Below are 288,358 nucleotides of genomic sequence, written 5' to 3'. Positions count from 1 at the left end.
TTGCGTCCGTGGTCACCAGGACCCAGTCCTGAATGCCGAATATGCGGCCCTCGAGAAGGTGAGCGCTCTGCAGCCTCCACAGGAGTGACACCCTGGCCCTGGGGGATAGGGTGAATAACCGATGCATCTGAAGATGTGATCCGGACCACTTGTCCAGTAAGTCCCATTGAAAAGTCCTCGCATGGAACCTGCCGAAGGGAATGGCCTCGTATGATGCCACCATCTTTCCCAGGACACGAGTGCAGTGATGCACTGACACCTGTTTTGGTTTTAATAGGTTCCTGACCAGTGTCATGAGTTCCTGAGCTTTCTCCATTGGGAGATAAACCCTTTTCTGGTCTGTGTCTAGAATCATGCTTAGGAAAGGCAGACGAGTCGTAGGAACCAACTGTGACTTTGGAATATTTAGAATCCAGCAGTGTTGCCGTAACACTTTCAGAGAAAGTGCTACGCTGATCAGCAACTGCTCTCTTGATCTCGCTTTTATGAGGAGATCGTCCAAGTATGGGATAATTGTGACTCCTTGCTTCCGCAGGAGTACCATCATTTCCGCCATTACCTTGGTAAATATTCTCGGTGTCATGGAGAGACCAAACGGCAACGTCTGAAATTGGTAATGACAATCTTGTACCACAAATCTGAGGTACGCCTGATGAGGTGGATAAATGGGGACATGAAGGTACGCATCCTTTATGTCCAGAGACACCATAAAATCCCCCCCTTCCAGGCTTGCGATGACCGCTCTCAGCGATTCCATCTTGAACTTGAAGCTTTTCAGGTATATGTTCAGGGATTCTAAATTCAATATGGGTCTGACCGAACCATCCGGTTTCGGGACTACAAACATGGTCGAATAATAACCCCTTCCTTGTTGAAGGAGGGGAACCTTGACCACCACCTGTTGAAGATACAATTTGTGAATTGCAGTTAACACTATTTCCCTCTCGTGGGGGGAAGCTGGCAGGGCCGATTTGAGGTATCGGTGAGGGGGCATCTCCTCGAATTCCAGCTTGTATCCCTGAGACACAATATCTATCGCCCAGGGATCCAACTGGGAGTGAACCCACTTGTGGCTGAAATTTCGAAGACGTGCCCCCACCGGGCCTAGCTCCGCCTGTGGAGCCCCAGCGTCATGCGGTGGATTTTGTAGAGGCCGGGGAGGACTTCTGTTCCTGGGAACTAGCTGTGTTGTGCAACTTCTTTCCTCTGCCCCTGCCTCTGGCAAGAAAGGACGCACCTCGGACTTTCTTTTTTTTCTGTGATCGAAAGGACTGCATTTGATAAAACGGTGCTCTCTTAGGCTGTGAGGAAACATATGGCAAAAAATTCGACTTTCCAGCAGTAGCTGTGGAGACCAGGTCCGAGAGACCCTCCCCAAACAATTCCTCACCCTTGTAAGGTAAAACCTCCATATGCCTTTTTGAGTCGGCATCACCTGTCCATTGCAGAGTCCACAGGACCCTTCTGGCAGAAATTCACATAGCATTTATTCTAGAACCCAGTAGACTAATGTCTCTTTGAGCATCTCTCATATATAGGACAGCGTCTTTAATATGCCCCAAGGTCAACAATATAGTATCCTTGTCTAAGGTATCAATTTCCTCAGACACGGTATCCGTCCATGCTGCTACAGCACTACACACCCAGGCCGACGCGATCGCCGGCCTCAGTAAGGTACCTGAATGTGTATAAATGGACTTCAGGGTAACCTCCTGTTTGCGATCCGCAGCATCTTTGAGGGTAGCCGTATACTGTGACGGCAGGGCTACCTTCTTGGATAAGCGTGTTAAAGCTTTGTCCACCTTAGGGGAGGATTCCCAGAGTAACCTGTCCGTTGGCGGGAAAGGATACGCCATAAGAATCCTTTTGGAAATCTGCAGTTTTTTATCTGGAGATTCCCAAGCCTTTTCACATAACTCATTTAGCTCGTGTGAGGGGGGAAAGGTTACCTCTGGCTTCTTTTCCCCATACATATGTACCCTCTTGTCAGGGACTGGGATTTCCTCTGTGATGTGCAACACATCCTTAATTGCTATAATCATATAACGGATGGATTTAGCCAATTTTGGCTGTAACTTTGCATCATCGTAATCGACACTGGAGTCAGAATCCATGTCGGTATCTGTGTCAACAATTTGGGATAGTGGGCGCTTCCGAGACCCTGACGGCCTCTGCGACATAGGATCAGGCACGGGTTGGGACCCTGACTGTCCTGAGGCTTCAGCTTTTTCTAACCTTTTATGCAAGGAATTAACATTATCATTTCAAACCTTCCACATATCCATCCAATCAGGTGTCGGCGCCGTCGTCGGAGACACCACATTCATTTGCTCCCGCTCTGCTTCCACATAGCCTTCCTCATCAGACATGTCGACACAAGCGTACCGACACACCACACACACAGGGAATGCCCTTTTTGAAGACAGTTCCCCCACAAGGCCCTTAGGAGAGACAGAGAGAGAGTATGCCAGCACACACCCCAGCGCTATAAACCCAGGAATAACACAGTAACTTAATGTTAACCCAGTAGCTGCTGTTTATATGTTTTTTTGCGCCTAATTATGTGCCCCCCCTCTCTTTTTACCCTCTTCTACCGTGTATCTGCAGGGGAGAGCCTGGGGAGCTTCCTCTCAGCGGAGCTGTGGAGAAAAAATGGCGCTGGTGAGTGCTGGGGAAGAAGCTCCGCCCCCTCGGCGGCGGGCTTCTGTCCCGCTTAAATATGCAATTTTTGGCGGGGGCTCATACATATATACAGTGCCCAGCTGTATATATGTTAAACTTTTGCCAAAAGAGGTCCCAAATGCTGCCCAGGGTGCCCCCCCCCCCCCCCCCTGCACCCTTACAGTGACCGGAGTATGTGAGGTGAGTGGGAGCAATGGCGCACAGCTGCAGTGCTGTGCGTTACCTCAGTGAAGAACGGAGTCTTCTGCCGCCTGTGAAGTCTTCTTTGCTTCTCATACTCACCCGGCTTCTGTCTTCCGGCTCTGCGAGGGGGACGGCGGCGCGGCTCTGGGATCGGACGGCGAGGGTGAGATCCTGCGTACGATCCCTCTGGAGCTAATGGTGTCCAGTAGCCTAAGAAGCAGGACCTAGCTTCAGAGAGTAGGGCTGCTTCTCTCCCCTCAGTCCCACGATGCAGGGAGTCTGTTGCCAGCAGAGCTCCCTGAAATTAAAAAGCTAACAAAATACTTTCTCTCAGCAAACTCAGGAGAGCTCACTGAAAAGCACCCAGCTCGTCCGGGCACAGTATCAAACTGAGGTCTGGAGGAGGGGCATAGAGGGAGGAGCCAGTGCACACCAGAACCTAAATTCTTTCTTAAAGTGCCCATGTCTCCTGCGGAGCCCGTCTTTCCCCATGGTCCTTACGGAGTCCCCAGCATCCACTAGGACGTTAGAGAAAGCTTTTTCTAAGGGCTGCTGTAGCAGCCCACCTGTTGTATGCCTGCTTACTGCATGGCACCAACTACAAAACTGAGCTGCTGTGCACGGAGGCGGGGTTATAGAGGAGGAGGCGCTATGCATTCTGGGAAGAAGGTCAAAGCTTTGAGCCTGTTGGTGCCTCGGATCAAGATCCTACTCTGCACCCCAATGTCATTCCCTGTGGAGCCCAGTGTACCCCACAGCAGAAATAGCATTTAATTCCTTTGACGCAGGGAAGGTTAGCGAAGCTTTCTTATTTTCAGTGAAGTAAGCCTCCTCAACCTGCTCAGGTGTTGTATCAGCAATATTCAGCACATCTCTAATAACATCGATCTTTTAGCAAGAGATGCTGCCCCCTGCAACACATCCCTGTCACTGTCTGCAGTGTCAGAATCGGTATCCGTATCATCCTGCATGATCTGCGCAAGAGCACGTTTATGTGAATATACAGTGGGGAGCCCTGAGGTACCAGAACTGGGCCAGACTGCCACAGAGTTCTGTAAAGCCAGAGTTGCAGATTCATTTTGTGCAACCCTATTTGAAATCTGAGAAATCATAGATTTGATAAAGGATAACCCACTCAGGCTCCCTTGTGTGCTAAACCAGTGCAATCCTGATTACATGGAATGGGATCATCTTGAGAGGACATAGCCTCTGCAGTATATGACACAGAGGGGCAGATTTCTTAAGCTCGGTGAAGTGATAAAGTGGAAGGTGATAAAAGTACCAGCCAATCAGATCTTAACTGCCATGTCACAGGCTGGGTTTGAAAAATGACAGTTAGGAGCTGATTGGCTGGTCCTTTATCACCTTCCACTTTATCACTTCACAGAGCTTAATAAATCTGCCCCAGAGTCCCTGGACATTGCTTAATGGAGACTGGAGACTAGACACTACACACACACACACACACACACACACACACACACACACACACACACACACACACACACACACACACACACACACACATACATACATGCACACAGGGGAGGACATACAGAGCATCACCCCCAAGTATGGCAAGAGAGACACAGACACTGGAGCCAACCCACACACAGCGCTTTTAATGTAAAAGGAAGACCCCTACTAGTGCTGAGTGTGCACCTTAATAGGTCACACAGTCTTAATGCAGCCTCCCCCCCCCCCCCTTCTACAACCCCCTGGTACCGCGAGAGATAGCTGGAGTTGCTGTGGAGGGACTTGCTCTTACTGGACAGCGCTGTGCAGGCAGGAAAAATGGCGCTGAACGCTGCTGGGTCCGCTCTGAGAAGCTCCGCCCCCAAAATGGCACTGGATTATACTGGCCTGAGGTAAAATGCTGGCTGAGATCCACGGACCCCAACAGGTTTGCTGACCAGTGCAGGGTTCAGGCGCTGGCTCAGGGCACCCCGCACAGCACCGCGCAAAGTACAGCTGAACCTCCGGAGCGCAGTTAGTACTGCGCCCCTACCCTATTGCCGCCATCTTCACACCAGCCCCCCGCTTGCTAGGGGGGTTGGTGACTCACTCACCACTAATCTTCAGCTCTGTAAGGGGGTGGCAGCATGCTGCTGGGGTGAGCGATCCCCTGTGGCGGGGAACGATCTATCCCCTCAGGAGCTCAGTGTCCTGTCAGCGGAGATAGTGGCTCAGATCCCGCGGGGCGGACACTACTCCACCCCTTAGTCCCAGAAAGCAGAGAGGCTGTTGCCAGCAGCCTCCTTGTAAAATAATAAACTCTAAAAATATACTTACTAAAGAAGCTCTGTAGCTCTCTAGCTGTGACCGGCTCCTCCGGGCACATTTTCTAAACCGAGTCTGGTAGGAGGTGCATAGAGGGAGGAGCCAGCCCACACTCTCAAACTCCTAAAGTGCCAATGGTTCCTGGTGGACCCACCTATACCCCATAGTACTAATGTGGACCCCAGCATCCTCTAGGACACGAGAAAAGTGTTTTGTTTTTTAAGTAATATTAAATTAATTATGCTTTTATAAGGTATACAAATATTCTCTTTAACAGTAGCTATGAACAGCCAGTTTTTATATAAATGCTAATTTTTAGAATCTTTATTTATTCAACAGACGTATTTACTGTTTACATGAATATTTCTGGCCAGTACTGTATGCATTCCATACAGAAAGCAATCGGACGCTGGGTATATACATACACATAGGGTCTTATAGCACCAGGGACAGACCCACATCCATATTATGTACTATGTACCAAGATCCTGGGGGGGGACATCTGACCTCTTGTCCCTAAAGGCAGCTATATACGCGGCACACATGTCACCTGCAGAAGAAGCCCCTGCCAGCACACATGTATACTTACTGTAACCTGTATGTGGCGGACTGTGGCTGGAGGCCGCTGGGACGCTCCGGGCCGCAGGCTCCTTCTGCATACGGCTCCTCCGCAGGCTGCTGGGATCTCTCCTCCTGAATGCCAATTACCGGTCCTTACCGGCCGGCTGTGTAGGGAGGGCGGAGAAGAGAGGGTAGCGGGGGCTGAGGCCTGATGCTGCTGCCTGTACTCCCCGGCTCCGCATACGCATGGAGTCTATATGACGTGATGACGTCTTCCGCATGGAGCACAGAGAGGAAGAAGGGAGACTCGGGGGCATAGCTGGGGGCCGGATTCTAGCATCTACCCTCCGCTAAGTGTACAGCACACCACGCATGTGGTGTGGGGGAGGCATATAGTGGGGTATAGGGATTATTAAGGTGTTTGGGGGGGGAGGGGGGTAGCCTATCTAGGTGTATGGGGGAGGTGGCCTTTTGAGAAGGGGTGTTGGTATGTTGGGGATAGAGCCTATTAGCAGAGCTGGCATATTAGTATGTGTATGTGGGCAGAGCCGGCCATAGGCAAACTAGGCAATTGCCTAGGGCATTTGATATGCCTAGGGGCATCAGCAGCTTCTGCTGATTAAAATTATATGCAGCATGCCTATATTCAGTGTGTAGCATTTCATATGCAGATACAGACAGTCTCACACAGTATATAGGCATGCTGCATATCATTTTAATCAGCAGAAGCTGCTTGTGCATCCTAACCACATAGCAATGCAAATAAGATGCATTTTCATAAAATAAGGTGCCTGACGTTAGCATTGAGGCAAGATTTTTGAGGACGCATCTGTATCCAAGCAGAGGTCACAGTGTTTGTGGCAGTGTGAGTGCTGTGTGCTGAGTGGGTTGGTTGTATAGTAGTGTTCGGAATATGTGTAAAGAGCATTATGTGTGTCATGTAAAAATTCATTAATAATGTGCAACATATATGTAAGGGGCACTATGTGTGTCATTATGTGTATAAGGACATTAATGTGCGGAATATGTGTAACAGGTTACTACTGTATGTGTGTCATGTGTATAGGGGCACTAATAATGTGCAGCAAATGTGTAGGGGGCGCTATGTGTGTCATTCTGTGTATAAGGGCATTAATAATGTGCAGCATATGTGCAAGGGATATTATGTGTAAAATAAGAATTTACTTACCGATAATTCTATTTCTCGTAGTCCGTAGTGGATGCTGGGAACTCCGTAAGGACCATGGGGAATAGCGGCTCCGCAGGAGACTGGGCACAAAAGTAAAGCTTTAGGACTACCTGGTGTGCACTGGCTCCTCCCCCTATGACCCTCCTCCAAGCCTCAGTTAGGATACTGTGCCCGGACGAGCGTACACAATAAGGAAGGATTTTGAATCCCGGGTAAGACTCATACCAGCCACACCAATCACACCGTATAACCTGTGATCTGAACCCAGTTAACAGCATGATAACAGAGGAGCCTCTGGAAAGATGGCTCACAACAATAATAACCCGATTTTTGTAACAATAACTATGTACAAGTATTGCAGACAATCCGCACTTGGGATGGGCGCCCAGCATCCACTACGGACTACGAGAAATAGAATTATCGGTAAGTAAATTCTTATTTTCTCTGACGTCCTAGTGGATGCTGGGAACTCCGTAAGGACCATGGGGATTATACCAAAGCTCCCAAACGGGCGGGAGAGTGCGGATGACTCTGCAGCACCGAATGAGAGAACTCCAGGTCCTCCTCAGCCAGGGTATCAAATTTGTAGAATTTAGCAAACGTGTTTGCCCCTGACCAAGTAGCTGCTCGGCAAAGTTGTAACGCCGAGACCCCTCGGGCAGCCGCCCAAGATGAACCCACCTTCCCTGTGGAATGGGCTTTCACAGATTTTGGCTGTGGCAGGCCTGCCACAGAATGTGCAAGCTGAATTGTACTACAAATCCAACGAGCAATAGTCTGCTTAGAAGCAGGAGCACCCAGCTTGCTGGGTGCATACAGGATAAACAGCGAGTCAGATTTCCTGACTCCAGCCGTCCTGGAAACATATATTTTCAGGGCCCTGACTACGTCCAGCAACTTGGAGTCCTCCAAGTCCCTAGTAGCCGCAGGTACCACAATAGGCTGGTTCAGGTGAAACGCTGAAACCACCTTAGGGAGAAATTGAGGACGAGTCCTCAATTCTGCCCTGTCCGTATGAAAAATTAGGTAAGGGCTTTTATAGGATAAAGCCGCCAATTCTGAGACACGCCTGGCTGAAGCCAGGGCCAACAGCATTACCACTTTCCATGTGAGATATTTTAAGTCCACAGTGGTGAGTGGTTCAAACCAATGTGATTTTAGGAACCCCAAAACTACATTGAGATCCCAAGGTGCCACTGGAGGCACAAAAGGAGGTTGTATATGCAGTACCCCCTTGACAAACGTCTGAACTTCAGGAACTGAAGCCAGTTCTTTCTGGAAGAAAATCGACAGGGCCGAAATTTGAACCTTAATGGACCCTAATTTTAGGCCCATAGACAGTCCTGTTTGCAGGAAACTACCCAGTTGAAATTCCTCTGTAGGGGCCTTCCTGGCCTCGCACCACGCAACATATTTACGCCAAATACGGTGATAATGTTGTGCGGTTACATCCTTCCTGGCTTTGATCAGGGTAGGGATGACTTCATCCGGAATGCCTTTTTCCTTCAGGATCCGGCGTTCAACCGCCATGCCGTCAAACGCAGCCGCGGTAAGTCTTGGAACAGACAGGGTCCCTGCTGGAGCAGATCCCTTCTTAGAGGTAGAGGCCACGGGTCCTCTGTGAGCATCTCTTGAAGTTCCGGGTACCAAGTCCTTCTTGGCCAATCCGGAGCCACGAGTATAGTCCTTACTCCACTCCCTCTTATGATTCTCAGTACCTTGGGTTTGAGAGGCAGAGGAGGGAACACATACACTGACTGGTACACCCACGGTGTTACCAGAGCGTCCACAGCTATTGCCTGAGGGTCCCTTGACCTGGCGCAATACCTGTCTAGTTTTTTGTTGAGGCGGGACGCCATCATGTCCACCTTTGGTTTTTCCCAACGGTTCACAATCATGTGGAAGACTTCTGCATGATTTTCCACCCAGCGAAGAATCCTTGCAGCTTCTGCCATTGCCCTCCTGCTTCTTGTGCCGCCCTGTCTGTTTACGTGGGCGACTGCCGTGATGTTGTCTGACTGGATCAGCACCGGCTGACCTTGAAGCAGAGGTCTTGCTAGGCTTAGAGCATTGTAGATGGCCCTTAGCTCCAGGATATTTATGTGAAGTGATGTCTCCAGGCTTGACCACAAGCCCTGGAAATTTCTTCCCTGTGTGACTGCTCCCCAGCCTCTCAGGCTAGCATCCGTGGTCACCAGGACCCAGTCCTGAATGCCGAATCTGCGGCCCTCTAGAAGATGAGCACTCTGCAACCACCACAGGAGAGACACCCTTGTCCTTGGTGACAAGATTATCCGCTGATGCATCTGAAGATGCGACCCGGACCATTTGTCTAGCAGATCCCACTGGAAGGTTCTTGCGTGGAATCTGCCGAATGGGATTGCTTCGTAAGAAGCCACCATCTTTTCCAGGACCCTTGTGCATTGATGCACTGAGACTTGGCCTGGTTTTAGGAGATTTCTGACTAGCTCGGATAACTCCCTGGCTTTCTCCTCCGGGAGAAACACCTTTTTCTGGACTGTATCCAGGATCATCCCTCGGAATAGAAGGCGTGTCGTCGGGATCAGCTGCGATTTTGGAATATTGAGAATCCAACCGTGCTGCCGCAGCACTATCTGAGATAGTGCTACCCCGACTTCCAACTGTTCCCTGGATCTTGCCCTTATCAGGAGATCGTCCAAGTAAGGGATAACTAAAACTCCCTTCTTTCGAAGGAGTATCATCATTTCGGCCATTACCTTGGTAAAGACCCAGGGTGCCGTGGACAATCCAAACGGCAGCGTCTGAAACTGATAGTGACAGTTCTGTACCACAAACCTGAGGTACCCTTGGTGAGAAGGGTAAATTGGGACATGTAGGTAAGCATCTTTGATGTCCAGAGAGACCATATAGTCCCCTTCTTCCAGGTTTGCAATCACTGCTCTGAGTGACTCCATCTTAAATTTGAACCTTTGTATGTAAGTGTTCAAGGATTTTAGATTTAAAATTGGTCTCACCGAGCCGTCCGGCTTCGGTACCACAAATAGTGTGGAATAGTACCCCTTTCCCTGTTGCAGGAGGGGTACCTTGATTATCACCTGCTGGGAATACAGCTTGTGAATGGCTTGCAATACTGCCTCCTTGTCTGAGGGAGACGTTGGTAAAGCAGACTTTAGGAAACGGCGAGGGGGAGACGTCTCGAATTCCAATTTGTACCCCTGAGATACCACCTGAAGGATCCAGGGGTCCACTTGCGAGTGGGCCCACTGCGCACTGAACTTCTTGAGACGGGCCCCCACCGTGCCTGAGTCCGCTTGTAAAGCCCCAGCGTCATGCTGAGGACTTTGCGGAGGCGGGAGAGGGCTTTTGTTCCTGGGAACTGGCTGTTTGCTGCAGCCTTTTTCCTCTCCCTCTGCCACGGGGCAGAAATGAGGCGCCTTTTGCCCGCTTGCCCTTATGGGGCCGAAAGGACTGCGCCTGATAATACGGCGTCTTCTTAGGTTGAGAAGCTACCTGGGGTAAAAATGTGGATTTTCCAGCAGTTGCCGTGGCTACCAGGTCTGATAGACCTACCCCAAATAACTCCTCCCCCTTATAAGGCAATACTTCCATGTGCCTTTTAGAATCCGCATCACCTGACCACTGCCGCGTCCATACACCTCTTCTTGCAGAAATGGACAGCGCGCTAACTCTTGATGCCGGCAAATATCCGTCTGTGCATCACGCATATATAAAAATGCATCTTTCAAATGCTCTATAGTCAGTAATATACTGTCCCTATCTAGGGTATCAATATTTTCAGTCAGGGAATCCGACCACGCCACGCCCGCACTGCACATCCAGGCTGAGGCGATCGCTGGTCGCAGTATAACACCCGTGTGAGTGTATATACATTTTAGGATATTCTCCTGCTTTCTATCGGCAGGTTCCTTTAGGGCGGCCGTATCAGGAGAGGGTAGTGCTACCTGTTTAGACAAGCGTGTGAGCGCTTTATCCACCCTAGGGGGTGTTTCCCAACGTGCCCTATCCTCTGGCGGGAAAGGGTATGATGCCAATAACCTTTTAGGAATTATCAGTTTTTTATCGGGGGAAACCCACGCCTCATCACACACTTCATTTAATTCCTCGGATACAGGAAAAACTACAGGCAGTTTTTTCTCACCAAACATAATACCCTTTTTAGTGGTACTTGTATTATCAGAGATATGCAATACATTTTTCATTGCTTCAATCATGTAACGTGTGGCCCTACTGGAAGTCACGTTTGTCTCCTCATCCTCGACACTGGAGTCAGTATCCGTGTCTGTGTCTGCCATTTGAGGTAACGGGCGTTTTAAAGCCCCTGATGGCGTTTGAGACCCCTGGACAGGCACAAGCTGAGTAGCCGGCTGTCTCATGTCGTCAACTGTCTGTCGTAAAGAACTGACACTGTCACGCAATTCCTTCCATAAGCTCAGCCACTCAGGTGTCGACTCCCTAGGGGGTGACAACTCTATAATAGGCAATTGCTCCGCCACCATCTCATTTTCCTCCTCAAACATGTCGACACAATCGTACCGACACACCGCACACACACAGGGAATGCTCTGATAGAGGACAGGACCCCACTAGCCCATTGGGGAGACAGAGGGAGAGTATGTCAGCACACACCAGAGCGCTATATATAGACAGGAATACCACTATAAAACATGCTTTTCCCTTTATAGCTGCTGTTATTATTAGAACTGCGCCAAATTAGTGCCCCCCTCTCTTTTTTACCCTTTTCTGTAGTGCAGGACTGCAGGGGAGAGTCAGGGAGACGTCCTTCCAGCGGAGCTGTGATGGAAAATGGCGCCCGTGTGCTGAGGAGATAGGCTCCGCCCCCTTCTCGGCGGCCTTTTCTCCCGCTTTTTGGTGAGTTCTGGCAGGGGTTAAAATACATCCATATAGCCCTGGGGGTTATATGTGGTGTATTTTCGCCAGCCAAGGTGTTTACATTGCTGCTCAGGGCGCCCCCCCCTAGCGCCCTGCACCCTCAGTGACCGAAGTGTGAAGTGTGCCTGAGTAACAATAGCGCACAGCTGCAGTGCTGTGCGCTACCTTGTTGAAGACTGATGTCTTCTGCCGCCGATTTTTCCGGACCTCTTCTTGCTTCTGGCTCTGTAAGGGGGCCGGCGGCGCGGCTCTGGGACCGGACTCCGAGGCTGGGCCTGTGTTCGGTCCCTCTGGAGCTAATGGTGTCCAGTAGCCTAAGAAGCCCAATCTGGCTGCAAGCAGGCAGGTTCGCTTCTTCTCCCCTTAGTCCCTCGATGCAGTGAGCCTGTTGCCAGCAGGTCTCACTGAAAATAAAAAACCTAAAACTAAACTTTCACTAAGAAGCTCAGGAGAGCCCCTAGTGTGCACCCTTCTCGGCCGGGCACAAAAATCTAACTGAGGCTTGGAGGAGGGTCATAGGGGGAGGAGCCAGTGCACACCAGGTAGTCCTAAAGCTTTACTTTTGTGCCCAGTCTCCTGCGGAGCCGCTATTCCCCATGGTCCTTACGGAGTTCCCAGCATCCACTAGGACGTCAGAGAAAAGGGCATTAATAAGGGTTGTCATAATGTGTAAGGCGCATTATGTTTATAAGGACATTAATAATATGTCTCATATGTGTAAGGGGCATTACTGTGTGGATTTATGTGTATAAATGCATTACTAATGTGTGGCATTATGTGTATAAGGTGCTCTACTATGTGGTGTTGCATATAGAAAGGGCACTACTGTGTCGTTTAATGTGAATAAAGAGCAATAGGGTGTGGTGTAATGTGAATAAGGAGCAATTCAGTGTGATGTAATGTGAATAAGGGGCTCTACTGTGAGGAGTAACGTTTATAAGGTAAAGTGATACTACTGTGGGATGTAATATGAATGATGGACACTATCGCATGATCAAATATGAATAAAGTTGCAGTACTGTGTGGCATAATTGGAATTGGGGTTACTATTGTGTGGCAATGCCCCTTGCCAGCAAAAACACCCTTTTTGGGCTGTGCGCCAAATGTGTGAACTATTCCTATTTAAAATATAGGGGGTACAAACACCAAAATAAGTACTGCTATGGGTGAGGGGTGATGGTGCTGGGAAAGAGGTGCAAGGTCAGAGGCGGAACCAGCGGTGGTGCTAGGGGGCACCAGCCAAAATCTTGCCTAGGGCATCATATTGGTTAGGGCCGGCTCTGTATGTGGGGAGAAGGGGGGTATGAGGTTGGAAGCCACATAAGGGAGAAGAGCTGTAGCCAGCTGGCATCTGTTGAAGGCACACTGGCAAGTTGCTGGGTGCTGGTGTTCTTGTAGAGGGGAGCGGAAATGGTGATGATGAGACGCTGGTAGTTTAGAGAATAACGGATATGGGGTTAGCTGGCATACTGAGAAAAAGGGATTTTTTTTGGGGGGGGGGGCTAGTGTTTAAGGTAGACTAGGCGATGTGCTCTATGAGCGACGTCGTCTAGTGAATTCCCTTCCCTGCAAGGGCGGCCGGCGGCAGTGCATACACGCTGTGCGATATGACAATGATATCGCTCAGTGATGTAATGCTGCAGCCAGGCAGTGCATGCAGCTTTTGGATGACAGTCCAAATTGTGCTGCATGCACGGCCACACATTGCTCAGCGGCATACACACTAGCCAATATAGTAAACGACGTCGCTCAGGAAGGGCAAAATGAGCGACATTGTTTACTATTATCGCCTAGTGTGTACACACCTTTAGGATGAAGGGACATTGCTGTTTTTAAAGGACGGAACAGACAGAGGGGATGAATTGCGGGTAGGCAAGATGGGAGAAGTCTGGATTTTGATGAAGGAAAATATAACCTTAGAATGGATGATATCCTGAGACAGTAGTTTGCGCTCAGCTCTACAGCAATTGTTCATACTTATGTACGGCTGGTGTAATGGTTAGCATTACTGCCTCACAGCACTGAGGTCATGGTTGATTCTATATCGGAGTGGGAGAAGGGACCTTCTGACGTACCAAGGAGAGGAGACACGTCACCAGGGGGAGAAGCTACGGCCGAACAGGGTACCCGAAAAGTACGCTCGCCACCTGATTACTAAAGGTAATAGTTGGTGGCGTGGATAGTAGAGGAACTATCCCGCTGCCCTAGCTCCTCCCCCTTACGGAAAAGGTCCCTTAGCCCACTTGGATCTAGCATCAACCCTGAGGTCATGGTTCCGATTCCCACCATGGTCTTAACTGTGTGGAGTTTGTATATTCTCCCCATGCTTGCATGGGTTTTCTCCACAATCCAAAAATATACTGTTGTATTGCATCCGCCCCCAAAAATATAAGAATAAACCCTAGTGTGTACATGTGTACCAGTGTATATACGGCAGACTAGATTGACCATGTGGTTATAATTTGATGTCAAATTCTATGTTCCTATGTACCTGGTGTGGCCCAGAGACTCGCACAGCAGGCAGGAGCCGCTGGTACTGGCACCCGTGTCCGGCTCCACACTGCAGTGATCTTCAGACTTAAAATAAACTAGCCTTTTAATAGCATTTCTACGGTGAGCATAATGTACAAGGGGTACTTCTACTGTGCGGGCATAATGTGCAAGTGGCACTACTACTGTATTCACAATACAAGTTACAAAAATGACTGTAAAATCCTAATATTTTCATTAATTTACAAAGCTGACTTATTTAGATTCTTCGGGGTGAATTAAATGGACAGCAAGTATTATGGGAGGAGTGAATACGTTTGTGCAAGATCCCACAGCCATAAAATGTGGTGAGTGTCGTGCGGATTCAAGCAAATGAGGTAATTAAACCCCCCACCCCTCCTTAATCCACCTCATCTGGACTATGCATGCTCCAGGTCCTTTTAGAGCAAGCATTCCCAACCCTGGTCTTCAAGGTACACTAACAGTCAAAGTTTCAATGATAGCAAAACGAAAGAAGAGAAAGACTCTATGTTGAGTGCCCCAACATAGAATCTTTCTCTTCTTTCGTTTTGCTGTCTAAACCCACTGACTCTGAGAGCACCACCGACGTGTAATTGGTTTAGTACACTCCGTGTACATCATCAGCCTAAAGTCGGTCACAGACTTAGATCTAATCTTGGTCAAATGTCTGTAAGAATAAACCTGTTGCGGAACTATCCCCATTAGATTAAAGTTTCAATGATATCCATGTTTTAGCAGAGATGGTTAAATCAAAACGACAGCAGTACTAAATAAGGCACCTGTGTTCAAACATGGATAGCACTAAAACCTGGACTGTTAGCATGCCCTGTGGCCAGCGGTTGGAAATGCCTGTTTAAGAAAATAAATTCCGCTTTTGAACACTTATGGTGGAGTTGACACCTCCCACAAAATTATAATTAAAACCCATTTATACTGGACATCACTAGGACAGGAATTATTTATTTGCAGCATATAATAGGTTCACAACAGCTTGGTGGCCGGGAATGAATCAGACTTGATCCAGTTAAACAAAGCCCACGGTGAGCTCTTTATCAAGGCAGATCAAGCTGAGAGCTCGAAATGCGTCAACAGCACCTCTTGTACAAGGAGTGACTTTGTTACAGGAAGGACCTTTGGACTTAACGATGAAAAGCTTTGGAGCCCAGCAGGGTGTCATTTGGACACACCCGCTTCTACACCTACACATCCACACAAAGGGTATGCTATAATTTTGTAGTGCAAAGACCTTTTGACCATTTGTTGTATGCACATCACCCCACTGTATCCTCCACAATAATTTTTTTTGCTTTTATTCTGTCCATGGTTTTATATGCAATATAAAGTTTTGTTCACTTTTCACATGTGCACTTTCATTATACCTAGCGCCCAGTGGTCCGACACCAACCCACATTACACATCCATTCTCCAGGGATCACAAGGAAATCCCAGGTGTCTGACTCAAGGCAGCGCTACAGATCCACACTAATCTTATCTATTAACATTTTGGGAGAAATCTGGAGCCATTTACATTTAGAGTTTACATTTTGACCTGAAGAGTGTTTTATTTTACTAACAGACATTAAGGGGCAGACCAGATGGGCCAAGTGGTTCTTATTTGAAGTTAAATTCTATGTTTCTCTTACGTCCTAGAGGATGCTGGGAACTCCGTAAGGACCATGGGGTATAGACGGACTCCGCAGGAGACATGAGCACTACAAAGAACTTTTAGTATGGGTGTGCACTGGCTCCTCCCTCTATGCCCCTCTTCCAGACCTCAGTTAATGTTGTGCCCAGAGGAGATAGGGTGCATTACAGAGGAGCTCTCCAGAGTTTCTCTAATAAAGAATTTTGTTAGGTTTTTTATTTTCAGGGAGCACTGCTGGCAACAGACTCCCTGCATCGTGGGACTGAGGAGAGAGAAGCAGACCTATTTAAATGATAGGCCCTGATTCTTAGGCTACTGGACACCATTAGCTCCAGAGGGAGTCGGAACGCCGTTCGTCCCAGAGCCGCGCCGCCGTCCTCCTCGCAGAGCCGGAAGATAGAAGCCGGGTGAGTAAAGAAAAGAAGACTTCAAGGCGGCAGAAGACTTCAGATCTTCACTGAGGTTACCGCTGCGCGCCATTGCACCCACAAGCTACACACACAGAACAGGCACTGATGGGCGCAGGGGGGGGGGGGGGCGCCCTGGGCAGCAATAAACCTCGGGACTGGCATTAATGGGAGCATTAGGCTGCGGAGGCAGTAAATGAAGAGATCCCCCGCCATTTTTTGTATATTGAAGCGGGACCGAAGCCCGCCGCTGGAGGGGGCGGAGCTTGATCCCTCAGCACTAACAGCGCCATTATCTCCACAGAACGCTGCAGAGAAGCTAGCTCCCCGGACTCTCCCCTGCTGAACTCGGTGACAGAGGGCTGAAAAAGAGGGGGGGGGGGCATTTTCAAGGCGCAGTGAGTGCTATACACTTTGATTATTAATAAAAAGCACTATCTGGGTTGTATTCCAGTATCAGTTGGCGCTGGGAGTGTGCTGGCAGACTCTCTCTCTGTCTCTCCAAAGGGCCTTGTTGGGGAATTGTTCCCTTATAGATATATCCCTGTGTGAAGGGGGGGTGTCGGTACGTGCGAGTCGGCATGTCTGAAGCGGAAGGCTCGTCCAAGAAGGAGGTGGAGCAAATGAGTGGGGTGTCTCAGTCGGCAGAGTCCAGGGAGAAAGCAGGGGGTCAATCCACGGGTTGGTCTGGGGCACAGGGCCCGTCTGGGTCTCAAAAACGTCCCCTATTCCAAATTGTAGACACTGATACAGACATGGATTCTGATTCCAGTGTCGACTACGATGATGCAAGATTGCACCCAAGGGTGGCTAAAGGTATTCAGTGTATGATTATTGCAATGAAAGAGGTTTTGCATATCACAGATGATCCCTCTGTTCCTGACACGAGGGTGCGCATGTATAAGGAAAAGAAACTTGAGGTAACCTTTCCCCCTTCTCATGAGCTTAACGAGTTGTTTGAAAGAGCTTGGGAAACTCCAGATAAAAAACTGATTCCCAAAAGGGTTCTTATGGCGTATCCTTTCACTGCTCAGGACAGGGTGCGTTGGGAATCCCCCCCCAGGGAGGACAAGGCTTTGACACGCCTGTCCAAGAAGGTGGCGTTACCGTCTCCGCACACGGCAACCCTCAAGGATCCTGCTGATCGCAGACAGGAGACTACTTTAAAATCTATTTATGCGTATACAGGTGTTTTGCTCAGACCGGCAATAGCATCGGCATGGTTATGTAGCGCAGTTGCAGCATGGACAGATACCTTGTCAGATGGCCTTGATACCCTGGACAGGGATACCATTTTATTAACATTGGCCCACATTAAAGACGCAGTCTTATTTATGAGGGACGCTCAAAGAGACGTTGGGCTGCTGGGTTCCAGAACCAATGCCATGGCTATTTCTGCGAGACGAGCTCTATGGACCCGCCAATGGACGGGTGACGCAGACTCCAAGAAACATATGGAGATTTTACCTTTCAAGGGTGAAGTGTTGTTTGGGGAGGGGCTCGCGGACCTGGTTGCCACAGCTACAGCGGGTAAATCTACCTTTTTACCTTTTGTTCCCCAACAGCAAAAGAAAACTCCACAGTATCAGATGCATTCCTTTCGGTCACATAAGGCCAGAAGAGGTCGGGGCTCCTCATTCCCTGCCAGAGGTAAGGGAAAGAGAACACCTGCGTTGGCTAGTTCCCAGGAGCAGAAGTCCTCCCCGGCTTCTACAAAATCCACCGCATGATGCTGGGGCTCCCCTGAGGGAGTCCGCACCAGTGGGGGCACGTCTTCGACTTTTCAGCCACATCTGGATTCTTTCAGAAGTGGATCCTTGGGCAATCGAAATTGTTTCCCAAGGCTACAAGCTGGAATTCGAAGAGGTGCCCCCACGCCGATTTTTCAAGTCGGCCTTGCCAGCTTCGCCACCGGAGAGGGAAGTGGTGTTAGCTGCAATTCAAAAGCTGTGTCAACAGCAAGTGGTGGTCAAGGTTTCCCCGATTCAACAGGGAAAAGGGTATTATTCAACCCTGTTTGTGGTCCCGAAGCCGGATGGTTCGGTCAGACCCATTTTAAATCTAAAATCCCTAAACCTGTACTTGAAAAATTTCAAATTCAAGATGGAATCACTCCGAGCGGTAATATCCAGCCTGGAAGGGGGGGATTTTATAGTGTCACTAGACATAAAGGATGCATACCTTCATGTCCCCATATATCCCCCTCATCAGGAGTACCTGAGAGTCGCTGTACAGGACTGTCATTACCAGTTTCAGACGTTGCCGTTTGGGCTTTCCACGGCCCCGAGGATTTTCACCAAGGTAATGGCAGAGATGATGGTGCTCCTGTGCAGGCAGGGAGTCACAATTATCCCATACTTGGACGATCTTCTGATAAAAGCAAGATCGAGAGACAAATTACTGGAGAGCGTGTCGCTCTCCTTGAAAGTGCTGCAACAGCACGGTTGGATTCTCAATCTGCCAAAGTCACAATTGATTCCAACGACTCGGCTATCGTTCCTAGGCATGATTCTGGACACAGAACAAAAGAGGGTTTTTCTCCCGTTGCAAAAAGCCCAGGATCTCCAGACCATGGTCAGAGACCTGCTAAAACCAAAAAGAGTGTCTGTTCATCAATGCACTCGAGTTCTGGGAAAAATGGTGGCAGCCTACGAGGCCATCCCCTTCGGCAGGTTTCATGCGAGGACTTTCCAGTGGGATCTTCTGGACAAGTGGACCGGGTCTCATCTACAAATACATCAGAGAATATCCCTGTCCCCCAGGGCCAGGGTGTCTCTCCTGTGGTGGCTGCAGAGTGCTCACCTCCTAGAGGGTCGCAGGTTCGGCATTCAAGACTGGGTTCTGGTGACCACGGACGCGAGCCTCCGAGGATGGGGAGCAGTCACACAAGGAAGAAATTTTCAGTGACTATGGTCAAGCCAGGAGGCTTGTCTACACATAAACATACTGGAGTTGAGGGCCATATACAACGGCCTACGACAAGGGGAGAATCTTCTTCGGGGCCTCCTGGTTCTGATTCAGTCGGACTACGTCACAGCCGTGGCTCATGTAAACCGCCAAGGCGGGACAAGGAGCAGAGTGGCGATGGCGGAAGCCACCAGGATTCTTCGCTGGGCGGAAAATCACGTAAGTGCTCTGTCAGCTGTCTTCATTCCGGGAGTGGACAACTGGGAAGCAGACTTCTTTCAGCAGACACGATCTCCATCCAGGAGAGTGGGGACTTCATCAAGAAGTTTTTGCAGAGATAACAAGTCTTTGGGGAATTCCTCAAATAGACATGATGGCGTCACGCCTCAACAAGAAGCTTCGGAGGTATTGTGCCAGGTCACGGGACCCTCAGGCAGTAGCAGTAGACGCTCTAGTGACACCATGGGTGTTTCGGTCGGTCTATGTGTTTCCTCCTCTTCCTCTCATCTCAAAAATATTGAGACTCATAAGACAAAGGAGAGTGCAGGCAATACTCATTGTTCCAGATTGGCCTCGAAGGGCCTGGTACTCAGATCTTCAGGAAATGCTCACAGAAGATCCGTGGCCTCTTCCTCGCAAAGAGGACCTGTTACAGCAGGGGCCATGTGTGGTCCAAGACTTACCGTGGTTACGTTTGGCGGCATGGCGGTTGAGCGCCGCATCCTAGCTGACAAAGGTATTCCGGAGGAAGTCATCCCTACTCTACTAAAGGCTAGGAAGGAGGTGACGGCAAAGCATTATCACCGTATCTGGAGGAAATATGTTTCTTGGTGTGAAGCCAAGAATGCTCCTATGGAAGATTTCCATCTGGGCCGATTTCTCCACTTTCTACAGACAGGAGTGGATATGGGCCTGAAGTTAGGCTCCATTAAGGTACAGATTTCGGCCTTATCTATCTTCTTTCAGAAGGAAATTGGCTTCTCTCCCAGAAGTCCAGACGTTTGTGAAGGGAGTGCTGCACATCCAGCCCCCTTTTGTGCCCCCAGTGGCACCGTGGGACCATAACGTGGTCTTAGACTTCCTAAAGTCTCACTGGTTTGAACCTCTTCAAACAGTTGAATTAAAATTTCTCACATGGAAGGTGGTCATGTTATTGGCCTTGACATCTGCAAGGCGGGTGTCCGAATTGGCGGCCTTGTCCCACAAGAGCCCCTATTTGATTTTCCATGTGGATAGAGCTGAGTTGAGGACACGTCCTCAATTTTTGCCTAAGGTGGTTTCTTCTTTTCACATGAACCAACCTATTGTGGTGCCTGTGGCTACGGGTGACTTGGAGGACTCCAAGTCCCTGGATGTGGTCAGGGCCTTAAAGATTTATGTAGCCAGGATGGCTAGGGTTAAGAAAACAGAGGCTCTGTTTGTCCTGTATGCAGCCAACAAGGTTGGCGCTTCTGCTTCTAAGCAGACTATTGCTCGCTGGATCTGTCACACGATTCAGCAGGCTCATTCTACGGCTGGATTGCCGTTGCCAAATTCTGTAAAGGCCCATTCCACTAGGAAGGTGGGCTCTTCTTGGGCGGCTGCCCGAGGCGTCTCGGCATTACAGCTTTGCCGAGCAGCAACTTGGTCGGGTTCAAACACTTTTGCAAAATTCTACAAGTTTGATACCCTGGCTGAGGAGGACCTTGCCTTTGCTCAGTCGGTGCTGCAGAGTCATCCGCACTCTCCCGCCCGGTTTGGAGCTTTGGTATAAACCCCATGGTCCTTACGGAGTCCCCAGCATCCTCTAGGACGTAAGAGAAAATAAGATTTTAAACCTACCGGTAAATCTCTTTCTCCTAGTCCGTAGAGGATGCTGGGCGCCCGTCCCAGTGCGGATTAAATCTGCAAGACTTGTATATAGTTGTTGCTTACATAAGGGTTATGTTACAGTTGGAATCGGTCTTTGACTGATACTGTTTGTTGTTCATACTGTTAACTGGTTGCGTATATTCCAGGTTGCATGGTATGATTGGTGTGGGCTGGTATGAATCTTGCCCTTAGATTAACAAAATCCTTTCCTCATATTGTCCATCTCCTCTGGGCACAGTTCTCTAACTGAGATCTGGAGGAGGGGCATAGAGGGAGGAGCCAGTGCACACCCATACTAAAAGTTCTTTGTAGTGCCTATGTCTCCTGCGGAGCCCGTCTATACCCCATGGACCTTACGGAGTCCCCAGCATCCTTTACGGACTAGGAGAAAAAGATTTACCGGTAGGTTTAAAATCTTATTTTCTGTATTTCCAATGGGGACACAGGGCATGTAGTTTGAAATGGATAGGGTAGGACAAGGGTGAGAGTGAACCAGTCACCAGGGTGGTGCCCAATCTCCATATAATTTGAGTGTACTGTATATGCATACAATATTGGGGAACCCCAAATTGTCAGTTACATGCAGAGATTCTTTAGTCAACCATGTTCTTCAGAGCAGTGACCTGGTGCGACACGTACTGCAAGTGTTGGCACATTCTGTGCTTTACCTCTGTATGTGTGAAAGCTTTTTAAAAGGGGATGTAGTTGTGTGACCGGCGGTCTCAATACAGGGGAAAAAATGCATAGGATTCCCCCGTATTTAGACAACCAGCACCGGGTTCTTTGTCCGGTCCTGGTTCCAAAAATACGGAGGACATAAGACGTAGGGGTCCCCCCGTATTTTTAAAACCAGCACCGGGCTCCACTAGCCAGAGACATAATGCCATAGCCGGAGAACACATTTATACTGGTCCCTGCGGCCATGGCATTACCCCCCTTCCCAACTAGTCACTCCTGGCCGGGCTTCTCTGGGGGAGTGGGGACCCCTAAAAACAAGGGGTCACCCCCCCCGGACACCCAAGGGCCACGGGTAAAGCCAGAGGCTGTCTCCCCCCCCTCCCCATCCCTGGGCGGTGGATGGGGGGCTGATCGTCTTTCAGAGTGACAAAAAAAGAATATTGTCTTTTGCTGTGGAACTACAAGTCCCAGCAAGCCTCCCCCGCATGCTGGTACTTGGAAAACCACAAGTACCAGCATGCGGGGAAATAACGGACCCGCTGGTACCTGTAGTTCCACAACAAAAGAAATACCCAAATTAAAACACAACTCACACACCGTGAAAGTAAAAATTTATTTAAACTTACACACTCACACATACTTACCTACATCCCGCGCCGCCAATCACGTCCCCTTGTCCAGTAGAATCCAATAGGGGTACCTGTAAAAAAAAAAAAAGCGTCCCCTTTTTACACATTACGGCAGACAGTGTCCCCCATTTTACACATTTCGGCAAACAGCGCCCACTTTTTACACATTACTGTAGACAGCGTCCCCCATTTTACACATTACGGCAGACAGCGCACCCATTTTACACATTACGGCAGACAGCGTCCCCTTTTTACACATTACAGCAAACAGCGTCCCCTTTTTACACAATACGGTAGACAGCATCCCCCATTTTACACATTACGGCAAACAGTGTCCCCTTTTTACACATTACGGCAGACAGCTCCATCCCCCCCCCCACCCCCACCAGCACGTACTTTATAAAAATCCCCCACATACTGTACTATGTGCCCTGCTGGAAGTTGGAGCACGGGCTGAGAGCAGTTTGAGGAGAGGGAGGGCTGTGGACGGGAAGAGCGCGTATTTTGCCATCCCTGGCAGCCGTCACCGCCAACTTCCAGCAGCAGCGGTACCCCCGCCCTCACGACCCGTCACTGTCATCAGCCATTTGGACGCCGGCCAGCACCGCCTCGCACCCCGCACACGCAGCCTTCTGGACTTCTGCTGCGGCCTTCTGCTGCGGCTCCCAGCAGCTTCACACCAGACCAGGTAAAATCCGTTTAGTATAGGCTCCATAGTACCCAGTGGTGAAGTCCAGCAGAGGGTATAAGGCTCTGACCTGTAACCCCTCCCCCAGCCCCAGGCGCATTCTACAGCAGATGTTCCCGCCCTGGAGCTGCATCTGTCGCTCACCCTCACTCCCTGTCAGCGTTTGGGCACCATTACACAGAGCTGCGCTGATTCTTGGTCTCCTCTGTAAAGCCGCCTGCCTCATCAGCACTGTGCATTTACAGGACACTTAAGTATTCTACATGTCATTTAGACAGTGTTAGTGAAGAACAAGTGCATAACTACAGAGTTATTTAGTACAAGTATCCTGTGATATACATCCAGTATTTACTGTGCAGTTATATCTGTATGGGTGGTCTTCAGTATGCCTACTGACGGGATCCCGGCGCACAGTATACCGGCGCCGGGATCCCGACAGCCGGCATACCGACAACTATTCTCCCTCTTGGGGGTCCACGACCCCCCTGGAGGGAGAATAAAATAGCCACTGTGCCCGTAGCGTGGTGAGCACAGCGAGCCCGCAAGGGGCTCATTTGCGCTCGCCACACTGTCGGTAAGCCGGCGGTCGGGCTCCCGGCACCAGTATGCTGGTCGCCGGGAGCCCGTCCGCCGGCATATCGTAGTGAACCCATCTGTATACATACGTAGCTTTACTTAGTATTGCTAGTGCAGTGCAGTTTTATAGTTGTTTATAATAATTTCTGCATTGTACATGTGACTGTGTGTGCCAATAGCTGCTGTGTGGTTCCTATTCTGTGTATCTCACACATATTGCTAATGCTATCCCTATATTCTGTACCCTGACGGGGTGCATCAGTGTCTTTTATATATATATATATATGTGGAGGTAGGGAAGAAGAACAAGCGCCATATGGTGTAGTAATTTAGGGCACAAAATAGGACCAAAAGAAGGACAAAAATTTGGTAAGTACCGGATGACTTCTTGGAATTAGGCCTGTCAGACTCAGACTTTCACATCGGCTGTCCCCACCTATAAGGAGATAGAAATTGTCGCCGTATAGTGAAGTATCTTTGAAAACAGTTTTGGGTGTTTCCCCCCTATATTAAGCGTACCACATAAATATTCAAATATAGCATGTAGGATATGCTTATATCCAGATGGTTCAGCTAGGTCCGGTAAATGTGCTCCTTCCAAAAAATTCCCAGTCACTGCACTGTATAGTTATGCAATGTTTAATAACAAAAATAGATAATAAAAAATACTTAAAACACAATAAATAAATAAATAAATAGTAAGTCTTAGCTTAATGGAACAGGCAGTAAGTAGGTCAGTCAGGTTTCTCAACGCGTTTCGCCTTTTAGGGCTTCCTCAGGAGAATACATGTTAGCACAAGGTGCAGCTTTTTATAGCTGCTTTCAGTTTCACTTCTGCGGTCACTTCCGGTTCACAAGCCTTCCGAAACCGGAAGTGACCTGGCGCAATAGAAATATCTCTATACTTCATAAAAACCAGTGGACTTAGTGTTTATCTACATCATTGGTGGTGCAGTGGTTAGATAGACCGTGCTGTTATGTTTTACACCGGACGGGCTGTAAATGCCGCTACTGTCCGTGTATTTGTATTACCGGAAGTGACGCGGTTTGTCCCGGCCGCGTCACTTCCGGTTTCGAGTCCGTGCGTTCCACCGCGTGTGGAGGTTGTTCAGCCAATATCTGTACACTGGGTTTGTTTACATTTGTGGCGGAAGTGACGTATAGGCTGTCACAAACAAATCCTATCTATATCATAGCCAAACAGAGGCATGGTAAAGTTTAGTTACAAAAAATACATGTGTTTAGCTGGTCAGGTGCCCCTCTTAATTTTCATCTAGACAGGGGACTGAGCTACTGGGTAGGGAGCATCCATAATCATACAGGAGGTTTCCTTCAAATATCATCACATTAGTATGTTTAAACAGACACGTATATGGAACTATGTATATGTAATCAATTCATAAATCGAACATATTTCAATGGTTTTAGCCAGTATAAGGCCAGTATATATCCCCATAAGGTGCGACCGTGGTACATATGTATATAATAAATACATGATAAAAAATATATATATATATGATATAAAATGATGATATAAGAAAATATATATATATATATATATTCCTGTAGGGAGTTACAGTTAAGAGAACTAGCAGGTAGAGGGAGGGGTAGAGCTCGCAGGAGTGGGACAAACTCATAACCTTTGTTGTGGCCCGGTGGTTCCCCTACTCACTGCATCTGGATATTACACATATACATGTATATAAAAAAAAAAAAACTATATGTACCGATTCAACCCTATTTCCAGAATTTTGACAGTTTTTTAGACAATTTTTAGACAATGTAAAATATTATACAACCTCATACAGTGCAAAAATTGATACATATGTGTAAAAATTGATAAATATATATAAAATAGAAATATAAATATGGAAATATACAAATTTAAATTCTTTTCGGGAAGGAAGTTTCATACAGCCAATTAAGATTAGAGGAACTAGCTGGTGGAGGGAGAGCTCATAGAAATGGGGCAATTTCATAACCTTCGTTATGGCCATGCGGTTGGAGAGTATTTAACGTAAAAATCCAATACATCTCCCTTTGGGATAGTTTTTTCAGTAGGTCGCCCCCTCTGGGTCCCATTCTGACATGTTCAATAGCTCTAAAGGTGAACGACTCCAAGCTTGAGTTATGGTAAAATGTCTTGAGAGGGGGTGACTCTCCACTTTATTTTTTATGTTGCGTACATGCTCCTGAATCCGCAGTTTAAGGAGTCTTTTAGTTTTCCCCACATATTTACGGAGGCATCCGCATTCGATCACATATATTACTGAGGTTGTATTGCAATTAATGAAGTCCTTCATCTTAAACTCCTTTGTGGCATCTGAATTAGAGAAGGATTTCCTATTAGGGTGTTAAGATGAAGGACTTCATTAATTGCAATACAACCTCAGTAATATATGTGATCGAATGCGGATGCCTCCGTAAATATGTGGGGAAAACTAAAAGACTCCTTAAACTGCGGATTCAGGAGCATGTACGCAACATAAAAAATAAAGTGGAGAGTCACCCCCTCTCAAGACATTTTACCGAGGTCCATAACTTTAGAGCTATTGAACATGTCAGAATGGGACCCAGAGGGGGCGACCTACTGAAAAAACTATCCCAAAGGGAGATGTATTGGATTTTTACGTTAAATACTCTCCAACCGCATGGCCATAACGAAGGTTATGAAATTGCCCCATTTCTATGAGCTCTCCCTCCACCAGCTAGTTCCTCTAATCTTAATTGGCTGTATGAAACTTCCTTCCCGAAAAGAATTTAAATTTGTATATTTCCATATTTATATTTCTATTTTATATATATTTATCAATTTTTACACATATGTATCAATTTTTGCACTGTATGAGGTTGTATAATATTTTACATTGTCTAAAAATTGTCTAAAAAACTGTCAAAATTCTGGAAATAGGGTTGAATCGGTACATATAGTTTTTTTTTATATACATGTATATGTGTAATATCCAGATGCAGTGAGTAGGGGAACCACCGGGCCACAACAAAGGTTATGAGTTTGTCCCACTCCTGCGAGCTCTACCCCTCCCTCTACCTGCTAGTTCTCTTAACTGTAACTCCCTACAGGAATATATATATATATATATATATTTTCTTATATCATCATTTTATATCATATATATATATATTTTTTATCATGTATTTATTATATACATATGTACCACGGTCGCACCTTATGGGGATATATACTGGCCTTATACTGGCTAAAACCATTGAAATATGTTCGATTTATGAATTGATTACATATACATAGTTCCATATACGTGTCTGTTTAAACATACTAATGTGATGATATTTGAAGGAAACCTCCTGTATGATTATGGATGCTCCCTACCCAGTAGCTCAGTCCCCTGTCTAGATGAAAATTAAGAGGGGCACCTGACCAGCTAAACACATGTATTTTTTGTAACTAAACTTTACCATGCCTCTGTTTGGCTATGATATAGATAGGATTTGTTTGTGACAGCCTATACGTCACTTCCGCCACAAATGTAAACAAACCCAGTGTACAGATATTGGCTGAACAACCTCCACACGCGGTGGAACGCACGGACTCGAAACCGGAAGTGACGCGGCCGGGACAAACCGCGTCACTTCCGGTAATACAAATACACGGACAGTAGCGGCATTTACAGCCCGTCCGGTGTAAAACATAACAGCACGGTCTATCTAACCACTGCACCACCAATGATGTAGATAAACACTAAGTCCACTGGTTTTTATGAAGTATAGAGATATTTCTATTGCGCCAGGTCACTTCCGGTTTCGGAAGGCTTGTGAACCGGAAGTGACCGCAGAAGTGAAACTGAAAGCAGCTATAAAAAGCTGCACCTTGTGCTAACATGTATTCTCCTGAGGAAGCCCTAAAAGGCGAAACGCGTTGAGAAACCTGACTGACCTACTTACTGCCTGTTCCATTAAGCTAAGACTTACTATTTATTTATTTATTTATTGTGTTTTAAGTATTTTTTATTATCTATTTTTGTTATTAAACATTGCATAACTATACAGTGCAGTGACTGGGAATTTTTTGGAAGGAGCACATTTACCGGACCTAGCTGAACCATCTGGATATAAGCATATCCTACATGCTATATTTGAATATTTATGTGGTACGCTTAATATAGGGGGGAAACACCCAAAACTGTTTTCAAAGATACTTCACTATACGGCGACAATTTCTATCTCCTTATAGGTGGGGACAGCCGATGTGAAAGTCTGAGTCTGACAGGCCTAATTCCAAGAAGTCATCCGGTACTTACCAAATTTTTGTCCTTCTTTTGGTCCTATTTTGTGCCCTAAATTACTACACCATATGGCGCTTGTTCTTCTTCCCTACCTCCACAGAATCGCATGACTGAACCGACCTAGGTCATTTACTGAAGAACTGAGCTGCCACCAAAGAGGTTTGGGAGGTGTCTTTTAAGTATAGAATCCTCGCTGGAAGGTTGAAGATACGGACCCGGATACGACTAATTGAGTCTCAGCACATAGACAATTCGGTGAATCCCTCCTTCGGAAAGGGATCGTTTGAACATTAGATAAGCGCACCGACCTATAAACAAACTTTTACATATATATATATATATAAGTGTCAGTGTTGCTAAGCAACCGCTGTGAATGAAAAACACAATAACGTTATAAATAATCACATGTGGGTTAAAAATGGTGCTTGTCAGGGATTACCCAAAGCATATCACTAACTCACACCTACTATAGACTACCTAACATATGATCCAACTATGAAATTTAAACAGGAATTGGATGCTATTTTGACACAGGCGAGTGAAACAGGGGTGTTATCTGTAGAGCAGAAAAGAGCTTTGACAGTTGAGTTTCCACAGACACCATTATTCTATACAGTACCCAAGGTACATAAATCATTAACTAATCCCCCGGGCCGACCCATTGTGTCGGCCAGGAATTCACTTTATTATCCCATAGCCATCTTTTTAGATGCATTTTTGAATCCATGCATACAACAGATACCATCGTATCTTAAAGATACGACGTCACTGTTGAAGTACTTACAAGCCATGGACAAAATTCCGTTAGACCTTACTTTATGTAGTGCGGATGTGACTAGCCTCTACACCTGCATCCCACATGATGCAGGGGTAGAGGCTGTCAGAAATCTGATCACAGACAACCCTGCATATCAGGGTCCAGCAGTGGATTTTTTTCTGAAGTTACTCTCTTTGGTTTTGACACGTAATTATTTTACGTTTGATGGCCGGATCTACTTGCAAGTCTTTGGCTGTGCGATGGGGTCCCCAGTGGCCCCATCGTACGCAAACGCATACATGTATGCCCTAGAAAGCACACTTTTTGGCACTCCCCTCACAGCACCTATGTACTTCTATAAGAGGTACATAGACGACTTACTTATTTTTTGGCAGGGGCCATGTGAACACCTGGAGAATTTACTAGACGAGCATAATACCATGAGTCCGGTGAAATTCACATATCAGATGTCTTTTACGGACATACATTTTTTGGATGTAAACATTACCTTACTAGAAGGACAACTGCACACATCCTTATACCTTAAGCCCACAGACCGCAATTCCTTGTTGCACTACACCAGCTCACATCCATTACCCTTACGTAAGGGACTACCGCAATCCCAATTTTTACGGGCTAAGAGGATCATTTCTGATCCTGGAGCGGTAGAACCAGCATTGGACCTAATGGTCCAAAAATTTGAACAAAGGGGATACCCAAAAGAGGATTTATTAAGTAGTAGGAACAAAGTTCTGAATCTCTCCAGAAACTCATTGTTACACAAACGTGACCCTGGAGAAATCAAACAAGTGCAGAAAATACCATGGGTCAATAAATTTACAGCAGCGACCCCAGGTATTACACAACGGGTTAAAAAACTGTGGCCTATTATAAATACGGATAAAGCCCTACCGGCACTGCTGGACTCTAGGGTATTACCCAGTTACAAAAGGGGCTCTAGTATAGGTGACAGAGTAGTAAAACTTGATGTATTCCCGCTCACCAAGCAGTTGCAAACACACTTTTTACGCCCTAAGAGTGGATGTTTCCGCTGCCTAGGGTGTTCAACATGTAATACGTTGATCACTGGCTCACACTTTTCACATCCTCATACAGGTAGATCGTTTAAAATTCTACACAGGGTGACATGCACAACAACTCATGTCATATATATGTTGAAATGCCCATGCGGTTTGGCTTACATTGGTAAGACGCAACGCCAATTCCGTGAAAGGATGGCGTTGCATAGAAGTGCCATAAAACAGGCTATTGAAAAAGGGACGAGTGAACAACCGGTGGCCCGACATTGCTTGACAGCCAAACATAACATAGCAAGCATACGTGCAATAATCATAGACCATGTACCCCCATTACACCGAGGAGGGGATCGCAACAAAATATTGATGCAAAAGGAAAGTAGATGGATTCATTCCTTAAATACTATATCCCCCGGTGGTCTAAATGAGACACTAGGTTTGCAATGCTTTTTATGACATATAAGTAGATTGTAGTTGGTCTGGTGTATCTATTAAGTAAGTGATTTAGGACGTTATATTTTCTATGTTGATATTGATATTAATATTATGCCTTGTACTAGAGAAGTAGAGAGCTACATTTAGCCACATATTCAGTCGTAGAGGTCCGGTTAGTATAGCTACATGTTTAGCTTCTGCTCAAATAGATGATATATATATAACTAAATCTTACCTCCGGCAGGAATGTTTTTCCTTTTGTTTTTAATGTAGTTTTTTTTTTTAAATAGGTAGTCTATAGTAGGTGTGAGTTAGTGATATGCTTTGGGTAATCCCTGACAAGCACCATTTTTAACCCACATGTGATTATTTATAACGTTATTGTGTTTTTCATTCACAGCGGTTGCTTAGCAACACTGACACTTATGTTTTGATTGGAGCTCCCTGTCTAACGTGGTCCGCTGACGTCACTTATCTGGGTCCTGTCAATACAGCGGCCAGACGCGGCGGTGAACATCAACACTGGACAGTGGTTGCTTAGCAACACTAACACTCACACTTAGTTTCTGATTGGAGCTCCCTGTCTGGCGCTGACCGCCGACGTCATCATTGTGAGTCCTGTACACACAGCGGCTAGACGCGGCGGGAATCGTCGGCGCTGGACAGGTGAGTGACATTGTACACTAATTATTCATGAGCACTTGTTTAAAGGGTATATAAGGTTGAGCATGTTAGCACGGTATTTGTTCTGTATTGTCCCTGAAGACGGGGTACACCCCCGAAACGGCGTAGGACCGGAATAAACAGCTTTTTTTCTGCAAATCAGTCTGCTGAGTGCCGCTGCTTTTCTTTGAAACTACATTGGGATGGCAACATTCGCGGAAGGCACCACAGCAAGTAATCAGCCCCAACAGTGAGTGCCGAGCCTGCCAGTTCTGCTATATATATATATATATATATATATATACTGTTTTGGTATTTTTCTCTGTGTATTTCAGTCACCACATACCACTTAAATCCTCTGTTTGTGATCTGCATTGCAATCACACTCCACAGGGTTTTTTTGTCAGGTACTGTGTCTGGCTATATTGTACTGTTACGCCCTAGAGCTACATTCTCCAATAATGTCTGCGTCACAGGGCGGGAGATCCGTGGCTGATCCTGCGTCATGCAGTGCTGACGCCGCGGATTTATCTGAGGAAAAATAGGATTTTAATACCTATCGGTAAATCCTTTTCTCCTAGTCTGTAGAGGATGCTGGGGACTCCAAAAGGACCAAGGGGTATAGACGGGATCCGCAGGAGACATGGGCACACTAAAAAGACTTTGACTGGGTGTTAACTGGCTCCTCCCTCTATGCCCCTCCCCCAGACCTCAGTTATAAGAACTGTGCCCAGGAGAGGACATTTCGAGGAAAGGATTTTTGTTAAACTAAGGGCGAGAAACATACCAGCCCACACCACAAATATACCGTACAACTGGAGTAGCAGGAAACCAGATAACAGTATGAACTAACAACAGCAACAAGCTGAATATAACTGATACACAAAACCTCGTGTAACCGAAAATAACCAGTATCAATACAACTGCAAGGAACAGTTCGCACTGGGATGGGCGCCCAGCATCCTCTACGGACTAGGAGAAAAGGATTTACCGGTAGGTATTAAAATCCTATTTTCTCTTCCGTCCTAGAGGATGCTGGGGACTCCAAAAGGACCATGGGGTCTATACCAAAGCTCCAGACCGGGCGGGAGAGTGCGGACGACTCTGCAGCACCGATTGAGCAAACATGAGGTCCTCATCAGCCAGGGTATCAAACTTGTAGAACTTAGCAAAAGTGTTTGAACCCGACCATGTAGCTGCTCGGCCAAGTTGAAGTGCAGAGACCCCTCGGGCAGCCGCCCAAGATGAGCCCACCTTCCTGGTAGAATGGGCCTTCACTGACTTCGGCAACAGTAGCCCAGCCGAAGAATGAGCGTGCTGAATCGTATTACAAATCCAGCGTGCAATAGTCTGCTTGGAAGCAGGACTTCCAATCTTGTTGGAAGCATACAGGACAAACAGAGCCTCTGTTTTCCTAGTAAGAGCCGTTCTGGCGATATAAATTTTCAAAGCTCTTACGACATCAACACAGAAATTGTTGACGAGTCCTCAATTCTGCTCTATCCACATGAAAAATCAAATATGGGCTGTTGTGAGACAAAGCCGCCAACTCGGACACTCGTCTGGCAGACGCCAAAAGCATGACCACTTTCCAAGTGAGAAACTTTAACTCAACCTTTCGCAAAGGTTCAAACCAGTGAGACATAAGAAACTGCAACACCACTTCAAGATCCCACGGCGCCACGGGTGGCACAAATGGAGGATGGATATGCAGCACTCCCTTCACGAAAGTCTGAACCTCAGGAAGGACAGCCAATTCCTTCTGAAAGAAAATAGATAAAGCCAAAATCTGCACTTTGATGGAACCCAATTTCAGGCCTGCATCCACGCCTGCCTGCAAAAAATGGAGGAAACGACCCAAGTGAAACTCCTCCGCAGGAGCTGCTTTGGTTTCACACCACGACACATACTTTCCCCAAATATGTTGATAATGTTTCGCCGTGACCTCCTTCCTAGCCTTAAGGAGAGTGGATTGACCTCCCCGGGAATACCCTTCCGAGCTAGGATTTGGCGTTCAACTTCCACACCGTCAAACGCAGCCGCGGTAAGTCCAGAAACACGCAGGGCCCCTGCAGTAACAGGTCCTCTCTTAGAGGAAGCGGCCAGGGATCTTCCACTAGTAATTCCTGAAGATCCTGATACCAGACCCTCCGTGGCCAATCAGGAGCGACGAGTATAGCTTGAACCCTTGTTCGTCTTACGATCCTCAACACCATAGGAATGAGAGGAAGCGGAGGGAACACATACACCGACTGAAACACCCACGGAGTCACCAGGGTGTCCACCGCACAGGCTTGGGGGTCCCTTGACCTGGAACAATACATCGGAAGCTTCTTGTTGAGGCGAGACGCCATCATGTCTATCAGAGGAATTCCCCAACGCCTTGTCACTTCTGCCACCTCTTGTCCGGCGACTCCCACGCCTTTTCACAAAGAGCATTCATTTCATGAGGGGGGGGGGAAAGTTCACCTCAGGCTATTTCCCTTTAAATAAGCAAACTCTTGTGTCTGGAACAGCAGGTTCCTCAGAGATATGTAAAACGTCTTTAATAGCCACAATCATGTACTGAATACTTCTAACTACCCTTGGGCGTAAAGTAGCCTCATTGAAATCAGAGTCCGTGTCGGTATCTGTATCTACCATCTGGGTAAATTAACGTTTTTGCGACCCTGAGGGGGTTTGTACCTGAGACAAAGCATCCTCCATGGATTTCCTCCATGTTTGTGTCTGAGAATCTGATTTATCCAGCCTCTTAGACAATAAAGCCACATTTGCATTCAGTGTACTCAACATATTCACCCAATCAGCAGTCGGCTGTGCCGACAGAGTCATTCCCAAATCTTTTTCTGCGCCCCCTGTAACTTCCTCCGGGGAGGAACACTCAGCCTCAGACATGTCGACACACAGTACCGACACACCCACACTCACACCAGAAAAGAAAAGGGGACAGACCCACAGGGAAGCCTGGAGAGAGAAACACAGAGGGAGTATGCCAGCTCACACCCAAGCGCCCATATACTACAAAGCAAATAATATATGTGTCTTGCACTGTCATATAACAATAAAAAGCACCAAATGTCCTCCCCCCCCCCGACCCGTTTTGCTCCCTTGTTACTTGGAAGGAGCTTGGAGGTCCGGGCCAGAGTCTCTGCAGCGGCTGTGGAGAGAGAAAATGGCGCTGGTGAGCTGTGCGGCTAAGCCCCGCACCTTCCCAGCGCGCTGTAGTCCCGCTCAAATTTGAAATCTTTATACTGGCGGGGGTATTATATACGGTGCCCGGGCACCAAATATGCCTTTTGCCAGGTAAAATTTGACCCCAGTAACTGCTGTCCAGGGCGCTCCCCCCCTGCGCCCTGCACCCTGTAAGTGCCGTTGGTGATGTGTGTGGGAGCATGGAGATGTGTGTGGGAGCATGGAGCGCAGCGATATCGCTGCGCTGTTCCGTTACTGAAGTCTTCTGCCGTCTGATGTCTTCTGATCTTCTAATACTCACCCGGCTTCTTTCTTCTGGCTTCTGTGAGGTGGTGACAGCGCGGCTCCGGGAACAAGCAGCTAGGCGAACCAAGTGATCGAACCCTCTGGAGCTAATGGTGTCCAGTAGCCTAAGAAGCAGAGCCCTTAACTAAGAAGAAATAGGTCTGACTTCTCTCCCCTCAGTCCCACGATGCAGGGAGCCTCTAGCCAACAGGTCTCCCTGAAAATAAAAAAGCCTAACATAAGTCTTTTCCAGAGAAACTCAGTAGAGCTCCCCTAGTGTGTGTCCAGTCACTCCTGGGCACAGAATCTAACTGAGGTCTGGGGGAGGGGCAGAGGGAGGAGCCAGTTCACACCCAGTCAAAGTCTTTTTAGTGTGCCCATGTCTCCTGCGGATCCAGTCTATACCCCATGGTCCTTTTGGAGTCTCCAGCATCCTCTAGGACGTAAGAGAAATATTCCAGCTGAGGGTCCAGGTATTGGGGGTTCTGTGCTCCTCGGTCAGTCTGCAGCACCGGTGGCACACCAAGACCCACCTTGGGCTGCTTTTTCTAATTTACTGACTACGCTAGTAACGAGACTTGCGCCCCCTGTGGGATCTCCTGTGCCTGTACAATCACATATTGTCCATGGGTGGATTCTGTCGACTCTGTTACAGCAGATAAATCAGTCCTTGGTTAAACAAAAGCCTGACCCTCGCCCCCCCTAGGACCAAAGGGTCATCTAAGTGGGCCATTTCTTCCTCACAATCCACGCATGTTTCGGATACTTCATCCGATGAAGATGGCGTATAAACTGACCCATCAGTCACTGATGCTTCTGAAGGGGAATCTACAACACAGGTGGATGTTCCTGACCTCTTGGAGGCTATAAAACGGATTCTTCAGATCGATGATGAAACTGAACCTCAGGAAACGTCTAAGAAACCTGATAAGTTCAAACGTCAGAAGGTTACTAAATTAGTTTTGCCACATTCTGACCATTTAGTTGACATACGTCCGGAATCCTGGGAGTCTCCATGAAATAAATTCTCCCTGTCTAAAAAGATGCTAGCTCGTTATCCCCTCACTGCAGAGTTAAGTAAAAATTGGGAAATACCACCTCAGGTGGACTCACATGTTGCACGTTTGGTGGGGTCTTTTACTCTGCCTGTCACTACCGTTACCTCTCTGAAGGAACAGATGGATAAGCATGCGGAGGGCTGCTTGAAGTCTATTTACACTCTTGCGGGTTCTGTGCATAGACCTACCATAGCGGCTTCTTGGGCTGCAAAAGCTATTGAAGCCTGGTTCAAGAAGTTGAAGCGGAGCTACCTCTGAATTTTTCTGATAATGCCAGACAGTGTCTTTCATATATTACCACAGCCTCTCAATACATACAGGAGGCGACCTCTGATGCTGGTGTGCTGGCAACCAAAGCGTCTACTACGTCCATTCTGGCTCGCCGGACTCTGTGGTTGCGGTCCTGGTCTGTGGATCTGGACTCGAAAAAGACCTTGGAGGTGATCCCTTTTAAGGGAAACATCCTTTTTGGGGAAGATCTGAACAAGATTGTTGCTGACTTAGCGTCTGCTAAAACTGCATGTCTGCCGATTACTAATCCTTAGGCTCCAAAGGCTAAAAGTACCACCTTTCGTTCCTTTCGACCTCCAAGTAAAGCAAAGGGTCAGGCGTACCCGAAAGAGGCTCGCTCTTCCAAAACCACTAAGCCCAAACCTAAACGTTCCTGGGCTGCCTGTCAGCCTGCTTCCAAACCAGACAAGCCTGCATGACGGGGCGGGCCTCCCCCTGGGGGACCCCAGGGTGGGAGGCCAACTTCTGCGGTTCGCCCAGGTATGGTTACAGACCACTTCAGATGCCTGGGTGAGGGAAGTCGTCACTCACAGATACGCCATCTCTTTCAAGAAACGTCCCCCTCGCCAGTTTTGCTCGACAAATATCCCTTTGGATCCATTGAAAGCAAAAACTCTACATTTGGTGATACAATCCCTCCTGGAAACAGGAGGGATAGTGCCGGTGCCTCTGGCTCAGAGAGGCAGGGGGTACTATTCAACGCTGTTCCTAGTTCCGAAACCAAATGGAACCTCATGGCCCATTCTCAACCTCAAGTCTTTGAACAAATTTGTGAAGGTTTCCAAATTCCGTATGGAAACTCTTCGCTCCAATGTTCTGGACTTGGAGCCCAAGGACTATATGGTATCCCTGGACATTCAGGATGCTTACCTACATATACCTATTGCCATGTCGCATCAGCAATATCTGCGGTTTGCTATTGGCAACCTACATTATCAATTCCAGGCCTTGCCTTTTGGTCTGACCAGGGCTCCGCAAATCTTCACCAAGGTTATGGCGGTCATGACGGCGCTTCTACGCCATCAGGGTATCAGGATCCTGCCATATCTGGACGACTTGTTGATCCTGGTGAACTCCCCAGAGGTTCTCCTCCATCATCGACACAATCACAAGGTTCCGGTCTTCGGAGCAAGGACAAGGGATCCTCAAGCAGCGTTTGTGGATGCACTGACAATTCCATGGGACTTTTGGCTGCCATACGTGTTCCTTTCCATGTCACTCCTGCCCATGTTAATAAGGACGTTCAATCGCTCCAGCATGGCCCAGACGGCATTGGTTCTCAGACCTGCAGGGTCTCTCGATAGAACGAACTCTTCTACTTCCGCAATGCCCAGACCTCCTCATTCAGGGCCCTTGTGTCTACCAGGATCTAGCCCAACTGGCTTTGACAGCTTGGCTCTTGAAGCTTCAGTTCTGAGGGCCAAAGTATTTTCTGAGGCGGTCATTCAAAACCTCCGTAAACCGGCTTCAGCTCGGATTTATGATAGGGTCTGGAATTCTTACTTCACCTGGTGTGCGGCTAAGAATTATGATGCATACAAGTTCAGTACTGCCAAACTTTTGGCTTTTCTGCAACAGGGTCTGGACTTGCGCTTTTCGTCTGGCCTCCCTCAAGGTTCATATTTCAGCTTTGTCAGTATGGTTTCAGAGAAAAATTGCGACTTTGACGGACGTTCATGCTTTCACTCAGGGTGTTTTATGGATTCAACCTACCTATGTTCCTCCTGTGGCTCCTTGGGATTTGTTGGTTTTTCTGGATGCCCTACAAGAGTCTCCGTTTGAACCTCGAGTCTGTGGACCTTCAATGGTTTACACTTAAGGTTTTATTTTTGCTAGCTATTGCCACTGCTAGAAGGGTTTCAGACTTGGGTGCCTTATCCTGTCGGTCACCCTTTTTGATTTTTCACCGTGACCGTGCGGTTCTTAGAACTCGCCCTGGTTATGAACTAAGGTGGTATTGTCTTTCCACCTTAACCTAGAGATTGTGGTTCCAGATGTGGTACGAGCTTTCCGTATATATGTGAAGAGAACCGCCTCTCTTAGGAAATCTGATTTTCTCTTTGTCCTTTTTGGTTTTCACAAACGTGGCTGGCCTGCGAATAAACAGACCTTGGCCAGATGGATTAGAATAGTGATTGCACAAGCTTATGTGCAGGCTGGATTTCCAGCTCCTGCTACTATCAAGGCCCATTCTACTCTGTCTGTTGGATCTTCTTGGGCAGCCCGTTGTGGCGCGTTCCTAGAACAATTGTGCAAGGCGGCTACGTGGTCTTCAGTGAACAGTTCCTCAGTTCTATGCCTTTGATACTTCCGCCTCCCAGGATGCTTCCTTTGGACGCCGGGTTCTTGTGCCCACTACAGTGCATCCCCTCCCATGAGGAACTGCTTTAGGACATCCCCGATGTTATTCCCTGTGGAATACCAGTGTACCCCGCTGCAGAAAACAGGATTTTAATACCTACCGGTAAATCCTTTTCTCCTAGTCCGTAGAGCACAGGTTCTCAAACTCGGTCCTCAGGACCCCACACAGTGCATGTTTTCCAGGTCTCCTCACAGAATCGCAAGTGAAATAATTAGCTCCACCTGTGGACCTTTTAAAATGTGTCAGTGAGTAATTAATACACCTGTACACCTGCTGGGTTACCTGCAAAACATGCACTGTGTGGGGTCCTGAGGACCGAGTTTGAGAACCTATGCCGTAGAGGATGCTGGGGTCCACTTCAGTACCATGGGGTATAGACTGTTCCGCAGGAGCCATGGGCACTTTAATACTTTTTCAGTGTGTGAACTGGCTCCTCCCTCTATGCCCCTCCTCCAGACCTCAGTATAGGAACTGTGCCCAGGGAGACGGACATTTCGAGAAAAGGATTTACTTTTAAGTTAATGGTGAGATTCATACCAGCTCACACTTCAACCATGCCGCACACATGGCATTCAACAAAACACATGCCAACGGGCATGAACATTACAGCAACCGTGCTGAAAACATTTTCAACAAAATAACAACTGCAGGTAAAGTACGCACTGGGCTGGGTGCCCAGCATCCTCTACGGACTAGGAGAAAAAGATTTACCGGTAGGTATTAAAATCCTGTTTTCTCATACATCTTAGAGGATGCTGGGGTCCACTTCAGTACCATGGGGTTATACCAAAGCTCCAGTACGGGCGGGAGAGTGCGGATGACCTTGCAGCACCGATTGACCAAATTGTAGGTCCTCATCGGCCAAGGTGTCAAACTTGTAAAACTTAGCAAACGTGTTTGCCCCTGACCAAGTAGCTGCTTGGCAAAGTTACAAAGCTGAGACCCCCCGGGCAGCCGCCCAGGATGAGCCCACCTTTCTAGTCGAATGGGCAGTCACCAAATTCGGTATCGGCAATCCTGCCGTAGAATGAGTGCGCTGAATCGTACCTCTGATCCAGCACGCAATAGTCTGCTTAGAAGCAGGACACCCAATCTTGTTGGGAGCATAAAGGACAAACAGAGCCTCTGTTTTCCATATCCGAGCTGTTCTTGTGACATAAATTCTCAAAGCCCTGACCACATCCAGAGACTTTGAAGCAGCGAAGGTGTCAGTAGCCACTGGCACCACTATAGGTTGGTTTATATGGAAAGAAGAAACCACCTTTGGAAGAAATAGTTGACGAGTTCTTAACTCAGCTCTTGTGAGACAAGGCCCCCTAACTCAGACACCCTTCTTGCGGATGCCAAGGCCAACAGCATGAACACTTTCCAAGTGAGAAACTTCAACTCTATCTCCTGTAGAGGTTCAAACCAATCCGATTGAAGGAATTGCAACACCACGTTAAGGTCCCATGGTGCCACAGGAGGCACAAATGGAGGTGGATGTGCAGAACCCCTTTCACGAATGTCTGAACTTCTGGAAGGGAGGCCAATTGTTTCTGAAAGAAAACGGACAAGGCCGAAATCTGGAACTTGATCGAACCCAATCGTAGGCCCGCATCCACACCCGCCTGGAGAAAATGGAGAAAAACGTCCTAACTGAAACTCTTCCATTGGAGCCTTCTTGGTTTCACACCAAGACACATATTTTCTCCAAATACGGTGGTAATGTTTAGACGTTACTCCCTTTCTGGCCTGAATAAGAGTGGGGATGACTTCTTTGGGAATACCCTTTCGGGCTAGGATCCGGCTCTCAACAGCCATGCCATCAAACGTAGCCGCGGTAAGTCTTGATACACGCACGGCCCCTGCTGCAGCAGGTCCTCGCGAAGAGGCAGAGGATCTTCTATGAGCAACTCCTGAAGAACTGGATACCAAGCCCTCCTTGGCCAGTCTGGGACAATGAGGGTCGCTGGAACGCCTGTTTTTCTTATGAGTTTGAGAACTTTCGGAATGAGTGGAAGTGGAGGGAAGACATACACCGACCGAAACACCTACTGGGTCACTAGTGCATCCACTGCTATTGCTTGAGGGTCTCTCGACCTGGAACAATATCTCTGAAGCTTCTTGTTGAGACGAGATGCCATCATGTCTACTTGAGGAACTCCCCAAAGACCTGTCACCTCTGCGAAGACTTCTTGGTGGAGGCCCCATTCTCCTGGATGGAGATCGTGTCTGCTGAGGAAGTCTGCTTCCCAGGTGTCCACTCCTGGAATGAAAATTGCCGACAGAGCTCTTGCATGTCTTTCTGCCCAGAGGAGGATCTTTGACACCTCTGCCATTGCCGCTCTGCTTTTCGTTCCGCCCTGACGGTTTATGTACGCGACCGCTGTTACATTGTCCGACTGGATCTGTACGGGTTGATCTCGAAGAAGATGCACCGCTTGTAGAAGGCCGTTGTAAATGGCTCTCAATTCCAGAACGTTTATGTGGAGACAAGTTTCTTGACTTGAACATCTTCCTTGGAAGCTTTCCCCCTGTGTGACTGCTACCCAGCCTCGGAGACTTGCATCCGTGGTCACCAGGATCCAGTCTTGAATCCCGAACCTGCGTCCCTCTAGGAGGTGAGAACTGTATAGCCACCACAGGAGCTAAATTCTGGCTTTGGATGACAGGATTATCCTCTGATGCATGTGTAGATGGGATCCGGACCACTTGTCCAATAGGTCCCACTGGAATACTCTGGCATGGAATCGGCCAAACTGTATGGCCTCATAGGCCGCTACCATCTTTCCCAACAACCGAATGCATTGATGAATCGACACTCTTCTTGGTTTCAGAATTTGTTTGACCATTCTCTGGATTTCCAGAGCCTTTTCTACTGGAACAAATACCCTTTGTACTTCTGTGTCCAGTATCATCCCCAGAAAGGACAATCTTGTCGTCGGTTCCAATTGTGACTTTGGAAAATGTATGATCCAACCGTGATGTTGAAGAACTGTCAGGGAAAGTGCAATGTCCTCCACCAACCTTACTCTGGATCTCGCTTTTATGAGATCGTCCAGGTAAGGGATTATATTGACTCCTTGCTGTCGAAGGAGGACCATCATCTCCGCTATCACCTTGGTGAGCACCCTCGGTGCCGTTGAGAGACCGAACGGCAACGTCTGAAATTGGTAATGACAATCCTGCACTGCGAATCTCAGATAAGCTTGATGTGGAGGATAAATGGGAACATGTAAGTAGGCATCTTTTATGTCCACTGACACCATGAATTCCCCCTCCTCCAGACTGGAAATCACTGCCCTCAGAGATTCCATCTTGAACTTGAACCTATGCAGGTAGAGATTCAGATTTTTCAGGTTTAGAATCGGTCTTACCGAGCCGTCCGGCTTCGGAACTACAAATAGGCTTGAATAAAACCCTTCTCCCTGTTGTAACAAGGGAACCAGGACAATGACTTGATCCTGACAATTTTTGTATTGCTGCTGCTACCACTTCCCTGTCCGGGACAGAAGCTGGTAAGGCCGATTTGAAAAATCGGCATGGGGGAATGTCTTGAAACTCCAGTTTGTACCCTTGGGACACTATTTGTACGACCCACGGGTCCAGGCCAGATTTAACCCAGAAGTGACTGAAGAGTTTCAGACGTGCCCCCACTTGAGCGGACTCCCGCAAGGGAGCCCCAGCGTCATGCTGAAGATTTGGCATGAACAGAGGTTGATTTCTGCTCCTGTGATCCTGGAGACACAGTGGACTTTTTTCCTTTTCCCCTTCCTCTACCCGCAAAGAAAGGGGAACTTTTAACCTTTTTGTATTTATTGGGCCGAAAGGACTGCATCTGAGAGTGATGTGTCTTTTTCGCCGGTGCAGGAGCATAAGGCAAGAATGTCGACTTACCTGCGGCAGCCGCAGAAACGAAAGCATCCAGCCCCTCTCCAAACAAGGCCTCGCCTTTGTACGGGAGAGACTCCATATTTCTTTTGGAATCTGCGTCAGCATTCCATTGGTGAATCCACAACGCCCTTCGTGCTGAGACTGCCATGGTGGCGGCGGCTCTTGATCCCAAGAGACCAATATCTTTCATGGCTTCTAGCATATACGCAGCAGAGTCTTTGATATGACCTAGTGTTAGGAGTATCTCGTCTCTATCTATTGTGTCAATGTCTGATGACAAGTTTTCTGACCACTTTTCAATAGCACTACTCACCCACGCACAGGCAGTGGTAGGCCTGAGAAGTGTCCCATTTGCCACATAAATAGATTTTTTGTTAACCGTGACAGGGCACTATCTAAAACGGGGGGTGACTCCCACCTTTTCCTTTCCTCTGCAAGGAAAGGGTAAGCTACCTGAATTCTTTTAGGGATCTGAAATTTCTTTTCAGGGTTTGCCCAGACTCCCTCAAAGAGACTGTTTAGCTCATGAGATGGAGGAAAAGTTACATTCATTTTTTTTTCTTTATAAAAGTAAGCCTTCTCCTGTGGTAAGGGAGGGGGCTCCGTAACTTCTAAGACCTCCTTTATAGGCACAATAATGTATTGAATGTTTTTCGCTAATTTAGGATCTATTCCCCTGGAATCACTAGTGTCGACATAGGAATCCTTGTCGGTATCATTTTGTACTATATGTGCAATTGACCTTTTATGTGACCCAGAGGGATCCACTGTGGATGAAAGAGCAGAACTATTAAAGATCACATCTTCCACTGATTTTCTCCAGGTTTCTGCAGGAGACTCAGACTTATCTAATCTCTTATACCCCTTTTACATTCGCAGTGAAAGGTCATTCCCGGGAATGTGTCCCGGTATATTTGCCGGGACACATTCCCGGGAATGACCCTTTCACATTAGCGGGCCGACCCGGCATATTGCCGGGTCGGTGACGTCACCGCTGACTCTAGCGGAATGCGTGCTTGGAGATAATCTTCTCCAAGCACCGCCTCCTCCTATGCAGAGAACGGGTGCCGGGTCGCCTTGACCCGGTATACCCGTTCACACTGCACAGCTTCCCGAGACCTGGGTTGAAATCCCGGGATGCTCGTCCCGGGAAATTGTCCCTGTACCCATTCACACTCACAAAAATCCCGGGATGATGTGCGTTCACGTGCAATATCCCGGGATTTTTCTGCGAGTGTAAAAGGGGTATTACTGATATGATTCACACTATCACATAATTCTTTTACCCATTCAGGCTCATGGTGTGCCGGCAGCGCCACCACATTACAACTCTGTGTCCCTAAAATGGCTCTCTCAGGGGAAGCGCTCCCAGCCTCAGACATGTCAACACGTGCACAACACACCACAGACACTCTGGGGCTTATAGGGGACAGACCCACAGTAAAATCTGTCAGAAGGACACAGAAGGGATTTGCCAGTACACAACTCAGCACCAATGTTAAAAATCCTGTGACACGTAAAACATCCACAGAGACCCTTAGCGCTTTTGCACTTGCCAAATAGTATAATTGAGCACCAAAAAACACTGCCCCCCCCCCTAATTTGCACCCTGATACTTGTTTCAGAAGTGGAGGAGGAACAGCGTTTCTTCCCTGCAGTCTGCTTGGAGAAAATGGCGCTGAGCAGTGTGATGGCTGACTGAGGAGGAAGCCCAGCCCCCTGTAATGGCGCATTTCCCCTCAGATTTCATCACTATTATTTATACTGGCGGGGGTGTAGGACTGTGCCCACGGCATCATATGCTACTTTTTGCCAGTCTAAGAGTAGGTTTCATGCTGCCCAGGGCGCCCCCCCCCCCAGCGCCCTGCACCCTGCTGTGCGCTGTTATAGGAAGCATAGCCGCGCAGCGTTCCGCTTGCCACGCGGTACCTTGAGCTGTCACGATGACCGTGGGAGTGAGCGCATAGCCGCAGCTAGTGTTCAGTACCCTTCAGGAGCTAATGGTGTCCTGTCAGCAAGAAGCAGAGCCATGAAACTATTCAGGAAGTTGTTTCCTACATCTTCCCCCTAAGTCCCACGAAGCAGGGAGACTGTTGCCAGCAGTCTCCCTGAAAATAAAAAACCTAACAAAGTCTTTTTAGTGAAACTCAGTAGAGCTCCACTAGAGTGCGACCAGTCTGCCTGGGCACATTTTCTAAACTGAGGTCTGGAGGAGGGGCATAGAGGGAGGAGCCAGTTCACACTCTGAAAAAGTCTTAAAGTGCCCATGGATCCTGTGGAACCGTCTATACCCCATGGTACTGAAGTGGACCCCAGCATCCTCTAGGACGTATGAGAAAATAGGATTTTGGTACTTACCAGGTAAATCCTTTTCTTTGAATCCATAGGGGGCACTGGAGTACTCTTGGGACATGGACGGCTTCCGCAGGAACAAGGCACTGAATAATTAAATTTAGAACTCTCCTCCCCTCCATATCCCAGAGTACCTCAGTGTTTTTTACTGAGCCGAACAGGAGCTATAGAGAGGTTGACAATGGAGAAGTACATATAGCATAACGGACAACAATAAAGTTGACACATAACGTGACTGACAACTAAACAGTTGGCACTATAACCGATAGAACTTGAAACTTTGAACCAGTCGGTGAGAATGTGTTACCATAAGATCCCCTGAACTTACCACAAACCAGGTAAAACTGCTCTGGGTGGGCGTCCAGTGCCCCCTATGGATTTAAAGAAAAGGATTTACCTGGTAAGTACCAAAATCCTATTTTCTTTTTCATCCACTAGGGGTCACTGGAGTACTCTTGGGACGTACCAAAGCTTCCCCCGTGGGCAGGAGAGCAGTTTGGCACCTGTAACACTAGGCGGCCAAAGCTAGATGGTGATGCCGCAAACATATCAAACTTGTAAAAGCGCACAAACGTGTGCACTGATGACCACGTAGCCGCACGGCAAAGCTGCGTCGTAGAAGCCCCACGACCAGCTGCCCACGAAGTTCCCACAGAACGCGTGGAATGAGCTGTTACTGATGTAGGTGGCTGTAACCTAGCATGAAGGTAAGCCTGACGAATGGTCAGTTTAATCCATCTGGATAAGGTCTGCTTAGAAGCTGGCCAACCCATCTTGGCAGCATCATAGAGAACAAACAACGTATCCTTCTTACGAACTGTAGACGTTCGGGATACATAAACGCGTAATGTGCGTACCACATCCAAGGTTCCAGAATTTCCTGTCAACACAGGAACTACTATTGGTTGATTGATGTGAAAAGATGACACTACCTTTGGTAAGAAAGCGGGATTCGTCCGAAGCTCCGCTCTGTCATCATGAAACACCAAATACGGCGGCTTGCATGACAAGGCACCCAAATCTGAAACACGCCTTGCCGAAGCTAAGGCTAGTAGAAAAATTGTTTTCCAAGTGAGAAACTTAATATCCACTTGTTGTAAGGGTTCAAAATATGAAGACTATAAGAAATCTAAAACCAGATTTAAGTCCCATGGCGCTGTAGGTGGAATGAATGGAGGCTGTACTCTGAGGACACCTTGCAGAAAAGTGTGTACCGACGGCAATAGAGCCAGTCATCTTTGAAAGTAAATTGACAACGCAGATACCTGCACCTTTAGTGTAGATAAACGCAGTCCTCCATCTAACCCCGTCTGTAGAAATAACAAAAGACGGGATAACTTTAAAGATGATGTCAGAAGCTTCCGATCTTCACACCAAGCTATATAGGCACGCCAAATTCTGTAATAATGAGCTGCCGTAACCGTCTTCCTAGCTCATAACATGGTTGGTATAACCAATTCTGGAATGCCCTCTCTTCTTAAGAGGGCGGTCTCAACAGCCACCCCGTCAAACGCAGCCGCGCTAAATCGGGGTAAAGGAACGGACCCTGTTGTAACAGGTCCAGACGTAGTGGGAGCGGCCAAGGATCGTCTGCCAGTAGTCCGCGGAGATCCGAGAACCAAGCTCTGCGAGGCCAATGAGGCGCCACTAGTATGACTGTGACGGACTCTCTTTTGATCCGTTTTAGCAACAGAGGGAGCAGCGGAAACGGTGGAAACAGATACACGAGGCTGTACGGCCACGCGATGGTGAGAGCATCCACCGCCACTGCCTTTGGATCTCGCGTTCTGGACACATACTTGTCACGATCCGGGTATCTGGACGCCATTTCTTACCCATCAGATGCCTCCTAAGGCTGGCTCAGCGCTCCAGGACCGGATCCCATCTGTTATCCTGATGTGTACATTCCTGTATCCTCTCCTGTCACTCTGGGACGCTGTCACAGTAAACGCCATATTACACCTGGCATGGCGTCTCCCGCGGCCTCCGCCGCCGTCCCTGAACTTCTGCATGCAGAGTGTCTGAGTGGCGATTACGTCAGCCGCGGCCTCCGCTGTGTCCGCGTGGTTGGATGTGCATCTGTCAGCCTGGCGCCTCCTGTCTCCGGTGGCCGGCGCCGCCATTACTGTTTTCATTACCACATGGATTACAAACCAAACTTCCCTCCAAGTGTCTGCATGGGCGCAGCCATCTTGGATTCTGTCAGCTGATCATTTCCACCAATCTGTTCTCAGTATTGATAATCTGCATAATTGCCTAGCCAATCCCTTCCTTGCTGCAGGTATAAATACACTGTGCCTGAGCAAGGAAGGCGTCAGTGCTTTGGTTGTCAAACCTAGTTCCTGTTTGTCTCTCTCCTGTGATTGTCTTCCAGGTTCCAGCTCCTGTCTCAAGACTTCCACCATAGAGACCCGCACCAGCATTCCACCTGCGGTGTAGCCTGACTCTCCAATCCATTGTGGATTCATCTGTTTCCAGCTACAACATTACCTGCTTCCAGCTCAGCTTCCAGCAGAGTACAGCTTCCCTTAAAGGGCCGGTGTCCTTTCTACACTTTACCACTCTCCACCGGTATTATTATTTCTCCGCTCTCAAGTTCTACATTTCAGTTCATATTTCATCGCTCCCAAGTTCATTTATTATTTAACTGGTTCCAGCCAGTATCCACTCCGTGCTAACAACAGTCTGGTTCCAGCCAGTATCCACAGCAGCTGTTTTATCTTCAGCAACCCAGCTTTTCCTGGAACACCAGCTGGCACAATCCTGGGTTATCTCCATTGCTACAGTCGGGCCTGGTAAGGACTTTCCATCTAGAAGATCATAAGAACTATCTCACACTACCAGTGCCCTGTGGCTCCTGCCATCCTGTAGTACCCAGGAACTGTATTTATTCTTTGCTGACTTTTACGTTTTCTTTTACTGCTGCTGTGTTGCGGAGTTGTCATAATAAACATCATTGACTTTTATCCAAGTTGTCGTGGTCACGCCTTCGGGCAGTTATTATTCATGTTACTTACATGTCCAGGGGTCTGATACAACCTCCCAGGTTCCGGTACATCTCAGCCCCTACAACTGAGGCTGCCTCCCGTCAGCTCAGGCCCTCAGTTGTGACAGTAAGCACTGACCTAATGAATCCAGCCGGAGACCAGGATCAAGCGGCCAGGCCGATGCAAGAACTGGCAGCCCGACTAGAACATCAGGAGGCTGCACAGGGCCACATCATCCGCTGTCTCCAGGATCTCTCTACTCGGCTGGATGGGATTCAGACAACTCTCCGTGGATCAGGCGCGTCTGGTGCGTCAACCACAGTGACTCCAGCTATAACCCCACCCACCTTACCCATTTCTGCTCCACGTCTTCATCTTCCAACGCCAGCAAAATTTGACGGATCTCCAAGATTCTGCAGGGGATTTCTCAACCAGTGTGAGATTCAGTTTGAGCTACAACCTGGCAATTTTCCCAGTGACCGTACAAAAATTGCCTACATTATTTCTCTTCTCAGTGGCTCAGCCCTTGATTGGGCATCACCGTTATGGGAGAGGTCCGACACCCTGCTATCTTCCTACACTGCCTTCGTGTCAACATTCAGGCGCATCTTCGACGAGCCAGGCCGGGTAACCTCAGCTTCATCCGAGATTCTCCGTTTACGCCAGGGGTCACGTACTGTAGGACAATATCTGATACAGTTCCAGATCCTGGCATCCGAACTGGCATGGAACGACGAGGCCCTGTATGCTGCATTCTGGCATGGCTTATCTGAGCGTATTAAAGATGAGTTAGCTACCAGAGACTTACCTTCTAAGTTAGATGAGCTAATCTCACTCTGCACGAAAGTTGATTTACGTTTCAGAGAGAGAGCAACTGAGCGTGGAAGATCATCTGCTCCAAAATCTTCTGCTCCTCCTCCTCGTCAACTGTCACCATCTAAAGATGAGCCCATGCAACTTGGCCGTTCCCGTTTAACTCCTGCTGAGCGCCGAAGACGTCTCTCCGAGTTTCTCTGTCTCTATTGTGCAGCTCCGTCTCACACCATTAATGCCTGTCCCAAACGTCCGGGAAACTCCAAATCCTAGCTCGCCAAGGAGAGGGCCGGCTAGGAGTAATGATCTCCTCTCCATCTCCTCAAGATTGTAATCTCCCAGTCTCGCTTCAAGTTGCTCAACGTTATCGGAACGTCATTGCCCTCCTTGATTCCGGAGCAGCTGGGAACTTTATTACCGAAGCCTATGTTAAACGGTGGTCCCTACCCACCGAGAGACTTCCTTCGTCCATTTCTTTAACTGCCGTGGATGGCAGCAAAATTTTTGATGCAGTTATTTCTTTAAGGACTCTACCAGTTCGTCTGAGAGTGGGAGTTCTTCATTCCGAACTTATTTCTTTTTTAGTGATTCCAAGAGCCACACATCCTGTGGTCCTGGGCCTTCCATGGCTCCGTCTTCACAATCCTACAATTGATTGGACGACTACGCAAATCCTGGCATGGGGTTCCTCCTGTGCTGAGACATGTTTGTTTAAAGTATTGCCTGTCTGTTCTTCCTCCCCCAGGTCGTCTGATGTTCCACCTCCTCCATATCAAGATTTCACGGATGTGTTCAGTAAAGCTTCTGCTGATATCCTTCCTCCTCATAGAGAATGGGACTGTCCGATTGATCTCGTTCCAGGGAAGGTTCCACCTCGAGGCCGAACTTATCCGTTGTCTCTGCCTGAGACGCATTCTATGGAGGAATATATTAAAGAGAACCTAGCAAAGGGGTTCATTCGACCTTCTTCTTCTCCAGCCGGCGCAGGCTTCTTTTTTGTAAAAAAGAAAGATGGTGGTCTGCGGCCGTGCATCGACTACAGAGGTTTGAACGACATTACCATCAAGAACCGTTATCCTTTACCCCTGATTACTGAGCTCTTTGACAGAGTTAGCGGAGCTACCATCTTTACAAAGCTGGACTTGCGAGGTGCATACAATCTCATCCGGATCCGTGAGGGTGACGAGTGGAAGACCGCCTTTAACACCCGTGACGGACATTATGAGTACCTCGTCATGCCCTTCGGATTGAGCAATGCTCCAGCTGTCTTCCAGCATTTTGTCAATGAGATCTTCAGAGACATTCTATACCGTCATGTCGTGGTCTATCTAGACGATATCCTCATTTTTGCCAACGATTTAGAGGAACATCGTTTTTGGGTTAAAGAGGTTCTGTCCCGTCTCCGTGTCAATCATCTCTATTGCAAATTAGAAAAATGCGTCTTTGAAGTCAAGTCCATTCCGTTTCTAGGGTACATTGTGTCCGGTTCCGGACTAGAGATGGATCCTGAGAAACTACAAGCAATCCAAAATTGGCCGGTACCCTTAACCCTCAAAGGGGTCCAGAGGTTCTTAGGGTTCGCCAACTATTACCGAAAGTTTATACGAGACTTTTCCACCATTGTGGCGCCTATTACTGCTTTCACTAAGAAGGGTGCTAACCCGTCCAAGTGGTCTGAAGAAGCCATGCAAGCATTTCATCTTTTAAAACAAAGGTTCATCTCTGCGCCTGTTCTGAAACAGCCTGACATCGACTCTCCTTTCATCTTAGAGGTGGATGCCTCCTCCGTTGGAGTAGGAGCGGTGTTATCTCAGAGGGCTAAAGATGGCCATTTACACCCTTGCAGTTTCTTCTCCCGGAAGTTCTCCCCAGCTGAGCGCAACTATGCCATTGGCGACCAGGAGTTGCTAGCCATCAAGCTCGCTCTAGAAGAGTGGAGGTATCTGTTGGAGGGAGCTTCTCATTCAATCACCATACTTACAGACCACAAGAACCTTTTATACCTGAAGGGCGCACAATGTCTCAACCCTCGTCAGGCCAGATGGGCACTTTTCTTTTCCAGGTTCGACTTTAAACTCCAGTTCTGTCCGGGCTCTCAGAATCGCAAGGCCGATGCCCTTTCCCGCTCATGGGACCAAGAAAATGAGTCAGAGTCTTCAGACAAGCATCCTATTATAAATCCGTTGGCATTCTCCACGGTAGGGATGGACTCTACGCCCCCATCAGGGAAAAGTTTTGTGAAGCCGATGCTAAGGAAGAAGCTCATGCATTGGGCCCATGCTTCCCGTTTTGCCGGACATACAGGTATCCAAAAAACCCTGGAGTTTATCTCTAGGTCCTATTGGTGGCCAACTCTGAAAAAGGACGTCTTGGAGTTTATTGCATCTTGCCCAAAGTGTGCCCAACATAAAGTATCCCGCCAGTCGCCTGCGGGGCAACTGGTTCCACTATCCGTTCCCCGTCGACCATGGACCCACTTGTCGATGGATTTCATTACAGACTTACCCATGTGCAACAAGTTCAATACCATCTGGGTGATAGTTGACCGGTTCACCAAGATGGCACACTTCATTCCTCTCACTGGTCTTCCGTCAGCTTCCAAGTTGGCTCAAGTATTCATACAAGAGATCTTCCGACTCCACGGTCTTCCTGAAGAAATTATCTCAGATCGAGGAGTTCAATTCACAGCCAAATTCTGGCGAAGTTTATGTCAAGTCCTCCAAGTCAAGCTAAAGTTTTCCACGGCTTACCATCCTCAGACCAATGGTCAAACCGAGAGGGTGAATCAGGACTTGGAGGCCTTCCTCCGCATCTATGTGTCCTCCTCTCAAGATGACTGGGTTCAATTACTTCCCTGGGCCGAGTTCTGTCATAACAACCAGTATCATTCTTCATCTGCTTCAACACCATTCTTCACTAACTTTGGATTCCACCCTAAAGTCCCTGAGTTCCAACCGCTTCCAGCAACTTCTGTTCCCGCAGTGGATATCACCTTGCATCAGTTTGACAATATCTGGAAGAGCGTACGATCAGCTCTGCTCAAGGCATCGTTCAGGTACAAGAAGTTTGCGGATAAGAAGCGTCGAGCAGTTCCTGCTCTCAAGGTGGGTGATCGGGTATGGTTATCCACGAAGAATTTGAGGTTAAGAGTTCCCAGTATGAAGTTTGCACCTCGCTATATTGGTCCTTTCAAGATTGAACAAGTCATCAATCCTGTTGCTTACAGACTCCAGTTGCCTCCCTTCTTAAAAATACCCAGGACATTCCATGTTTCCCTGTTGAAACCGCTGATCTTGAATCGGTTTCATTCCTCACTTCCTCCAACTCCGAAAGTCCAAACTCAACGAGGCGTTGAGTATGAAGTGGCCAAGATCCTGGACTCACGTCACCGTTACGGTCAACTACAATATCTTATTGACTGGAAGGGTTATGGTCCTGAGGAACGTTCATGGACCAATGCTTCTGATGTCCATGCTCCTGCCTTGGTCCGGAGATTCCATTCCAAGTTTCCTCAAAAGCCAAAGAAGTGTCCTGGGGCCACTCCTAAAGGGGGGGGTGCTGTCACGATCCGGGTATCTGGACGCCATTTCTTACCCATCAGATGCCTCCTAAGGCTGGCTCAGCGCTCCAGGACCGGATCCCATCTGTTATCCTGATGTGTACATTCCTGTATCCTCTCCTGTCACTCTGGGACGCTGTCACAGTAAACGCCATATTACACCTGGCATGGCGTCTCCCGCGGCCTCCGCCGCCGTCCCTGAACTTCTGCATGCAGAGTGTCTGAGTGGCGATTACGTCAGCCGCGGCCTCCGCTGTGTCCGCGTGGTTGGATGTGCATCTGTCAGCCTGGCGCCTCCTGTCTCCGGTGGCCGGCGCCGCCATTACTGTTTTCATTACCACATGGATTACAAACCAAACTTCCCTCCAAGTCTCTGCATGGGCGCAGCCATCTTGGATTATGTCAGCTGATCATTTCCACCAATCTGTTCTCAGTATTGATAATCTGCATAATTGCCTAGCCAATCCCTTCCTTGCTGCAGGTATAAATACACTGTGCCTGAGCAAGGAAGGCGTCAGTGCTTTGGTTGTCAAACCTAGTTCCTGTTTGTCTCTCTCCTGTGATTGTCTTCCAGGTTCCAGCTCCTGTCTCAAGACTTCCACCATAGAGACCCGCACCAGCATTCCACCTGCGGTGTAGCCTGACTCTCCAATCCATTGTGGATTCATCTGTTTCCAGCTACAACATTACCTGCTTCCAGCTCAGCTTCCAGCAGAGTACAGCTTCCCTTAAAGGGCCGGTGTCCTTTCTACACTTTACCACTCTCCACCGGTATTATTATTTCTCCGCTCTCAAGTTCTACATTTCAGTTCATATTTCATCGCTCCCAAGTTCATTTATTATTTAACTGGTTCCAGCCAGTATCCACTCCGTGCTAACAACAGTCTGGTTCCAGCCAGTATCCACAGCAGCTGTTTTATCTTCAGCAACCCAGCTTTTCCTGGAACACCAGCTGGCACAATCCTGGGTTATCTCCATTGCTACAGTCGGGCCTGGTAAGGACTTTCCATCTAGAAGATCATAAGAACTATCTCACACTACCAGTGCCCTGTGGCTCCTGCCATCCTGTAGTACCCAGGAACTGTATTTATTCTTTGCTGACTTTTACGTTTTCTTTTACTGCTGCTGTGTTGCGGAGTTGTCATAATAAACATCATTGACTTTTATCCAAGTTGTCGTGGTCACGCCTTCGGGCAGTTATTATTCATGTTACTTACATGTCCAGGGGTCTGATACAACCTCCCAGGTTCCGGTACATCTCAGCCCCTACAACTGAGGCTGCCTCCCGTCAGCTCAGGCCCTCAGTTGTGACAATACTGGGGCGTTTGGTGATTGTGGCGAGATGCCATCAGGTCCACTTGAGGGTAACCCCACCTCTGGACCAACATGTGAAACACTTCTGGATTTAATGCCCATTCTCCTGGATGAAAATCCCGGCGGCTGAGATAATCCGCCTCCCAGTTGTCCACTCCCGGAATGAACACTGCCGACAATATCACTTGGTGATGCTCGGCCCAATTGAGGATTCGAGCTACTTCCCGCATTGCCATTCGGCTTCTCGTTCCTCCTTGTTTGTTGATGTATGCGACCGCCGTCGCATTGTCTGACTGCACCTGAACAGTCTGAGACCGAAGCATGTGCACTGCTTGTCGTAGCGCATTGTAAATTGCTCGGAGTTCCAGGACATTTATAGACCGCAATCTTTCGTGATCCGCCCAGAGACCCTGGAGCTGACAATTTTGAACTACAGCTCCCCAACCTCTGAGACTCGCGTCCGTCGTTAGAATTATCCAATTCCAGGCGCCGAACAGTTTCCCTGCGGTTAGATTGTGTACTTTGAGCCACCAGAGTAGAGACACTCTGGCCCGTGGCGACAACCTCACCCTGTGGTGAATCTGCAGATGCGAGCCCGACCACTGTGCGAGCACATCCAGTTGAAAAGGACGTGAGTGAAATCTCCCGAACTGAAGCGCTTCGGAAGCCGCCACCATTGTGCCTAAGAGGCGAATGCACAAATGTACCGAGACTGTGCGTGGCTTGAGCACTAATTGTACCAGATGCCGAATGACCTGTACTTTCTGTTCTGGTAGGTAAATTCTTTGATTTACCATATCGAGAATCATACCTAGGAATTGAAGTCGTTGAGACGGAATCAGATGTGATTTCTTGAAGTTGACAATCCAACCGTGCTGAACCAGTACATTGTACGTTAGCAACGCATGTTGGAGGAGCATCTGTTGAGACGGAGCTTTGATGAGCAAATCGTCCAAGTACGGAACTATTATCACTCCCAGGGATCTGAGATGAGCTATCATCACAGACACCACCTTGGTGAATACCCGAGGCGCTGACGAGAGGTCAAACGGTAGAGCCTGAAACTGGTAATGGTTCTGCCGTATTGCAAACCGCAAGAACCTCTGATGAGGTGGCCAAATCGGAATGTGTAAGTACGCATCCTTGAGATCCAGTTCAATCATGAATTCCTGTGGCTCTAAACCTGCAATTACTGACCTCAGAGATTCCATCTTCAATCTGTAGTAAGTGACGTACTGATTGAGACCCTTTAAGTTCAATATTGGCCTGACCGAGCCATCCGGCTTTGGTACCACAAACAGACTGGAATAATAACCCTGACCTTGTTGGTGTACAGGGACCGGAATCAAAACTGCTGCATCCAGCAGAGACTGAATGGCAATTTGCAGAACCGCCCTCTTGTCGTCCGACACAGGCAGTCCTGTCTTGAAAAACTGCAGTGGCGGGAGACAGTCGAACTATATTTTGTAACCTTTTAACACTAAATTGCGGATCCACCCATCTGTGGACATCTGGAGCCACGCCAACAGGAACGTCTGAAGGCGTGCTCCCACAATTGGAGATCCGAGATGGGCTGGGAGCCCGTCATGCCACTGGCTTGTCGGTGACCTTAGCGTCCTGATGACTGGTGTTGGTATGTTGGAAACCACGCCCTCGACCTCGTCTACCAGGCGTGGTTGTTCCTCTGCCACGCCCGCGAAAGGACTGAGGTCTAAAGGATTTGAACGCAGGTCCAGAGTATCTCCGTCTAGGTACCGTTGGAGGCAATGGTAAGAAAACAGACTTTCCTCCCGTGGCCTCAGAAATCCATTTGTCCAATTCAGGACCAAACAACTTCTCGCCACCGTAAGGTAATGCCTCTATACCTCTTTTGACCTCCGCCTCCGCTTGCCAAGAACGCAGCCAGAGTGCTCGTCGTGCTGTAACTAGCGACGATGAAAGGCGAGAAGTGAGCTGACAGACGTCAGTAGAAGCTGTACATAGATAATCAGCAGCTTCCCAGATTTGATCAGCAAGAAGTATAAGGTGATCGTCACGTAGGGCAGAGTTCTGTTATCCATACCATTAGCGCCTTAGTTACCCAAATGCCAACCAACCCAGGTCTAAGCAACACTCCTGCTGCTATATACATGGACTTTAGCATAGCTTCTATTTTACGGTCCGAAGGGTCTTTAAGCGTAGTAGCAGTTGGTACTGGTATGGTTAATTTCTTTGTAAGTTTAGACACAGACAAATCCACCAATGGCGGATTCTCCCATGTAGCTGTCACAGACTCTGGAAACGGGTAACTAGACTTAAATCTGCGAGGTATAGAAAACAGTTTATCCGGATTCTTTCGTGTTTCTAGTAACATCTAATTAAGAGATTCCGAAACAGGAAAACACATTGGAATTCTCTGTCGTTTAGTAAAGACGACCTCATAATTTGTCAGAGGCTCCTCAGTTTCTGTAAACTTCAGAGACTGACGCACCGCTCTGATGAGATTATCAATGCCCGGGCTGTCAAAATCATCACTATCTGACTGCTGGTCTACTTCGCCCTCCTCACCGTCATCTTGCGCAAAGAGGTCTGACATAGAATCGTCAGAATGCAACATAGCAGAAACTGGTAAATCATAAGACAAATGAAATTTATCCCTTCTACCCAAAGTGGACTTGGACTTTTGGTAAGACTGAGACCCCTCCGGTAGTTATAGCGGTCTCGCCCTAGACTCAGATCTTGCCGCTTCCCGCTCTTGTCGAGCGGCGGCCAATTCTGATTGCAATCCAGCCAGGACATCTGCTAGCATAGCCCATGGAGGGTCCGGGGATGAAACCGGCTTTGAAACCGGAGCCGAACTTGTATTCGTAGCTGAATCCACAAAACATACTGTACATGTGGTAGATCCATCCGGTAACACACTCTTACAGACATGGCAGTGAAACTGCTTTTTCGTTTTTGCTGGTGCCTTACTCATTATGCAGACAGACAACACAAAATACAAAGACAGACAACTTGCACGACTCAGTAAAATAGCACTAAGGTGTCTCTATATATATGTATATATATATATCTGGCCAAGTGCAGTGCACGCCAGTCTATATGAAATCTGATCCCAAATTCCCACTAACACCCCTGCGCCTCCGGTGGAGTAGAGATGTAGTACAGGAACGTTCTGGAATCACAACAGGAAGAAACAGGAAGCATGGTTAAAATGGCCCCCCCATGATTACAGTATAAAACAAAGTGCAGGTTATAACTTTTGCAAACAGATATAACCAGTGAATAATCCTGTTAAAAAAGGCTTAATAGCCTATCTATCTAATAACCCATGCAGCGTTCTGCTGCTGCTGCTATGGGCACACTTCTCCCCCCTTGTGTGTGTGCTTCCCCCCCCCCTCCCCCCGTGCTCCGTGTACCGCTGTCTATTACACGGAGCCGGGGCTTACATGCGGGGAGCTGAGGTAGAGGGAGCGGGAGCCAGGGAGCGCGCTGCATAGAGCCGTGGAGCGGCGGCTATGTGTGGTGAATGCGGCCGGCGCGGCTCTGTGAGTGGCGGGAGGCAGCACATAGCGGCGGTGACCAGGTAGAGGCGGCGGGCACTCACATAGCGGCGGTGACCTGCGGCGGTGTCCTGGAAGCGGCGGCTCGGCGCTTCACAACAGTGTCCCCAACATACCTGGACGCCTGTGGTGAGGGGCTATGACGGGGCTTCTTCTGTAAGCTCCGTCCAGCCTTTCCTGCAGGTAGTCCTGCACTTGGCTGTGAGGGAGCTCTTTTAGAGAGGCCCGACACGCCACAGCTGCTTGTAGCAGCTTCCACTATCCCGGACCCACGCCTATTGGAAGGGGGGAAGGGATGTGGAAAAATAAGAATTTACTTACCGATAATTCTATTTCTCGTAGTCCGTAGTGGATGCTGGGAACTCCGTAAGGACCATGGGGAATAGCGGCTCCGCAGGAGACTGGGCACAAAAGTAAAAGCTTTAGGACTACCTGGTGTGCACTGGCTCCTCCCCCTATGACCCTCCTCCAAGCCTCAGTTAGGATACTGTGCCCGGACGAGCGTACACAATAAGGAAGGATTTTGAATCCCGGGTAAGACTCATACCAGCCACACCAATCACACCGTACAACCTGTGATCTGAACCCAGTTAACAGCATGATAACAGAAGAGCCTCTGAAAAGATGGCTCACAACAATAATAACCAGATTTTTGTAACAATAACTATGTACAAGTATTGCAGACAATCCGCACTTGGGATGGGCGCCCAGCATCCACTACGGACTACGAGAAATAGAATTATCGGTAAGTAAATTCTTATTTTCTCTGACGTCCTAGTGGATGCTGGGAACTCCGTAAGGACCATGGGGATTATACCAAAGCTCCCAAACGTGCGGGAGAGTGCGGATGACTCTGCAGCACCGAATGAGAGAACTCCAGGTCCTCCTCAGCCAGGGTATCAAATTTGTAGAATTTAGCAAACGTGTTTGCCCCTGACCAAGTAGCTGCTCGGCAAAGTTGTAAAGCCGAGACCCCTCGGGCAGCCGCCCAAGATGAGCCCACCTTCCTTGTGGAATGGGCTTTTACAGATTTTGGCTGTGGCAGGCCTGCCACAGAATGTGCAAGCTGAATTGTACTACAAATCCAACGAGCAATAGTCTGCTTAGAAGCAGGAGCACCCAGCTTGTTGGGTGCATACAGGATAAACAGCGAGTCAGATTTTCTGACTCCAGCCGTCCTGGAAACATATATTTTCAGGGCCCTGACTACGTCCAGCAACTTGGAGTCCTCCAAGTCCCTAGTAGCCGCAGGTACCACAATAGGCTGGTTCAAGTGAAACGCTGAAACCACCTTAGGGAGAAATTGAGGACGAGTCCTCAATTCTGCCCTGTCCGTATGAAAAATTAGGTAAGGGCTTTTATAGGATAAAGCCGCCAATTCTGAGACACGCCTGGCTGAAGCCAGGGCTAACAGCATTACCACTTTCCATGTGAGATATTTTAAGTCCACAGTGGAGAGTGGTTCAAACCAATGTGATTTTAGGAACCCCAAAACTACATTGAGATCCCAAGGTGCCACTGGAGGCACAAAAGGAGGCTGTATATGCAGTACCCCCTTGACAAACGTCTGAACTTCAGGAACTAAAGCCAGTTCTTTTTGGAAGCAAATCGACAGGGCCGAAATTTGAACCTTAATGGACCCTAATTTTAGGCCCAGAGACAGTCCTGTCTGCAGGAAATGCAGGAAACGACCCAGTTGAAATTCCTCTGTAGGGGCCTTCCTGGCCTCGCACCACGCAACATATTTACGCCAAATACGGTGATAATGTTGTACGGTTACATCCTTCCTGGCTTTGATCAGGGTAGGGATGACTTCATCCGGAATGCCTTTTTCCTTCAGGATCCGGCGTTCAACCGCCATGCCGTCAAACGCAGCCGCGGTAAGTCTTGGAACAGACAGGGTCCCTGCTGGAGCAGGTCCTTTCTTAGAGGTAGAGGCCACGGGTCCTCTGTGAGCATCTCTTGAAGTTCCGGGTACCAAGTCCTTCTTGGCCAATCCGGAGCCACGAGTATAGTCCTTACTCCTCTCCTTCTTATGATTCTCAGTACCTTGGGTATGAGAGGCAGAGGAGGGAACACATACACTGACTGGTACACCCACGGTGTTATCAGAGCGTCCACAGCTATTGCCTGAGGGTCCCTTGACCTGGCGCAATATCTGTCTAGTTTTTTGTTGAGGCGGGACGCCATCATGTCCACCTTTGGTTTTTCCCAACGGTTCACAATCATGTGGAAGACTTCTGGGTGAAGTCCCCACTCCCCCGGGTGGAGGTCGTGTCTGCTGAGGAAGTCTGCTTCCCAGTTGTCCACTCCCGGAATGAACACTGCTGACAGTGCTATCACATGATTTTCCGCCCAGCGAAGAATCCTTGCAACTTCTGTCATTGCCCTCCTGCTTCTTGTGCCGCCCTGTCTGTTTACGTGGGCGACTGCCGTGATGTTGTCCGACTGGATCAGCACCGGCTGACCTTGAAGCAGAGGTCTTGCTAGGCTTAGAGCATTGTAGATGGCCCTTAGCTCCAGGATATTTATGTGAAGTGATGTCTCCAGGCTTGACCACAAGCCCTGGAAATTTCTTCCCTGTGTGACTGCTCCCCAGCCTCTCAGGCTGGCATCCGTGGTCACCAGGACCCAGTCCTGAATGCCGAATCTGCGGCCCTCTAGAAGATGAGCACTCTGCAACCACCACAGGAGAGACACCCTTGTCCTTGGTGACAAGATTATCAGCTGATGCATCTGAAGATGCGACCCGGACCATTTGTCTAGCAGATCCCACTGGAAGGTTCTTGCGTGAAATCTGCCGAATGGGATTGCTTCGTAAGAAGCCACCATCTTTCCCAGGACCCTTGTGCATTGATGCACTGAGACTTGGCCTGGTTTTAGGAGATTTCTGACTAGTTCGGATAACTCCCTGGCTTTCTCCTCCGGGAGAAACACCTTTTTCTGGACTGTGTCCAGGATCATCCCTAGGAATAGAAGTCGTGTCGTCGGGATCAGCTGCGATTTTGGAATATTGAGAATCCAACCGTGCTGGCGCAGCACTATCTGAGATAGGGCTACTCCGACTTCCAACTGTTCCCTGGATCTTGCCCTTATCAGGAGATCGTCCAAGTAAGGGATAACTAAAACTCCCTTCCTTCGAAGGAGTATCATCATTTCGGCCATTACCTTGGTAAAGACCCGGGGTGCCGTGGACAATCCAAACGGCAGCGTCTGAAACTGATAGTGACAGTTCTGTACCACAAACCTGAGGTACCCTTGGTGAGAAGGGTAAATTGGGACATGTAGGTAAGCATCTTTGATGTCCAGAGACACCATATAGTCCCCTTCTTCCAGGTTTGCAATCACTGCTCTGAGTGACTCCATCTTGAATTTGAACCTTTGTATGTAAGTGTTCAAGGATTTTAGGTTTAAAATTGGTCTCACCGAGCCGTCCGGCTTCGGTACCACAAATAGTGTGGAATAGTACCCCTTTCCCTGTTGTAGGAGGGGTACCTTGATTATCACCTGCTGGGAATACAGCTTGTGAATGGCTTCCAATACTGCCTCCCTGTCTGAGGGAGACGTCGGTAAAGCAGACTTTAGAAAACGGCGAGGGGGAGACGTCTCGAATTCCAATTTGTACCCCTGAGATACCACCTGAAGGATCCAGGGGTCCACTTGCGAGTGGGCCCACTGCGCACTGAACTTCTTGAGACGGGCCCCCACCGTGCCTGAGTCCGCTTGTAAAGCCCCAGCGTCATGCTGAGGACTTTGCGGAGGCGGGAGAGGGCTTTTGTTCCTGGGAACTGGCTGTTTGTTGCAGCCTTTTTCCTCTCCCTCTGCCACGGGGCAGAAATGAGGCGCCTTTTGCCCGCTTGCCCTTATGGGGCCGAAAGAACTGCGCCTGATAATATGGCGTCTTCTTAGGTTGAGAAGCTACCTGGGGTAAAAATGTGGATTTTCCAGCAGTTGCCGTGGCTACCAGGTCTGATAGACCTACCCCAAATAACTCCTCCCCCTTATAAGGCAATACTTCCATGTGCCTTTTAGAATCCGCATCACCTGACCACTGCCGCGTCCATAAACCTCTTCTTGCAGAAATGGACAGCGCGCTAACTCTTGATGCCAGTCGGCAAATATCCCTCTGTGCATCACGCATATATAGAAATGCATCCTTCAAATGCTCTATAGTCAATAATATACTGTCCCTATCTAGGGTATCAATATTTTCAGTCAGGCAATCCGACCACGCCAGGCCCGCACTGCACATCCAGGCTGAGGTGATTGCTGGTCGCAGTATAACACCCGTGTGAGAGTATATACATTTTAGGATACAGGTTGAGTATCCCATATCCAAATATTCCGAAATACGGAATATTCCGAAATACGGACTTTTTTAAGTGAGAGTGAGATAGTGAAAACTTTGTTTTTTGATGGCTCAATGTACACAAACTTTGTTTAATACACAAAGTTATTAAAAAGATTGTATTAAATGACCTTCAGGCTGTGTGTATAAGGTGTATATGGAACATAAATGAATTGTGTGAATGTAGACACACTTTGTTTAATGCACAAACTTATAAAAAATAATGGCTAAAATGACCTTCAGGCTGTGTGTATAAGGTGTATATGTAACATAAATGCATTCTGTGCTTAGACTAGGGTCCTATCGCCATGATATCTCATTATGGTATGCAATTATTCTAAACTACGGAAAAATCCCATAATCAAAATACCTCTGGTCCCAAGCATTTTGGATAAGGGATACTCAACCTGTATTCTCCAGCTTTCTATCGGCAGGTTCCTTTAGGGCGGCCGTATCAGGAGAGGGTAGTGCTACCTGTTTAGACAAGCGTGTGAGCGCTTTATCCACCCTAGGGGGTGTTTTCCAACGTGCCCTATCCTCTGGCGGGAAAGAGTACGATGCCAATAACCTTTTAGGAATTATCAGTTTTTTATCGGGGGAAACCCACGCCTCATCACACACTTCATTTAATTCCTCGGATACAGGAAAAACTACAGGCAGTTTTTTCTCACCAAACATAATACCCTTCTTAGTGAAACTTGTATTATCAGATATATGCAATACATTTTTCATTGCTTCAATCATGTAACGTGTGGCCCTAGTGGAAGTCACGTTTGTCTCCTCATCATCGACACTGGAGTCAGTATCCGTGTCTGTGTCTGCCATTTGAGGTAACGGGCGTTTTAAAGCCCCTGATGGCGTTTGAGACCCCTGGACAGGCACAAGCTGAGTAGCCGGCTGTCTCATGTCGTCAACTGTCTGTCGTAAGGAGCTGACACTGTCACGCAATTCCTTCCACAAGCTCATCCACTCAGGTGTCGACTCCCTAGGGGGTGACAACTGTATAATAGGCAATTGCTCCGCCTCCATCTCATTTTCCTCCTCAAACATGTCGACACAATCGTACCGACACACCGCACACACACAGGGAATGCTCTGATAGAGGACAGGACCCCACTAGCCCTTTGGGGAGACAGAGGGAGAGTATGCCAGCACACACCAGAGCGCTATATATATACAGGAATACCACTATAAAATGTGCTTTTCCCTTTATAGCTGCTGTTAGTATAAAACTGCGCCAAATTAGTGCCCCCCTCTCTTTTTTACCCTTTTCTGTAGTGCAGGACTACAGGGGAGAGTCAGGGAGACGTCCTTCCAGCGGAGCTGTGATGGAAAATGGCGCCCGTGTGCTGAGGAGATAGGCTCCGCCCCCTTCTCGGCTGCCTTTTCTCCCGCTTTTTTGGTGAGTTCTGGCAGGGGTTAAAATACACCCATATAGCCCTGGGGGTTATATGTGGTGTATTTATGCCAGCCAAGGTGTTTTTCATTGCTGCTCAGGGTGCCCCCCCCTAGCGCCCTGCACCCTCAGTGACCGGAGTGTGAAGTGTGCCTGAGTAACAATGGCGCACAGCTGCAGTGCTGTGCGCTACCTTGTTGAAGACTGATGTCTTCTGCCGCCGATTTTTCCGGACCTTTTCTTGCTTCTGGCTCTGTAAGGGGGCCGGCGGCGCGGCTCCGGGACCGAGCTCCGAGGCTGGGCCTGTGTTCGGTCCCTCTGGAGCTAATGGTGTCCAGTAGCCTAAGAAGCCCAATCCACTCTGCACGCAGGTGAGTTCGCTTCTTCTCCCCTTAGTCCCTCGATGCAGTGAGCCTGTTGCCAGCAGGTCTCACTGAAAATAAAAAACCTAAAACTAAACTTTCACTAAGAAGCTCAGGAGAGCCCCTAGTGTGCACCCTTCTCGGCCGGGCACAAAAATCTAACTGAGGCTTGGAGGAGGGTCATAGGGGGAGGAGCCAGTGCACACCAGGTAGTCCTAAAGCTTTTACTTTTGTGCCCAGTCTCCTGCGGAGCCGCTATTCCCCATGGTCCTTACGGAGTTCCCAGCATCCACTAGGACGTCAGAGAAATGTTGTAAAAAATAAAAAATTAAAATTAAAATATTCAAAAGTAGTGTGGATAAGCTCCACACAAGCCTTGTTGCTACTATGAGCACAGAAAAAACACTGAGGTACTCTGGGATATGGAGGGGAGGAGAGTTCTAAATTTAATTATTCAGTGCCTTGTTCCTGCGGAAGCCGTTCATATCCAAAGAGTACTCCAGTGACCCCTAGTGGATGAAAAAGAAAAGGAGATTTATGGTAAGACTTCCCACTGTTAAATCTTTCTGCGAGGTACACTGGATTCCACAGGGCGCCCACCCTGACGCACTTAGCTTCCTTAGGTTTGTATTGCATTAGTCGCTGGTACCTTCTCCTGTCGTGAGAATGTGGTTATGTGTGGCTACTAACTACTGTTGTCTCTTTTACCTGCTACTGCATTGGACTGGTTAACAAAACTGAGCTCCAGTGCCTGGAGGCGGGGATATAGAGGAGGCGGTGCAGTGCATCTTGGGAACAGTCAAAGCTTTTGCCTGTTGGTGCCTCGGATCAAGATCCAACTCTACACCCCCAATGTTATTCCCTGTGGAACCCAGTGTACCTCGCAGAGATTTAACAATGGTAAGTCTTTCCATAAATCTCCTTTTTCTGTATGTGGTATTTACTATTGTCAGTTACTGAAATAATGTAACTTTTTCCAGCCTTTACAGTGAATATTTATGAAAAACTTTTTAAATAGAGCTACATATCTGTATACAGTGCTACATATTTTTCCTGGTGAGAATCAAACCCATGACCCTTAGGTTATATTATGCAGCAATGCTTACCACTTTGGGTACAGCCTGTGAAAATATGTTTTGCTATTCAGTTTTGTACAAATAAATACTTGCCATGTTAGTGGAATACAGGTTGCCTGTGATTATGGTAAGAGCACCCATATCATCATTTGCTATACTGCAGGGGTGGCCAGACTTTTGGAGTCAGTGATCTACTTTGAAAGCTGAGACGCTTTTGTGATCTACCTAGGAGGGAAAGGGGCGTGGCATAACAAAAAAGGGGCGCAGCCTTGCTGCACAGGGTGTAATGACTGTCTCGAACTAAATCACACATTGGCTCCAATAGGTAAAAACCTCAAACACATATGCCCCCACAGTGCCGACTGTCCACAGTGCCAGACATGCCCCCACTAACATTAATACTTACTTTAGCTGGCTGGATCTCCGCTGTCACGTGCCTGATCCAGCTTCCCGACGCTGCTGCTGCTCCTCTTCACATCGCGTTCCCAATCGTGCATTGCGCGGCTGACGTCATTCAGCACTAACTTTCCCTTCCTCTATAATAAAATCAGGTATAGTCTGTCCACCAGGTGGCGCTAGGGGCGCAGTTAGACTCAGTCTCTACACTTACAAAGCCCTAAAGTTCAGTTGTCTTTAGCTAAATAAGTCTGGATTTGTCTTAGGAATTACTTACTGAAAACATTGCAGTTCATTAACTTAGCATGCCAGTTGGTATTAGGGCATAAGCACAAGCAGTAAGAGGGAGTATAGCAGATATGCCGTTCACAGTATTAGTGATCAGCATGCAGATGCTGAAAGCAGTTTGTGCAAGTAAGAATAAAGTCACATAGTTCCTGCTGTATACTGAGTAAAATCTCTCTCACACTATGGGGTCTATTTACTAAGCCTTGGATGGAGATAAAGTGCACGGAGATAAAAGTACAGCCAATCAACTCCTGTCATTGCTCAAACCTAGACAATAAGTGGGCGCTACTTTAAGTTGATATATTAATTAATATACTAATGGCAGCCAACACAAGACGGATCTGGGTATCCACCAACAGTAAACTAGATTAAAAAAAAGGGGGAAAAATAGTGTGGGCGCTCAAAAATAGAATATTGATTCAGCTGCTGGTTTGACAAATAATAAGAATTTACTTACCGATAATTCTATTTCTCTTAGTCCGTAGTGGATGCTGGGGACTCCGTCAGGACCATGGGGAATAGCGGCTCCGCAGGAGACAGGGCACAAAAATAAAGCTTTAGGATCAGGTGGTGTGTACTGGCTCCTCCCCCTATGACCCTCCTCCAAGCCTCAGTTAGGATACTGTGCCCGGACGAGCGTACACAATAAGGAAGGATATTGAACCCCGGGTAAGACTCATACCAGCCACACCAATCACACCGTATAACTTGTGATCTGAACCCAGTTAACAGTATGACAAACGTAGGAGCCTCTGAACAGACGGCTCACAACAATAACAACCCGATTTTTTTGTAACAATAACTATGTACAAGTATTGCAGACAATCCGCACTTGGGATGGGCGCCCAGCATCCACTACGGACTACGAGAAATAGAATTATCGGTAAGTAAATTCTTATTTTCTCTAACGTCCTAAGTGGATGCTGGGGACTCCGTCAGGACCATGGGGATTATACCAAAGCTCCCAAACGGGCGGGAGAGTGCGGATGACTCTGCAGCACCGAATGAGAGAACTCAAGGTCCTCCTCAGCCAGGGTATCAAATTTGTAGAATTTTGCAAACGTATTTGCCCCTGACCAAGTAGCAGCTCGGCAGAGTTGTAATGCCGAGACTCCCCGGGCAGCCGCCCAGGATGAGCCCACTTTCCTTGTGGAATGGGCCTTGACAGATTTAGGTTGTGGCAAGCCTGCCACAGAATGTGCAAGTTGAATTGTGCTACAAATCCAACGAGCAATCGTCTGCTTAGAAGCAGGAGCACCCATCTTGTTGGGTGCATACAATATAAGCAGTGAGTCAGACTTTCTGACTCCCGCCGTTCTTGAAATATATATTTTCAATGCCCGGACCACGTCCAACAACTTGGAATCCTCCAACTCGTTAGTAGCCGCAGGCACCACAATAGGCTGGTTCAGGTGAAACGCTGACACCACCTTAGGCAGAAAATGAGGACGCGTCCGCAGTTCTGCCCTGTCCGTATGGAAAATCAGATATGGGCTCTTATATGATAAAGCCGCCAATTCTGATACTCTCCTGGCTGAAGTCAGGGCCAGTAGCATGGTTACTTTCCATGTGAGATACTTCAGCTCCACCGATCTGAGCGGCTCAAACCAATGGGATTTGAGAAAATCCAAGACTACATTAAGATCCCACGGTGCCACTGGGGGCACAACCGGGGGCTGTATATGTAGTACTCCTTTTACAAAAGTCTGGACTTCAGGAACTGAAGCCAATTCTTTCTGGAAGAAAATCGACAGGGCCGAAATTTGAACCTTAATGGACCCCAATTTGAGGCCCATAGACAATCCTGTTTGCAGGAAATGTAGGAATCGACCCAGTTGAAATTCCTCCGTGGGGGCCTTCCTGGCCTCACACCACGCAACATATTTTCTCCAAATGCGGTGATAATGTTGTGCAGTCACCTCCTTCCTGGCTTTTACCAGTGTAGGAATGACCTCTTCCGGAATGCCTTTTTCCTTTAGAATTCGGCGTTCAACCGCCATGCCGTCAAACGCAGCCGCGGTAAGTCTTGGAATAGACACGGTCCCTGCTGAAGCAGGTCCCGTCTTAGAGGTAGAGGCCACGGATCCTCCGTGAGCATCTCTTGAAGTTCCGGGTACCAAGTTCTTCTTGGCCAATCCGGAGCCACTAGTATCGTTCTTACTCCCTTCTGCCGTATAATTCTCAGTACTTTTGGTATGAGAGGCAGAGGAGGGAACACATACACTGACTGGAACACCCACGGTGTTACCAGAGCGTCCACAGCTATTGCCTGAGGATCTCTTGACCTGGCGCAATACCTGTCCAGTTTTTTGTTGAGGCGGGACGCCATCATATCCACCATTGGTTTTTCCCAATGGTTCACAATCATGTGGAAGACTTCTGGATGAAGTCCCCACTCTCCCGGGTGTAGATCGTGTCTGCTGAGGAAGTCTGCTTCCCAGTTGTCCACTCCCGGAATGAATACTGCTGACCGTGCTATCACATGATCTTCCGCCCAGCGAAGAATCCTTGCAGCTTCTGCCATTGCTGTCCTGCTTCTTGTGCCGCCCTGTCTGTTTACGTGGGCGACTGCCGTGATGTTGTCCGACTGGATCAACACCGGCTGACCCTGAAGCAGGGGTTTTGCCAGACTTAGAGCATTGTAAATCGCTCTTAGCTCCAGTATATTTATGTGAAGAGACATCTCCAGGCTTGACCATACTCCCTGGAAGTTTCTTCCTTGTGTGACCGCTCCCCAGCCTCTCAGACTGGCATCCGTGGTCACCAGGACCCAGTCCTGTATGCCGAATCTGCGGCCCTCTAACAGATGAGCACTCTGCAACCACCACAGAAGAGACACCCTTGTCCGTGGCTATAAGGTTATCCGCTGATGCATCTGCAGATGCGATCCGGACCATTTGTCCAGCAGATCCCACTGAAAAGTTCGTGCGTGGAATCTGCCGAATGGAATCGCTTCGTAAGAAGCCACCATCTTTCCCAGGACTCTTGTGCATTGATGTACAGACACTGTCCCTGGTTTTAGGAGGTTCCTGACAAGTTCGGATAACTCCCTGGCTTTCTCCTCCGGAAGAAACACCTTTTTCTGAACCGTGTCCAGAATCATTCCCAGGAACAGCAGACGTGTTGTCGGGGTCAACTGAGATTTTGGAAAATTCAGAATCCACCCGTGTTGTTGCAGCACTACTTGGGTTAGTGCTACTCCGTCCTCCAGCTGTTCTCTGGACCTTGCCCTTATCAGGAGATCGTCCAAGTAAGGGATAATTAATACGCCTCTTCTTCGCAGAAGAATCATCATTTCGGCCATTACCTTGGTAAAGACCCGAGGTGCCGTGGACAAACCCAACGGCAGCGTCTGAAACTGATAATGACAGTTTTGCACCACGAACCTGAGGTACCCTTGATGTGAAGGGCAAATTGGGACATGCAGGTAAGCATCCTTTATGTCCAGGGACACCATAAAGTCCCCTTCTTCCAGATTCGCTATCACTGCTCTGAGTGACTCCATCTTGAACTTGAATTTTTGTATGTACAGGTTCAAAGATTTCAGATTTAGAATAGGTCTTACCGAGCCGTCCGGCTTCGGTACCACAAATAGCGTGGAGTAATACCCCTTTCCCTGTTGTAGGAGGGGTACCTTGACTATCACCTGCTGAGCAAACAGCTTGTGAATGGCTTCCAATACCGTCTCCCTGTCTGAGGGAGACGTTGGCAAAGCAGACTTTAGGAACCGGCGAGGGGGAGACTTCTCGAATTCCAACCTGTAACCCTGAGATACTACCTGCAGAATCCAGGGGTCCACCTGTGAGCAAGCCCACTGTGCGCTGAAATTCTTGAGTCGACCCCCCACCGTTCCTGAGTCCGCTTGTAAGGCCCCAGCGTCATGCTGAGGGCTTTGCAGAACCCTGGGAGGGCTTCTGTTCCTGGGCAGGGGCTGCTTGCTGCCCTCTTTTACCCCTTCCTCTGCCCCTAGGCAGATATGACTGTCCTTTTGTCCGCTTGTTCTTATAGGACCGAAAGGACTGCGGCTGAAAAGACGGTGTCTTTTTCTGTTGGGAGGGGGTCTGAGGTAAAAAGGTGGATTTTCCGGCAGTTGCCGTGGCCACCAGATCCGATAGACCGACGCCAAATAATTCCTCCCCTTTATACGGCAATACTTCCATATGTCGTTTGGAATCCGCATCACCTGACCACTGTCGCGTCCATAAACTCCTTCTGGCAGATATGGACATCGCATTTACTCTCGATGCCAGAGTGCAAATATCTCTCTGCGCATCTCGCATATAAAGGAAAGCATCCTTTAATTGCTCTATAGTCAATAAAATACTGTCCCTATCCAGGGTATCAATATTTTCAGTCAGGGAATCCAACCAGACGACCCCAGCACTGCACATCCAGGCTGAGGCGATGGCCGGTCGCAGTATAACACCAGTATGTGTGTATATACTTTTTAGGGTAGTTTCCAGTCTCCTATCTGCTGGATCCTTGAGGGCGGCCGTATCCGGAGACGGTAACGCCACTTGTTTTGATAAGCGTGTGAGCGCCTTATCCACCCTAGGGGGTGTTTCCCAGCGCGCCCTAACCTCTGGCGGGAAAGGGTATAATGCTAATAACTTTTTTGAAATTAGCATTTTTCTATCTGGGTTAAACCACGCTTCATCACATACATCATTTAATTCCTCTGATTCAGGAAAAACTACAGGTAGTTTTTTCACCCCCCACATAATACCCCTTTTTGTGGTACTTGCAGCATCAGAGATATGCAAAGCCTCCTTCATTGCCGTGATCATATAACGTGTGGCCCTACTTGAAAATACGTTTGTTTCATCACCGTCGACACTAGATTCAGTGTCTGTGTCTGGGTCTGTGTCGACCGACGGAGGTAAAGGGCGCTTTACAGCCCCTGACGGTGTCTGAGACGCCTGGGCAGGTACTAACTGGTTTGCCGGCCGTCTCATGTCGTCAACTGATTTTTGTAATGTGCTGACATTATCACGTAATTCCATAAACAAAGCCATCCATTCCGGTGTCGACTCCCTGGGGGGTGACATCACCATTATCGGCAATTGCTCTGCCTCCACGCCAACATCGTCCTCATACATGTCGACACACACGTACCGACACACAGCAGACACACAGGGAATGCTCTTATCGAAGACAGGACCCCACTAGCCCTTTGGGGAGACAGAGGGAGAGTTTGCCAGCACACACCCAAGCGCTATAATATATATGGGAACAACCTTATATAAGTGTTGTTCCTTATAGCAGCTTAAATATATCCAGTATATCGCCAAAAAATGCCCCCCCTCTCTGTTTTACCCTGTTTCTGTAGTGCAGTGCAGGGGAGAGTCCTGGGAGCCTTCCTCACAGCGGAGCTGAGCAGGAAAATGGCGCTGTGTGCTGAGGAGAATAAGCCCCGCCCCCTATTTCGGCGGGCTTTCCTCCCGTGGATTTAGATAAGTGGCATGGGTTAAATACATACATATAGCCTTAATGGCTATATGTGATGTATTCTTTTGCCTTAAGGTAATAAAATATTGCTGCCCAGGGCGCCCCCAGCAGCGCCCTGCACCCTCCGTGACCGCTTGGTGTGAAGTGTGTGACAACAATGGCGCACAGCTGCAGTGCTGTGCGCTACCTTCATGAAGACTGAAAAGCCTTCTGCCGCCTGTTTCCGGACCTTCAATCTTCAGCATCTGTAAGGGGGGTCGGCGGCGCGGCTCCGGGACGAACCCCAGGGCGAGACCTGTGTTCCGACTCCCTCTGGAGCTAATGGTGTCCAGTAGCCTAAGAATCCAATCCATCCTGCACGCAGGTGAGTTGAAATTCTCTCCCCTAAGTCCCTCGATGCAGTGAGCCTGTTGCCAGAAGGACTCACTGAAAATAAAAAACCTAAAAAACTTTTTCTAAGCAGCTCTTTAAGAGAGCCACCTAGATTGCACCCTGCTCGGACGGGCACAAAAACCTAACTGAGGCTTGGAGGAGGGTCATAGGGGGAGGAGCCAGTACACACCACCTGATCCTAAAGCTTTATTTTTGTGCCCTGTCTCCTGCGGAGCCGCTATTCCCCATGGTCCTGACGGAGTCCCCAGCATCCACTTAGGACGTTAGAGAAAGTCATTTATTCTTCATCAAAAAAATGATTATACTCTGTAGCAAGGTCCGATGTAAGAGTGGACACTGTGGGCGGCCGCTGGCTTCAGGTAGAGACTGTGTAGCTGAGTCCAATCAAGCAGGGGACACCGTTAGCAGTCGTGTGCCGCGACTTCCGGTTTCGGGACATCCGGCCCGTTTCACGTTCGGGATTCTGGTCACCTGACGCGTTTCTCCCAGTGACCGGACCTTGCTACAGAGCATAAAGGTACTGTTTGTTCACACCAACCACCGCAGTGCGGGGAACCTGACTGCACTGACAGCGCTGTGGGAACTGTGTTATACTATCTCAGGTATACGGCTGGCACCAAGCCAGGTGGGACAAAATCTCTCTAAATAAGTCTCACCACCACATTAAAGGTGTGTACACACGGTGAGTTCCTTGCTATGCCCGATTTTCACTTGCGATTTCCCTTGAACTCCTCGGAGCCCAGCACCACCGATTTTGACTAACTTTTCTTGAGATATGGACTGTGTGTGCTTACGATTTTGGCTTATGTGAGATATAATTGACAAGTGAGATGAACTACTGTAGATAGTACACCGATCTAGCAAGGATTGACTTGCCTGCACAGTCTATCTTTTCTTGCGATGCCGACCTGGCGGGACCGCGCATCAGGATCGAATCGGGACTTTCACCTTGTGATCTGTAATAACTTTTCTTGCGATTTTGACTTTATAGTCAAAATCGAAAGTAAATATCTCACCGTGTGTACACACCCTTACAGTGGACATTCCATCTATATCCTGAAATTTGGAGAAGTATTGCTATTCATTAATACCAAGCAAAAGATTGCTACAACAATACTAATAAACTGTGCTACTGCTTAATGCACACGTGTTGCAATTAACAGCTGGCTTATGCATGCCTCACTAATCCTGCCTATAAACCAACTAGCCTGACTAAATCCATTATAAGACAGTACTGTCTAATTTTTTAATGTTCCTATGTTGCCTATTTTCTTGTTTTTAAATTGATATCACACTTGTGTTATATAAAAAAAAAAAATTATGAAGAATAAATGACATTTGTCAAACCAGCAGCTGAATCAATACTTTATTTTTGAGCTCTCTCACTATTTTTTTTTCTATTTTTTAAAACCGAGCCTGTGACCTGATTGGCTGGTACCTTATCTCTGTGCACTTTATCTCCATCCAAGGCTTAGTAAATAGACCCCTAAGTCTCTCCTTGTTGCTATGAGACAACTTGCAATAAAGGGCTGCCTGGAATGACAGTAAGACGTGTTATTAAATGTATTCTCCACTTATAAGCTGCCAGGTTGTGGCTCCGGATACTGCGGTAACACAGTCCCTGTTAAAACTTCTGGAAACTGTCAAAGTCGGAAAAATATCATGCTACACGTTGCCATATATTCACCCCATGCTCTTGCCAGCTGCACGTACACATTCTCTCCCGTGCATGCGCATATTCGCAGTTGCGTGACGGCGCCTCCACGGCCATGCGCTCGGGCGCGTGGTATGTGCATTTACGGTAGAGTTTGTGTGCGTCTAGCGGGCGACTCAATCGTTACATAGTAAATCCAAATAGTAATGTTCCCCTTAATAATAACTGTAAGTTTGTTTAATGTAACTGGTCACTGGACAGAGGAATTCCTCTTTGCATGATACGAAGGGTCAGACAGGGTTTGAGCAGTGGTGTTTGGTACCTAACTAAAGAACATTTTATTAGAAACAATCCGGTGCTGGTTAGGTAGAGATTAATTGCTCCTGCGTATAGTTATGTCTATAAGTAGTTTCTGGACATTTACTATATTTGCGATTCATTGTCCATGTGTTGGGAATCCTGAGATTCCCTCCCACCTGAGCAGTCTGAAATAGTCACAGCCCACCTGTTCAAACAAACCTATGACCTTTTGTTATAATGTAAAGACAGATTCCTGTGTCCAATGAACAATGAGTGTAGGGCCCTTTGTAGTGTACTGTATGCAGTGTATATAGGGAACAGCCAGACTGGACCAGCTCAGTCTTCTCTCCACAACGGTTTTCATCACTGATTAACTGGGAGCTGGATATCCAGATAGCGCAGGCGATTCATTCCCATGTGTGTAAGTTCTCTCTAAAACCAACTTATTCTCTGTTTGTATTTGCCATATTCTCTCTCTCTCTCTCTCTGTTATTGTATAGGATTAAGACGCTATTGTATATTTATGTGTAGTTATTCTGCTTAGATATTGATGTTAGTCTGTAGTGTATGAACTGTTAACTGTTTTCCCCTTTTTACATAGCTAGATATTGTTAGTAAAGGTGTTGGAACCTCAGCAGGGTGTCTGTGTTTCTCTAGCTAGTACAAAGGGTTTCTGAGTATCTCAATTGCTCAAACAGCTTGCATACTCACAAAGGTTCAGTGTTACACCATTATAGGACCACGGTATTAAGGTTTACAGTGTAAGCATATTCTGTGTTTAAAGTTTATAAAGGTGATTATCTGTGTGTACACTCGCTGTGTGTATTCCGTACACCCAGCACAGCGTGTACTTAATTTGCGTACCACGTGCGAGGTCTTCATACGCAAATAGCGTACGGAGTGCGTAGCACGTGCACGTGGTTTTGCAGCCATTACGGCTACACGGTATTAGTATATAGCTAATGTTAAAAGGTAGATATTAGACTATCAAAACCTGCCCTTATTTTACTCTCCTGACCAAACTCCCCATAATAGGGCTAAAATGAGTTTTATGGTAAGAACTTACCTTTGTTAAAACACTTTCTGCGAGGTACACTGGGCTCCACAAGGAATAGACATAGGGGTGAAGAGTAAGATCTTGATCCGAGGCACCAACAGGCTCAAAGCTTTGACTGTTCCCAGAATGCACAGCGCCGCCTCCTCTATAACCCCGCCTCCCTGCACAGGAGCTCAGTTTTTAGTTAACCAGCCCATTGCAGTAGCAGGAAAAGAGACGACAACGGTTAGTAGCCACATACACCACACTCTCACGACAGGAGAAGTGTCAGCGGCTAATGCCATACCAATCCAAAGAAGCTAAGTGCGTCAGGGTGGGCGCCTTGTGGAGCCCAGTGTACCTCGCAGAAAGAGTTTTAACAAAGGTAACTTCTTACCATAAAACTCGTTTTCTCCTGCGGGGTACACTGGGCTCCACAAGGAATAGACATAGGGGATGTCCTAAAGCAGTTCCTTATGGGAGGGGACGCACTGTAGCGGGCACAAGAACCCGGCGTCCAAAGGAAGCATCCTGGGAAGCGGCAGTATTGAAGGCATAGAACCTTATAAACGTGTTCACAGAGGACCACGTAGCCGCCTTGCACAATTGTTCAAGGGTCGCACCACGGCGGGCCGTCCAAGAAGGTCCAACAGACAGAGTAGAATGAGCCGTAATGTGAGCAGGAGCTGATAGACCAGCCCTCACATAAGCATGTGCAATCACCATTCTAATCCATCTGCCCAAAGTTTGCTTGTGAGCAGGCCAGCCCCGTTTGTGAAATCCAAACAGCACAAAGAGAGAATCAAACTTCCTAATAGAAGCAGTTCTCTTCACATAGATACGGAGAGCCCGTATCACATCCAAAGACCGCTCTTTGGGAGATAGATCAAGAGAAACAAGTGCCGGAACCACAATCTCCTGGTTAAGGTGGAACGAAGAAACTACCTTAGGTAAATATCCAGGACGAGTCCTAAGAACCGCCCGGTCACGGTGAAATATCAGATATGGGGAACTACAGGACAAGGCACCCAAATCCGACACTCTTCTAGCTGAAGCAATAGCCAGCAGAAAAACCACCTTAAGGGAAAGCCACCAAAACCACCGACAAGTCCCAAGGAGCCACACGCGGGACATAGGGAGGCTGGATACGCAACACGCCCTGAGTAAAGGTATGCACATCAGATAAGGTCGCAATTTTTCCCTGAAACCACACCAACAAGGCAGATATTTGAACCTTGAGGGAGGCCAGACGCAGGCCTAAGTCCAGGCCCTGCTGAAGAAAAGCCAACAACTTGGCTATACTAAACTTGGAAGTGTCATAATCGTTAGATGCGCACCAAACAAAGTAGGAATGCCAGACCCTATAGTAAATCTGAGCCGAAGCTGGTTTCCGAGCCCGCAACATAGTTTGACTGACCGCTTCAGAAAACCCTTTAGCCCTTAAGACGGAAGCTTCAAGAGCCACGCAGTCAAAGACAGCCGGGCTAGGCCCTGGTAGACACAGGGGCCCTGAACGAGGAGGTCTGGGCGTTGTGGAAGTAGAATTGGACGCTCTGACGATAGGACGCTCTGACGAAACAGGAGTTTCCCTCAGAGGCCCTGTGCCGAGGTGGGCAGGAGAGCGGCTGTGTCAAAACTTCAGACCTGAGGTATTTGTGAAACCCAAACACCCCTGTCTTCCCTCAGTCAGTGAATCAGTGATCACCCAGCCTACCAGACGATGTACCTGCTAAGCCAGGGGACAGACAGCACACCTAACATATCAGACCAAGGGTGAGCAGGGCAGTCACTACGAGTAGTAGCTACTTTAATCCTTTTAAGCAAGAGACTCGGCCATTGGAGACATTTGGGTCTGTTATCGCTATTTCTGTTGCGGGGTACACTGGGCTCCACAAGGAATAGACACAGTGGTGTAGAGTAGGATCTTGATCCGAGGCACCAACAGGCTCAAATCTTTGACTGTTCCAAGAATGCACAGCGCCGCCTCCTCTATAACCCCGCCTCCCTGCACAGGAACTCAGTTTTGTAGTTGGTGCTGCAGTAAGCAGGCACATAACAGAGAGGCTGCTCCAGGCAGCCCTAAGAAGAGCTTTTTTTTTTTAAAAAAGTGAAGACTTCAAGGGCAGCAGAAGATATTCACTGCTGCAGCTCCAGCTCTCCCCAGCGGCGCTGTACACTCCCGAGCCCTGGTTGCCCAGTAACTACAGCAGGAGGCTCCGGTTTTCTTCACGTCAGGCACACACGACTGGGGCTCTCCAGGATCGCGTGGCCGCACTTCGGGAGGTGGTGAGTGGGTCCTACTTGCGGGACCCGGTCTTTATCGCGATCCGGCGCGGTCAGTGGGAGGTGGGCCGCGCGCGCTGGACACTGTGGCAGTACAGGCGATCCCACTAGATCACCAGGGCATGGGTGCAGGTCAGGTTTTCTCTCTAAACCATTTTCAGTAGCCCACAGTACCCGGTGGTTTTGCCAGCAGGGGGATAAGGCTTAGACCTGAAGCCCCTCCCCCAGCCCCAGGGCGCCATTTCCCGCCCTGGAGCTGCATATCTGTCTCTCCCTCACTCCCTGTCAGTGTCTGGGCGCCATTATCCCTCAGCTTCACTGTTCCTGGGACTGCTTGGGCAAATCCTCCTGTGTAAAGCCGCCTGGTTGTCAGTGGTGTGACTTTACATGACACTTAAGTATTCTACCTGCCTTTTTAGACAGTGCTAGTTAAGAAAGAGTGCATTTAGTCAGGGTTTTCTAGTACAATTACAGTGATATACATCTAGTTCTTACTGTGTAGTGTTATATCTATTGACTATATAGATATATATATATAAGCTAGTCCAGTGCAGTATTATTGTTAGTAATAACCTCTGCATTGTACAAACTGTGACTATTTGTGTGTGCATTTGATAGCTGAGTGGTGTCCATTTCGTGTCTTTCACTCAACTTGCTATCCCTATATTCTATAACCTGAGGGGGATTGGTGCGTCAGGTTTTATATTGATATAGGATTTTCACAAAGATATACTGTATTACGTATTTTTCTCTGTGATTTAGTCACCATATCTCTCCTTTATCTCTGCTAGTGCTGCCTACACTGCGCAGGGGTTTGGGTAAGAGGTATTGTGCTGCTGCCAATAGTACTGTGTTACCTGATACTGCAAGTTATATCATGTCTGCTTCTGAGGGTAACGGTTCTGGGGCTGAACACACTGCCGGTGTTGCTGAAGCCACAGATCACTATGAGGGGAATATAGCAGCTGTGGGCTCTGGTTCTGGGGGCTCCTTGCCCCCCAGTGGGACTGTGGAAACGGAGGTACATAATGACCCACCGTGGGCCGCTTTTTCCACGCTTCTGCATACGCCAGTTCATAAACTAACACCCCCTATGGGACCCCCAATGCCGGTACAACCATATGCGGTCCCTGCAGCTAACCCGCTGTGGGCGGACGATTTATCTGCTCAGTTGAATTAGTTGAACCAGTCCCCGACTACAAGAAAGTCTGACCATCGCTCGCCTAAGTCCAAGAGGTCCTCTAAGCGAGCGCTTGTCTCCTCACAATCCACTGCTGTCACTGACACCTCGTCTGATGAATATGGCACTTACACTGACCCCACAGGTTCTGACTCAGATACGGCTGATGGGAAGGGTAGTTCACATGTGGATGTTCCTGATCTTTTGGAGGCTATTAAGTTAATTCTACAGATTACGGATGATCCCGAGCCATCCGTCCCTCCTAAGAAACCAGATAGGTTCAAGCGTCAGAAGGTGGTTAAACAAGTTTTACCTCACTCTGATCACCTAGTGGATATAAGTCAGGAACCCTGGGAAAACCCGGGTACGAAGTTTGTGCCTCAAAAGAAGATGCTGGCTCGCTATCCCCTCACGTCAGACGTGTGTGCCTGACGTGAAGAAAACCGGAGCCTCCTGCTGTAGTTACCGGGCAACCAGGGCTCGGGAGTGTACAGCGCCGCTGGGGAGAGCTGGAGCTGCAGCAGTGAATGTCTTCTGCTGCCCTTGAAGTCTTCACTTTTTTCTTCAAAAAAAGCTCTTCTTAGGGCTGCCTGGAGCAGCCTCTCTGTTATGTGCCTGCTTACTGCAGCACCAACTACAAAACTGAGTTCCTGTGCAGGGAGGCGGGGTTATAGAGGAGGCGGCGCTGTGCATTCTGGGAACAGTCAAAGCTTTGAGCCTGTTGGTGCCTCGGATCAAGATCCTACTCTACACCCCTATGTCTATTCCTTGTGGAGCCCAGTGTACCCAGCAGCAGAAATAGCGATAACAGCCCCAAATGTCTCCAATGGACGAGTCTCTTGCTTAAAAGGATTAAAGTAGCTACTACTCGTAGTGACTGCCCTGCTCACCCTTGGTCTGATATGTTAGGTGTGCTGTCTGTCCCCTGGCTTAGCCGGTACATCGTCTGGTAGGCTGGGTGATCACTGATTCACTGACTGCGGGAAGACAGGGGTGTTTGGGTTTCACAAATACCTCAGGTCTGAAGTCTTGACACAGCCGCTCTCCTGCCCACCTCAGCACAGGGCCTCTGATGGAAACTCCTGTTCTCTGTGTGATGCAGACACCTCGGCGGGTGGCAATCCCGACATTACACCGCGCACCGTCTCCAGATGGCTTTATCGTGGTCCCGTTGGCTGCGCACTTTGTCCGTTTTCTGCACTTGGGGCGACCTCCTCAGGACAGCTTTCCCGACAGTGAAGGGCTCGCACACTACTCCACCTCGGCTCCGTTCTCTCAGATTCCACACAGCGCTGCTGCACTCCCTCAAACCACAGGCCACACCTCCTCTCTTCCCACTCGGCGCCAGCCAATTGTAGGACTCTTCGGTTTCCCACTCTCCAGGGATCCCGCTTGTCTGCTCTAGGTCCTAGTGCTCCACAAGTCCTTTGTTGCCGATGTTGCCTAGCAACCTGTGAAAGGGAAGTTTAACTCCGGCAGCGCCAGTCCAGCAAGGTACCCACAGGCCGTTTCAACTGTCATGAATGCTAAAAGAGAAGTGGTCCCTGGTGGGGGACCACATTTGCTCTTTACTACATAGCAATTCTTAAAACTTAAGGCATATCTTGCTAGATGAGATCTCACTTTCTGTCTGGGGGGCATGAGTAGTGAGCTGCAAGCTTGCTATATACATTCAAATGGGTTGGATATGAAAAACCGATTGTCACATGAGTGACCACGGCATCCCAACAGACAGGAGTATTTTACCCCTCCCCTAACCCTCCAGGGGTGTCTGTTAGAGCTAACCCTCCCAATCATAGGCATTTCTTTAACAGGTGCAATGTGTGCGGTGCACACGGGATCCTGGGTCCAGGGGGGCCCACACCACAGCGCCCATTTCTGAGTGATTTGCATATGCGCAATGGAGGAGTCCCAGAGAACAAGGTGCGGGCGCCATGCTACCAGAGACCTGTGCATGCTGAGAGGAGAGAGCCCACGACGAAGGCTGGTCGTGGGTCCCCTCCTCTCTTATGCCGCGCCTGCTCCCAATGCCTACTCCTAACCCCCTCATAGGGCCTAACCCCCCCCCCCTTCCCCACCCATCCCTAAACCTAATCCCCACCCCAAAACAAACCTTTGGGTTGTCCGCTGTCGGCATCCCAGAGCCAGTCTCCTGCGGGGTCACAGGTTTCCGTTGACTGTCATATGATCTCCGGCATCCCGACCGCTGGGATCCCAAACACATCCCCATTCAAATACAGGCTACATTCATGAGCTTTAATGTACCATACTTTCTATCCCTCAGTGTCAATGTACTGTACTTTCTATCTCTTACTGTCATATGATTAAACTGCACCATGTGCTAAAAGAGTAGCGTGGGATTTTAATAGCCATAACAAGCTGTGTCCAGATCCAGTGTGTACAGGTTACCTCTCCCTTTGTCTATGCACCATCTCTGATTTTACTTTGATTAATAAACAGTGAGACTAGGGTTTGCTAAATGGTGCCATGATTGTGATACAACATACAGCAGGCCTGCTGATGTTCAGAGCCTGGGAAGCAGCTTCTGTCTATCCTGGATTTGAGGCTTATGGAAAATAAAACACACAGAGAAACCTGTTCCCCATTATGCAACCTAAGTGTCTGGGGGAGTAAGTGATCAAAGTCCCGGAAGGTTTAGAGCTTAGTGTTTGACCACAGTTCCATTACACTAGTATGTAGCCCAGGGGTGGATAACCAGTCAGGGGCAAAGAGCCAGAAAAGATCTGCAGTCAAGTGAAAAAGCCATTATCATGCGCGCACCAAAGGCGTGTGCGCAAAAATGGGGGCATGGCCTAGTTGTCACAAAGCCAAACCCCATTTTTGTGCGCACACATTTCAGTATGACGTTTGTAGGCGTATGACCTTAGGTCACAACTCAGTTTTTAGTCACGTTATACAGATCCAAATACATTTAATGCCCCCAGTACAATGCCACATACATCTAATGCCCCCAGTACAGTGACACATACATCTAATGCCTTGGGCTGCTGGTCTGGGCGGCTGATGCACCCGGGGTGGCCTGGGTGGCTAAAGCTGCTGCCCACCTCTGAGTCTGAGGGGTGGAAAGCGCACGCCTGCCCCTCAGCAAGCCTCTTGTGCATATTAATTATGGCGCCGGCTCATGCGCCAATGAAAGCTTGCGGTCCGGCAGCCAATCAGGAGTTGCTGCTGCCGGTCCGCGACCTCTGATTGGCTCATAGGCCGGCGCCCTTAGAAACGCTGCTGCTGCACTCGAGAGCAGTGTGTCGGGCAGCGGGAGGCAGGAGCAGGGAGCCGAGCCGCATGCGGCTCGAAAGCTGCGGGTTGGCCACCGCTGATGTACCCCATCCAAACTTCTCTTCCAAATATGTAACGTTTCAGTATACCAATGCAATTTTTTTATTTAATGGGGTCAATGCAATTCATCGTGCTGTTAAAAGTGCAGGATGTAGGTCCCTGAGCTATTCAATTCAGCACTTATTAAGTCCAACTACAGGATTTCATGCACCCCTCCTGAGGTGCAAGCAGAAATCCGACTAAACTAGTGCAGCAATGTCATTTTGTGCCATAGCGCGGCGCAGGCAGCATTGCAGCGGAGGACATAAGTTGGAGAGTAAGGAGCGAGTACTGGCATTCTCAGACATAACCATGCTGAATTAGTTTAGAGGCCCCCACCCTGGCACTAATCACATCGCACTGAATTGAATCAACCTCAAAGTGGCCTTACCATACTTATGTTGCTTGTATTACCATCTTACATCCGTATTCCCCTGTCGCTACAAAAAAGAAACATATAAAAATACCCTTGCAAAAGATGGATGCCACCTGAGCCTAGTCCATAGCTTATCTAGCACCAAACTATGAACTGTACTAAAAACATTGGGATTTTTTACCTCCAACACTTACAACAGTAATGAGTATTATTGTATGCTGACACTCGGCAGTCACACTTTACCCGGTCTACTTAAAACACAAGTCATATAACTTCTTAAATGTGCCCTGAAATTCAATAAATTTACGATCTGTTCTAACTTCTCCGAAGGGCGATCTACAGTTTAAGACATTTTACAGTAGAGGAAGCAAGAAATGGAAATAACCAAAAAGGGAGAAGAAACAAGGCAAAATAACTTCCTAAAGCTGGGTACACACAGTACGAAATAAATTATTGCACAGATTAGGGACGATCGGCTGATCTGCCCGATAATTACATAGGTGTAGATGCACGAGCATTACCCAACAAATGACTTGAAGCGCAAGGGTCACATCGAGGGGAAGGGATTTTTAATCATGCCTTAAAAATTGGGATATTTAACCTCCCATTTTTCTTGAAAAAGGCAGGCACTGAGCTAAAGCATGCACAGGGTGCACTGATCAGATAATCACACTGAGGTTCGAAGCGATCATCTGATCTGCAGCTTCTAGCCATGGCATGCTCGTTTCTCTCACCTACTGTATGGTGAGCTAGCTAATGTGGACCTTACTACACTAATCTAGAACAAGAAAACATACTGCTCTCTATTTTACATAGAGTTCCTGAACACTTAGGAGAAATACAATTTACATGGAGTACTCACAGGAAATTACAAATAAAGAGGTTATGGTTACATATGCACGAAATCACAAAACCTGAAAATAAAATAAGGTGAATACAACTACAAAGTGTAACAAGCCTTAGGTGCTGACACATCTTAGGCTGCTCTGGGTAGATTCAGCCTTATTTTCGGTCCCTGTTTTAGGCTGGGTACATACTAAGCCCCCTTGCAAACTATACATTTGTGCCCAACTATAGAGTTGATGCATAACATAGCGGACAACTAGAAAGTTGACACGACAATAGATAACTATCACCTTAACATTAGAATAAGTTAGTGATGTGTTACCATAAGGTTTTCTGAACTTACCACAAGCCAGGTGAAAACTGCTCTGGGTGGGCGTCCAGTGACCCCTATGGATTCAAAGAAAAGGATTTACCTGGTAAGTACCAAAATCCTATTTTCTTTTTCATCCACTAGGGGTCACTGGCGTTCTCTTGGGACGTACCAAAGTTTCCCCCTTGGACGAGAGAGCTGTTTGGCACCTGTAACACTAGATGGCCAAAGCTAGATGCTGATGCCGCAAACGTATCAAACTTGTAAAAGCGCACAAACGTGTGCACTGATGACCATGTAGCTACACGACAAAGTTGCGTCGTAGAAGCTCCACGACCTGCTGCCCATGACGTTCCCACAGAACATGTGGAATGCGCCGAAACTGATGCAGGCAGTTGTAGCCTAGCATGAAGGTAAGCCTGACGTATGGTCAGCTTAATCCATCTGACCAAGGTTTGCTTGGAAGCTGACCAACCTATCTTGACTGCATTAGAGAGAACAAACAATTTATCTGTCTTACGTACCGTAGATGTTCGGCCTACATAAATGTGGAGCGCGCATACTACATCCAAAGTAGCTGGAGTTCCTGCACCTTCTTATAACACAGGAACTACGATTGGTTGATTGATGTGAAAAGAATACACTACCTGTGGTAGAAAAGCGGGATTCGTCCGAAGTTCCGCTCTATCGTCATGAAACACAAGATACGGAGGCTTGCATGACAAGGCACCCAATTCTGAAAAACACCTTGCCGAAGCTAAGGCTAGGAGAAAAACTGTTTTTCAAGTGAGAAACTTAGCATGCCCTTGTTGTAAGGGTTCAAAAATTGAAGACTGTAAAAACTCTAAACCCAGATTCAAGTCCCATGGCGCTGTAGGTGGTATGAATGAAGGTTGAACACTAAGGACACCTTGCAGGAAAGTGTGACCTGTTGGTAAAAGAGCCAAATGCCTTTAAAAGAAAATTGACAAGGCAGAGACCTGCCCCTTTAGTGTAGCTAAACGTAGTCCTCCATCTAACCCCGCTTGTAAAAAAAAAAAAAAAAAAAGACGGGGTAACTTGAAAGAAGATGTCGGAAACTTCCGAACTTCACACCAACCTATATAAGCTCTGCAAATTCTGTGATAATGAGCTGCTGTAACTGGCTTCCTAGCACGTAACATGGTTGGAATAACAGACTCTGGAATGCCCTCTCGTCTTGAGAGTGGTTTCAACAGCCACCCCCTGAAACGCAGCAGCGCAAAATTGGGGTAAAGGAACGGACCCTGTTGTAGTAAGTCTGGACGTAGCGGAAGCGGGCACGGATCATCTGTGAGTAAACCGCAGAGATTTGGGAACCACACTCTGAAGCCAATGAGGCGCCAGTATGACGACAGTCGTGGTCTCTCGTTTAATCCACTTTAGCAACTGAGGAAGCCGCGGAAATGGAGGAAATAGATACACAAGGCTGTACAGCAATGCTATTGTGATAGCAACCACTGCCACTGCCTTTGGATCTCTTGTTCTGGGGTGTCTGATGATTTTGGCGAAATGCCATTAGATGCACCTGTTGGTAACCCCACCGCTGGACTAACATCTGGAACACTTCTGGATGTACGGCCTACTGTCCCGAAAGAAATTCCTGACGACTGACAATCTGCTTCCCAGTTGGCCACGTACGGAATCAAAAATGCAGAGAATATCACTTGGTGAAGCTCAGGACAATTCCGGATTTGATCCACCTCTCGTATAGCCATGCGACTTTAAGTTATGCGACTGCCCTCGCGTTGGCTGACTGCACCTTAACAGTCTAAGACTTAAGAATGTGCACTGCATGTGGCAGAGCGTTGTATCTTGCCCTGAGTTACAGGACATTTATTGACAGTAATTTTCTGTGGTCTGACCCAGAAGTTGACAATGTAGGACCACTGGTCCCCAACCTCTGAGACTTGCATCTGTTGGTAGAATTATCAAATTCCAGACTCCAAACCCTTTCCCGTGGTGAGATTTAGTATGTGGAGCCAACCAAGTAGCGATACTCCGGTTTTGGAGACAAACGCAGCAATTGATGAATGCCTGACCACTGTGCAGAAAGATCCAGTAGAAAAATGAAATCTTCAGAACTGGAATTCTTGGAAAGAAGCCACCAACCTCCCTAATAGTAGAATGCATAAGTGCATCAAGACTGCCCGTGGTTTTAGCACTAACTGTACCCGATGACGAATACTGTGTGCGTTTACTTGAGGAATGTCAATTCGAAGATCTACTGCATCAGGAATCATTTACAGAAATTGATTTAGTGGATACGGAAAGTGGTGGATTAATGTGAAATGACAATCCAAGCGTGCAGCACTCAGACATTGTATTGTACGAATGCATTTTGAAGGATCATTTGTTGAGACAAAGTCCTGATGAAAGGTTCAAACTGCTGACCTCATGGTAGCTGTGGAAGCTAACCTTATGCGGCTTCCATCGTTCTGTTCCCCAGGTGGCAGCGGCGTTGTAAGCGCTGTTTATAAAGACTCCCCTCCAAAGTCTCCTCCACACCGGCGGCCATAGCACGCCTGCCCACAACAATAAGCGGCGGCAGTAGACCGGCCACTCGTCTTGGAGTCTTGCTGTAGTTGGAGAAGATGACTGCTCAAACCCGGACCCTCACTTCTTAGCAAGTGGAGAAGGGATCGTGTGCTGCCTGGCTGACACAGCCATGCTTCTCCTGCAAGCGCTCACATGTCAGCAGTGGCTGGAGGCAGTACAATCCCGAACCCACACTTCTTAGTAAGTGGGGAAGGGATTGCCTGTAAAAATAAAAAGTGAAGCTTGGAGCCAAGTCCAAGACGTTCCTTTCTTCCTGAGAGGCACAAAAAACACTGAGGTCTCTATGGGAGTATGGAGGAGGTGGAGGGTTATACATTTAAATATTTAAATGTGCCTCTCTTCCTGCTACCACACCGTCCATATCCCAAGAGTACTCCAGTGACCCCTAGTGGATGATAAAGAAAGGAGGTATGGTCTCACAAGGAAAGGGTGTGGCCACACAATAGTACCCCTATTTCAAATTACTCCACACAGTAGCACAATCTTATTCACATTACACTGCACGTACCATTGCTGCTTTTACACATAATGCCCCCAGCAGTAGTGTCTTTAATGTGTAGCATCCTGGTCCTGTGTAGCTCCGCCCCCTCAGTCCTGTGTAGCCCTGTGCCCTATCAGGCCAAACACTGCCACTGTCTGTGTGTACAGCTGTTATGGCTGTGAACGGCGCATTCACAGACATATCACACTGGCCCTGATATAACAATATATTTATATGTTGTGCAGATATATATGTACATCTGCCTGTGTGTGCAGGTGACAACCTATTAGGCTGGTGACAAAAAACGCACACTAAACTATGTATTGGAAACAAAAACTCTAAAAGAATTATCACACATCTTCAATGATAGCAGCCCCATAGTGGAATTGAGAGAATAAAGCAAGCAGAGAAGAATAAGGTATTTAATTGCGTATATATCGTCTCTACAAACAGCAGCTCACTCACATATGTACAAACAATATGACTTGTAAGAAAGGAAAAAAAAATGTAAAAGTCATTTAGAGAGGCCTGATACTTAATCCATTGTTATATACTGAGAAGTTGTGTTCTGAAAAATTTTTCATTTTTAAAAAACTGCATACAAAAAAAAAAAAACAACACTAAATAAAAGGCGTGTACCAAGTAACTGCTGACTTTGGAAAGTTCTCAGAAGAAATCCTGGAGGTAGACAGCAATAGTTACAATCACCTGTACATAAGCAGAGGTCAGTGCTATAAACTTGGCTCCTTGTTGCCTTTGAGACTTGACTTCTGCTTTTTCTTTTCTTTTTGTCCAAGTACACGGAATAGCTTCTTCCGGGCCTCCTTCTGTTTCTTCAGCTTCTCCTCTTCCTCTTTATGCTTGTGGTGTAGAAACTCCTTACGCTGCTCTTTGTGCTTTGTCTTGGCCTTCAGCTTCTTGTAGTTATTCACTGTGCCCAGAGCAGTGAGGAGAGCCGATATCTGCAGGATGCAGAACATTAACACATCAGACACAATCAATCAACCATATTCTCCATTTTTCGTAAGAAACCACTTGATATTAAAAGTTGTCAACTCTCAAACTCTTGGAAACGACTCTTTCTATGGAACAGTGACAACATGGTAATTGCACCTACCTTCTGCTCGTGGGGTTCCCGAATAACAGCTGGTCGCTTCATGTCTCTGGTCACCTTACCCTTCCTCTCCATCATTTTGGGCTTACTCTTAAATGGCAATGCTTTTTGCATGACTTTGGGAATGTGGATTGGATTAAAGTGTCTCTCTTGTCTCACAATGGGCTGCAGGAGAAGCACAGGTTAATAAAATATATTTTTTATTGTCAGTAGCATTGTATCCATCTATCCATCCCACACACCTTGTACAGGGAATCTTTGTGTGGCTTCTGTCGAATGCCAAGCTCATGCCTCAGCTGCCCCACAGTCTTCATGCCAGTCCAGGTGTCTTTCTGCCCCACAGGTTTCAGAAGCGAGGTGACGGGGTTATAAAAAGTGGGCACAGTAACAGGGTACCATGTGCGCAGAAACACAATATCTGAAAATAGTGGGTATAACAAAAGCAAATATAATTCCCACAAATTGAATAATATACATTCAAAAGGAAATAGAGCTTTAGAGGTATATTCAATTAGTGTCGGATCCTCTCCACCGGAGAAGATCCGACACTTCTGTATTGAATTTGCGGCCATTTCCGACAGGTTTTTGCACGTTCGACAAAGTTGATCCGACTTTTTTTTTTTTTTTTTTAAGTCGAATCTACATTGTCGAAAATGGGCCAAAAATCTGTTGAAAACGCCCGCAAATTCGACAAAATACGTGGATCCAAGGCTAACCCGCCAATCCACGTGTTTTCCGACAAGTCGGAAAAACGTCACTGGACCTGAATAGATCGAATCCAGATTCGACCTAAAAAAGTCAGAGAGTGCATTTTTTTCTGACAAAATAGGAATTCTGACAGTAGTGCACATATGGACAATGCTTTACTAGTTAAGAAACTTAGCACTGAAAGTGATATGACATGATTCACATGCTCTGTACTGGGAGATAATTGTGTCACTCTCAGTTTTGCAACTACTGTATCTGTTCTTTTTACCAAATTAAGAGCATGCTGGAAGAGCAGAGGAAGACATGTCACACCTAAGTTGTCTTCTGATCCATTAAGAGGTAATTTGTTGTATAAAACCACTGATGCACCCAAAGTAGCCAGTAGATCAAATACACGAAAAAGGAAATGGTTGAACACAAATTAATAAAGAGTAGGAAAGTGAACCTATCCCAGTTGCTTTACTTAATCCTCACCACTCATTAGTAGTTTGTCCTCAAATGTCGCCCGAAATGCCCCCTCAGGTGTCCGTAAGGCTTTCTTTATCTGCCCACGGATTCCGCTCACTGTGCGCACTGAGGCCCCTTCAAACTTGGCAACTTCCAGGATCGAGGAAAACATCCCCTGGAGAGAGAGTTAAAGAAAGAAATAAGTTTAAGCAAAGCTCCAGGGGCATTTTCACTATGAACACATATGAAAATTAATAAAAATTCACAACGTTATAGTAATCTGCTATGTGCACTAAATGGCAAAAGCTATTTACATTGCACAAAACAAAATGCTTTGGAAAATGACAAGTAATAAGGTTTGTAGGTTCCTCTGCTAAATTTGCACTAAGACATCTAATATGAGACTTTATACAAGTAGTAAAATAAATTACCTTAATAAAAGCGGTATTCTTATAGATTTTGCAGGGATAGCCAATCAGTTTTAACTTTTTCACTGCGGAGATAGACTTGTCCAGATCTAGCACAACTCCTGTAGCGGCTATACGAAAATCTGCCTGTCAGAGAGAAGAGACCTGGATGACTGCAACGGCAATAAAAGCTCATGGTTTCTAGTAGCACCAGGTCACACATGCGGATTCTCTCCTTGATTAGACATACAAGTAAGGAACTCTACATAATGTTCCCCCGCATATACTGTAGTATATCTATGCAGTGGTAATGATTAACACTCCTTAAAAGAAGAGCAATTCACTCACTGTGGTGCTGCTGACAGACTGGACCGCAAGGAAGCCTGTTCCTTGCGGAGTGATGGGTCCTGTAAAGAAACAAGAAAACGGTTAACTACAACATACAGTGGTGTTAAACTAGTGTATACAAGACTGATATCCTTTAATAGCTTGTTTCACAGCCATGTTTTTGCACAAAGCACTGTAGGGTTTAGCAGATGTTCCAATCACAAAGCAGAGGTAAGAGAACAGCTTGCGATTGGTCCTCATAATCACACACTAGCCATTTGATGGAGGAAAGACGACTGCATAGAGCGGAGAGACTATGGCTCTGGCTAGGCAAAGAGCCCCCTCATTCATTTGTTGGCAAACTGCATGACATCTCAGGGGGAAAAGGATAAATATCAGTGATCAAAATAGGATTTTGGTACTTACCAGGTAAATCCTTTTCTTTGAATCCATAGGGGTCACTGGAGTACTCTTGGGATATGGACGGGGCGTTAGCAGGGAAAGGCACATTTTCATTTTTAAATGTGTAACCCTACTTCCCCCCACATACTCCCAAGTACCTCAGTGATTTTTAAACGAGCCGAATAGGAGCGACAGAGAGGACGAACAATGGAGAATTACATATAACAACAGTATAAAATAACGGACAACAATAAAGTTGACACAACAATAGATAATCACCTTAACATCAGTATTAGTTGGTGATAATGTGTTACCATAAGGTTTTCTGAACTTACCACAAGCTAGTGAAAAACTGCTCTGGGTGGGCGTCCAGTGACCCCTATGGATTCAAAGAAAAGGATTTACCTGGTAAGTACCAAAATCCTATTTTCTTTTTCATCCACTAGGGGTCACTGGAGTACTCTTAGGACGTACCAAAGTTTCCCCCTTGGGCGGGAGAGCTGTTTGGCACCTGTAACACCAGACGGCCAAAGCTAGATGCTGATGCCGCAAACGTATCAAACTTGTAAAAGCGCACAAACGTGTGCACTGATGACCATGTAGCAGCGCGGCGTCGTAGAAGAAACCTGCTACCCATGAAGTTCCTACAGAACATGTGGAATGAGCTGAAACTGATGTAGGCTGTTGTAGCCTAGCATGAAGATAAGCCTGACGTATGGTCAGCTTAATCCATCTGTCCAAGGTCTGCTTGTAAGCTGGCCAACCCATCTTGACTGCATCAAAGAGAACAAACAATGTATCCGTTTTACGTACTGTAGATGTTCGGGCTACATAAACGCAGAGCGCGCGTGCCACATCCAAAGTAGCTGGAGTTCCTGAACCTTCTATAACACAGGTACTACGATTGGTTGACGTGAAAAGAAGATACTACCTTTGGTAGGAAAGTGGGAGTCGTCTGAAATTCCGCTCTATGATCATGAAACATTGAAAAAATAGGATTTTGGTACTTACCAGGTAAATCCTTTTCTTTGAATCCATAGGGGACACTGGAGTACTCTTGGGATATGGACGGCTTCCGCAGAAACAGGGCACTGAATATTTAAATTTAGAACTCTCCACCCCTTCATATCCCAGAGTACCTCAGTGTTTTTTTACTGAGCCGAACAGGAGCTAGAGAGAGGTTGACAATGGAGAATTACATATAACATAACGGACAACAATAAAGTTGACACATAACGTTACTGACAACTAAACAGTTGACACAATAACCGATAGAATTTGAAACTTTGAACCAGTCGGTGAGAATGTGTTACCATAAGATCCCCTGAACTTACCACAAACCAGGTAAAACTGCTCTGGGTGGGCGTCCAGTGCCCCCTATGGATTCAAAGAAAAGGATTTACCTGGTAAGTACCAAAATCCTATTTTCTTTTTCATCCACTAGGGGTCACTGGAGTACTCTTGGGACGTACCAAAGCTTCCCCCGTGGGCGGGAGAGCTGTTTGGCACCTGTAACACTAGGCGGCCAAAGCTAGATGCTGATGCCGCAAACGTATCAAACTTGTAAAAGCGCACAAACGTGTGCACTGATGACCCTGTAGCCGCACGGCAAAGCTGCGTCGTAGAAGCCCCACGACCAGCTGCCCATGGAGTTTCCACAGAACGTGTGGAATGAGCTGTTACTGATGTAGGCGGCTGTAACCTAGCATTAAGGTAAGCCTGACGTATGGTCAGTTTAATCCATCTGGATAAGGTCTGCTTAGAAGCTGGCCAACCCATTTTGGCAGCATCATAGAGACCAAACAACGTATCCGTCTTACGAACTGTAGACGTTCGGGATACATAAACGCTTAATGCGCGTACCACATCCAAAGTTCCAGAATGTCCTGTTAACATAGGAACTACTATTGGTTAACTGATGTGAAAAGATGACACTACCTTTGGCAAGAAAGCGGGATTCGTCCGAAGTTCCGCTCTGTCATCATGAAACACCAAATACGGTGGCTTGCATGACAAGGCACCCAAATCTGAAACACGCCTTGCCGAAGCTAAGGCTAGTAGAAAAATTGTTTTCCAAGTGAGAAACTTAATATCCACTTGATGTAAGGGTTCAAAATATGAAGACTGTAAGAAATCTAAAACCAGATTGAAGTCTCATGGCGCTGTAGGCGGTCTAAATGGAGGCAGGATACCTTGCAGGAAAGTGTGAACTGTTGGCAAAAGGGCCAAACGCCTTTGAAAGTAAATTGACAAGGCAGAGACCTGCACCCTTAGTGTAGATAAACGTAGTCCCTCCATCTAACCTAGTCTGTAAAAATAGCAAAAGACGAGATAACCTGAAAGAAGTCAGCAACTTCTGAACTTCACACCACCCTATATAAGCTCGCCAAATACTGTGATAATGAGCTGCTGTAACTGGCTTCCTAGCACGTAACATGGTTGGTATAACCGATTTTGGAATACCTCTCGTCTTAAGAGCGCGATTTCAACTGCCACCCTGTCAAACGCCGGCCCGCTAAATTGGGCTAAAGGAACGGACCCTGTTGTATTAGGTCTGGATGTAGCGGCAGCAGCCACGGAAGTGCTGCGAGTAAACCGCGGAGATCCGAAAACCACGCTTTGTAAGGCCAATGAGGCACCACTAGCATGACTGTTGTGGACTCTCGTTTGACCCGCTTCTGCCACCAAAGAAGCAGCGTAAAAGGTTTAACAGATACCCGAGGCTGTACGGCCATGCTATTGTGAGAGCATCCACTGCCTTGGATTTCTTGTTTTGAACACATATTGGGTGTTTGATGATGTTGTCGAGAAGCCAATAGATCCAGCTGTGGGTAACTGCACCGCTGGACTAACATCTGTAACATTTCTGAATTTAACGCCCATTCTTGTGGATAAAAATTCTGAAGGTTGAGATAATCTGCTTTTGAGTCGTCGACTTCTGGAATGAACACTGCCGACAATATCACTTGTTGATGCTCGGCACAAATCAGGATTCAAACAACTTCTCGCATGCGACTTCAAGTTCCTTTTTGTTTGGTGATTTATGAGACTGCCGTTGCGTTGTCTGACTGAACCTGAACCGCCGGAGACTGGAGCATGTGAACTTCCTGTGGCGGTGTATTGTAAATTGACTTGAGTTCTAGGACATTTATTGTCAGTAATCTTTTCTGGTGTGATGATAGACCCTGAAGCTGATATGTAAGACTACTATTCCCCAACCTCTGAGACTTGCGTCCGTCATCTGAATTAGGTAAGTCCAGACTCGGAACAGTCTCTCCGCAGTGAGATTGAGTATGTGGTGCCACGAGAATAGTGATACTCTGGCCCTTGGATACAAGCGCATTATCTGATGAACCGGTAGACAAAATTCTGACCATTGTGCGAGAAGATTCAGCTGAAGAGAGAGAGTGAGTGCTAACTTCCGAAGTAGAGTGCTTCTAAAGACGCCCCTACGTTTTCTAACAGTCGCATGCACAAGTGCACATGATTTTCTGTGGATAGAGCAAAAACTGTACTAGAGAACGAATACTTTGTGCTTTTTGTTTTGGCAGGTAAATTTGTTAATCTACTGTATGCAGACTTATTTCTTAGGAATATAATTCTTTGACACCGAACCTGGCTTGATTTGTAGAAGTTGACAATCCAACCATGCTGAACTAGTACATTGTACGTTAGTAAAGTATGTTGAAGGAGTATTTGTTGAGACTGAGCTTTGATGAGAAGGTCGTCTAATCACAGAACTATTATCACTACCAGGGATCTCAGATTGGCTATTATCACAGACATCACCCTTGTGACTACCTGAGGCGCTGATGAGAGGCCAAACAGTAGTGCCTGAAAGTGATAATGGTTTTGTTGTACTGCAAACCTTTAAGTATGCCTGATGTGGTGTCCAAAAAATTGAATGCATAAGTACACATCCTTGAGATTCAGTGAAATTACGATTTCTGTGGTTGTAAACCTGCAATCACTGACCGCAGGAATTACATCTTAAATATGTATTAAGTGACGTACTGATTGAGCCTCTTTAGGTTCAATATGGTTATGACCGAGCCGTCCGGCTGTGGCACTACAAAAAGATTGTAATAACCTTGAATCTACTAGAGACTGTATTGCGGTCTATAGAACTGCCCTTTGTGTCTTCTGACACAGGCAGGCTTGCTTTGGATGTTGTCTTGAAAACCCACCGCAAAGGTGGTAGGCAACGGAACTCTATGTTGTAATGTTTTGAGCACTAAATTGTGGATCCACAGATCTGTGGATTTCTGAAATCACGCCAATTGAAACATCTGAAGATTTGCTCCCACAAAAGAAGATTCAAGACAGTTGCTGCTGCCAAGCCAGTGGCATGGCGACCTTTCCTTTGTGACCGAACGACGGTTAGTGGTTTATTGAAAACCACATCCTCTACCACGTGTACTGTGGTGTAGGATAGCCTCAAAAGGACTGAGGTCTAAAAGATTTGAACGCTGGTGTAGCGTGTTTCCTTTTAGGAACTGGTGCGGCAATGGCTGGAAAACAGACTTTCACGCCGTAGCCTGAGAAATTAATTTTCCTAATTTAGGAGTAAATAACATATTGCCTGTGTAAGGCAACGTTCCTATTTCTAGTTTTGATTCTGCCTCCACCTGTGTACGCAAAGTGTCTGTCAACCACAATGATTGATGCTGAAATCAGAGAACTAACCTGGCCGTCTATAGCAGCCATGCGTAAATACTCAGCAGATCTACAGATGTGATTAGCAAGAAGTAGAAACTGTTCTAAGGCAATATCTGGCTACCAACTACGTTGCCTATGCAACTATAACGTTGTTAACCCAAACCCCAACTACAGCATATACACTGACTTTAGCATAGCTTAAATGTACGCTCTGACGGGTCATTAAGCGTAGTTGCAGCTGGGACCGAATAGTTAACCTATTGGAAAGTTTTGACACCGAGGAATGCACTGTTGGTGTATTCTCCCACTTAATTGTCATATACTCTGGTATAGAGAATGGCTTAATAAGAGAACTAGAATAAAGAAAACACACACAAACACCCACACAGGTGCTCGCTGCATTTTATCCAATAAAACTCCATTATTTGAAACAGGTTCCTTAGTGTCGGTAAAAATTCAGAACCTTGCGTACTGGCCTGATGAGATTATGACTGGCTGGGCTATGAATAACTTCACTATGTGACTCGTGGCCTTGTGTGTGTGATAGATATAAGATCTGGCATTAAATCGTCAGACTGCAACACCGCTGAAACTGTTAACATGCGACCAATGATGGCTACTGTTAGGAATTGAGCAAGACTTGGAATTTGGTAAACCTTGCAAAGTCCTTGCATATCATGCGCTCACTCTAGCAGCTCAGACGATGTTATTATAGAATTAGATCTAGCCGCCTTATTACTTGCCCAAAGAGGATCAGGGTAGATGTCCATATGCGGACTGGTATTCACACTGTGCACGTGGATTCCATTAGGTAACACTCGCACAGACATTAACTAAAGTGTGTATAAACTAGAATCTGACACACAGTAAATCTGTTAAAGATGTGCTTTACAGAAATTCCTAACACCACCCCTGCACCCTCCAGTGGCTGAGTGTTGTAGGCTACATGAAATTCCTGGAAGAAGAACCAGGAAGTTGTTGCTAAAATGGCCCCCAACCATGTGTGCTAATTATATAGAAGTACAGTGTGAAAATAGGATTTTGGTACTTACCAGGTAAATCCTTTTCTTTGAATCCATAGGGGTCACAGGAGTACTATTGGGATATGGACGGTCGATAGCTGGGAGAGACACACATTTAAATATTTAAATGTGCAACTCTCCTCCCCCTCCATACTCCAAAGTGCCTCAGTTTCTTTTTGTGCTGAGACGAACAGGAGCGACACAGAGGATGAACAATGGAGCGTTACAACATGACAAAATAACGGACAACTGTAAAGTTGACACCTAACAATGGTATAACATAACAGACAACTGTAAAGTTGAAATCTAACAAAGGTCAACTGGAAAGTTGACACATAATGGACAACTGTAAAGTTGACCTCTGACAAAGGTCAACTGGAAAGTTGACACATAACGGACAACTGAAAAGTTTACCTGACAACCGATAATCACCGTAAGCTTCCAACAAGCCAGTGAGAATGTGTTACCGTAAGATATACTGAACGTACCACAAGACAGGTGAAACTGCTTTGGGTGGGCGTCCAGTGACCCCTATGGATTCAAAGAAAAGAATTTACCTGGTAAGTACCAAAATCCTATTTTCTTTTTCATCCACTAGGGGTCACTGGAGTACTATTGGGACGTACCAAAGTTTCCCCCTTGGGCGGCAGAGCTTGTTGTCACCTGTAACAACAGACGGCCAAAGCTAGATGCTGATGCCGCAAAAGCCTTGAACGCGTAGAAGCGCACAAACGTGTGCCATGACAACTATGCTTACCAACTGCTGTCCATAACGTTCCCACAGAACGTGTGGAATGTGCTGAAAACAACATAAGTGGTTATAAACTATCATGAAAATAAGACTGACGAATGGTCAGCTTAATTTATCCAGCCAACCTCTGACTGGAAGCTGTCCAAACTAATGCAATGTATACTATGTACTGTTGATATCCGGCTACCCAAAGACGAAGCGCACAGCCATATTTACAGTAGCTGGAGTTCCTGAACCTTCTGAGAAACAGGAACAATGATTGTTAAATTTATGTGAAAAGAGGATACTACCTCTGGTTAAAGAACAGAATTCTTTCGAAGTTCCGCATAGTAATCTTTAAACACCAAATACGGTGGTTTGCATGACAACGCACCTAATTTAGAACCCACCTTGCCGAAGACAAGGGTAGAAGAACTGGTGTCTAATAGAGAAACTTAACAGCCCGTTGGTGTAAGTTCAAAAGATGAGGACTACAGAAACCTAAAAGTCTTTTGAAGTCCCATGAAGATGTAGGTGGTATAAATGGATGTTAAACTGGAAGGACATCTTGCAGAAAATTATGCCCTGTTGGCAAGAGAGCCAACCGGCGCTGAAAGACAATTGTGAAAATAGAAATCTGCACCTTTAGTCCTCCATCTCAACCCCCGTCTGTGAACATAGCCCCAGACGGAATCATTTGGAAGAAGATCTCGGAAACTTCCGAGCTTCACCCCAACCAACCTAAGCTCGCGCAATTGCGTGATAATGAGCTGCTGTAACTGTCTTCCCAGTATGCACCCTGGTTGGAATACTGTGGAATGCCCTCTCGGTTTAAGAGAGCGGTTTCAATAGCCACCCGTGAAACACTGACGCGCTAGCTTGGGGTAACAAAACTGACCCTTTTCCAGAAGGTATGACGTAGCTGGACGGCAACGGATTGTCTGAGTAGCCAGCGAGGCTACTAGAACTCCGCTGTCCGAGGCCAATGAAGCGCCACTAGTATTACAGTCGTGGCCATCGTACGTGATCTGCTTTATTAACAGAGTAAGCCACGAGAATGGTGGAAAACCGATACCAGGCTGTATGGCCACGCTATTGTGAGAGCATACCCTGACCTCGGCCTTGTTTTGACCCCCTACGTGAGTGTGATGAATTTGGCGATATGACAGTAACGCCACCTGTGGGAAACCACCACTAGACTAAGATCTGGAACACTTGTGTGTACAGACCCTTCTATTTTGGTGAAAATCCTGACTGAGTCAGTCTGTTTTCTAGTTGTCCACTTCTGGAATGAACAGTGGCGATAATAGCACCTGGTGATGCTCGACGCAATCTAGGAATCGAGAAACGTCTCGTGCTTTCTTTTCTGGCAGGTAAATTCGTTGATCCACCGTACCGAGAATCTTTCCTAGGAATTGAATTCTTTGAGATGGAATCATGCTTGATTTCTTGAAGCAGACAATCCAACCGTGCTGAACTAGTATATTGTACGTCAGTAAGGCATGTTGCAGAAGTGTCTGCTGAGATGGAGCTTTGATGAGCAGATCGTCTAAGTACTGAACTATTATATCCTATAGTCCTGGGACTTCGAGTCAGTCGTTGTTCTTGACGTATGCGGCTACAGTCGCGCTGTTCGACCAAACATGAACAGCGTAATCTTACAAGAAATGAACTGCCTGTGTAGAGCCTTGTAAACAGGCCTGAGTTCCAGGCATTGACAGTAATCTTCCCAGATCTGGCCACAGACCCTAAAACTGGCCATGTAGGATTATAAGTTCCCAACAGTTGAGAATTGCGTCAGGATTATCCAATTCCAGGCTCCGTTTTTTTTCCGAGATACTCTGGACCATGGAACCAATGACATCCTCTGCTGAATTTGTTGACGCAAAGGCAAACCACTGTGCGGAAAAGACGTGAGAGTGAACTATCCAAACGGGAAAGGCTGGACGAATAGTCGAATGCACCAAGAGTACCGAAACTGGTCGTGGTTAGAGCACTACCAGATGACAAATACCTTGGCTTTACTACTGACAGGTACAATCGTACTAAAGTAGGACCTTGTACGACCATAAAGCAAGGTGAAAGTATGTGTTAAGACAACATTTTGAGTAGGTTGTCCGAGTACGACTATTAACACCCTTATTGTGGATCTGAGATGAACAATTATCACAGACATCACTTTCCACAGACATCACATCTGTGATACCGGAGGCACTGATGAGAGGCCAAGAGGCAGTGCCTGAGTGATGATGGGTTTGTTTTACCGCCAACCAAAAGTACAAACATTTGTAAGTACGCAGCCTTGGCATTCAGTGAAATCCTGATCTATTGTGGTTTAGACCCACAATCGAACCCATCATTCTGTAGAAAGTTACCTAGCGATTGAGCCTCCTTAAGGTTAATATTGGTGTGACGGAGCCGTACGGCTTAGGCACTACCTAAAGAGTGGTATAAAATACCCGAACTTGTATTGTGCAACAACATCAAGTGGATCGGCTGAACACATGCTTGCACAATGGAAGGTCAGAGATAAACTGGAAAACCGCCATGCCACTGGCTTGTCAGCTGGCTTTGTGATTTTACGGCGGCTAGCGGCTTTGTTGAAAAAGCCGTTCTCTACCATGTCTACTGCCCCCCCCCCCCCCCTCCCTGAGAACCTAATTTGTCCTAACAAGGACCAATAACTATGTCTTTTTTTTCTTTTCTTTTTTTTAAATAAACCTGTCAAAAATAACGAGAACTTACTTGGCCATATATAGATAGATACCGTAGGCCAAATACTCAGGTGATTCAGCAATGTGATCGTTTAGCAGTAACAGGTGTTCTAAGGAACGGCCCTGTTGTGGGCCTAAATTGAGTTGTGTAGTCTATATAATTACCACCATGTTACCGATACCCCCACCAAAGCAAGTGTAAACAAAACTTCTGCTGAAGCCAAAATGGTCTTTAGCAGGCTACCAGCTGACGCAGCGAAAGACATAAAGCGTTGTTGTTTCGCTAGGACTGGAATAGTGAACTCTGTTTAAACTAAGAGAGAGTCCACTGGTAACGAAATGTTGTGAGTTAGTTTGGGAAAGGGTATTAAAAACAGAAATTGCGTTGCACAGAAAAGCCTTTAACTGGATTTATTACAACCTTATTGTACTAGTATTGAATTCTCAGACAGTAAGAGAATATAAGACAAAAGATGATGAATGAACTAGATATGGACAGTTCTAGACTGTGCCCCTATACCAGCCAGCAGCAGGGTCTGTCCGGCACTCCTAGCATGAACGCAGCATAGCCTAGTGGATCGGCGGCCCCAGGAGCTGGCTGTCGCATCCACCTTCCTAATATCAGGACAGTGTGCAGGCTCTCCTGCACTCAGGACATCCACAGCAGCGGTGGAGGATGTCGGGCGCAGCGCCTGTAACTCCCCTTTATAGTGAAAATAAGATTTTAAACCTACCGGTAAATCTTTTTCTCCTAGCCCGTAGAGGATGCTGGGGACTCCGTAAGGACCATGGGGTATAGACGGGCTCCGCAGGAGACATGGGCACTATAAAGAACTTTTAGTATGGGTGTGCACTGGTTCCTCTCTCTATGCCCCTCCTCCAGACCTCAGTTAGAGAAACTGTGCCCAGAGGAGATGGACAACATGAGGAAAGGATTTTGTTAATCTAGGGCAAGATTCATACCAGCCCACACCAATCATACCATATAACCTGGAAAATACGCAACCAGTTAACAGTATGAACAAAAAACAGTATCAGTCAAAGACCGATTCCAACTGTAACATAACCCTTATGTAAGCAACAACTATATACAAGTCTTGCAGATTTAGTCCGCACTGGGACAGGCGCCCAGCCTCCTCTACGGACTAGGATAAAAAGATTTACCGGTAGGTTTAAAATCTTATTTTCTCTTACGTCCTAGAGCAGAGGTTCTCAAACTCAGTCCTCGGGGGCCCACACAGTGCATGTTTTGCAGGTCTCCTCACAGAATCGCAAGTGAAATAATTAGCTCCACCTGTGGACCTTTTAAAAAGTGTCAGTGAGTAATTAATACACCTGTGCACCTGCTGGGTTACCTGCAAAACATGCACTGTGTGGGCTCCCTAGGACAGAGTTTGAGAACCTCTGCCCTAGAGGATGCTGGAGTCTCCATAAGGACAATGGGGTTTATACCAAAGCTCCAAACCGGGCGGGAGAGTGCGGATGACTCTGCAGCACCGACTGAGCAAACGCAAGGTCCTCATCAGCCAGGGTATCAAACTTGTAGAATTTTGCAAAAGTGTTTGAACCCGACCAAGTAGCTGCTCGGCAAAGCCGTCATGCCGAGACGCCTCGGGCAGCCGCCCAAGAAGAGCCCACCTTTTTAGTGGAATGGCCCATTACCGAATTTGGTAACGGCAATCCAGCCGTAGAAGGAGCCTGCTGAATCGTGTTACAGATCCAGCGAGCAATAGCCTGCTTAGAAGCAGGAGCGCCAACTTTGTTGGCTGCATACAGGACAAACAGAGACTCTGTTTTCCTAACCCTAGCCGTCCTGGCTACATACATTTTTAAGGCCCTGACTACATCCAGGGACTTGGAGTCCTCCAAGTTCCCCGTAGCCACAAGCACCACAATAGGTTGGTTCATATGAAATTAAGAAACCACCTTAGGCAAAAATTGAGGACGAGTCCTCAACTCCGCTCTATCCACATGGAAAATCAAATAGGGGCTCTTGTGGGACAAGGCCGCCAATTCGGACACCCGCCTTGCAGATGCCAAGGCCAATAACATGACCACCTTCCACGTGAGAAATTTTAATTCAACCGTTTGAAGAGGTTCAAACCAGTGAGATTTTAGGAAACTTAACACCACGTTAAGGTCCCACGGTGCCACTGGGGGCACAAAGGGGGGCTGGATGTGCAGCACTCCCTTCACAAACGTCTGGACTTCTGGGAGAGAAGCCAATTCCTTCTGGAAGAACATAGATAGGGCCGAAATCTGTACCTTAATGGAGCCTAACTTCAGGCCCATATCCACTCCTGTCTGTAGAAAGTGGAGAAAACGGCCCAGATGGAAATCTTCCGTAGGAGCATTCTTGGCTTCACACCAAGATACATACTTCCTCCAGATACGGTGATAATGATTTGCCGTCACCTCCTTCCTAGCCTTTATCAGAGAAGGGATGACTTCCTCCGGGAAATACCTTTCCCTGCAAGGATTCGGTGTTCAACCGCCATGCCATCAAACGTAACCGCGGTAAGTCTTGGTACATGCAGGGCCCCTGCTGTAACAGGTCCTCCCTGAGAGGAAGAGGCCACGGATCTTCTGTGAGCATTTCCTGAAGATCTGAGTACCAGGCCCTTCGAAGCCAATCTGGAACAATGAGTATTGTCTGCAGTCTTTTTCGTCTTATGATTCTCAATATTTTTGAGATGAGAGGAAGCGGAGGAAACACATAGACCGACCAAAACACCATGGTGTCACTAGAGCGTCTACTGCTACTGCCTGAGGGTCCCGTGACCTGGCACAATACCTCCGAAGCTTCTTGTTGAGGCGTGACGCCATCATGTCTATTTGAGGAATTCCCCAAAGACTTGTTATCTCTGCAAAAACTTCTTGATGAAGTCCCCACTCTCCTGGATGGAGATCGTGTCTGCTGAGGAAGTCTGCTTCCCAGTTGTCCACTCCCGGAATGAAGACAGCTGACAGAGCGCTTACGTGATTTTCCGCCCAGCGAAGAATCCTGGTGGCTTCCACCATCGCCACTCTGCTCCTTGTCCCACCTTGGCGGATTACATGAGCCACGGCTGTGACGTTGTCTGATTGAATCAGAACCGGTAGGTCGCGAAGAAGATTCTCCGCTTGTCGTAGGCCGTTGTATATGGCCCTCAATTCCAGTATGTTGATGTATAGACAAGCCTCCTGGCTTGACCATAGTCCCTGATAATTTCTTACTTGTGTGACTGCTCCACATCCTCAGAGGCTCGCGTCCGTGGTCACCAGAACCCAGTCTTGAATGCAGAACCTGCAACCCTCTAGAAGGTGAGCACTCTGTAGCCACCACAGGAGACACACCCTGGCCCTGGGGGACAGGGTTATTTTCTGATGTGTTTGTAGATGGGACCCGGACCACTTGTCCAGAAGGTCCCACTGAAATGTCCTCGCATGGAACCTGCCGAAGGGGATGGCCTCGTAGGCTGCCACCATTTTTCCCAGAACTCGAGTGCATTGATGAACAGACACTCTTTTTGGTTTTAGCAGGTCTCTGACCATGTTCTGGAGGTCCTGGGCCTTTTCCAATGGGAGAAAAACCCTCTTTTGTTCCGTGTCCACAATCATGCCTAGGAATGATAGCCGAGTCGTTGGAATCAATTGTGACTTTGGAAATTGAGAATCCAACCGTGCTGTTGCAGCACTCTCATGGAGAGCGACACGCTCTTCAGCAATTGATCTCTCGATCTCGCCTTTATCAGGAGATCGTCCAAGTATGGGATAATTGTGACTCCCTGCCTGCGCAGGAGCACCATCATCTCCGCCATCACCTTGGTGAAAATCCTCGGGGCCGTGGAAATCCCAAACGGCAATGTCTGAAACTGGTAATGACAGTCCTGTATAGCGAATCTCAGGTACTCCTGATGAGGGGGATATATGGGGACATGAAGGTATGCATCTTTTACGTCTAGTGACACCATAAAATCCCTCCCTTCCAGGCTGGATATTACAGCTCGGAGCGATTCCATCTTGAATTTGAACTTTTTCAAGTACAGGTTTAGGGATTTTAGATTTAAAATGGGTCTGACCGAACCATCCGGCTTCGGGACCACGAACAAGGTGGTTGAATAGTACCCTTTTCCCTGTTGGACCAGGGGAACCTTGACAATCACTTGCTGTTGACACAGCTTTTGAATTGCAGCTAACACTACTTCCCTCTCCGGGGGTGAAGCTGGCAAGGCCGATTTGAAAAATCGGCGAGGGGGCACCTCTTTGAATTCCAGCTTGTAGCCTTGGGAAACAATTTCCATCGCCCAAGGATCCATGTCTGAAAGAACCCAGATCTGGCTGAAAAGTCGAAGACGTGCCCCCACTGGTGCGGACTCCCTCAGTGGAGCCCCAGCGTCATGCGGTGGATTTTGTTGAAGCCGGGGAGGACTTCTGCTCCTGGGAACTAGCCGAAGCAGGCGTTCTCTTTCCTCTACCCTTACCTCTGGCAAGGAAGGAGGAGCCCCGACCTCTACTGGACTTATGCGACCGAAAGGACTGCATCTGATACTGTGGAGTTTTCTTTTGCTGTTGGGGAACAAAAAGTAAAAAGGTAGATTTACCTGCGGTAGCTGTGGAAACCAGGTCTGCGAGCCCAAACACTTCACCCTTGTAAGGTAAAACCTCCATATGCTTCTTTGAGTCTGCATCACCCGTCCATTGGTGGGTCCATAGAGCTCGTCTCGCAGAAATAGCCATGGCATTAGCTCTGGAACCCAGCAGCCCAACGTCTCTTTGAGCGTCCCTCATATATAAGTCTGCGTCTTTACTGTGGGCTAAGGTCAATAAATTGGTATCCCTGTCCAGGATATCAAGGTCAGCTGACAAGGTATCTGTCCACGCTGCAACTGCACTACACACCCATGCCGATGATATTGCCAGTCTGAGCAAAGCACCTGTATGCGCATAAATAGACTTTAAAGTAGTTTCCTGTCTGCGATCAGCAGGATCCTTGAGGGCTGCCATGTCCGGAGACGGTAGCGCCACCTTCTTGGACAGGCGTGTTAAAGCCTTGTCCACCCTGGGAGAGGATTCCCAACGTACCCTGTCCTGTGCAGGGAAAGGATACGCCATAAGAACCCTTTTGGGAACCTGCAGTTTTTTATCTGGAGTTTCCCAAGCCTTTTCAAATAACTCGTTAAGCTCATGGGATGGGGGAAAGGTTACCTCAGGTTTCTTTTCCTTATACATGTGCACCCTCATGTCAGGGACAGAGGTGTCATCAGTGATATGCAAAATATCTTTTATTGCAATAATCATATACTGAATACTTTTTGCCACCATTGGGTGTAATTTTGCATCATCGTAGTCGACACTGGAGTCAGAATCCGTGTCGGTACCAGTATCTGCTATTTGGGATAGGGGACGTTTCTGAGACCCAGAAGGGCCCTGTGACCCAGTCCAATCCGTGGATTGACTCCCTGCTTTTTCCCTGGACTCTGCTTTGTCCATTCTCTTATGTAATGAGGTCACACTTGCATTTAACATATGCCACATGTCCATCCAATCATGAGTCGGCGTTGCCGACGGAGACACACCACTCATCTGCTCCACCTCCTCCTTGGACGAGCCTTCCGCTTCAGACATGCCGACACGCACGTACTGACACCCCCACACACACAGGGATATATCTATAAGGGGACAATTCCCCAACAAGGCCCTTTGGAGAGACAGAGAGAGAGTATGCCAGCACACACCCAGCGCCAACTGACACTGGAATAAAAACCCAGATATAGCGCCTTTTACATGTATAAATAAGAATGTACTCACCGATAATTCTATTTCTCGTAGTCCGTAGTGGATGCTGGGACTCCGTAAGGACCATGGAGAATAGCGGCTCCGCAGGAGACTGGGCACAACTAAAAGAAAGCTTTAGACTACTGGTGTGCACTGGCTCCTCCCACTATGACCCTCCTCCAGACTTCAGTTAGGATACTGTGCCCGGAAGAGCTGACACAATAAGGAAGGATTTTGAATCCCGGGTAAGACTCATACCAGCCACACCAATCGCACCGTATAACTCGTGATACAATACCCAGTTAACAGTATGATAACAACTGAGCCTCTCAACAGATGGCTCAACAATAACCCTTTAGTTAAACAATAACTATATACAAGTATTGCAGACAATCCGCACTTGGGATGGGCGCCCAGCATCCACTACGGACTACGAGAAATAGAATTACCGGTGAGTAAATTCTTATTTTCTCTGACGTCCTAAGTGGATGCTGGGACTCCGTAAGGACCATGGGGATTATACCAAAGCTCCCAAACGGGCGGGAGAGTGCGGATGACTCTGCAGCACCGAATGGGCAAACTCTAGGTCCTCCTCAGCCAGGGTGTCAAACTTATAGAATTTAGCAAACGTGTTTGACCCCGACCAAGTAGCTGCTCGGCAAAGTTGAAGAGCCGAGACCCCTCGGGCAGCCGCCCAAGAAGAGCCCACCTTCCTCGTGGAATGGGCTTTCACTGATTTAGGATGCGGCAGTCCAGCCGCAGAATGTGCAAGCTGAATCGTACTACAGATCCAGCGAGCAATAGTCTGCTTTGAAGCAGGTGCACCCAACTTGTTGGGCGCATACAGGATAAATAGCGAGTCAGTCTTTCTGACTCCAGCTGTCCTGGAAACATACATTTTCAGGGCCCTGACTACATCCAACGACTTGGAAGCCTCCAAGTCTTTTGTAGCCGCAGGCACCACGATAGGTTGGTTCAGATGAAAAGCTGATACCACCTTAGGGAGAAATTGGGGACGAGTCCTCAATTCTGCCCTATCCATATGGAAAATCAGATAAGGGCTTTTACATGACAAAGCCGCCAATTCTGATACACGCCTGGCCGAAGCCAAGGCCAACAACATGACCACTTTCCACGTGAGATATTTCAATTCCACGGTTTTAAGTGGCTCAAACCAATGTGACTTTAGGAAATCCAACACCACGTTGAGATCCCAAGGTGCCACTGGAGGCACAAAAGGGGGCTGAATATGCAGCACTCCCTTAACAAAAGTTTGAACTTCAGGTAGTGAAGCCAGTTCTCTCTGGAAGAAAATCGATAGAGCCGAAATCTGGACCTTAATGGAACCCAATTTTAGGCCCATAGTCACCCCTGACTGTAGGAAGTGCAGGAAACGGCCCAGCTGAAATTCCTCCGTTGGGGCCTTCCTGGCCTCACACCACGCAACATATTTTCGCCATATGCGGTGATAATGGTTTGCGGTTACTTCTTTCCTAGCTTTAATCAGCGTAGGAATGACTTCTTCCGGAATGCCCTTTTCTTTCAGGATCCGGTGTTCAACCGCCATGCCGTCAAACGCAGCCGCGGTAAGTCTTGGAACAGACAGGGCCCCTGCTGCAGCAGGTCCTGTCTGAGCAGCAGAGGCCATGGGTCCTCTGACATCATTTCTTGAAGTTCCGGGTACCAAGCTCTTCTTGGCCAATCCGGAACAATTAGTATAGTTCTTACTCCTCTTCTTCTTATTACCCTCAGTACCTTTGGTATGAGAGGAAGAGGAGGGAACACATAAACCGACCGGTACACCCACGGTGTCACTAGAGCGTCCACAGCTATCGCCTGAGGGTCTCTCGACCTGGCGCAATATCTTTCTAGCTTTTTGTTTAGGCGGGACGCCATCATGTCCACCTGTGGCCTTTCCCAACGGTTTACAATCAGTTGGAAGACTTCTGGATGAAGTCCCCACTCTCCCGGGTGGAGGTCGTGCCTGCTGAGGAAGTCTGCTTCCCAGTTGTCCACTCCCGGAATGAACACTGCTGACAGTGCTAACACGTGATTTTCCGCCCATCGGAGAATCCTTGTGGCTTCTGCCATCGCCGTCCTGCTTCTCGTGCCGCCCTGTCGGTTTATATGGGCGACCGCCGTGATGTTGTCTGACTGGATCAGTACCGGCTGGTTTTGAAGCAGGGGTTTTGCTTGACTTAGGGCATTGTAAATGGCCCTCAGCTCCAGAATATTTATGTGCAGGGAAGTCTCCTGACTTGACCATAGTCCTTGGAAGTTTCTTCCCTGTGTGACTGCCCCCCAGCCTCGAAGGCTGGCATCCGTGGTCACCAGGACCCAGTCCTGTATGCCGAATCTGCGGCCCTCTTGAAGATGAGCACTCTGCAGCCACCACAGCAGAGACACCCTGGTCCTTGGAGACAGGGTTATCAGCCGATGCATCTGAAGATGCGATCCGGACCACTTGTCCAACAGGTCCCACTGAAAAGTTCTTGCATGGAACCTGCCGAATGGAATTGCTTCGTAGGAAGCTACCATCTTTCCCAGGATCCGCGTGCAGTGATGCACCGACACCTGTTTTGGTTTTAGGAGGCCTCTGACTAGAGATGACAGCTCCTTGGCCTTCTCCTCCGGGAGAAACACTTTTTTCTGTTCTGTGTCCAGAACCATCCCCAGGAACAGTAGACGTGTCGTAGGGACCAGCTGTGACTTTGGAATATTTAGAATCCAGCCGTGCTGTTGTAGCACCTCCCGAGATAGTGCTACCCCGACCAACTACTGCTCCCTGGACCTCGCCTTTATCAGGAGATCGTCCAAGTACGGTATAATTAAAACTCCCTTCTTTCGAAGGAGTATCATCATTTCGGCCATTACCTTGGTAAAGACCCTCGGAGCCGTGGATAGACCGAACGGCAACGTCTGGAATTGGTAATGACAATCCTGTACCACAAATCTGAGGTACTCCTGGTGAGGATGGTAAATTGGGACATGCAGGTAAGCATCCTTGATGTCCAGTGATACCATGTAATCCCCCTCGTCCAGGCTTGCAATAACCGCCCTGAGCGATTCCATCTTGAACTTGAATTTTTTTATATACGTGTTCAAGGATTTCAAATTTAAAATGGGTCTCACCGAACCGTCCGGTTTCGGTACCACAAACATTGTGAAATAGTAACCCCGTCCTTGTTGAAGTAGGGGCACCTTTACTATCACCTGCTGGGAATACAGCTTGTGAATTGCCTCTAACACTGCCTCCCTGGCTGAGGGAGTGGTTGGCAAGGCAGATTTGAGGAAACGGCGGGGGGGAGACGTCTCGAATTCCAGCTTGTACCCCTGAGATGCTACTTGAAAGATCCAGGGGTCCACCCGTGAGCGAGCCCACTGATCGCTGAAATTTTTGAGACGGGCCCCCACCGTACCTGGCTCCGCCTGTGGAGCCCCAGCGTCATGCTGTGGACTTAGAGGAAGCGGGGGAGGACTTTTGCTCTTGGGAACTGGCTGTATGCTGCAGCTTTTTCCCCCTACCTCTGCCTCTGGGTAGAAAGGACGCGCCTTTAACCCGCTTGCCCTTATTGGGCCGAAAGGACTGTACCTGATAATACGGTGCTTTCTTTGGCTGTGAGGGAACATGGGGTAAAAATGTAGACTTCCCAGCTGTTGCTGTGGAAACGAGGTCCGAGAGACCATCCCCGAACAACTCCTCACCCTTATAAGGCAAAACTTCCATGTGCCTTTTAGAATCTGCATCTCCTGTCCACTGCCGAGTCCATAACCCTCTCCTGGCAGAAATGGACATTGCACTTATTTTAGATGCCAGCCGGCAAATATCCCTCTGTGCATCCCTCATGTATAAGAGTGCGTCTTTAATATGCTCTACGGTTAGCAATATATTGTCCCTGTCTAGGGTATCAATATTTTCCGACAGGGAATCTGACCACGCAGCTGCAGCACTGCACATCCATGCTGAAGCAATAGCTGGTCTCAGTATAACACCTGTGTGTGTATATATAGACTTCAGGATAGCCTCCTGCTTTCTATCAGCAGATTCCTTCAGGGCGGCCGTATCCGGAGACGGTAGTGCCACCTTCTTTGACAAGCGTGTGAGCGCTTTATCCACCCCTAGGGGATGTTTCCCAACGTGACCTATCCTCTGGCGGGAAAGGGTACGCCATTAGTAACCTCTTAGAAATTACCAGTTTCTTATCGGGGGAAGCCCACGCTTCTTCACACACTTCATTTAATTCCTCAGATGGAGGAAAAACAACCGGTAGTTTTTTCTCTCCAAACATAATACCCTTTTTTGTGGTACCTGGGGTAACATCAGAAATATGCAACACATTTTTCATTGCCTCAATCATATAACGTGTGGCCCTATTGGAAGATACATTAGTCTCATCGTCGTCGACACTGGATTCAGTATCCGTGTCGACATCTGTGTCTGCCATCTGAGGTAGCGGGCGTTTTAGAGCCCCTGATGGCTTTTGAGACGCCTGGGCAGGCACAGGCTGAGAAGCCGGCTGTCCCATATTTGGTATGTCGTCAAACCTTTTATGCAAGGAGTCGACACTGTCGCGTAATTCCTTCCACAGAACCATCCACTCAGGTGTCGACCCCGCAGGGGGTGACATCACATTTATCGGCATTTGCTCCGCCTCCACATAAGCCTCCTCATCAAACATGTCGACACAGCCATACCGACACATCGCATACACACAGGGAATGCTCTGACAGAGGACAGGACCCCACAAAGCCCTTTGGGGAGACAGAGAGAGAGTATGCCAGCACACACCAGAGCGCTATATAACACAGGGATCCCACTATAAATGAGTGTTTTTCCCTTATAGCTGCTTATATTATATATACTGCGCCTAAATTTAGTGCCCCCCCTCTCTTTTTTACCCTTATGTAGCGTGACACTGCAGGGGAGAGCCAGGGAGCGTCCTTCCAGCGGAGCTGTGAGGGAAAAATGGCGCCAGTGTGCTGAGGGAGATGGCCCCGCCCCTTTTCCGGCGGACTTCTCCCGCTTTTTCTGGAATTCTGGCAGGGGTATTTTTACACCTATAAAGCCTTCCTGACTATATATGGTGTAGATTTGCCAGCCAAGGTGTCTTATATTGCCCTCAGGGCGCCCCCCCCCAGCGCCCTGCACCCATCAGTGACCGGAGTGTGAGGTGTGCATGAGGAGCAATGGCGCACAGCTGCAGTGCTGTGCACTACCTTGTTGAAGACAGAAGTCTTCTGCCGCCGATTTTCAGGAACACTTCTTGCTTCTGGCTCTGTAAGGGGGCCGGCGGCGCGGCTCCGGGATCGAACATCGAGGTCGGGTCCTGTGGTCGATCCCTCTGGAGCTAATGGTGTCCAGTAGCCTAAGAAGCCCAAGCTACCACCAGTTAGGTAGGTTCGCTTCTTCTCCCCTTAGTCCCTCGCTGCAGTGAGTCTGTTGCCAGCAGATCTCACTGTAAAATAAAAAACCTAAATATACTTTCTTTCTAGGAGCTCAGGAGAGCCCCTAGTGTGCATCCAGCTCAGCCGGGCACAAGATTCTAACTGAAGTCTGGAGGAGGGTCATAGTGGGAGGAGCCAGTGCACACCAGTAGTCTAAAGCTTTCTTTTAGTTGTGCCCAGTCTCCTGCGGAGCCGCTATTCCCCATGGTCCTTACGGAGTCCCAGCATCCACTTAGGACGTCAGAGAAATAAATGCGTATACACTCACTGCGCCTTACAAATGCCCCCCCCCCCCCCTCTTTTCAGCCCTCTGTCACAGTGTTCAGCAGGGGAGAGTCCGGGAAGCCAGCTTCTCTGCAGCGTTCTGTGGAGAAAATGGCGCTGTTAGTGCTGAGGGATCAAGCTCCGCCCCTCCAGCGGCGGGCTTTGGTCCCGCTCCAATATACAAAAAAAGGCGGGGGATTTTTTCACTTACTGCCTCCGCAGCCTAATGTACCCTGTTGCCAGTCCAGAGGTTTATATTGCTGCCCAGGGCGCCCCCCCTGCGCCCATCAGTGCCTTCAGTGTGTGTGTAGTGTGTGGGAGCAATGGCGCGCAGCGTTACCGCTGCGCGCTTACCTCAGTGAAGATCTGAAGTCTTCTGCCGCCTTGAAGTCTTCTTTTCTTCTTATAGTCACCCGGCTTCTATCTTCCGGCTCTGCGAGGAGGACGGCGGCGCGGCTCTGGGACGAACGGCGGGTTGAGACCTGCGTTCCGACTCCCTCTGGAGCTAATGGTGTCCAGTAGCCTAAGAAGCAGAGCCTATCATTTAAGTAGGTCTGCTTCTCTCTCCTCAGTCCCACGATGCAGGGAGCCTGTTGCCAGCAGTGCTCCCTGAAAATAAAAAACCTAACAAAATTCTTTTTCAGAGAAACTCAGGAGAGCTCCCCTGTAATGCACCCTATCTCCTCTGGGCACAAAATCTAACTGAGGTCTGGAGGAGGGGCATAGAGGGAGGAGCCAGTGCACACCCATACTAAAAGTTCTTTATAGTGCCCATGTCTCCTGCGGAGCCCGTCTATACCCCATGGTCCTTACGGAGTCCCCAGCATCCTCTAGGACGTAAGAGAAATACACATAAATACATGGAGAGGCGGCAGCGCGAGCTGACCGTCCGCTTGTACTCACCACACCTGCCGGGATCTGGAGGCAATGACGGGTCTTCTGCATAAGAGCCGTCCTGCTCCTGCAGCCATGGCTGAGCCAGCATGTGCTGATAAGGTCTATGGCGGTACTTCTCTGATAAGTGCTGACAAGCCTTATGCTGCTACAGCAGCACACACAGTCCCGGACCCACACTTCTTAGTAAGGTGGGAAGGGACTGTGGGGAAAAAAAATTAAAAGTAAAAATAAAAGTCTTTGCAGACTTCAGTAACGTGTCTTCCCAACTCGAAGACACAAAAGAAACTGAGGCACTTGGGAGTATATTGGGGGAAGAGAGTTGCACATTTAAATATTTAAATGTGTGTCTCTCCCAGCTATCGACCGTCCATATCCCAATAGTACTCCAGTGACCCCTACCCCTAGTGAATGAAAATAAATAAAAAGATACCTTTAAAACTTTACGAAGTATTGTTTTATATACATTCCCTGTACTAGGGACAACACTTCACCAGCACTTGTGCCCAATAAGCCGCGTGTGTAAAGTAAATACTCACCCCAAATAGTGGCCCCGCAGTGCATATGCTCTGGTGTGTACTTGAGGAGCCGATGCCGCCCATTGTGATCCTCAATGTAATACAGAGGGACAGTCTGGAATCGCCTCCAACCCAATGAAAAGATCAAAGGGTCTCTTGTTTTTAGAATCCTCTTGTGCCATCGGTGCTTTTTCAGCCGCATCTAGGGATAGTCACCAAGAATACTCTGTGATAATCACACCACTCCTCACCATGGATTAGAAAACTTACTTTACTTGCTTACAAATGAGTGCAGTTATTTATTTGCTGTGTTTCAAGCGATAGACATTGTATGAGGCTATAGAAACATTATATAAAAAAGGTTTACATAGTGCAAATCAGTGGTTAATACCAGTGTCCGTTCCTTGTTACATTCAAATCATTTAAATCTTATTTAATTCTTGTCCTATAAGCTGTAGAGTCTAGGCTACATTATACACCACGGACACCAAGCACTATTTGAACTGAATGACTCCACCGGTCCCCTCTGTTCCTCCTCAGCTGACATCTAGCCAAAGCAAAGAGGCAATGCCAGACAGAGGAGCAGAGTAGATAAGAAATCACACTTCACCTGTGGACCGGTTTATAGCTCCCCAGTCATGGCGAAAGGGAAACACTGGGAAGCAGACAGTAATTGGACAGTGTGTTTTCTCAAAGCCACCACGACTGGTAGGGGTAAATCCCAAAGAATACTCTATGGGGGTAATTCCAAGTTGATCGCAGCTGGAAATTTTTTAGCAGTTGGGCAAAACCATGTGCACTGCAGGGGAGGCAGATATAACATGTGCAGAGAGAGTTAGATTTGGGTGTGGTGTGTTCAATCTGCAATCTAAATTGCAGTGTAAAAATAAAGCAGTCAGTATTTACCTTGCACAGAAACAAAATAACCCACCCAAATCTAACTCTCTCTACAAATGTTATATCTGCCACACCTGCAGTGCACATGGTTTTGCCCAACTGCTAAAACATTTCCTGCTGCGATCAACTTGGAATTACCCCCTATGTCTGTGGAATAGTCTACTACATAGTGATTTGAGAAATTGGGGCCCATACAGCTTTAAGTATTTAATCTTTTCAATGAATACACAGAACAAAGTGGATCAAGAACATTGGCTAGGTAGTCCCCATCAAGGAGGATGTGCTTAGGTCCTACCCAGTTCATAATGATCAAGCTTCCACAAAATCTCCCTGCCATTACACTACTGTATGCAGGAATGGAGATGCTGCAGAAAATAAAACCATAAAACCACTGGCGTTATTATTATGGGTGCAGTGCACAAAGGTCCCCTGCACCCATTTTTTCAATACTCACTCTCTGGATTCCCGCGTCAGCAGCAGTAGCGCTGAAGAAATCATTAAGAAAACGGTGCAGCAGCCATTTTCCCAGCGTTTCACACATGCACACTACAGATATCACTGGGAAAATGGCTGCCGTGCCCAGAGTATACAGCGCTGCCATAAGAAAATAAGAAATAAATCCATTAATCCATAAAGGAGTTTACAATCACCAGTGCTTTACCTGGATATAGCCAACATTTCCCTCGCTGTTACCAAGCCCACCGAGGATCATTGGGTAATGGGGGTCAAAGTTCAGTACAAACTCGCAGGGGGCACTTTCAATCTCCATGCGGAGATACATGCCAGGCCTGAAACCTTCGTACTGCACACGAATTTCATCATCCTGGTCTTCAAATTCTGCCCGGTTTAGCTTGAAGAGAAAATAAGAATTTACTTACCGATAATTCTATTTCTCGTAGTCCGTAGTGGATGCTGGGAACTCCGAAAGGACCATGGGGAATAGCGGCTCCGCAGGAGACTGGGCACAAAAGTAAAAGCTTTAGGACTACCTGGTGTGCACTGGCTCCTCCCCCCATGACCCTCCTCCAAGCCTCAGTTAGGATACTGTGCCCGGACGAGCGTACACAATAAGGAAGGATATTGAATCCCGGGTAAGACTCATACCAGCCACACCAATCACACCGTACAACCTGTGATCTGAACCCAGTTAACAGCATGATAACAGAGGAGCCTCTGAAAAGATGGCTCACAACAATAATAACCCGATTTTTGTAACAATAACTATGTACAAGTATTGCAGACAATCCGCACTTGGGATGGGCGCCCAGCATCCACTACGGACTACGAGAAATAGAATTATCGGTAAGTAAATTCTTATTTTCTCTGACGTCCTAGTGGATGCTGGGAACTCCGAAAGGACCATGGGGATTATACCAAAGCTCCCAAACGGGCGGGAGAGTGCGGATGACTCTGCAGCACCGAATGAGAGAACTCCAGGTCCTCCTCAGCCAGGGTATCAAATTTGTAGAATTTAGCAAACGTGTTTGCCCCTGACCAAGTAGCTGCTCGGCAAAGTTGTAAAGCCGAGACCCCTCGGGCAGCCGCCCAAGATGAGCCCACTTTCCTTGTGGAATGGGCTTTTACAGATTTTGGCTGTGGCAGGCCTGCCACAGAATGTGCAAGCTGAATTGTACTACAAATCCAACGAGCAATAGTCTGCTTAGAAGCAGGAGCACCCAGCTTGTTGGGTGCATACAGGATAAACAGCGAGTCAGATTTTCTGACTCCAGCCGTCCTGGAAACATATATTTTCAGGGCCCTGACTACGTCCAGCAACTTGGAGTCCTCCAAGTCCCTAGTAGCCGCAGGTACCACAATAGGCTGGTTTAAGTGAAACGCTGAAACCACCTTAGGGAGAAATTGAGGACGAGTCCTCAATTCTGCCCTGTCCGTATGAAAAATTAGGTAAGGGCTTTTATAGGATAAAGCCGCCAATTCTGAGACACGCCTGGCTGAAGCCAGGGCTAACAGCATTACCACTTTCCATGTGAGATATTTTAAGTCCACAGTGGTGAGTGGTTCAAACCAATGTGATTTTAGGAACCCCAAAACTACATTGAGATCCCAAGGTGCCACTGGAGGCACAAAAGGAGGCTGTATATGCAGTACCCCCTTGACAAACGTCTGAACTTCAGGAACTGAAGCCAGTTCTTTCTGGAAGAAAATCGACAGGGCCGAAATTTGAACCTTAATGGACCCTAATTTTAGGCCCATAGACAGTCCTGTTTGCAGGAAATGCAGGAAACGACCCAGTTGAAATTCCTCTGTAGGGGCCTTCCTGGCCTCACACCACGCAACATATTTACGCCAAATACGGTGATAATGTTGCACGGTTACATCCTTCCTGGCTTTGATCAGGGTAGGGATGACTTCATCCGGAATGCCTTTTTCCTTCAGGATCCGGCGTTCAACCACCATGCCGTCAAACGCAGCCGCGGTAAGTCTTGGAACAGACAGGGTCCCTGCTGGAGCAGGTCCTTTCTTAGAGGTAGAGGCCACGGGTCCTCCGTGAGCATCTCTTGAAGTTCCGGGTACCAAGTCCTTCTTGGCCAATCCGGAGCCACGAGTATAGTCCTTACTCCTCTCCTTCTTATGATTCTCAGTACCTTGGGTATGAGAGGCAGAGGAGGGAACACATACACTGACTGGTACACCCACGGTGTTACCAGAGCGTCCACAGCTATTGCCTGAGGGTCCCTTGACCTGGCGCAATATCTGTCCAGTTTTTTGTTGAGGCGGGACGCCATCATGTCCACCTTTGGTTTTTCCCAACGGTTCACAATCATGTGGAAGACTTCTGGGTGAAGTCCCCACTCCCCCAGGTGGAGGTCGTGTCTGCTGAGGAAGTCTGCTTCCCAGTTGTCCACTCCCGGAATGAACACTGCTGACAGTGCTATCACATGATTTTCCGCCCAGCGAAGAATCCTTGCAACTTCTGCCATTGCCCTCCTGCTTCTTGTGCCGCCCTGTCTGTTTACGTGGGCGACTGCCGTGATGTTGTCCGCTTCGGCTGACCCTGAAGCAGAGGCCTTGCTTGACTTAGGGCATTGTAAATGGCCCTTAGTTCCAGGATATTTATGTGAAATGACGTTTCCATGCTTTACCACAAGCCCTGGAAATTTCTTCCCTGTGTGACTGCTCCCCAGCCTCTCAGGCTGGCATCCGTGGTCACCAGGACCCAGTCCTGAATGCCGAATCTGCGGCCCTCTAGAAGATGAGCACTCTGCAACCACCACAGGAGAGACACCCTTGTCCTTGGAGACAGGGTTATCCGCTGATGCATCTGAAGATGCGATCCGGACCATTTGTCCAGCAGATCCCATTGAAAAGTTCTTGCGTGGAATCTGCCGAATGGAATCGCTTCGTAAGAAGCCACCATTTTTCCCAGGACCCTTGTGCATTGATGCACTGACACTTGGCCTGGTTTTAGGAGGTTCCTGACTAGCTCGGATAACTCCCTGGCTTTCTCCTCCGGGAGAAACACCTTTTTCTGGACTGTGTCCAGAATCATCCCTAGGAACAGCAGACGTGTCGTCGGAATCAGCTGCGATTTTGGGATATTTAGAATCCACCCGTGCTGTCGTAGTACTACTTGAGATAGTGCTACTCCGACCTCTAACTGTTCCCTGGACCTTGCCCTTATCAGGAGATCGTCCAAGTAAGGGATAATTAAGACGCCTTTTCTTCGAAGAAGAATCATCATTTCGGCCATTACCTTGGTAAAGACCCGGGGTGCCGTGGACAATCCAAACGGCAGCGTCTGAAACTGATAGTGACAGTTCTGTACCACAAACCTGAGGTACCCTTGGTGAGAAGGGCAAATTGGGACATGGAGGTAAGCATCCTTGATGTCCAGAGACACCATATAGTCCCCTTCTTCCAGGTTCGCTATCACTGCTCTGAGTGACTCCATCTTGAATTTGAACCTTTGTATGTAAGTGTTCAAGGATTTCAGATTTAAAATAGGTCTCACCGAGCCGTCCGGCTTCGGTACCACAAACAGCGTGGAATAATACCCCTTTCCCTGTTGTAGGAGGGGTACCTTGATTATCACCTGCTGGGAATACAGCTTGTGAATGGCTTCCAATACCGCCTCCCTGTCGGAGGGAGACGTTGGTAAAGCAGACTTCAGGAACCGGCGAGGGGGAGACGTCTCGAATTCCAATTTGTACCCCTGAGATACTACCTGCAGGATCCAGGGGTCCACTTGCGAGTGAGCCCACTGCGCGCTGAAATTCTTGAGACGACCCCCCACCGTACCTGAGTCCGCTTGTAAGGCCCCAGCGTCATGCTGAGGACTTGGCAGAAGCGGGGGAGGGCTTCTGTTCCTGGGAAGAGGCTGCCTGCTGCAGTCTTTTTCCCCTTCCTCTGCCCCGGGGCAGATATGAGTGGCCTTTTGCCCGCTTGCCCTTATGGGGACGAAAGGACTGAGCCTGAAAAGACGGTGTCTTTTTCTGCTGAGAGGTGACCTGGGGTAAAAAGGTGGATTTCCCAGCCGTTGCCGTGGCCACCAGGTCCGATAGACCGACCCCAAATAACTCCTCCCCTTTATACGGCAATACTTCCATATGCCGTTTGGAATCCGCATCACCTGACCACTGTCGCGTCCATAACCCTTTTCTGGCAGAAATGGACAGCGCACTTACTCTTGATGCCAGAGTGCAAATATCCCTCTGTGCATCTCGCATATATAGAAATGCATCCTTTAAATGCTCTATAGTCAATAATATACTGTCCCTGTCCAGGGTATCAATATTTTCAGTCAGGGAATCCGACCAAGCCACCCCAGCACTGCACATCCAGGCTGAGGCGATTGCTGGTCGCAGTATAACACCAGTATGTGTGTATATACTTTTTAGGATATTTTCCAGCTTCCTATCAGCTGGCTCCTTGAGGGCGGCCGTATCAGGAGACGGTAACGCCACTTGTTTTGATAAGCGTGTGAGCGCCTTATCTACCCTAGGGGGTGTTTCCCAACGCGCCCTAACCTCTGGCGGGAAAGGGTATAATGCCAATAATTTTTTAGAAATTAGCAGTTTTTTATCGGGGGAAACCCACGCTTCATCACACACCTCATTTAATTCATCTGATTCAGGAAAAACTACGGGTAGTTTTTTCACACCCCACATAATACCCTTTTTTGTGGTACTTGTAGTATCAGAAATGTTCAAAACCTCCTTCATTGCCGTGATCATGTAACGTGTGGCCCTACTGGAAAACACGTTTGTTTCCTCACCGTCGACACTGGAGTCAGTGTCCGTGTCTGGGTCTGTGTCGACCATCTGAGGTAACGGGCGCTTTAGAGCCCCTGACGGTGTTTGAGACGCCTGGACAGGTAATAACTGATTTGCCGGCTGTCTCATGTCGTCAACAGTCTTTTGTAAAGTGCTGACGCTATCACGTAATTCCTTCCATAAGACCATCCAGTCAGGTGTCGACTCCCTAGGGGGTGACATCACTATTACAGGCAATTGCTCCGCCTCCATACCATTTTCCTCCTCATACATGTCGACACAACGTACCGACACACAGCACACACACAGGGAATGCTCTGATAGAGGACAGGACCCCACTAGCCCTTTGGGGAGACAGAGGGAGAGTTTGCCAGCACACACCAGAGCGCTATATATATATATAGGGATAACCTTCTATAAGTGTTTTTCCCTTATATAGCTGCTGTATTGATTAATCTGCCAAATTAGTGCCCCCCCTCTCTTGTTTTACCCTGTTTCTGTAGTGCAGGACTGCAGGGGAGAGTCAGGGAGACGTCCTTCCAGCGGAGCTGTGAGGGAAAATGGCGCTTGTGTGCTGAGGAGATAGGCTCCGCCCCCTTCTCGGCGGCCTTTCTCCCGCTTTTTTAAGGAAAAACTGGCCGGGGTTAAATGCATCCATATAGCCCAGGAGCTATATGTGATGTATTTTTTGCCATCTAAGGTGTTTTTATTGCGTCTCAGGGCGCCCCCCCCCCCAGCGCCCTGCACCCTCAGTGACCGGAGTGTGAAGTGTGCTGAGAGCAATGGCGCACAGCTGCGGTGCTGTGCGCTACCTTATTGAAGACAGGACGTCTTCTGCCGCCGATTTCCCGGACCTCTTCTGTCTTCTGGCTCTGTAAGGGGACAGGCGGCGCGGCTCTGGGACCCATCCATGGCTGGGCCTGTGATCGTCCCTCTGGAGCTAATGTCCAGTAGCCTAAGAAGCCCAATCCACTCTGCACGCAGGTGAGTTCGCTTCTTCTCCCCTTAGTCCCTCGGTGCAGTGAACCTGTTGCCAGCAGGACTCACTGAAAATAAAAAACCTATTCTTAAACTTTTTCACTAAGCAGCTCAGGAGAGCCACCTAGTGTGCACCCTTCTCGTTCGGGCACAAAAATCTAACTGAGGCTTGGAGGAGGGTCATGGGGGGAGGAGCCAGTGCACACCAGGTAGTCCTAAAGCTTTTACTTTTGTGCCCAGTCTCCTGCGGAGCCGCTATTCCCCATGGTCCTTTCGGAGTTCCCAGCATCCACTAGGACGTCAGAGAAAGTTACAATAGCTGACTGCATACAAATGATTTTAACAGAGCATAGAGACAGATAAACGTAACAACTGCACAATGGTTGAAACAGGCAGAAAGCTGAACTGAAGCTACACTTTTTTGTAGACTCCAAAACAAGGCTGCAGAGTCAAGGGATGTGAAAGAGAAAACAAACAAAAAAACAAACTTTAAAATAGAATCACAGGTTTTATGATTACAAACCTCTGCTTGCTTCTGCATTTCTCCCTTCAGGTCATCAAAATATGTAGCATCAGCATCTCCATCATCATATTGCATATCAAACCGTTCCTTCAGCTTCCGCTTCTTCTCCATGCGCTGTTTCTTTTCATCTTCCACTGCTGGAGCGGCCACTGCAACCTCCTTCTCAGCCACCTCATCCTCACCTTCAGACTGTATAACACAAGATAAATAAGTAATACTGACCAATAACAACTCAACATGGGAATTACCAGAGTTTGGTCTCTAGCAGCAGACAGGGAAGATTTGTCAGGAAAGTAAAAGCAGTACAATATTTCAGTACAGGTACAGTTACCTCCTCCTGAGACTCTGGCTTGCCCTTGTGCACCTGCCCTGTCTCCAGGTCTTCGAAGTCACCATAAAGTTCCTCTGAGAACACACAGTAAAACAACCTGCACATTAACCTCAACTCATCATCATCTCTGTTTATAGGGGAAGCCTCAGCAACAATTGGCAGTAACACAGATTGCAGCTTTATCATAAATACCATGGGAGAGCTGAATTACTAAGGAATTACTCAACTACAGTCCTCAAGTATCATGCCCAGGTTTGTCGGTAATTTATCCCTTCTGCCTCAGAAATAATTCCTGAAAACATGACTTGTTGGGTTTAGAACCACTGCTCTAATTTAATCAGTTAAGGCCCTTATTGTAGTAGTCCCAGGGCCCATTATTTGTGGGACTACTACTACCTTACATTTTATTTTGTTTTCTTTCATGAATTAACAGATATATTTAAATAAAGAAACTATAAGAAACATAACGACATTTGGCTAAGACACAGCACACCGTGGCATAGACTAGATTCATCGAAATGTGTATTTTCAAGTTCTCATTACTAATCTTAAACAGAGGTACTCCTTTTGCAAAGGAATCCATCGTGCTAAAGTTATATGATGGGGTATACATAATATCATGGCAATGTAAAGGGGGTAAGTACAGTGACTGAACCACAGCAAAGGCAATATAATGTTTAATGGCTTGTCATCTCTTGCAGCTTCCTTATCCTGTTGCCTCAGGTTACCTCACGTTTGGCAGATCTTATACAGCATGTAAAAACACAAACAGATTACTTCCAAACTGTTTTGAAAGATATTTTTCAACATGAGTAGAATGGCTTTAATAAGCTTAGTAAAAAAGTGACACACCCTTTATTCTACACAAATCAACAGGTTACTTAGTTTGTGTAACATTATTTAACAATAGCAACAGTCATTTTTATCCAGAGTGAAAAAAACTATTCACCATCTTCTTGTAGAAGTTTTTCTGCATCTTTATCAGATTCCCATTTTCCAGTGACGAAACAATCACGGATGTAGTCCATAACCTAAGACACCAAGGTAAAATGGGAACATTATTGTGACATCAAAACAAGCTGCAGTGTTATTTAAAACTAGGTAAATTTGAACACACTCGCCTACAAAGCCAGATATACCACCACTGGCTTCATACACCAGCTCTACTATTGCTCATGATCTCTTAGATCTGCCACGGATTGTAAGCTCTTACACAAGCAGGACCATCCTTACCATTTGTTTCTATGTCTACATTTATTGTATGGTATGTTCCTAATCATATGTGTCACTGTCCAGTGCTGAAGAGCACTGCTGCATCTTACTAATTAACTACAAAAATAATAATAATATTATTGTAGGGGCACTTGCATATGTGGTTAAACCATTGGTGGCCAAAGCGTCGATCATGGACATTTAGTCGCAGTGGATGTCCTAGCAGCCGAAAGAACCCAATAAAAATCAGGGCTAGTCTTATTAGCTCTTGCGCCGAAATCCCTGCAGGCTGAAGCTGCAGCTAGTGAAAGCTGTGACTGTGATGTTTAGGTCTGTGCGGTCAGGTGTCTCTGCAGCAGACAAAAAGAATCAGGGTGATTCTTATTAGCTGCTTGCGCTGAAGTCACTGTTGGCTGTGGTTGCTGGGTAGGTCTGTGGTCAAGTGTCTCAGCAGCAGTCAATAAGAATGAAGGTTTGATTATTATTGGCTGCTGCACCAAATGCACTAATGGGCTTGCTGAAGATGCGGCCGGACACATCTGGTCAGTCTTCTGTGGGGTGGGGGGCTGGGGCAATTTAATGTTTATTTTTTTCTTTGTGGGATTGTTACTTTTTTTTTTCTTCTGTGGGAGACAGCAAGTTTGTGGGTATTTTCCTGTGAGGGTCAATGTATTTGGGGTTATTTTCCTGTGGGGGACAATGCATTTGGGGGTATTTTCCTATGAGGGACAATGTGTTTGGTGGTATTTTCCCATGTGGGGACAACGTGTGTGCGGTTGTTGTTTTTTCTCTGTGGAGGTCAATATCCGATTTTAGCGGGGTAGTCCCCATGCTACTTGTTGCAAGGCCACACCCCCTTTCTGGAATGCCATGACCCCTTTTTCCGGGCATGCACCTGCAAATTTGCCTACTTAGTAGATCACAATGGATTTTCAGCTTTTGGAGTAGATCACCAAATCAAAAAGTCTGGTCACCTCTGGATTAAAACATCTGCCTGTAAAGTGGGAATGTGCACGTGCACTGTAATGTGCGACTATCACCATACTCATCGCTCTGCTGAACCTAAATCTCATCCATACACTTAAGTTTCCCCATCATACTTTATTATCGTGATAAAGGTGGCAAGCAAGTAAAACTTATGTTTACACATTCTTTATAATGGGTTGTCCCTTTAAACAGAGGAGTGACTAATTTTATTCTGCATGAAGAACTGAACATAAACATAAGGTATGTAAATGCTTATTTTACAACATTCCCATGTGCCTCAACCAGCCTTTAAAAAGGAATCTAAACAACAAAAGGAAACATTACTCCGCACTCTTCCACTTTCTGAATACCTCTTCATCATCCCAGTCCCGAGGGCTTTCAACCAGGAATTTGGAGCAGTCCAATGCGTTAGCTGCCCTTTTAGATTCCTTGTCTGGACGACTAACGTGGAAGAGGCCACCCAGCTCTTCTATAGTATCTTCTATCTCATCTTCCTCATTCTCAGCCACTGTACAGTATAGACAATTATAACAATTACCTGACATTACACATCAAAAGGCAAGTTAATAAAAGAATCTTTCAACAAGCTATCATGGCAAATAACTGCAGAGGTTTAATAACATTTCTCATACCATTTCTCCTCTGTACACAATATGCAGTATAGGACCATCATAATTTGCAAAGGGCAGGAACGGAGGCAAATTATGAAACAATGTCTGATTATACAGCATAGTGTACTATGTTGGTGATATATATAGATTAATAAATACTGTATACTGTGCCTTAGCACATAAATTAATTATTAAATACAGTTCTCCAGTGGCTGCACCCAGGGCCGAAACTAGGATTTACGTCACCCGGGGAAGGCATTAACTTGGCACCCCCACCAGCGCATGTAACTATGTGTGCGTACATATATATATATATATATATATATATATATAAAAAAATCCAATATATCAGCAGAGACAAGGCGGCACTCGGAGTCTTATTCAAACAAAGTTTATTGTTCTCTACGTTTCAGGGGATGAACCCCTTTCATCTCCTGACGAAAGGGGTTCATCCCCTGAAATGTGGAGAACAATAAACTTTGTTTGAATAAGACTTCGAGTGCCGGGAAAGAGGCATACCTGGGGATACAGGGGAGAGAGGCACAGCTGGATAACTTCTGATGGCCTCTCTAGCTCAGCCTCAGTTAGAGGAAGCAGGGGAAGAACGGAGGAGCAGCAGGAGACCTGGGGTCTGGGCAACATGCAGAGAGGACAGAGGAGTGAAGAGGGGAAGCTGGGCTGCTGGGAGATTTAAGTTATTCCCCTGGCCTCAGCTGTACTTCCTGTAGCCCCCCCTTTTCTTCACTTACTTAGTAATTAGCTGCTCTCCTCCTTCCCCACATAGCACTGCCGCTGTGTGTCTTTGAAGTGAGGGGAGAGAAGACCTGGTCAGGGAGATTGCGCTGAAACTGCTCCGTCCTGCACTGCCTAAGCTTCCTGCTGCCTGTCAGTTGTTTCACAGGCTGTTGCTGCGCTTGTCAAACAGCTGACAGGCAGCAGGAAGCTTAGGCAGTGCAGGAGGGAGCAGTTTCAGCGCTATCTTCCTGACCAGGTCTTCTCTCCCCTCACTTCAAAGACACACAGCGGCACGCTTAGGCAGTGCAGGACGGAGCAGTTTCAGCGCGTTCTCCCTGACCAGGTCTTCTCTCCCCTCACTTCAAAGACACACAGCGGCACGCTTAGGCAGTGCAGGACGGAGCAGTTTCAGCGCGATCTCCCTGACCAGGTCTTCTCTCCCCTCACTTCAGAGACAGACAGCGGCAGTGCTATGTGGGGCTGGAGCCTCGCATTGCGGACCACGCTTAGCGGACAGCGATAGCTCTGGTTAGGGGGTCTCGGCGCCCCCTCCAATCCGGCGCCCAGGTCGCCTGCCCCCCTAGCCCCCCCCCCTAGTTTCGGCCATGCTGCACCCAGTAAGGTTACAAAACTGAGCCTGCACCATACCTGTTCCATACACAAATTTCCGGAGATTAGGCACAGCCTGCTGTTGCCGGAGGAAAACTTCTGCAGCCTTCGTCTTCAAATCTTCCTTCCACTTTAAAGCACCTGAAAAACAGTTAAAATATAATTAGCTCTGGAAACGGCTTTAAATCAAACTCAATGACTCCCTGGAAAATATTCAGAAGGAACAATTTTGCACGCTGCGGAGCCTCATATAAGACATTTTCACAAAGTCAGTGGGGTAACTCACCTGCAGTGTCTTCAGAGGCATCATAATCTTCATTAAACTCATCATCTTCCTTTAGCAATTCTTCTTCATCACCATTCTCCTCTTCAGACATATCTTCAGATTCACCTTCCCTTTCCTTACATGCTACCTCATTGCCATCCATGTCTTCGGCTTGGTCAGAATCAGATGACAGCCCGTCCTCCCCGCTGCAATTCCCACTGTCCAATGCTGGTGCTGCTTTCCTACCAGTGTTCCCTCTTCGTGCTTGTTTTGCAGGACCATTTTTTTTCACCACACTTACTTCAGGTTCATCATCACTGTCCGAAGCACTTTCCTCCTCCTCATCCTCTGTAACCTCATTCTCTTCATCTCCACTGTGCTCAAGTTCATCATCACTGTCAGCAAAGGCCGGCAGTTCTAACAGTGGTTTACTTATCTGCTCTATTTTTAGTCTTTTAGCAGGTAGGGTTGAGTTTGGTTCATCTTCACTCTCCCCAGCTGATATTTCATTATCATCAACAGCATCTTCATTCGCTTCCTCCTCATCTTCCTCCCCACTATCATCCCCATCTTCGTCCCCAGACTCCTCATCTTGGACGCCTTTAAATACTGCTTTGCGACGTACACGGCCAGTATGAGCATCCATTACTTGCTCCTCAGTGGGCATTTCAATCCTAATTACCAGTACACCAATACAAAAAAAATTAGAGTCTGACTAAAAACTAAAACAAAGTCAAAAAATAAGTTGTAGTCTTCTGGTTAATTTCACTGTATGTTACAGCCCCCAATACTTCAGCAGCCCATCTGGGAATCAGAAAAATTAAACAAGTCAAAAATGCCTGATTTTATGATCCTAACCATTCTTTCGGTTGGGATCGGGGAATCTGGATTTTTAAACATGTTTAATATTACAGATTCTCTGACTTGGCCATCGGGAGATCGGCACATTTCCCCCAATACATCTGATGTACGAGGTGCATTACTTATACTGACTTTGTGGTGTTTGACAAGACAGACTTAATAAGCAATGCTTTGTGCATTAAGGAGGACACATTGACACTTACTCTTTCTTATTAACATCATCAATGCCCAAAGGCTTGGAGTCTGTGAACAAAGATACTTTGCTGGTGGACATCTTTGAATCAATGGTGACATTGGTGGAAATGAGGCTCTGGACCAGTTCATGTGAAGGCTTTGCGGCTCGCTGTAATGAGAAAAGAAAACTTCTTGGCGCTACCTTTACCAGTGATAATCAGTCTAATTTTACAGTACAATTAACTTTTTTATAGACTAGTGCTGTCAGCACCTACATGGTGTAAACAAAATATAGAAGCACCCCACCGCACTACACAACATTACTTGTGGTAACTATGGGCCTAAGTCAGATCTGATCGCAGCAGCAAATTTGTTAACTAATGGGCAAAACCATGTGTACCGTAGGTGTGGCAGATATAACATGTGCAGAGAGAGTTAAATTTGGGTGGGTTATTTTATTTCTGTGCAGGGTCAATGCTGGCTGCTTTGTTTTTACACTACAATTTAGATTACACTTTGAACACACCCCACCCAAATCTAAAGGGGGGGTACACACGGAGCGATGTTCACTTAATTTCTAAGCAACATGACTAGATTCCTTAGAAATAAAGTATACATCGCCCCGTGTGTAGGGGTGCCAGCGACAGCGATACGCAGCCCCGCGCGCCGCTATCGCCGACTCTAGATTTGGCATGCATGCATGCCAAATCTAGTAGATCGCTCATTTCACCGCTGGGTAAATTGAGCGTTCCCTCTGTCCCCCCACCTCGCTCAGCACACATCACGCTGTGTGCTGAGCGGGGGGAGAGATGTGTGCTGAGCAGTCTGTGCTAGATCGCTCATCGTCCCTGTGTGTACCCCCCTTAACTCTCTCTGCATGTTATATCTGCCTCCCCTGCAGTGCACATGGTTTTGCCCATTAGCCAACAAAATTGCTGCTGCGATCAGATCTGAATTAGGCCCTATATACCAGTCATCACTATAAGATCGACAGATGCAGGATAAAGTCAAGGTATCTCTAGACATGCTGGCAGGTATATTGTGGCATAGAGTATTTTAGTTAATCTACATTTACTATATGTGATAACACACTTATTGATGATATGAGTAAATTAGCTAGTACAGTAATGACACCACCCAGTATCTAAATGAATGCTTTTCCTTACCTGCTGCTGCTGGTGGATATGGTGTGGGCCCAGATCAATGTAAACAGCATCTTTGTCATACACAACGCCACCCACGCCAGAGAGGGGAGCATATATGGTTTTTTCCTTCTCATTCAGAGAACGTTTCTTCATTTGGGTTGGGAGCGGACATGGATCAGGCAGGAAGCTCACCTCCGAGAGAGCAAAATCTCCCATGCCTAAAAACAGACATCTTTATACAAACCGTGATATGATAACGTATTGTATCAAAGAGTGAAAAGCAGGAAGGATACATTGAGTTATGTGTAACCATACACTAAACAATATAACATGAAATAAATTATTAACTCCTACAAAGCACAATAAATACCAGAGTAAAAAATAACAGAACAAAACATGAAGCAACATAGCCAACAATATAGTGTAATATGAATGGAATAACCTGGTATGTGAACTTGACTTTTATTCTTTAAATGTGCTCCCCTCAGGTAACCATACAGTGATACTTTACGGTCACACTTAGGGTTCAGTCTTATGTCTTCAGGGTTAGTCAAATCTTCCATCCTGAGAATCAAATGACAAATGCAGCGTAAAATAGGCAGCAGCTAATCAACATACAGCACAAAATAGGCAGCAGCCAATCAACATACAGCATAAAGCAACATTACTCTTGCACCAAATCATATTACACTGTGCTGCACAGATATCAATGTAATCACAGATTAGTCCATGTATCACTGGAGTTTAGAGTCTAAATCTATTAATGCAATTTTGTGTGCGTGCTCTGATAGTTTCTATTATTTATGCCAGAGAAATGCACGGAGGCGCAACCAGAGAAATAATAGTTATGGTAGACTTACCATTGATAACTATTTCTCCTAAGTCCACAGGATAAACATTGGGACAGGAGGTAGCGACAGCAAATTGGCACCAACGATCAAAGCTTTCGGCCTCCCAGAATGCAACTGACCAGTCCCCTATATCCCTGCCTCCTGGCTTAGTCAATTCCGTTGTTTTCCAAAGCTCAAGGTAGGAGCATCATAGCGAGCCCTAATGAGGCGAGAAGAACGCACATGCACACCCTTCCGTACAAGAAGGAAGAGGTTAGTAGGCGAAAGGATACTTAAATCCGGTGCGTCAGGGTGGGATCCCTGTAGATACTGTGGATTTAGGAGAAATACGAGTTATCAATGGTAAGTCTACCATAAATATTATTTCTCCTGCAGGGTCCACAGGTTATCCACAGGATAAACATTGGGATGTCCCAAAGCAAATTTAGTGGTGGGGACGCTCCTGATTGGACAGGAGAATCCTTCGCCCAACTCAGCGTCCTGAGAGGCAAAGGTATCAAAGGCATAATGTCTAATGAATGTGTTAACAGAAGACCATGTGGCTGCCTCACATATATCTGTTCAGCTGAAGCACCATGTTGTGCTGCCCATGAAGGACCTACCTTACGAGTAGAGTAAGCAGACATTAGCCGGCATAGGGAGATCAGCTTGAGAATATGCTTCTGAAATAATCATCATCCGAATCCACCTCACCAGTGTCTGCTTGTCAGCAGGCCATCCTCTCTTGTGAAATCCGTAGAGAACAAAAAGTGTGTCTGTCTTTCTGATAGCACTGGTATGATCCACGAAGATCCTTAAGGCACGTACTACGTCCAAAGATGCATCTCCCACAGAATGGTCCAAGCCCTTGGAAGGCCGGGACTAAAATTTCTTCGTAAAGGTGGAATTTAGACACCACCTTAGGACGATAGCCAGATTTGGTTCTGGAGAACCGTTCTATCTGGATAAAAAAAAAAAAAAAATCAGAAAAGGAGGGCGACATAACAAAACCCCTAGATCTGAAACTCTTCTAGCTAAAGCAATAGCCAGTAGAAAGAGAACTTTAGCTGTCAGCCATTTAAAATCCACTTGCTTTAGTGGTTCAAATGGAGCAACTTGAAGCGCCTTTAGGACTAAACTTAAATCCCAAGGCACTGCAGGAGGAACAAAAGGAGGTTGGATGTGAAGCATTCCCTAGAAGAAAGTGCGAACATCCTGTAGGTTATCAATTTTCTTTGGAAACCATACAGTCAATGCTGACACCTGCACTCTCAAGGAAGCCATCCGTAGTCCTTTGTCCATTCCTGCCTGAAGGAATGCTAGGACTCTGGAAACTCTGAAAGTCCTAGGGTCAAATTTCCAGTCACCGCACCATTGCATATAGGCTTGCCATATTCGGTGATAAATGTGACCGAAGGGGTTTCCTTACTCTGTGCAATGTTTGAATTTACCTGTAGCGAGAATCCTCTTGACTTCAGGATAGAGGTTTCAAGAGAAACGCTGTCAACGATAGTCGATCCAGATGCCTGTGATAACAAGGACCCTGCATTAGTAGATCTGGACGTTGAGGGAGCAGACGTGGAGCACCCATCGACATTCTCTGCAGATCTGTGTACCACTGCCTTCTGGGCCAAGCCGGAGCTATTAGAATCACGGAACCCTTTGCTTCTTTTATCTTCCTCACCACCCTAGTAGCAGGATGATCGGAGGAAATAGATACGCCAGATGAAACTCCCATTTCACTGACAAGGTGTCCACAAAGATCGCTCCAGGATCATTTGTTCTTGCCCCGTATGCGGGCACTTAGTTGTTCAGACGGGATGCCATGAGATCTATCTCTGGCAAAAGCCACTTGTCTACCAGAGTCTGAAAGACTTCCGGGTGTAGAGCCCATTCACTTGCTTGAATGGCGTGTCGACTGAGAAAATCTGCCTCCCAGTTTAGGACTCCCGGAACGAATACTGCGGACAATGCTGGAAGATGGAGTTCTGCCCACTTTAGACTGTGACTTATCTCCTTCATCGCTGTTTGGCTGTGCGTTCCTCCCTGATGGTTGAGGTACGCCCCCACCGTCAAATTGTCCGAGCGGATCTGGACTGGTCTTCCTTGAAGAGTGTCTTTTGCCTGAATCAGTGCCAAGTATATGGGGGGTCATTCCAAGTTGTTCGCTTGCTAGCAGATTTTAGCAGCATTGCACACGCTAGGCCACCGCCCTCTGGGAGTGTATCTTAGCTTAGCAGAATTGCAAATGAAAGATTAGCAGAATTGCGAATAGAAAATTCTTAGCAGTTTCCGAGTAGCTTGAGACTTACTCCTACACTGCGATCAGCTCAGCCCGTTTCGTTCCTGGTTTGACGTCACAAACACGCCCTGCGTTCGGCCAGCCACTCCCCCGTTTCTCCAGACACTCTCGCGTTTTATCCTGGCACGCCTGCGTTTTTCCGCACACTCCCAGAAAACGGTCAGTTTCAGCCCAGAAACACCCACTTCCTGTCAATCACACGCCGATCACTTCAACGGTGAAATTTCTTAGTTCGGACGTGAGTAAATCTACTAAGTTTTGTGCTAAAATACTTAGCGCATGCGCACTGCGTACCATGCGCATTTTTGCCTTAATCGCTCCGTTGCGAAAAACGGCAACGAGCGAACAACTCGAAATTACCCCCATGGCCCGAAGTTCTAACAGATTTATTAGCAGACAACTTTCTTCTGTGGTCCATTGTCCCTGGAACCATAATCTTCCGGACACTGCTCCCCAGCCCTGGAGACTGGCATCTATTGTCAGGATCTCCCATCTGATATTCAAAAGGTTCTCCCTTTGTCTAGATGGGATGTCTGTAGCCACCAGGCTGATGACTTTCTTACCTTGTGTGAAAGTACCATAGTCTGTTTCTTTATTGTCTGATGTATTCCATTCCATCTAGAATCAGACGCTGCCGAGGTCTTGAGTGGAGACCATGTCGAATGTTGACATCAAACCCATCAGTCGCATAGCTGCGTGGATTGATACTGTTTGACTGTGTAACAACTCCTGAGTACTTGACTGTACTTTGAATATCTTGTTCTGAGGTAATCCATTTTCTGCAGACTTGAATTCAGTACAGCCCCACCGTGAGTCATCCGTTGTGCCAGAACCCGAGATGACTTTGCCCAATTTATAAACCACCATTGCCTCTGCAGACAAGTCACTGTCTGTTGGAGATGGCACAGAAGCCTTTCCTGTACCAAGATTAAAAAAAAAAAAAAAAAGGTTGTCGAGGTATGGCAATTTTCTTATCCCCTTCTTGTGGAGATAAGCTGCCATAATCATCATAATTTTGGTAAATACTGTGGAGGCTGTGGCTAACCCAAAAGGTAAGGTCTGGAACTAAAAATGTTGCTGGAGAATGGTGAACCTTGAGATAACACTGATGGAACAGTGCTATAGGAACCTGTAGGTAAACAACCCGACTATCCAGGGATACCCTGTAATTCCCTGGCTCCCTGCCAAAACTATGGAGCGCAACGTCTCCATGTGAACCGTGGTACCCAAACTTATCAGTTTAGGATTTTGAGATTAGGGTGAAATGATCCTTCAGAACCCAAACCCGGTTGGAGTAAAACCCCTGTCCCTATTGTGCAGGGGTTACTGGAATGCCTATTCCTAAAAAAAGCAATTTCTGAACTACTTCTTGCAAACCCCTGTCCTTCACCTCTACCCGAGACAGACTGGAACAGAAACCTTAGAGGAGGATGCTTCTTGAAGAGAAACATAACCTAGAGATACAGTTTCTTTCACCCAGGCATCTGTTTGTAAACTGTTACCAAATCTGTGCAAACTGAAGAAGTTGGACCCCTATCCTGAGGTCCCCCCGAAGGAGGCCCGCACCATCATGCTGATGGCTTATCCTCTGGTTTGGAAGCTGGCCCTCTGGTTGCCTTTGCTTCTTTGCCTTACCAAACTTATTGTATTGGGACTGTTACGTTCCTTTATGACCAACAAGGCCGAAACACGGACCCCTATGTTTGGGGTTATATGTGGAAGGAAACGTGACCTTCTTGGAGTCTGATTTGGACTCCAGAATATCTGTTAACTCCTTACCAAACAGAAACTTCCAGCCAAAGGCAAATTTTCCAGAACCTTCTTTGATTCTGAATCAGCTTTCAATGTATGTAAGCCACACTGCTCTGCGAGCAACTATTGTTAATGCTAATGGCCTAGAACATTAGCGTCCATATGAGCTATATTGGATTCTTGCTCCCTTGCAGGCGCTGAAAAACCTGTCTTCCAGTACCTCAGCCCAGTGTACCTACAGCACCTGGTATTCCAAGGTGGTCTCCCATACAAGAACTAACCAGGCCCAACACTGCTTAGCTTCCAAGATCTAGTGAGATTGGGCCCATCCAGTGTGGTGTGCTGTAGATTGCAAGGTGAAGTCATGGCTGGTCTTATGACTGCCCCAGACAGAGACAATATAGTTTTCAAAAAACCATCCCTCTTTTGACGTTGACAGCAAAGGCCATATATATTTTCGCACTATCAAATGATATGCGTATCTCTTTAGGAGGCATTTCCCATTTTTAAACAGTCCTCAGCTGGAAAAGGATATTTGGAATCCCATTTACTGGGAACCTCTATTCTTTATTGGGTATAGCCCAAACCTTTTCCATGATTTTCATCAGCTGCTGGGGTTCCCCCATGAGGAGGCCCTATTTTATGGGGACGTTTAAACATAGGTACCTTATTTTTAACACAGGCTCTGCTGAATCCTCTAAGGACAGAAAAAGCCTTTACTGATCTCATTAACTCAGCTCTATTTACCTGTTCTTTGTATGCTGAAGAAGAGTATATAGAGGTTTCATTGTCTGATGAATCATACTGTGTAGCCTGTGCAGTTGATTTACTTACACTGTTTCTCAGCTTGTTTTATTAGAGAAGCTGTTGGGGATACCGTAGGTAAAGAGCTGCCTGTATGGGTTAATAATGAACCCTATTCCTGGTATCAAAGCTGTAGGAATTAACCTTTCAGCTATACTGGACAAGGTCTGTGCAAACATCGTTTAAAGGGGATTTATCTATTATGCTGATAAGCAAACCATTTTACACATGAACCATCCTGTACCAGAACAGAGAGGATAATACAGTTATTGCAAGACAACATGATGTGAGTGTTGGTGTTACTTTAAGTGTACTCTCGTCACCTTTGCCGCTCTTAGACATGATAAATAATCAGCACTTTCACAGTGTACTACACAATTTGTGACTGTAACCACTTTAGAACAATAAAGTGACATCAATCTGACCCCTACCTATGCACCAGCATTGAGGATCAGAAGACCAACTGATAAACATATATTAAAGTCAGCAATCACACTAGCAGTCAGTCACATGTTATATATTAGTCATATGAGCACATAATCAACTACAAACACATTTTAAAGTATGTAGGAGTACATATTACTGAATTCTGTTTTATACAGATCTTAATGTATTCAGACGCATTACGAAGAAATCCACAGTAATGTACACAGACTCATATGCAATAGGCACTTAAACGTAACTATTCATACTGACAAAAGCAGATAGAAATTTAGTGCTGTATAACCCGTACTCAGTAGAGTGGGATACAGGGAGACTCACCTCACTTCCAAGATCGATCAATCCGTTAGCGAACGCTGAGTGGATCCAGACGCTACTAGTGTACACCGCTGCTTCGGGAATTTTAAGTGAACACAGACGCACTGTGCATACAGACGCACCGGCCATACAGACGCCTGTATTGCGACTGGGTCTCCTCGCGGTAGCGCTTAGTGAACACAGACGCAGCGGCCTATGCTGCGACTGAGACCCCTCGTGGTAGCGTCTGAGACGGAAGTGAGGCAATCAGTTCATGGCGGGAGACTCGCGGAAACTGGTCATGAACTTGGGGGGAGGGGCGACCAGGAGAGCCTCTAACTCCCCATCGCTGACATCAACCCTAGGGATCGCAGCCTCATACTATTCCTGGTGGCTTATGATCCCTAAGGCCTAGTGCTGGAGCACCCGTGGTGGCGGCACGTCAGCTGTTTGGTTGTCTCCTTCCAATACAGTGCGGCTGTGTCCGTATTCCCCGACTACGGGGAACGGATGCCTTACCTTCTCCCCGTGCTCCGGCCACAGCCTGGTAACATCTTCTGGACCTGCTAGTATATCCGACACAGACGCCCGCCGAGACAGCACTGTACACATGGGTAAGCGCTGTTGCGACCCAGCAGAGAGTTGTTGGAGCGACTCTTTCCAATATGCGTGTAAGACGCTGTTAGGAAAGATCGCTCAAAAACATAGTAAGACTATAAAAATAACATAAGAAAGCTTAGGGCTGCCATAGAACAGCAGCCCTCTGACCATGGTCCGGCTCCTGCCACACCAAACAAAAAACTTATTTGCCTGAGCCAGTGGGCGGGGATATATGGACGGGCCCGTTGCATCCTGGGAGGCCTGAAAGCTTGTGATTGGTGCCAATCTGCTGTCGCTCCATCATATCCCATTGTTATCCTGTGGATAACCTGTGGACCCTGCCATAGAAAGTGACATTAGGCTTGATCTGTTTAAAGAAAAACAACTGCTGTGACATAGCGTCTTCTAGACATAGTTTTAACACGTCCCATATAGCCAGAATGAGGGATTCAATACCCTGAGCAGAAGTGGAATCCCCATTAACGGGATCCCAGTCTTCTCCATCCTCCTGTAACTCTTCATCTGAATCAGAGAGTAGAGCAGGTAAACCGCACTTTTGTAGTCCTGAGTTAGAGGGGGCTGTGCAATATCTGCCCTAACAGCTTGTTGTAGTAGCTAAGTTTTTTGAGCATTAGCAGTGAGTTTTGTTGACATATCGGACATCATATTTTTAAGGGCCCCTAGCCAGGAAGGCTCTTGACCCTCTTCCCCAGCCTCCTCACTGAGCTGTGAAGATTGGCTGCATTGTTCACATGAGACAGAATCAGATAAGGGAGAGAATCTGGTGTGGCATACACTGCATAGTTTGTGTTTACCCATATTCACAGTAAATCACAATGACATACACAGACAGTAATACTTAGCAAGCCTGCCCTTACTGCATGTGAAAGGGAGATATAGAGAGAGGAGACCAGCCCACCCCAGCTACACAGCCCCAGTGAGGCTGTCAGCTTATTATATCACAGTGAAAACCTATGATTGCTGTCCTGCATAGGACACAGATTGTGTACAATAGCGGCTCTCCCCCTTTGCTACACGCTGTACCAGTTTTCCAGCGTGTTTTGAGTGTCAGGAAGAGCTGTGTGAGCCTGCTACTGCAGTAAGCAGAGGAGGGCGCCAAAATGCAGCTGGTCCCGCTCTGAGGTAGCTCCGCCCCCTCAATGGCGCCAGAGCTACAGAAGTTTTTTATACTAGCAAAGTCTCCTAAAGTGCTTTAAAACATCACAACTCCCCTGCGTGTGAGTCGCACCTTGAACTGGGGGACCCCCCAGTGGGGGCCCCAGTTTGTACTCACCTTCAGGCTAGTGTTAGGGGTGTGCAGCGTGCTGCGATTATGACAGCTAAGGCGAGTGCCCCGCTGAACTAACAACCTCTCAGGCCGGTGGTCCTGTAGCAGCTCTGACATCTCGCAAGGCCGGTGATCGCCCCCCAACTCCACGGTGCAGGTATGCTGTTGCCCAAACAGCATACCTAAAATAAGAAAGATTTAAAATAAACTGAAGAAAACTCTCTGGAGCTGCAGAGATGTGCATACTCTCCAGAGGGCACTTTTTTCTAAACTGCCTGTAGGAGGGGGCATAGAGCCAGCACACCCAGTTGAAGAAATTTACAGTGCACCAGCTTCTTTGGACCCCGTCTATACCCCATTGTACTAGATTCCCCCAATATCCCTTATGGATGCTAGAGAAATACCCTTTATGAAAACTATTTGGTTAATACATCTTGATTTCGGTTTCAAGCACATTAAACTATGGTCTATGCATTCCACACAAAAAAACACAACTCAAATTTCTCAAGTTATAGTTTACATACTTATGTTCTTTTTTTGGGCTAATCTTTTTATCAATTTTCACAAATACAGCAATTACATCAAATAAAATAAAAGTAAAACCAATAGAAAACAGTAGTACAAACATACTAAGCAAACAGCACATGGTATACAGATATCATATAATCATGGAACATTACAGAGACACAAGAGCAGCTATAGTGACTAGAATCAGAGTGTGTCATAGTTATGATACAGCAGACCTCCACAGCATCCACTATAAGTAATCTAGTTATCAGCACTACGTAACCCAGTGCCTTGTCAATTCAAGTGAATAATCAAAGAACTGGAACATCAGATCCTTCATCCAACACTTGAGCGTATCTGAACTGTAGCCACCTTTGCCATATATGGTCAAATATTGAGTCAGCCTTGCGAGCAATGTATAGGTATCGTTCATGGGACATCGTGATTTAACTAAAGGAGCCCTTTCCTGGGATACAGAACTCATTATTGCCAATCAAGCACGTGCAATGCAAACCTTAGCTATGGAACATAAATTAAGAACATATTGTCTTGTGTACCAGTCTAGGATATCTTCAGCCAAAGTATCCAGTGTACAGGCAATAGGTGTGATTAACTGAGGAATACCCGTAGAGACAATCGCTTGTAGCATCTGTCCCCAAAAGCTCTGAAAAGCTCTGTGGTAATGTCCAAAGGATATGCTAAAATGCTCCTACAGTACCCCCACATTTGGGACATACTGAATCCTCCAAATTTAAGGAGAAACTCAGGGATAAGGTAGGTTCTGTGTACTATAAACTGTTAGATTTGTTGGAGTCGAGTATAAGCAGTGGATTCTCTCAGACTTCCCAGAGCTAAAGACTAATATTTTTCACACATCGGACCCAAGTCAGCTTCCCACCACAATTTGAGGTGTGGTAAGCTGGAAGAATGGTGAGCTACCAAAACGTATGACTAGAGAGAGGAAATAGAACTTTTAGCGATAATAGAAAGCAGGAGTAATCTAAGTGGACAATCCTGGATATGGGGTGATGTCCCTTTGAATTTGAAAGTAACTATAAAATATCATAGAAGGGAATTAATATTCACTACGAAGTTGAGTAAATGATTTCAAACACATTACCCTCACAAAAAAAAACCAAGGAGAAACTCTGCCTTTACTTCCTCAAACTACTCTCGCCTGGAGGGAGGATAATTCTGCCAGTGGTTGACATGTGTTCCTCTCTTAGCCCCCCTGAACTCTCTTTATCTGCACATCAAGCCAGAGTTTTCTATGGGACACTTCCTAGTTATGGCATCATCTCTATACCCTTCTCTATTAATGCTTGTAGGTCTCTGGGGCTGTAGGAAGCACCACAACAGGATACAATCTTGACATGATGGATCTGAATTTAGTGAACTCTTGACAAATATTACTTGTTGCTAGCTCCTTTAGGGACAGTGTCTCCCAGCAGACTAAGACTTTCTGAGGAACAAGAACCTAGACTTCACCTGTCTGCAAGAACGTAAGGATGTGATGTCTGCCAGACAAGAGGGCGAAATTTCATAACTGAGATGAACCTCCCCAGGTTACGTATTTCTTGCTTCTGATACTCTGCATACACCATTCCAGATAGATAGAAAAGCTTGGCGCCCTGCAGTCAACAGAAATCCCTATGTTAATCTGGTACAAAAGGACCAATTCATAGCATTTACAGAAGATTCTACAGTAAACAGTGAATGTGAAATTTGCAGATCATAATGCTTCATATGTCATTATGCCCAATGCCCATGATAAACATTAAGCCAAAATGAAATACAGATGCAAGAGGGGCACCTGGATTTCTTTCTGTTGTCAGTCTTTGTGTTACCAACAGAAACAGATCATACTAGTGTTTATTATCTGCAAAAGAATCACACCAAATCCCCAAATGCACAATGTATTCACATCTTTATAAAGTTTAAATACATCTTATACACTTTTAGGGATACAAATACAAAAAAAAAAAGGAAAGTAACTTGACTGTTTGTACATTATGCTTTCAGTATTATTTATATTCTTTCACTATGCTTCCTTGTTACTATACGGTATCAGCAATGTACATCAGGCATTCCCAAACTCAGCCCTCAAGGCACACTAAAGGGCCCTACACACTGGCCGATATTTTGAAAGATATGAACGATCTCGTTCATAAATGAACGAGATCTCGTTCATATCTTTCAGTGTGGAGACTTAAGCGATGAACGATGCGCGTCCCCGCGCTCGTTCATCGCTGGTCTCCTGTCGGCTGTGCATGCAGGCCAATATGGACGATCTCGTCCATATTTGCCTGCACGTCTATGGAGCCGGGTGACGGGGGGAGTGAAGAAGCTTCACTCCCCCCGTCACTGCCCCCCCCGCCGCCGGGTCGCTCGTCGGCCGTATCGGCCGATGGGCACCTCGGCCAGTGAGTAGGGCCCATAACAGTGCAGGTTTTAGTGATATCCAGGCTTCAGCACAGATGATTAAAACAAAATCAGTGAAGTGCTAATTAAGTCACGTGCTCAAGCACTGATATCACTGAACTCTAAACTGTCAATGTGCCTTGAGGACCGAGGTTGGGGATGCCTGCTGTATGTTATAACAATGCCTTTGTCAATTTTTCTGCATTCTATCCATGTTCCTTAAATACTTTAAATATGTCAGCCTCTCTATATTTTCTACACTCTGCTGATGCTTACCTCTACTGTGTTTTTTTTTGTTTTTTTATTGTTTCATAGTGCCTTCAGGTATCTGTTTCAGTGTTATCCCATCATACGGGATGTGTCCATAAGCTCCCTATTTTGTCCCTGCTATCCATTAATTTTCTAACTGACTACCGCAGCTCCTTTTGTTAAGAAGTGTTTCTTATGATATGTCATCTGCTTGTTTCACTGCCTAACGTAGAGGTTCTCAAACGCGGTCCTCAAGGCACTGCAACGGTCCAGGTTTTAAGGATAGCCATGCTTGGCCACAGGTGACTTAATTACTACCTCAGTCAATATGATTTAACAATCTGTGCTGCTCCTTGAATATACTTAAAACCTGGACCGTTGGAGTGTCTGGAGGACCGAGTTTGAGAACCTCTGGCCTAATGTGCTCTATGGGTTTTTGGCTTTACTTTTTTTATGTAACTTTCAAAATCTATAAACAAAAATACAAAATTATATAATCTGGAACATTTGAGTCAGATATTAAAGACTATTTTAACAGTTATAGGTGGGACAAAAATAAATCACATATACATTGTGGTATTTCAGCCTAATGCTTAATGAAAACGGATTTTATTTTTAATTGATAAATGTAAAAACTCACCTGGTAGACCTCCGTCCAGAACCTGTGCTTCAGTCTTTTCTTGACCTTGCGCAGCTGCTTGTTGTTCTTAAAGGAGTCCAGGTGGGTTAGAACCCCCATTATTTTGGGGAAACCATGTACCTGGCAGATGTTCAGAAACTCAAAAGTCTCCATCTCAAAACCAAAACTTGCGTCTATTAGCATGAGGACCTGGTGAGGAGATAAGATAGTTATATTGAAAAAACTACAATAATTCTCCTAAATATAGCTGTATGGTTGCCAAAAAAAAAATATGTCTGTGTTTTGTGTAGCTACACAAAAACAAGTGCCATAATCTTTTAGCTTCACCATATTTTTTTGTATATATATTTTTTATTTTATGAGAAATGACGCTTGGCAATATGAAACATTACTTTTGCTTTTTTCTTTACAATATTTGTCAATGATAAACAATATGAAAAGTTCCTTAATCTCAGGATTCACTTGGTCGCCAGGACAAAATTACTTAAATATGGATCGTACAGTGACACATACGTGTCAATATGTGACTGGCAGACACTAGAAGCTTCCCACATATGAAAAGCAAGTCAGAACGGTTATTCAATTAGCTCACATCACTAAGAGGTATATTTGTAGGTATACAAACGAAAGGAGAGAAACAAAAAGGCGGAACAATAGAACTAAAGACAGAATGGGAGTCTTGTTGAGGGAGACAATGTCAAAGTAGGTCATCTTATTTTGCTCAATATTCACTACTGAAAGAGAAGGGAAGGGGCCACAGTTAAGTTGCAAGTATATTCAGAAAAATGAGGTAGAAACAAGTACATTTACAGAGGAGAAAGTCCTAATAGAACTCTCAAAACTGAAAGCGGATAAATCTATGGTGCCAGACGGGATCCATCCAAGGATATTAAAAGAGGTTAAAGGGGTGCTGTCACTAACTACAGCAGTAATTCCAGAGGACTGGAAAAGAGCAAATGTAGCCCCACTGCACAAAAGTGGGAGGAAGAGGCAAGCAACTATCGACCAGTGAGCCTTACATCAGTAGCAGGGAAACTGATGGAAACATTCTTAAAAGAAAAAGTTGTAGAATATTTCAAATACAGCAATTTACAGGATCCCAAACAGCATGGATTCACTGGGGGGAAATCATGTCAAACAAACCTTATTGACTTTAGGTGACAAAAGTAATAGTCCAAGGGGTAGTGATAGATGTAGCCTTTTTAGACTTTATTAAGGCTTTTGACACTGTCCCACATAGCAGACTGTAAATCAACTTGAAAGCTTGGGAATTGATGTTAAAATGTTGAAGGATAAGTTCTTAGTTGCAGGACAGAAATCAGTGATTTGTAGTAAATGGAGTGCATTTGCAGGGGAGGGGGGGGGGGGGGTTACCAGTGCTTTATAGTATTAATGGCACTATAATAGAAACTACAGAGGAGGAAAGGGATCTAGGCGTACTATTTCAGGGGACTTAAAGGAACGTAAGTAATGTAACAAAGCAATGAGAAAACAAAGTCAGGTGCTTGGGTACATAGGGAGAGGAATCAGCTGCAGAAAGAAGTAATGCCCTGTATAGGTCATTGGTAGGCCTCATGTAGAGTACTGTGTTCAGTTCTGGAGGCCATATCTCCAGAAGCATATTCATGCAATATAAACTGTAAAAAGAACAAAAATGGTGCATGGCCTACATCACAAAACTTACCCGGAAAGACTAAAAGATCTTAATACGTATAGTTTGAAGCGGAGAAGGGAACGGGGGTACATGATAGAAACTTTCAACTATATCAACTGCTTTAACAAGATACAAGAGGGAGACATTTTTCAAAGGAAAACATAGGATTTTAATTACCTACCGGTAAATCCTTTTCTCCTAAGGGATACTGGGAACACTTAATACGATGGGGTATAGATTGAGTCCAAAGGAGACGGTGCACTATAAATTTCTTCAATAGGGTGTGCTGGCTCCTCTCCTCTATGCCCTCCCTCACAGCTCAGTCTAGGAAAACTGTGCCTGAAGTAGATGGACATACTTGAAAGGAGGAAACATGACAATACAAGAGTGGTGAGATTAACGAACCAGCACACAGCAGAACAAACACACTAGCAACCGCTAGTGAAACTAGAAAACAGCAACAGCTGTGTAACAACTTCACCCAAGAACAATAACTTGCAGGAAAGTCGAAGCACAGAGGCGGGTGCCCAGTATCCCTTATGGACTACGAGAAAAGGATTTACCGGTAGGTTATTAAAATCCTATTTTCTCTATCATCCATAAGGGATTCTTGGTACACTTAATACGATGGAAACGTCCCAAAACTCCCAGAACTGTTGGGAACATGCTGAGACTCCTGCAACTCCTTATGTCCAAACCGGACATCCTCTGTAGCCAGGGTATCAAACCTGTGAAACTTGACAAACTTGTTTGTCCCTGACCAGGTAGCGGTCAGACACAGTTGCAAGGCTGAGACACCTCGGGCAGCCGCCCAGGAAGAACCCAAAGACCTGGTACAGCGGGCCTTGACCGACCGAGGAATAGGCAAGGCCACCGAAGCGTACATCTGTTGAATAGTAAGCCTAATCCAACATGCAATAGACTGCTTTGAAGCAGGAAGACCCTTCTCGTGAGCATCATACAGCACAAAGAAGGCATCCGATTTTCAGACAGCAGTAATCCTCTTGATGTAAATCCTCAGGGCTCGCACCACATCCAAGGACTCTGGAAGTGAGGAAGTGGCCAAAGCCGCCAGGATCACAATATGCTGATTTAGGTGGAATGCAGAAACCATCTAAGGCAGGAACTGTTGTCGAGTCTTGGGTTCCGCTCTGTCCTCATGAAGGACCAGATAGGGACTCCTACAGGACAAAGGGGGTCATTCCGAGTTGATCGCTCGCTAGCAGTTTTTAGCAGCCGTGCAAATGCATAGTCGCTGCCCACAGGGGAGTGTATTTTCGCTTTGCAGGAGTGCGAACGCCTGTGCAGCAAAGCGTCTGCAAACACATTTTGTACAAAACAAGACCAGCCCTGTAGTTACCGTGGGCGGCACAAATGGAGGCTGGATGCGAAGGACACCCTGCAGAAACGTCTTTACTGTAGGCAAAGCAGCCAATTTCTTCTGGAAGAAAATGGACAAGGCCAACATCTACACCTTTATGGAGCCCAATCGTAGGCCCATATCCACACCAGCCCGTTAAGAAACGCAAAAAGCGCCCCAGGTTGAAAGCCGCAGTTGTATAATTTCGGCCCTCACACCAGGAGACGTATTGTTTCCAGATATGGTAGTAATGCTTTGACATGACAGCCTTCCTGGCTTGAATCACGGAGGTAATAACCTTACCCGGATTTCCCTTCTCAGCTAGAAGGTTCCGCTCAACCGCCATACCATCAAACGAAGCCGCCGGAAGTCCGGGTATACAAACAGCCCTTGCTGAAGAAGATCCTCCCTTAGTGGAAGGGGCCAGGGGTCTTCTATTGCCATGGCCAGAAGATCCGCGTACCAAACCCTTCGAGGCCAGTCAGGGGCCATGAGAATTGCCTGAATTCCCTCTTGATTCTTTCTAGAATCCCGGGGAGCAACGCAATCGGAGGAAACAGGTACACCAGCTGGTAAACCCACTGTGTTGTCGGCGCGTCCATTGCCGCTGCCAGAGGGTCCCTCGTCCTGTAACAATAGCACTGAAGCTTGTTGTTGAGTCGGGAGGCCATCAGATCGATCTGCGGATAGCCCCACAGATCTGTTATCAGCCTAAACACCTGCGGATGCAGACCCCACTCTCCTGGGTGGAGGTCGTGACCACTGAAAAAGTCCGCCTCTCCGTTGTCTACTCCTGGAATGAACATGGCTGATACCGCCCTTGCATTCCTTTTGACGCTAAGGAGTATCATGGATACCTCCCACATGCAGGCCCTGCTTTTCATCCCTCCATGTCGATTGACGAATGCCATTGCCGTGGCATTGTCTGATTGAACTTGAATGGCTTGTCCTTGTAGCAGAGGAGCCCCCTGCAGCAGAGCACTGTATGTCGCTCTGAGTTCCAGTATGTTTATAGGAAGGCAGGCTTCGAGGCTTGACCACCGGCCCTGAATACTGTGCCCCTTGGGTGACAGCTCCCCAGCCCCGCAGGCTGGTGTCCGTGGTCAAGAGAATACAATCCTGGATTCCAGAGCTCCGCCCCTCAAAGAGGTTGGAGGGTTGTAACCACCACATAAGAGAAATCCTGGTCTACGGTGATATATGACCTGGTGCATCTGCAGGTGCGAACTCGACCACTTTATAAGGAGATCCAGTTGGAAAATCTAGCATGGAATCTGCCACCATCTTTCCCAACAGACGTGTGCAAAGATGTACCGAGACCCTGTATGGCTGTAGAACCGCTCAAACCAACTCCTGGAGCGCCTTCGCCTTGTCTGCAGGAAGGAAGACCTTCTGAGCCACCATGTCCAGGATCATCCCGAGGAAATGGAGGCGCTGGGTTGACTCCAGGTGGGATTTTTGAAAGTTCAGAATCCAACTGTGGCGTGACAACAGGGATGTCATGCGGGAGATGCTGTCCAGCAGTAGTTCCTTTGATCTAGCTTTTATCAGCAGATTGTCCAGGTATGGGACAATGTTCACGCCCTGAATCCTGAGTTGGAACATCATTTCCGCCATCACTTTGTGAAGGCGCTTGGGGCCATGGATGGGCCGAAGGGCAGCACCTGAACGGGTAGTGGTCCTCCATCAGAGCAAACCTCAGGTAGGTCTGATGAGGTGGCCATATTGGAATATGGAGGTAAGCGTCTTTTATGTCCAAAGAGAGATCAAGAACTCCCCCTCCTCCAGAACAGAGATCACCGCTCTCAGAGACTCCATTTTGAACCAGAAAAGACGCAGATATAGGTTTAACGATTTGAGGTTCAAAATGGGCCTCACGGAACCATCCGGTTTTGTTACCACAAAAAGGCTGGAATAGTATCCTTCGACCCTATGCTGAAGTGGCACAGGAACAATTATCTGTATCTGAACTAACTTTTGAATGGCCTCCCGTAGCGTGAGGCCCATGGTTTCTGAAACCGGTACATCAGATTTGAAAAACCTTTGAGGCGGATAACTGTCGAACTCCAGTTAGTAGCCCTGGGAGATCAGGTCTTTTACCGAGGCGTCCTGGCAGGAGCTGTTCCAAATGGAGCTGAAGAATCTCATACGAGCTCCCACCTTGAGATCCCCCTGGAGCAGTGGGACACCGTCATGCTGAGGGTTTTGAGGAGACAGAGCTGACACTCTGGTCCTGAGACCTTGTGGTGGCAGGCTTACGTGACTTACCTCTGGGACCGCATTTAAGGCACCTCTGGCTTTACCTTTAAAGCACGCTGTCCAAAAGGACTGTACAGAAGGCCCAGTAGAAAAGCGCCTAGCTGGTGGAGCAGAAGAGGGGAGGTACGTGGACTTTCCAGCAGTAGCCTTCAAAATCCAAGTATCTAATTCACCTCCAAACAGCCAATCTCCTGTAAAAGGTAAGGCTTCCACACTCTTTTTAGACTCTGCATCCACCACTCACTGACGTAACCATAACGCCAATTCCTTTGATGATAGCACCGAGGAAGCGGGCAGAATCCTGGATGTGCTGAATCAGCATCACCATATCAGCCAGGGACTTATCCCCAATGAGGCCCTCCTGTATGGCGTGAGTCACCCAACAACCTGCAGTAACAGGCCTTTGGGATGCCCCTGCTGCAACATAAATAGATTTTAAGTCTCTATTTTCCTGCCTGCGGGTTCCTTTAAGGCCGCAGCCCCTGGAACCGGCAGTATTGTCTTTTTACACAGGCGTGATACTGAGGCATCAACAGCCGGAGGATTTTTTTATATTTTTTATTTTTTGTTAGCAGGCTCTCTTAGAGAGATAACCCCTTAAACAGGTAGTACTGTTTACTTGGACAGTATTGATATCAAGGTATCCACTGTAAGGGGATTTCCCAGACAGTAGGGAAGGGCTGAAAGAATCAGTTAACTCCTTAATAGAGATTATCCTGTAGAGAATTATATTTAACATATCTCTTATTCTACTACTATTCTGAAAAGTACTAGTTTCTCTCCCCCTTCAGTCCCTGGCATCTCCTCTTCATATGTTTAGAGGGGGACAGTGGGTAACGCGCATCTCTGCACTGTTAGAATATTAGGGTGAGACGCTTGTCTGTACTCTATCTTTTATACATTAGATTAGTCACAGACTTTTAAAAGCTCCTGTTTAACAGCAGCTAGTTAGTATACATGTCAGCATCATAGTATTCGAAGACAGCAGGCACTCAGAGTCCTGTGTATTTCCTCCTCCCATTGCTGCCTTGTCTATCCTCTGTAGGGTAGGCAACATTGTTTCACTCATAAAGGTGGGAATACACACCACCTAGAGAAAAACCACTCTGAACCAGCTTTATCTAGCTTAGTCACCCAGTAGGGAACGGAGGGGGGGGACCCTGGAGTGATATGAAGTACACTTCAATCATACTGACAGGGAGACAAACACCAACACACACACAGACAGAGGTACAAGCAAGCCTGCCCAGCCCAGTATGTATGGAGAGAGACCCAGAGAGGAGGGACAGCACACTAGCCTGATTAAAGTGATTAAAGTGATTAAACTGATTAAGAATCCGTTAGGAGCCTGTTTAAAGGTTCCTACCGCATCTCTCCCCCTTATGATAACTCCTATAACAAGTATAGGTTGTTGGCGTATCCCTGGAGGAGCAGGCAATCTGCTGCAGTGTCTGTATGCAGAGAAATGGCGCGAGGAAGCCTGTGGTCCCGCTGTGAGATAGCTCTGCCCTCTGCAATGGTGCCAGAGCTATAGTAATCTTTATACTGGCAAAAGTCTCCTAATAGTGTGTGAAATGAGGCCCCATCACTTATTTCCACTGCGTTGCCAGTCTGCGCAAGGGGGCTATGGGATCACTCCAGAGGGAGTCCGTATGCCCGCCCCGTGTCCTCGCTGCACCAATGACCAGGGGGACCCTGCTAGCGGGACCCCCCGGCAACACTCACCACTTTTCTGATCTTCAGGCTCTGTGCTGGGGGTGTGCAGCGTGCTGCAGGTGGGTGCGCAGGAGCACAATGCCTGCGGTACACTGACCCTCAGGACCATTGTCCTCTCAGCGGGATCCGACTCAGCACCCCCAGGAGGACGGTGTCGGTCCCCCCTACCAGTGTCCCTCGGTGCAGGTAGGCTGTTGCTCAACAGCCTACCTGAAAATAATAAACAATGAAAAAAACTGAAGAAAACTTTCTGGAGCTCCAGAGCGTGCATCCTCTCCTGAGGGCACATTTTTCTAAACTGAGCTGTGAGGGAGTGCATAGAGTGGAGGAGCAGCACACCCTGTTGAAGAAATTTAAAGCGCACCGGCTCCTTTGGACCCCACCAATACCCCATCGTATTATGTGTCCCCAGTATCCCTTATGGATGATAGAGAAAATAAGAATTTACTTACCGATAATTCTATTTCTCGTAGTCCGTAGTGGATGCTGGGAACTCCGAAAGGACCATGGGGAATAGCGGCTCCGCAGGAGACTGGGCACAAAAGTAAAAGCTTTAGGACTACCTGGTGTGCACTGGCTCCTCCCCCTATGACCCTCCTCCAAGCCTCAGTTAGGATACTGTGCCCGGACGAGCGTACACAATAAGGAAGGATTTTGAATCCCGGGTAAGACTCATACCAGCCACACCAATCACACCGTACAACCTGTGATCTGAACCCAGTTAACAGCATGATAACAGAGGAGCCTCTGAAAAGATGGCTCACAACAATAATAACCCGATTTTTGTAACAATAACTATGTACAAGTATTGCAGACAATCCGCACTTGGGATGGGCGCCCAGCATCCACTACGGACTACGAGAAATAGAATTATCGGTAAGTAAATTCTTATTTTCTCTGACGTCCTAGTGGATGCTGGGAACTCAGAAAGGACCATGGGGATTATACCAAAGCTCCCAAACGGGCGGGAGAGTGCGGATGACTCTGCAGCACCGAATGAGAGAACTCCAGGTCCTCCTCAGCCAGGGTATCAAATTTGTAGAATTTAGCAAACGTGTTTGCCCCTGACCAAGTAGCTGCTCGGCAAAGTTGTAAAGCCGAGACCCCTCGGGCAGCCGCCCAAGATGAGCCCACTTTCCTTGTGGAATGGGCTTTTACAGATTTTGGCTGTGGCAGGCCTGCCACAGAATGTGCAAGCTGAATTGTACTACAAATCCAACGAGCAATAGTCTGCTTAGAAGCAGGAGCACCCAGCTTGTTGGGTGCATACAGGATCAACAGCGAGTCAGATTTTCTGACTCCAGCCGTCCTGGAAACATATATTTTCAGGGCCCTGACTACGTCCAGCAACTTGGAGTCCTCCAAGTCCCTAGTAGCCGCAGGTACCACAATAGGCTGGTTTAAGTGAAACGCTGAAACCACCTTAGGGAGAAATTGAGGACGAGTCCTCAATTCTGCCCTGTCCGTATGAAAAATTAGGTAAGGGCTTTTATAGGATAAAGCCGCCAATTCTGAGACACGCCTGGCTGAAGCCAGGGCTAACAGCATTACCACTTTCCATGTGAGATATTTTAAGTCCACAGTGGTGAGTGGTTCAAACCAATGTGATTTTAGGAACCCCAAAACTACATTGAGATCCCAAGGTGCCACTGGAGGCACAAAAGGAGGCTGTATATGCAGTACCCCCTTGACAAACGTCTGAACTTCAGGAACTGAAGCCAGTTCTTTCTGGAAGAAAATCGACAGGGCCGAAATTTGAACCTTAATGGACCCTAATTTTAGGCCCATAGACAGTCCTGTTTGCAGGAAATGCAGGAAACGACCCAGTTGAAATTCCTCTGTAGGGCCCTTCCTGGCCTCACACCACGCAACATATTTACGCCAAATACGGTGATAATGTTGCACGGTTACATCCTTCCTGGCTTTGATCAGGGTAGGGATGACTTCATCCGGAATGCCTTTTTCCTTCAGGATCCGGCGTTCAACCGCCATGCCGTCAAACGCAGCCGCGGTAAGTCTTGGAACAGACAGGGTCCCTGCTGGAGCAGGTCCTTTTTTAGAGGTAGAGGCCACGGGTCCTCCGTGAGCATCTCTTGAAGTTCCGGGTACCAAGTCCTTCTTGGCCAATCCGGAGCCACGAGTATAGTCCTTACTCCTCTCCTTCTTATGATTCTCAGTACCTTGGGTATGAGAGGCAGAGGAGGGAACACATACACTGACTGGTACACCCACGGTGTTACCAGAGCGTCCACAGCTATTGCCTGAGGGTCCCTTGACCTGGCGCAATATCTGTCTAGTTTTTTGTTGAGGCGGGACGCCATCATGTCCACCTTTGGTTTTTCCCAACGGTTCACAATCATGTGGAAGACTTCTGGGTGAAGTCCCCACTCCCCCGGGTGGAGGTCGTGTCTGCTGAGGAAGTCTGCTTCCCAGTTGTCCACTCCCGGAATGAACACTGCGGACAGTGCTATCACATGATTTTCCGCCCAGCGAAGAATCCTTGCAACTTCTGCCATTGCCCTCCTGCTTCTTGTGCCGCCCTGTCTGTTTACGTGGGCGACTGCCGTGATGTTGTCCGACTGGATCAACACTGGCTGACCCTGAAGCAGAGGCCTTGCTTGACTTAGGGCATTGTAAATGGCCCTTAGTTCCAGGATATTTATGTGAAATGACGTTTCCATGCTTGACCACAAGCCCTGGAAATTTCTTCCCTGTGTGACTGCTCCCCAGCCTCTCAGGCTGGCATCCGTGGTCACCAGGACCCAGTCCTGAATGCCGAATCTGCGGCCCTCTAGAAGATGAGCACTCTGCAACTACCACAGGAGAGACACCCTTGTCCTTGGAGACAGGGTTATCCGCTGATGCATCTGAAGATGCGATCCGGACAATTTGTCCAGCAGATCCCACTGAAAAGTTCTTGCGTGGAATCTGCCGAATGGAATCGCTTCGTAAGAAGCCACCATTTTTGCCAGGACCCTTGTGCATTGATGCACTGACACTTGGCCTGGTTTTAGGAGGTTCCTGACTAGCTCGGATAACTCCCTGGCTTTCTCCTCCGGGAGAAACACCTTTTTCTGGACTGTGTCCAGAATCATCCCTAGGAACAGCAGACGTGTCGTCGGAATCAGCTGCGATTTTGGAATATTTAGAATCCACCCGTGCTGTCGTAGTACTACTTGAGATAGTGCTACTCCGACCTCTAACTGTTCCCTGGACCTTGCCCTTATCAGGAGATCGTCCAAGTAAGGGATAATTAAGACGCCTTTTCTTCGAAGAAGAATCATCATTTCGGCCATTATCTTGGTAAAGACCCGGGGTGCCGTGGACAATCCAAACGGCAGCGTCTGAAACTGATAGTGACAGTTCTGTACCACAAACCTGAGGTACCCTTGGTGAGAAGGGCAAATTGGGACATGGAGGTAAGCATCCATGATGTCCAGAGACACCATATAGTCCCCTTCTTCCAGGTTCGCTATCACTGCTCTGAGTGACTCCATCTTGAATTTGAACCTTTGTATGTAAGTGTTCAAGGATTTCAGATTTAAAATAGGTCTCACCGAGCCGTCCGGCTTCGGTACCACAAACAGCGTGGAATAATACCCCTTTCCCTGTTGCAGGAGGGGTACCTTGATTATCACCTGCTGGGAATACAGCTTGTGAATGGCTTCCAATACCGCCTCCCTGTCGGAGGGAGACGTTGGTAAAGCAGACTTCAGGAACCGGCGAGGGGGAGACGTCTGGAATTCCAATTTGTACCCCTGAGATACTACCTGCAGGATCCAGGGGTACAAAGGACTGAGCCTGAAAAGACGGTGTCTTTTTCTGCTGAGAGGTGACCTGGGGTAAAAAGGTGGATTTCCCAGCCGTTGCCGTGGCCACCAGGTCCGATAGACCGACCCCAAATAACTCCTCCCCTTTATACGGCAATACTTCCATATGCCGTTTGGAATCCGCATCACCTGACCACTGTCGCGTCCATAACCCTCTTCTGGCAGAAATGGACAGCGCACTTACTCTTGATGCCAGAGTGCAAATATCCCTCTGTGCATCTCGCATATATAGAAATGCATCCTTTAAATGCTCTATAGTCAATAATATACTGTCCCTGTCCAGGGTATCAATATTTTCAGTCAGGGAATCCGACCAAGCCACCCCAGCACTGCACATCCAGGCTGAGGCGATTGCTGGTCGCAGTATAACCCCAGTATGTGTGTATATACTTTTTAGGATATTTTCCAGCTTCCTATCAGCTGGCTCCTTGAGGGCGGCCGTATCAGGAGACGGTAACGCCACTTGTTTTGATAAGCGTGTGAGCGCCTTATCTACCCTAGGGGGTGTTTCCCAACGCGCCCTAACCTCTGGCGGGAAAGGGTATAATGCCAATAATTTTTTAGAAATTAGCAGTTTTTTATCGGGGGAAACCCACGCTTCATCACACACCTCATTTAATTCATCTGATTCAGGAAAAACTACGGGTAGTTTTTTCACACCCCACATAATACCCTTTTTTGTGGTACTTGTAGTATCAGAAATGTTCAAAACCTCCTTCATTGCCGTGATCATGTAACGTGTGGCCCTACTGGAAAACACGTTTGTTTCCTCACCGTCGACACTGGAGTCAGTGTCCGTGTCTGGGTCTGTGTCGACCATCTGAGGTAACGGGCGCTTTAGAGCCCCTGACGGTGTTTGAGACGCCTGGACAGGTAATAACTGATTTGCCGGCTGTCTCATGTCGTCAACAGTCTTTTGTAAAGTGCTGACGCTATCACGTAATTCCTTCCATAAGACCATCCAGTCAGGTGTCGACTCCCTAGGGGGTGACATCACTATTACAGGCAATTGCTCCGCCTCCATACCATTTTCCTCCTCATACATGTCGACACAACGTACCGACACACAGCACACACACAGGGAATGCTCTGATAGAGGACAGGACCCCACTAGCCCTTTGGGGAGACAGAGGGAGAGTTTGCCAGCACACACCAGAGCGCTATATATATACAGGGATAACCTTCTATAAGTGTTTTTCCCTTATATAGCTGCTGTATTGATTAATCTGCCAAATTAGTGCCCCCCCTCTCTTGTTTTACCCTGTTTCTGTAGTGCAGGACTGCAGGGGAGAGTCAGGGAGACGTCCTTCCAGCGGAGCTGTGAGGGAAAATGGCGCTTGTGTGCTGAGGAGATAGGCTCCGCCCCCTTCTCGGCGGCCTTTCTCCCGCTTTTTTAAGGAAAAACTGGCCGGGGTTAAATGCATCCATATAGCCCAGGAGCTATATGTGATGTATTTTTCGCCATCTAAGGTGTTTTTATTGCGTCTCAGGGCGCCCCAGCGCCCTGCACCCTCAGTGACCGGAGTGTGAAGTGTGCTGAGAGCAATGGCGCACAGCTGCGGTGCTGTGCGCTACCTTATTGAAGACAGGACGTCTACTGCCGCCGATTTCCCGGACCTCTTCTGTCTTCTGGCTCTGTAAGGGGGGCGGCGGCGCGGCTCTGGGACCCATCCATGGCTGGGCCTGTGATCGTCCCTCTGGAGCTAATGTCCAGTAGCCTAAGAAGCCCAATCCACTCTGCACGCAGGTGAGTTCGCTTCTTCTCCCCTTAGTCCCTCGGTGCAGTGAACCTGTTGCCAGCAGGACTCACTGAAAATAAAAAACCTATTCTTAAACTTTTTCACTAAGCAGCTCAGGAGAGCCACCTAGTGTGCACCCTTCTCGTTCGGGCACAAAAATCTAACTGGGGCTTGGAGGAGGAGCCAGTGCACACCAGGTAGTCCTAAAGCTTTTACTTTTGTGCCCAGTCTCCTGCGGAGCCGCTATTCCCCATGGTCCTTTCGGAGTTCCCAGCATCCACTAGGACGTCAGAGAAAGAAGTATTAGAACTCAAGGACATGCATTGAAACTGGAGGGAGAAATAGGAGGAAAAATTACTTCAGAAACGGTAGTGGACAAGTGGAATAGCCTCCCATCGGAGGTGGTAGAGACTAATACAGTAGAACAATTTTAACATTCTTGGGATAGACAAATATATCCTTACAAAGAAAAATAAGGATCAAATAGGGTTTGAGGTAACAATATAGTTAAAAAAGTTGCAGACTAGATGGGCAAAGCGGTTCTTATCAGCCGTCAAAATTCTATGTAAGACACCTAGTGCATGCTGGTTGCATGGACTGTGTTTCTGCACAAATCATGTAATGATACATGTGTGACTGAAGACCACTGTAGCTACACTACAGAAGGCACTGCTATACATATTTTAAGAAGAAACGTGACAGTCTGCTATGCGTTCTGCAGGGAGCTGCTGGCTGCTCTACATACTGTACTGTAGGTAGTAAGGGAACTGTTTCTATACACACTATAAGGGATAGGACTACAGGCTTCTGAACACACTGTAGGGTCACGAGACACTGCTTTTTATACTGTAGAAGTAGGGAGATACAAACTGCTATAATAAAGGAATGGTAGGGCGCTGTCTGCAACGATATCCGGACTACAGATCTACACTAAAAAGGTCTACAGTCAATAGGTCTACCACTAATGGTAGACATGCATTAGGTTGACAGGGTCAAAAGGTTGACATGTAAAAAGGTATATACACACAGTCAACACACGTTTTTTCTTTTTTTTTTCAACTTTTTCAAACTTTACTATCCTCAAGGACTACAATTGGGAATAGTAAGCTGCCCGAAGCTGCGAGGGGACGTGCTAGACTAATGGGACTTGTTTGTGGCAGAAAAGTGACGAAACACACCAAAAAATAAATAAATACATTGTGTCTACCATTTACATGTCAACCTTTTAACCCTGTCTACCTATTCTATGTTGACCTTTTGACTCTGTCTACCATTAGTGGTAGACCCACTGACTGTAGGCCTTTGTAGTGTAGATCTAATAATCCGCACCAGTCTAACACTGTTGGAGAACAAGCCGGGCAATATGGGAATAGTAGCTGGCTAGCTTACATCCCAAAAACCACGTATACTTGCCAAAGTAAAAACTGCAATTCTAGAAACATTTTCCTTACCAGGTCTGCGACTTTGGCCAGATCAATCATTGTATTGATGTCACAACTACATTCTATGATGGTTAGACGTCGCTTCTTTCCTAAACAAAGGATATAGTGTCAGGGGGAGTGAAACAGAGCATGTTATATAAACACTAGCACCTTCCCACAACACTGTCCATTCCTGCTAGTTTGACATGTTTGAAATCCTCTAAATGTCTGCTGATTTCTGGGGGGGAAAGAAATACATATTGAAGTGGTTTCTAAACTATCTAGTGTGTGAGAAGACTGTTGCGTGCACTCTCATGCAGCCCTGTCTTTCATATCCAGGACCAAAACAACTGGCAAAAAGTCATAACTACAATTTGTGGTTTTCTTTCTTTTTTTGTTATATTTTGTTACAAGTGTTGCAGCTCTCCTTCAAGCTGGGTCCACACCTATACAATCCATGGCCAGATCACCCGATATTGGGTGAACAGGCTGACGATTGTATAGTGTACGCAGGTCCATTGCAGGAGCGTTAGCAGATGAACAGTATACAATGCTACTGCACACTAATTACAGGGCTGTAAGGAAGCTGACAATGGGTCAAGCTGGGAACACACTGCTCGGCTGATCGGGAGGGTTAACAAAGGCACACTGTACAAAAATTCAACCGCAATTATGGCGATAGGTTAAGATGAATGAAAAATATCCGTCATCTGGCAAATGAACGCTATTGGGCCTAGTAGAGAAAACATTGACAGACCATGTAACCCTGTAGCCATTGGGCCCTTAGTAATTCTGTCGTTTTCTAGAGGAAACAATGTTAATGTTTAAAATGCTTAGCTGACCCCAGACATTGCGCTGAAGCAAATCTGATCAGCTTAATTGCTTTATATGGTGTATGGCAGCAGAAGCATGAAAAATGCTTGGAAATAATCTTAATGTGAATTAGGGACCAAACAAATCTTTCATGTAATGAACTACTCGTCATAGGAGAGCAACCAAACACATGGTTTTCAAACTAAACATTTTTTCAGAATTTCCTTTCATCATATGGGGGAGGGGAGACAGATCAAAGCTTGGAGAGATAAATTACCAACCATCATTTTCTGTCATTTTACAGGCTGACTGGTTGGTACTTTATCTCTCCAAGCTTTGATACATCTCCTCCATAATGACATCAGTATTTGTATTAGTGATAATTATTTTGGATCCTTTGATCATGTACAGTAAAGAACAAAAATATATAAAGATTTATATTGAAGACATCTAACACCAACAACTAACTGCTCCTACATAGCAGGAAAAGGGAGGATTTTGGTACTTACCGATAAATCACTTTTTCGGAAGCCATAGAGGACACTGGCACAATACAAGACCGTGGGGTGATGATGGTGGCTTACAGGGAGCTGGCACTTTAAATAATCTAAGGAGTGAAAGACTCCTCCCCCTCTATCCCCCAGTTATGAATTAGCAAAGAGGAGACGGGAACAAAAGAACAGAACTACACAAGGGAAGAGAGAACATAACAATCAAACAGAACAACAATAAAGGCAAGAGAACAGCGATGGGTGGGCGGCCAGTGTCTCCTATGGCTTCCAAAAAAGTGATTTATCGGTAAATACCAAAATCCTCCTTTTTCTGTCAGCCACTAGGAGACACTGGCACGCGGGGATGTCCCAAAGTTCCCCCCTGGGCTGGAGATCGCTAAGGAACTTGCAAAACAAGACGGCCAAACCGTGAAGATGAATCAGCAAAAGCATCAAACTTGTAGAACTTGGCAAACGTATGAATACTGGACCAAGTGGCTGCGCTACAAAGTTGAGATGTGATAGCCCCCCTACCAGCAGCCTAGGAAGACCCAACTGAGCGTGTAGAGTGGACCGCAATGGATAATGGAGGTCGCCTAGATTGGTGTAGATAGGCTTGACGAATAGTCAACCGAATCCAGCGGGCCAAGGTCTGCTTAGTTGCTGGCCACCCTTGCCGTGGGAGTTCATTAAGCACGAATAAAGCATCAGTCTTTCGTAACGGTGCTCTCTGTTCCATGTAGATCTTCAACGTTCTCACTACATTCAGAGAAAAAGGTGTCCCAGAGTCCTCCTGTAAGGACGGTACCACAATCGGCTGATTGATATGAAAAGCCGACATGACCTTGGGAAGAAAGGAAGAATGTGTTCTTAACGGAGCCCTATCAGGATGAAAAATCAAGTAGGGAGACATACAAGACAAGGCACTTAATTCAGATACCCTCCGGGCTGAAGCTATGGCTAAAAGAAAAACAGTCTTCCAAGTAAGATAGTTAATATCTGCGTCTTCCAAGGGTTCAAAACAGGGTGACTGTAGCTAATCCAACACCAAATTCAAGTCCAAGGTGCTGTAGGGGAAACAAACGGGGGTTGTACCCGACGGACCCCTTTTAGGAAAGTTTATACATCCAGTAGGAGCGCCAGGCGTCTCTGAAAGAAAACCAATAAGGCAGATACCTGTACTTTCAGGGATCCTAGAGGAAGTCCGGAATCTAAACCTGCCTGAAGAAAGAGCAAGAACCGTGAGAGACGAAAAGAATTTGATTGAAACTCTTTTCGGTCACACCAAGAGATATAGGAACACCAGATGCGATGGTAATGGTCTGCCATTACAGGTTTTCGTGCATATATCATGGGACTCTCACATTCCGGATTCCCTTTACGTTTTAGGATGTCTGCCTCAAGAGCCATCCCGTTAAACGTAGTCGTGGTAAATCTGGATGCATGAAGGGCCCTTGTTGGAGTAGATCCATTCACAGAGGTAGAGACCAAGGATCGTCCACTAGCAGAAGGCGCAGGTCTGAAAACCAAGCTCTCAGCGGCCAATCTGGTGCCACCAAGATCACCGTGATTGACTCCCGTTTGATTCTCTTGAGAATGCGAGATAATAGAGGAAACACGTATACTAGGTCATACGGCCAGAGGGTCTACAGCTTCCGCCTGGGGATCCAGTGTTCTGGAGATGTATCGAGGAAGCTGATGATTGAGACGGGGCGACATGAGATCCATCTCTGGACACCCCCAGTGCTGTGTCCATTCTCCCGGATGGCTGAGGTAGTCTGCTTCCCAAATGTTTACTCCTGGAATGAATACTGCTGAGAAGACTACAGCGTTGCATTTGGCCCACTGGAGAATGCGCGTCACCTCTCGCATCGCTTAGCGACTGCGAGTTCCTCCCTGCTTGTTTACGTACGCTACAGCAGTCGTGTTGTCCGATTGAACCTTTACCGCCTTGGATCGAAGAACTTTGACAGCTTTTACCAGTGCACTGTAGATTGCGGTCAGTTCCAACACATTTATTGGCAACAGTGATTCCTGTGGAGACCAATAGCCTCGAAGATGGAAGTCCAACACAACCGCACCCCATCCCCTGAGGCTAGCATCTGTCGTTAGGAGGGTCCTGTCACATACACCCTACTGCCTGCCCGCAGTGAGATTGTGCAGTTGGAGCAACCGAAGAAGCGAAAGTCGCATCTCTGGAGTCAGTCAAACTAAATGTTGAAGGTGTAGATGCGACCCCGACCATTGATGTAACAGATCTAGCTGGAAAGGATGTGAATGAATACGGACGAACTCCAGAGTTTCGAAAGCTGCTACCATTTTCCCAAGCAAACGAATGCATAAATGGACTGACATCGCAGCCTTGGCTTGCAGACAGCTTGGACCAGTTTCTGTATACTCAGAGCTTTGTCTTGAGGCAGAAAAACTTTCTGGACGTTGGTTTCCAGGATCACACCGAGAAACTGGATACGCTGGGACAGCTGAAGGTTGGATTTCCGAAAATTAATTATCCATCCGTGTTCCACTAACATACTGTATGTTAACAGAGCATGCTCCTGGAGAATAAGATCTGATGGAACTTTGAGGAGGAGGTCGTCTAGGTATGGTATTATTGTGACTCCCAATGATCTGAGGTGAGCAATCACCACCCACATGACCTTGGTAAACACCCTGGGGATTGTGGACAGACCGAATGGTAAGGCTCTGAACTGAAAATGATCCTGTTGAATTGCGAGCCTGAAAAATGCTTGGTGTGGTTCCCATATTGGAATGTGGAGATATGCATCCTTGATGTCCAGAGATATCAAATTCCTTGGGTTCCAGGCTCGAGATCACTGAGTTGAGCAACTCCATCTTGAACCGGTAATAAGACAGAAACTGAATTAACGATTTCAGATTTGGAATTGGTCGTACAGTACCATCTGGTTTTGGTACTACGAAAAGATTGGAATAGTAACTGTTCTTTCATTGAAGCAGTGGTACCGGCATTATCACAACCGATTCTACCAAGGACTGTATTGCACCTTGAAGGGCCAAACATTTGTCCAGAAGTGGAAGACTTGTCGTAAAATATTTCTTTGGCGGCAAAACTTCGAAATCTAACTTGTACCCTTGGGAGATGATAATGCAAATCCACGCATTGTCTGATATCTTGAACCAGGCATCTTGAAAGTTTCGAAGTCGCGCTCCCACCGTACTTGGGCCCCGGTGGGAGGGGAGACCGTCATACCACGGTCTTTTCTGCAGGTTTCGGGTCTTGATGACGAGCAGCGACTGGTTATTGCCGAGACCTCTATTCCGCAAGGGTGCAGCTCTTCCGCGTCCTCTAAATGACTGAGTGAAACGAAAGGACCGAAAGGAAATTCAGGTATAAGAGCGCTTAGGTGGTGGCGGAGGGGTTGGTAAAACAGGTAGATTTACCACCCGTAGCGTGAGAAATTAACGAGTCTAGTTCTTTTCAAAAAAATGTCACCTGTAAAAAGAGGATTTTGGTACTTACCGATAAATCCATTTCTCTGAATCCTCTAGGGGACACTGGAGTCCTATACAGTAGGGGTGTGAAGCCTTGAACCGGAGGTGTGGCACAATCTAAAATTAGCATTGTCTGCACAGCCGGCTCCTCCCCCTTCACATCCCTCCTCCCTCAGTTTGAAAAATTTGACTGAGAGAATAGGACATGACACTATAGCACATGGCGAGGAACCGAACCGTACATACAACATATCAAACAGCGGCCAAGAACTCTTAACCGGAAAAAAAATAAACGCTGTTTATACGAACTGTTTTAAAAGAAGAACTTAGAACACAGCAGGTTGACAGCACCGAGGCGGGTGTCCAGTGTCCCCTAGAGGATTCAGAGAAATGGATTTATCGGTAAGTACCAAAATCCTCTTTTCTCTTTCATCCACTAGGGGACACTGGAGTCCTATACAGTAGGGGACGTCCCAAAGTTTACCCCCAAACGTCCGAACTTAGATTCTCTGGACGCAAAAGTATCAAACTTGTAAAATTTCGCGAACGTGTGTTGAAGACCACGTCGCCGCTCTGCAAAGTTGAGTAGTGGAAGCACCCCTGGCAGCCGCCCACGAGGCACCCACTGAACGGGTAGTATGAGCACCTGTCTGAACCGGAACCTGTTTGCCACAGGAAACATAAGCTTGCCGAATGGTAAATCTAATCCATCTAGCTAAAGACTGCTTAGATGCTGGCCAACCCTTCTTTGGCCCATCATAAAGAACAAACAAATGGTCCGACTTTCTGAAGGACGACGTAACCTGTACGTATACCCGTAAAGCTCGGACAACATCCAAGGACACGTCCTCATCTGTGAGACCCTGGAAAGATGGAACCACTATTGGCTGGTTTACATGAAACCCCGAAACCACCTTCGGAAGGAAGTTCGCCCTTGTACGGAGTTCCGCCCTATCCTCATGAAAAACTAAGAAAGGACTCTTACAGGATAAGGCTCCCAACTCAGAAACTCGCCTAGCTGAAGCCAAGGCAAGTAATAACGTGACCTTCCAAGAGAGATATTTCAGGTCTGATCTTGTCAACGGCTCAAAAGTCGGTGACTCCAAATATTCTAACACCAAATTCAAGTCCCATGGTGCCGTGGGAGGACGAAAAGGGGGTTAAATCCTCAGAACCCCCTGTAAAAAGCAAACAGAAAAAAGGTTTTTAGGCGCTGAACAGGGTCGTGCAAATATAGCACTGGTAATGGCAGCCACTTGGTAAGGAGGTAGCCGGCCTCCTGAAAGTGAAACAACTAAAACAAAATCACCAAGTAGGCGCACGGTACCAGTGATGTTGATAAAAACACAATTTATTAACATAAAACCAATAACAAACTGATTAAAAGACACAACACTACACAGAGCATATAACTGAGGTATTATACCTTATAGTTCACACATAAAGTGTATAAATAAGTGAAAGGGACACTAATATGCAGGAGAACCCGTCTCTGTAAGATAGGGTTAATCTCTCACATTAATTCCATATCAGACAGTTTAAATGAAAAGGAAGTCATGTAAACTGATGTAATTAGCGTTTGTGACCATAAAGGTGTCCAGATTTAAATAGTGTTTCCTTGGAGCAAAATAAACCAGCCGATTAATGTTACTCACTGAGACGTAATGATCTCTTGCTGTACGGGATAAATGGTTAAGAAACCGCTTGTTATCACCCTGTGCATGGGTGAGACATCCGTCAGCGGTATATTCAGATGAAAGCCACTTCTTTCTGTGCAGCACCAGTTGCCTGTATTAGATCACCATACAGATCCTCCAGCTTGCTGAGCGACGCCCGGCCGGGCAGGAGGTAACAATGTTCCAAATGCAAGGAGAGTTAGAGTGGAGTGATTGAATCACAGGCTGGATCATTCACCGGTAACTTGTAACAAACGGCTGAAAGTGATGGATGTCGTGCTCCGTGGGACACTTAATGGTCAAGTGTGGCCCTTACTTCTGTACCCTCAACGCGTTTCTCCGCACCTCAGGCGGCTTCTTCAAGAGGCAGAGTGGATGTCTCACCCATGCACAGGAAACACTATTTAAATCTGGACACCTTTATGGTCACAAACGCTAATTACATCAGTTTACAGGACTTCCTTTTCATTTAAACTGTCTGATATGGAATTAATGTGAGAGATTAACCCTATCTTACAGAGACGGGTTCTCCTGCATATTAGTGTCCCTTTCACTTATTTATACACTTTATGTGTGAACTATAAGGTATAATACCTCAGTTATATGCTCTGTGTAGTGTTGTGTCTTTTAATCAGTTTGTTATTGGTTTTATGTTAATAAATTGTGTTTTTATCAACATCACTGGTACCGTGCGCCTACTTGGTGATTTTGTTTTAGTTGTCCCCCTGTAAAAAGGTTTGAATCTCTGGCAAGGATGCTAACCGCTGTTGAAAAAGGATGGAGAGAGCCGAAATCTGAACCTTCAGAGAGCCCAGTCTGAGGCCTCCCTCTAGACCGGCCTGAAGGAAAAGTAGAAGTCGAGATAAATGGAAGTTCGTTGAATTCCATCCCTGCTCCTGACACCAAGCCATGTACCGTCTCCAAATCCTGTAGTAGTGCCTGGCTGTGACCGGTTTTCTAGCGGCAATCATTGTAGGAATGGCCGTTCGTGGAATCCCTCTGTTTCTTAAGATCGGGGTTTCAATAGCCACGCCGTCAAAAACAGCCTGTTCAGGTCGGGGTGTAGGAACGGTCCCTGAGATAGCAGGTCCTCTCTCTGAGGTAACCTCCAAGGATCTTCCGCAAGTAACCCCCGCAGGTCGGAGTACCAACTCCTGCGGGGCCAATCTGGTGCGATTAGAATGGCCCACACTCGTTCCCGCTTTACCCTTTTCAGAACCCTGGGTATGAGTGGGAATGGTGGAACTATGTAAACCATCCTATAACACCAAGGAAGTGTTAATGCATCCACTCCTTCTGCTGCTGGATCTCGCGTCCTTGACACATATCTGGGCAGCTGATGGTTTTGTCGAGACGCCATTAGGTCCACCTGAGGTAGACCCCATCTTCTCACAATTATGTTGAAAATCCGTGGGTGAAGGCACCACTCTCCCGGATGCATGTCCTGGCGACTGAGGTAATCTGCTTCCCAGTTCTCCACACCTGGAATGAACACTGCCGAGAGAATGATGTCTCTTCTTTCCGCCCACAACAAGATCTTTGTGGCTTCCTTTAACGCCATCCTGCTCTTTGTTCCTCCTTGACGGTTTATGTAAGCCGTTGTCGTGACGTTGTCTGGCTGAATCCTGATGTGTTGATTCACGACTAGGTCTTCTGCTAAGAGAAGTGCATTGTAAACTGCTTTTAGTTCGAGGATATTTATGGGTAGTTTGCTCTCCTGTAGGGTCCACCGTCCTTGAAACTGATGGTCGTTTAGGACGGCTCCCCAACCTCTGAGACTGGCATCCGTCGTCAGGATCCTCCAATCCCAAATGCCGCATTTTTTTCCGGCTGCAAGGTTCTTGTGTAACGACCACCATATCAGGGAGACCCGAACCTGTGGGTGAAGTCGGAGTTTTCTTCGGAGAAGCCAGTGCGAGCCTCCTCCCTGAGCAATGAGGTTCATTTGGAATGGTCGTGAATGAAGTCTGCCGTACTGGAGAGCTTCGAACGACGCCATCATCTTCCCGAGAAGTTGCACACAGAGGTGCAGAGAAACGGTTTGCGTCCTCAGTACCTGAGCCACTAATCTCTGTAGGTCCTGGACCTTGTTCTCTAATAGGAACACCCGTAATAGGACCGTGTCCAAGATGAGACAGAGGAATTGAATCCGTTGAGTCGGTATGAGGTTGGACTTTTGGAAATTGACAATCCATCCATGTTGAATTAGGAATTTATGGGATGTCTGAACATCCTTGAGCAGTCGATTCTGAGATGGAGCCTTGATCAATAAGTCGTCCAGATAAGGTATAATCGTGACCCCCAACAGTCTCAGACCTACAACCATGATCGCCATGATCTTTGTGAAAATTCTTGGGGCTGATGCTAGGCCGAACGGCAATGCCCGGAATTGGTAGTGATCCGCCACCAGTGCGAACCTTAAGTAAGCCTGGTGAGCAGTCCAGATTGGAATATGCAGATATGCATCCTTTATGTCCATGAATACCATGAACTCGCCCCCTGTTCTAAGCCTGCAATGACTGATTGGATTGATTCCATCTTGAATTTGTAGACTCTTAAAAACTGGTTGAAAACTTTTAAATTGAGCATTGGTCTGACCGTCCCGTCTGGCTTTGGCACGACAAAAAGATTGGAATAGAACCCCGTTCCTCTCTGAGAAGCGGGAACCGGAATAATGACCTCTGCTTGTAGCAATTTGAGAATTGCTGCCCGTAGTGCCCTTGCTTTCTGAGGGCACTGAGGCAATCCTGTTGTAAAAAACTGACTGTGAGGCCTCTGTTGAAATTCCAGTTTGTATCCTCAAGTTGTTCACCCAAAGTTCTGGTGAGGTTTTGGCCCAGATGTCCTGAAAACCTTCCAGTCGGCCGCCCACCAAGGGGGACCCCAGGTGAGCTGGGAGGCCGTCATGCCACGGTCTTGTCAGCGGGTTTATCCTGCTTTCTGGTTGTTGCTTGTGAGCGGCCTCTACCTCTGCCCCCACATGCTTGTGTACCAAAACACCTTCCTCTGGCTCGAAAGGACTGTGATCTAAATGAAGTAAATGCTGGTCCCGAATAACCTCTCCTAGTTTGTGGAGCGGTTCTCGTATACGGAGTAGGCAGAAAAGTGGACTTCCCCGCTGTAGCCTGCGAAATCCACTTGTCTAATTCTGGTCCGAACAGCATTTCACCCCCAAAGGGGATGGATTCTACCGCCTTCTTGGTCTCAGAGTCTCCCTGCCATTCTCTGAGCCATAAAATCCTTCTAGCCGATATGGCCGATGCAGATATGCGCAATGATATTCTGCTAATATCCTTAGAAGCTTGACACAAGTACGATGCAGATTCTCGAATGTGTTCTGCCAGTTGGGTAATTTCTTCTAAACTATTTTCCTCCTCAATAGCTTGTACAATACGGCCAGACCATGCACCCATGGCCTTGTTGACCCAAGCACAGACGATCGCAGGTCTCTGCGCTGCACCAGCTGCAACAAAAATTGACTTTAACGCAGTGTCAACTTTACGGTCTGACGCATCCTTTAAAGTAGTTATGTTAGGAATTGGTAAAATGGCTTTTTTGACAACCTTCCTAGGGAAGCATCCACTACCGGTAGAGTCTCCCACTTGTCCATTACACCCTTAGGTAGGGGATAAGTTACCTGAAACCGTTTCGGAAATTGAAACCGTTTGTCAGGTTGTTTCCAAGCCTTCTCTATCTGAGATTGGAGGGATTTAGGAATAGTTAACACTGCTGAACGCGGCTTCTGGGATTCAAACAAATCGAAATCTTCCGGCTCCCGTATTTCCTCGTCCTTAAAGCTTAGGATCTCTTTTACCGCGTCAATTAAGGAGTCTAGACCTGAGATTGCCGAGTCCTCTTCTGGAAAGTCGGCGTCTAGGTTAGGTTCAATTAACTCACCTTCCTCCGTATCAAGAAGAAAACCCTCTTCCTCCTCTGATTCTGGTATCATAGGGAAGGTTCTTTTAACAGCTTTGCGCACACTCGTTTCTGCGTGTGCGGGCGGCGTTAACCTGATGAGAAATTTCTCCATCGTCTTTGAGAATCCCGCAGCCCATTCTGATTGCTGCTTGTGCGACTCTACCATCTCCATGGAGATTCTATTAGCAAGGTTGTCTTCCCATGCTTTAGCCAGAGCACTGCTCCCAGGTGGAGCGTCCTTGTTTAAGCAGGAGTCGCACACCCCGGAGCTGCCAACCCGCGTGCTCTTCTTGTTACATTTCGTACAAACATAACAGGTCTTGGAGGTCTTGGTTGCCTTAGACATGTTGTTTTGAAAACCCTGTACCAGGGTAGCCCGCCGCGCTTTCACCCTTTAAACTAGGAAGAGAAAGACTGGGAGATGACGGAAGCGAAGGTATTGGATCCGGCTGGAATTACCTGTCCTTTTCGTATATAAAAGGAGCAAGCCAATATGTTTACTTTAATTAACAATATAAAAAAAAATGACAAAATTTATATAATAATAAAAAAAAAAAATTTAAACACCAGCCGACTCGCAATCCTCACACCCCAACTGTAAATCAGCTACGATGTTAGAGTTGGTATTCGCTTGCTTCCGTTTATTTTTTGCGGGATCTTTGAAACAGAAGTCCCTTGAAAATATAAATTGTAAAGTTTGATTACTTTTCAGGAGATCCTCATATACTATATATTATACACCAGCAGAGGGAGCTGTTACCTAACGATCTCCCTGCTATATTATACTATGCACTATGCAGGCAGTGCAGCAGGGGGAGCTAATTCTTAATAAACAACCTTCCCCTATGTACTCTACTGGGGGGAGGGGGAGGACCCATCCATTACCTCAGCCTGGCGCCATAATCATTAAATATGGCCATCACTAAATGTCCTGCAAGACTGCATGGAAAAATATGCTGCTGGTCAGGAACCCTAGCCATTAGGCTATATGAGCTCCACTTGCTGCTGCCTCAGATGTCGCTGCCACCCCTTCCTCACGGTATGGAAGCACTTGTATGTCTAGCCCCCTCCCGCTGGCCGGCGCGCGCCGAGTCCACTATCTGGCGCTCTGTGAGGACACTATTTGGCGCGCTCCGGACCCACTGGCCGGCGCGCGCCGGGACAGTTTCCCGTAGCGGCGCCTGTGCTCCGCTTCGGCTGTCAGTCTTCGTCGCTGTGCAGAGCGCCGCTCTGCCATCTCTCCGTGCTCACAGGGAGGAAAGGCCGAGTCCCGCGCCGCACTCTGCTCCAGCGCCCGCCGCTGTAGCTGCAATAGGGGCTATATTACAGGAGGCAGCAGTGATAGGTTACATTGATATATTACAGGAGGCAGCAGTGATAGTTTACAGTGATATATGATATTTTAGTAAGGAAGGTATAAAAATAAATAAAAATACATGAAGGACCCTAAGCTACTTCTTTCCTTCGACCAGTACTCACTGTTAGAAGGACTTGGAGGATCTCCTGTGAAGAGAGGCAGGTCCCTTCAATAGGGATCTTTGTCTCTCTGATATTAGGCAGCCTTGTCCCCCTTTTATTAGGGTTACGCAGCCCCTTTTAGATTTTTAGTCAGGAGATCAAGTGCTCCACGTGCTGTTACCTCCAGCACAATTTTTCAAACTGAGGGAGGAGGGATGTGAAGGGGGGGGAGCCGGCTGTGCAGACAATGCTAATTTTAGATTGTGCCACACCTCCGGTTCAAGGCTTCACACCCCTACTGTATAGGACTCCAGTGTCCCCTAGTGGATGAAAGAGAAAGGAAGTGCTTCTGCCGCTCTTTTTGACTCAGCGTCAACTTGCCATGACCTAAGCCAAAGAACACTTCTGGCTGCAATAGTTGCTGCTGAGATCCTCGAGTTACCTTGCCCGATATCTCTAGCTGCTTCTCCTAGGTATATAGCCGATTCCTTAATATGTTCCGCTAAGATCAATGCTTCTTCTAACAGAACTCCCTCTTGTAAGTCCTTTATCAATTTGGTGGCCCAATGATCCACTGCCTTGTTCACCCAGGAACTTATCAAGGTTGGTCTAAGTGAGACACCTGCATCCGAATAGATGGACTTCAAAGTGGTGTCCAGCTTCTGGTCAGACGGGTCTTTCAACGAAGTTGCTCCCAGAACAGGTATCTTTTTGGACAATACAACATGTAAAACATAAAAACAGCGCTAATAATAAATCTAAAAAATAGGGGTTTCCTTAAAATAAATCACATACGTTTTAATGTTATTCAACATACATATAAAAAATGCTCTCACAAATGTGAACCATAATAAATAGAGCCTCTAAGGCCAGTCTCTGACCACCGACGTTTTGATATAAATATGCACACCTCTTGGTATCAGTAATGTCCCTGTGACCGGTCACATTATCAACAGGATCCTTAGTTTTAAATCTGCAGGTATGTCCAATCTTGTGGTATAATTACCAGAATTGCAGTGGATTGGCCGGGTATCCCACCTAGCGAGGGTCCAGAGGCTGTCTCCGATCCGACGCAGATGTTTGGTGGTTTTCCCTCTATTAATTTTCCACGTCCATAGATTGAAGAATGTCCAAGATGGTGATGACTGCAATGGTATCCTGAAGGTGGCTTTAAGGTGTCTGGGTCGGGGCTGGTTCCCTTACGCGTTTCGCTGGCGTTTGGCAGCTTTATCAAATGGATACCATTGCAGTCATCACCATCTTGGACATTCTTCAATCTATGGACGTGGAAAATTAATTTTAACCTGCCAACTCTATGCACAGGCACCCATCTCAACCAGGTTCCTAAGCGCCATTTTGAGTGGGTGCCTTACACAATTAAAATCAGCATTTGGCTGCACCCAACTCATAAGGTGCTCCAGATGCTGTCTGCCTTCTAGTTAAATGCCCTGAGCCCCCAGATCCGCTTCTTACTGCGGATCCGCTCCACTAACCTCCGCTGTAAACTCCCTCTGTCCTGCACTGAGTGAGCTATGCTGTTGCGCTGTGTACGGTCAGCACGGCAGTGTAGAGACTGCGAGGGGAGGGAACGTGGGGGACGCTGCTTCGCTGGACATGGCCGCCACAAATTGCCTTACACAAGGAGGCTCACTCACCAAACCGGAGCCCCAGGATACGGCTGTCTCAGGAGGAACAGTGCCTCTCAGGTTAAGCGCTGTTCTCCTTGCACAGCTTGACGCTGCTAGTGTGTAACCCGGACCCCACTTCTCTCATATAAGTGGCAAAGGGTTCCTGAGGCTGAGGGAACTAAGTCCCATGAATAAAAAAAGCAAAATAAATTAAATAAATGAAAGTAAATATAGACTGAGCCGGAACTCAGTCAGCAGTGACCGGCTCCCTCGGCACAAATTCAAAACTGAGGGATGATGGGGGATAGAGGGGGAGGAGCCTGTTTCACTTCTTAGATTAATATTTAAAGTGCCAGCTCCCTGTAAGCCACCATCATCACCCCACGGTCTTGAAGTTGTGCCAGTGTCCCCTAGTGACTGACAGAAAAATAGCAATTTCATAGGTACCGTAACTGGCTAACATGTGTGCACATCACTAGTAATTGAACTGACCTCATAATATCTTGCTACAACTGTTATAACATCATCTGGGGGCACACACAATTAGCCACAAACTATGACACGCAGTAAGATATTAAGAGCAGGAAAACTACACTTATATTTGCTCACATCCCATAGAGCAGAGGTGGCCAACCCGGTCCCTGAGATCTACCAACAGTTTAAAATTCCAGACCACCTAGCTGGTGCACAGGTGTAGTTATTACTGACTGTCACATTATTAAACATGTGGTGTATTCATTTCTAACCGACACATTCTACAGATCCACAGGTGATCTGGAAAACGGGTGTGGTATGGAAGGTAGATAGTAACTAGGTCGACCACTATTGGTCGACAGTAACTAGGTCAACAGGGATGCTAGGTACACATGTTCTAGGTCGACAGGTCAAAACGTTGACATGAGTTTATGCTTTTTATGGGTCGTCTTCTTCGTAGTGTGACCGGGAACCCCAATTAGTGCACCGTGTCCCCTCGCATGGCTCGCAGGTTACCGTTCCGAATTGTGGTCCACGTGGATCGTTAAGTATGAACAGGTTCAAAAAAAGAAAAAAAAAATAGCGAAAACTGATGTCGACCTTTTGACCTAGAAAATGTCGATCTACAGACCCTGTCGACCAATAGTGTCGACCGAGAGACCGGCTCCCCTGGATAACATGACCTGCTGGTAATTCTCGGGGACCAGTTTGTCCACCCCTACCATAGAGGAATCACCTTCTAAAAAAAATATCCAATATTTTTTCTTGGACATCCGTTTGTCTGGACTGGAGAATCATGTTTAATAAAACAAAGAACTGGAAACTACCATTGTTAATACAGATGTATGTTCTCATATACCACTGCCGCAGTAGCGCAAACATCCCTTCTCGTGCAATTCTTTCTAAAAAAATATATATATATATACTTTGGTTCGAGTGTGTGTCTTAATGCAACAACTAGGACACATCAGGAGACTGCTCATTAATTTGATATTCGACACCTGTGTCACCGATTCTCTTTAGTTGTATATGAAGTGCTACGATACAGCGCCTGCAGATTTTTTCATGACTAGTACCTTTGTGTTTCGTATACGGACTCAGTCGGACATAGATATACTGTACAAGTGTCATATCAAAATAATCAGTTCAGTCTCATGAAGGATATTTTGTTGCATTGCACTGTAACTTAAGGGCCCTACACACTCATCGACCCATCGCCGAGCTGCCCAACGGGCGATACGGCAGCAGGGGGAGGTGACGGGGGAGTGAAGTTTCTTCACTCCCCCCGTCACCCAGCTCTATAGCAGTGCATGTTAATATGGACGAGATTGTCCATATTGGCTTGCATGCATAAATTGACGGCACCAACGATGAATGAGCGCGGGGCCGCGCATCACTCATCGTTGATGCCTACACACTGAACAATATGAACGATATCTCGTTCATCCATGAATGAGAACGTTCATATTGTTCAGTGAAATCTTTAAGTGTGTAGGGCGCATTAGACATTCAAGCAAAAAGATGCTACACTGCCCGCCGCAGATCACTCTCACTAGGGGTCTCATGCCGTATTAAGGCTAGGTGTATGAGGACATATCTGTTTGGCGCGATTGCCACCAACTTGTGACCATCAATACTGTAGATTTTTCCTCACCCCTCAGAAGCGATGTTCACCAACCGTTAAACCAATTGTTGTATGCAACTGCACATTGCTATAATTGCGACCATACATTGAAATCCTCTTTTTAACTCTACAATAACGAATGCAAAATGTAAACACAAGAAATTAACCCTTTCAAGCCTCACCAGAAACAATGGTCACAGGTCCTCGGATCTCACTCAGCTTCTGCTTGGTGAAGTTCTTGATTAAGCAGCGGATCAGGGTGCTCTTTCCAACTTTCGGGGGTCCAACAACCACCACAACTACAGGAGGGGGCTCTAAGGGCGTGCGATCCACCACTGGGATGTGATGCTTTTTTGTCTTTAGGTCCTGTGTTCTGTGATAGGAAAGTAATCCTTCATTGTCTTTACATCCATACAAACACATCTGCAGCAATGCTAAACTAAATATTATTAAACAATAACAAATATGTATCAAAACAGGAAAATGTCTGCACTTCTGTATCCATTAACAAACAAGTACAGTAAGATGTACTCAAATTTAAATCGCAGCAACACTATCAATTTTCAAACTAAAGATAGGAGGAGGCTGTAACTTCTGCCTGATGCCACATAATTATTACCAGTTATTTAGATAGTACACACGCATATATATACATCTTCTGCACAGAATACAGTCCTTGCCCAAGTGGCATCAATAATGGGTGCAATGTGCCCACACCCCACACATTGCACCCATGTTTTAATACTTATCTGTCCCCAGTCCCCTGACAGCCGAAGAATCCACAGCAAAAATCACAACCAAAATGGCCGCTATGCAAGCACAGTAGTAACATTTGTCTCTGGCACAATGCCGGAGCCTACTGCAGTGGGGAGAGGAGGGGGCCCACCCAGAATCTGCATGGGGCCCCCTCTGTTAAAATGCTCCTGCTCAGTGGATTTACTTTATAGACTCCCCACCCCATGTGTGCCTACAGATACACACACATACACACTAGGTTCACTAGGAAAAAATAGAAATGTAATACCTACCTGTAATTCCTTTTCCCATAGTCTGTAGGGGATACTGGGATGGTATTAGTACCATGGGGTATAGTTTGGGTCCATTGGAGCCTTGGCACTTTAAAAATCTTCAGTGTGTGCTGGCTCCTCCCCTCTATGCCCCTCCTGCAGACTCAGTCTAGAAAACTGTGCCCGTGGTAATGGACATACTTTGAGAGAAGGATAACATACAACAGCAGCAGTGAGGCAACGAACCAACACACAAGAGTAATAAAGGATAGCTGTGCTACCAGAACAAAGGATAGCAACGCTAACAAGAACAAAGGATAGCAACGCTAGCCAAAACAGGAACAGGAACAGCATCAGCAGACCCAACCAAGAAAACGTACAACAAGGTATGCAGGAAGAACATGAAGCACTGAGGCGGGCGCCCAGTATCCCCTAAGGACTACGAGAAAAGGAATTACCGGTAGGTATTAAATTCCTATTTTCTCTAATGTCCTAGGGGATACTGGGATGGATTAGTACCATGGGAAAGTCCCAAAGCTCCCAGAATGGGTGGGAGAGTGCAGAGTCCCCTGTATAACCGCTTGACCAAACTGAAGGTCTTCACCGGCCAAGGTATCCAACTTATAGAACCTTACAAACGTGTTCGAACCAGACTACGTAGCAGCTCAGCACAACTGCAAGGCTAAGACGCTACGGGCAGCCGCTTAGGAAGAACCCACTGACCTAGTGGAGTGGGCCTGAATAGAACTCGGCAGCAGTAATGCTGCTGAAGAATAGGCCTGTTGAATAGTCAACCTGAGCCAACGAGCAATGGACTGCTTAGAAGCAGGACATCCAATTTTGGTAGCATTGTAAAGGACAAAGAGGGAGTCAGACTTCCTGTGACGAGCGGTCTTTTTGACATAAATCCTCAAAGCCCGAACCACGTACAAGGACTTTGGAGCAACCGATACGTCAGACAACACTGGAACCACTATTGGTTGATTAATGTGAAAAGCTGAAACCACCTTCGGCAAAAACTTTGGGTGAGTTCTGAACTCCACCCTATACTTGTGAAATATCAAATAAGGGCTCTTACAGAATAAGGCCCCTAATTCCAACACACTCCTCGCAGAGGCTAACGCAATCAACATGGCAGTCTTCCAAGTCAAAAAATTCAATTTCACCCTGTGTAGAGGTTCCGATTGGAGAAAGGTCAGTACCACATTGAAATCCCACGGAGCCGTGGAAGGGATGAAGGGCGGTTGAATTCGAAGGACACCCTTCAAGAACGACTGTACCTCCGGAATTACAGCCAGTTGCCTCTGGAAGAAAATACAGAGAGAAGATATCTGAACCTTGATGGAGCCTAACCTTGGGCCCATAACCACGCCTGCTTGCAGAAACTGGCCAAGTTGAAATTCTACCGTAGAATGGGGGTAATTCAGACCTGATCGTAGCAGCAAATTTGTTAGCAGTTGGCCACAACCATGTGCACTGCAGGTGTGCCCCAGCGCCTTTGACTCAGCACGATTTGGGCTGCTTCCTTGCACAATAGCACCCTCCCATCTCACATGCCGTCTATAAATAGCTTAGTGTGGTGGGCAACTATTACGGGCATGCTACTCCAGGGCCCCCCAGCTGTTATTTCTCTAACGCCCGGTTTCTGGCAACCTAAAAGCTACCGGGGATACCCTATCTGATCCTTCATTATCCCTGACGCCTCTTTGTGCCCAGTGTCACGGCTCTCGAAATCGGGGGTCGCCTCCTGAATCCCTGCGGATTGAGACCCATACACTCCTTGAATGCCGAGACTTTGGAGGCGTGGTCTGGCTGAAATACATACAAAGTGTGCCATCTAACTGGGATTTTACCCATCGGAATCAGCCTCTCTCTGCTGATCCCCCACTCGCAAGAGAACTGAACATACGTAGCACAACTCTCTGGACGCTACCCGTGGCTTCCGTTCATCAGTATCATCAGTAATAGCAGTGGACTCCTACTAGCGGTGTCCCCCGGGCGTACCACTCCTGTCGCTACTAACACGCTCTCCGTTTTTGGCCTCCCCTGAACCTATGCCCTGCTAATTTCTAAATGTCGCCTCCAAAGCTTCTTCCTCTAAGCAAGAAAGCTTCTCTCTGCAGTACCACTGGAACAACTTCACCAACCTCAGCCATGAGCAAATCTCAACACAAGAATAAAAACGGGATTCAAGCTGATATCACACACCACTTTAATGAGCACAATAAACCGGGCCCCTCTAACTCCCAACCAACCTCTCCCAGTCAACCCGCTGGCCCCGACATGGATCAGGACGAAGCACCGGCCACCAAGAAAGATATATCGGACCTTAAGACTCTTCTGGCGTCTCTCAATACCGCTCTCACTACAGAACTCCATAAAGTTGCGGGTGAACTAAAACATCTCCGCTCTCGATAAGCACACCACAGCGCTGGAGACCACCTCCTCCCAATACTCCTCCTTTCAATCTGAAATATTCAAAGACCTGGAGTACCTCAGCCGTGAACTCGACTTCCTGAAAGAAAAGAATGAGGACTTGTAGAATAGGGAGATGCACAACAACATTCGCGTGAGGGACATCCCTGAGTCTGTGGTTCCTGCTAATCTCTCCTCCTACCTTACTCACTTTATTATCTCACTGGTACCATCCCTTCCTACTCTGGATATGGGCATCGAACGCACGCATCGCGCCCTACTCCCCAAACCTGAGGGCTCTGAGCCACCTAGGGATATGGTTCTCAGTTTCCTGTCCTTTTGCATCAAAGAACACATCCTATCAGCCAGTCGTAACTCTCCCCCGATACCCTTCGAAGGTACGAAACTCCAGATCTTTCAGGACTTAGCACCCATTACTATAGCCAAATGTAGGGATCTTCGGGACATTGCGCTGACTCTTCGAGAACACGGCTATAAATATCGTTGGGGCTTTCCTTTTCGCCTTCTGGTGGATGTCCATGGTCACCAACATGTCGTGCGCACCCCAGATGAAAGTATAGGACTACTCCAGAAACTGGATCTGCGACCTGCCTCCTGTTCTTCAGCTGCAATGGGCACTGATGTCACCTGATCAGACCTTGCACCGTTTGTTATTCTATGTCCCTGCTCCCTTTCATATAGTGGCCCCTTACGGGTCATACTATTAACAAGTATATTGTTATGATTTTTTTTAGCACTGCTATATTTTTGGAATTCTGAGGTATTGTATCTTATATGTTCCTGTTGTGACTGCAATTTACTGTTTTTTACTGTCTCTGTGTCTACTCTTGCCATTTGACGATGTCACTTAGGGCCGGGACGCGATTTTCTCAGTCTACCTCCCTCCCCCACACCAGGCTACGCCCCTCCTATCTTTAGGGTGTTCCCATGCAGTCTCTTATAGATTTTCCCCCTAGCATCCTCTTCTGGGGTTTATTTTATCTTTCCTCGCTCCCTACCCAGAGCATCCCCCTGTTTTTTCTGGGTGTTCTACATTTGTGGCTGATTTCCCTCTTTGGGAAGTCTATACCCACATTTTGTTTTCCCTCTCTCCTCCCTCTCTTGTACTGATTGACTTACTCCGACATGATAATGGCCATTTCCTCATACTAAAGGGTCACCTTAACGACAAAGACATTATATTGGCTTCGGTTTATGCTCCCAACACGGGTCAATCTGCATTTTTTCTCAGTTTTTTTTCTAGAACTACACAATTTTCACCAAGGGAAGGCTATACTGGGGGGGTGACTGATACTATCCTTTCCCACCCCCTTGATCACTCCGGTAACGCCCACCTTCCCTCCTGCCCTGCTAACTCCAAGACCTTAAGGAGACAAATGGTCGAGGCTGGCCTGTTTGACACTTAGAGGGTTCTCTATCCCACAGTCAGGGACTATACCTATTACTCCCTCCCTCATGATTCCTATTCGAGAATAGATATGCTCCTTTGTTGTGCTTCTTTGACCGCTTCCCTTACTGATTCGACCATTTATCCCACTCCCTGGTCTGACCACTCTGCTGTGGTAATCCACCTAGACCTAATGTCCACAAAAACGGAAAGGCATTTCTGGAGGCTTAATGAAGCACTCCTGAAAACTCCCAGACTTCCAGGCTACCATGACCTCTAAACTATCTGAATAATTTGAGACTAACACTACTCCCGACGTTTCTCTGAGCACGATTTGGGAAGCTTCTCACCGTAAAAAGACCCAACTAGCCACCCTCTCCACCCTGACGGCCCAAATCCAGCAATTGGAAGCCGACCATAAACGAACCCACTCTGTCGCAATATTGAAACAGCTTGATAAGGCGAGAGGTGAGTTACATAACACCCTAGCAGAAAAAACCCTACGCTAGTTAGGTCAAACATTTTACGATAAGGGTAATAAAGCCGACACCCTACTAGCTAACAACTCAAGGGCTAAAACGTGCTGCACAAGCCATAGTCTCCCTGAAAGATAAAACTGATACACTCTATTATGGCACTAGCACTATCAACCAGATCTTCAAGGAATACTATGAAACTTTATACAACCTCCCATCACCCCCTAACCCTCCTGCATTTTCACAACATTGTAAAGAATATCTTGCCTCTTGTTTCCTTCCAGCCCCTAATCCTCATAACCTACTTGGTCTCAGCCAGGATATTTCTGAGGAGGAAGTCGCACAGGCCCTTAAATCCCAGAAACCATCTAAAGCCCCCGGCCCAGATGGTCTTCCCATGATTTATTACAAATCCTTCACCCCCCTCTTAGTTCCCCATCTTGCCAAACTGCTCACCTCCATACTAGCTGGATCCTATTAAGCCCTGAATCCACAAAATCCAAAATTATAGTCATCCCTAAACCGGACAAAGATCACACACTCTGTTCTAGTTACAGGCCCATTTCTCTTGAACACTGACCTCAAACTGTTCGCTAAAATCCTAGCCAACAGACTTAAAACAATCTTACCAACCCTGATTGACCCAGATCAAGTGGGCTTTAGCCCCCATCGCCAAGGGCTCGATAATACCCATAGAACCATCAAATTAATCCTCTCAAACTGCCTTTGGTAATCCTAGCAATGGATGCCGAAAAGGCATTCGACCACGTTATTCCATACCCTTGAAGCTTTCAGTTTCAGTGACCGTTGTCTTCATGCTGTCCGGACTCTATATTATAACCCCTCCTCAGTGGTCACGTCCAACGGTGTCTGCTCAGCGAGCTTCAAATTAGGTAATGGCACTAGGCAGGGATGCCCCCTCTCGCCTTTGCTCTTCGCACTCTGTATTGAACCGCTAGCTGCACGAATTAGAATCAACAGTGGCATCTCCGGTGTCTCTCTGGGCAACCAGCACTACAAAATATCATTATTTGCAGACGACGTTCTTTTTTACTTTGACTGACCCTCCGGTCTCTCTTCCTCCCCTGATGCAAGAACTTACACAGTTCGGCACCCTTTCAGGTTACAAAGTCAACAGGGAAATCCGAGGTGCTGTCTCTACATATCCCACGTCAAATACGCTCGAGTTTAGAATCCACTTATAATTTTCAATGGCGACCCAACCAAATTCGGTCCCTTGGTATAAAAGTCACCAAGCCATACTCCCACCTATATCAAGCCAATTACACCCCCCTTCTCAGAAGGCTTCAACGAGAAATAGCGACCTGGAAATCCCTATACATCTCCTGGATTGGAAGGCTCAATGCAGTAAAAATGAATGCTATTCCAAAATTATTATAGTTATTCCAAACGCTTCCCATTCCGGTCCCCACACGCCCTACAATCCCTACAAGCTCTATTCGGGAGATTCATTTGGGCAGGCAAAAAAAACGAGATTGACCTGTCTAGTATTGTCCAAATCTGATAATGGTGGCATAGGCCTTCCCCTGCTACAAAACTACTACTATGCCACACAACTGAGCCACATTATTTCTTGGCATCCCCCCACCCGGGTCTAAAAAAGTGGGTCGACATTGAAAATGCATTAACTCCTGATCACAATCTAGCTCTCTACCGTGGTTGCACCGTATTCACCGACCAGCTTCGGCCTATTCTCATCCCTCTATCCACTTCACCCTGACAACATGGGATACAATCAACAAACGCTTTTCCCCTTGCAACTTATCCTTCCCCTCTAACATCTCTTTGGAGACATCCCTTATACCCGATGGGATTCTCAGGTATTTGGGCTGCTCCCTGGCTTTCAGCCGGTATCACTCGTTTTATGCACATTGTCGGACAAACAGCTCCACCCACATTTGCAGATTTTCAGGAACGCTATAATCTTCCCGCTGCCCTACACTACTCTTATCTGCAGATCCACCATTTTGTTCATACCCACTGCCACTCCAGAACCCGCCGCCAACCCTCGCTCTTTGAACGTCAATGCCTACACTCGCGGTACTATTTCAGTGCTATACCACTCTATTCCGTCCCCCAAGTCCCCTCACAAAGAACCTTTCGAAATAGCCTGGAAACGCGACCTTGGGATACAACTTGTCAACGAGGAATGGTCACGCATCCGACAACGGATCGCTAAAGCCTCCATTAATGTCAGCATTAGGGAAACGGCCTATAAAGTATACACCCGTTGGTACTTGACCCCAATAAACTTCAGCGCATATACCCACACTCCTCAGCTCAATGTTGGCGAGGCTGCGGCATGGTAGGCACCTTTTTCTGTATCTAGTGGGAATGCCTTATGGTCCAACAGTTCTGGAACACGGTGGTGGCCTTTATGTCTTCGGTCACCTCCTGTTCTGTGCCAATGAACCCAGCAATATTCCTTCTCCACTTACCCCTTTGTTTGGCGTCAAAATCAGAGAACAAACTGATCTTTCATATATCCAATGCTTCTAAACTCCTAATTGCCAAATTACGGCTATCTCCCACACCTCCGACCAAGAACGCTCTAATTAATAGATTGTGGTACATTTCCTCCATGGAATATATCACCTCCCTTCTCAACAATACTGTATCCGCATACCATCAGGACTGGAACCCATTGTACTCCTTTCACTTTTCTCCTCAGCCAGGCATCCCCTCTCTACCCCTTTCCTCCTCCTAGCACTGCACTACCCCCCCCCCCCCCCCCCCCCCCTCTGCCTCGCCTCTATTTTACTGGTTTCTTCTAGGTTTTAATTTCCCTTTTTATTTTTTATGTTCCCGTTCTCCTCTAGCCTATGCTTTTTCTTTCTTCTTCCCATTAGGAATACTGTTTTTTTGAGATGTTTGTTTTTCCAGACTCTCTTTTTACCACACTATATTGTTAACGCGGCAGAATTTATTACATCATATTGTTATATTGTTCAGTTCTTTTTTGACAGCTGACTTGTGTGACTGATTGTACTTTACACTTTATGCACTAATATTACTGTTGATTTCCTTTTCCAGTCATGTAATATTCTTCATAATACCATAAAATAAATTGTTTAAAAAAATAAAATAAAAAATGTAAGAATTCCTTGAACGTATTCCCTTTTGAGTCTTATTAGAACTCTGGGAATGAAAGGCATTGGAGGGAACAGATATACAAACTGGTAAGGTCATGGTGCCCTCAGAGTGTCCACCGCTGCAGCCTGGAACAGTAGCGATGCAGCTTCTTGTTGAGACGAGAAGCCATCAAGTCTATCTGCGGACAGCCCCGCCGGCGAACCAGCTGTTGAAACACCTGAGGGTGAAGGCACCAGGTTGTGCCTGCTGAGGAAGTCCACTTCCCAGTTGTCCACTCCCAGAATAAATATGGATGATATGGCCCTTACGTTAGCTTCCGCCCAGAGGAGTATCCTTGACACCTCTCGCCACTGTCGTGGTGTTGTCCGACTGCACATGTGTGGCTTGATTGCGGAGGAGATAGGAGGCCTGCAGAAGAGAATTGTAAATTGCCCTGAGTTCCAGAACATTTATTGGAAGCGAAGACTCCTGACTCAACCACTTTCCTCTTGGGTCACAGCTCCCCAACGGCGGAGGCTGGCCATCAGTCTTCAACAGAGTCCAAGACTGGGTTCCAAAACTCTGACCTTCCACAAGGTGAGAGACTTGTAACCACCACAGCAGGGAGATCTTCGCTTTTAGCGACAGAAATACACTGCTCAAAAAAATAAAGGGAACACTTAAACAACACAATGTAACTCCAAGTCAATCACACTTCTGTGAAAACAAACTGTCCACTTAGGAAGCAACACTGATTGACAATCAATTTCACATGCTGTTGTGCAAATGGAATAGACAACAGGTGGGAATTATAGGCAATTAGCAAGACACCCCCAGTAAAGGAGCTGTTCTGCAGGTGGTGACCACAGACCACTTCTCAGCTCCTATGCTTTCTGGCTGATGTTTTGGTCACTTTTGAAAGCTGGCGGTGCTTTCACTCTAGTGGTAGCATGAGACGGAGTCTACAACCCACACAAGTGGCTCAGGTAGTGCAGCTCATCCAGGATGGCACATCAATGCGAGCTGTGGCAAGAAGGTTTGCTGTGTCTGTCAGCGTAGTGTCCAGAGCATGGAGGCACTACCAGGAGACAGGCCAGTACATCAGGAGACGTGGAGGAAGCCGTAGGAGGGCAACAACCCAGCAGCAAGACCGCTACCTCCGCCTTTGTGCAAGGAGGAACAGGAGGAGCACTGCCAGAACCCTGCAAAATGACCTCCAGCAAGCCACAAATGTGCATATGTCTACTCAAACGATCAGAAACAGACTCCATGAGGGTGGTATGAGGGCCCAACGTCCACAGGTGGGGGTTGTGCTTACAGCCCAACACCGTGCAGGATGTTTGGCATTTGCCAGAGAACACCAAGATTGGCAAATTTGCCACTGGTGCCCTGTGCTGATGAAAGCAGGTTCTCACTGAACACATGTGACAGACGTGACAGAGTCTGGAGACGCCAAGGAGAACGTTCTGCTGCCTGCAACATCCTCCAGCATGACCGGTTTGGCAGTGGGTCAGTAATGGTGTGGGGTGGCATTTCTTTGGGGGGCCGCACAGCCCTCCATGTGCTCGCCAGAGGTAGCCTGACTGCCATTAGGTACCGAGATGAGATCCTCAGACCCCTTGTGAGACCATATGCTGGTGCGGTTGGCCCTGGGTTCCTCCTAATGCAAGACAATGCTAGACCTCATGTGGCTGGAGTGTGTCAGCAGTTCCTGCAAGACGAAGGCAATGATGCTATGGACTGGCCCGCCCGTTCCCCAGACCTGAATCCAATTGAGCACTTCTGGGACATCATGTCTCGCTCCATCCACCAATGCCACGTTGCACCACAGACTGTCCAGGAGTTGGCGGATGCTTTAGTCCAGGTCTGGGAGGAGATCCCTCAGGAGACCATCCGCCACCTCATCAGGAGCATGCCCAGGCGTGGTAGGGAGGTCATACAGGCACGTGGAGGCCACACACACTACTGAGCCTCATTTTTACTTGTTTTAAGGACATTACATCAAAGTTGGATCAGCCTGTAGTGTGTTTTTCCACTTTAATTTTGAGAGTGTGACTCCAAATCCAGACCTCCATGGGTTAATAAATTTGATTTCCATTGATAATTTGTGTGTGATTTTGTTGTCAGCACATTCAACTATGTAAAGAACAAAGTATTTAATAAGAATATTTCATTCATTCAGATCTAGGATGTGTTGTTTAAGTGTTCCCTTTATTTTTTTGAGCAGTGTATATTCTGGTACATGTGCAGGTGAGACCCTGATCACTTGTCCAACAGATCCAGCTGGAAAGGATGGGCATGGAATCTGCCATACTAGATTGCCTCATAGGAGGCCACCATCTTGCCTAGTAGGCGGATGCAAATGTGTACCGAGATCTTGCGGGGCCTGAGCACAGAGCTTTGTCCATGGGAAGGAATATCTTCTTAGACACTGTTAGGAGATCATCTAAGTAGGGGACTATGTTTATTAGGAGATCGTCTAAGTAGGGGACTATGTTTACTCCTGCCATGCGGAGTTGCAGCATCATCTCCACCATGACTTTTGTGAATACCCTCGGAGCCGTGGAGAAACCAAAGAGTAAAGCCTGGAACTGGAAGTGGTGGTTCAGTATAGCGAATCTGAGATAAGCCTGATGAGGGGGCCATATCGGGATGTGTAGATATGCATCCTTGATATCAAGGAATTCCCCTTCCTCCAGACCAGAAACCACAGCTCTTAGAGATTACATCTTGAACTTGAGCACACATAGGTAACGGTTCAGAGATTGGAGGTTCAAGATTGGGCGTACCGAACCATCCGGTTTCGGCACCACGAAGAGGCTTGAATAAATTTTCCTGTTTTGCAACAGAGGAGGGACTGGAACAATAACCTTTGTTTGTAGAAGTTTTTGAATGGCGACCTGCAAGGTAGTGCTTGCTACAGGTGAAGCTGGTAAGCCTGACCTGAAGAATTTGTGAGGAGGGAGTGCTTGAAATTCCAACCGGTAAACTTTGGGATATTAGGTCTCTTTCCCAAGGGTCTCGGCAGGATTCTGCCCAAACCTGGGCGAAATATTGCAGTCGAGCACCCACCTGATAGTTCCCCTGCAGCTGGGGCCAACCGTCACGCGGAGGGCTTAGTGAAGGAAGAACCGGATGTCTGGTCCAGGGATCCAGTGGCCACTGGTCTGCGAGATTTTCCTTGTGTACCTCTAAGCTGCATTGGAGGCACCCCTGGCACTGCCTCGAAATCTGGCCACACGAAAGGACTGTAAAGAGGGGCCGGGGTAAGGCCTTCTAGCCGGAGGAGCTGCAGATGGCAGATAGGTGAACTTGCCTGATGTTGCTTGCGAAATCCACTTGTTTAGTCCTTCACCAAACAATGCATCTCCCGTGAAGGGAAGATTCTCAACGTCTTTTTTGGAATCAGCATCCGCTGTCTGTTGTCGCAGTCATAGTGCCCTGCGAGCTGATACTGCCATAGCCGTGGAGGGGGCATTAATGAGGCCTATCTTCTTGATTGCCTCACTCATGAAGTTAGCAGTATTTTGGATATGTTGCAATAGAGTTAGGATCTCATCCTGAGGCATAGTATCAAACCCTTCAATTATATTACCAGACCATTTGACCATGGCCCTTGTGATCCAACCACAAGCAATGGTGGGTCTCTGTGCTACTCCCACCGCACACCGCAGTACAAGGTATTTTCAGAGGGTCCTTGAAGGAGCAGCGCTTCCCTGCATGCAGCTTAGAGTCTGATGCAGCAGGAAATAGTGCCTTCTGAGCCGCTGGTCCCACTCTCCGGGAAGCCCCGCCCCCTCAATGGCACGCCGTCCCTGCAATATATTTATACTGGCTTTTTATGTTTGCATAGAAAATTGGGTTAAAACCCCTTTACTACACCAGTGCCAGTCTGTGGATATGCAGCGGGTACCGCAGCTGCAGCGCTGCGTGACCGCCGCACCCTCATGCCGCCATAATAACCGGAGACCCCGGTTCCAGTACTCACCGCACCAGCGTCTTCAGCTCTGTTAGGGGTGGCGGCATGCTGTTTGAACGCGCACACACCCTGGGGGTAATGCGAAACACCCCCTCCTAAGTGCCACGATGCAGGCAGACTGATGCCAGCCAGTGCTGCCTGAAAATAACAAAATAAAGTTTTGAAGAAAACTCTCTGGAGCTCGAGAGAATGCACCCAGCTCCTTGGGCACATTTTCTAAACTGAGTCTGTAGGAGGGGCACAGAGGGGAGGAGCCAGCACATACTGAAGATTTTTTCTCTATCGTCCTAAGTGGATGCTGGGGTTCCTGAAAGGACCATGGGGAATAGCGGCTCCGCAGGAGACAGGGCACAAAAAAGTAAAGCTTTACTAGGTCAGGTGGTGTGCACTGGCTCCTCCCCCTATGACCCTCCTCCAGACTCCAGTTAGATTTTGTGCCCGAACGAGAAGGGTGCAATCTAGGTGGCTCTCCTAAAGAGCTGCTTAGAGAAAGTTTAGTTTAGGTTTTTTTTTTTTTCTTTACAGTGAGTCCTGCTGGCAACAGGATCACTGCAACGTGGGACTTAGGGGGAAAGTAGTAAACTCACCTGCATGCAGAGTGGATTTGCTGCTTGGCTACTGGACACCATTAGCTCCAGAGGGATCGAACACAGGCCCAGCCGTGGAGTCCGGTCCCGGAGCCGCGCCGCCGACCCCCTTGCAGATGCTGAAGCGTGAAGAGGTCCGGAAACCGGCGGCTGAAGACTCCTCAGTCTTCATAAGGTAGCGCACAGCACTGCAGCTGTGCGCCATTTTCCTCTCAGCACACTTCACTGGGCAGTCACTGAGGGTGCAGAGCGCTGGGGGGGGGCGCTCTGAGAGGCAAATATAAACCTTATACAAGGCTAAAAATACCTCACATATAGCCCATAGGGGCTATATGGAGATATTTAACCCCTGCCTGACTGGAAAAATAGCGGGAGAAGAACCCGCCGAAAAAGGGGCGGGGCCTATCTCCTCAGCACACGGCGCCATTTTCTGTCACAGCTCCGCTGGTCAGAACGGCTCCCAGGTCTCTCCCCTGCACTGCACTACAGAAACAGGGTAAAACAGAGAGGGGGGGCACATTAATGGCTATATATATATATATTAAAGCAGCTATAAGGGAGCACTTAATATAAGGATATCCCTTGTATATATAGCGCTTTGTGGTGTGTGCTGGCAGACTCTCCCTCTGTCTCCCCAAAAGGGCTAGTGGGTCCTGTCTTCATTAGAGCATTCCCTGTGAGTTTGCGGTGTGTGTCGGTACGTGGTGTCGACATGTATGAGGACGATATTGGTGTGGAGGCGGAGCAATTGCCAAATATGCAGATGTCACCCCCCAGGGGGTCGACACCAGAATGGATGCCTTTATTTGTGGAATTACGTGATGGTTTATCTTCCCTTAAACAGTCAGTTGAGGACATGAGGCGGCCGGACAATCAATTAATGCCTGTCCAGGCGCCTCAAACACCGTCAGGGGCTGTAAAACGCCCTTTGCCTCAGTCGGTCGACACAGACCCAGACACGGGCACTGATTCCAGTGACGACGGTAGAAATTCAAACGTATTTTCCAGTAGGGCCACACGTTATATGATTTTGGCAATGAAGGAGACGTTACATTTAGCTGATACTACAGATACCGTAAAACAGGGTATTATGTATGGTGTGAAAAAACTACAAACAGTTTTTCCTGAATCAGAAGAATTAAATGACGTGTGTGATGAAGCGTGGGTTGCTCCTGATAAAAAGTTGATAATTTCAAAAAAGTTATTGGCATTATACCCTTTCCCGCCAGAGGTTAGGGCGCGCTGGGAAACACCCCCTAAGGTGGACAAGGCGCTCACACGCTTATCCAAACAAGTGGCGTTACCCTCTCCTGAGACGGCCGCACTTAAGGATCCATCAGATAGAAAGATGGAAGTTATTCAAAAGAATATATACACACATGCAGGTGTTATACTACGACCAGCTATAGCAACTGCCTGGATGTGCAGTGCTGGAGTAGTTTGGTCAGAATCCCTGATTGAAAATATTGATACCCTAGATAGGGACAATGTTTTACTGTCGTTAGAACAAATAAAGGATGCATTTATCTATATGCGTGATGCACAGAGGGATATTTGCACACTGGCATCTCGGGTGAGTGCTATGTCCATTTCAGCCAGAAGAGCCTTATGGACACGACAGTGGACAGGCGATGCGGATTCAAAACGTCACATGGAGGTTTTGCCGTATAAAGGGGAGGAGTTATTTGGAGTTGGTCTATCAGACTTGGTGGCCACGGCTACTGCCGGGAAATCCACTTTTTTACCTCAAGTCACTCCCCAACAGAGAAAGGCACCGACCTTTCAACCGCAGCCTTTTCGCTCCTACAAAAATAAGAGAGCAAAGGGCTTGTCGTACCTGCCACGAGGCAGAGGAAGAGGGAAGAGACACCAACAGGCAGCTCCTTCCCAGGAACAGAAGCCCTCCCCGGCTCCTGCAAAAACCTCAGCATGACGCTGGGGCCTCTCAAGCGGACTCGGGGACAGTGGGGGGCCGTCTCAAAAATTACAGCGCGCAGTGGGCTCACTCGCAGGTAGACCCCTGGATCCTGCAGATAATATCTCAGGGGTACAGGTTGGAATTAGAGACGGATCCTCCTCATCGTTTCCTGAAGTCTGCCTTACCAACCGTCTCTTCCGAAAGGGAGAGGGTGTTGGAAGCCATTCACAAGCTGTACGCTCAGCAGGTGATAGTCAAAGTACCCCTATTACAACAAGGAAAGGGGTATTATTCCACTCTATTTGTGGTACCGAAGCCGGATGGCTCGGTAAGGCCTATTCTAAATCTGAAGTCCTTGAACCTCTACATAAAAAAGTTCAAGTTCAAGATGGAGTCACTCAGAGCAGTGATAGCGAACCTGGAAGAAGGGGACTTTATGGTATCCTTGGACATCAAGGATGCGTATCTACACGTTCCGATTTACCCCGCACACCAGGGGTACCTCAGGTTCATTGTTCAAAACTGTCACTATCAGTTTCAGACGCTGCCGTTCGGATTGTCCACGGCGCCTCGGGTCTTTACCAAGGTAATGGCCGAGATGATGATTCTTCTTCGAAGAAAAGGCGTATTAGTTATCCCATACTTGGACGATCTCCTAATAAGGGCAAGGTCCAGAGAACAGCTGGAGACAGCTTTAGCACTATCTCAAGAGGTGCTAAGACAACACGGGTGGATTCTGAATATTCCAAAATCCCATTTAATCCCGACAACTCGTCTGCTGTTCCTAGGAATGATTCTGGACACGGTTCAGAAAAAGGTTTTCCTTCCAGAGGAAAAAGCCAAGGAGTTATCCGATCTGGTCAGGAACCTCCTAAAACCAGGAAAAGTGTCAGTACATCAATGCACAAGAGTCCTGGGAAAAATGGTGGCTTCTTACGAAGCAATTCCATTCGGCAGATTCCATGCAAGAATATTCCAAAGGGATCTGTTGGACAAATGGTCAGGGTCGCATCTGCAGATGCACCTGCGAATAACCCTGTCACCAAAGACAAGGGTGTCACTTCTGTGGTGGTTGCAGAAGGCTCACCTATTAGAAGGCCGCAGATTCGGCATTCAGGATTGGATCCTGGTGACCACGGACGCCAGCCTGAGAGGCTGGGGAGCAGTCACACAAGGAAGAAACTTCCAGGGAGTATGGACGAGTCTGGAAAAGTCTCTTCACATAAACATTCTGGAACTAAGAGCAATCTACAATGCTCTAAGCCAGGCGGAACTTCTCCTGCAAGGAAAGCCGGTGTTGATTCAGTCGGACAACATCACGGCGGTCGCCCATGAAAACAGGCAGGGCGGCACAAGAAGCAGGAGTGCAATGGCAGAAGCTGCCAAGATTCTTCGCTGGGCGGAGAATCACGTGATAGCACTGTCAGCAGTGTTCATCCCGGGCGTGGACAACTGGGAAGCAGACTTCCTCAGCAGACACGATCTTCATCCGGGAGAGTGGGGTCTACATCCAGAAGTCTTCAACATGTTAATAGACCGTTGGGAAAGACCAATTGTAGACATGATGGCGTCTCGCCTCAACAAGAAACTGGACAAATATTGCGCCAGGTCAAGAGATCCACAGGCAATAGCTGTGGACGCACTGGTAACTCCTTGGGTGTACCAGTCAGTGTATGTGTTTCCTCCTCTGCCGCTCATACCAAAGGTATTGAAGATCATACGGCAAAGAAGAGTAAGAACAATACTAGTGGTTCCGGATTGGCCGAGAAGGACTTGGTATCCGGAACTTCAAGAGATGCTCACGGACGAACCGTGGCCTCTACCTCTGAGAAGGGACCTGCTACAGCAGGGTCCCTGTCTTTTTCAAGACTTACCGCGGCTGCGTTTGACGGCATGGCGGTTGAACGCCAGATCCTAAAAGGGAAAGGCATTCCAGAAGAAGTCATTCCTACCTTGATTAAGGCACGGAAGGAAGTCACCGTGAAACATTATCACCGCATTTGGCGAAAATATGTAGCGTGGTGCGAGGATCGGAGGGTTCCGACGGAGGAATTCCAACTGGGTCGTTTCCTACATTTCCTGCAATCAGGATTATCTATGGGTCTCAAATTGGGATCCATTAAGGTTCAAATTTCGGCCCTGTCAATATTCTTCCAAAAAGAATTGGCCTCTGTCCCTGAGGTCCAGACTTTTGTCAAGGGAGTACTGCATATACAGCCTCCTGTGGTGCCTCCGGTGGCACCGTGGGATCTAAATGTAGTTTTAGATTTCCTCAAATCCCATTGGTTTGAACCATTGAAAAAGGTGGATTTGAAATATCTCACATTGAAAGTGACTATGTTACTAGCCCTGGCCTCTGCCAGGAGAGTATCTGAATTGGCGGCTTTATCTTATAAAAGTCCTTATCTAATCTTCCATTCGGATAGGGCAGAACTGCGGACTCGTCCGCATTTTCTCCCTAAAGTGGTATCAGCATTTCATCTGAACCAACCTATTGTGGTGCCTGCGGCCACTAGCGACTTGGAGGACTCCAAGTTGTTGGACGTTGTCAGAGCCTTAAAAATATACATTGCAAGGACGGCTGGAGTCAGAAAATCTGACTCGCTGTTTATATTGTATGCACCCAACAAGTTGGGCGCACCTGCTTCTAAGCAGTCGATTGCTCGTTGGATTTGTAACACAATTCAACTTGCACATTCTGTGGCAGGCCTGCCACAGCCTAAAACTGTAAAAGCCCACTCCACAAGGAAGGTGGGCTCATCTTGGGCGGCTGCCCGAGGGGTCTCGGCATTACAACTCTGCCGAGCAGCTACGTGGTCGGGGGAGAACACGTTTGTAAAATTTTACAAATTTGATACCCTGGCAAAGGAGGACCTGGAGTTCTCTCATTCGGTGCTGCAGAGTCATCCGCACTCTCCCGCCCGTTTGGGAGCTTTGGTATAATCCCCATGGTCCTTTCAGGAACCCCAGCATCCACTTAGGACGATAGAGAAAATAAGAATTTACTTACCGATAATTCTATTTCTCGGAGTCCGTAGTGGATGCTGGGCGCCCATCCCAAGTGCGGATTATCTGCAATACTTGTACATAGTTATTGTTAACTAATTCGGGTTATTGTTAAGGAGCCATCTTTAAGAGGCCCTTTCTGTTGTCATACTGTTAACTGGGTTTAGATCACAAGTTGTACGGTGTGATTGGTGTGGCTGGTATGAGTCTTACCCGGGATTCAAAATGCCTCCCTTATTGTGTATGCTCGTCCGGGCACAGTACCTAACTGGAGTCTGGAGGAGGGTCATAGGGGGAGGAGCCAGTGCACACCACCTGACCTAGTAAAGCTTTACTTTTTTGTGCCCTGTCTCCTGCGGAGCCGCTATTCCCCATGGTCCTTTCAGGAACCCCAGCATCCACTACGGACTCCGAGAAATAGAATTATCGGTAAGTAAATTCTTATTTAAAGTGCCAAGGCTCCAATGGACCCAATCTATACCCCATGGTACTAATAGCATCTCAGAAATCCATGTTAACTGCACCCTCTGGAGATTTCTGCGCGAGGTAATTCCATAGCTCCAGGCACTAACATATTTAACCGTGGGTTTACCATACTGTATGTGGAAATTGCCAAGTAATTGAATAAAGCCAGACGTTACTCCAGGGAGCTGGAGCCACATGGTAAGTACCACAGCTAAGTGAATCTGTCCATTTTTTTATTTTATTTTTTACAAAATACAAACAGTATTTTGAATGTAAATAAATCCATGGACCAGAATAGCAAGAACTTGCATACCAATAATTACTTTACCTGTGGAAGGTTCTTGCCATGCGCACAGCAGACTGCACTGCAAACGCTTTGGGGTTCCTTTTCCTTGCATCTTCTTCCGTAGTGACTCCACCCTCTGCCTGACGTCTATTCCGCTTCTTGTTGGCTTTTGGTCCGCTGGCTTTCTTGCGATGTGCTTTTTTGTCTTTTTCCTCCATATTTATTTCTCTTTTGACACCTGCAGAATATAGTATATACCTGTACATTAAGTTTGTACTATTCACCTATTTATGGATTATTACAAAAAGAAAATGACCCCTAAATGAATGTTTCAATTAACTGAAGATACAGTTTAGGAAAAAATATTATTAAACACATTAAATAACCTGCAACATTAACTTCTTTTGGGCAGGTATCAGTACACACAAAATATCCCTGTTAATTAACATAATCCCAGAAACAAAACCTATTAGGGGTTTCGTAGGTTTATTCACAGAGGCGTCACTACATGGTGCTAGTGCACAGTGTTACCTGGATTATAGCCATGCCACTCTGTAGTGCTAGTGCAAAGTGTTACCAGAATTATAGCCATGCCACTCTGTAGTGCTAGTGCACAGTGTTACCTGGATTATAGCCATGCCACTCTGTAGTGCTAGTGCAAAGTGTTACCAGGATTATAGCCATGCCACTCTGTAGTGCTAGTGCACAGTGTTACCTGGATTATAGCCATGCCACTCTGTAGTGCTAGTGCACAGTGTTACCTGGATTATAGCCATGCCACTCTGTAGTGCTAGCGCACAGTGTTACCTGGATTATAGCCATGCCACTCTGTAGTGCTAGCGCACAGTGTTACCAGGATTATAGCCATGCCACTCTGTAGTGCTAGTGCACAGTGTTACCTGGATTATAGCCATGCCACTCTGTAGTGCTAGTGCACAGTGTTACCTGGATTATAGCCATGCCACTCTGTAGTGCTAGTGCACAGTGTTACCTGGATTATAGCCATGCCACTCTGTAGTGCTAGTGCACAGTGTTACCTGGATTATAGCCATGCCACTCTGTAGTGCTAGTGCAAAGTGTTACCAGGATTATAGCCATGCCACTCTGTAGTGCTAGTGCACAGTGTTACCTGGATTATAGCCATGCCACTCTGTAGTGCTAGTGCAAAGTGTTACCAGGATTATAGCCATGCCACTCTGTAGTGCTAGTGCAAAGTGTTACCAGGATTATAGCCATGCCACTCTGTAGTGCTAGTGCACAGTGTTACCTGGATTATAGCCATGCCACTCTGTAGTGCTAGTGCAAAGTGTTACCAGGATTATAGCCATGCCACTCTGTAGTGCTAGTGCAGTGTTACCAGGACTATAGCCATGCCACTCTGTAGTGCTAGTGCACAGTGTTACCAGGACTATAGCCATGCCACTCTGTAGTGCTAGTGCACAGTGTTACCAGGACTATAGCCATGCCACTCTGTAGTGCTAGTGCACAGTGTTACCAGGATTATAGCCATGCCACTCTGTAGTGCTAGTGCAAAGTGTTACCTGGATTATAGCCATGCCACTCTGTAGTGCTAGTGCAAAGTGTTACCAGGATTATAGCCATGCCACTCTGTAGTGCTAGTGCACAGTGTTACCTGGATTATAGCCATGCCACTCTGTAGTGCTAGTGCAAAGTGTTACCAGGATTATAGCCATGCCACTCTGTAGTGCTAGTGCAAAGTGTTACCAGGATTATAGCCATGCCACTCTGTAGTGCTAGTGCAAAGTGTTACCAGGATTATAGCCATGCCACTCTGTAGTGCTAGTGCAAAGTGTTACCAGGATTATAGCCATGCCACTCTGTAGTGCTAGTGCAAAGTGTTACCAGGATTATAGCCATGCCACTCTGTAGTGCTAGTACACAGTGTTACCTGGATTATAGCCATGCCACTCTGTAGTGCTAGTGCAAAGTGTTACCAGGACTATAGCCATGCCACTCTGTAGTGCTAGTGCACAGTGTTACCTGGATTATAGCCATGCCACTCTGTAGTGCTAGTGCAAAGTGTTACCAGGATTATAGCCATGCCACTCTGTAGTGCTAGTGCACAGTGTTACCTGGATTATAGCCATGCCACTCTGTAGTGCTAGTGCACAGTGTTACCTGGATTATAGCCATGCCACTCTGTAGTGCTAGTGCACAGTGTTACCTGGATTATAGCCATGCCACTCTGTAGTGCTAGCGCACAGTGTTACCAGGATTATAGCCATGCCACTCTGTAGTGCTAGTGCACAGTGTTAGCTGGATTATAGCCATGCCACTCTGTAGTGCTAGTGCACAGTGTTACCTGGATTATAGCCATGCCACTCTGTAGTGCTAGTGCACAGTGTTACCTGGATTATAGCCATGCCACTCTGTAGTGCTAGCGCACAGTGTTACCAGGATTATAGCCATGCCACTCTGTAGTGCTAGCGCACAGTGTTACCTGGATTATAGCCATGCCACTCTGTAGTGCTAGTGCACAGTGTTACCTGGATTATAGCCATGCCACTCTGTAGTGCTAGTGCACAGTGTTACCTGGATTATAGCCATGCCACTCTGTAGTGCTAGTGCAAAGTGTTACCAGGATTATAGCCATGCCACTCTGTAGTGCTAGTGCACAGTGTTAGCTGGATTATAGCCATGCCACTCTGTAGTGCTAGTGCACAGTGTTACCTGGATTATAGCCATGCCACTCTGTAGTGCTAGTGCACAGTGTTACCAGGATTATAGCCATGCCACTCTGTAGTGCTAGTGCACAGTGTTACCAGGACTATAGCCATGCCACTCTGTAGAGCTAGCGCAGTGTTACCTGGATTATAGCCATGCCACTCTGTAGTGCTAGTGCACAGTGTTACCTGGACTATAGCCATGCCACTCTGTAGTGCTAGTGCAAAGTGTTACCAGGATTATAGCCATGCCACTCTGTAGTGCTAGTGCACAGTGTTACCAGGATTATAGCCATGCCACTCTGTAGTGCTAGTGCACAGTGTTACCTGGACTATAGCCATGCCACTCTGTAGTGCTAGTGCACAGTGTTACCAGGACTATAGCCATGCCACTCTGTAGTGCTAGTGCACAGTGTTACCAGGATTATAGCCATGCCACTCTGTAATGCTAGTGCACAGTGTTACCAGGATTATAGCCATGCCACTCTGTAGTGCTAGTGCACAGTGTTACCAGGACTATAGCCATGCCACTCTGTAGTGCTAGTGCAGTGTTACCAGGACTATAGCCATGCCACTCTGTAGTGCTAGTGCACAGTGTTACCTGGATTATAGCCATGCCACTCTGTAGTGCTAGTGCACAGTGTTACCAGGACTATAGCCATGCCACTCTGTAGTGCTAGTGCACAGTGTTACCAGGATTATAGCCATGCCACTCTGTAGTGCTAGTGCACAGTGTTACCAGGATTATAGCCATGCCACTCTGTAGTGCTAGCGCACAGTGTTACCTGGATTATAGCCATGCCACTCTGTAGTGCTAGCGCACAGTGTTACCTGGATTATAGCCATGCCACTCTGTAGTGCTAGAGCACAGTGTTACCAGGATTATAGCCATGCCACTCTGTAGTGCCAGTGCAGTGTTACCAGGATTATAGCCATGCCACTCTGTAGTGCTAGTGCACAGTGTTACCTGGATTATAGCCATGCCACTCTGTAGTGCTAGTGCACAGTGTTACCAGGATTATAGCCATGCCACTCTGTAGTGCTAGCGCACAGTGTTACCTGGATTATAGCTATACTACACAATTATTTTCTATTTTGGAGACAATTTACTATAATATGTCCTCCGTACCATGTGGGTATTATGCATGTTTAAAGTCATAATACCTGCATGGTAAAAATGCTCAGTAGCATTTTTATTGTGTCAGGATTGTGTCCTTTGCACTCTGCTGTTGACGTAATGACTGTCAAAGTGACCATCAACCTCACATATGTATTCCATTTACTGTACTGTGAAGGGCAGCATGTACAGTTTGTGCTGGTTAAGTACGGTACATTTCACTTAATATTGTTACTGGCAGCCAGGAGTCCTAACACTGAGGTACAGTATACACATCACACCCAGAACCAGGCTTTCATTGATCAAAACCTCAAGATGCACAGAAGCCATGATTTATTGTTGCATGCTGCCAACTAAGCATGGTGCTCAAAATCATTATTATGTAGAGCTCAATGGCTCAGACGTTCCTGCCCATCCTGTAAGGGCTGGCCTCCAGTGTAGGGCATCCCTTACTATTAGTACTACAAGTAAGACCATCTCAGAGCTTCCCTGTTTGCAAGTTCCCCCAAACAACAGTCAAGATACTTTCTAGCCATGGGGAGGGCTGAGGAGAAATTCCTTATTAATGCCAATTGCAAGGCATGGAATACAGGATGCAAAATGCACCAGCTGATGAGGAACTAGTTATTGGCATATGAGCGCGCATAACCCGTGCTCATGTATGTTCTAAAAGGTGCCAGGGGAAATATCCCGGGTCGAGCGACTCAGTATTTCAGCCCTGGTAGCGAGCAGGGTTGAACTCGTGTTCAACCTGGCTCGCTGTGCAGTGTGAACAGGAGCCGGGTCGATATGACCCGTTTCCCGTTCACACTGTGTGGACGGGCAGCACTTGGAGATCATGTGATCTCCAAGCGCCAGCCCTGCCGCATCACCGCTGACATCACCAACCTGGCAATATGCCAGGTTGCAGACAGCGGCGGCGGAGCACCTGAGGCGGGTCGCACCCTGGGAGGCTCCTGGGTACGACCCACCTCAGGCAGTCTGAAAGGTGTGGCTTAAGTTCAGAACATGGGATCCCCTGGACTACTACTATCCACGTGCACATCCATTGGGAATAGTAACCTGTGGTGAGCGAAGACAGACAGTGAGATCACACATTTTAATGTTCTGAACAAGTTTGGTTATGCTAATCCACAGAGACCCATGTTCTGACCTGGAACCTATAAGTGACACTGCAGTCACACACACATTGCTCTGCTACAGGTCTCACCAGCAGTACCTGCTGTCACTGGCCTAGTGGGGCACACCATGTGGCTGCTACCCAATACCCCCACCCACCCCCAGGGGCATCAGCAACATGAGAGTGTGAGAGAGAGACGCGATAAGCAAAAAACTCTAAGTACCAGCATGCTCTACAAGCCAGAAGCAACTAGCTAGGTCATAACTGGCACTTGTAATCCCACAGCTGGCGGGGCACTGGTCACCTACCATAGGCGCCTCGTGAGTACCTATGCATCACAACCTCGCCCCGACTCACCCTTATAGCCAACTCCCGCACACCCTGCCCGTGCTGCTCTCACACCGGCCTGCTGCCAGCACTACTGCACACACATGGACACTGCATCCGCCGGAAGTGTCCCTCCCTAAACTGAAACCTCGGTAAACAGCTTCCAGGCGGAACGCAAGTCATCGCTAGGGAGACAATGTGTCCTCTCTGTGTGCCGCCCATCCGGTCCCAGCTACAGATCATACTGACAGGCTGGATCTGCTGCCACACCTGCTGAGTATGTGTATATAGATAGACAGATGAATAAATATAGATAAACAGCTATACTATACATATATACACACCATGCTTTGTACACACACATTGTATTTAGCAAACAGTCATTGAGTATACAGAGATGACAGCTACTGGGGCAGCTCTACACACTGATGAGCCTATTACTGTATTTATGAATACGGATTTTCATAAAATTCTACTACAGCTTCTGTATTATTTTATGTATCAATGTTATGTACTAATAGCGACCCTAATGGCATACTTGCCTACTCTCCTGGAGGTTGCAGGAGACTCTTGATTTTTTGGGTAGCCTCCCCGCAAGAGTAGGCAGAGCTGCCGCATCCCACCCGCTTCCTAGTGAAACAGACGGCAGGATGGGGAGATAGTATCTGGAAATCGCTGCGCCATATGGAGGGGATGGGCTAAATGATGCCAATTACGTCATTTTAGCTGCAGACCAGCAAATTTCTGCGTTTTCATGTAATGGGACAGGGCCTAATGACGTGCTGGACAGAGGCCGCTTCCAGGAAGGGTTCCTAGGGAACTCACTGCCCAGACAGCAATGCAATGTGTAGTCCATAGGCTACAATAGGCTACAACCATCTTCAGATGGCAGTAGCTGCGGTGACCAATATCGGGAATGCGATGCATTCCCTATATTGGTAAATCGGGAAGCATCGCATCCACCATAGAAACCTTTGGGGGATGCAGCTGCAGGCGGCATTGGAGGGATTGCATGCAGGTATTGGAGATCCCTCCTTCATACATTCGGGAAATACATAATATTTGAGGCTAACCTGTTTTCGGGGATATAGCCACAAATATAGAGGGCTAGATGCATCATCGCTTAGAGAGTGATAAAATTGGCAGTGAAAAAGTACAAGCCAATCAGGTCCTAACTGCCATGTCACAGGCCCTGTTTGAAAAATGTCAGTTAGGAGCTGATTGGCTGGTACTTTTTCACTCTCCAGTTTATCACTTTCCAAGCGATGATGCATCTGGCCCAGAATGATAAATGGTACCCTAAGTACCACTGTACACCACAGTTCCCATTATTGCCATGTAACAGTTTTAGGAGTTCGGCGCCATTGGTTTATGCCATCTACAGATGGTGTAGACTGCTTTATGTCTATGGAAGCATTCTTTCAGGAGAAGCATCTTGCGATCCTTCTCTGACATCCTCCGCAAAGTCCGAGAATCTTACAGTGTCAGTTGTCCGGGAAGAGTATTTTGCAAATGTGAAAAAGTCCTCTGACACCCCTGGGAAGTAACTTGCAAGGACAGTGGTTATCACTACCACTGTCCCTGCAAGTTCCGTTTATTACATAGCGCAAATAATCATTTAAAAAATATCCCTGTGTGTTGTACATTGAAAAATGTTGTAGCTCTTTCATGATTCTTTGTACATAGGGCCTATCTCAATTGAGAAATTGCAGTTGTCTGAGAGTATAAAGGAGCTGCCCCGACAGGAAGAAATAACACCCGGGGCAAGTTTGCGAATGCATCGCAGATCGCTATCCATTGGCAGATGCATACGCAATTTCTGGAACATTGAAGATTTTTTGCCATCTGAGCAAGGGTGAGTAGACCTGAGGCTACCACTAATCTGTGACTGAGACGGTCTGGAAGTGGTCTGAGCTGACGTCAGAGACCCTCCCCAAAAACACCTGAGCACGGATGCATTTTTTCTGACACACCCAGAAAATAGCAGATTTCCGCAAAGAAATGCCGGCTTCCTGTCAGTCAAACAGCGGCTACATTGTGATTACGATCTGTATGCAATTTATGATGCACGTACACAATGCAAATGCTATGCATGCACGGTCGTTCGATAATAGCTCAATTTGCAAATTTTCTGAATAGCGATCCATGCTGAATTAGGCCCAGAGGCCTCTGAGGGTCAGATTTATTAAGCCTGGTGAAGTGATAAAGTGGAAGGTGATAACGCTCCAGCCAGTCAGCTCCTAGCTGTCAGTTTTCAAACCCAGCCTGTGACATGGCAGTTAGGAGCTGATTGGCTGGTCGTTATCACCTTCCACTTTATCACTTTACCAGGCTTAATAAATCTGCCCCTAAGTCACTGCATAGACACAGGTAAGTAGTAAGACAATTGCTTCTGCTTCAGTCTGGGGCTCATTAGTGTAAGTTAAGGATATGAAGTCAGCGTGTAAAGCACTATTGTAATAACTTTTCACTTAATTACGCTGCCACCATAGTCAGCAATGGCAGAGAAGTGTGCTGGCAACTTATCAAGGAATGAATTATGCTTACTTACAGTATTCTGCAATTAGGTCAAAATAATATCCCGCGCATGCCCAGAAATGTGTGTGCAGTGCTGTCGCTGTCCCACAACACCAGCAGTTGGCTTGCAAGCTGCCTGGGAGGTGACATTGCAGCCTGTAGTGTTGCCGCAATGCTGGCTAGAGCATCATGAAGCCTGTACAGCCGCTAGAAGGACACTCAGGACCAGTGGCGGAACTAGCAAGCGGTTTGCCCAGGTGCGACAAAATGCTTTGCACCCCCCCACCCATCCCATCCAAGTCCACCCCCTCACCCCTGGAGAGCATCAGGTGAGGGTGACCTGCTCAGGGACAGAGAAATGGATACCTAGCAACAGTGCCGTAACTAGACATTTTTTTTTTTAATATTAAATTTTTATTGAATTTTCACACAGATTACATAAATATGTATATGTAAATTGGTATAAACAATCTGGATGAGGGTGAAGAGACATACATAATACAAAACTAATAAAGACATTAAAGACATTGGGGGGGGAAGTACATATCAGGGGTATCATAATGTAACAATGAGAACACAGTAGAGTGTAAAACAAAAGGTCTACTTCACTTTACCCTGTTAATGTCTGGAATGGACTGGGGGAGCGAAGTACGGAGAGGTCTGGAGTAGATATCGAAGCCCAAGGGGCACCTATCTGGCCCGAACCCTCCTTGTAAAGGGACCATTTAATCCATTTCTTGCTAATAGAGGTATTTCCTGAGGAATACTTGGCCTGTGCTGTTTCGAAAACATAGTGTTGATGGACTTTATTTTCTATCATAGAAATAGTGGGGACAGCTGCTGATTTCCATTTGGAGGCGATGGCGGCCTTAGAGGCTATAAGGATATGGCCCAATAGGTATCTATCTCCGCTGGACATTTCCTTCCCATAGTAATGGAAAAGCGCCAAGAGAGGTTCGGGCAAAAGTACCACTCCCAGTACGTGGGAAATAAGTAGAAATACTTCCCTCCATAGCGCCCGAATTATTGGGCACAACCAAAATATATGTAGGATATCCCCCACCATCCCGCAGTTTCTCCAGCAACTAGCGGAGACATCAGGCCAAATTTTGTGCAGGCGATCTGGCGTTAGATATACCCTATGGACCAATTTGTAATACATTTCACAATGATTCACGCATTTAGAAATTCTAAAACAAGATTTAAAGATATCTCTCCATACATCTTCAGTGAAGGCTGCAGGGAGATCCCTTTCCCATTTGGTCTGTGCAGGGAAAACTCCATGATGGGCCTCTGTCACAAGATACTGGTACCATCGTGATATGCCTCCTCTGTTGCCGCTGGGTGTAAGGAGTGACATCAGTAGTTTAGGGAACTCAGTATGTGGAACTCGATGTGGCAAGCAACTTTGAAGCCAATGTCGCAGTTGTAGATATTTATGAAAGTCCTGTTTGGGAATCTGAAACTGTTCTTGGAGCAGGGAGAAGGAAACTAAGGTGCCGTCCCGGAGGACATCCTTTAGAGTAGTGAGACCGAAGTCCTGCCAATGGTATAATTGCATATCTGGTATCAGTAGGGCTATAGTGTGGAGGGACAACTGGGGGGAGGGGATAGCACCAGGAGGGAGAGATCTAATTACTTCTTTCCATGCCATCAGGGTTGTGTGTACTGCTGGGCATTCAGCAACTCTGGTTGGAACTGAGTTGGTGGGCAACCACAACAAATCTGATAATGTGAAGGGGGATATCGCGTCTTGCTCCAGGGACACCCATGGTTTAGACTTGCTCTGAGTGAACCAGTCTTTAGCCTGTGTAAGTAAACAAGCGATATGGTATCTCTCTAGATCTGGATACGCGACACCCCCGTCCCATTTAGGTGCCGTCAATGTGGATTTCGCTATTCTCGGCTTCGAGCCCCCCCATATATATTTAGTCAAAAGCCGGTTGAATCTGTTACAAACATCTTTGGGGAAAGCTCTTGGGATGGTGCGAAACAGGTACATCAACTTTGGCAAAAGGACCATCCTTGCCGCCGCCACCCGTCCGACCCAGGAGACCTCCTGCATCATCCAATCTTTAATCATCAATTCAAACGTACGATAAAGAGGGTCATAGTTGCATCCTATTAAGTCCCGCCCCCTAGATATATGAACACCCAGATATTTAAGTGATCTAAGTTGCCACGCATACTTATAATCATTCTTTAGACGACTAAGAGTGCTGTCGGAGATATTCAAGGGGAGGGCCTCGGTCTTAGTAGTGTTTAGTTTGTAGTAGGAAACCGCTGCATATGAGTCTAATAGAGTATGTAGATGGGGTAAGGACGCTTCAGGCTCTCTAAGACATACCAGAATATCATCCGCAAAAAGACAGATTTTATGCGGCATCCCCCCCACTTCTGGGCCTATAATTGAATCTGACATCCTAATTTGCTCCGCCAGGGGCTCCACCGCTAGCACAAAAATAAGGGGTGATAATGGGCAACCCTGCCGGGTCCCATTAGTAATATTAAATGTGGAGGAGTTGTACCCATTGGTGAAAACCGAAGCCGAGGGTGAGGAGTACAAAGCCAATATAGAATCGAGTATTCTACCCGCAAATCCAAAATGACCCAGGGTAACCCTTAGGTAGTCCCAATGGATCCTATCGAATGCTTTTTCTGCATCCAGAGATAGAAGCAGGAGAGGCTCGTTCCGGGCCTGGCAGCGGTCAATTAAGTTAATAACTCTACGTGTGTTATCCGACGCTTGTCTGCCCAGAACAAAACCTACCTGGTCTGAGTTAATCAAACTTGGCAGGAGAGGGGCGATCCTATTTGCAACCATCTTGGCGAACAATTTAAGGTCAGTGTTCAGCAATGCTATAGGGCGGTAGTTCTGAACCACTGTAGGGGATTTTCCTGGTTTAGGGATGGTGACTATTCTGGCCTCCAACATCTCTCTCGGGAAGCATGTGGAATCAGAGGCTTCATTGTATACTGACAATAAGAGTGGAGCAAGGGTTAGTTTAAATGTTTTGTAGAAGTTGGAGGGATACCCATCTGGGCCAGGGGCCTTATTTATTGGACAGGAATCTATGGCTGCTATGACTTCGTCAATTAACCAGGGGGCGCTAAGGGATTCACGGGTCTGGGCGTCTATAGTGGGGAGCGATAGCCCGTCTAAGAAACCTTTGATGTCTGCTAACGTGGGCTGGGGGGTGTCAGGGTCATCTTTGAGGTTATACAGCTGCGAGTAGTATTCAGCAAACGCGTTCGCTATCTCGACCGGGTCAGTTACTTTGACTCCTGAAGATGTATGGACAGCATGTATGCGTTCCTTGGCTCTGCGTCCTCTTAATTTGCGCGCCAATAACCTTCCTGCTCTATTACCAAGCCTATAATAATTTTGATTTAGCCGCTGCAGGTTGCGATGTACTTCGGTTAAGGCAAAGGCGTTTACCTTGTCTCGAGCAATAAGGAGTTGCTTATAAAGAGATTTATTGTCGGGGTTTATTTTATGTGCCGCTTCCAACCGCGCAGCCTCTCTGTCGGCTGATTCGTGTCTCCTCCTGTATTCGCGCTTAAGTCTAGCTGCGATTTGAATTGCAGAGCCTCTAATCACGGCCTTCAGGGAACACCAATGGGTAAAAACAGACGTGTCTCCGGGGCAATTGGTGGTCAAATATAGGTCCAGATATTGCTGAATGGCCTGGTGAGCCTCAGGGTGAGCCAACAGGTGTTGGCCCATTCTCCATGGGCCGTGGGGAACCACCCTCTTACTAATATCCCAAACAACAATGATCGGAGAGTGGTCAGACCAAGACATAGGTAATATGTCTATTTTGCTAATAGACGCTAATGTCCATCTATCCGCTAATGCTAAGTCTATACGAGAGTATGAACTATGGACATGGGAATAAAAAGTGTAATCTCGTTCTCGTGGGTGTTTAGCCCTCCAGACATCATACAGCGCGTACTCAGCCAATAGTTGGCCAAATTTGCCTGAGGGGTCCTGAGGCGGGCTGTTACGGAGGGCCCGGGTCGGACGGGAGCGGTCAACAACGGGATCCAGTACCATATTGAAGTCCCCTAAAATCAAAAGGGCTCCCTTCATACGTTCTTTGAGAGTTCTACAGAAGGTTCTAAGGAATGGGATTTGTTTGGCGTTAGGCGCATAACAGGAGACCAAGGTAGTCTCTACATTATCCAATTTACCCACTAAGATTAAATATCTCCCGTCTGGGTCTTCATATTTATCGGACAGAACAAACGAGCAATGTTGTGCTATAAGGAGAGCCACGCCAGCTTTCTTGGCGGGCCCATTTGCCATGTAACAGAGGGGGTAACGTGTGTTAGTAAATAAGGGGGGATTTTGGCTCTGGAAGTGTGTCTCCTGCACCGCCACCACATGTGCTTTAAGTTTATAAAAACAGTTTAGGGCAACTCTTCGTTTGTGAGGGGAATTGAGCCCTTTGGCATTGATAGAAACTATGTTAACCATAGTCCTTTACAAAAAGAGCTAAAAGTTCCGATGACCGATTTCCGTGCTTAAGCTGATATACCTGATAGGGGAAGGGAAACATTTCCGGGGGTGGGAGGACAGACAGACAAAAAACAAAAAAAACAAAACTGAATTGATCTCCCTTGAGATCATAACCAGTCGCCATGATAAGGCGGCTGTGTAGGCTAAGGGGGGGGTTAGTGGCGTAGCGCCTACCCGCTGCCATATTTTATACTGCATTCTATACTGAACACATAAACCGAAACATAAACAGAAACATAATCATCCCGGTAATATTAAGGCATATAGGGACTTATGCATGTAAATAGAACATGAGGAACAAACATTACTTAACAAAAACTGTCCAGTCTGGACACAAGGCACATAGACTGGCACCGCCGTCAGAAGTGTCGTTAGGATCTCTCCAGCAACTCATCTTATACCTCAAACTCCAATACCCATAACTGGAGAGTCACTAGAGTCATTACGTTACCGAGATAGCCTCTGCGGACGGTGTCCGATTCCGAGCATGCCGCCTCACTTCACCGCGGACCAGTCCTGCTGAAGTCGACGGGGTGAGGAGTCCGCTGAGGGTTCCGCAATGTTCCAGGATTTGAGCAATTTTGCTCCTTCATCCGCTGTAGAAATAGAGACAGTGGAGCCATCTCGATGGATCAGTAGCTTGGTGGGGAAGCCCCAGCGGTAAGGGATATCCGCCTTCCTGAGAGCTGCCGTAATGGGGTGAAAGGAGCGCCGTTTGTAAAGAGTAGCTGCTGACAAGTCCCCGAAAAGCTGAAGTCCCTTAAGGGCTGAAGAGTTGTCCGACGTCGGTCTTGATGCTTTCAGTAATGCCTCCTTTACGTGAAAGTAGTGCATTTTCATCAGGACATCTCTAGGCGCGTCTCCTGGGGCCGCTCTCGCCTTTGGCAATCGGTGTATTCGGTCAATAATGAAATCTGCCGAAGGGGACTGGGGTAATAGAGCTTTGAATAGGGCCACAGCGTAATCGTGTAGACTGCTATGTGACACAGATTCGGGGACTCCCCGCAATTTAAGGTTGCTGCGTCGTGATCTGTCCTCCAGCTCTGTGACTTTGTCTCGCAGAAGCTTCACTTCTGCCTCCAAGGCGTCATGGGAGTCTAGTAGGCCGTTATGGGACCCCACGACCTCTTCCATTTTATTTTCCAAATGGTCAGTACGTCCCCCTAGGTCATCTATGGATTGTTGACACGCTGTTAAAGTGGTACGGAACTCCGCTGCCACTTCGTCTTTAAAGCGAGATAGAAGGAGTTTCATAGTGCCCACAGTCAGAGCATCTCCATCTCCAACTTTATCCAGGCTTGTAGCGGCTATGGAAGCAAGCGGAGGTATCTCCCGAGAGGGGGGAGTTTGCGGTACTGTTTCTGTAACAGAGGATCCAGTGGGTTTAGGGCCCGGCAACTTAGGGGATGACTTGAAAAATGAAAGCTGCTGCGCGGGCTTAGACGGCTTGCTGCGTCTGGAAGGCATGCTAAGGCCAGGGTAAGAGAGGTCGGCAGTTCTGATCACGTAAGATATGGAAAGTTGAGGCTCCGCTGTCTCTGGTATTACCAGGATGTCATGTAGATATTGGCAAGGGTAGGGGGTACTGCTCGCTTTACATTGGCATGAGCAAGGCTTGCAAGGCTATGTAACTAGCCATCCTCTTCTTTGTGCCTATGTGTCGTTGGGGGGAACTTCTGTCCCGCACTCCAGGTCGCCCAGGTACACTTAGGGTTAGGACGCAATTTGCAGAGGGTCAGGATAAAGCCCAAGGCCACCCGGACGGATAATACTACCTTGCCGAGGGAAGGTTCTTGGTGGCACCAAGTGTAGGGCCAGGAGTGTGGCACTGCTGCAAAAGAGAGGTCCCGTTAGATGGGGGATTCGTCTGCTGAGCTGTATTGTAAGGTTTGGTCTGATTTAGTTGCCCCTACTGCCGTGCTTCCTGAGCACTCTCTGCACAGCTCCAGGATCTAATATGAGGGACCCGTGGGTCCCAGGACTCTGCTTCTCCCTCCTGTTCCCTCTAATGGGCCACCCACAGCCGTGGGTGTATCTGCAGAGGGGTCGGGGACACACAGGTTCTCCCAGTATCCACAGGTAAATTCGGTGTGCACTGATGAGGTGAGTGAGGGGGGGACTTCGTCTGTCGCTTAATGGGGACCCGCACCCCTGAGTATGTCCCGGCGCCTCCAGAGCATAGATGAATGAGAGCGCTCCTTTTATTTTATTCTGGCCGCACACTTTCTGATAGGCAGGGGGGGGAGGGGGGAGTCCCGTCCGGAGCAGTGCGCCGCTGGTAGCTGGTAAAGGGACCCGGCACCAAGGGGGGGAGACAAACAGCCACTGCTATGGAGCGGACCCTTCTATCCGCTCACCTCCAGGGCCGCCAGATGTCTCCTCCGAGCCTCCGCCGTCCTGCCTCCCGTTCTCCTGTCTCCAAGATGGCCGCCACTCGTATCTCGTCGTGTGCTTCTCGGCTTCTATCTGAGCCTGGGCCTCCTCCCGCCGGCCAGCGGGGACCTCCGGTGAGTCCTCCGAGATGCCCTTGCAAGGGGTGTGATAGTGGCCGGTCCGTCGAACGTTCCGGACAGGCCGATCTCCCGGCACTCGGGGGGGGGGGGGAGACGAGCAGCCACTTCAGTGGGGTGGACGCTGCAAACCGCTCACCTCTGCAGGCCGTCGGGTGTCTCCTCTGAACCTCCGCCACCTCTCCTCCCGTTCTCCGTCTTCTAAGATGGCCGCCGCTCGCACTCCGGAGCGCGCTTCTCGGCTCCTGTCCACTCTCAGGCCTCCTCCCGTCCGCCAGCTGGGACCCCCGGGGAGTCTGTAGCGATGCTCCTGTGAAGAACCGGGGAGAGCAGGTCCGTCTGACGTCTCCAGCAGGCCGACCGCTCAGCTGGGGGACAGCATGAAAATTTAGGCCCCGGCTTCTGGGCGACGAGTAGGCCGCAATCCGCGGGAGCCAGGAAACCGGCTCCCCGATTCCGCAGCTCGTACTCGCCACCTACACCAACACTGTAGGGATGTATACCAGGTGTTTATGGCTAGTAATTATAGCGTTGAGGCTGTGATTTAATAAGGAAACTCCCAGGTCCCTGGGAGCTCACCAGAAACGCAGCCTGCTCCTACAGCCTCCAAGCCACGCCCCGTAACTAGACATTTTAGCACTGTGTGCAAAAAACGGCATCGGAGCCCCACCCCTGCATGCAAAACAGGGGCAGTGCGCGCCGTAGGCCCGTGCAAAAATACATAGGGGCGTGGATTCATGGGTAAGGGGTGTGGCCACAAAATAATACCAATTCATAAAACGGTGCACAGTAGTCTCCATTATTCAAATTACGCCGCACAGTAGCACCACTACACCAGGTAGAGACCCTTTTACACCTTACGGCGGACAGATTCCCCTTTTTACACATTACGGCAGACAGCGTCCCTTTTTACACATTATGGCAGACAGTGTCCCCCCTTTTACACATACCGGCAGACAGCGTGCCCTTTTACACATAGAGGCAGACAGCGTGCACTTTTTACACATAACGGCAGACAGCGTGCCCTTTTTACACATAACGGCAGACAGCGTCCCCTTTTTACACATTACGGCAGACAGCGTGCCCTTGTTTCACATTACGGCAGACAGCGTCCCCCTTTTTACACTTTACAGCAGACAGCGTGCCCATTTTACACATCACGGCAGGCAGATTTCCCCTTTTTACACATTACGTCAGGCAGATTCCCCCTTTTTACACATTGCGGCAGACAGTGTCCCCTTTTTACACATCACAGCAGGCAGATTCTCCCTTTTTACACATTACGTCAGGCAGATTCCCCATTTTTACACATTGCGGCAGACAGCGTCCCCTTTTTTTTTAAATGCAATATTTTTATTGAAGAGATGTCGAATAAATCAATACAGATCAAACAGGAGACGATGACACCAAATAAATTCAAAAGAGCACACATGATATCCCATAGGATATGTAGAAACACAAAAATGAGGGGTGCATCAGCATTACAATAGAAGTGTCGACAACAAATTTTCTGTCATTTAACGATAGTCGAGAAGAGAAAAGGAAAGAGAAGAACAGGGATGAAAAGAGAAAGAAAGGGAGAAGAGGGAGGGTGGGGAAGGAAAGGGAGACCACTAAGGGGGTATCCATGGTTAAATTGCTACATAGGGGATGGCCATAACTACCATCAGACCTAAACATAGTGAACAAATGCTCGATAAATTTGGCACCTAAACAATAAAGTATATCACACCCGGGAAATAGAGGTTTTAGCATAATTGAACCAGGGTTCCCATGTTCTCATATATTTGTCCGACCTATCACGCAAGGAAGCTGTGATTTTCTCCATCGTGGAGATATACCATATTTTGGACAGCAACATGCTCATGGGGGGATACTGGGCTTTTTCCTGCATTTAGCTAACACACATCTGGCAGCATGAAGAATTTGGAGTACAAGACTACCCGCATGGCTGCAAATATTAGGCAAAGGAAGGCCCAGCAAAGCCGTCCAAGGACCCAATGTAACTTGGGTGCCAAGAACAGATCCAATAAGGGTCTCCACTTGGACCCAAAAAGGGCGGATTTTGGGGCAGGACCACCAAATGTGTTTGATGTCTCCAATCTGACCGCACTCTCGCCAGCACAATGGGGAGGACCCAGGGAAAATCCTATGCAATGTCGCTGGGACCAGATACCATCTGGTATATACTTTATAGGAGTTTTCCTTTACTAGAGAGGAAATTGAGGACTGGGCGACATTTTGCCTAGTGATCTCCCAGGAATCCTCCCCAGGTGGGGGGCCCAAGTCCTGCTCCCATTTACTTTCATGAGGCAATGTGTCTGCTGAGTTCAGTGAACGTAATAGACTATACAATATAGAGATAATACCTTGTCGCATAGGAGAGTAAACACAGAGTCGTTCAAAAGGGGTAAGTTGGCGAATGACCTTGGACTTTGGAAGGGAACTTAAGAAAGAGCGGAGTTGTAGAAATTCGTATAGAACAGGTTGGGTGATACCATATTTGTCACTTAAAGTGTCTAAGGAGCGCCAGGAAGTACCCTCAATAAAATAAAAAAACAGTTCCGGACGTGGGTTCAGGTGGAACCACGAATGGGAACATAGGACGGAGCCAGGAGGGAAATCCTGGTTATCCCAAATAGAAGTGATGGGGGATGGGAACGTAGAGAGACCATAATGCCGAATGCAGAAAGACCATAGGGAGCAAGTGAGTTTTGTAGTGGGAACGCATGCTTGTATCTTCTGATTGGGCTTAACGGGTGTAAGTAAGGAAACTAGAGTGGAAACCTTGGCCGACAAGAGTTCAATTTGTATCCAGGGTAAGTGGGGTTTTCGAGAGAACCAGGTAAGTGCCTGGCTCAGGTGAGTGGCATGATAGTATTTGCGGATATCCGGTAAACCTCTGCCTCCAGCCACCGGATCCCTTATCAGTGTGGAGGTCTTAACTCTAGGGGGTTTATTAGACCATATGAATTTTAAGAAGAGTTTCTGCATTCGACACAAAGCCTCTTCGGGGATGCGTACCAGGATTGTTTGTGTCACGATCCGGGTATCTGGACGCCATTTCTTACCCATCAGATGCCTCCTAAGGCTGGCTCAGCGCTCCAGGACCGGATCCCATCTGTTATCCTGATGTGTACATTCCTGTATCCTCTCCTGTCACTCTGGGACGCTGTCACAGTAAACGCCATATTACACCTGGCATGGCGTCTCCCGCGGCCTCCGCCGCCGTCCCTGAACTTCTGCATGCAGAGTGTCTGAGTGGCGATTACGTCAGCCGCGGCCTCCGCTGTGTCCGCGTGGTTGGATGTGCATCTGTCAGCCTGGCGCCTCCTGTCTCCGGTGGCCGGCGCCGCCATTACTGTTTTCATTACCACATGGATTACAAACCAAACTTCCCTCCAAGTGTCTGCATGGGCGCAGCCATCTTGGATTCTGTCAGCTGATCATTTCCACCAATCTGTTCTCAGTATTGATAATCTGCATAATTGCCTAGCCAATCCCTTCCTTGCTGCAGGTATAAATACACTGTGCCTGAGCAAGGAAGGCGTCAGTGCTTTGGTTGTCAAACCTAGTTCCTGTTTGTCTCTCTCCTGTGATTGTCTTCCAGGTTCCAGCTCCTGTCTCAAGACTTCCACCATAGAGACCCGCACCAGCATTCCACCTGCGGTGTAGCCTGACTCTCCAATCCATTGTGGATTCATCTGTTTCCAGCTACAACATTACCTGCTTCCAGCTCAGCTTCCAGCAGAGTACAGCTTCCCTTAAAGGGCCGGTGTCCTTTCTACACTTTACCACTCTCCACCGGTATTATTATTTCTCCGCTCTCAAGTTCTACATTTCAGTTCATATTTCATCGCTCCCAAGTTCATTTACTATTTAACTGGTTCCAGCCAGTATCCACTCCGTGCTAACAACAGTCTGGTTCCAGCCAGTATCCACAGCAGCTGTTTTATCTTCAGCAACCCAGCTTTTCCTGGAACACCAGCTGGCACAATCCTGGGTTATCTCCATTGCTACAGTCGGGCCTGGTAAGGACTTTCCATCTAGAAGATCATAAGAACTATCTCACACTACCAGTGCCCTGTGGCTCCTGCCATCCTGTAGTACCCAGGAACTGTATTTATTCTTTGCTGACTTTTACGTTTTCTTTTACTGCTGCTGTGTTGCGGAGTTGTCATAATAAACATCATTGACTTTTATCCAAGTTGTCGTGGTCACGCCTTCGGGCAGTTATTATTCATGTTACTTACATGTCCAGGGGTCTGATACAACCTCCCAGGTTCCGGTACATCTCAGCCCCTACAACTGAGGCTGCCTCCCGTCAGCTCAGGCCCTCAGTTGTGACAGTAAGCACTGACCTAATGAATCCAGCCGGAGACCAGGATCAAGCGGCCAGGCCGATGCAAGAACTGGCAGCCCGACTAGAACATCAGGAGGCTGCACAGGGCCACATCATCCGCTGTCTCCAGGATCTCTCTACTCGGCTGGATGGGATTCAGACAACTCTCCGTGGATCAGGCGCGTCTGGTGCGTCAACCACAGTGACTCCAGCTATAACCCCACCCACCTTACCCATTTCTGCTCCACGTCTTCATCTTCCAACGCCAGCAAAATTTGACGGATCTCCAAGATTCTGCAGGGGATTTCTCAACCAGTGTGAGATTCAGTTTGAGCTACAACCTGGCAATTTTCCCAGTGACCGTACAAAAATTGCCTACATTATTTCTTTTCTCAGTGGCTCAGCCCTTGATTGGGCATCACCGTTATGGGAGAGGTCCGACACCCTGCTATCTTCCTACACTGCCTTCGTGTCAACATTCAGGCGCATCTTCGACGAGCCAGGCCGGGTAACCTCAGCTTCATCCGAGATTCTCCGTTTACGCCAGGGGTCACGTACTGTAGGACAATATCTGATACAGTTCCAGATCCTGGCATCCGAACTGGCATGGAACGACGAGGCCCTGTATGCTGCATTCTGGCATGGCTTATCTGAGCGTATTAAAGATGAGTTAGCTACCAGAGACTTACCTTCTAAGTTAGATGAGCTAATCTCACTCTGCACGAAAGTTGATTTACGTTTCAGAGAGAGAGCAACTGAGCGTGGAAGATCATCTGCTCCAAAATCTTCTGCTCCTCCTCCTCGTCAACTGTCACCATCTAAAGATGAGCCCATGCAACTTGGCCGTTCCCGTTTAACTCCTGCTGAGCGCCGAAGACGTCTCTCCGAGTTTCTCTGTCTCTATTGTGCAGCTCCGTCTCACACCATTAATGCCTGTCCCAAACGTCCGGGAAACTCCAAATCCTAGCTCGCCAAGGAGAGGGCCGGCTAGGAGTAATGATCTCCTCTCCATCTCCTCAAGATTGTAATCTCCCAGTCTCGCTTCAAGTTGCTCAACGTTATCGGAACGTCATTGCCCTCCTTGATTCCGGAGCAGCTGGGAACTTTATTACCGAAGCCTATGTTAAATGGTGGTCCCTACCCACCGAGAGACTTCCTTCGTCCATTTCTTTAACTGCCGTGGATGGCAGCAAAATTTTTGATGCAGTTATTTCTTTAAGGACTCTACCAGTTCGTCTGAGAGTGGGAGTTCTTCATTCCGAACTTATTTCTTTTTTAGTGATTCCAAGAGCCACACATCCTGTGGTCCTGGGCCTTCCATGGCTCCGTCTTCACAATCCTACAATTGATTGGACGACTACGCAAATCCTGGCATGGGGTTCCTCCTGTGCTGAGACATGTTTGTTTAAAGTATTGCCTGTCTGTTCTTCCTCCCCCAGGTCGTCTGATGTTCCACCTCCTCCATATCAAGATTTCACGGATGTGTTCAGTAAAGCTTCTGCTGATATCCTTCCTCCTCATAGAGAATGGGACTGTCCGATTGATCTCGTTCCAGGGAAGGTTCCACCTCGAGGCCGAACTTATCCGTTGTCTCTGCCTGAGACGCATTCTATGGAGGAATATATTAAAGAGAACCTAGCAAAGGGGTTCATTCGACCTTCTTCTTCTCCAGCCGGCGCAGGCTTCTTTTTTGTAAAAAAGAAAGATGGTGGTCTGCGGCCGTGCATCGACTACAGAGGTTTGAACGACATTACCATCAAGAACCGTTATCCTTTACCCCTGATTACTGAGCTCTTTGACAGAGTTAGCGGAGCTACCATCTTTACAAAGCTGGACTTGCGAGGTGCATACAATCTCATCCGGATCCGTGAGGGTGACGAGTGGAAGACCGCCTTTAACACCCGTGACGGACATTATGAGTACCTCGTCATGCCCTTCGGATTGAGCAATGCTCCAGCTGTCTTCCAGCATTTTGTCAATGAGATCTTCAGAGACATTCTATACCGTCATGTCGTGGTCTATCTAGACGATATCCTCATTTTTGCCAACGATTTAGAGGAACATCGTTTTTGGGTTAAAGAGGTTCTGTCCCGTCTCCGTGTCAATCATCTCTATTGCAAATTAGAAAAATGCGTCTTTGAAGTCAAGTCCATTCCGTTTCTAGGGTACATTGTGTCCGGTTCCGGACTAGAGATGGATCCTGAGAAACTACAAGCAATCCAAAATTGGCCGGTACCCTTAACCCTCAAAGGGGTCCAGAGGTTCTTAGGGTTCGCCAACTATTACCGAAAGTTTATACGAGACTTTTCCACCATTGTGGCGCCTATTACTGCTTTCACTAAGAAGGGTGCTAACCCGTCCAAGTGGTCTGAAGAAGCCATGCAAGCATTTCATCTTTTAAAACAAAGGTTCATCTCTGCGCCTGTTCTGAAACAGCCTGACATCGACTCTCCTTTCATCTTAGAGGTGGATGCCTCCTCCGTTGGAGTAGGAGCGGTGTTATCTCAGAGGGCTAAAGATGGCCATTTACACCCTTGCAGTTTCTTCTCCCGGAAGTTCTCCCCAGCTGAGCGCAACTATGCCATTGGCGACCAGGAGTTGCTAGCCATCAAGCTCGCTCTAGAAGAGTGGAGGTATCTGTTGGAGGGAGCTTCTCATTCAATCACCATACTTACAGACCACAAGAACCTTTTATACCTGAAGGGCGCACAATGTCTCAACCCTCGTCAGGCCAGATGGGCACTTTTCTTTTCCAGGTTCGACTTTAAACTCCAGTTCTGTCCGGGCTCTCAGAATCGCAAGGCCGATGCCCTTTCCCGCTCATGGGAGCAAGAAAATGAGTAAGAGTCTTCAGACAAGCATCCTATTATAAATCCGTTGGCATTCTCCACGGTAGGGATGGACTCTACGCCCCCATCAGGGAAAAGTTTTGTGAAGCCGATGCTAAGGAAGAAGCTCATGCATTGGGCCCATGCTTCGGGTTTTGCCGGACATACAGGTATCCAAAAAACCCTGGAGTTTATCTCTAGGTCCTATTGGTGGCCAACTCTGAAAAAGGACGTCTTGGAGTTTATTGCATCTTGCCCAAAGTGTGCCCAACATAAAGTATCCCGCCAGTCGCCTGCGGGGCAACTGGTTCCACTATCCGTTCCCCGTCGACCATGGACCCACTTGTCGATGGATTTCATTACAGACTTACCCATGTGCAACAAGTTCAATACCATCTGGGTGGTAGTTGACCGGTTCACCAAGATGGCACACTTCATTCCTCTCACCGGTCTTCCGTCAGCTTCCAAGTTGGCTCAAGTATTCATACAAGAGATCTTCCGACTCCACGGTCTTCCTGAAGAAATTATCTCAGATCGAGGAGTTCAATTCACAGCCAAATTCTGGCGAAGTTTATGTCAAGTCCTCCAAGTCAAGCTAAAGTTTTCCACGGCTTACCATCCTCAGACCAATGGTCAAACCGAGAGGGTGAATCAGGACTTGGAGGCCTTCCTCCGCATCTATGTGTCCTCCTCTCAAGATGACTGGGTTCAATTACTTCCCTGGGCCGAGTTCTGTCATAACAACCAGTATCATTCTTCATCTGCTTCAACACCATTCTTCACTAACTTTGGATTCCACCCTAAAGTCCCTGAGTTCCAACCGCTTCCAGCAACTTCTGTTCCCACAGTGGATATCACCTTGCATCAGTTTGCCAATATCTGGAAGAGCGTACGATCAGCTCTGCTCAAGGCATCGTTCAGGTACAAGAAGTTTGCGGATAAGAAGCGTCGAGCAGTTCCTGCTCTCAAGGTGGGTGATCGGGTATGGTTATCCACGAAGAATTTGAGGTTAAGAGTTCCCAGTATGAAGTTTGCACCTCGCTATATCGGTCCTTTCAAGATTGAACAAGTCATCAATCCTGTTGCTTACAGACTCCAGTTGCCTCCCTTCTTAAAAATACCCAGGACATTCCATGTTTCCCTGTTGAAACCGCTGATCTTGAATCGGTTTCATTCCTCACTTCCTCCAACTCCGAAAGTCCAAACTCAACGAGGCGTTGAGTATGAAGTGGCCAAGATCCTGGACTCACGTCACCGTTACGGTCAACTACAATATCTTATTGACTGGAAGGGTTATGGTCCTGAGGAACGTTCATGGACCAATGCTTCTGATGTCCATGCTCCTGCCTTGGTCCGGAGATTCCATTCCAAGTTTCCTCAAAAGCCAAAGAAGTGTCCTGGGGCCACTCCTAAAGGGGGGGGTGCTGTCACGATCCGGGTATCTGGACGCCATTTCTTACCCATCAGATGCCTCCTAAGGCTGGCTCAGCGCTCCAGGACTGGATCCCATCTGTTATCCTGATGTGTACATTCCTGTATCCTCTCCTGTCACTCTGGGACGCTGTCACAGTAAACGCCATATTACACCTGGCATGGCGTCTCCCGCGGCCTCCGCCGCCGTCCCTGAACTTCTGCATGCAGAGTGTCTGAGTGGCGATTACGTCAGCCGCGGCCTCCGCTGTGTCCGCGTGGTTGGATGTGCATCTGTCAGCCTGGCGCCTCCTGTCTCCGGTGGCCGGCGCCGCCATTACTGTTTTCATTACCACATGGATTACAAACCAAACTTCCCTCCAAGTGTCTGCATGGGCGCAGCCATCTTGGATTCTGTCAGCTGATCATTTCCACCAATCTGTTCTCAGTATTGATAATCTGCATAATTGCCTAGCCAATCCCTTCCTTGCTGCAGGTATAAATACACTGTGCCTGAGCAAGGAAGGCGTCAGTGCTTTGGTTGTCAAACCTAGTTCCTGTTTGTCTCTCTCCTGTGATTGTCTTCCAGGTTCCAGCTCCTGTCTCAAGACTTCCACCATAGAGACCCGCACCAGCATTCCACCTGCGGTGTAGCCTGACTCTCCAATCCATTGTGGATTCATCTGTTTCCAGCTACAACATTACCTGCTTCCAGCTCAGCTTCCAGCAGAGTACAGCTTCCCTTAAAGGGCCGGTGTCCTTTCTACACTTTACCACTCTCCACCGGTATTATTATTTCTCCGCTCTCAAGTTCTACATTTCAGTTCATATTTCATCGCTCCCAAGTTCATTTACTATTTAACTGGTTCCAGCCAGTATCCACTCCGTGCTAACAACAGTCTGGTTCCAGCCAGTATCCACAGCAGCTGTTTTATCTTCAGCAACCCAGCTTTTCCTGGAACACCAGCTGGCACAATCCTGGGTTATCTCCATTGCTACAGTCGGGCCTGGTAAGGACTTTCCATCTAGAAGATCATAAGAACTATCTCACACTACCAGTGCCCTGTGGCTCCTGCCATCCTGTAGTACCCAGGAACTGTATTTATTCTTTGCTGACTTTTACGTTTTCTTTTACTGCTGCTGTGTTGCGGAGTTGTCATAATAAACATCATTGACTTTTATCCAAGTTGTCGAGGTCACGCCTTCGGGCAGTTATTATTCATGTTACTTACATGTCCAGGGGTCTGATACAACCTCCCAGGTTCCGGTACATCTCAGCCCCTACAACTGAGGCTGCCTCCCGTCAGCTCAGGCCCTCAGTTGTGACAGTTTGGATCAGATATAAAAGCCTGGGTAAGATGTTCATTTTTACTGAGACTATACGTCCAAACCAGGACATGATCTGTTTGTCCCAAGCTCGTAGATCAGATTCAATACAATTTAAAAGGGTTGGGAAATTTTCGGAATACAGAGACCCATAGGAACTCGTGATAAACACACCTAAATATTTCATTTTCTTGGAGCGCTAAGAGAAATTAAAGTTAGCGGCAAGGAGAGACCTGGTTTCCTCACTGAGATGCAAGGGCTTCCGACTTGGAATAGTTGATGCGGTACCCTGAATAATGAGAATATGATGATAGAGTTTTAAATAGGTTAGGGATGGATGTATGGGGAGAGGACAGAGTTAACAGGACATCATCCGCAAATAATGATAATTTAAACTCCACATCCTCAACTAATATACCTTTAATATCAGGGTTCGCCCTAACCATACATGCCATGGGTTCGATAGTCATGGCAAAAATTAATGGTGACAAGGGACACCCCTGGCGCGTACCGTTGGTAATTTGGAATAAACAAGAGTCCTTGCCATTTACCCGAACTCTGGCCGAAGGGTTGGAGTAGAGTGCCTGAATGCCCTGGAGTAGGCTTCCTCCCAAGCCGAACCTGCGCAGGGTAGCAAACATAAAAGGCCACAAGATTTTATCAAAAGCCTTCTCCGCATCAAGCGAGAGAAGGATAGAAGGCATTTTAGCTTTGTTAATAAGATGAACTAGATTAATAGTTCTTCGGGTATTGTCTGTAGCTTGTCGGCCCGGGATGAAGCCCACCTGGTCAGCATGTATCAATTGCGGGAGAACTGAGTTCAACCTCAGAGATAGGATTTTGGCGAAAAGTTTAATATCATTATTTAGCAGGGAGATAGGGCGATAACTAGAACACGAGTTGGGGTCTTTGCCTGGTTTATGAATCAATACGATCCGAGCCTCCAGTGTACGGGAGGACAGAGGTTCACCCTTGAGGAAACCATTAAAGAGCCTGCAAAGGTGGGGCAGAAGAATCCCCTTGAATTTCTTGAAATACATAATAGACATACCATCAGGCCCTGGGGCTTTGCCTGGCTTCTGAATCTTAAGGGCATTGTCTATTTCTTCAATAGTTATCTCTGAACCCAACTGAGACACCACCGAACCACTCAACGACGGTAAATTGCACCCATCCAAAAGGGACTCAATCCCCTCGCTGAATCTCGGTGAAGGTGAGGAAGCCGCATTCGCATTATATAGCGAGTTATAGTATTCCTCAAATTCACTAAGAATGTGGTCAGGTTCATGTGTCAGTACCCCTTGTTTGGTACGGATAGACAGGATATTCTTGGAGGAAATTTGGGCTCTCAGCTTCCTGGCTAGAAGTTTGTCTGCCTTATCCCCCTTTTCGTAATAAATCTGATTGAGGCGCCTAAGGCACTGTTCCGTCTTATGAGATAACAGCATATTGAGTTCACCCCTAACTTTAAGTAGCCGATCTAAGTCAGCTGGGCATAGGGAAGACCTATGAATTTCCTCCAAATGATGGAGTTGGTCAGTCAACTCCAAAATCTTTTGGGAGCGCTGTTTAGTGAGCCTAGCTGCAATCTGTATGAAGTGGTCCTAAAGGACTGCCTTATGAGCCTCCCACAAGGTCATATCGGACATACCAGGGGTCTGATTCAAGCTAAAGTAATCAGTCATTACCTGAGTGACTTGTGGCAGAACATCAGCATGCTGGAGAAGAGCATCATTGAGGGACCAGGGTGGAGGAGAAAGAGTTCGGGACAAACCAGAGAGAATCAAGGATACCGGGGCATGGTCAGACCATGTAATTGGGTGAATAAGACATTTTTGGATCTTAGAGGTTAAATCTCTCCAAATCATAATCATATCGATCCTCGTATAAAGATTATGCACAGGTGAAAAAAAAGTATAGTCTTTGACTAAGGGGTAAAGAACTCTCCAAGAATCAAAGAGTATGTGGTTTTTAACCAGTGACAACAATGCTCTAAAATTACGATTGCTTGTATGGGACTGGGAAGTGGGAAGGGGATGGGAGTGGTTGAGGTTATGGTGAAGTATGGTATTGAAATCCCCTGCCATTAAAATATCACCTTTTCTGTATTGGGCAATCTTAGAATCTAAAGAGGCAAAGAATGAGGCCTGATTAATATTAGGGGCATAGACGTTAATCAGAGTAATAGGCACACTATTAAGCTTGCCCAAAATGATGAGAAATCTACCCCTTTTGTCTCTAATAATTTTTTCTGACTCTAAGTGTAGGTGGGCAGGGATCAATATGGCGACCCCCCGTTTCTTCTGGGTATGATCGCATACATGAATAACTACCGGGTGACGTCTAGAGCGCAATTCGGGATGGGAAGTACCTCTAAAATGCGTCTCCTGAAGGAACACCAGATCTCCCCCAACCTGTTTTAAAAAAATAAATAATTTAGTCCGCTTTTGGGGGCTATTGAGACCCTTCACATTGTAAGTTATTACGTTAACCGACATGACAGTGTATATAAGAGCAGAGCTAGAACATCCCTAAAAACACATGGTTGATCTCCTGAAGAAACAAAGGTGAGAGGAAAGGCAGAAGGTAGGAAAAAGAAAAAAATAGAAGAAAGACGTTGAGAACAATACAAATGAGACAAATACAACAATAAACCGAGCCAAAGACCCATTGTACTCATCGTACGGGTCCACATGTTTGAGCTCCCGTATGGGGTATTAAGGGAGAAAGTAACTCCCTTACGCTCAAAACCGGCTATAATGGCTCAGTGGAGGGCGCGGCGTCACACTCCTATGAACCTACAGGAGAGAAAAAAAAGAGAGAACGAATAGGGCGACCCTGGGGGGTCAGAGCAACATTTGATAACAATAAACACAGCAGAACCGTATGAACAATAACAACATGGACTTAAACCGATAAGCTCAGTAAAAGGAAAATAGAGAACCTCTAAAATACAAAACACCATAGTGTATAGCAAAATTACAGTAACCCATCAAGGCAGCTCGTGGAGAAAAGTTCATGGAGGGTCACGTCTGGAAGAGGTTTTTGCCGGGACTGTCGACCAGAGACGTCGAGGTGCACGCTGTGGGAGAGGTGAGCTTGGGGAGCGTTGAAGACCTGGTACAGCCTGTAAGAGAGAAGGCTTGTCAGGCACCAGGGGGGGGGGGGGACAAGTTAAGTTTCAGAAGAAGCCGGTGGGCATCCTCCTTGGATCGTGCCAGTAGCCTCTTCCCATCAAGCTGCACTATCAAGGCGAAGGGGTAACCCCATCTGTATCGGATTTGATTCTCCCTAGCTTCTGCTTCTTTCTTAACACATATTAACACTTTAGTATTTCAATGGTGTTCTGCCCTAGGGTGGTCGGGCCTGAGCCGACTTTGTGGGGTCCAAACCCTGGACTTATGCTTAGTTAGGGGCCTCCAGTATTAGAGCAGCCGTGAAGTGGCCTGGAGGCTTATCATATCTTTTGCAAAACAAATGTAACGAAGAGCTCTACATTTTCTATTATTACATAGTATATAGTTCTTCTTACTAACAGCCAGCAGAGTGCGTGGGAAAAATCCCTTTTGTTTTTCTTGTCTAGAGTAACCCCCTCCCACAGCACCTGAGGATTGTTACCAGTTTGATTAGAGCAGTTTGCCACCATTTATTGCAGTTCAGTGAGGCATAGATGGAGCCAGCATTAGGAGGGCATGCTGGGTCCTGTGGTGCCATTTGGAGGATACAGGGGTGCCTCCAGGTAAGCTAGCTCTCAATCTGGATATGTTTTGTATGTGCCATTATCATGTGGCCGTACATTAAGCAATTGTATGACCCATAGTTATTATTATTATTATTATGCTGTGTGTGGGTTTGGGGAGTGGTACCCCCCAGGTCTGGTGTGACTGGGCTACCTTGGGGTAGCACGCCATATTCTTTATTTAGCACTTATGTAACACTCCTATTTTTTCTAGTGATGAGCGGGTTCGGTTTCTCGGAAACCGAACCCCCCCGAACTTCACCCATTTTACACGGGTCCGAGGCATACTCGGATTCTCCCGTATGGCTCGGTTAACCCGAGCGCGCCCGAACGTCATCATCCCGCTGTCGGATTCTCGCGAGATTTGGATTCTATATAAGCAGCCGCGCGTCGCCGCCATTTTCACTCGTGCATTGGAAATGTTAGGGAGAGGACGTGGCTGGCGTCCTCTCCGTGTATTGTTGATGCAAATATTTGTGCTTGCTTTACTTATTGCTTAATTGTGGGGACTGGGGAGCAGCTGTATTATATAGCAGGAGTACAGTGCAGAGTTCTGCTGACAGTGACCACCAGTATACGTTGTCTGCCTGAAAAACACTCCATATCTGTGCTCAGTGTGCTGCTTTATTGTGGGGACTGGGGACCACCAGTATAATATTTCTATAGGAGGAGTACAGTGCAGAGTTTTGCTGACCAGTGACCACCAGTATGCGTTGTCTGCCTGAAAAACACTCCATATCTGTGCTGCATTGTAGACAGTATATAGTAGAAGTACAGTGCATAATTTTGCTGACCACCAGTATATAATATATAGGAGTACGGTACAGAAGGCCACTGCTGTAGCTACCTCTGTGTCGTCAAGTATACTATCCATCCATACCTGTGGTGCATTTCAGTTTTGCACAGTTTGCTGATCACCAGTATATAATATATAGCATTACGGTACAGTAGGCCACTGCTGTACCTACCTCTGTGTCGTCAAGTATACTATCCATCCATACCTGTGGTGCATTTCAGTTTTGCACAGTTTGCTGACCACCAGTATATAATATATAGCATTACGGTACAGTAGGCCACTGCTGTACCTACCTCTGTGTCGTCAAGTATACTATCCATCTACATTCTATACCTGTGGTGCATTTTAGTTTTGCAGTTTGCTGACACAGTGACCACCAGTATATATAGCAGTACGGTACGGAAGGCCACTGCTGTACCTACCTCTGTGTCGTCAAGTATACTATCCATCTAGAGTCTATACCTGTGGTGCATTTTAGTTGTGCAGTTTGCTGACACAGTGACCACCAGTATATATAGCAGTACGGTACGGAAGGCCACTGCTGTACCTACCTCTGTGTTGTCAAGTATACTATCCATCTACATTCTATACCTGTGGTGCATTTTAGTTTTGCAGTTTGCTGACACAGTGACCACCAGCATATATAGCAGTACGGTACGGAAGGCCACTGCTGTACCTACCTCTGTGTCGTCAAGTATACTATCCATCTACATTCTATACCTGTGGTGCATTTTAGTTTTGCAGTTTGCTGACACAGTGACCACCAGTATATATAGCAGTACGGTACGGAAGGCCACTGCTGTACCTACCTCTGTGTCGTCAAGTATACTATCCATCTAGATTCTATACCTGTGGTGCATTTTAGTTTTGCAGTTTGCTGACAGTGACCACCAGTATATATAGCAGTACGGTACGGTAGGCCACTGCTGTACCTACCTCTGTGTCGTCAAGTATACTATCCATCTAGATTCTATACCTGTGGTGCATTTCAGTTGTGCAGTTTGCTGACACAGTGACCACCAGTATATATAGCAGTACGGTACGGAAGGCCACTGCTGTACCTACCTCTGTGTCGTCAAGTATACTATCCATCTACATTCTATACCTGTGGTGCATTTTAGTTGTGCGCCGTATATATAGTAGTAGGCCATTGCTATTGATACTGGCATATAATTCCACACATTAAAAAATGGAGAACAAAAATGTGGAGGTTAAAATAGGGAAAGATCAAGATCCACTTCCACCTCGTGCTGAAGCTGCTGCCACTAGTCATGGCCGAGACGATGAAATGCCATCAACGTCGTCTGCCAAGGCCAATGCCCAATGTCATAGTAGAGAGCATGTAAAATCAAAAAAATAAAAGTTCAGTAAAATTACCCAAAAATCAAAATTGAAAGCGTCTGATGAGAAGCGTAAACTTGCCAATATGCCATTTACGACACGGAGTGGCAAGGAACGGATGAGGCCCTGGCCTATGTTCATGGCTAGTGGTTCAGATTCACATGAGGATGGAAGCACTCATCCTCTCGCTAGAAAACTGCAGTGCCACTCCTACATGGGCCAGGTGTTTGTGTCGGCCACTTGGGTCGCTTAGCTTAGTCACACAGCGACCTTGGTGCACCTCTTTTTTTCTTTGCATCATGTGCTGTTTGGGGACAATTTTTTTGAAGTGCCATCCTGCCTGACACTGCAGTGCCACTCCTAGATGGGCCAGGTGTTTGTGTCGGCCACTTGTGTCGCTTAGCTTAGTCACACAGCGACCTTGGTGCGCCTCTTTTTTTCTTTGCATCATGTGCTGTTTGGGGACAATTTTTTTGAAGTGCCATCCTGCCTGACACTGCAGTGCCACTCCTAGATGGGCCAGGTGTTTGTGTCGGCCACTTGTGTCGCTTAGCTTAGCCATCCAGCGACCTCGGTGCAAATTTTAGGACTAAAAATAATATTGTGAGGTGTGAGGTGTTCAGAATAGACTGAAAATGAGTGTAAATTATGGTTATTGAGGTTAATAATACTATGGGATCAAAATGACCCCCAAATTCTATGATTTAAGCTGTTTTTTAGGGTTTTTTGTAGAAAAAAACCGAATCCAAAACACACCCGAATCCGACAAAAAATTTTCAGGGAGGTTTTGCCAAAACGCGTCCGAATCCAAAACACGGCCGCGGAACCAAAACCAAAACACAAAACCCGAAAAATGTCCGGTGCACATCACTAATTTTTTCACTAATATTACTCTTTTGAGTATTTTATTAACACCCTTATTTCTGTAGCACTTTCTAACCCATAGCTTCTGCTTCTTTCTTAACACATATTAACACTTTAGTATTTCAATGGTGTGCTGCCCTAGGGTGGTCGGGCCTGAGCCGACTTTGTGGGGTCCAAGCCCTGGACTTATGCTTAGTTAGGGACCTCCAGTAATAGAGCAGCCGTGAAGTGGCCTGGAGGCTTATCATATCTTTTGCAAAACATATGTAATGAAGAGCTCTACATTTTCTATTATTACATAGTATATAGTTCTTCTTACTAACAGCCAGCAGAGTGCGTGGGAAAAATCCCTTTTGTTTTTCTTGTCTAGAGTAACCCCCTCCCGCAGCACGTGAGGATTGTTACCAGCTTGATTAGAGCATTGCCACCATTTATTGCGGATCTGGGTATATTCCTTCAGATCGAGGCGCCTCTTAAGAGTAATAGGGGATAAGTCCTGAAACACCAGCAGCTTATGCGTTTCAAACAGACACATGTCCTTGTTACGAGCAGCAGTTAGAACTCTGTCCTTAGTTTTGAAATAATGACAGCGTAAGACCACATCTCTCGGAGGGGACGATGATGACGGTTTTTGGCGCAGGGAGCGATGAGCTCTATCTAGGAGGAAAAGCTCAGGCGGAGTGTCCGGCAGAAGATGTTTAAAGAAGCGGATGAGGAGATCTTCCAGTTGAGCAGGTTCCACCGACTCCGGGATATATTTAATGCGCAGGTTGTTACGCCTCGCGCGATTATCTGCGTCCTCCTGTTGATCTTGAAGGAGGTAAATGTCTTCCTGCATAACAAAAACAGAGTGTTCCATCTCTTGCTGGAAATTGATGACTTCATCAATTTTCTGTTCGACGTCATTAGTGCGAGCACCGAGGTCCGAGAGCTCATCCTTGAGACCAGAGATGGCCTTGTGGATCTCCGAGTGAAAAGCCTGTTTCAATGACTTCATCTCATTAAGGATAGAGGAAATGCAGTCTTTCATGGAAGAGTCTAGCACAGGGGATTCTTCCTCTGATTCCGAAATAGGAGCAGGTTGTGGGGCGGATGGCGGTTTAGATGAGTTAGGCTTCATTTTAGAAATAAAGGAGGTCAATTCCACGGACGGTGTAGATTTTTTGGACCTAGGCATGGCGTATGACAGTCCCGGAAATGAAGAGTGATCAAAATTCAAAACTGAGCAACAGCGTAGAAAGTTAGTGTTCCATTATATTACGTGCAATGAAAGTAAACATGAAGCTCCCAGGGCAGCAACCATTATGATTTAGCAGAGCATTCCCCTGCGTAGTAGTATCACAGAAGGCTAAAGCATAATTCAGATGTAGTAGGATGTATCAGCCAGGAGATGGCGCACCCGGGTTGTAGATTATAATGTAAGGAGGCCCAGAGTCTTAATAATATATCAGGGAGCCCCAGCAATATACAGCAAGGCACTACACTACGAACTAGGGGGCCACAACAGTGAGAGCCCATGCAGAAAGAGCTATAGAGCCACAGGTGTGCCCAGTATGTGGGGGCCAATCGCTGGCGTAGAGAGGGGAGAAGCAGCCCACTCACAGGAGAGGGAAGATGGCCGCCGGCAGGGAGCCCTTCCAAGGACAGCAAGAGGTACCTGGTCTTCTAGGAGCTGTGGAGGGGGGGCCCTGTAATCCAAGAGCACCCCTAGGGCTAAAAGCCGTTCAGTGGTGTGCAAGAGAGGAAGCTGGGGTCCGTGGAGCGCACCGGGGGTCCTGTCGCGGCCACGCTCCGATCCCGGAGCTCACGGCCGGGGCGTCCCCAAACTCGAGGCCCCGGCTTCAGATCACGGAGCAGGCCGCGGCGGCCGGAGGCAGCAGGAGGCCGCTCGGAGCCGCAGGTCCGTCCCACCAGCCACTCTGCACCACAGGGAGGCTTCCCAGCTGTGGTGGCCACTAGTGGGGCTGCAGGGAAACGGCTTTTAGTGTCCCCTGTGCCGGAGCCCCAAAGCCAGACGTCCGCTCGGCCCTGCGTCTAGGCCACGCACCCAGCGTCCCCTTTTTACACATCACGGCAGGCAGATTCCCCCTTTTTTTACACATTACGGCAGACAGTCCCCCTTTTTGCACAGAAAGAAAGAAAGAAAGAAAGAAAGAAAGAAAGAGAAAGAAAGAAAGAAAGAAAGAAAGAAAGAAAGAAAGAAAGAAAGAAAGAAAGAAAGAAAGAAAGAAAGAAAGAAAGAATGAATTATACTTACCCTCTCTGCTGGCTCAGGCTCCTCGGTGCAGCTTCTGGCAGAGATCCCGGGCAGGAGAGAAGGAGGTGGAGGGAGGTGGAGGAGGGAGCTGCAGCAGCGCTGTATTATTGGTGGAGCCGCTGTGAATGCTGGGATGCGCTTCACAGCAGCGGAGGGCAGCCTATAGTGAAGCAGAGGGACAGCAGCAGCAGCGCCTCAACCAGTAACAAAGCGCTGCTGCAGCTCCCTCCTCCACCTCCCTCCTCCTCCTTCCCCCGTACCGCTGCGCTCCTCTCCTCTCTCTCCGGGCGGCTGTGTGCTGCGGGCAGCAGTTGCCCGCAGCACACAGCGGCATGTAATGATCCAGTTTGACTCATTACATGCTTTGGGCCCCTGGACAGAGGTGGGCCCCAGTGCAACGCACTGGTTGCACTGGCGGTAGTTCCGCCTCTGCTCAGGACAGTGCTGTACTTCCTGGTCTTGGCGCCCTGCTCCAGCAGTGATCTTTCATTATGAGCTAACACTAGGACCAATGAAAGTTTGTTAGATTTCTACAGTGCATTTATTGGGGAGCAATAGTCCAAATAAGTAAATCTGGTCTCTTAAGGTCCTACTGCTCAACTAGAGTGCAGGAAGATGGGATCACTCTTGTATTTGGTCATATATATTGGTGGGCAAATGAGACATCATTGAAGTTTTAAGAGTTTGTACACAAGCATTATGTTTTCTCTGATTAGTAAATTTCAATAAAAATACATAGCAGGTCTAATTACAGATAGCTATTTGTGTGGATGGACCCACATTTGCGCATGCTCATGTTTTGAGCAGTCACAAGACAAATTCATGCAAATATACATACATTCAACTTTACATGAGCCCCATATGTATGTAATATTTAGGGTAGAGCTGTGATTCCCACAAATTCAAAGACTAAGATTTGGATTTTGACAATGTTTAAGGTCTGGTAAGGGTCCTGGGCATGTTTATATACAAATGTAGGACCAGCATTTCAGATACTTAACACATATTGCGCTTGGTGACCTCAAAAATTTCAATGTAATAGACAGCATACCTCAGGTGTGGCTTGTAATAAAGGCCATATAATGCAGTAGTTTTCCAACATTTCAATGGTGGATAATTTTCGCTAGGGACTGTGATTCACAATCTGATGCCATTTGGGAGTTGGGAGGGAGCGGTGATGGACGGGGCGTGTCAACACCGTTTAGGGGCAGGGAAGAGGCCAGGGATCTACGTGGTTGCACAGAGATTTCCTGGCCTCTGCAATAGGTGGCTTGCACGTCACCATTTGTGCCGCAAGCCGCATGATGGTGTCAGTGGTCCAATCCTGTATCCTAGGACGCAGGTCAGATCACTACTGCAGCAGGATGCATCTGCTTGTAATAGATGCCTCCTGCTGCATTACCATACAGCGCTAACACTGCTGCTTCTAATAGCATACCTCCCAGCATCTATAGAAGGAAACCCGGGACTCCCTCACGCTGCAAAGTGGCGCCCGGTCAAAAAAAAGGGCATGGCTTATGGAAATGGGGCTTGGCAACTCCTCCATTTTGGTCACTGAGGGGGTATGCCCAGCGCTCTGTGAGCTGCTGGCATGCCCCCAGTCCTTCTGACTCCCATGAATAGCGTCTATTCACCGCTGCTCTGCCAAGCAGGGCAGCGAGTGACAGGAGCCTCCCAACTGTCCCCCCACCACCACCGTGGAGCACTGCGGCCCACAGATGGGACAGTGGAACAGTCTAAAAAAACGGGACTGTTCCGCTAAAATCGGGACACTTGGGAGATATGTAATAGCAACTCCAACCACCTCAGGCCCTTTATTTGATATCCCTAATAGGTGCTGGGAGTCTCCACCAATTCTATTATTCATTAGTGTGACTCACCATTGCACTTTTCTGATTCTCAGCTGCCACCTATTAAAATAGGGAGTGTTTTTACTGAATTGATTGCACCAATTTGTATTTACAAATTTATTTTGTAAAAGGTACATAGGTGCCAAGTTTATTCTCTCTTGATCCGTGACGTGCGGCGGGGTGAGGCAGAGTCTTTCCTATCATACTAACGTTTGTGCAGAGTTTGACTGTATAAAGTACAGTATATGAAAAATACAAAGAATAGAAATATCTTCTTTGTATTATTCTAATAATTTTTATAGTCAAAACTCTGGAGTAAAAAGTCTACGGCAGGTGTGGCAGTGCCTCTCCTGCCTACCTTTTCCGCACATCTCTGATCAAAACTCACCAAATTTCCAGCAGTATATATTGCTCCACCTTTGTATAATTCCACCATGTACCCTTTGGCTCATATATTGTGTGTAAATATGGCTCTGCTGCTAGCCATAGTGCATCCTGAGCTAGTTACCTCACCGCACGTCTCTCTCTCTCCCTCTCTATATATATATATAATTCAGGGATGTGCTGTGAGCTAAATCGCTCAGGAGGCACTGGCTGGCACGAGAGCCAGATTTACATGCAATATATGAGCCAAAGCGTACATCTGGGCATTATACACAGGTGCAGCAGTATAAACTGCTGGAAATTTGGTGAGATTTGATCAGAGATGTGTGGAAAAGAAGGACAGGTGAGGCACTGCCTCACCTGCCATAGACTTTTTACTCTAGAGTTTTGGCTATAAAAATTATTAGAATAATGCAAAGAAGATATTTCAAACAAATTCTTAGTATTTTTCATATATTTTATACAGTCAAACCTCTTGCACAAACGTTAGTATGACAGGAAAGGCTCTGCCCCTCCCCACTGCACGTCACTGATAGATAGATAGATAGATAGATAGATAGATAGATAGATAGATAGATAGATAGATAGATAGATAGGACAGTTGGTCCTGCTTGAACATGTCCTGTCATGTACAGCTGTAAAGCATTCATAGTCTATAAAAACATCAGTGAGGTTGGTTAATTCAATTACTTATACAAGCTGGGGTACATTTACTAAGCAGTGATAAGAGCAGAGAAGTGAGCCAGTGGAGAAATTTCCCCATCAACCAATCAGCAGCTCTGTATCATTTTATAGTATGCAAATTATAGATGTTACTTCAGTGCTGATTGGTTGCCATGGGCAACTTCTCCACTGGCTCACTTCTCCGCTCTTATCACTGCTTAGTAAATGTACCCCTAATAAGTGACCAGGTGATCCTGTACATTTTAAGACTGTGGTGCATATGTATATCAATACTTCTTAATGTGTTGACACAATCTGATGGTATTAAACATTCAGACGTCTGATTAGTTTTATTAAAGCTAGGTAAACTCTATACAACTATTGGCCCGATTTGCCAATAATTGGAAGAACAACCAAAGTTATTGTATAGTGGGGGTAATTCTGAGTTGATCGCAGCAGCAAGTTTGTTAGCAGTTGGGCAAAACCATGTGCACTGCATGAGGGGCAGATATAACATTTGCAGAGAGAGTTAGATTTGGGTGGGTTATTTTGTTTCTGTGCAGGATAAATACTGGCTGCTTTATTTTTACACTGCAATTTAGATTTCAGTTTGAATACACCCCGTCCAAATCTAACTCTCTCTGCACATGTTATATCTGCCCCCCCCCCTGCAGTGCATATGGTTTTGCCCAACTGCTAACAAATTTGCTGCTGCGATCAACTCAGAATTAGGCCCAGTGTGTACGAACGATCGTGTCTGTGTTTTCCCAATAATTCGGAAAAATCGTTCCCACACACACGAACAAACGATTTTCCGGTCTATCGTCCCAAACCAAAAATATCTGCCACAATCTCCAGATATTGAGCAGTGTGTGTGTTCTCAATAATCTGCCCATATTTCCTATGTTTTCCTCTCACTACATCATCCTACTTGTGGGTGGACATATGCAAATGCAGTGTGATGTGGCAGAAAATTGGTAACTGTAAAAATATAGGCCCTCATTCCGAGTTGATCACTAGCTGCCGTTGTTCGCAGCACATCGATCATGCCAAAAAAATCGGCATTTCTGAGCATGCGTACGGGCCGCAGTACGCACGCGCGAAGTATTTTCACACAAAACTATGCAGTTTTACACAAGGTCAAGCGACGCTTTTCTGTCGCTCTGCTGATCGGTGAGTGATTGACAGGAAGTGGGTGTTTCTGGGTGGTAACTGGCCATTTTCAGGGAGTGTGCTAAAAAACGTAGGCGTGACAGGTGAAAACGCAGGCGTGCCTGGGAAACGGGGGAGTGGCTGGCCGAACGCAGGGCGTGTTTGTGACGTCAAATCAGGAACTAAACTGACTGTAGTGATCGCAAGGTTGGAGTAGGTCTGGAGCTGCTCAGAAACTGCATGAAAATTTTTACGAGCAGTTCTGCTAACCTTTTGTTCGTACTTCTGCTAAGCTAAGATACACTCCCAGAGGGCGGCGGCCTGGCGTTTGCAATGCTGCTAAAAGCAGGTAGCGAGCGATCAACTCGGAATGAGGGTCCTAATCTTTTAGTGTGTAGCTCAGATATTGGTGCCTGCAATTTCATGAAAAATTGTCCGATTGTTGGGCCGACCCCAAAAAAATCTGATAGTATGTACCTAGCTTAAACATCCTAGTGATATTTGGTGAACCCCTTCATTCAAAGTAAGGCATTCATTACCTCTAATACCAAGAAATAAAGACCCGGAGACTTGAATTTGGCAGAAAAATTGCTAGCTATTTATTTGACCCTAACCATAGCAAACCTGTAAATGAAAACTTTGTTAAGATGCCGATTCAGCCGGCATATGGTGGCAGAAAAAAGAACGGCTCTATTAAACTGACGCTAACCTTAAAATGTTAAAATTCATAACCATCCTAATTTAACTACAAACTATCAAATCGGTAATAGGTGCCCAACTCAACCCCTACAGTGACTACCCACCCTGATGGGTGCCCTGCCGCTGCCCCCGGACGGGTGGTCGAGCGGCCAAAAAGTCGATGGAGGTGAGTGCACCTAAACCATACCAAACTGTAAATCACTACAGCTTACCATACAACTACAAACTGCCGTTCTTTTTCGCCAATAAATAGCCAACGATAACCCAGCCAACAATTCAACGCCAAGGCACTCCGTGCCAGAACCTCTACCAACAGGGCGGGAGGGCGGGAAGGCAAATCACCAACAAGAGAGAGCAAAATGACCTAGCCTTCCCTATATATATATTAACCCTCCCCTTTTTCCAAAGGCTGTACTTTCCTCACAGCTAGGTCCACCCCTCACAAGATGTTTAACTCATTCCTTTCCTATGCAGTCAATTCTCTCTCCTAAACATCCTAGTGATATTTGGTGGACCCCTTCATTCAAAGTAAGGCATTCATTACCTCTAATACCAAGAAATAAAGACCCGGAGACTTGAATTTGGCAGAAAAATTGCTAGCTATTTATTTGACCCTAACCATAGCAAACCTGTAAATGAAAACTTTGTTAAGATGCCGATTCAGCCGGCATATGGTGGCAGAAAAAAGAACGGCTCTATTAAACTGACGCTAACCTTAAAATGTTAAAATTCAAAACCATCCTAATTTAACTACAAACTATCAAATCGGTAATAGGTGCCCAACTCAACCCCCACAGTGACTACCCACCCTGATGGGTGCCCTGCCGCTGCCCCCGGACGGGTGGTCGAGCGGCCAAACAGTCGATGGAGGTGAGTGCACCTAAACCATACCAAACTGTAAATCACTACAGCTTACCATACAACTACAAACTGCCGTTCTTTTCCGCCAACAGCGAAAGACTCTTCCCCAGAGTCTTCGCACCGCCACCATAACCTCACCCTAACTCCTGCAACACTAGACACAGATCCTCCAGGAAAAGCATCATCCCCTCATTGGATAGATGCACACCATCAGGCCGAAAAAGGTGACTGTCTCGGAACCGAATCCTAGGGTGGCGAACTACTTTGCCTCCGTGGGACAACACCCACTTCGCCACCGCCCCATTCACCTTCTGTCTGGCCTCATCAATCCGGCGACCATCCGCCACACCTCGCCAACTCAACCTTGGCACCATCAAGGAGAACACCAAGACACAATTGGTCCATGCTGCGGCCACACTGGCCAGATCCTGTATCATGGCCCACCGCAGCTCCAAAGATGTCCTCTTCCCCAGGTCGTTGCCACCTAGATGGACAACCAGCACCCTAGGGACTCCATGCTCGCTGGCCTGACTGACTAGTCTACTCCTCAGATCTTTCCACATCATCCCCCGCCAACCAAGCCAACGAACTCCCTGAGCCCTAGGAAACATCTGAGCCCCTCCGAGGCCAAAAACCTGGCGGCCCAATACACATAAGAGTGGCCAACCACCCAAATAGCCAAGTCATCTTCAAACCAACCTGAAGAGGAGGAAAGGGGGTAAAATTGGTTACTAATTATCTATATCATTGTTTATTAAATGCATTAACCTGAAGGATCTGCCAAAAGAAAAAATTGAGTTTTCGTTTATTGCAGAAGTCACGGCCTAGCCGAGCTGCACAAGCTTCTAGCCAATTTGAAGCGGAACATAAACACACAATGGGAAAATCAAATTAAAATAAGAAATTAAACGGGGGGGGGGAAGGGGGGGAAGGGGGGGGGGAGGGGGTATAAAATGGGAAGAACAAGTAAGAACTCAGCTGGAGGTGAAAGCGTAAAAACCTGCTGAGGGACTTTGATTAGAACTGATCAGCCGAATTGTGGATTAGAATTCAGTCCTTCAAGTCAGGCAAAAAAATCGCAAAAGAACTCCAGACCCCCGCTGCCGGCTCATGCCAGCAACGGCGAGTGGCTAATCCCTGAGTAGGATAAAACGGGAAGACAAACAAACGCACAACACAAGAACGTACTGAACTGTAACAACATGATTATAACAACTATAATTAAACAAAAAACCACGCGCAAGCCAACCTCTCATGCAACGGGGCGAATATATCGTCTGTAACTTGACGACTTCCATCGCCCCACCGCCTGGATTTCAGCCATGGAAAATCCCGCCGCCGCAGCCGACGTCGCAGCCCCTATGCGGAAGGAATGTGTCCCGAAAGCAGCGGGTGGAAGGCCCAAGCTCGCCAGACAGCGACCCAGCATCCAACGAAATTGATATTTCGTCACCGGCAGCCCGTCATAATGCAGCAGCCATGACCCCCGACCGTCGGGCCGTACTGCCTCATATTGCACTGCCAACCTTACTGGGCAAATGCTCTCCTCAAGTGCCGGAACCAAGGTGACCCATCGACCTCTCCCCACTTGGTCCGTCTTAGAGCGACGCAATCTGCATAGCAAGGACCTCTCACCCACCACCACGTCCCCGACAAGCATGCGCGAATCTGCTCGCTTAGAAGGCGCTACCAATTCCGAAACCCTAAAGGCCCCGTGGTAAGCCATTGAGAACGCCAAACTGAACAACAGCGACTCAAACATGGACGACACGATACCTCCAACCGCCCTGATGACAGCCGGCAGCAAGGCCGCATCAATGGGCCGCCTCTTGTCAGGTGGCGTCGGCGCGACGCGCGACCATCCTTTCATCGCCTTCAGCAGAATCCCACTTTTCGTCACGTCAGGGACGCCCTTGATTTTGCTGAAAAACGAAATACCAGCCAAGTACCGGGATACCACCGCTCTGGACCTACCCGAAACGTACAGCTGCCAAATAAAAGAAAGCATCATCCGATGCCCGCTCTTACCTTGTTGATTTCGTCCTCGAACAAACTCCTCCCACTCGCTCCAAGCTTGCCGTAGGCCTTCAGCATGGTTGGCGCGACTGACCGCAACGCTAGACCCTCCAGTCCGGCCCGATCACCTGCCAGACATAACCGTGACAATGAAAAACATGCTCGTCGTCCTCGGGTGCCAACAAACAAAACCTTTCCCACTGCCCTCGTGACAATGCGTCGGCAATTCCGTTCTCCAGACCAGGCACATGCTGCGCGCGGAACCACATGTTCCTACGTAGGCATGTCAATAGCAACTGTCCCAGCACCCTCAGAACCACCAGCGACTTCGCCCTCTGGTTATTTATCGCATGCACCACGCCCAGATTGTCACATCTAAACAAGATGCTGCGATGAGTCAGCCGATCGCCCCAGACCTCCAGCGCCACCATAATGGGGAAAAGCTCAAGAAGCAAAAGGTCCTTAGTTAAACCCTCGCGATGCCATTCCGCCGGCCACGAGGCCGCGCACCAAGATCCCTCCAGATAGCAACCGAACCCAGAGGCACCCGCTGCGTCGGTGAACAGCTGCAACCTAGCGCTGTCGACCGTTGGGGCCTGCCATATACACACCCCGTTGAAGTCCTCCAGGAACGAGGCCCATACGGCCAAATCCCTCTTAATCTCGGAGGACAGTCGCACGAAATGGTGTGGTCTGGCACACCCCGCAGTCGCCCTTTCTAGCTTCCGGCAGAAAACCCTGCCCATCGGGATTACCCGACAAGCAAAGTTCAACATGCCCAGCAAGGACTGCGCCTGCCGCAGTGTGACTTTACGCGACCCCTCGAACCGGCAAATAGCGTCGCAGAGCTTCACTACCTTGTCCCGAGGCAGTCGACACGATCCCGCCACCGTGTCAATCTCTATCCCCAAAAATGACAGACAGGAGGCCGGTCCCTCTGTTTTATCCTCGGCCACGGGAACGCCGAAGTGGAAAAACAGAGCTCGGATGCTGAAAAGCAAGTCGCCGCACCGCGGTGAATTTGCCGGACCCGCACACAGGAAGTCATCGAGGTAATGGGCGACCCCGTGACCCCCTGACGAAGACTCCACGCACCAGTGTAGAAATGTGCTAAACCGTTCGAAAAACGAGCATGAAACGGAACATCCCATCGGCAAACATTTGTCGATGAAATACTCCGCTCCAATCTGAAAACCCATAAAACGGAATGAGTCCGGATGTAACGGCAGCAACCGAAAAGCGGACTCAACATCAATCTTAGCCATGAGGGCCCCAGTCCCGTAACTGCGGACCAGCTCCAACGCCTCGTCAAACGACTGATACACCACCGAGCAATGAGCCGGCGGTATCGCGTCATTGACCGACGCCCCCGACGGGTAAGAAAGATGCTGAATGAGCCTAAAAGCGCCTGGAGTCTTCTTGGGAACCACCCCCACTGGGGAGATGACCAAACCATCCACCGGGGGTGAGATAAACGGTCCCTCCATCCTGCCCAACCTGACCTCCTTATCCACTTTCTCTCGCAGCACCAACGGCAAGGCTCGGGCAGACTGGAGGTTCCGCTGGGCCCGAACCGACACCTCGCTCGCAACAGGCAAGCGAAAACCAAAACGAAAACCGGAAAACAGAAATTTCGCATCCGCCCTATTTGGATACCAATCCAACCACTTGCCCATCGTATCCAAATTAATTGGCGTTGGAGCTCTGCGGAGCGCTCCCGCCCGCGCCCGGTCTTGGGTAAGTTTGCTTACCCCGGGCACCCTGACAACTGCCTTTAAAGCAGGAGGAGGCTGGGTGGGAACCGCCACATTGCAAGCACAAATGTCGAAAACGACACTGCTTGCCGAAGGAACAGGCCGCGGCGGCTTGCCCCCCTGCACGGACGGCCGACCTACCTGTCTTGGCCGATCCGCCGTCCGCGCCGGACCCTTGGGCGGATGACCCTGCGCGGTGCCCGTCCGCCCCCGCGTTCCGGGGCTCCTTAGCCTCTTGCGCAGCCCGAGTGACTTTGAGCCAGACTTCCACGTCCTTGCACCCAAAGTCCATGACCTGTAACCCGTCCTGCTTCTCCCGGATTTCCTCGTCATACCTACGCCACTCAGTGCCCGACGATGTGCGCTGCATATCGTGTATGAGATGCAGGTACCGAATGATGTTCATGTGCTCGTCCGGCCTATCTTTTAGGTAACAAGCCGCGAAGACCCAAAAGCCGGCCAGCCAGTTGTCGAAGGTACGGAAGGCCTCGGCCCCGATGCCCTTCTTTGCTGCCGCCGACTTATAGTCCTTCTTCGCGTCCTTTGTCAAGACGAACACATCGACGTAGTCCCCCCTGCGGATCTTCCTACAGCAGCTGTCCCTCAGCCCCCGCATCACGGCAGTGTAGTCGCAGCGGACAACCCCTGGCAAATCGCGGCGCTTCTTGGCCCTGCGAGCGTCCTCGCTAAGCCGCTTGCGCCTCTTCCGCCTTTCCTGCTGACCCGCCGCCCTCTTGGCGAATTTCGTCGCACGCTTCTTCGCCCTAGTCGTACTACTGACCTCGGACGCAGGCGACGACAGAGAAGAGGAAGAGGAGGAAGAGCTGCGAGAACTAGAGCGTGTGGAGGAGCCCGATACCGCCTGTACCACCTCACCTGATGCCGTCGACTGCTCCGACACGGAATCCTCCGGCGTGGCAAATCCGACCTCCTCGTCCTCGGACTCCGTCATCTCCACGTCTCTGCGCTCACCTGCAGAAGAAAACGGAGCAGAGGACCCAGACAGCAGTCGCGGCGAATGCCTAGCACCCCGGGGGGCAGGCGTCGCCGCCACACGCTCCTGCTCGTCCCGCCCGGCACGATGATCGAGCTGCGCCGCGGCTGCTCCGAGCTCCCTGCAGGCGCGAGCAACCCGCTGCGCTGCCGACACCGCCCGCGCACCGGACCCGCCAGCCGCTGCCGGCGCGCCGGAACTGTTCCCCACTCCCGGGGACGCGGCCGCGGCCAGCGGCCCCAACGCCGCCACCACCGTGGCCAGGGCCGACGCCAGTGTTCCGGAGGGGTCTTGACCACCCCAAAACAGGGCGTCGTCCCTCGTGGGCTCCCGAGCCGGCGTCGGCGTGCGCCGGCCGGCCCGACGCCCAACAGGCGCCACCCGGGGCCCCGACGCCCGGCGCCCAGATCGGCCCGGTGGGGAACCGGCAGCGCCCCTGACCTCCAGCGGCCCGGTCCCCCACCAATCTTGCCTCTCCTCCTGCGCCCGCCCGTCAGAGCCAGCGCCGCCGTCACTCTCCTCCCCCCGCGGGCACCCACCCCCCGCAGGCTGGAGCTACCTCCGCCCGCTGGGTGGGTCCCGCGGCGAGAGCTTATGCTGGTGTGTGCAGCCCTGCTGCCATCCATGGATTCCCTGCCTCTCCTCCCCGCCCGCCCCCTGCCGGACTCCGGCTGCAGGGGGGTAAGCTGGGGAGACAAGGAGACTAGCGGCGCCGCTGCACGCACTCGTGCGCGAACGGCACTGCCTGTGGCTTCCCGCCAGCAAGCTCCCGGCCGCATCCCCTTGGTCATCTGCCGTGCGAGGCCCCGCGACAGGCCTCGCCCGGCTAACAGCCGCCTCCCGCCTGGTCCCCCCCCCTCGCCTGGCACCTGCACTCGGCCTCGGCAAGGGGGAAGCAAATGGAGACGAGTGCGGCTCCATCGGCGGGCGCCCACCGCGGCGCGCGGGCGCGCGACACCGATGCTTCCTCCGCCGCGCTCGGAGGTGAGGGCTGCTGCCCTTCCACCTCCGGGCGGCCTGACCGGACCTCCGGCCTACCCCGCGCCCGGCCGGCAAAGCCGGCCTGGCCCCCAGCGGCAAGGCTGACCTGGTCCGCCGCTCCGTGTCCCTGCCCGAGCCTGCGGCGGCCCCAGGGGACGGGGCCCCGTCCCCCATGCCAGCCAGCCCGTGCACGGGTCCAGCCCCACCGCCAGATGCGCAGTACCGAGCTGGGGTCCCGGCGGAACGTCGAGGGCGGGAAGACATGATATAATGGAGCGGGAATGCAGGGGAGAGCTTGCAATAAATAAAATTGAGTACACAATCAAAATGGGGAGCCTCTGCTATGCAGCACTCACCCACTCACAAGGCAAATCACCAACAAGAGAGAGCAAAATGGCCTAGCCTTCCCTATATATATATTAACCCTCCCCTTTTTCCAAAGGCTGTACTATCCTCACAGCTAGGTCCACCCCTCACAAGATGTTTAACTCATTCCTTTCCTATGCAGTCAATTCTCTCTCCTTAGGGCTCCAGTATTAAAACATAGGCCCTCATTCCGAGTTGATCGGTCGCAAGGCGAATTTAGCAGAGTTACACACGCTAAGCCGCCGCCTACTGGGAGTGAATCTTAGCTTCTTAAAATTGCGACCGATGTATTCGCAATATTGCGATTACTAACTACTTAGCAGTTTCAGAGTAGCTCCAGACTTACTCTGCCTGTGCGATCATTTCAGTGCTTGTCGTTCCTGGTTGACGTCACAAACACACCCAGCGTTCGCCCAGGCACTCCCACCGTTTCTCCGGCCACTCCTGCGTTTTTTCCGGAAACGGTAGCGTTTTCAGCCACACGCCCCTGAAACGCCGTGTTTCCGCCCAGTAACACCCATTTCCTGTCAATCACATTACGATCGCCGGAGCGAAGAAAAAGCCGTGAGTAAAAATACTTTCTTCATAGTAAAGTTACTTGGCGCAGTCGCAGTGCGAACATTGCGCATGCGTACTAGGCGGATTTTCACTGCGATGCGATGAAAAATACCGAGCGAACAACTCGGAATGAGGGCCATAGTACATGGACGGAATATATCAAGTACCGCGATTTGATTGCAGGCCGCTGATCCCTCTCCATTTTTTTTTTTTTTGGGGGGGGGGCAAAAATAAGTCCATAGGTTTACAGTATATAGGCAATTCTATCTAAAAGGGGTGTGCTTACTGGTCTCAAGCTCCACAACGTTGCGATTTCCACATATTGCTGCATACAGGCACATCACAGTACATAGAATATTAGAGAACTAAGAGGGCTGCTATGACACATATCTTTTTAATATATATTGAGATTCACATGTATTGTGGTAATGCCGTTTTTCTGGTTATATCTGTGGTGCCAACACAGGAGAGTGGGTGCAGTCTGGACATCCCTGGACCCAGGGTCCCGTGTGCATTGTACACTCTGCAGCCAGTATAGATGGGTATAGTATGGTATGCCGGTGGCCGGGCTCCCGGCGACCAACATACCGGCGCCGGGAGCCCGACCACCGGCATACCGACAGCGTGGCGAGCGCAAAAGAGCCCCTTGCGGGCTCGCTGCGCCTGCCACGCTGCGGGCACGGTGGCGCGCGCCACACTATTTTATTCTCCCTCCAGGGGGGTCGTGGACCCCCACGAGGGAGAATACCTGTCGGTATGCCGGGTGTCGGGATTCCGGCACCGTTATACTGTGCGCCGGGATCCCGACATTCGGCATACTGCCCATGGATATATCATGTAGTAATGCCTCCCTCTAATTCAGAAAATACCACAACCCACAGGATTTATATTCTGCCAGCATATATAGCGTATATTTTTGTCATTACAAGTTCTAGTAGATCTGACTAGCTTTATTGTGTTTATTTGTTGGTAATGAGCTGTGAGCGGCCTCCTATTTCCCCCAGAATGTGCTGTGATCTCACAATGTAGGTGCCTGCACTGATAAAGATGGTTACACACGGCAATAATACCATAGAGTGTGACAGTACCCAATAATCCATCTCCCTATTATTAGGCATTTTCAAACACGTGACTAGAGTCTGACAACTCTGGGGTACTGTGTTTAGTTCCGCTGGAACCAGTGTCGGACTGGGGCATGTAGGGCCCACCGGGGGAATACAGTGGTAGAGGTCCATGTTTAGGTATGTGGCCAGTCTCTAGAAGGGGTGTGCCCAGCCGCCACATTGGTTTGCTTATTCATTTTGCATGGGTTGGTCTCCTAGATAAATATATACAGTAAATACTGGAGTGCATGCATGATAATGTACATGATTAGTATCAGCACAGTCTGGAACCTGATCCCTAGAGGAGGGGGTGGTCCCCCATGCAGTAGGGCCCACAGTGGTTTCCCCTGTACCCCCTGTGGGCCAGTCCAACCTTGGCTGGAACTCAATGTGATTTAATAGTAATCCAGCACTCAGTGTGAGTTCGGAATGCCCATATCTTGTCCAATTAAACCAACCATTCGTGTTGCCACACCAGAACATAATGCATGAGAAACAAAAGAGAGGTGTGTGAAATAGATATTGTTAGAAAACTATACAAAAAAATCCTTATATTTACCGTACTCGGGGGCACCAGAACGTTTTTAGGTTGGAGGAGCCCACGATATCATATCATTTTGGCACTCCTATATATGTTGGTACTGCATGAATATTGGTATAGTGTGCCTTGTATGTTTAATAATATTATTGAGTCAATCCTTCAGAGTCCCGCCTCAGCCCAGGCCTAGTTAATTTAATGAGTGAATTAAGTTGTGATGCAGGTATGCAGTCATATAGTCAACAATCATTATAATGACATCCCTAATGTCGACACCAGCATGTCAATATTATGTCAACATGGTTAGAATGTCAACAGTGAAAATGTCGACATGAGCGTTAGGGTTACATACCTCCCAACTTTTGTGTGAAGGAAATCGGAAAGGGGCATGGCCTCGGTTGGGAAGGACGTTGCCTCACCTGAGTGGGCGTGGCCTGAACAAACTGACCCATTTTCCAGCCGGTTGGGGGCGTGCCCAGCGCTCCCTGAGCAGCCCTCTGCACCTCTGCCGTGCGCATGCAACCCAAGGGTGGGACAGCAGAACAGTGGGGGGCATTCCGAGATGATCGCATGTAGCAACTTTTTGCTGCCCGTGAGATCAACTAGACGCCGCCTATGGGCAAGTGTATTTCTGCATAGCAGGGCTGCGAATGTTTGTGCAGCCCTGTTATGCAAAAAAAGTTTCCTGTAAAAGAAGACCAGGGTAAGAGTTACTTACCCTGTGCGATCGTTCCAGCAATGCAGGTCCCGGAATTGACGTCAGACATCCGCCCTCCAAATGCCTGGACATGCCTGCGTTCGACGAACCACTCCCGGAAAACGGTCAGTTGACGCCCCAGAACGCCTTCCTCCTGTTAATCTTCTTGCGGTTGCCGCTGCGACTGCTTTTGTTGTTAGTAGCATCACTGCCGGCACACCTGCGCAATGCGGTCGCCGCGTATGTGTAGAACCGACCCGTTCGCACCGCTGCGACAAACAGCAGTGTGTGAACGGGTCGGAATGACCCCCAATGTCCGAATAGAGAGACTGTTCCACTGAAATCGGAACAGTTGGGAGGTATGGAGTTAGGCTTAGGTGCAGGGTTTAGGGATAGGGTTAGTCTTAGCCCAAGTAAAAGAGGATTGTGAAACATGTCACTTTGTGACACCACAGAGTGGGTTTATTATTGACTATAAATTCTCATCTTATTTTGTTTTTTCTTATTGTTTTAAGTTTATATGCTATTCATTTAATCTGTATTTTTAATATGGTTGTACTATAAAGTTTTCAGTGTATTTTATTTTGATTTTCTGATATTGATTATTTACACTATTAACAAGTGCACTTTACTGCAGGACCCACCAGTATATGTATTTTACAATTTGTTCATTTTAAACACGTTAGCTGTTACTGATACTCTAAGGAGTATTAACCCTTTCACTGTAGAGGACAAGTGGGGCTTGTCATCCACTTATACCTTAAAACTGTAGATGGTAATGAACCCCACTCACCATCCGTGGCAAATTGACTCCCAGTGACTTACCTCATCCCCACTGGCACTAATCACCAATATTTTATTTTTTAAAAGTATTGCCACATAGAGATTATTGCCTGGTGATCAGCATAGAGATTATTGCCTGGTGATCAGCATAGAGATTATTGCCTGGTGATCAGCGTGATCACCAGGCAAATCCCTTTGCAGTACAGAAAAGCATGGAGTCTAGGGATGGGGGAAGGTCACAACTTGGCATCCATGAAATCAGGGGCACCCATTTTAGAATGAGGGGGGGCACCTCTTTAAATTGATAGGTTCCTTAGGTGCCCATTTAACATTCCATAATTGTGGCTATATCCCTGAAAACACCTCAATTGCTGGCCACATCGCTCATAGGTTTCTATCGGGGATGTGATGCTGCCAGATGTACCAATATTTGAAACAGCCTATGGGCTACAGATTGCATTAGTAGCAGGCAGAGGATTCCCCCGGAACCCTCCCCAGAAGTGGCCTCAGTGCTTGTGCGGTCTGTCTGACGGCACATGCACTGGCGTATTTATAATGGGTGCATTGTGGGCCTTCGGGGGTACAGGGGTGCCCACACCGCATACCCTGCACCCATTAATTTAAATACTTACCCTCCGGCGTCCCGCGGCACAGCTGCAGCGCTGTTGAAATAGCTGGAAAAATGTTGCGGTGCCATTTCCCTGGTGATTTGCGCATGCACTCTAGGCTCTGGGACAACGCTAGGGTTCCCTAGGGACCCTAGTGACCAGAGTCACAGCACTGCCACCGGCTAGAGAGGAGGGGCCCTGATGGAGCCTGTACATGGGCCTCCTCCTCTCTGGCTACGCCCCTGCGCACATGCGCAGATCCCTCTCCCCCACGGCTGCCGTCACAGCACAGTGCAGACAGAGACAGGCTCCTTTCGGAACACTTGTCCCTGCATGTGCTGGATGATACATCCAGCTGATAAGCCCCAACATTGACGGGTTGAGCTGCATGTCAGCTCAATATTGGTGATCGCTGAATGGCGCGTGGGAGCGCGTATCGTTCATTGGTCACCAATATTAACCTCATACCTACTGGACGATTTCAGCTTAAAAATAAACGATAACGACATTTATGTTGTTATCGTTTATTTTATAGTCTGAAATCACCTAGTGTGTACTCCCCTTAACAGGGACCATTATTGGACAGAGATCTGTGGCTCCGTGCCATCAGTTCCTGTGTTAAGAGTATTATAACAAAAAAAACAACATATAATAAAAGCAACCCTGAAATCAGGTAAAAAAGTAATGTAAATAAAATACGTGCATAGATGTTGCTTTGATTTTTTTTTACCACATTACCTCCATCAGTGGAACAGTTAATTAGGGCAGGGACAGTTTAGCTAATGGGCTCAGTATAATCTGTTATAATTTATATAGCCCCACACACTTCACACCTTCTGTCTTTAAGGCAATGCCGGTGTACAGCAAATATTTATTGTCCTGTCTGGATTATATATTCACATGTCTGCTGAGAATGCAAAATGGGGAAATGCTGTCTGGACCTTCTCACAGATCTGGCTGTTAGTTAAATTAATTACCACATTTATTACAGCTTATTGTTTTGTTTTAACTTTGATCCTCTTTAGAGCAGTAGTGATATTTGGCAGAAGATTTTTGTGGCGGTTACTATAAAGAGAGGACATTACGTATTTGCTATTTTCTAATTAAGTGCTTAGTGATATACCTATAGTATGCAAACACCTATGTTTTGAGTAACCTTCTAAAAAAGATTCATAATTGTTTAAACATTTTATTAACAAGGTTTACAGTACAAGTATTATTGTTAGTGGTGCAAAAAGGATGAGGAAGGGATACAGTACAAATAATGAAGAAAAGAAAAAAAAAAGCATGCATTGTTAATATTACAGACTTTTACGCAGCAATATAGCTACAATCCTATGGTCTCTGTCAACAAATCAGAATTTAGAATTAGAATCAGCTTTATTGGCTAGGTATACTTGCGTATACTAGGACAATGTAATAAGTGTCACCATCCTCTATAATATATTATGCTTATTGCATGACAAAATTCACATCCATATCACTAGAACGTAATGCTCAGTGGGCAGTCATGTCTCCCGGGTCCCTTACACGTATATAACCAGTTATTGCTCAGATGGCGAATGGCAGGAACAAGAAGAAAGATGTCAGTGAATAAGGAAATCATTAGCCCAGGTCACTGGTAAGATCGGAGAAGGTGTTGGCGACATCTGCCCAGCATGGCTGGAACTCTTCCAAGATGTCCTGTAAGGACAATTCCTGTGTTACACCAACAACAGGTCTCGGTGAGTTGGCAAAGTCTGTAGAGTCTGTAGAGTAATCAGAACAGAAGGTGGGCTGTTGTAGGTGACTGCTGGAACCATGCTGCATATGCGGATAGTAATGCCGTGCAGTAGGGTCTACAGATACGACTTTAGTTGTTGCTTGGCAATGTTTTGGCCACCCATAATTGTGATTTTGGGGACCGACAACACCGCTCATATGTAAGTGGCTCAGCGGATGGAAAGGAAATGCATAGTTGTTGTGAATGTGTCCATGTTTTTCAGCGTGTCCTATTTGATAGACTTCTCTTTTATGCTGGGTCTCACTGAGCTGAGGGAGCTGGACACACTGCCGCCATTCCATGTGTTCAGGAGAATTCTCCTCTTCTGGCTCCTTCTTTTTATTCTTCCTGGCTCTTCTGTTCTGGAACCAGACCTGGATTCTGGATTCATGCACCCCTGTGAGATGGGACAGCTTCTCCCTCAGTGAGATGCCTGGATAAGGGTTTGATTCAAAAGTTTTAAGTAATAAATCCAAGTGGAATCGGCTGAACACTGTGCGCCTCCTCCTGACCTTGCCGCTGATGGACCGGGATCCAGTCACTTGCACATCTGCAATAAAACAAACACCATATTACATAATGAATATACAATACAGCAATATAAAATATCCACTTACAGTATAGCAACAAACTTTATACAACATCCACAAAAGTTAACATGTATAAACTAAAATTCCTTATATACAGAAATGTAAATTTGCTTGATCTGCCAAAAGTATAAATAAAACATGAGGGCAGCATGTCCTGCTGTGGTAGAACATGCTGAAATGTATAGTCCCACAGAAGCTGGAGAGCACAGCCTCAGAATATCTATACACTTGTTAGATTGTTGGAGATTACACATTACTTGTTCCATAAAAATATATAATGCACACACACAACTGGAATATTACAATGGAGTTAATCGGGGTTTGGATTTTCTGAAGGAAAAAAAAAAAACTACAAGTATTGAACCACCTTAAAGTAACATATAACTTATAGGGGCTAATTCAGAGTTGATCACAGTGGCAAATTTGTTAGCAGTTGGGCAAAACCATGTGCACTGCAGGTGTGGCAGATATAACATTTGCAGATAGAGTTAGATTTGGATGGGTTATTTTGTTTCTGTGCAGGGTAAATACTGGCTGCTTTATTTTTACACTGCAATTTAGATTGCAGATTGAACACACCACACCCAAATCTAACTCTCTCTGCACATGTTATATCTGCCTCTCCTGCAGTGCACATGGTTCTGCCCAACTGCTAACAAATTTTCTGCTGCGATCAACTCAGAATTAGGCCCATAGTCCCTTGTCATAGTCTAGGAAGACAATGATTTAAATGTGCCATTTACCTTTCATTTTCCTCCCCAGTTCTGTCATCTTGGTCTCAGCAGATGTGGTCTGGATGATGGTCTCACTTTATTTGACACAAGGAGGTCACTTCTGCTTTTATACATTCCCTCCTCTTCCTAAAATATGCATATGTGAGGTGGTACATATCCACTGACAACTCAGTCATTAAAATGTACAAAGGTGACACCTTAACCTCCCCTTCCCTGTACCTGTCTTTTGTTATTATCCCAGCAATACACAACTGAGGAGACCCTGAGACCTCTCCATAGACTCTGTCAATTCAATACACATCTGAATAGTCTGACACAGCTAGAGAGGAAGTTAAGATGGCAGAAAATAAGAAAGAAATAGCACAAAACGACACTATGTTAGGTCATTATAACTGTTAGTCTCTGTCAGACGATAAGGATTAATAAAACAAACTGCTATTTACAAATGCTAATGTAAGACTCAAGATGCCATCAACATTTTATCACATGCCCAGATCTTATGCATCAACGGTTCCAGGCAGTGTGTTGGGTTTGGTCCCCACTCAGCATTCATGTAAGACAAGATCCATCAATTGAGGACATGTCTAGTGGCGCCTGGCAGTTCTATGCCAGTGTCTGTCAGTCACATTTGAAACCAAATTCAATACACAGAGTTGCAGAACATACACTTTTCATTACAACAAGACTATAAGAAAACAGCTAAGCAGTAAAATACTGTAAATGCATCTTGTCTCATGGAAAATTCAGATGTATAGATAATCACATTCTTGTGGTGATCCAGGGTTTGCTAACATGTTACAGCTCTGATTGTTTTCTAGGCTGGACATCAATGATGTACATGGTACCACTTGTCAAACATTACCAAACATCAGACATAAACCATATTAATCTGGGCATCTAAATCCTACATGAGGGGACTATTTTCCAACCATTAGTGCTTGCGTCGGTATCGTGAAGGCCGGGATCCCGACAGGCGTTATATTAACAGCATCCTTTTTACACGAGTCACATATATACATAAATATTCAATATTGAAGAGAATCCCATGCCGTAAGAAAACATTAAATATTTCAGATTATATAGACCTTGTTATATAAGCACAGTTTTGTCAGTGTATAATGTCTTTTTATAGTCTTTTTTTTTTTGGGTGTGGATCATAGGGTCGACAGTTATTAGGTCAACCACTATAGGTCGACACCTGAAATAGGTTGACACAGTCATTATGTCGAAATAGAAAAAAGGTCAACATGAGTTGGGGTTTTTTGTGTCGTTTTCTACGTAAAGTGACCAGGAGCCACAGAGAGTGCACTGTATCCCCTCACCACGCTTCAGGCAAGGTTACTATTCCCAGTCATAGTCCACGTGGATCGGAAAGTATGAAAATGGAAAAAAAAAAAATACAAAAATAAATAAATAGAAAATAGCATGGCAACCTTTTCATGTGTCGACCTTTGTCATGTCAACCTAGTGACCATGTCGACCTATAGACCATGTCGACCAATAGTGGTCGACCTAAAGACAGGATCCCTTCTTTTTTATAGTCTCTTTAGTCAAATTAAAAGTTTTAGCAGTAGGAACATCAACTCTACAGCTGACTAATAATTATAATATTAAATTAATAAGTGGGAAAAAAGGGCAAATATCAAAAACTGACATGATGGAAAATCTGATCAGATGAGAAGACCCATGCATTGGGCAGTACGGATGGTGTAATGGTTAGTATTACTGCCTCACAGCACTGAGGTCATGGGTTCGTTTCCCACCATGGCCCTAACTGTGTGGAGTTTGTATATTCTCCCTGTACTTGCGTGGGTTTCCTCCGGGTGCTCCGGTTTCCTCCCACAATCCAAAAATATACTGGTAGGTTTATTGGATCCCAACAAAAATTAACCCTAACATGAATGTTTGTGTGTGTTCATGTGGTAGGGAATATAGGTGGTCATTCTGAGTTGTTCCCTCGCTAGCAGTTTTTAGCAGCCGTGCAAACGCTATGCCGCCTCCCCGCTGGGTGTATATATTAGCTTAGCAGAAGTGCGAACGAAAGGATCGCAGAGTGGCTACAATTTTTTTTTGTGCAGTTTCTGAGTAGCTCTAAACCTACTCAGTGCTTGCGATCACTTCAGACTGTTTAGTTCCTGTTTTGACATCACAAACACACCCTGCGTTCGCCCAGCCACGCCTGTGTTTTTCTGAACACTCCCTGAAAACGGTCAGTTGACACCCAGAAACGCCCACTTCATGTCAATCACTCTGCGGCCAGCAGTGTGACTGAAAAGCTTCGCTAGACCCTGTGTGAAACCACATCGTTCGTTGTAATAGTACACTGCGCGTGCGCATTGCGCCGCATACGCATGCGCAGAAGTGCCGTTTTTTTGCATCATCGCTGCACAGCGAACAAATGCAGCTAGCGAACAACTCGGAATGACCACCATAGAGTGTAAGCTCCACTGGGGCAGGGACTGATGTGAATGACCAAATATTCCCTGTAAAGCGCTCCAGATTATGTGTGCGCTATATAAATAACTGGTAATAAATAAATGCATGGTATCATCAACCATTTCAAAATAATAACTATCACTCCAGTTCAGTCCAATTTATCTGAGCTGCCATACCTGACTCTGCATGGGCAGCATAATCTTGCTGAGTGCACAAAAGTTATTTTCTCTGTTTGCATTGGGGCAATGTCCAGGAGTGCTTAGGAAAATGCTCCTTTCACAGGTAAAGGTCAGTGCCAATGCTCTCTCTTTTCTTTAATGCAACGTACAGTTTAGTTTTGTTATTTTAAAAACACATTCTGTTAGACCTGCTCTGTGAGTTGAAATTACAGAAAATACCATAGGGCTAATTTATAACAAAATATTTATGGTTATTTATCTGAAAACCCCAATTTTTTTTGTATGTGATATATGATGTGTCAATATCCAGAATGCTAAGCATTCCTGATACTGACCCCCGCAGCATTGTAGCATATGGGCTACTCACCTCATTCATGCGGTCAGCGGGACCACACATGCGCAGTAGCCCTGGCACCACACTCGGCACATCGCAGGGACGGGCTCTTTTCGGAGAACCTGTCCCTGCCTGTGCTGCATTATACATCTAGCAGATATGACCACATATTGCAATGCAATTCTAGGTGCTAACATCGCTCCCAGATCGTATTGAATAAGCGTTCAATGATAAATTGGCCCCCATGTTGTTACATGATATGACCAATGAGTTAAGTCATTCCTCTGCTTACATTGGGAAATGTATAACATCACTGGGAAATGTATAACTTATCAATGCTGCCAAATGGAAAGCAGTAGATGTCTCCAATAGCTCCTGACTTCCATCATGTTACATACTGTTGATACAGAGATGAATGCAAATCCATTTGTGGAGTGTATGTTGTGCGTTTTACGCTCTGCTTCAAACCCAAGTGTATGCAATTAGGGGTGCTGCAGAGCTATTCACAAACCAAACACCTCTCCACTTGGGACTGAAGCAGCATAACTGGGTTGTAATGAGGCACTCTTGTGTGGCTGGTACTGCGGGCTATGCAGAGCTGGGCATACACATACCTCCCAACTTTCCTTGGAGAGGAGTCGGGACTCTTGCGTGGCGTAGCCGCGTGGCAATCCGGGAAAGGCCGTGGCCTCGGTTCGGATGGGTGTGACCTCGCCAAACGGACTCATTTTACAGCCTTTTGGGGGCATGCCCAGTGCTCCCCTAGCAGCTGGCCAGTCCCCTGCTCCCCTCACCGCACTGAATAGATACCGTGCGTGTGTGCAAGGTGTCTATTCAGAGATCACTCGCTGCTTTGCAGAGTCAGCACCTAAATATTCCTTTTTATGATAAAAACAGCAATTCTTCTCAGTTTTATTCCACTGGATGTATTGAAGCTAATGGATGGATGTGATTTTTACAGTATGTACTACTACAAAACCTTCTACATGTTCCTACATGCCCAGTAAGTCATCTTTGTTAGCAGCAGACCTAATTAAGTGATCAATTTACCTCTAATGAATTTGTTTTTGCAAATTGGAAAGAGACAGACTGGTCTATTTATACCTTGATCTATAGTCAAATTCAAAGGTAGAACAGCAGGAGCATCCAAACACACTACAACTGTCTGCAGCAGGATAACACTTTCTGCAGCGTAAACAAAAAGGGCCCAGAAAGTTTTTGAAGCATTGGGAAAAGGTACGGTCTGAGCATACAAAACAATGGGAACATACTTTGGCAGATCACTCTGCAGATCCAATAAACACTCTGATCCTCACAGAATTTTTCTGATCAGTATGTGCCCTGTACACTCTAAGCTACAGTATATTTAGCTCTGTATGGCCCTCATTCCGAGTTGTTCGCTCGCTAGCTGCTTTTAGCAGCTTTGCACACGCTAAGCCGCCGCCTACTGGGAGTGAATCTTAGCTTAGCAGAATTGCGAACGAAAGATTCGCATAATTGCAAATAGAAATTTCTTTGCAGTTTCTGAGTAGCTCGGGACTTACTCTGCCACTGCGATCAGTTCAGTCAGTTTCGTTCCTGGTTTGACGTCACAAACACACCCAGCGTTCACCCAGACACTCCCCCGTTTCTCCAGCCACTCCCGCGTTTTTCCCAGAAACGGCAGCGTTTTTCAGCACACACCCATAAAACGGCCAGTTTCCGCCCAGAAACACCCACTTCCTGTCAATCACACTCCGATCACCATAACGATGAAAATTCCTCGTTATGCCGTGAGTAAAATACCTAACTTTTGAGTAAAATAACTAAGCGCATGCGCTCTGCGAACATTGCGCATGCTCCGTTGCGAAAACCACTAACGAGCGAACAACTCGGAATGAGAGCCTATGTGCTTTCGTCAGAGATTGGAATTTTTAAGCAGGACTAAAAATCAAGATCTCACGATCTGACCATTGAAGGAGCATTTAACGCCGTCCTGCATACATACCTACGCAGTTATCAGGCCCCTAATTGCTTAGGTGTGTTCCCATCTTAAGTATTGGTGGCTTGACATGGCTCAAAGAAAAGACAGACTTGGGTAAAACTTGCAAAGCTTTGTTGTTGCACTGAAGCCATCGGTACTGACAGCCGGTTTGAGCTCAAAACCAATAAATGTACTCAAGGTCATTTTGACCTTCTAAACTCGCAGTCAATGCCTGTCTGTTTAAAAATGCCCGACCAATCGCACAACTGCAGTGCTTCTAATCTGCTGCACGTATCCTGAAAATACATGCAGCACTGTTCTTTGTATTTTTTTCTAAAAAGATAAACAAATCTTAAAAAAAGCTTGGGTTCCCCCAAATAGTAACCAGAGCTAACTCTAAATCAGGGGTGGTAGGTGGGCATTGGTAAGCATGGGATCCCTCAAAATTGTTATAATCAGGACAAAGTTGTGGTGTTCCTCCGGATTCAGTATGGGATCCCGGTGATCAGGATCCCGGTGGTCAGGAGATTGATGCCATAATCCCGGCAGGCGTAATCCCGGCAGCAAGTCCCCTCGCGGGCTCGCTGCGCTCACCACGGTTTGGGCCCAGTGGCGAGCTTTGTTCACCACACTATTCTATTTCCCCTCGGGTGGTGGCATGGACCACCACCTGAGGAGGATTACCGAGCTTCTGTCGGGATTCCGGGCATCGGCATTTACACTCCTGTCGGAATCCTGACAGGCGGTATATTGACCGCATCACGTTCCTCCACCACATATTTTAGCCTCAAAATACCTCTCTGCAAGCAGAAAAGGGGCATTGCCACACCATACTGGGCGTCATCTTGCGGCATGCCCTGTCACTCTGCATGCCGGCAGAACTGCTTGGGCATGCTTTCGGGCCACACCTGCATGTCAGGGCATCAGCCATTCTGCCATTTGCCAAAAGTGCCAAATGGCCGATCCATCCCTGCCAGTCAGAGTAGGGCTTGCAAAAAAGGTTTGGCCCCCATTTTAGGAGAAGCCAACTTCATACTTATAACACAAGGGCACCCAACATCCTTCTAATCTCTGCTATAATGCTCAACAGACAAATGGAGGTATACAGCATTCACTGTCACTACTACAAATGACTACAATAGGACAGTAATCCCAAATTACTCGATTAAAAGGGCCTGTAAATGTTAAACGTGATAAGAGAGGGCAATTAATGTTGTGTAACTATTATAAGGTCAGCCAGTCTAAGCATTATAAGACTACAAGAAACATTGGGATGTGCTGATTTGGCCTGTCATTTATTTATTTTTTTATTTGCTAAAGAACAGATAATTATATAGCACCTTCATGTTCCATTGCACTAAACAACAAGCTAAAGGTACATACAGACTGGGTGTTTTTGTCCAGTGTGTATGCAGAGAGATGATGGGATAATCGCTGCCGGAAGATCGCACAGTGCATACACACTGAGCGATTTTCACTCGGCCCAGCGATGTTCACGGGAGTGAACCACTTTCAACAGTAGGAGACTGTAGAAAGTGGTTCACTCAGCCGGTAAAACAGGCCGACGGCTGGCGATGATGCGGGAGAGCACTCACCTCTCATCGCCCGGCCATACATATTAGGCGATTTTGAGCTCAAAGTAGCTCAAAACACCAAAAGTGAGCTACTTTGATCTCAAAATCGCCTGGTGTGTATGGGCCTTTAGTTTAGCAATCTTTCAATCTATGCACAAGCTTACAATTATCCACTCTACTGCCACATATTTGTGACCAAATTTACCAGTTGGGTGACGATATCCAGTCTTTAGGTCGACTACACTTAAGTCGACAGTCATTATGTCAACCACTATTGGTCGACATGCTTTAGGTCGACGTGGTCATTATGTCGACATGGCAAAAGTCAACACATGAAACTGACGACATGAGTTTTTCACTTTTTTTGTGTGCTTTTTCATACTTTTTGATCCACTTGGACTACAATTGGAAATAGTAACCTGTGCCGAGCACAGCGGTAGCGGAGCGAGGCACTTTGGCCGAAGCATGGTGCACTAATTGGGGTTCCCGGTTACTTTACGAAGAAAACGACACCAAAAAAATAAAGAATCTTTTGTTGACCTTTTTCCATGTCGACCTGATGACTGTGTAGATCAATTTCAGGTGTCAACCTAGTCACTGTCGACCAATAGTGGTTGACCTAATGACTTTCGACCTAGGTAGGGTTGACCCAATGAACCACACCCTTGGGTGACATAGCAATAGGAGCTAAATACGGAACAATAGACAGCCTATAGCAAAATTGTCTACATGTTAAACTACAGTGGCAGTTCACTTCCAGATATTTAATTCAAGAGATAACTCATACGACATAAACAAGCAGGGCTGGATTAAGGCTTGTGGGGGGCCCCACTAAGTAAACTGATGGCAACCCCCCTGTGTATGCTGAGCCACCCACTGCAGCGATACCTGGAGCCCATGTAGCACCTCCCATCCCACCCTCATCCCCTCCACCACCAGAGAATTACCTGGAAGAGTGGGGAGCCAGTAGAGCACACTAACATAGTGCTGGCTCATCCCCTTTAGTGTTGCAGTGGCAGCTCTGGTACAGTGTCTCTGTCATAGGCGTGCGCAGAACATTTTCTTAGGGGTGCACCAACAGAGGGGTGTGTTTAGCACCACCTACTGGGCCAAATACATATGCCCCTTGTGGTGCCAGATACATATATGCCCCCAGTGGTGCCAGATACACATATGCCCCCAGCGGTGCCAGATACATAAATGCCCCCAGCGGTGCCAGATACATACAATATATGCCCCCAGCGGTGCCAGATACATGAATGCCCCCAGCGGTGCCAGATACATAAATGCCCCCAGTGATACCAGATACATGAATGCCCCCTGAGGTGTCAGATACATGAATGCCCCCAGCGGTGTCAGATACATAAATGCCCCCAGTGGTGTCAGATACATGAATGCCCCCAGCGGTGCCAGATACATATGCCCCCAGTGCTGCCAGATAAACAAATGCCACCAGTGGTACCAGATACATATGCCCCCAACAGTGCCAGATACATACAGTATATGCCCCCAGTGCCGCCAGATAAATAAATACCCCCAGCGGTGCCAGATACATATGCCCCCAGTGCTGCCAGATACATACAGTATATGCCCCCAGTGCTGCCAGATACACAAATGCCCCCAGCGGTGCCAGATACATATGACCTTAGCAGTGCCAGATACATATGCCCCCAGTGCTGCCAGATATATACAGTATATGCCACCAGTGCTGCCAGATATACAAATGCCCACAGCGGTGCTCTGCTCACCCTCCTCTGCTGCCGCCAATTCCCGTCTCTGACGCTGAGGGGAGGAGAGCGCAGCGCGCATCTCTCCTGTGCCTCACCTCACTCACAGTGTCCCTGGCTGTCAGCCAATCAAAGCTCACGGACCGGCAGCCAATCAAGAGCCGGTCCACGAGCTCTGATTGGCTGACAGCCGAGAGACATTTTAAATTACTGCCGGAGACAGTGATGGGCAGGAGTGACGTGTGCTGCGCTCTCCTCCCTTCAGCATCAGAGGCAGGAACTGGCGGAGGCAGCCGCAGCAGAAGGCGTGTGTGCGGGGGTGCCAGGCATTAGGGGGTGCCTGTGCCTATGGTCTCTCAGGATACTAACGGCAAATCACGAGAGACACTGGCCCAAATATATTAATACAAGAGATAAAGTGGAGACGGATAAAGGGCCTGATTCAGACCTGATCACTGCTGTGCGTTTTTCGCACAGTGGGCAATCAGGTCATAAGGTAACAAATGGATCGCTGCTGTGCATTTTTCGCACAACGGACAATCAGGTAATAAGGATCACTGCTGTGTGATTTTCGCACAGCGGGCAATCAGGTAATAAGATAACAAAACCTGTGTGCGTCGGACAACAACAACGGGCATCGCTGGTCAATGACAGGATGGTGCGAAAATTTCATTTACACGGGCGTTTGCAAGGTGATTGACAGGAAGAGGCCATTTGTGGGTGCTAACTGACCGTTTACTGGGAGTGTCCGGAAAAACGCAGGCGTTCCCAAGCGATTTCAGGAAGGGTGTCAGACGTCAGATCCGGCCCCGACCAGTCTGTTCTGATCGCACTGTAGGAGTAAGTCCTGGGCTGCGCAGAGACTGCACTCAGTGGATTTTTGCAGCTTGGTGTACACATGGGATCGCACACTTGCACTGCGAATTTACACCCCCCCTGGGACGGCGACTGTCTGAACGCAAGACAGCAAAGTTCACAGCCCTGCGATCAGGTCTGAATCACCCCCAAAGAGTGATAAATTACCAACTAATCAGCTCCTAACTGCCATGTCATAGGCTGTTAGGAAGCTGATTGGCTGGTCATTTATCACTCCTTATGCGTCTCTACTTTGGGATCTATTCATGAAGTAGTGAAAAGTGTTGAGAAGTGAGCAAGTGGAGAAGTTGCCCATGATAAACAATCAGCATTGAAGTAACATTTATAATTTGCATACTATACAATTGTACGAGCAGCTGATTGGTTGCCATGGGCAACTTCTCCACAGGCTCACTTCTCCACTGTTTTCACTGCTTCATGAATAGACCCCTCTTGTTAAGGCTTCATACATTTGGGCCACTGTACCAGAGTCGTCCGCTGCAACGCTGAAGGGGCTGAGCCGGCACTGTGCCAGTGTGCTCTAACGGCTCCTGATTGTAGTGAGGAGCTCCTCGGCAGCTACTGTTAAGAAATAGCTGAGCCGCCGAGGAAGAGGGTGTAATAGTGCCAGAGGACTGTGTGTGGGGGCCCCTAATATGTGTGGGGCTCGGGATAACTGCCCCTGTCGCCCTACCTATAATTCGGCCCTGTAAACAAGCTGCAGCGCTGTACTGCAATTAGGATACATTCTGTATATCTGCAACAGTAACAGTTCTATGAATGCTCGTGAACCAATAAAGTATCTAATATGCCTGGTGATGTCAGACAATACACTGTTTTAAACATATCAGCAAGTATTTCAATATAAAATAAGCATGTTTTTCATACTTCAATGCAGGAAGCGGATAATTCACTGTGACTTGGTTACATTTTCCACAAGCTTTTGAGAGAGAGAGAAAGAGAATGTTGCTTTTAATGTGCTCTGAATGTAACAAATTTATCAATCAGTGATTTGCCAAACATTATCAGTCCCTTGGGTAAAACTAAAAAAAGACTGACATCCTCTAGTTTTAGAAAACTAATGTGTGCCCTTTTGATTCTTACTATTATTACTCTATGGGGTATATGCAATTCCGGGCGAATTGCGGCTTTTTTTCGCCCGTTTTTCAATTCGACACAATTCGACCATCGAATTCTGGCCGGCGGGTGCCGGAATTCGACATATTCAATAAAAAACGGATTCGACAGTCCCGCTGTCGAAAAACGGACCAATTGACGGATAAGTGCGTCCTGGATTCGACTTTTCCGACGGCGCAAAAATGGTTAAAAAACACAGAAAAAAAATTGCGTGGGGTCCCCCTCCTAAGCATAACCAGCCTCGGGCTCTTTGAGCCGGTCCTGGTTGTAAAAATACGGGGGGAAAATGGACAGGGGATCCCCCGTATTTTTAGAACCAGCACCGGGCTCTGCATCCGGTCCTGGTGCAAAAAATACGGGGGACAAGAAGCGTAGGGGTCCCCCGTATATTTTTTGAACCAGCACCGGGCTCCACTAGCTGGAGAGATAAAGCCACAGCCGGGGGACACTTTTATACCGGTCCCTGCGGCCGTGGCATTAAATCCCCAACTAGTCACCCCTGGCCGGGGTACCCTGGAGGAGTGGGGACCCCTTAAATCAAGGGGTCCCCCCAGTGGCGTAACTAGAAATTTTTCTCCCCCAAGGGATAAATATGCGGCGCGCGCGTCAAAAAGGGGCGTGGGTTCGTTGGAATGGGCGTGGTTTCGCATAAAGGGGCGTGGCATTGCAGGAAAAGACTACCTTATACCCCAGTTTTGCAACCTGCACGCCCATACGTTGGCCACCACAGGAGAGAAAAATAATCCTGATTCATGCCCCTTACATTATTTGTCATTTTTCCTCCTTATAGTAATGCCCAGTATACATTATGCCACATACTGCAATGCCCGATACATTATAGCACATACAATGCCTGTGACACATTATGCCACACACTGCAATGACCTTGAGACATTATACCACAATGCCCGTGATATAGTATACCATACACCGTAATGCCTGTGACACATACCGCAATGCCCTGCCCGTTATACCCTATGCCACACACCGCAATGCCCGTTATGTATTATGCCACACTGCAATGACCCTGAGACATTATACCACATACCACAATGCCCGTGATATAGTATACCACACACCGTAATGCCGGACACATTATGACACACACCGCAATGTCCGTGATACATTATGCCACACACTGCAATGACCCTGAGACATTATACCACATATCACAATGCCCGCGATATAGTATACCATACACCGTAATGCCTGTGACACATTATGACACACACCGCAATGTCCGTGATACATTATGCCACACACTGCAATGCCCGATACATTATAGCACATACAATGCCTGTGACACATTATGCCACACACTGCAATGACCTTGAGACATTATACCACAATGCCCGTGATATAGTATACCATACACCGTAATGCCTGTGACACATACCGCAATGCCCTGCCCGTTATACCCTATGCCACACACCGCAATGCCCGTTATGTATTATGCCACACTGCAATGACCCTGAGACATTATACCACATACCACAATGCCCGTGATATAGTATACCACACACCGTAATGCCTGACACATTATGACACACACCGCAATGTCCGTGATACATTATGCCACACACTGCAATGACCCTGAGACATTATACCACATATCACAATGCCCGCGATATAGTATACCATACACCGTAATGCCTGTGACACATTATGACACACACCGCAATGTCCGTGATACATTATACCACACACCGTAATGCCCATTACACATTAAGTCCTACAGTTAGGCTTCTAATTACTTTTCAATTACCTGCTCGTTGTCAGGGGTTTCATGCACTGGGTGTCACACACTGGATTTAGGTGAGTATAATTTTATTTTCAGGTACCCCGGATACTTGGAGACGTCGACAGACTTGGAGACGTGGACACAGTCGGCGTGTGAACATAGGTAAGTATGTGTGTGTCAGCATGTATGTAATAAAGTTTTACTTTCAAGGTGTGCGTGTCCTGTTTTTATTTGGGTATTTTTTTGCAGAAGAACTACAGGTACCAGCGGGCCCGTTTTACCCCCGCATGCTGGTAGTTGTGGTTCTCCAAGTACCAGCTTGCGGGGGAGGTTTGCTGGGACTTGTAGTTCTTATGCAACAAACAATATTCTTTGATTTTACACAAGGCTATCGGCCCCCCATCCGCAGCCCGTGGATGGGGGGGACAGCCTCGAGCTTCACCCCTGGCCCTTGGGTGGCTGGAGGGGGAGACCCTTTTATTTAAGGGGTCCCCACTCCTCCAGGGTACCCCGGCCAGGGGTGACTAGTTGGGGATTTAATGCCACGGCCGCAGGGACCGGTATAAAAGTGTCCCCCGGCTGTGGCATTATCTCTCCAGCTAGTGGAGCCCGGTGCTGGTTCGAAAAATACGGGGGACCCCTACGCTTTTTGTCCCCCGTATTTTTTGCACCAGGACCGGATGCAGAGCCCGGTGCTGGTTCTAAAAATACGGGGGATCCCCTGTCCATTTTCCCCCCGTATTTTTACAACCAGGACCGGCTCAAAGAGCCCGAGGCTGGTTATGCTTAGGAGGGGGGATCCCACGCATTTTTCTCTCGTGATTTTAACCCATTCCCACCCCTTTCCACTGAAAACCATGCTCTCTCTATTTTAGTCAGTTAAAAAAAAAATATTCTTTTAAAAAAAATCTATAAATAATACTTGTGTCTCCTAATAGACAAACCAAGTACATAATCCCTTCTAATATAAATAGATATGCTATTAGCAATAAAAAAAAAACACACAAAAAAACATGTTTTACATTTTTTTTATTAGATTCCGCCAGCAAAGTGAGGCGGAATGAAATTGACGAAATTACTGTCGAAAAGCACTGTTGTCGAATCGACATTCTTCAATTGAATATACTTTTGTCGAAAAGCCGCATTTTTAACAGTGCAGACATGTCGAATTTGACAACTGTCGAATTTGAAAAAGTCGAATCTGAAACGGACGTTTTTTTTTGTAGAAAAGTACTGTATTGCATTGCCGAATCCAATTCGACATGTTTTTTTTGTCGAAAATGCCCCGTTTTTCGACTTTGCCGGCAATTCGACCGCAATTGCATATACACCTATATCTCCATATTTTCCATAGTGATTCTATGTTATCAAATATACCATTCTGAAAAAAACAGACAAAACATAAATAAGTTAAGATTTGCCACACTCCTTTCTGCTTTATAAACAATCAGCCAATCATTAGCAGTCTTTTGAAAAACCTTGTCCTGATTGGCTGTTTGAAAAAATAAATATAATAATAAAGATAATATAACAATAACAATATAAATATAAACATAACAATTATAACAATATATAGAGGGCACTCGTAATTATAAATAGGGTGCATATAATAATTACAATAACAGTAACAAGGGCACACAGTAATTTTAATAAAAGGAACACAATAGTTTTAATAATTTATCGAAGAGTAATAATAATGTTAATAATAAAGGGGTACATATAAATAATAAATTGGCCATAAATAGGAAGAAGAAAAAAAAAAGTAGTACAGATAATTTTATCATGTAAAGGGACAAATATTAATTTTAATAAACTATAGGGGTCCACACTTATTTATCCTCGGCACCTCGCAGCCAAGCAGTACTACTCAGCATCAGTGACAAATTTTCCATCAGGCACATGAGGCACGCGCCTAGGGGCGGCACTTGTTTGGAGGCGGGACCTGGATGCTTGTGTTGGTACTGTCAGCCCAAAATGTACCAGCCTCTAAGATATTTCCACTATATTATACCATATAACATCTTGAATGGAGTGTAAATTGGTGGGACATGCTCATGCTGCCCCTGTCAGCTGTCCTACTTGGTAAATATGTATACATACAGTAATTAGAAATAAAAAAAATGTCATAGTGGCTTTATTTTATTCTATTACAATTAACTATCATCAAATGAGAGCTCATAACTAATCAATATAAATGATAAAATTAGGCAAGGGGGGAAGGGGATGGCCATAACTGTTGTGCCTGGGGGCGTCCTCACCGCTAAATCCGCCCTGCTTAGTATTAGCCAGAGGAAGGCATGCCTAGCAATTTTCTGCCCGAATATACATAAATACACCTTACACACAGTACTTAAAGGTTTATAATAGCCATATACTGTATTGCCACGCATAACAGTTGATTGTGGGTTTAACCAATCATAACACTATATAATATATCTGGCGATCTGTAGAGCAAAATCAATAGGATTATGTGGCAATTACAAGCCTCCGGAAAAAAAAATGATCGATAAATACCTCTCAATGGGGGTAATTCCAAGTTGATCGCAGCAGGACATTTTGTTAGCAGTTGGGTAAAACCATGTGCACTGCAGGGGAGGCAAATATAACATGTGCAGGGAGAGTTAGATTTGGGTGGGTTATTTTGTTTCTGTGCAGGGTAAATACTGTCTGCTTTATTTTTACACTGCAATTTAGATTGCAGATTGAACACACCCCACCCAAGTCTAACTCTCTCTGCACGTTATATCTGCCTCCCCTGCAGTGCACATGGTTTTGCCCAACTGCTAACAAAGTTCCTGCTGCGATCAACTCAGAATTACCCCCAATATCTGTTCACTGTGCAAGTAGAACCAATAGAGGCAGATGTACTAAGCCTTGGAGAGTGAACATGGAGAGAGATAAAGTACCAACCAATCAGATCCTGATTTAAACACAAACTGTACTATGACAGTTAGGAGCTGATTGGCTGGTACTTTATCTCTCGCCACATTATCACTCTCCAAAGCTTAGTATAACTCCACCATAGTCGCAAAAAAACGTACAGCATACAGGTGCATAGCAGGGCCCACTTATAAATACCTCACCATACTTTAGTCAAGGAAGCAAAAATCATGCCCCTTTAAGGAGCATGGGATGAAAACTATATAGTTCATACCAGTGCTTAGAGCGGTCTTAGGGAGGTGGAGAAACTCACCCCCCTTCCCCCCCCTCCTCGGTGCCTACTAAACAAAGGGACTATGTGTGTGCGATGCACAAAGAGGTGTGGTCTCAAAATAAATGGGCGTGGTCACACAATTGTATCCCCAATTCACATTACGTTGCACAGTAGCACAATCTTATTCACATTACACCACATAGCAGTGTCCCTTATTTATGTTATGACACACGGCAGTGCCCCTTTTACACAATGCCCACATTAACGCCCCTTGTGGTCTGTTCAGACGCGAACGCAGCCGTGCGTTCCAACGCAGCAGCAGCATTCGTGCCATCTGCGCAACCGCACTTGCGTTGTGCGTGACCCTTTAATCTGCGGGCGCATCTTTGAAGGATGGGGCCAGATTATGATTGACATTTCAGGCCGCATGGCGGGCGGGGGAGGAAACCAACATTGCCTGGATGGGTCCGCCCAAAACGGGGGCAGGTCAGGACCATTTTTGGGGCGGTTGCGTGATGTCCCACGCTGCCGCTTAAAAAAAATGGCTGCCTGACAATGCAGCCATCGTGCGCCCACTACACTTTGCTTTCACCAACTGTTTCCTTGCTGTCAGGAAGTCGATGATCCAAAAGCATGTTGATTCTGGGAACCCTAAGGAGAGGAGTTTGGCTTGCAGGATACTGGAGATGATTGTGTTGAATGGTGAACTGAAGTCGACAAATAGGCAATGACGTGCGCATACTAACATTTGTGCCAGAGGTTTGACTGTATAAAGTATATGAAAAATATAAAGAATATGTTTGAAATATCTTCTTTGCATTATTATAATAATTTTTATAGCCAAAACTCTGGAGTAAAAAGTTTATGGCAGGGGAGGCAGTGCCTCACCTGACTATCTTTTCCGCACATCTCTGTTCAAAACGCACCAAATTTCCAGGAGTTTATACTGCTGCACCTGTGTATAATGCCCAGATGTACGCTTTGGCTCATATATTGCGTGTAAATCTGGCTCTGGTGCTAGCCAGTGCCTCATGAGTCATTTAGCTCACCGCACGTCCCTGCAAATAGGACCCTCACTTAAGAACCTGGTCAGTTTAGGTGCTGTAGGATGTAGTGCAGCCCCAAGTTAACCGAGTCCTGGACACTCCTGTTCACTCGGTGTGCGAACTGCAAGGGGTCTAGGTGAATGTTAGTCGCTTCTCTCAGGTGGTTCAGCACCAGCCGTTCAAACACTTTCATTGCCACAGATGTTAGTGAGATCGGCCTGTAGTTTAGGTCTTTTGCAGCTGCGTTCTTTGGAACCGGGATGATTGTTGAGCATTTAAAGCAGGAAGGAACATTGCACGTCTCCAGTGAGTGTCACGTCTAGCAAAGTTTGGGGATCCGGCAGCTGAGATTTGCCCAAGGAGGTAGCAGGCTGTGGAAGAACAAGATGAGGGGGTTGGATATAGTTCCTTTGCATGGGACACGGAGCAATGAAGGATGTAGGTGGGGTTTGAGAGTCAATGGAAAGAATTTATTATGTACAGAGCTGAGGTAGAAAACTGAGGTTGGTGAACGGTGACTTGAGAACGTGGTCGTAGACAAAGAACTGTGGAACTGTGAGTGAGGGTAAAAACGAGGCTGAAGACAAGAACCGTGGACTGTGACTTATAAGATGAGACTGCGGTAGAGGAGCTGAGAACTGTGGTCGGTAGTTTGGGTCGTGACTGGAGACTGAGAACTGTAGACTGTGGCTTGAAAGATGAAGCTGGAGATAACGAGCTGAGGACTGTGAATGGTGGTTCGAGGACTTGGCTGGAAGCAAGAATCTGCGGACTGTGGCTTGGAGGACGAGGCAAGAGACCCGGGGTCGTCCGTGCCAAAGGGTCTTACTGAACCGAGTTTTCCAAGAGCGTCTCCACGGGCAGCAGCAGGCTAGGGACGGCAAGACTGCAGCAGCATCTGAGAACTGGCAAAGCAGGGTTAGAAGTACCAGAATATAGCAGGAATCCTGGGAGCACAGGCTAAAGCACCTACAACAGGGTTGTAACTTGAAGCACTGGCGTCCCTGTCCTAAACCAGCCCCCTTTTATAGGAAGAAGTCTCCCTGGATTGGCTGGAAAACTAGGAACAGGAATTATGTCAGAAACTTGGTCTCCAACATGACGGCGCCCAGTAATGCAGACCTTTTCTGACAACATGCTGCTCACTGCCCCTGGTCTCCTAGGCAACGGTTTAGCGAGAGGGAGCCGCTGCAGCGACATCCCGCCGCCACGAGCGGACCCCCTCAGCGCCATTACCGCTGCCTGTACCCCTGAACCCAGCGCCGCAGCCCTCCACCGCCGCTGCCCAGCCGCCCATGAAGCCCGCCCCGCGGCCCCAGCGTTCCGGTAAGACCCCGGACGCTGACAGTGAGGATGTGAAGATCCTGGAGAAGATGGAGGCGAGCTGAACAGCACAGTTCTTTACGGCAGATGGTGATACTCCATCCGGCCTATGGCTTTCCTAGGTTTCACCCTTCTGAACATTCCTTCTACCTCTTTCTGATCCACCCGCAGTGCCTGGGAGTGGAGAGCAGGACAAGGGACAGGGTGGTCAGCTTCCCCCAGGACAGGGGTAGGCCTCCTTCTCAAATCTGCAGTAAAAGTTGTTCAGCTCGTCTGCCAGTTCCTGGTGCATGACAGTGGAATTTCGGGTTTTCTTGTAGCTGGTTATGGCTTGCATACCTCTCCAAACTGACGCGGGGTCGTTGGCTGAAAGGTTGTCAGTTTGTTGAGGAATCGGTTTTTAGCCAGCCTGATTCCGCGTGTCAGGGATTTCCTGGCTTGTTTGTACATGGCCCTGTCCCCGCTGCTGTATGCCTCCTACTTGGCCCGACGAAGCTTCCTGAGCTGGGAGTTGAACCAAGGTGATACGTTCACTGTACTTGGTACTCTAGAGACAGGGTGGATAAGCTCCAAGTACAGGAACAGTGGCGGTTCTTGCCACGGGCAAGCGGTACTTTTGCCCGGGGCGCCGCCTTCCGGAGGGCGCCGCACCAGGGCAAGAACCGCCACTGTGCCCCCCGCAGTGCCCTGCTGTGCCCCCTGCTTTGAAGGGAACCAGACGCGTAGCGTCTAGTTTCCCTTCATGGAGAGGACCTTAGTTGTGCGGTGCGCGATGACGTCATCGCGCACCGCACAGCAAAGGTCCTCTCCATGAAGGGAAACTAGACGCTACGGTCTAGTTTCCCTTCGTCTAGAGGACCTTTGCTGTGCGATGCGCGATGACGTCATCGCGCACCGCACAGCATAGTGGCACAGACACTAGGGGGTCATAATTGACCTCTACTGTCTATGCTGTTCTATGGAAGAGACGTATTAACGTCTCTCCCATAGATCGAAGAGAGGAGAGCAGAAGATCGGCGCCGCCGGCGGAGGGGGTCTGGATCAGGAACGGGGATGGTAAGTATTCTTTTTATTTATTTTTATTTTTTCTTTCAGCGTGTTGACCACGCCCCCAATTGAAGCCACGCCCCCCCATATTTTGCCCGGGGCGCCACAAACCTTAGAACCGGCCCTGTACAGGAACATGATGTTGCAGTTAGAACTGAGTTCAGCAGTAACCCCTACAGAACCCCTGACTCCGTTGTCTCCCCCACGTGGTCGGATTACGCCTGCGAGACTATGTTTTCTTCAGCCCACAGCAGCCGCGTTTGAAGGGCGGATTAGGTCTGCCCAACTCCGATGGCCCCCCGGTCTTAATTGGAGACAAGGCGTAACCCGAGACGGAGAGAGAACAAGGGGAACCTCTAACTAAGACAGAATCACAGAGATAGGGGAAACTACTGAATACAATAACAAAAGCAAGTGCGGCACAGCCGCCGAAACAAACTATAACTAAAGAGACACTGTTCGGACGCCAAACACGACACCGTCATATTTTGGCGAGGACAATGATAGCGGACACCTCCGCAACAACGTTAAAGCAAAGAAAGAGAACAACGCAGCCGAGGCCGCAAGGTGCGGCAAAGCCGCTACTCACAACACCGATACAGATGCACACAGGTTAACAGGAACTCCAAGGCCACAGGCACTGGCACACAGAACTGGAAGGCTGGAAAGATTCCAAAAGACAGGTTCCAGACACCGGGACTCTGGACTCAGAACAACAGGATCTCAGGATAACAGGGTAACAGAATTGAGACACTCCAGGACAGGAAGCAGCTCCACCAGAAGCTATCACCGGCGGGGCTGCCTTGGTCTGACGCCCTTAAAAAGCCTGACAGACCAGTCAGGCAGCCCAGCCCCCAGGACATGATTGCGCCAGCTGCTTCTGGGCGCGCGGCGCACAGCGTCCCGGGCGCTTAGCTACCGCCGGGAGCGTTGTGCAGAGTGGCTGCCTGGCATCCCTGGTTGCCATGCAACCAGCCGGGGAACCAGAGGCGGAAGTAGCGCGCTGGCCCCATTGCCTAGCAACGACCGGGAGCCGGCGCGTCCCACTGCTAACACAAGGCTTGTTGCTATTGAAGGTGAAGACTGTTTTTGTTGGCACACACGTGTCCTCTCAGAAGCTGATGTAGGATGGCTGTTTATGTTTAGCACTAATACTTGTTTAATACAGTGACAATTTGTGGTAAATTATTGTATATACCCGCGGGAAGTTTAATACCATTGATTTTATCAAAATAAATATTATTTATGTATATGTATTGCTGTATGCATTATTAAGCACCACTGGGAAGTTTCTATATGCAGGGTATTCCTGAGAGGAAATTATTTGTTATGTGCAGGGATACAGCACCTAATTAAATAGATCTGAGCCAACAAGTAGTTGCTAAATTTGATTATTTATTTCGAGAAAAGCCTTTATGTTAAAATATAACAAATATATATCCATAGTCCTTGAGATTCTTATTAGAAACAAAATGTGTGATTATGTATAATCAAGTGAAACAACTCTCAATCAAGCTTTGTAGAAAAGTCTGTATTTTTTTATATCCCATTTTATTAAGTAAAGTATGACATGACAGCTAGACTGACGCTTTTGTGCAGCCACAGCGAATTCCAGATTTATTTCATATGGGTAAATACCTTTTTTTTACATGCATCCTCTCGGAAAGACATGTATAATGATGCAAATAAAATGGGTTTTCTTTACCACATTGCCTCCATCAGTGTAACAGTTTATTTAGGGACAATTTAGCTACTGGCCTCTATTGTCATTTATATAGCCTTCACACACTTCACACCTTCTGGATGTAAGGCAGTGCCAGTGTACAGCAAATGTGTATCTGTCTAGGCTACATGTCTGTCTGGTGAGAATGCAAATCAGGGAAATGCTGTCTGCACACTCTCAGAGTTAATAAGTCACCCATATGTTTTATAATTATGCAACTAGAACCATATACTTAGAAATAATGATACGGACAACTGTATAAATTGGAAAAAAATGGAGGTCACAGCCAAATTTATTAAATTCCAATCAGAATTGAAAATATTAATCACCGGTGGCGAAAAAAGCAGTGCCAACTCGGCCATGGCTTAAAACTTTTGAATCTTTAAACAAAACAAATGCGCAATCCGTCCTGGGTAGATACATCTCCCTTTAATTAGCACAGTGCTGGTCCCTCCTTAAGATGGTGACCTGGTCCTCCCCTGAGGTAGTGACCGGCTCACCTTTTCTGAAAGGGGAAATGCTAGCCAAGCACTGCTGCGCTAAAATGAGCCGCCGAATAGCACTGCTTTCCGCCAAATTCGAAGGATCTAGACTACGAAACTGCCACCACAAACATAAACTTCAAACTTCCTTTAAACCCTTCAATAATGCTGTGACAAATAACTCCAAACCACTCTCAGACAAATGCACCCCATCTGATCTATACAAATTTACCCTCTCATAACGCAGATCTGGGTGCTTAACAACTTTCCCCCCTAAACTAATAACATATCTGGAGGTCGCGGTATTGAGCTTCTTTCTCACCTTATGCAAAGCCGCTCCCCCTTGGGTGCCCCTCCAAAATCTACGCGGTACCACTTCTGACCACACAACCTAAACCAACGGCCAATGCTCCGTAATTAATTGAAAATCCCTCTTTATGCTGTTAATTAGTTCGATACCCTTACAAGTACCTAAATCATTGCCCCTAAATGTATGAACAAACAATCGGGGGCACCCCACTTCTCTTCAAAATCCCAGAGTACACTCAATAAATTGCTCCATCTCATTCCCCTTAAACCTATCCACCTCACTTCAAAAGGGAACGACTTAAGGCCCGTACACACTGGCCGATATATCGGCCGTTCTCTTGAACGGCCGATATATTGCGGGTCCGTCGGCCAGTGTGTACGGCCGATACGTCTGTGAACTCCGTTGTTCACAGATGTATCGTGTCGGCCCCGCAGCACAGCCGACGGCCAATATATCTAGCAATATATTGGCGCGTCGCTGTGTGTGTATGGCAGTCGGCCGCCCGCCTGTACACATGCTGCGGCGGCCGGCAGTGATTGACAGCTGAACTGGGCGGGCGTGTGTACACGCCCGCCCAGTTCATGACGTCTGTCCCCAGTGGATCGGGCAGTGTGTATGCTTAACACACTGCCCGATCTGTCCATAGATATATTTGCAGATCAATTGATCTGCAGATATATCTTTCCAGTGTGTACCCACCTTTTGATGTCTTGTACCTACTGGCCCAATACACATATGAATGACCCACAATCCACACCCGGCTTGATAATGTAAAAAAAACTTCAGAAAAAAACAGCAAAAACAAAGAAAACTTTAATATTATGATTCCACAACACCGCTAAACAGGGAAGGAGAAAAACGTAGTTGTTTAGGCGACCCAGATGGAGGTGAACAACATCAAACCTCAAAAATGTTGTGAGGAAAAAGGTGAAAAGAACTCCAATCCCCCTTTAACGGCGGGTAGCTTATGGCCCTGGGTTTCCCAAATTACAAACTCTCAGGATGCCTCTATGAATGCAACTTATCACCTCTAACATAGCCCTTGTAAGCATCTGACTTCCACCGCCCTAACCTCTTAATCTCGTCTTTGGAAAAACCTGTCGATGCCGCGCAAGTTGCTGCTCCTATCCTAAAAGAATGTGTCCCGTAACTCTCTAATAGAAGGTCCAATGCTATTAAACACCTATTGACAATACTTGCAAATTGAAATTTAGATAAAGGATTAAGATCGCTATGGACCAACCATTGTTCCCCCCTTCCGGATGAATCCGTCCGTAAGCCTCTGCTAATCTTACTGGGCAAATGCTCGGCTCCAAATGCATAGAAACAGAAATCCATTTACCTTTCCCAAGCTGATCCGTTTTGGACCAATGTATTTTAATAAGGAGCTTATTGTTCCTAACGGTATCCGTTCGGATGGCGACCATGTTATGGTCGACAGTCATTAGGTCGACAACTATTGGTCGACATTGAAATGGTCTACACATGGAAATTGTCGACACATGAAATGTCAACACATGAAAAGGTCGACATGAGTTTTTCACATTTCTTTTTCTTTTGGGGAACTTTTCCATACTTTACAATCCACGTGGACTACGATTGGGAATGGTAATCTGTGTGCCAAGCACAGCGGCAGCGTAGCGAGGCACCTTGCCCGTAGCATGGCGAGCGAAGCGAGCCATGCGAGGGGACGCGGTGCACTAATTGGGGTTCCCCGTCACTTTACGCAGAAAATGACACCAAAAACAGTAAAAAAAAACTCATGTCGACCTTTTCATGCGTCGACCATTTGTCCATGTCCACCATGCCAATGTCGACCAACAGTGGTCGACCATTCATACCGGAACCGTTCCTAACTACTACATTATTCAACAATATACCTGTATCAACTGAACTTTTGCTCTTTGCAACTAACTCACCTACTCTTAAAGCACCGAAAAAGGCTACTGCAAATGCTAAACTAAAAAGGTTAACCTCAAAATCTCCTATCGCAATACCCGAAACAGCAATAATTAAATCTTTCAACAGCCCGATGTCAATTGGCCTAGGCTCATCGCTTACATTTACTTGTTCTTTAGCCCACCCCCTCAGTGCTTTTGACAGAATAAAGGATTTAGGCCCTCATTCCGAGTTGTTCGCTCGTTGACGATTTTCTCTATTTTGCGATTAGTCGCTTACTGCGCATGCGCAATGTTCGCAGAGGGCATGCGCTTAGTTATTTTACTCAACAGTTAGGTATTTTACTCATGGCATTACGAGGAATTTTCTTCGTTCTGGTGATCGGAGTGTGATTGACAGGAAGTGGGTGTTTCTGGGCGGAAACTGGCCGTTTTATGGGTGTGTGTGAAAAAACACTGCCGTTTCTGGGAAAAATGCGGGAGTGGCTGGCGAAACGGGGGAGTGGCTGGGCGAACGCTGGGTGTGTTTGTGACGTCAAACTAGGAACGAAACTGACTGAACTGATCGCAGTGGCAGAGTAAGTGTCGAGCTACTCAGAAACTGCTAAGAAATTTCTATTCGCAATTTTGAGAATCTTTCGTTCGCAATTCTGCTAAGCTAAGATTCACTCTCAGTAGGCGGCGGCTTAGCGTGTGCAATGCTGCTAAAAGCAGCTTGCGAGCGAACAACTCGGAATGAGGGCCTTAGTTGGGTCGATCAACCCTTCTAAACGTGAAAAGTACGAAATTCCTGCCAAGGCACCTGACATAGCCACTTTAGAACGACCCCTCTCATGCCATAACCATACAAACTCCAACATAGCATCCTGTACACTCTTACCCCTACAGTCGGAATTCATGTACGCCTGCCAATCATTCCAAGCTGCAGAATACGATCTCAACGTTCCAGGGGCCAATGCCTTCAACGCTTAAGCTTTCATGCAGGTTTGATGATCTGCCATACAAATTTAGAACATGACAAACCCTCCAATCTAGCTGCTGGAGCTAATGCTCTAAATCTATCCCATTGAAAATGAGACAAAGCATCCACTATCTTGTTCTCAACCCCAGGCACATGCCTAGCATTCAACTCTATATTCTTCTGCAGACACCTAAGGGTTAAATGCCTCAACAACTTCAGCGCATGTGAACATGAAGACTTTTGATTGTTGATTGCTTGAACTACCCCCAAATTATCGCACCAGAACAAAATCCTTTGATTACCGAGCTTATAGCCCCAGATCTCAACTGCAACAATGTTTGGAAACAGCTCAAGTAAAAGCATACCATCAGTAAGCCCCTTTTTACGCCATTCCTCAGGCCAAGCTTCCGCACACCACTCACCCTCAAAATATGCACCGAAACCTAATGACCCTGATGCATCTGTAAAAAATTGCAGTTCACGGTTGTTTACTTCCTCATGCACCCAAATGCGAACCCCATTAAACACTCTCAAAAATTACAACCGAACCTTACCATCTTCTTTCAATTCTAATGAAATCCGTATAAAATGGTGCAATTTCTTAACCCCTGCGGTAGCTCTTTCCAGCCTACGACTGAAAACCCTTCCCATCGGAGTGACCCTACATCAAAAATTCAGTAACCCAAGAAGTGATTGGACCTGTTTCAAAGTCATCTTTTTTTGCGGAAATAACATTTTCCAATAAACTCCTTAAATGACTTACTTTTTCTGCTGGCAATCTACAAAGGCCTGCCTCAGTATCGATTTCTATACCCAGATAAGATAAACGGGTCACAGGCCCCTCTGTTTTTTCCTTAGCTATAGGTACACCCATAACTGAAAAAAGAGCTTGAACCGAAAAAAGCAATTCATGGCACAATGAGCTACCTGCAGGACCTGCCAACAAAAAAATCATCCAAATAATGAGCGACTCCTGTCTGTCCGGTGCCCGCCTGTACACACCACTGCAGAAATGAACTAAAACATTCAAAATAAGAACATGAAACTGAACAACCCATAGGCAAACACCTATCGACAGAAAACTGACCATCTAGCTTGAAACCCATATACTTAATCGAATCCGGATGCAGCAGCAACAATCTAAAAGTCAATTCTATATCCACTTTTGCCAACAAAGCGCCCAAACCAAAACCTTGAACCATAGAAACAGCTTCTTCAAAAGACTGATATTTCACGCTACACAAAGGAGGGTCCAGAGCCCCGTCTATTGAGCCTCCCTCCGGGTAGGAAAGGTGCTGAATTATCCAAAATTGTCCTGGCTCCTTCTTTGGAACTACACCCAATGGTGAAACACAAAATCAACTAAAGGCGGACTTTTAAAAGGGCCACACATACGCCCTAAACCAACCTCAGCAGTAATCTTAGCTCTTACGACTTCTGGGAAATCTCTAGCTGATTTAAGATACTTTCTGGCTAAAACTAATACCGGCATAATGACTGGCAATTTAAAACCGAACTTAAAACCTTGCAATAAGAATGCCACCTCCTCCCTGAGAGGATAGCGGCCTAACCATCGCTCCAAAACTTCAACATTTACTGGTGACTCTGATTTACCTAGGAACGGCTCTGTGTTCCCCTCTACCCACTGACTGAGTTGTGGGCCTGTTGCAATCCTTTGCTGCATGACCTCCGCCACACAGCATACAGACGTGCCTATATCGACAGTTGTTCCCCGTGCCTGTATCGACAGTTGTAACATTTCCCTCTTCCTGCTGTGTCAACTCCGAGAAAGGCCTATTACTTTGAGTTACTTCCAACCATACCTCCACGTCTTTAAATCCTAAACTTAACATTCTCTGACCTTCTTGTTTCTTCCTAAATAATTCATCATACTGACGCCAAACATTGTGCCTAGCCGTCAAAAACATATTATGTATAAGATGTAAATACTTAAGGACGTTCAAAAACTCTGATGGACGAGATTCTATATAACAGGCCGCAAATATATACATTCCCGCAAGCCAATTAGGATAACTCCTCCTTGACTCTTCGGCCGCCCACCCCCCAGCCTTCGCTGTATCCAAAGCTTTTTATGCGTCGTGCGTAATTGCGAACATATCCACGAAATGTCCCTTCTTTATTTGCTCCCTCACCTTAGACCTAACTCCTCTCAATATTGCTGTATTCGCACAATGCACACTATCGCCTGTCGCATCTGGAGCCGAGCTGCCAGCTACACTACGCCCTGCCTTTGAACCCTTACACTTTCCCCATAGATGTTGAACAAATGTCCGCATAAATTAACGCAAATTCTCCAATGAACTAGACGAATCAGATGATTCGTCAGTATGAGATAAAATTGCGCTAAGCTGAACATCTACATTTTTTTTTTCACCCGTTCCAGATGTAGAAGGACCTGCATCGACCTCTCCTGCGACTTCCTGTCCCTCGTTGCGCGACACTCCCGCCGCGACTTAATGCGATGATTGTAGATCGTGAGCGACTTCACCAGCTGTCGATGCGTCTGCCAAAACTGTATGAGGGTAAAACCTGCGGCTCGAAAAAACAGCGTTAATCCCCGCTTGCCCAGCACTGTCCTGCACGCCAGATGCAACCGTTGGCGCCCATGTTTGAGAGTGTATGGGCTGAATATTCTCCGCCGGTGGCGGAGCTTGGGGCAGTGGTGGTAGTCTCACCTGCTGCGCGCTTATAAATTGATTAGGTACAGGCTGCAACCAATGACCATATTGATTACATGCCTGCAGAACCGACGGGAAGTGCGTAAACTGCGGGAACCCATACTGTTGATTAAATTGACCTGACTGCTGTGGAAATTGGGAATTAAAAAACTGTTGCTGCGCTGCAACAGGAAAATGCCCCATATGCTGCTGCGCTCCTTGGCTGAAATACGGGGACCAAGATGCCTGTGTGGACTGCGCACTGCCAGCTGCCTGTGTTTGCAATGGGGGAGGGGGGGGGAGGTGGGGGGATACCAAACAAACCCCCCATCAAATCTACACCTGGCAAATCTCCCCCGCAGCACTGAGGGAGAGGGAGGCGGGTGACTGCCCGCCGCAGCCGTGGCTGGAGCAGGGCGGGTGCTGGGGACCGTGCGACCCGTTCCCCTCACAGCCGGAGAAGCAGCGGCTGACAGGAGAGGTCTAGCAGCCTCAACTAAGTGGCGAGGAGGGGGCTCATGCGGTGGGGACGTGGCATGCTGGCAGCTGAGGTAATTTGAAAACCTCACAAATGAAACCACCAAATGAAAGCTGACTGAAAAATTATTTTATCAACAAAGTAAACAAATTAAATATATTAGCTAAGTAACAGAAATTAAATTATAAATAGATAGGAATAATAAAATTCAAATATATCTGACAATACTGAAACACCTATGAGTGATACCAAATACTTTACCAGTCCGGGGATCACAAAATGGAAAGAGGAATTTGAATTCCTCAGCCCTCACTTAAAGAAACTAATATAACCCGCCTACCTAACCTCTTCTCATTGGATACCTATTTGATTGACAAACGTCAACAACCTATTTACTAATATCAACACAAAAACCAGATCCAGCTAGCTTAGCTACATAACAAACAGAGTGCTTATATTCACTCTATCCTATACAGTCTCTCGTTCCTTTTTAATTGCCAGATTTAGGGCCTAATTCAGCAAGGATCGCAAATCAGCAAAATTTGCAAAAAAAAAGCTTAAAAACGCAAATTCTGCAACTTAAATAGCAAAAACTGAGAAAAAAAACAATTTCTGAGATTTAGCAAAAACTGCGTATGCACTACGAAAAGTAGGCGTGTACTAAAGGGCTGGACTCGCAAAAGCTACGATCAGGGGCATGTTGCGGGGCATGTTGTGGGCGTATGCTGATGGTCGGTGGGCGGTGCATTCGCAATTTTACAACAGATCGCACATTTCTGATGTGCAGTTTCTGAGTGACTACAGGTCTACCTTAAAATCTGCACAAGCTGACCTCAGTTGCAGATTGCATGTATACTGCAATAATTGCTTCATTACACCCAGCTGTAGAATCTCACACCTCAGACCACAAATCATTTAATTCAGCTGTATTAAAACTTAGAAACATGTAAGGTATTGTTTAACTCTGTAACACATGTTGATTTGTGAAAATATAGGTTACTAACCGATTTGTGTTTACACTTACTAACAATCGAGGTTTGACAACCACACTATTTGATAGAAGCAAATGTAAAATAACCTTTACAAGCATTTTGCTTAGTAGTATCTGCTGAATGACATTTAGCTTCCTAACAATTTTTTTTAAACAACCAACATTTTTTTGTTAAACAAAACATACCCACATATATTTTTTTTATTTTGTAAATTTTATTTGTATGCTACACACATAAACATATGTTGAAGAACAGCAACACCATCTTTTTATTTTCAAGTTTTGCAAATTCTGCTCCATTTGTATACTTATTGAAGCAAATATTTACACATAATTCCTTAAAGTAAGGTATGCAAATAAAAGCAAAGAAACAATAATATGTAATGTTTGACCACTGCACAATCAAAGAGACACTATTTTTTTTTATATAAAAATGTTACTGTTGTTTCCGAATTAAAATATTTTTACTCCAAAAAAAGTGTGTTAAAACATATACCAATAATTGCTGTTGTATAGGGTTTAGAGGCTAGAAAATTCACACTCTCTCTAGTTAAATATATTTTTACACAGTTATCGGCATTAGTCAATGTTTGAAGAAAAACACTATGGTGTCTTTAAGATAATAATTGCTAAATTACCACAAGATCATTTGACCAATTAAGTGATGATTGAATTGATTTACAATTGTTGAGTAGTTACTTTAATTTGGGTGCAGGAAAGTAGGTTGTGCAATTTTTAAGGAAAAAACACTGTTAGCAAAAAATGCAACATCAGAAACATGTACGCAAAAATTGCGATTATTAGGATGGTTTTCGCAATATTTGCACATTTCACAAGGCCACCTTATTTTTGTTAAATTAAATTAGTGTTGCTGTTTTTCCGTTTGGGCGTGCTTTTACAATTTTGCTTTTGCTAATTTGTAATTTTTGCAATCCTTACTGAATTTGCCCCTTAGTACAGTTAATGAACATGTTTTGTACATTAATATTGACACATGTGCGTTAGTCAATAATTCGTGGAGGTTTATAGTCAAGACTTAGGGCTAAAACACACTACACGGTTGTTGCCGGCCGGGAAAAAGCCGGACGGCTTTTTCCCGTGCCGGCATTGTAGTTAACAGTGTGAGGGGTAGGGTCCCTTCACACTGCACGGCCCCGGCCCGGCTACCGGGTTGCAGCCGGGTCTCACCACTGGAAGGTCCGGCGGCCGGGCGGCCGCCGGGCCGTCCTTGGAGCCAGTGAACCGTGTGTGTGAAGGGGAGCTTTCACACACAACGGTTTCTTCTGCAGCCGTGTCTGATGCTGCGCATGCGCACAGCATCACTCACGGCTCAAAGCCGTCCTGTGTGACAGACACTGCCGGTTTCTCCCGGATGGCAAAAAGCCGGACAAACTTTGTCCGGCTTTTTGCCATCCGGGAAAAACCGGAGTGTGTGTTACAGCCCATACAGTAAGAGACTATACAGCACATTTCCTTATACCTATGTACATTAGGTGCACCAGGATTACCATCGTTTAGAGCAGTAGTTACGTTTGGTTAGGAGATTTTAGGTAGGGGTTACTATAAGGGTTCTAAGGAGACTTAATTATTTATGTGCTATTAGCTAATCAATTGCTTAGTAATGTAACTAATTGGTATGTTTTTAACATTAATAATCTATTTTCTTCAAACCATACTACAAAGTGTTCATAACTGTATAATGATTACATTCACAAAGAAGGTTTAATGTACAAATCTTTATTGCTGAGGAGAAAATAAGGTGAAATAATGAAAGGAAAAATAAATAAAAACACAATTTGTAATGTTAGAAAATCATCAACAGTACCGTTTACACAACATGTAATGTATATATAGTATCAATAAAGTATACAGTCTTAAAATTTTTTAATTGGAATATAGCCATGATCCCATGGTCTCTGGCTGCAGATGTAGTATTTTCCATAATCTTTCACAGTTGCTGTGTAAGGTCACATATTAGTGCAGGACAATATTCCCATCCATATCACTGAAGGTGATGCTCAGTGGGCAGTCATGTCTCAGTTTATAACCAGTTATTGCTCAGATGGTGATTGGCAGGAACAAGAAGAAAGATGTCAGTGAATAAGGAAATCATTAGACCAGGTCACTGGTAAGATCGGAGAAGGTGTTGGCGACATCTGCACAGCATGGCTGGAACTCTTCCAAGATGTCCTGTAAGGACAATTCCTGTGTTACACCAACAACAGGTCCCGGTGAGTTGGCAAAGACTGTAGAGTCTGTAGAGTAATCAGAACAGAAGGTGGGCTGTTGTAGGTGACTGCTGGAACCATGCTGCATATGCGGATAGTAATGCCGTGCAGTAGGGTCTTCAGATACGACTTTAGTTGTTGCTTGGCAATGTTTTGGCCACCCATAATTGTGATTTTGGGAACCGACAACACCGCTCATATGTAAGTGGCTCAGCAGATGGAAAGGAAATGCATAGTTGTTGTGGATGTGTCCATGTTTTTCAGCGTGTCCTATTTGATAGACTTCTCTTTTATGTTGGGTCTCACTGAGCTGAGGGAGCTGGACACACTGCCGCCATTCCATGTGTTCAGGAGAATTCTCCTCTTCTGGCTCCTTCATTTTATTCTTCCTGGCTCTTCTGTTCTGGAACCAGACCTGGATTCTGGATTCATGCACCCCTGTGAGATGGGACAGCTTCTCCCTCAGTGAGATGCCTGGATAAGGGTTTGATTCAAAAGTTTTAAGTAATAAATCCAAGTGGAATCAGCTGAACACTGTGCGCCTCCTCCTGACCTTGCCGCTGATGGACCGGGATCCAGTCACTTGCACATCTGCAATAAAACAAACACCATATTACATAATGAGTATGCTACACAGAAAAAAGTATAATTAATTCCTTTATATAACAGAACATTACATAGCACAGGTAACGGTTTACATTTCTACGCGATATTCTTTATTAATAATCATAGGTGTGCGCACAGGGGGTTCCTGGTGCGCACAGTCACCCCCTAATCATGTCCAGCCCCCTCCTCACATGCAGATCGATCCCGTGCATGTCCGTTCTAAATTTGGGGTCGGCTGCCAGCCAAACAGAGCTCGCGGACCGTCCGCGGCGGCTCTTGATTGGCTGCCGGACCGCAAGCTTTGATAGGCTGACAGCCGGCGCCATGTTTCAAATGGATGCCGCTGCAGGAGGGCTTCGGTCAGTGAGGAGCGGGATTTAGAAATTAGGAGAGACGCCCCCTAAATCTCCCATACTTTACAGATTGGCCCTCTCAAAAATAGGGTGTAGATGTGGAGGGGGGGGGTGAGGGGGGTGCATATGCACCTCGGCTCACCACTCGCTAGTTACGCCACTGGGTCAGGGATAGGTTGGGGAAGTGTAAACAGTGATACAGTGCAGTGGCAGCTAGGGCTCAGGGTTATGGCGTAGCAGACAGACAGTACCGTCTGGTTTCATTTTATTTCTCTGGGGTGTATTATATCTTCGTTATCATTAGGAACCAGAGAGAAATTAGATTAAGCTATGTGATTTTACTGAGAGAATGTAAAATAGTGCTAGACATGCCCAAAAGGCAGTGCTAGAGACGCCTAACAGGCGATTCTAGACACGCCCCTCCTGCGGTGCACCCCCTAATAAAATTAGCTGCGCACGCCTATGTTAATAATAGTCATAATGTTTATTTGTGTTGTGCATTGTAACTTTGTGTAAGATAAATAGCAGCTGCTCAAATATAGTGAATGTTTACAGTGACAAAGTCATGTCGTGATAACAGATAATACAATTGTGAAGTAACATGGTCATTGTGGGGTAGAATGCACAGAAAACGGTCCAAAACATAAAAGCTTTGCTCCAATGTGTGACAACCTCTGTTCTCTGTAATCTGTAGCTGCGCATCATGGAAGTGAATCAGCTGTTACAGAAAAAGAAGGCAAGAGGTGATTCCTCTGTTGTGGAACTATAAATCCCAGCATGCCCTGCCCTGGTAGAACATGCTAGTTCCACAGAAGCTGAAGTGCAGAAACTCAGGTCATCAAAATTAGTAGTAGATTGTGGGGATTACACATTGCATGCACATAGACAAACGCAGGGGGAGAGGAGGGGGGTTCTGGTTTCCCAGAAAGTGAAACCCCCTTCCTCTTGGCAAGTGGCAAATTATGACAACATATATACCAATGGTATATAATACGATTACTGGAGCTGCTGCCACATCATGCAGAGCTACTGCACATGCCCAGTGGCAGCAGCTTTTTCTATCACGTTTGCTGTGTGTGTGACTCAGAGCGCTTATTCAATGCACTGGAACAAAGTGTAGCTACCAGAAAGAAGAGACAGGTGCCTAACATGAGGTGGGAGAATGTGTGCTTAGAAAGTGCAGTTCTGGTTCTATAATGTTTGTGCATTTATTTATTATAGTATGTTTAACCTTTTCTTGATCACATCTTATTTATATTATTTAAATATATTTGATACAGCCTGTACTATAGATCATCTATACTGTATTCCATATTCCACAGAGTGGTATATTTTCAGATTGCATTTGGAAACCCCCCTCTAAAAATCCTGCGTTTGACAAGATACATAGCACTCGCAAAATAATTACATTATAGTTAATCAAGGTTTTGGATTTATAGAAAAACTAGAAGTATTCATACAGTATATGTTATATTCCCCCAGTAACATATAAAATATTCTTTGTCAAGGTCTAGGAAGGCAATGGTTTACTTTAAAAGTGCCACTTACCTTTCATCTTCCTTCCCACATCTGTCATCTTGGTCTAAGTAGATGTTGTCTGGATGATGGTCTCACTTTGTCTGATACAAGGAGGTTACTACTGCTTTTACACATTCCCTCCTCTTCACAAGATATGTATATGTGAGACTGTACTGTATATTTACACTGACAACTCAGTCAGTCAGATTTGTAAAGGCAGTGCCGTTTCTAGCGGCGGGCGAGCCGTGCAACCGCACGGGGCGCCCGCCGCGGCACTATGTGACTCTTTATCTCCTCTCCTCCCTCTCCCCGAGCGCTCCTGCTCTGGGGGCGGAGTTTTGCGGAATGACGCGTTTGCGTCGTGACGTCACGACGCAAACGCGTCATTCCGCGAAGCCCCGCCCCCAGAGCAGGAGCGCTCGGGGAGAGGGAGGAGAGGAGATAAGCCTGGAAGGAGGAGGCGGCCGGCGCGAGGAGCGTGAGTCAGCGGGACCCGAAGAGCGGGAAGATGTAAGTATTATCTCTATCTCTCTCCCCCCCCCACTTGACACCTGCCTGCCGCACTGCGTAAAATGGGGATACCTGCCTGCCGCACTGTGTAAAATGGGGATACCTGCCTGCCGCACTGTGTAAAATGGGGATACCTACCTGCCGCACTGTGTAAAATGGGGATACCTGCCTGCCGCACTGTGTAAAATGGGGATACCTGCCTGCCGCACTGTGTAAAATGGGGATATCTGCCTGCCGCACTGTGTAAAATGGGGGCACGTGCCTGCCGCGCTGTGTAAAATGGGGGTACCTGCCTGCCGCACTTTGTAAAATGGGGGCACCTGCCTGCGTACTGTGTAAAATGGGGATATCTGCCTGCCGCACTGTGTAAAATGGGGATATCTGCCTGCCGCGCTGTGTAAAATGGGGGCACGTGCCTGCCGCGCTGTGTAAAATGGGGATACCTGCCTGCCGCACTATGTAAAATGGGGATACCTGCCTGCCGCACTTTGTAAAATGGGGGCACCTGCCTGCGTACTGTGTAAAATGGGGATATCTCCCTGCCGTACTGTGTAAAATGGGGATACCTGCCTGCCGCACTGTGTAAAATGGGGACACCTGCCTGCGTACTGTGTAAAATGGGGATATCTGCCTACCGTACTGTGTAAAATGGGGATACCTGCCTGCCGCACTGTGTAAAATGGGGACACCTGCCTGCCGCGCTGTGTAATATGGGGACACCTGCCTGCCGCGCTGTGTAATATGGGGACACTTGCCTGCTGTAATGTGTAAAATGGGGACTTTTTTATTTTTTCCCCCCTGCGGTGGGTGTGATGATATCAGACGAGGCCACGCCCACTTTAATGAGACCACGCCCATTTTAATCAGGCCACACACCCTTGTCCGGTGCGCGCGCGCATGCTTTTTCTTTTTATGGCTATATGGGGGGGGGGGGGGGCACGCATTTTTTTTTATAGCAATGGGGGGGGGGGGGGGCATTTTGAAATCTCGCACTGGGAGCCAAATTGTCTAGAAACGGCCCTGTGTAAAGGTGACATCCTACCCAGTGGTGCAGAGAGAGGGGGGGAGAGGGTACAAATTACCCAGGCCCAGGTCTCATGTAGCCCACTAAGGGTACAGTAGGGGCCCAGGCCACCTCCCCGTTACCTGGCAGCAGCAGCTGCAGCTCTTCTCCTCAGCCCAGCACACGCTGCTGTGTACTGGGCTACAGTGTGGCCATGGAGGTGCTTAAAATACTATTTTTTTCAGTATTCTTTTTTTCTAAGGGTACATGACCACACCTCCTGTGATTAGGCCACACACCTTGAAAAGTACCTGGGCCCAGCCCGGCTCTCGATTGCCCTGACCTTATCCTCCCCTTCCCTGTACCTGTCTTCTGTGCTGATCCCGGCAATACACAACAGCAACCACATGAGAAAGGATTCTGCAATTTGAATAAGGATGTGTCCATAGATGTCCTACAAAAGTATTTGCCAGTCTATTAAAATAGCATTTGTCCAATAAACAAGTAACAGTTAAAACAGCAACAATAATGTCTTAGGCCATATCCGTCTCGCCGCACGTGCGGCGTTAGCCCAAAACTGGAAACAGCCCACACCGCCTCCCCTGTTGAAGGTGTTACACAAAATACAGCTGCACTTCTTGATGGAGACTGAACAAATCCCATACGCCTTCACCGCTAAATCTCCATTTGTGCGTTGGATGCCTTGGCATCTGTTTACCACGGAGGGTGAGGGTGCTACACTGATAATACGTTCCCCTCCCTTAGACATGCACCCTCCAGTCCTATTGGCTGATAAGGCCCCCCCCCCCCCCCTAAGCCCGAGATGACCTTCTTTTTGTGTTGTATTTATAATATGCCCATTGCCGCCTTTCCCTTAATTTTTTGTTTTTCTTATGATGTACTTGTTTGATTGACTTTGAACTGTCTGCACATGTCTGTCATAGCATTGTCTCATGTATTTATGTACCTACTCCCCCCCCCTTTTTTCTTCCTTCTGTACCCCTGTTTTGCAACACGAAAATCCAATAAACATTATTGATGAAAAAAAACAAAACAGCAACAATAAAATTTATACTATTCAAAATCATAAAATAATGTAAAAAGATAAAGGGCCTAATTCAGATCTGATCGTAGAAGCAAATTTATTAGCAGATGGGCAAAACCATGTGCACTGCAGGGGGGGCAGATCAGGGGTGTATCTACTCATTGGCAGCCAAAGGGTAGAAAAGTAGTACTGTCAGACAGTACCTGGTGAGAGTCTGTTACTGCTGGAGTGGCGCTGGTGTCCGGCAGCACCGCACTTGTAATCAGACTAAAAATATACTACAGCTCCCAGCAGCCCTTGTTGCTGGGAGCTCCCGGCAGCAAGGGCTGCTGGGAACTGTAGTTTATTTTGAGTCTGATTACAAGTGCGGTGCTGCTGGACACTAGTCTGATCTCTAGTGCAGTGCGGTGCTGACGGACACCGGCGCCGTGCCCGCAGTAACAGACTCTCACTAGGTACACAGTAATTCTTATATAGCACAGTGCTATAGATCTATTTGTTGTTGAAAATAATAAAAAAGTGTCAGTGTTTGATAGAAGGGACTGTGGTACCTGGAAAACTACACGATTTTCATGCATGTTAGATGTAACTAAGTAGTAAGTAAGCGAAAACTTTAACTTGTTGCATGTAATAAAGAAAATACATATCTTACCTATTTCAAGGCCAGGTTCAAGGAAATGTATATCAATTAATTGTATAATTGATAATTTTATCTTGAAAGTGATGGCACCCTGATGTTTTTTCTAACAGGAAGCCCTTCTACCATCCAACTAATGGTGTTTGGTTAATGGCCGGGTCCATTTGAGGCTCATCTCACGGCAGCTCATTAGCATTTCATTCGGGATGCAGTCAAGATACTGGCATTTGGCATCCCGGCGGTCGGAAAGCTGACGCCAGCATCCCAAAACTGCTTGGAATGCTGATGCTGGCATCCCAACATAAATAGCGATGCAGAATGCCAAAATCCGGATCGAGTTGGTGCCAAAGTCTCCACTGGCAAGCCGCGTGAGAGGGTTAGGGTTAGGCTGCGAGGGCGGGAGGGCTAGGGTTAGGCTGCAGGGAGGGAGATTAGGAAGGGTGGGTTAGGGTTAGGCACCACTGAAGAGGCTTTTGTGGGGTGCGGGTTAAGGTCAGGCTGTGGAAAAGGTGGTTTAGGGTTAGGGGGTAGGCATGGTGTAACGTGGATACGAGACAATACTGTGCGGTGTTATGCGAATAAGGGACACTACTGTGTGGCATAATTTGAATTGGAAGTACTATTGTGTCCACACCCTTCCCACACAAGACCATGCCCCATTGCCAATACTCTCACCTTACTCCAAATATTTGTGGGGGGCGCCAGCCCCTTAATTTGCCAGGGGCGCTCGGACCCCTAGATACACCCCTGGGGCAGATATAACATTTGCAGAGAGAGTTAGATTTGGGTGGGGTGTGTTCAAACTGAAATCTAAATTGCAGTGTAAAAATAAAGCAGCCAGTATTTACCCTGCACAGAAACAATATAACCCACCCAAATCTAACTCTGCACGTTATATCTGCCCCCCCCCCTCCCTGCAGTGAACATGGGCCCTCATTCCGAGTTGTTCGCTCGCTAGCTGCTTTTAGCAGCATTGCACACGCTAAGCCGCCGCCTACTGGGAGTGAATCGTAGCTTTGCAGAATTGCGAACGAAAGATTTGCATAATTGCAAATAGAAATTTCTTTGCAGTTTCTGAGTAGTTCGGGACTTACTCTGCCAGTGCGATCAGTTCAGTCAGTTTCGTTCCTGGTATGACGTCACAAACACACCCAGCGTTCGCCCAGACACTCCCCCGTTTCTCCAGCCACTCCCGCGTTTTTCCCAGAAACGGCAGCGTTTTTTCGCACACACCCATAAAACGGCCAGTTTCCGCCCAGAAACACCCACTTCCTGTCAATCACACTCCAATCACCAGAACGATAAAAAATCCTCGTTATGCCGTGAGTAAAATACCTAACTTTTTAGCAAATTTACTTGGCGCAGACGCAGTGCGAACATTGCGCATGCGCAGTAAGCGACTAATCGCAATATAGAGAAAATCGGCAACGAGCAAACAACTCGGAATGACCACCATGGTTTTGCCCAACAGCTACCAAATTTGTTGCTACGATCAGGTCTGAATTAGGCCCAAAGTGCTAACAGATTATAATGTTCAATTACGTAAGGAAAAAGGCCAAGAGGGAGATCATGTCTGGATGTTCAGTCCGACTTAACTGAACTGCCTTAACTAAAGCTCAGGGCCGGATTACCAATGGGGCGGGTGGAGCTGCAGCTCCAGGCCCGCCCATGTAAACAGGCCCACAGGATCCTCCTGCACTGCTGTGCAGCCAGTGGTGACAGGAGGAGTGTTTTCCTCATGTCAACAGCAACAGCCCACTCATCTCCTGGCCGCTCCCCTCCATATCCCTCACCTCCTCCTTATCCAGGTTTATCCCCCACGATCAGCAGAGATTCCATACCCACTAAGCAGTTTGAAGCTCCACCCCCTTTTTGCATGAAGCTCCGCCCCTAGTCGCCCGAAGCCCACCCCTCTGTCTGAAGCTGTGCGCCTCTGTCAGATTAAGCCCCATTCACGGCCCCTACTATTCCTCAGCATGTGATTGCAGCTGTCAGGAAGGCACTAAACAATAAACATGCAAGTCAGAGCTGCTGTGGGTGGAGCACAGAGTCTGAGCTGCCCAGCATAGGAGGAGATGCAGCTGTCACTAGATGTTTGGAGAAAACAGCAGGCATGCCCAAAAAAACCTTTCCACAGGTCAGTATAAAGTGTGACCCCTGCCCTGTCTATGTATATGTGTGTATCACCTCCGAAACAGGTTGTCAGCGTGCATTGTGCAGCCCCCCCCCCCCAGCAGTGCCATTAAATCTGTGCCCCACAGGGCCGGCAACAGAAATCTTGGGGCCCGGTACACTGATATCCCTGTGGGCCCCCCCGATATACAAATATAGGGGCGTGACCACAGAGCTCCTTTTACACATTACGTCAGGCAGAGTCTCCCTTTTTACACATTACAGCAGCAGAGTCCCATTTTTTACACATTATGGCAGCAGAATCCCCTTTTTTACACATTAGGCAGGCAGAGTCCCCCATCTTTACACATTATGGCAGGCAGTCCCCATTTTTACACATTATGGGAGGGGGAGAGAGTTATACTCACCTGTAACGAGCCAGCATGCCCCACCATAATGGCCATCCCTACCTTTTCTCGCCCTGCAATCTTCGCTCTTACCTACAGTAATACCAGGTTTACAGGGCAGATGTAATGCATGCACATGCATCCATGATATGTGCCTGCACGCAGCCCATCCCAAACCCAAAGCCCCAAACTCCTGCTGGAGAGCCGAGTGCACCTGCAATGCAGACACTTGACTTACCAGACACAGCCGCCGGCGCCGTGAATCAACGAGGCTCAGCCTCCGAGTGACCAGCTTGATGCACCCCGCCGCAACAAGCTGCCAGCAGTCCCGCAATCCTGCTCCTGCCTGCCTGCTCACGCTCCTCACAGCAGAGACAGGGCGGGCGGGGATGACTGGGAGAGGAGGGGAGGTCCGGAGGTAGCGTTGTGTGACAGCTGACCTGGGGCTGGGCTTGGGGATGCTAAGTGGTGACCACAGATCATGGGGGTGGGGGAGCTGAAAAAAAAGGTCAGTTATTGATTACTTTTAACTGCACAGCGGGCGGCCCGCAGCTGGCGCGATGCCGCAATATATATAATTATTTAGATCTGTTACATGCTGCCGCCGCTCAGGGGCGGATCCAGAAGAAAATGATAGGGGGGGCACCATGGAAGGGGCAAGTACATTTGCGTGCGGCTTCGGTGCATGGTGCAGTGTGCAGGGGCAGCGTTTGAGGGACAGGGGGCAGCGTGTGAAGGTCAAGGTGCAGGGGGAAATGTGTGTGGTGCTGGGTACAGGGGGCAGTGTGTGAGGGGCAGGGGGCAGCGTAATAATGCCCACAGTAGTAGCACCCCGTAATACACATAATGCCCACCACAGTAGCGCTTCTTATACAATGCCCACAGTTGTAGCGCTCATTATGCAATGTCCATTGTACTGGTAGTGCCCCTTATACAGACCCCATAGTAGTGGTGCCCCTTATGCAATGCCCGTATTGCCCCCAGTAGTAATGTTGCCTGTAGTAATACCCCCAGTCATTTAGCACCCTAGTAGTTATGCCCCTGCAGTTATGACCCCAGTAGTTTACCCCCCCTTTAGTTTAGCCTCCCAGTAGTAATGCCCCCAGTAGTTTGCCTGCTTGTAGTTTAGCCACCAATAGTAATGCCCCCCTGTAGTTTGCACCATTGTAGTTATGCCCCCCTTGTAGTTTAGCCCCCAGTAGTAATGCCCCCAGTAGTTTGGCCCCTGTAGTTATCGCCCAGTAGTTTGGCCTCCCTGTAGTTTAGCCCCCAAGTAGTAATGCCCCTGTAGTTACGCCACCAGTAGTAATGCCCCTGTAGTTACGCCGCCAGTAGTAATGCCCCTGTAGTTACGCCGCCAGTAGTAATGCCCCTGTAGTTACGCCGCCAGTAGTAATGCCCTCCTGCAGTATGCCCCCAGTAGTTAGCCCTTTGTAGTTTGCCCCCTTGTAGCTTACCCCCAGTGGTTTGCCCCCTTGTAGTTGGCCCCAGTAATAATGTCCCCCAGTAGTTTGCCCCCAGTAATAATGTCCCCCAGCAGTTTGCCCCCAGTAGATGCCCCCAGTAAAAATATCCCCCACTAATAATGCCCCCAGTAGTAATGCCCCAATAGATGACTCCCCCCCCCAGTAGTAATGCCCCCCAGTAATAATGCCCCCAGTAGTAATGCCCCAATAGATGACTCCCCCCCAGTGGTAATGCCCCCCAGTAATAATGCCCCCAGTAATAATGCCCCAATAGATGACTCCCCCCCAGTAGTAATGCCCCCAGTAGTAATGCCCCAATAGATGACTCCCCCCCAGTGGTAATGCCCCCCAGTAATAATGCCCCCAGTAGTAATGCCCCAATAGATGACTCCCCCCCAGTAGTAATGCACCCCAGTAATAATGCCCCCAGTAGTAATGCCCCCCCAGCAGTAATACCCCTTGCTGCTGCCCCATCGTCAGTAGTAATGTCCCCCGTAAATTGCCCCCAGTAGGTGCCCCCGCTGCACAAAGAAAGATTAAAAAAAAAGGACATACTTACCGATCCCCGTTCCCGCTTCCAGACATCCTCCTGGCGTCCTCTCCTCAGCACTATGAGAGAGACGTCATGACTGACGTCTCTCCCATAGCGCGCGCGCAGCACACAGTGACGGCGCCGCAGGCCGGAGCTCAGTACTGAGCTCCTGCCTCCGGCTGCCGCTGTGCAGGGAGACGGGCGCCCGCTGGTAACACAATCTCAGCGAGCGCCCGTCATTTTCCTGTGCGGCGGCGTGGGGACGGACGACGGAGGGAGAACGGACAGGGGGGCCACTGCCGCCGGTGGACCTTGGGGCCCCTCACAACGTCGGGGCCCGGGACGGCTGTCCCCTTTGACCCCCCCTGTCGCCGGGCCTGGTGCCCCATGGGGAGGGTGTGCAAGAGTATGGCTGGCTCCACACCAACCTTATTAAAAGGGGATGTAGTTATGTGACCAGCGCTCAGGAGGCCGCCCGTCACATTACCGACGGCTACATCCCGCCCCCTCTATTTCCCGACAGTCGGCATGTCGACTAGCAGGGACTATTTCCACTCGTGGGTGTCCACGACACCCATAGAGTGGGAATAGAACTTGTGGTGAGTGCAGACAGCGAGCCTGCAAAGGGCTTTTTGCGCTCGCCTCCCCCACCGGCATACCGCTGCTGGGATCCCCCGAGAACGGTATAAGGGCATACAGCAGTGAACTTAGTCTATCGCTTTTTGCTGAATACTGAAATGATGACATAACACCTTTAGCAAGTGCTAAAGGCGTTATGCATCATTGATAAATTGGGCCCTTAATATGTACACATATATATATATATATATATATATATATATGTGTGTGTGTGTGTATATAACCTCCTCTGTGCTGTGATGTCACACCCCACCACACCCAATGAGACAGTGTCCGCACCCAGAGGCAGAGCAGCTACGTGAAGACCTGCCCTGGTAGAACATGCTAGTTCCACAGAAGCTGAAGTGCAGAAACTCAGGTCATCAAAATTAGTAGTAGATTGTGGGGATTACACATTGCATGCACATAGACAAACGCAGGGGGAGAGGAGGGGGGTTCTGGTTTCCCAGAAAAGTGAAACCCCCTTCCTCTTGGCAAGTGGCAAATTATGACAACATATATACCAATGGTATATAATACGATTACTGGAGCTGCTGCCACATCATGCAGAGCTACTGCACATGCCCAGTGGCAGCAGCTTTTTCTATCACGTTTGCTGTGTGTGTGTGACTCAGAGCGCTTATTCAATGCACTGGAACAAAGTGTAGCTACCAGAAAGAAGAGACAGGTGCCTAACATGAGGTGGGAGAATGTGTGCTTAGAAAGTGCAGTTCTGGTTCTATAATGTTTGTGCATTTATTTATTATACAGGTTGAGTATCCCATATCCATATATTCCGAAATACGGAATATTCCGAAATACGGACTTTTTTGAGTGAGAGTGAAATAGTGAAACCTTTGTTTTCTGATGACTCAGTGTACACAAACTTTGTTTAATACACAAAGTTATTAATAATATTGTATTAAATGACCTTCAGGCTGTGTGTATAAGGTGTATATGAAACATAAATTAATTGTGTGAATGTAGACACACTTTGTTTAATGCACAAAGTTATAAAAATATTGGCTAAAATTACCTTCAGGCTGTGTGTATAAGGTGTATATGTAACATAAATGCATTCTGTGCTTAGATTTAGGTCCCAATACCATGATATCTCACTATGGTATGCAATTATTCCAAAATACGGAAAAATCCCATATCCAAAGTACCTCTGGTCCCAAGCATTTTGGATAAGGGAGACTCAACCTGTAGTATGTTTAACCTTTTCTTGATCACATCTTATTTATATTATTTAAATATATTTGATACAGCCTGTACTATAGATCATCTATACTGTATTCCATATTCCACAGAGTGGTATATTTTCAGATTGCATTGGAAACCCCCTCTAAAAATCCTGCGTTTGACAAGATACATAGCACTCGCAAAATAATTACATTATAGTTAATCAAGGTTTTGGATTTATAGAAAAACTAGAAGTATTCATACAGTATATGTTATATTCCCCCAGTAACATATAAAATATTCTTTGTCAAGGTCTAGGAAGGCAATGGTTTACTTTAAAAGTGCCACTTACCTTTCATCTTCCTTCCCACATCTGTCATCTTGGTCTAAGTAGATGTTGTCTGGATGATGGTCTCACTTTGTCTGATACAAGGAGGTTACTACTGCTTTTACACATTCCCTCCTCTTCACAAGATATGTATATGTGAGACTGTACTGTATATTTACACTGACAACTCAGTCAGTCAGATTTGTAAAGGCAGTGCCGTTTCTAGCGGCGGGCGAGCCGTGCAACCGCACGGGGCGCCCGCCGCGGCACTATGTGACTCTTTATCTCCTCTCCTCCCTCTCCCCGAGCGCTCCTGCTCTGGGGGCGGAGTTTTGCGGAATGACGCGTTTGCGTCGTGACGTCACGACGCAAACGCGTCATTCCGCGAAGCCCGCCCCCAGAGCAGGAGCGCTCGGGAGAGGGAGGAGAGAGATAAGCCTGAAGGAGGAGGCGGCCGGCGCGAGGAGCGTGAGTCAGCGGGACCCGAAGAGCGGAAGATGTAAGTATTATCTCTATCTCTCTCCCCCCCCCCACTTGACACCTGCCTGCCGCACTGCGTAAAATGGGGATACCTGCCTGCCGCACTGTGTAAAATGGGGATACCTGCCTGCCGCACTGTGTAAAATGGGGATACCTACCTGCCGCACTGTGTAAAATGGGGATACCTGCCTGCCGCACTGTGTAAAATGGGGATACCTGCCTGCCGCACTGTGTAAAATGGGGATATCTGCCTGCCGCACTGTGTAAAATGGGGGCACGTGCCTGCCGCGCTGTGTAAAATGGGGATACCTGCCTGCCGCACTATGTAAAATGGGGATACCTGCCTGCCGCACTTTGTAAAATGGGGGCACCTGCCTGCGTACTGTGTAAAATGGGGATATCTGCCTGCCGCACTGTGTAAAATGGGGATATCTGCCTGCCGCGCTGTGTAAAATGGGGCACGTGCCTGCCGCGCTGTGTAAAATGGGGATACCTGCCTGCCGCACTATGTAAAATGGGGATACCTGCCTGCCGCACTTTGTAAAATGGGGGCACCTGCCTGCGTACTGTGTAAAATGGGGATATCTCCCTGCCGTACTGTGTAAAATGGGGATACCTGCCTGCCGCACTGTGTAAAATGGGGACACCTGCCTGCGTACTGTGTCAAATGGGGATATCTGCCTACCGTACTGTGTAAAATGGGGATACCTGCCTGCCGCACTGTGTAAAATGGGGATACCTGCCTGCCGCACTGTGTAAAATGGGGATACCTACCTGCCGCACTGTGTAAAATGGGGATACCTGCTGCCGCACTGTGTAAAATGGGGATACCTGCCTGCCGCACTGTGTAAAATGGGGATATCTGCCTGCCGCACTGTGTAAAATGGGGCACGTGCCTGCCGCGCTGTGTAAATGGGGATACCTGCCTGCCGCACTATGTAAAATGGGGATACCTGCCTGCCGCACTTTGTAAAATGGGGGCACCTGCCTGCGTACTGTGTAAAATGGGGATATCTGCCTGCCGCACTGTGTAAAATGGGGATATCTGCCTGCCGCGCTGTGTAAAATGGGGGCACGTGCCTGCCGCGCTGTGTAAAATGGGATACCTGCCTGCCGCACTATGTAAATGGGGATACCTGCCTGCCGCACTTTGTAAAATGGGGCACCTGCCTGCGTACTGTGTAAAATGGGGATATCTCCCTGCCGTACTGTGTAAAATGGGGATACCTGCCTGCCGCACTGTGTAAAATGGGGACACCTGCCTGCGTACTGTGTAAAATGGGGATATCTGCCTACCGTACTGTGTAAAATGGGGATACCTGCCTGCCGCACTGTGTAAAATGGGGACACCTGCCTGCCGCGCTGTGTAATATGGGGACACCTGCCTGCCGCGCTGTGTAATATGGGGACACTTGCCTGCTGTAATGTGTAAAATGGGGACTTTTTTATTTTTTCCCCCCTGCGGTGGGTGTGATGATATCAGACGAGGCCACGCCCACTTTAATGAGACCACGCCATTTTAATCAGGCCACACACCCTTGTCGGGTGCGCGCGCGCATGCTTTTTCTTTTTATGGCTATATGGGGGGGTGGGGGGGGCACGCATTTTTTTTTATAGCAATGGGGGGGGGGCATTTTGAAATCTCGCACTGGGAGCCAAATTGTCTAGAAACGGCCCTGTGTAAAGGTGACATCCTACCCAGTGGTGCAGAGAGAGGGGGGGAGAGGGTACAAATTACCCAGGCCCAGGTCTCATGTAGCCCACTAAGGGTACAGTAGGGGCCCAGGCCACCTCCCCCATACCTGGCAGCAGCAGCTGCAGCTCTTCTCCTCAGCCCAGCACACGCTGCTGTGTACTGGGCTACAGTGTGGCCATGGAGGTGCTTAAAATACTATTTTTTTCAGTATTCTTTTTTTCTAAGGGTACATGACCACACTCCTGTGATTAGGCCACACACCTTGAAAAGTACCTGGGCCCAGCCCGGCTCTCGATTGCCCTGACCTTATCCTCCCCTTCCCTGTACCTGTCTTCTGTGCTGATCCCGGCAATACACAACAGCAACCACATGAGAAAGGATTCTGCAATTTGAATAAGGATGTGTCCATAGATGTCCTACAAAGTATTTGCCAGTCTATTAAAATAGCATTTGTCCAATAAACAAGTAACAGTTAAAACAAGTAACAGTTAAAACAGCAACAATAATGTCTTAGGCCATATCCGTCTCGCCGCACGTGCGGCGTTAGCCCAAAACTGGAAACAGCCCACACCGCCTCCCCTGTTGAAGGTGTTACACAAAATACAGCTGCACTTCTTGATGGAGACTGAACAAATCCCATACGCCTTCACCGCTAAATCTCCATTTGTGCGTTGGATGCCTTGGCATCTGTTTACCACGGAGGGTGAGGGTGCTACACTGATATTACGTTCCCCTCCCTTAGACATGCACCCTCCAGTCCTATTGGCTGATAAGGCCCCCCCCCCCCCCCCTAAGCCCGAGATGACCTTCTTTTTGTGTTGTATTTATAATATGCCCATTGCCGCCTTTCCCTTAATTTTTTGTTTTTCTTATGATGTACTTGTTTGATTGACTTTGAACTGTCTGCACATGTCTGTCATAGCATTGTCTCATGTATTTATGTACCTACTCCCCCCCCCCTTTTTTCTTCCTTCTGTACCCCTGTTTTGCAACACGAAAATCCAATAAACATTATTGATGAAAAAAAACAAAACAGCAACAATAAAATTTATACTATTCAAAATCATAAAATAATGTAAAAAGATAAAGGGCCTAATTCAGATCTGATCGTAGAAGCAAATTTATTAGCAGATGGGCAAAACCATGTGCACTGCAGGGGGGGCAGATCAGGGGTGTATCTACTCATTGGCAGCCAAAGGGTAGAAAAGTAGTACTGTCAGACAGTACCTGGTGAGAGTCTGTTACTGCTGGAGTGGCGCTGGTGTCCGGCAGCACCGCACTTGTAATCAGACTAAAAATATACTACAGCTCCCAGCAGCCCTTGTTGCTGGGAGCTCCCGGCAGCAAGGGCTGCTGGGAACTGTAGTTTATTTTGAGTCTGATTACAAGTGCGGTGCTGCTGGACACTAGTCTGATCTCTAGTGCAGTGCGGTGCTGACGGACACCGGCGCCGTGCCCGCAGTAACAGACTCTCACTAGGTACACAGTAATTCTTATATAGCACAGTGCTATAGATCTATTTGTTGTTGAAAATAATAAAAAAGTGTCAGTGTTTGATAGAAGGGACTGTGGTACCTGGAAAACTACACGATTTTCATGCATGTTAGATGTAACTAAGTAGTAAGTAAGCGAAAACTTTAACTTGTTGCATGTAATAAAGAAAATACATATCTTACCTATTTCAAGGCCAGGTTCAAGGAAATGTATATCAATTAATTGTATAATTGATAATTTTATCTTGAAAGTGATGGCACCCTGATGTTTTTTCTAACAGGAAGCCCTTCTACCATCCAACTAATGGTGTTTGGTTAATGGCCGGGTCCATTTGAGGCTCATCTCACGGCAGCTCATTAGCATTTCATTCGGGATGCAGTCAAGATACTGGCATTTGGCATCCCGGCGGTCGGAAAGCTGACGCCAGCATCCCAAAACTGCTTGGAATGCTGATGCTGGCATCCCAACATAAATAGCGATGCAGAATGCCAAAATCCGGATCGAGTTGGTGCCAAAGTCTCCACTGGCAAGCCGCGTGAGAGGGTTAGGGTTAGGCTGCGAGGGCGGGAGGGCTAGGGTTAGGCTGCAGGGAGGGAGATTAGGAAGGGTGGGTTAGGGTTAGGCACCACTGAAGAGGCTTTTGTGGGGTGCGGGTTAAGGTCAGGCTGTGGAAAAGGTGGTTTAGGGTTAGGGGGTAGGCATGGTGTAACGTGGATACGAGACAATACTGTGCGGTGTTATGCGAATAAGGGACACTACTGTGTGGCATAATTTGAATTGGAAGTACTATTGTGTCCACACCCTTCCCACACAAGACCATGCCCCATTGCCAATACTCTCACCTTACTCCAAATATTTGTGGGGGGCGCCAGCCCCTTAATTTGCCAGGGGCGCTCGGACCCCTAGATACACCCCTGGGGCAGATATAACATTTGCAGAGAGAGTTAGATTTGGGTGGGGTGTGTTCAAACTGAAATCTAAATTGCAGTGTAAAAATAAAGCAGCCAGTATTTACCCTGCACAGAAACAATATAACCCACCCAAATCTAACTCTGCACGTTATATCTGCCCCCCCCCTCCCTGCAGTGAACATGGGCCCTCATTCCGAGTTGTTCGCTCGCTAGCTGCTTTTAGCAGCATTGCACACGCTAAGCCGCCGCCTACTGGGAGTGAATCGTAGCTTTGCAGAATTGCGAACGAAAGATTTGCATAATTGCAAATAGAAATTTCTTTGCAGTTTCTGAGTAGTTCGGGACTTACTCTGCCAGTGCGATCAGTTCAGTCAGTTTCGTTCCTGGTATGACGTCACAAACACACCCAGCGTTCGCCCAGACACTCCCCCGTTTCTCCAGCCACTCCCGCGTTTTTCCCAGAAACGGCAGCGTTTTTTCGCACACACCCATAAAACGGCCAGTTTCCGCCCAGAAACACCCACTTCCTGTCAATCACACTCCAATCACCAGAACGATAAAAAATCCTCGTTATGCCGTGAGTAAAATACCTAACTTTTTAGCAAATTTACTTGGCGCAGACGCAGTGCGAACATTGCGCATGCGCAGTAAGCGACTAATCGCAATATAGAGAAAATCGGCAACGAGCAAACAACTCGGAATGACCACCATGGTTTTGCCCAACAGCTACCAAATTTGTTGCTACGATCAGGTCTGAATTAGGCCCAAAGTGCTAACAGATTATAATGTTCAATTACGTAAGGAAAAAGGCCAAGAGGGAGATCATGTCTGGATGTTCAGTCCGACTTAACTGAACTGCCTTAACTAAAGCTCAGGGCCGGATTACCAATGGGGCGGGTGGAGCTGCAGCTCCAGGCCCGCCCATGTAAACAGGCCCACAGGATCCTCCTGCACTGCTGTGCAGCCAGTGGTGACAGGAGGAGTGTTTTCCTCATGTCAACAGCAACAGCCCACTCATCTCCTGGCCGCTCCCCTCCATATCCCTCACCTCCTCCTTATCCAGGTTTATCCCCCACGATCAGCAGAGATTCCATACCCACTAAGCAGTTTGAAGCTCCACCCCCTTTTTGCATGAAGCTCCGCCCCTAGTCGCCCGAAGCCCACCCCTCTGTCTGAAGCTGTGCGCCTCTGTCAGATTAAGCCCCATTCACGGCCCCTACTATTCCTCAGCATGTGATTGCAGCTGTCAGGAAGGCACTAAACAATAAACATGCAAGTCAGAGCTGCTGTGGGTGGAGCACAGAGTCTGAGCTGCCCAGCATAGGAGGAGATGCAGCTGTCACTAGATGTTTGGAGAAAACAGCAGGCATGCCCAAAAAAACCTTTCCACAGGTCAGTATAAAGTGTGACCCCTGCCCTGTCTATGTATATGTGTGTATCACCTCCGAAACAGGTTGTCAGCGTGCATTGTGCAGCCCCCCCCCCCAGCAGTGCCATTAAATCTGTGCCCCATGGGGAGGGTGTGCAAGAGTATGGCTGGCTCCACACCAACCTTATTAAAAGGGGATGTAGTTATGTGACCAGCGCTCAGGAGGCCGCCCGTCACATTACCGACGGCTACATCCCGCCCCCTCTATTTCCCGACAGTCGGCATGTCGACTAGCAGGGACTATTTCCACTCGTGGGTGTCCACGACACCCATAGAGTGGGAATAGAACTTGTGGTGAGTGCAGACAGCGAGCCTGCAAAGGGCTTTTTGCGCTCGCCTCCCCCACCGGCATACCGCTGCTGGGATCCCCCGAGAACGGTATAAGGGCATACAGCAGTGAACTTAGTCTATCGCTTTTTGCTGAATACTGAAATGATGACATAACACCTTTAGCAAGTGCTAAAGGCGTTATGCATCATTGATAAATTGGGCCCTTAATATGTACACATATATATATATATATATATATATATATATATATATGTGTGTGTGTGTGTATATAACCTCCTCTGTGCTGTGATGTCACACCCCACCACACCCAATGAGACAGCGTCCGCACCCAGAGGCAGAGCAGCTACGTGAAGACCTCTTCCTCTTGAGAGAGTTAAAATTGAGGTGAATAATCTGAATTCTAGTCAGGCTTTTTATTATCAATTCTAATATGTGGGGTCTGGCGGGTATATTTATGTATTTATATGTATGTTGCATTTCTTGTATGTTTGTGTATATATGTATGCTGAGGCGCAGGTGATAGATGGGGTATGTGCCCCTCCAAAGGACAGGGTGGCTGGGACTGAGCTGCAGCGTCGTGATGAATGAAGGGTGATGATGATCAATAATTATCACTCTTCTGCTATGCTGTGGACCGCGGCTGATCGTGCCTTGGCTCTACTTCACTACAACACAGCCGCAGACTCAGTGGGTGAGAATCAACCGATTTCTCACCGGCAGCTACTATACGGCACCCAGCAGCACAGATCAATTCTTGCTCCGTTCAGACGCGATCAGTTGTCGGCACTGACATTTCAGCTCAGACTCCCCCCCTCCCCCCCCCCCCCCTGCTAAAATGTACGAAAAATGACTGCTTTGGGCACCCAAATGGCATTTATTGCGATTGGGTCCATTAGTTTAGTTGCGTTTAGCTGCTTTATGCAGCTAAACCAGACACTAATTGGTATAATCACCATGCGATAACAGACGTCAATTGAATATCGCCCCTGTGATCTCCCACCACTTTAGACGGAAGATCGGGCAGCGATTCAGTTTAATTCCGACCAGTGTGTCTGTGTCCACACAGTGGGGTTGATGTATGTTAGTCGTTATGGAGGGAAGTGGTATCAGCGTACGTTATGTGTGCTTACTCCGCTTCTTCCCCATGTATTACTGTGGAGATGTGTTCTAAATGACAGAGGTGCTATGCGCCCCTGTCATTACCGGTGCTGCTATCTACACAATAGCGGGCTGATGTGCAAGCCTATGTATGAATGGTCAGTGGCACTGACTGTTCTGACACCTGCAGCTACCGATTTCAATAGCTGTGTTGTTGCCCCATTCACAGCCACTCTAGTGGCTGCGGCAGCTGCTGGGCTCTGGGCTGCATGGGAGATCTCATGATAGTAGCGAGATATTGTGCATGCCCAGTGGAGCACTAGGCTGATGCGCTGTGGGCTGTGGCAGGGATCGCTGGAGGCGGGAGTTTTCTCTCCCTCACTCCGACATCAAAGATGTCACTACTGCGTCCTGCTTTGCCTCGGTAAAGATGAGAAGCAGGATGAGAAATACTGGCACGATCCATGCCAGGATAGTACATCTCCCTCACTGTCTCTGGTGCACACAGTATAAAGGGAGCCAGGACAGAGGTAGGAGTAAAGAACAGAGAAGGGAGGCGGGGCTGTGTCGGCTGTGTTACCCAGACATTCTTCCAGTGAGGTGCCTGACCAGAGCCCAACGCTAAAAAGTGTGAGTTCTAATAAGAACTGATTATAGATTAATACATACATAGATATAGGTTCCGTCTGATTTATTTCATTCCGTGGGCCATGGTGTGTGGCTTTGATGTCTTCTGTATTTTATGGCGGTAGTTGGA

At 47.4% G+C, this 288,358-nt stretch overlaps 3 protein-coding genes and 1 pseudogene across 4 annotated transcripts in view; all 4 read right to left on the bottom strand.

Moving 5' to 3' along the window:
* Positions 1–6,109, bottom strand: part of LOC135055093 (heparan-alpha-glucosaminide N-acetyltransferase-like) — a 1,318,407-nt gene extending 1,312,298 nt beyond the window's left edge. The window contains exon 1 of one of the 2 annotated variants that reach the window (XM_063958741.1): positions 5,735–6,109. In XM_063958741.1, the coding sequence (XP_063814811.1) occupies positions 5,735–5,804 (70 nt within the window). In that variant the 5' untranslated portion in view covers positions 5,805–6,109. The remainder of the gene's footprint in view (positions 1–5,734) is intronic. The other variant, XM_063958739.1, reaches the window with a different exon arrangement.
* Positions 6,110–84,959: 78,850 nt separating this feature from the next.
* BMS1 (BMS1 ribosome biogenesis factor) lies at positions 84,960–190,248 on the bottom strand. The gene is made up of 23 exons (XM_063958738.1): positions 190,103–190,248; positions 184,867–185,062; positions 166,367–166,557; positions 150,662–150,741; positions 136,653–136,841; positions 134,831–134,973; positions 124,964–125,085; positions 124,543–124,739; positions 123,406–123,545; positions 122,363–123,015; positions 122,116–122,217; positions 120,472–120,629; positions 118,872–118,953; positions 117,923–117,996; positions 117,592–117,780; positions 111,518–111,706; positions 109,981–110,161; positions 87,576–87,634; positions 87,252–87,374; positions 86,848–86,995; positions 85,908–86,083; positions 85,669–85,830; positions 84,960–85,513 (listed from the first exon to the last, which is right to left on the bottom strand). The coding sequence occupies exons 2-23, from the start codon at positions 185,040–185,042 to the stop codon at positions 85,283–85,285; spliced, it is 3,765 nt and encodes a 1,254-aa protein (XP_063814808.1). The 5' UTR covers positions 185,043–185,062; positions 190,103–190,248; the 3' UTR covers positions 84,960–85,282.
* LOC134896552 (5S ribosomal RNA) lies at positions 129,638–129,755 on the bottom strand (annotated as a pseudogene).
* Positions 190,249–236,136: 45,888 nt separating the features above from the next.
* On the bottom strand, positions 236,137–268,405 carry LOC135057228 (uncharacterized; the record flags this gene model as incomplete). The annotated part of the gene is made up of 2 exons (XM_063963123.1): positions 236,137–236,843; positions 267,769–268,405. Coding segments are annotated over 2 exons (1,344 nt in total), but the record flags the coding sequence as incomplete, so codon positions are not given.
* Between the last annotated feature and the right edge of the window lie 19,953 nt (positions 268,406–288,358).

Source organism: Pseudophryne corroboree, chromosome 3 (assembly GCF_028390025.1).
Source record: "Pseudophryne corroboree isolate aPseCor3 chromosome 3, aPseCor3.hap2, whole genome shotgun sequence".
NCBI lineage: Eukaryota > Metazoa > Chordata > Amphibia > Anura > Myobatrachidae > Pseudophryne > Pseudophryne corroboree.
Note: the sequence above shows the minus strand (reverse complement) of the source record. Positions and strands in the feature narration are given on the sequence as shown.

What these genes read in the sequence shown, in the direction of transcription:
- BMS1 (XM_063958738.1), bottom strand. Translation starts at nt 185,042, where the DNA reads ATGGAGGAAAAAGACAAAAAAGCACATCGCAAGAAAGCCAGCGGACCA. An exon ending in ACCTGTGACCATTGTTTCTG is followed by an intron (nt 150,742 to 166,366) that starts GTGAGGCTTGAA and finishes TCCTTTGTTTAG; the next exon opens with GAAAGAAGCGACGTCTAACC. An exon ending in GGACAAACTACTAATGAGTG is followed by an intron (nt 86,084 to 86,847) that starts GTGAGGATTAAG and finishes CACTATTTTCAG; the next exon opens with ATATTGTGTTTCTGCGCACA.